This window comes from Larus michahellis, chromosome 3 (genome assembly GCF_964199755.1).
Source record: "Larus michahellis chromosome 3, bLarMic1.1, whole genome shotgun sequence".
Classification (NCBI taxonomy): Eukaryota; Metazoa; Chordata; class Aves; order Charadriiformes; family Laridae; genus Larus; species Larus michahellis.
The window spans coordinates 50,500,110-50,788,467 of record NC_133898.1 but is presented as its reverse complement, the minus strand read 5'-3'; the positions used below and the strand labels follow the sequence as shown (position 1 = coordinate 50,788,467).

At 40.7% G+C, this 288,358-nt stretch overlaps 1 protein-coding gene across 4 annotated transcripts; it reads right to left on the bottom strand.

Moving 5' to 3' along the window:
- Nucleotides 1–132,415: 132,415 nt before the first annotated feature.
- Nucleotides 132,416–284,711, bottom strand: SIPA1L2 (signal induced proliferation associated 1 like 2). Of its 4 annotated transcripts, XM_074580113.1 has the most exons (23): nucleotides 284,395–284,711; nucleotides 248,497–248,569; nucleotides 219,270–220,976; nucleotides 213,362–213,495; nucleotides 211,625–211,813; nucleotides 205,834–206,008; nucleotides 200,087–200,190; nucleotides 193,363–193,520; nucleotides 190,906–191,482; nucleotides 184,427–184,701; nucleotides 170,449–170,706; nucleotides 166,829–166,912; nucleotides 165,235–165,338; nucleotides 164,756–164,859; nucleotides 160,914–161,302; nucleotides 157,088–157,312; nucleotides 154,475–154,628; nucleotides 151,299–151,518; nucleotides 144,303–144,434; nucleotides 137,794–137,847; nucleotides 136,739–136,862; nucleotides 135,044–135,125; nucleotides 132,416–134,170 (listed from the first exon to the last, which is right to left on the bottom strand). In XM_074580113.1, the coding sequence occupies exons 3-23, from the start codon at nucleotides 220,732–220,734 to the stop codon at nucleotides 134,024–134,026; spliced, it is 5,154 nt and encodes a 1,717-aa protein (XP_074436214.1). In that variant the 5' UTR covers nucleotides 220,735–220,976; nucleotides 248,497–248,569; nucleotides 284,395–284,711; the 3' UTR covers nucleotides 132,416–134,023. The 4 variants fall into 4 exon arrangements, with proteins under 4 accessions (XP_074436214.1, XP_074436215.1, XP_074436216.1 ...); XM_074580114.1 differs by lacking the exon at nucleotides 137,794–137,847; XM_074580115.1 differs by lacking the exon at nucleotides 144,303–144,434.
- Nucleotides 284,712–288,358: the final 3,647 nt, after the last annotated feature.

The window sequence follows — 288,358 nt, the reverse complement described above, 5'->3', positions numbered from 1 at the left end:
TAAAGCAGACGTCTCATGATCCCCTGACCTAGCAACTCTTCCAGCAATGAAGAAATGTGTAACAAAAGCTTTTGAGAGGAGTCAAGATTTGTGTGCTGCAGACAGTCTTGGTCAGGATCAGATTTTAATACAAATTTTCATGTAGCTTCTTCTCCCCAGACTGTAGCACTGCCTGACCATGCAGGGTAAGATTTCTGCTCAGTGACAGCCACTTGCCTGCTCCATCCTTGTGGGGTGGCCTGTGGCCTCTCTCCTGTGGAGCTGCTTCGGATCTGTTTTGGGATTTGGCTGGAAGAGTGAAAATGTTGGGGCCTCAGGGTGGGCATTTGGGAAAGGAACAGAGAGTGATTGAAACGGACCAGAAATTAGAAGGCAATGGTCCTGGAGAAGGAAGCAGAAAGGCAGTGGTTCAGACTTGGACATCAGAGGTGAAGTCATCAAGGGATATACAACAGAAACTGATAGCTAGCAATAAATGCAGAAGCCCAAAAAATATGGTGACTTTTAGCCAATAATTTTCAATGAAAGTAAATACGGCACCCTTCCACAAAGACAGTTGTAGGTGGGGAAGAAGTAATTTTACAAACAAATATGAACAGAGATTGTCTCTTCAGGCTAGGAGAACTGAGGACCGTGGTCGCTTTCAACCTTGAGATAACCTTGGGGTAAGGTCCAGACTGGGAGGGAAACAGTGGAAGTCAATGTGACTTGGCACTGGCCATCGCCAAGGGAATGTGATATGTCAGACTCATTTCTAAAAAGCCTGTCTCTGTCTGTCTCAATTACCAAGGCCTGAAGTGCAGGCAGCTCTCATGCAGACTGCGCAGGATGGGGCATGGGCGCACAGTGGCTTCCCAAACCTGTTCTTTGGCCAAGGTCCATCCCCTCAAGTAAGGACCACTTGTCCCTTCTTTCCTCCAAGGCATAAATCTCTTCAGAAAGAGATGGGAAACAGGCCAAGGTGCAGTTGGTCTTAATCTTTTCCCTTCTGCCTCCACCTTATGATCCAGGCCTCAGGAAGGGATGTAGCCCCAGTCTCCATCATACAGCCACAGCCAGGCGATGCGGCAGACAGTGCAGATACTGCACAGACACTGGTCAGTAGCAGTGGTGGGGTTAAACTCCTACAGCACCCCAGAATATCTTTGTCTGGTCTTTAATTAAACAGTCATTTACCTTTTGATCTTCAGAGCGTAGGCTGGGTGATAAAGGATTGACACGAAAGTTTACTGGTACAAGACTATACACGTAGCCCCTCTGAAACAGCAGTTACTTCCTTCTTGTGTGCAAGTTGGCTGCTGGTTTGCATACAAAAGGGGCAGACCACTTGTGTAAGGATATTAAGATCTAAACTCAAAAGAAGATTTACTGTGGAGTTATAGGACTGATCAGCTTTGCCACTTTGCATTTGTCAGTTTAAAAATCAAAGCAAAGACTGCTTGCTTGCTTTATGGTTTCTGAGGAATATAGTTTAAGAAATAAAAGTACAAAAATGTATTGCCTCTGCAAAACAACCCATAGTAAATAATATCTATTCATACCCTATGTAAATTCATGCCCTAGATACACAAACACTAGTTAAGAAACTTGCTGGCGGGAGCTGCAATAGACAAATATACAGGCTATTGGCAGAAAAAGCACTTCCATTATTCATTTGTCACTGGTACCCAGGACTGTGATGCTATTCAAGGTAACGTACTGTCTCAAAATAAATCTTTTATCACTATTCACTTCAGCAACTGGAGCTGGTGATGCATACTAGCACAGTCAGATACAAGGCCAAAAGGCAGCCATCTCTTCCTGGAACTGCTCTATTGCAGCGTAGTTTTATTTAAATACTATGCACTGTTCTTTTGGAGGGTTTTATCAAGTTAATGGACAGATGTGTCTGCTGATGTGTACAGTGCCTTATGTGCACAACTAATAAGGCACTTTTACAGTAAAGACCAGAATCTGTAGGAGTCTGTGCAGAAAAGCAGTAATGGCGAGTGACTGACAGCATGGGAAAAGGTGAAGGGATTTTGTGCTTCCCTGTAGTCTGGACCACAAGAGTTATAACAAGACCCAGAAGAGAGAAACAGCAAGATAATTTTAAAAAAAATAAATCTTCAATAGACTGGACTGATACCAAGGTAAATGAAATCTCCTTTCATCCCTGAAGAGATGAAACCATCTATGGTGTTAATAATCTTGATCCCAACTCAAGTCAATCTTATTTGAATCAAATCAGGATTTTCATCAATTTATACACTAGAATAGACATGAAAATTGACAAAAAGAAGAGCAAAATTTTTCTGATGGAGTTCTGCATTAACAACAACACAGGAAATATATATGTGCAATCACATTCAACTACAATTCCATATAGCAAAAAACAGAATAGCAGTTTTACCTGTGCTCAAGAGAGTATTCAAGTCTAAAACTTAGCATTCAGAGTCCTTTCTTCTGTCTAAAACATGGTGGAGGGGAATTAGTGTGTGGAACCTGAAGAACCTCAAGGGTGTAGAAACTCAAGGAGATAGGAGGAACAAGGCAGAGAAAAATGGCTCCCACAGAGATTGATTCACATTTTTTCTAGTTAATTGGTGCTAAAGATCTTTGTACCAGGCTAAAATACTAAAATGGGAAGTACTAAATGCTTCCTAAATAATTTTAGGGGAGATTTCATGCAATGATGGAAAATGAAGAGGGCATTTCTTGTATGCTTTGGGTCCAGCTCATAAAGTGACAGCGACTTTCAAATGCAGTTGTATTCCTCTGCTGCCTCCTCCTCTAAACACAGAAAAAGTGAAAAAATAGTAGCAAAGAGAATAAAGAAAGACTTCTGGAGAAAAAAAAATATCTGGTTTTGAGGAGGAAAAGAACGTTTGTGGAGCATGAGGCACACAGGAGGAGCCGCTGCTCCCATCGTCATCATGGGACAGGAGGACCCTCCAAAGAAGTAGAGTTGGCTCAAGTAGATACATTTAGTGGCTGGTGGTGGCAGGACACGGAGCTGTGCTTTGAGGAGGTGAAAGCAAGGCTGGCTGAAGGAGAGCTAGCAGCAAACACAGGTTGGGGCATAAGCATACTCTGGCGCTCCGGTAAAATGCAGGGTTCTGTGCAAACAGCGTTAAGGTGGGCATGAGGGGGACCGTTGTGGCAGAGCACCTATAGCATTGAGCATCTGTAAAGGTGGGATTAGGACAGCTAAACTTTAGCAGTGTGGTGCTGCTCATGGCTATTGGAATTGCCTCCAGTGTGTGGCAGGCTGTTGCCCCAGCATTGGGACATACCCCAATGTCTCAGAGCAGGACCGCTGCCCGAGAGGAACACCAGGCTCCATGAGGACTCTCCAGGGGCTTTCGCCTGCTTCCCTGCTGCTCCCTGAAGCACTGCCAGGCACTGCTGGTGCTGGGGCACAGCTCTGCCTGTTCCTTCCCCATGTCACCAGCTTGCACCAGTGCCTGCGGCCACGCAGCTGCTCCACGCGAGCCCTCGAGGGGCTGCAGGATGGTGACCAGAGGGAGGCATAATGGCACGGACTGCCATCTGCAAAATGAAATTCCTTCTGCGAGCCCTGCAGTTTGCAGGCCAGCCTCACTGCTGCCTCCCCTCCACCACCAGCACCCACGCCAGCAGCTGTTCTCATATGGATGGGCTGAGAGACATAGATTTAACAGCACTCCTCTTCTCCTGCTTCTGCCTGGACAGGCCTGTTTTTATACAGGAGGGACAGAAAATGGCATTTATATAGTCAGATGAGTTGACTGGGGGCTAGGATGTGCAGCTAGCATGCTTAAGATAATTGTCTATGTGGTTCTTGGAAACTCAGTCCTCCAGGGTTTGATTAACAAGAAAATCCTTGCTTCTCAACAAGCTGATGAGGGAAGTCAACAGAGATAGTGCAGCTTTAATCCAGACAGGGGAAATATTGTCTTTTAAATTAATTTCACAGTTCCCATCATTTGCTGCAAAGACAGCAGCAACAGTTAGAGTCCATTTAGTAACAGTAAACCCCTCGTTTTTCTTGCCCAATACATCTTTCAATACATAGATGTTTGTCCTTCAAAATCCTTTGAACATTATCCAGGTCTCTATGTCAGTTGAAATCACTGTATTTATTGATTCTCTACATTTTAATTCACTGTTCACTAGTGTATGTAGACACCACGATTCAATAGCCTAAGGAAGAATCAGTGTCATGGGATAAATTTCTGGTCCATCTTCTGCTGAGTGAAAAAAGATTGCCCACCTTGGCCAGAGAGGTATTGGTTCTGCCTGTTGTGCTGCTTGCCTGAATAAGCTAAAGACATCTGCTTTTCGTGCAGTATGGCTGTCTGAAGGTGCACCCAAGTGGTCTCGCTCCACCTGTGGGACCTGTGCACCAGGTGACCCCCAGACTGCTTAAGAACTGTCTAAAAACCAAACGACTGACAAAAAGACAACATCAAAAATGACAACATTTTAAGAGCTGTTTTCCACACAAGCAGTAATAAATAAATTGCATCACTTCTGGTGATGGTTCACAAGTGGTTTGAGTTCCCAGAAAATGTCCTGGTAGTCCTGTTAAATGCATCTTGGCTCAGCATGCAGTTTGTACCAGGAAGGTTTCTTCCACCTTCTAGCAGTGACTAGGCCATGAGCAAAAGGTAAGGCAGCTGCTTCAGTTTTGACCAACACTGCTCAGTTTTTTAACACAGACTGTAGAAACACTGTCTGTGTGGTGGGATGGATAAGATTTTTTAGTGGTTTAGATCTCAGACACTATCAGTAGGAGTCAGGTGAGACTTGGAATAATTGTTCAGAGGAAAATTTCTGCATTTCAGCATTAGTATTCTGAAATGGGACATCAAATTCCTGTGGGGAGATACATTCCCAACAAGTTGTACAACATTGTCAGGAGCTTAACTTTCACTGGCCTAGTACTGGTTGTTTGTTGTAGGTGTGGGATGAACTGAAGGGATGGTTGCAGAAAACCAGAAGCAAACAAACAAATTTACATGCAAGTGGAGAAGCCTCTTAAATCAGACAGTGCAGCAACCAGAGATCCCACACTGAGGTTTTTAAGGTGTTTGCTAGCATCTGTACAGACCAATGAACAAAATTACTCATTAGGGAGATCCACTGGACTTCCTCAAAGCTTACACATCACATAGACTTGGGTCTGGGAGCTTCCCTGGAACAGGAGCAGACGTGAGCATGTGCCTCCATGCCTCATGGTAATCAGAGCAGCTAACCAAATCAGGCAGGGCCTGGCAGCTGGAAAATTAATTCTTCTTTTCTCCTGACCTGGGAAAAAGTGCTGGCATGGAGGTGGAGCTGGTGTCTTCTGCTTAGGGGAGAGAGGATCCAGCTGTAGGTTCAGTTGGCAGCTAAGACACGAGGAAGAGCTGGAGGGATACTACTTTTGAGATTGCCTCTCTCTCCCCCCATGTATCCTCGATGATTACCCAGTTTCTGTTTTTTTGGTTTTTCGGTTTTTTTCTCTCCTGCACTGCCCTTTCTCTTTCTTTCTCTCCCCCACTCCCCTTACCGCACTGATTGCCTCCTCTCCAGCCGCCTCTGCACTAGGAAGTTTTGACAAAATAAACTTTATTTTACTCATAAGGTGGCTGTGGGTCACTAACACTCAAGGCCTGTTTTGGCTGAGCACCACTGTCTTCCACAATGGCACGAGCCCACACGCACCCTCTGGCTAGCAACACAAAGCCAAAGAGGGCACAGCTTTGGTCCTGCCCCACGGCACGTCACAGTGTCTGCTCTGGTCTCGTCTGTGAGCTTCAGTGTGCAAGGTCGAGCTGACTGAAACTCAGACTGACACTTCACATCTCTCTCCGTTTTGAAAGCACCCTTCTCACTGCTTGTCCATGCTTGTGAGCAGCCAGGCTGTGGCGTACTTGTGCTACTGCCCCTGCGGGGCTATAACTGCTACCTATCGTCTGCCCACACAGTACCTCCTGCTGGCTTGTTTTGGCTCATTCCTGATGTCCTTTGCCTTTTCTGGTGGTTGCAATGACCACAGTCATGCCCTCCGAGCACCACAGTATGCATCACCATACACAACATCATAAGGAACTATCCTACGCATACAAAATTTTTGTAGCCAGATCTGCATCATAATATGACCTCGGCATTTGATGGCCTCAGAAAGTCAGAAGCCGTCAGGTTCAAATAACTGCTGCACATTTGTGAGCCTAAAGGCTACTGACCATTTGCTACAGCATCCATTCCTGCTCCTTTGTTGCCCTGGCTTTAAACCAGCATTCCTTGTTCAGGCTTATACCATTCAAGGAGAGCAAATACAAACAAGCAGTTCTGTGCTGTGTTTGTAAGAAGGATGTAAATACACTGGGAACATCTTCAATGAGGAGAGAAAATGTGGGAGAGTATGGGCTTTCATGTGGCATCACACTAATTAAGGGATAAATGGATGCAGAGAAAATGGTATTGTGGGAAGCTGAGCACTGAGCATATGCAAGTCCCTGGGCTCATCAGCAGCTTTCTGTAACACATCATTGCCATGTTACGTGGTCAGGAGGTGTTACAGGGAGCACCGAGATGTTTGGTTAGGCAGTACTGATGGCTCTTAATCTGACAAAATTGTCTTGGGTGGGAAGAGTTTGCATTCTGCAGCGCAGGGAAGGTAGGCAGTCTGTGTGAAGCAGGGAGAACATGGAGAGAGAGAGACCTGCATATGGTCCCTCTGTATGGACTGAAGGGTTGGCACTTGTGTAAAGCTGGGTGTGCGATGGCTCTCTTTCACCCTAATTGCTGAAAGAGTATTTCACCTTAAATACTCATCTTCAGATCAAATGCCTCATTCCCTTCCCCACCTCCATGCTGTCTCAGGATGCATCTTTGGGGTGCATTCACACAGCACTTTACTGCCCTCGCAGCCAGTTGTTTTGCTAAAGCTAATATAGTTTGCTAACATGGCTGGATTTTCCCAGGGCTTAAGCTCGTTTGATCAGAGCTACCTCTGCATGATGCATCCCTATGCTATGTCCATAAATAACAAAAGCCTGGGAGGCACCTCTACAAGTAAATTTCCACCTCTCCACAGACTTCATTTCTGAGGCTTTTTTTGGCCTTTGTTTTATGAATCTGAGTCCTTGGTTCTCACTTTGATAACTGTTTAATCAGACAGTTTAGCCTATAATAAAAAAAACTCAAAATGGCTCCAGAGGCAGCTCACAATTAATTGTAATCCATCCATCTAAAACTTCTTCATGGTAAGAAATTACCCTGCTCTGTTTATGATATTATAAAGTCTTCAATAAGAAAACACAGATGTTAGTTTTAAATGAGAAGAGAAAGTCTAATGAACAGCTGCTAATCCAATCAATCCCCTTACTTAATTTGGTGTTTAGGTTAGATATACACATCAGTAACCTGATGGGTAATATCTTATATCAGAAAGACATTTGGTATCCAGGAAATTCAGAATTCAGATTGAATTAAAAAGAAAAAGAACAACACCAAATAACTCATCAGAAAATATGTGGAAACTCCCAGTTCTTTCACAGAAAAAGGATGTGGAAAATTCCAGAAATAAGGAAACACCTTGGCCTATTCAGAACAAGAAGTGTAGCTGGTTTTGCCCCAAATGAAAAGTCTTTGTAGTGAACTGTAGACCAGCAGCATCCACTAATAATTTACTTCTAGCTGTATGTACTGTGCTGAGAAATATGTTGTTGCTAAATAGTTCCAGATTTTCTCATATACAGGAGTCTTGTATAATTACATACATCCATTAATTTTGGCAAATGCTTTTCTTTCCTTTAAAGATGTGAATAAAAGCCTGTCCTTTTGTTCATATTCTGCACTCATGGTACATATAGGTTAATGGATTTTGCGCTTGGCTTGCTGAGTTTTCAGAGCAACTTATCAGTACGAAAGGAGTTAAAAAATCACAGCACATTAATTGCTCATAAACTCCAAAAGTGGCGTTGGTGCTGATGTAAGGGAAATGTTGTGCACACAACCTATCTCTTATATTTGTAACTGATAAACCTGAAAAAAACCACAGACATACACACATGCACACACACACAAATCCCTGCTGCTGCAAATTTAAACAAAAACTGCTTCTGTGTGCAATTTCACTTTTCTGTGCAGCTGGGAGGATGAGGTCTAAGGATCACTGGGGCCTGTCAGTCACTGAAACCTATCCCCCAGGGACTATAATTACCCAAACCCAACTGTTCGGTAAAGGGTACTAAAAGCAAAGGCTTCTGAATAATGCCATCTTCCTAATTACCTAAGGGTTTCTATCTTCAAGAGACTGACTGATCAATTCTCTTCTCAGAAACTGTAAAGATAAAGTTCATGCCGTGCTAAGGGAACAGCTTGATGAATCTGGTCTTGTTTGCTTTCCTCGAATATCTGCAGTGGCAAAAGCTGTTCCTCATCCTAGTGGTTCTGCCGGAGAAGAGCAAAGCCCCAGCTGGAGGGTGCTATATATACATAAGCATCCAAACATCAGATGTTCTTTCAAAACACATCTATAAAGCACCTCACCCTCTTGTGTCTGCAAATTTAAATTAAAATCTCATGATAGTAAGCTTTTCTGCAAAATTTCTGAAACGTCTGCTCCTTAACAGGTCAGAAGTTCCCCCTGAACCACCTTGACTGCTGTGCAGAAGTCTAGCCCCTGTTTGAATCCTGCGGTAGCCCTGACCTTTGGGAGCTCCTGCAGCAGCACATCCACAGGTTTCATTAGGCTGTGGCTAGAAATGGATACCTTCTTCAGGAATATATGGCCTGTTATTTCCAGATTCTGTCCCCTTTTCCTTTTGGCTATAAAAAGAAAGAACAGAAGGCCCTGAAATACTTTCTCAGTACCAGTAGTTTGTAATATTTTTAGTTCACGTTCCTCTTTCTTTTCTGTATGCATTCATCCCTTCCTCCGCTCCTTACATCTGCTGTCTGCTCTGGCCTGTCCTCATGCTCTTTACCCCAACCTCTAGCCTCCCTCTCCACATCCAACATGTAACCCCTCTTCTACCCTGCAAAGAAAACCTGTGATCCCCATTCTGCAGCAAAGGGAGCCCCGCTCCCCTCTCCCCAGCCCAGCCAAGCTGCCATAGCCCCCTCCCTGGCAAGCTCACACTTCTTCCCCCTGCCCCTGCCCGCCCAGCCCTGCTCTCTCCAGCTGCGGCCACCAGCCCTGCTGGCTCCTGCCGTCAGGGGTCCAGACGAAATATCTGTCTTCACCGAAGTGCAGCTCCCCATGGCCTGTGTACCCAGCCCTGCCTGCGCGATGGATGCAGGCCCTGCAGAGCATCCTCTTGGCAGGTGCTGCCGAGGGAGAGGCGAGGAGGCACGACCGTACCCACATCCACAGGCAGTGCCACGACCACAAGGCAGCTTCTGAGCCCATGGTCACTCCATCCACTACCCCATCCACCTCTGTCTGTCCGCCCTCACTCCCCAGACCCCGACCCTGTGGCTCCAGGCAAATACCTCACTTTTCGTCCTGCTGCCTGGGGAGCAAAAGCACCGGGGGCGCGGGGACATGGGAGACACACGGGCTGGCAGAGGCTCCAGGGCCCCCATTCCTCCCTCCCCAGACCCGAGACCTGCCTTCAGCTTCAGTGCTGCACCTCTCCCCTTCATGCAAACCATTCTCAGTGGCTGGGTAATTCCTAAGCTGCCCGTCAGAACTGCATCCCTACCTGCGTGCCATTATTTATTTGTTATTCAAAGCATGTTGGCTTTGAATTTTTTATTCAAAGCATTCTCGCAGTTTGCCCAGGCAAGTGAAGCCACAGAAGCAGGCCCCAACACATCAGTCTCAATGCTGAGACAGTTGTACTCTTTTAAGGAAGCTTATGCAGTGATAGATCTCCAGAAGGAAACACTACCTCATAATTAACATTCATTAGATGTATTTATGTCAGCGTGTAGCCCCAGACATATAGGTTGACGTTCAGTGAGTGCATAGGACTGTGTGCGTACTAAACAGATGTTCAGTCACTTCAACTCTTGATGAGCTAAAGTCAACTTTAATGGCAGTCTGCATTTGCAGGTTGGCCTGGCTCATGAGTCACACTCAATTTTTCAGCTGAAGGGATGGGATTTGATTCTGTTTCAGTGGAAAGCTAGCAAAGCTCTCATTGCCTTCCTTCAAGCTGGATAAAAAGAAGAAAGGAAAAAAGAATAAAGAGATTTTCCATTATTTGTTTCTGATAAGTTTCATAATTTTCACAAAACTGAAAAATAGTTGTATGAGTTTGATTCAAACTTTTGTAAAGTGTTGTCTTCGGCTTAAAGGAAAACACTGTTTCAACTGAAAAGAAGAAATTTCAGGCTTTTACAGGCAGAAGAAATGAGAGTTTTATAATGGAAGTTCCAGAGCAAGCTCAGCTAATGTTTTCTGTACCGCAGCATGATAGAAAGAGGAAAAGCTTGGGTTCCACTTACGCTAAAAGCACATTTTTAACAAGCTGTTCTTTATTGTACTGAATCACACTGTTTGTATGTTTTTCCCCCTACAAACAATTTTGTGTGCTTTAGACAGAGAAGGGAGGAACAAAGAAATGAAAAAAATTAATGTCAAAACAAAGCAACTTATAAATGAACTCAGATTCATTCAACTGAGATAATCAACACATGCTGTAGTTCAAAACTGTTGGAAAGGACAACAGAATGACTCCATTAGACAGGCTGTTCTATAAAAAACAGACCAACTGAGGCAAAATACCTTGTGAAACCATAGAAAATATGTATCAGCCATTAGAGTTGGAGTTTCTTCCCTGTAGTACATCCTGTCCAGAATGGGCAAAATGTGACATTTGGGTTGGAACCACTAAACGCTGGCAGAGAGGTAATCCATTTCATCTTGCATCCTTCTCAACAGCCCTTTTCCCAAGTGCTTTCCCTCCTCCTTTTCACTACGCTGCTTAATAGGCATTTTCAATGCAGCACTGCAGAAGACTCTAACGGTTTTCTCAAGACAATCACTGTTTTGGGCCTTAGGGAGCCCATGAGAAAGGCAAAGCACATTAAATCCCACAGATTTCACCCTGAACCGCTGCTGCCATGAATTTTGCTCAGCAAAGAGGAAATTTCCCCCTGGCAAAGAAAAGAAGAACTGTACCCTGGAAAACCTACTGAACCCAATGATCTGCAAAGGTCAGAGATGACAGGCAACGTGGGTGCTTCTGCCTGTTGTTCCTGCTCTCCTTTGGTTTTTCCTCATTTGCCAGGCCTTTCTGCAGGCACGATGCCTTGAGAAGGCATGGAGTCATTGACTCCTTCCTCTGTGATTGTCCACCAGCCACTAATTACAGAGATGCAGAACCACAGGGTGTTTTTAATGTTCATCTGACCAGCTTTATTTACCTTGCGGAACTCACTCACAAGAAGGGGGATTTTTTTCTTATAGTCAGCAAGCTTGTTGCACATGCGCATTGGGGTCACACAAAAACCAAGGAGCTTATGGACAAGAATGCAGTGAAGCATGAGATGGAGTCCATCTCCACGCAGTTCACTTGCCTACGCTGGCACAAAGGGGAAGAAACACCTGGGTCTCACTGCTTTAATAAACAACAGCTTGCAAGTGCTGTGGCAATGGGATCCGTACATGAATTTGGAAAATACAAAGCAATAATGAGCAAGAGCCATATGTTTTCCTGTGCGACAAGTGAAAAGGTGTGGAAGGAGCCATGACCTGCAGAAAACTGATTAATACAATGAGCCGTGCAAATTTTTATGTGGAGCCCAGGGATACAGCCTTGCTAGTCTGCCACAGAGGGGAACTGCTCTTCAGACCTGCTATCAGGTGCCAAGTCTTACTAGGAAAACTGCTTGATTTTTATACAATTTTAATACATGTTACTTTAGCTAGACTGGTATCTTTAAGGTAGCCCTGTACTTTCAAAGACACTGCATTACAATGAGTATGGGAAGGAAACCCTGCAACATGGGTATAAGGTGTCATTCAGCTGAAACCTTACTAGAAGCTGCATGCAAGTCTGCTATGCTGCTGTACTGATCCAGTGCGGAAATCAGCTCACAGCTGGTTTAATAAGAGAATGTCAGAGTCTGCTTCTGAGGGCAGGGAACACAGGAGCTGGATCTGTGGAGCTGGTCATGCACAGTGTTACGAGGGTAGAAACAAAAGCTGGGGGTTCTTGAAAGATTTTGGCTGACAGGTCTGACAGCCTTTGGGCTCTGGGCAGCCTTTTCCAGAGCGTGAGGGCCAGAGACATGCAGGCAGCACAGGATGCCCCTTGGTCAGCACTCTGTGCTGGGGATGCTCCATCCTTGCCACAGTCAGCTACTGCAGTCCCTAATCATAACCCAGGACTTGTCCGCCACTAACTGCACAGTTCAGCTGCACACCAGGTTCATTGAGCTGGTTTCCATACCAGGGCACACTGGGATAAAGCTACAGGTATACTTTGTGTGAGTGATCAGCCAGCACAGGAGAGGGCCTGACTGTCCAGCAACATATGTTCAAAGCCAGGCTTTCCTTTATATATATATTTAATCTTCCCTACATTGCATTATGTGTTCTCCTTGGTCAGCATCTTCTATCACACACCTACTTTACATTGTTTTAATTGGCTAAATATGCAGATGCATATTTATGCCCCAGATGGTAGAGAACTTGGAAATACCCCCAACAGTTCCTAGACATGACGGTAGGAGACCTGTTTTGGAGGCAGCATTAAGAGTAGAATTATAAAAAGGTCCAAATGGGGGTTGCCATCCTGTCTGTGAAGTATTGACTTTTAGAAGTATTGACGTCAAACCTCTCCCTGACATTTGGGTACTCTCCCATTTTCCGTCCGCAGAAAATGCCAGTATATACGTTTCAGTTACTGGTAGGCAATGCAAGTGTGCACCAGCCCCTTGTCAGGCTGCCCTCAGGACTGAGTCTGCTGCGTGTGTCAGGCAGGCTAAGCATAACAGATGGGACTAGCGGATGGATATTTGCCAGTACCAGAAATCAGACTAGGAGCTGTGTTCCTGTGGCTGGATGAAAGACGTAAACAGGCAGAACAATTTATAAACCTGCATGGCTGACAGACAACCTGCACCTCTCACGCAATGAATTCCTTAAGCCCTCCCCAGGTGGATGGGGCTGTGACTGCAGAACGTGTGTGCAAACATGTGGATTGGATAGTTTCTGCATCAAAGAGAAATTCAGTTTTTCAAAATGTGTACTTTGTCGCTCTTGTCTCATCTACTCTCTCTCATCTACCCTGCATTCACTTTTCCATTTATCTTACCTGTGCTTGTTTAACCTACAGACACAGAGACAGAAATAAAATAAAGCACTCTGAGATCAATATGATGCATGAATGTTTCTGCTTGCGTGTGTTAGATGCTTTTCGCAACCCTTTCTCTGGCTATTGAACTGTAACTTCCATGGGTCAGGGACTGTCAGCTAATCTTGTACAACAAGGATCCATCCATGGCTGGTCTTAAGATACTAGCACAATAAACATGAATCATGGTAATAATGATACATCCTGCACAGTGTCACACAATTAGCTTCTCTTTGACCTATAGCAAATCAGTGAATCAAATTTGTGTCCTGGCCATTTACTCTAGAGAGTCCTTGGGCTCTGCACCTTCAGGAAGCAAATTTTGTTCCCTGAGCATCTCCGAGGCACCTCAGAACTGTCTCCACCAGGACATTAAAAGCATGATTTCATCCCTAGGAAATAGTGGGGATGGAAAATAAAATAAGGTTTAAATATGCTTTGGCAAGTTTTACATTTACTTTTTTTTCAGTGTGGTGTAAAGTGCATTTTAGTTAGGTGGGTCATGCCTTCTCCAAAGACTAAGAAACAAATCTGTTCCTGACAGTCCTTTGTAATGCTATGCCAAGTTTCCTGTGCTGAGACTCAGGGGAATGAGAATACAAAACATTTTGTGAGAAGAAATACAAACAGTATCCTATGGCGTAGCATTTATGTGGTACCGCAACTTCCCGGGGTCCCGTGGCAACAAGTCACAGCAGGGCATGGTTGGAAGCATGTGAAGTGGGGTGGCTCTGTTTGTCTTTTCTGCCAGTTGTTGCCTGCTCTGCTATGGGACTGGTGACTGTCCCAAAGGAGGTGGAAATCACTGTCTGAGAAGCAGAACGTTTTCAAAAAGAAAACGCTTTCAGATGGGTGAAACCTCCCCTCCTTCCTAGCACGAGGAAGGGCAGTGCATGCCCTCTGATCCCTATGGTCCCAGACTGTGGTGGAGGGCAGGTGGCGAGGGGGTCCTTGGGTGACCCACGATGCACAGAGGGGTGGCAGTGCTGAGCTCCTCCAGACAGCGACTTGCCCATGTGCTGGGTATGTGTTTCTGCCTGGGGATTACTTGCCCACAACCAAGAGCAGCTGAGATTCCTGCAGCTGGGAGAAAGGAGGCAAGAGAGTCCCAGGGGCCTTGCCATCGTCGGGATATCAGAAGAGAGGTCACCCTCAGTCACCCCGGCATCGTACTTCACTGCTGTACGTAACATTTGGGAGCCTGAATGCATGTGTGAGGCAGGGGCACCCTCAGAGACTGCGGAGGATGGATAGCTCAAAGCTATTAAAAGGTGGGTTTTGAGATGGGTTCACATGTTTCCCTGTAGGGCAAGGCTGTTGTTGATAAGTGAAAATTAAATGTCTTTTGCTAATCCCCTCAGGGAGACGATACCTGTCAGATGTATCCACAACTCGCACTCAAATCTCTCTCACTTCCTCCCACTCTTGAAAGCAATAGTTATCTTCAACACCTCTGGGCTTGTATATTGTCATTGAGCTGGAAGGGACCTGAAGATGCCATCTACTCCTGCAAGATAGGAGGCAGGAAAGGAAAGAAGAAATAAAATGAAGGAAAGTAGAGGAGCAGGGACCCCACATGAAGTTTGTTTGTTGGTAAACTTTCCAAGATGTGCACTGCGTGGCCTCAAGGGGAAAGTTGTTTTACAGTGTCAGTATTCCCAGTCCTGGAAAGCTTTTTCTGCTATCCAATCTGCATCTCCCTTAAACCTATTACTTCTCCTACTCCTGATGGATTTCTAGATTCATTATCCCATCCCATCTTGCAGCATGCTTCTACACAGCTGACGACTCTTAACTACTTTCTCATTCTGAGATCTAAATCTCCCTTCCAGTAGCTTGCTGATTGACCATGCTGTAATCTGTTGTTCAGGGCATTAACAAAAGCACCAAATAGCACCAATGACAAGAAAGACTCTATCCCCCTTGGTTTTTCCTTCCATTTCTGGCCCAATAGAAACTTTCCTACTCTTTTTTCACCCCTCCTATATCATGTTTTGCCCTTTAGGTACTGGAAGGCCTCAATAAGGTCTCCCCAGAGCCTTCTCTTCTTCAGGCTGAACAAACCCAACTCTCTCAGCCTGTCCTCATAGGAGAGGTGCTCCAGCCCTCTGATGATCTTCATGGCCCTCCTCTGGACCCGTTCCGACAGGTCCATGTCCTTCTTGCGCTGAGGACTCCAGAGCTGGATGCAGTACTCCAGGTGGGGTCTCAGCAGAGCAGAGTAGAGGGGTAGAATCACCTCCCTTGACCTGCTGGCCAGTCAAAGAAGGCTGCTGAGCAGAGGGCTCTGGTGTTTCCCCAGCCCCTTGTACTGCCAGGGAGCTGCCACAGTGTGGGAGCACAACGCTCCATGGCACCTTAGGGACAGTTAGTCACGGCAATGCAGAGAGAGACACCCTTTGCACTCAGGGGGTTTTGTCCATGGACACCAAACAGATAATAAGGTAAAGTACCCAAAAAAGGAAGGTCAAAGCTTTAATCTCTGGCAGCAAAACTGAATCTCCAAAAAGAGAGAGAAAATACCCTCCCCTTACTGACATCAGATTCATTCAAAGGTAATTTGTTGAGGTCACTGGCATCGCTTCTGGTATAGCTGCTCCAAGGACAAAGTTCCTGTGCAGATTTTCTTACACAGCATTTTGGGAAAGCAAAAAATGGAGGCTAGTGCTTAGGGCAAACAACTGTCCTTTCCTGTATTTTCTTGTCTGAAAGATGTGCCTGAAGTACAGACATAGCACAGAGAAAATCTATAAATGAAGAATTTATGAAATAAGGGGTCAGTGGGGTTTCTTGATCTAGAGCTAAGAATAATCAAGTGGCAGCCAAGGTGCCTAGAGATATGGGTGGCTGTAATTAGTTTCATGCTGGGTTTAAAAGATAACGTATTAGATGTAATCATCAACAGCTCATGAGACAACAGAGGACGGGTTCAAATAACCGGTACATAGAGAAGGAAGGTACATCAGGTTAGCACTGTGTAAAATAATCAGTTTTCCTTTTGCCTGGTACTTATTAGTGAAATATGTACAAAAATATGCCACAATTTGATGGAAAATTTGTTTTACCTATTGTGCATGGAACATAAGCTTTCATGGTGGGAGCAGCAAAAACTGCCAGTGCAAGGTTTAAGTTTCAGGCTTGGCACGGTTCACTTGCCCCAGACTTTTTAAAAAAGTCTTGTTTTATAAAGATCCAAGTTGCCCACTTCTCTGCTGAGAGAGGTTCTTCAGCCTGGGAGGTGCTCAACTGTTTCTAGGATTGTAGGTTCAGCAGACCCATCCCCCGCTTCACCCATGCCTCCACTCTGCTCCCCGGACAGAGTAATGTGTGATACAGCAGTGCCAGAGCTGTTCACACCAGTTCTGGGATGGCAAAGGACACTGCCAGCTTGGGGCAACTACAGTAGGAAAGTAGAATTTGGAGGAGGAAGGAAGGAAATAGGATCTTGTTTCCCCTTACCACCAGAGCAAGGCAGAAATGACGGAGAAGGCAGCATAGCAGCCCCTATGTTTCTGAATGACTGTCACCTGGAGAACAGGAGGAGGCAATCTCAGGCTGAGTATTCTGTGGGACATTGGACTCCAATCTTCCAGCCCTGTTCCTGGGAAAGCTCTGCCCGAGGCATGGCAGAGCGAGGAGGAAGGCAGCTCAGTACCAGGCAGGAATTGAAACTATTCTCACGAGGTGTTCGGGAGCCAGAAGGTGAAAGCCTGTTGGTGCAAGCAGGAGAAAGAGGCTAAAATAGGCAGACAGCGTCAGTTACACAAGCTGGGATTGTAAGGCTGCTTCTTTTCTGAGTGGATATCAAGTACCTTGATTGTGGGTTATGGTGTAGTAAGGCAGTAGTTTATTCAGGTACACGTTATTCTGCCCTTCTCACAGATGACTTTGTAACCTTAATTACTCAGCAGCACGAAAGAGACAGTGATGCCTGAAGAGAGGCTATGTGAACTGTAGGCACTTGAGAAGGCTTGTTGCACATATGGAATGTGCACAGTGTGTGCCTTTTTTATCAGTAAATGGAAGAAGCCTTTCTGTTTCCAGCAGAAACCAGGCAGAAAGTTTTCTGTTTGTGCAGAAAAGGTCTTTTACTTTATGCTCTATGCAGGCAAGAAAGAGTTTCAAAGGCGATACCTACCTGATGTGAAATTTATAGCAGGTGTCAGCTCTGCACCATGTGTGGGAAGGGCTATCTGTCCCAGAAGGGGATTTCAGGCATGGCTGGCTGACTGCCATGCAGAACTAGTTAGCCGAGATGTCTTTAACTAGAAGTAACCCTACAAGCTGTAAGAAATGGACTTCAATTAATGGACATACTAAGTTCCTGGGACCATAGGAGTTATCTTCATGTTTCTTTGATGTGCTCATTACCTTATGCAGTAAAGAGGAAGCTGAAGGTCACTGAAAAGAAAGGAAGTTTCAATCTGAAACAGTTCGTTTCGTCAGTCTGAAATGAAGGCATTTTGTCCTTACTGGAGGATAAACCTTCCTGGATTTTCAAATCAAAATATCTGTTATATTTCATTGATGCTTAGCTTACCTATTGTTTTAGATTTTGCTATTAGCAAGTGTGCTTATTGGGATATAATTGCATTATAGAATAGCAGACTGCAGAATGAGATTGTTTCCTTGTCCAAGAACTTTGAAAGCCTTCCAGCTGCTTTGGGATCATACAATAAGGCTGCTAAGTGCACTTAGTCAGAGGCACAGATAAAAAACTGTTATCCACCGTAGACCCATTTTTCAAATTGTTTTCTTCAATCGTAAAAATGTGATGCATATAATTTTATATAATACAAAATGTGTGAATGAATGACATTTTGTCTGGTTCCATAGGTCTTTTTGGGACAACACTTTCCTTTTTCAGCTGAATGTTCCCAAAGTCTTTCAATAGTTTCCTAAATTACCCTTATACTATTATTAGCAGAAAACAAGAAAAAGCACAATATTGAGAAAGAAAATACAAAACATATGGGAAGAACAACAAGGAAAACAGTCATGACCTTTTTATTTATACAGGCAAATTTTATGATATATGTTATATATATATACTCTATTTTATCAGTGTCTCTGGGACAACTGCCAGTATACTAGCTTAGACAATTAATGGGGAAAGCAAAGACTACTCCTTGAACATCATCATGATAGCAAATTTTCCATTTAGCAAGACATACAGAAGATGGGAAACCCCAGACAGTCGGATTTAAACAGAATAACTCGTAAATCAAGGGCTTGATTCATCTCTGCATTGCTTTCATTTCACATTGGAATAGCTCTGTCAAGCTCAACAGATTTCTACAAGCATAAAACCCAGAGAAAGATGTTGGTGAGTCAAGTGACCGAGACTGATACAATCAATACTTTTTTGTTAGTGGTTTTTTTCTTAGTTCATATAAAGTCTTTTCAGATTGTTTTTCTGCCTCAAGGAAATAGTCATTTAGGACTTGATCCTTCCCAGAATATGCATGGCTTCCACAAGTACGTGTTACGATAAAAGCAAAACAAGGAGCCATGTATTAAATATAGCAAGCGAGTACTAAATAGATGCATAGCAATCAAGTCACCCTGCCTGGTAGCGGACATGAAGACCAAGGAGGAAGTGTAAAATTAGTGCCTGGCCCAAACCCCACAGAAATCAGTAAATCAGGGAGCACAGAGGGACTCAATTTCCCTGCTGAGCTTTGAGGCTGATGCCTCACAAACAACATGGTCATGTTCACATGTAGAGCCTCAGCTCTGCACCCTCTGCTGTGCACTACACAAAGGCTTGGGAGGCAAATGCTGCCAATCAACATAGGAGGGTGCTGGCCTGTTTCAGTCTAAGACAATCGCCATTTAATAGTTGTGGCCAGCATCAGATGAAAGGGACAGCCACAATTTCAGAAAGAAATGAAAGTAGCCAACATAGTATACGGATAAAAAGACAGCCTGCAAGACTCATTGCATTTTGCTACCAACAGTAGACCCTGCCTGGTTATCTGTTGACAGGCCCCTTGACTGCCTCAGACAGCACCGTCCAGCTTCCCCCACAATAGTCTGTGAAACCCAAGCCACCAGAGACTAACTGGAGACTTGCTTCGACAGAGATCCCAGGGATTGAGCTATGCTTAGGCATCTAAACATTTAGGGAGTGATTCCAGTGCTGAAACACAGATTTCTAGGGCCCTTTGAAATGTCCTGGGTCACCTGAGACACCCTCCTTGACCAGACAGACTTGACACAGAAAAGTCCCTATGAGACCTGCACTCTCTGTGGCAGTGCTGGAGGCCTGGCAGGGTGCCCGAGGCATTTCTAATGTCACCGAGTACACATGTTTGATGGCACCACTCTGTCTAAACTATGCTGGGGAGCCAGGCCTCCCCTGTGGTGCATGGACGGTGGTCATCCTGATGACTCAGGTTTCAGAGAGGCTGGCTCAGCTCAGGAGGTTCCCATCACTTTCAGTTGAGTAGGGAGTAGTTTAGAGCCGTAATTCAAGTAGAATATATGAGACTCCAATCCTTTATACTGTAAAGGAGAACCTCACTCGTGAAATAACTGGATCAACTTAAAGGACAACTTTTATGGTGGATAATCTAGGAAAGACAATCTCAGTAATCTCTGCAGTTTTCCAACTCTGAATTAAATGGTTTAATTCAGATGAATTGAAATGGACAATAGGGGATGGGGTTTATTTTAATTTTATAGTTCTCTGGAGAGAAGTGGTTCAGCCAGCATATAAATTACCAAGCATACCGCTAACTAAGCATTTAAGTGAACCCTATTGTGGTGTTAGAAAATCTCCAAGGAATAGTGAGACAAATGCCATAGGCAAACAGAAATATACTGTAAAAAAGAAAGCACCTCTAGAATACTTGACATGGAAAAGTTTTGAAGAACAGATGAGAGAAGCACCTAGCAGAGAGCACAGGGAAATTATTGATCCCACTATGAACATGGAAGTTCATTCAATGGCATGTTATAGACTTTGCCACTTGATTAATTTCCACAAGACCTCTCAATATACCATGACTTTCTTCGTAACCCTGCAATTTCTTTGTCCTATGGCTTCTACACAAGCTGTAATGTTCACCTTTCTTTACTTCTTCAAATGGTTTTCTTGTCCTTTTAAAGTGCCAGGCAGTAATTTCTGTAGGTAACATAAAGAAACGGAGCTAAGATCAAGCCATCAAGTGATTAAAGCTTGCTTTTTTTTTTTTTTAAAATAAAAGCAGAGTGGAAAATTAAATAATATGCTCTGGATGGTAACTGTTGTTTTTATTTAGTCAGGTGAACAAGCACAAAGGAACATACATTCAACATATCTCGTAATTTAAGATATGTAGGATTAAAATCCACAAAACATCCAAGTTATTTCATTCTACAGTATGCTACAGTGTTCCTCAACCCTTGTCTTTTTGGTGTTGAGACCTGCACAGAGTGTGAACTGCCTCTGGCTCCGATTCTAATCTCACTTGTGCTAATGTAAATCCAAAATAGCTCCTCTGAAGTCAGTTTAAAATACTGTAATTGAAAGCAGGATTAAATCTCTAAGGCCATTTTTTACATAGGGATTTAGGTACCTGGTCTCTCAAAAATCAATTTAAATCAGATTAAAATTTGACTCTGAGGAATTTATCCTACTGTCACTTACATGTCTTGATGACCTCAGTGGCGTTCAGTGGGAATTAGGTGCCTGGGTATTTCAGAGGTATAACCCTCACTATCTCAATAAAATAATAAATGCCCAGTTTCTTGTCATACAATTTCTGACCTGCTGATGCAAGTATTTACAAAACAGGTTTGGCCCCTTGGCTGGCATCAGAAATGTATGTTAATTTTTGGTTAAGCCTCTTAAACTTTGAAGTCCTAATCAACACACATAATTGTATTTTCCCCCTTACTGATACAGGATATGTACTAACACAAGACATCTTTGAATATTCCTTTCATCGGTCAATCTGCTTTGTGTGATTTACCAATTTTTCACAGCTGATGGAGGTGACTGACTGTGGCTGCCAAGGGGCCTGGGCTGACTGTCCCAGGGGACCAAAGTGATGGGGGTGCAGCAGATGCCTCAGCTGACATGGGGGAACATGGGACAGACCCCTCAGGTGAGTGGTGTCACAGTACTAACCAGCCTGATCTCAGAGCTGCAGGTCACCCACCTGCCTTCCACATTACAAAACCTGGTCTGTTTTCTCCCTGCCTGGCAGACATGGAAAGTCACCTGGATGCACACGTCCTCTCTTAAAATACAGACGGGCCACATGAAGCTCCTGCTTTCCCTAACTGGTTTGTTGGCTGTTGGCTGGTGCCTTGTGTTTGACAAAAGGTCACTATGGCCCCATCTGTGCACGAGGTGCCCCTTTGACTCTGTTACATGTGGCTGACTTCCTTTAGATACAGTCATTTGCATGCTGTTGAGATTTTTCCATTTTTTTAATGATGCAAGTTTGGACAAGCGCCTTTTTTAGTATCACTTAAAGAATAAATCAAATTTGATAAGAAAAAAGGAGACGAAAAGTGAGGCAAAGCTTCTGGGCTGTCAAAATTACTTCAGTTCATCTAAAATCTATGGAGTTTTTGAGTCACCCACCTGCTGCGGGCAAAAATAAATGGTTTCAAGTTAGGGAATTTCAGTCAATGAAATATATCATCAATTAACATAAAATTCCAATCACTGATTCCAGTATTGAGAAAAAAAACACAAACAAGTAAATAAACACTTATGGCAAACACTTCAGCTTCCCTCTGACACCTCTCCCCATCTTTCTGGTCTCAAATCCCTTCACTGCGTGTTGCATGGTCCCCTCAGTGAAGTGACAGTGGTGCAAGGAGATGGGGTTTCCTACTCAGTTTCTCACCTCTGCACAAGACTCAGGTTGGGCTGGAGACAGATACATCTCAGTGACTACATGCCCCCAAGTGTCCTAGATCCCACTGGAGTCAGCAGAGAGCTATGGCAGACGTTCAGAGAGCTGAACAAGCACATCGGAGTGACTGAAGGGCATCACAGACCTCCACATATGGGACACGACCTACAGACTTCCTTGCAAAGGTGAGTTAAACTGGAACACCTAAAATGGCACAGGGTGTGAAAGCGTGGACAGATGAGCCCTAGTCCTTACACGCCAAGAAGTGACTCAGCTGGACAGACACTAAATACCCAATTCAGCTGATTAGATACAGGCATCCAAACCCATAGCGCACAAGACATTGGAGTTGACGTGGCAACCCATGGGGAACATGCACCCTTCTGGGATAGCCGCTGGACGCTACGTTGAGTACCACAGAGCATGTAAAATTATGCTGGATGTCTATACTGAGTCAATTGAACAAATATTTAGATGGCTATTTCAGGGTGAACTGAATAATTTCCTAGGCTCTGCTGTTTGTTTTGACTTAATTACCACTGCTATAACAGGAGCTTGCAACAATAGACCATATGCAGGTTCCTGCTTGTGAACATAGTTGTGAAATCCCACCCTTATAGTCTATACATGCCTATGTGGACATTGAATGAGAAAACTCTGCCTAGTTAACATGCCTAGTTAAAATGAAAACTAATTGGAGATCAGTGTGACCTGCGGGCAGAAATCAGAAGGAGTGGAGGAGAGAGAACCTGAGAAATGCAGCACCTAGGAGAACTGGATATATGTGACTGGGGAATCTTTGTCAAAAGAAATAAGAAGTCTGTAACCTAAATTAATCTAGAGGACAGCACTGGTGGGCAGAACAAGCAGGAACCACTCCAGAAGCTAACAAAGGCTTGAAAGTGTAGAATATGAAACTAGGTAGTGTTAAGAAAATAGTAATATGTCCTACTTGTCATCCAAATTGTAACACTAATATTGAAAAGTATGCACTGCTGAGGAACAGCAGAAATGAAGACAAATGTCATGGAGGAGTACTGTAATAATGCAAGAAATACGACTGAAAGAAATATGAAGAGAAAATATAGGGAAAAAAGGATCCGTTTAAGTCAAATTCAGTTCAGAGAAGGACAGCTGAAGAGGTTTTAGCAGAATGCTGCTACAGGTCTCTAGTGAATTCTTACAGTTAGAAATGATCAGAGATTATAATATTATTAGAGAAAAATACTGTCAGATAGTTTGGTGCTATAGTATAGTGTAACAGGATGACTGCATTTTTTCTCAGTTTGGCCTTAGAGTCATGTGGCCTGCATGTGACTCATAATCCTACATTGTTCCCAGATAATACTAATATTATTGTTACATTAGCCTGTAATGTTGCTCGTAATTTGATTACGTTTAATCAGCCTTTGTAAGTGGATCGGTTTAAAAAAGCCTCCAACGTACCTTTCCAAATACATTACTATTATTATTTCAAAATGGCAAACTTTGATAAATTAAGGGAAGTAAATGGTGAAGCGGATTGGATTTGCATTGGATTGGTGGGGAGCCCAAGGTCCCAAGTGTCAGGGAAGCATTGAATTTCCTCAATCAACAGAACAAAATCTATTTGGACCTTGAACCTCCAGTGATGGAAACAAACCTGCATTTAAGGGCTTTTTAAGAACAGTTGCAGGGTACAAAGAAAAGGAGAGAGATGACAAAACAGCCTTCAAAAAGTCAGGACTAAGAACCATTTTTTTTATGCTTTAATAAAATATTTTTCTTATACTACATTCTTGTCAATTTTAAATTTCTTTGCTACCACTCTGCATGGCTTTAATTGATTAAAAAAGAAAGAACAGAAGAATGAAGGGAGGCCATTTGTGAGAAGTGTTCTTGAGAGAGCTCTTAAGCCATATTTTCCTTTTGTCACACTGCATATCAGGAAGTAAATGTGAATGAATGACACCAGCAAGCGTCTGAGGAACCCTGCGAAGTGGAAACGACATTTTCCCAAGGCGCTACCCAGCTGCCAGTATAAGCCTTTCCGTGTGTCTTCCTCGACCCATCATGTGGTATGAAAGGCTCAGGCAGACGAGGGAGGGAAGTGAGGAGTATCTGCTCCCTGGAACTCATTCCCACAGCAGAAGGATGATGAGAGCTGGTGGTGAAAACGGTTTGACTTTCTCATGTGTTTTCTCATGGTTCGTGGAGATCTTCACAGAAACAGGTTTGCAAGGAGAACCCCAGACACGTGAGATGAGCTTGGGGGATACCAAAATGTCCAAGCCCAGAATATGTCTACCCGGGAATCCACTGGCCTGAGATTGCTGCACTCCCCCGTGCCAGGCCAGGCATTGCAGCCCATGATGCACAGATCCTCCATGGTCACCAGCTCAGTCTGAATGTTCGCCAGGGTTTTTTAATGAGGGAAAGGGAGGAAAGGTAAAACCTTTAGAGGTGGAAGTTGAAAAATTCTTATTATCACTTGCAGCCTTCTCTGTGTTTTGAGATATCAGGTTGCCTAGGAAGCCTGGAAGGGCAGATGCTCTCTCCTGCTTTGTATTTGCACAACACTTAGCAGTGAGGATGAGCAGCTCCTTTTTGGGACATTTGGGAATAAGACAATACAAATGAGACTATTAACTCTTCCTCAGATAAACGCATCATCCCTTTAGTGGTTACTGGAGTCTGAAGTGTACTTCAAATGAAAAAAAAAACACAACAAAATACTACTCACAAAAAGGCAAGAAACTGCTTTTGCTTTAAGAAAGCTCAAGGGTAATTTGTTTCCTTTGCCTAACGGAAATCTCTTGGCTATATGTAATTTCTTATCTTATTATGTGCTTTCCCCTCTAATTATTACTATTTCTGCTCAGGTTGGACTTTAATTATAAAATATCAATTACAATTTCTGCATGTTTATTGGCTGGAATGGCTACTGGATTCAACAGTTATCTGGAGTACTATGCTGAATTCAAGCTCAAAGCTCTATCTTTTGAAAAGGAAAAAATAATACGAAAACCTGCCAATCCCCCTGACTGACCACAGGAGATAATTCCTTCATACCAGCTTTCATAATAAACTATGAAAATCGACTTCTGAATATCAATTAAGGTGTTTTCCAAAGCAATTCTCCTGTTTTGCTGATTTTTTTTAATGGTTATTTTTATTGAAAGTATGGGAAACTATTAAAAAAGATAATTGCATAGCTTTCAGCATGGGAAAAAAGACAAGATGGGACATTTTTATTACACAGATTTGAACACGTTTGATTTGGCTGTTTCATTGCTTCATCAAATGCAGCTTCCAGGGCCCAGCTACTGCCGCTGGGCTACACTGTCCAGGAAATGTCCAGATTCATATTCTAGGGATGAACGGCTAAAAGAGCTCCAGGGCAAGTTTGTATTTTAAACAGCAGTTTGGCTTCATTACATAAAACCACAGAGGTATAGCACCATTCACGTTAGAGGAGTGGTTTTACATTTGCATTAGTAAAGAATATCATCCTTGTTGGCCGGTTTTTGCAGCAGCTGGCATAAGTGTTGCACCTTAGGACTGCAATGGGACCGCTCTTGCAGTAAAACATGATTCAGCATGAACAGGGGAGGCAGGAGCTAGTCCTAAATTGAATGGATGGAGGGTTGGAGTCCTCCATACAAACCGCAGAGAATTGCCTCTCCTCACCGAGTCTGTGCATCTTATGCCACGACACTATTAAGTGCGTTCCTTTCTAATTAATTACCCGTGCTGGTTTTGATACAGTGTGGCTGATACCATTAGAAATCTGTCCAGAGTTAAAACAAAAATACAGGTGCTGTCAAAGCCCTGCTGGCCTGTGGACAGGTGCGGATGGGTGGGGAAGTATCCCACCCTTGGTGGATTTTCCTGTGGCAATGCCTGGATGTGCTTTCCTCTTCCGTCTTCTTGATCTCACACAATACATATTCATACGTGCTTTGCATCCAGCCTTTCTTCTCCAGAGTGCTCGTGCCCTGCGCCTCCAGTGAGAACTTGCCCTCATGTTATTCCTGCAGTTCCTGCCTTCCTACTCTGAGGGGCACCTCCCTGCCCAGCCCCTCTTTCCTCTGTCGTGTCGCTTTTGCTGGCTCACCAGTGAAGCTCCAGGTCCATAACCAGTCATGCTGGGGAGAGCTGTGACGAAGTGAGCTAGGCTCTACAGCCGTGACGCTCTACCCTAATGAAGCCTTTGATGCCATGCCATGATCCTTTCCGCCCTTCATCTTCCTCTTCCCCCTTCCTCGGCTAAGTACTTACTGTCTCATGACTTCTGACAAATGGCCAGGAGTGCCTTTTCTCAGGCTCCCTGTTTACCCCTGCAGGCAGGAATGCAGCCGTGGCTCCTTGCCCCTCCTGTTGGGGCTGGGTCCTTCTCAGGTCTTGAAACACCACCTGTGCTCCCGTGTCCTGCCTTGGGATTTGCCTTCCTTCCTACCGAAGTCCCTAAACTCTGCTGGTCTATGAGGAGGGAAGTGCCCAAGAGAAAAGGGAGGAAAGACAGGACCCTCTGGATGATGAGGAAGAACAAAGAACCGAGTGGAAGTTTGGGGGCAGGAAATGAGAAGTTGGTCTGAGAGCTGCAGAGTGGGCAGGTTGGGAGGCTTGTAGCATGGATGCAATTTTGACACCATACTGCTCGACTCCTTCAACACGCTCTGAGACTTCCACCCCTTCTCGGGGGTATCGAATAATATGAGAATAATAAGGGAAACCACTTGTGGGGTTTGTTCTGCAAAATATTTGCAGCTGCTCCTTCAGCCAAGTATCAATTTTAATACATAATGTCATAAGAAAACATTCGTATAAACCAAACGTGGTAATCTGGAGCTACACAGGGTCAGCAGAGAGCAGTGCTTATGTGAGAATGTGGCTGAATATTCTCTGTAACAGTGCAAGTGCTTGGGCGTTGCAAAGCTGATGGTCACATTGCCTAGCAGACTGTGGAAATGGCAGACGGATTGCTCAGCAAATGGCTATATATGGATAGTGACATTTCACCAAGCAGTTAGATGAGAAATAGTTGTGGACAGGAGCCACCTTTTTCACTCTGTGTTTGTACATCTCCTAGCACAGTGAAATCCTGGGCTTTTTGTGGGTGGCAAAGTGTTGCTGTGCTACCAAAAAAATAACTCAAAGCACAGTAGAAGGAACTGATTGTAGGCTTTCCCATTAACTGTATGAACACCTATAGATGACAACATACATCATGTTTGTACCACAGCTTCTTGGGTGTCTTTAGCATGGTTGCCAATTAATCCTTTTCAATGCCCATGTTCGTCTTTAGGTGTCACATTGTGATGGAGGCAGCATGGCTCTGTTTGCCATCAGTCAGTCTCATACCACGCCACTGTGAGCCGTCCTGGGGCTTGGCATGCTGCTGCTGTATTAGCCCTGCCCAGATGAATGGGACCACAGCAAATGCCTCCATGATGTGAAACTCATAAATACCGAGCTGTATGTAGCACACAGCTGGAATCTGGTACTGTTATTGCTGCGCCCGACTCAAGTGACAGACGTGAGAAATCTCTGTGCCTTGGCAAGTAACTGGCATTCTTATGATTGTTTGCAACACGCTGTTGATGATGAATAAATGAGCGCGGGTGCAAACATGCTTCTGAGTTCGTGACTGGACTGCACCCTTTGCAGACATGTTTCTGCCTGAATTGAGACACAGCAGCGACTGCAGCATCTCCCCGTTGCTCCTGTCTATCACATTCACTGGCTCAGTGTTTGTGGGTTATGGGAATAGCCGGATGAATTACTGTGCTCACTGGACGCAGAGTGCTCCAATCTGTATATTGTAGTTTGCCATCACTAGTCACCTGACAGCTTTGTCCAGAGACAACAGTGATTTCTAATAGCTGCCTACCAGCACTTCTACCCTTGACATTTCTTTCCCTTTCCACCCCTTGTGCTGCTTCTCTTTGTTCTAGTCACACCAAATTCAATCTGTTTGCCCTCATCTGCACAGACACCTCGGCAGCCACAGACCCCAGTGTCTGAGTGTGATTGTGCTTTGCTTTCTATTCTTGGGAATAGTATGAATGGTATCCAAATCCTCTGCTCCCCTGCAGTCTGACTTGTCTGACATCAGCTACCCTTTCAAACCACAGTCACAGAAATCAGTGAGTCGTAAAAAATAGAGCTGGGAGGGCCTCCAGACTTCCCTAGGCTATTCCTTGTTCCTTGAATAACCCTTTCAAACACAGCTTGCATCTGTTTTCCTGTGCAGGGGCCTCATTGTCCTCAAAAATCTCTCTTACCTCTCACATAACTGTGTCTACCTGTGATTTAGTTCATGTTCCCCTCTCTCTTCATTGCTTGTTTGCCAGTCCATTTCTGGGACTCCTCACTCTCATTCTGATGATGAACCGAGACCCTTGACTGGGTTCTCCTGCTGAAGTGTGGCAAGCAGTTTACAAAAGCTGCAGGGTACGATGCACCCAACCCGGAGAGTCTGACATCAGACTTCATGGTACTGCTCCACAAACATGGCCGCGAAACTAATTTTGAGGATTCACTTTTATGGATAAGAAAGCAATTAAGAACACAAAAGAAATTAAGAAATGCTGAGGAAGGTCAGAGCAATGGACCCTCTTGCTCAGCACGCTGTTTATGACAGTGGCACTGGGAGATGTTAGTCTTTAAGATCATGTGAAGCTGGCCACTTTCTGTGGTCCATTCCCCTCATACTCCACCAGTATTAAGTCTCTAAGTACTGGCTGTGAGGCCATTTCCTCTAGGCAAAACACTGGGATCTGGGATTCGTCTGCTTTATAGAAGATGAGAAGTGCTCATCCGTGACTACTTCCAAACTAAGGGTGAGAGTGACTTCCAACTAATCATACCTGCTCCACTGGGAGCACTGCAGCATGTGCTAGAGACAGACACATCACAGACTCTCCCTCAGAAATAGACGTAACGCTGTCTTAGAACTACTTAGGATTTTTCATTCCTATAAGGCTGCTCCACTGCCTGTAGTTGTCATCAACTTCTCTCTTATTTCCTTCACAAATTTATGACCAGCAGCAGGTGTTGACCTATTTCTTTTTTGTACGGCCTTCCCTTGCTGGTGTTTCCCAGCCCAGCATAGGCAGCAGCCTTCCCCTTTCAGCTTTCACTTTGCTGGGCTAATCAAGGCAGGCTCTGTGAAATCTTTGTCTTATTCTCTGGATAATAAGAATTACCTTTCCTCCAGTAAAGGTTTATTCTTGTCTGGAATGTTTTCCAAATTAGACTGAACTCAGTTATGCCGGACTTTAAGGGTTGGATGAAGATGACAAACTCATTTCACACAGGCTGTATCAAAAAAAGACTCCAGAGAAACAGTTTTCAGTTACTAGTTTTGGCTAGATTTGCATTATCAAGCTGTTCGTCTCTAGTAAACATCATCAGTCAGATTTTTAGGTCACATCAAAAATGGGCGTGTCAGGAATTCATGGTTAAAAAAAAATGTATCCAACAACTGAAAACCCAGACAGTCTCATGAGGATTCCCTCACCTTGGGTGGAAGTCTTGTGCAAACCACTGGGGCTTTCTGATGTGTTTTTCTTAAGCTGCAGCTGCATCCAGCCCTGCACAGAAAAACAACATGACCTACTCCTCATGGCCTGTCCCTTTGCAAGCCTCACCCTCTCCACCACTTCTGGATCCAACAGGGGACCAAAGGCATGGGGGTGGGTTCGGTTTTACGTGGTCATAATCAGACTATGGAAAAATTTTTTGAAAAGTTTTCAGCTCCAAGGATCGGATTTTGGATAGTGCTCGTTAATACCATCAACCTAGAAATCTAAGCTCACATTTTGGGGATAATGCGAGATCTTGTCTGGAGAGAGCAGGAGAGGCAGTGCGGATCTTGGGGATTTTTTCATCATTTTTCTGTGGAATATTTTAGTGCTGCAGAGTCTGGAGCTTCACTACTTGGCACTGTGGGAACCTCACTTCAGCAAGGCCGCGAGGGGATGACTACAGAGAGAGAGAAAAAAAACCCAAAACAGGAGTGGTATTTTCCGAGGTAGTAAAGTACCTCTTCTGAAAAATATTCTGTGCAAAGGTCAGAAAGCTCAGTCTTCAAAAAATAAAGCTTCTTTGTTTCCCATAAGTGCATGTTTACAGAAAGGTGCACAGCTACACGAAAGCATACCACAGCTGGCTTTATCAGTGTATGATAATACAACATGAAAGCAAAGAATAAAAGGTAAATTTTTTTAAACACGAAGTATCTGCTCCAGGAAGGTATCTGTCAACACTTTCCTAAGCCCCTATTTCCAAAGGAGCAAGAAAGTCCATTGGTCAAAAAGACTTAACACTGCCTTCAAAGGCATTCTCTTGCCTGAAGTCTCTTTTTATTTTACTTTTATTTTGTATGGAGATACAAGTACAGTCTGGACAGCAAGGTTATGCTAAGAAAATCTATTTGTCAACATTCAGCACACAATCTCTTTTCTGCCTCAATTCTCCACTATGACACACCTCACACAACAGAGCCATGAGTTAATCTTTGACTTTTTGCTTGAACAACAGTTAGTTTTATTTTATGGAAATTCACTCACCTGAGAGTTTTCCAAGACCAATATAATCAGTCATCTGGGTATAACATTTCAAAATTAAGGCACACCTGCATTTATCGATTTCATCTGAAGAAAGGTAACTAGCTATTAACACTCCACCTGCTTTCATTTTGAGCATATTTATTCCCATCCTCATTTTCTTGTGCAGTCTAACCAAGCCTTAGGGTATTGGGTTGGTCTTTGGTCCTTGCACATAAGAAAAGTTGGTCGCTCTTCAAGAGTTATAGTACATATTTAGAATCTTTCAAAAATTGTAGGCTCAGACTCCTTCAGTGCCTGACCTGGAGGAATTAGCTGGAAGGTGGAAGTGTGGTCTCTGCCAGTTACTGTCCATTACAGTGGAGCAGCTAAGAATGAGTAGGGAGCACAACACAAATGCTCTGCCCTTAGGAGCCTAGCAGCTTCCCTGAGAGCCCTGGTTACACACAGATACACAGATACAGATGTATGTGTAGGTGTGTATACATATATGTTTATCTATCTTAGAGACAGAGAGGGAGAGAAAGAGCTTTTGGTGCAGGGAGAGGAAGGGGAACTTCACCCTTCCAAAAGACTCATGGTCTCTGAAAGCCCTACATAAAGAACCTCCTGGGGTTTGTGGCCCCAATTCTGAACTGTTCATGCATTGGGAAGATTAAAAAAAAAACCCAAACACACTGATATTTGATCTCTGTTAAAGGAGGTAATTACCAGATTAGTGTCTACATAAGGGATACGTTATTGCTTCTTAATAGTAATGGTGTGGCAATTCTAATTACTTCTGTAGATCTTACACCACTTACTATTTTTGAACAGAACAATTAGTTTAATTACACATTGTTTCCAAAGCGGCTGAGCACTTGTCTGGCTCTAAATGCGCACAAAGGTTAAAGTGTCTCAGCTGTTCTCTCCGAAGGAACGGGAACACCATACCCCACGGGGGCCAGCGCAGCCCCAATGATCTCATCAGCTGCTCCACCCAAAAACTGTCTGCAAAGCCCGAAAGCAGCCCGCTGCTCCTGAGCACCCTGCGTAAAACACGGCTGGAGTGTGAGGGAGAGGGAAAGGAAAGGCTGTGTGGGAGAGTGGATGAGCTCAGTCCAGGGGCAGAGAGTCTCTCAGTTCTGGTGATGATGGATATGACTGCTCTTGGAAGCGCAGTGGAAAAAGTGATGCCTCAGAGGTGTCAGGAAAGCCTTTGTGCGCAAGCATGGGGAGAAAAGAAATCAAAATTACTCTGGGCGGTTTGTTTGGTAACGGATTCGTAACTGGGAACAGGCAGAGATTTGTTGTTGTGCTTTTGTAAGGCAGTGGTAGCCCTACCAAAGCTGAGGAAGGGTAAAGAGTAGGGCAAGGATAGATGCCACTCTGTGGTTTTGTTTCCTAAAGACAGAGATGACCAAAAAAGGGAGCTACATGAGGGGAGAAGACAGGCCTTTTGGGCTATGCTTTTGCAGCAAACATGAAGGATGGAATAAAGGAATGGAATAATTAAGTCCCTCAGAATGACACTTCCTTATTGTGGTGGGTTGACCCTGGCTGGGCTCCAGGTGCCCACCAAAGCTGCTCTATCACTCCCCCTCCTCAACCAAACAGGGGGAGAGAAAATGTAATGAAAGGCTCATGGGTCGAGATAAAGACCGGGAGAGATCACTCACCAATTACTGTCACGGGCAAAACAGACTTGACGTGGGTAAAATTAATTTAACTCATTACAAATCCAATCAGAGTAGGGTAATAAGAAATAAAAATTAAATCTCAAAACATCTTCCACTCACCCCTCCCTTCTTCCCAGGCTCAACTTCACTCTACCTCCTCCCCTGAGCAGTGCAAGGAGACGGGGAATGGGAGTGGTGGTCGGTTCATCACACGTTGTCTCTAACGCTCTTTCCTCCTCAGAGTGAGGACTCCTTGCACTCTTCCCCTGCTCCAGCGTGGTGTCCCTCCCACAGGAGACAGTCCTCCATGAACTTCTCCAATGTGAGTCCTTCCCACAGACTGTGATTCTTCATGAACTGCTCCAGTGAGGGTTCCTTCCACGGGGTGCAGTCCTTCAGAAAGAGACCGCTCTGGCGTGGGTCCCCCACGGGGTCATAAGTCCTGCCAGCAAACCTGCTCCAGAGTGGGCTCTTCTCTCAACTGGTCCACAGGTCCTGCCAGGAGCCTGCTCCAGTGCAGGCTCTCCAAGGGATCACAGTCTCCTTCAGGCATCCACCTGCTCCAGCATGAGGTCCTCCAGGGGATGCAAGTGGCCATCTGCTCCACTGAGGTAGCAGAAAGCCCTGGGAGGGAGGTAAGGGATGTGTAGCTGGATGATGGCTTCAGGACCAAAGCTGGGCTGTTGTTGGCACGACACAAGCTTTCCCACAAGTTCTCCCATAAGCTTCAGAGATCAACCAAGGAAGGAGGAGTATTTTTTACTTGCTCTCTGCTGCTCATGTTTTACAATCAGTGTCCATAATAACTTTGCAGCTTGCAGGACTTAATCAAGGTTTTTAATTCCCACCCTCCTTGTCAGTGAGTAAGAGTACAGTTTTTTGAGAGACTGTGGTTTATTTTGCCAGGTCTGTGGCAAATGTTGAGCACGTGACAGGGTAATGGAATTGTGTAATTAGTCCTGAGTATTGCAATCACCTCAGACTCCAGTTTATAAATTATTACACCCTATTGCCTGGCACTGGGGGAGAAAGGAGTTTGTGCATTGACCTTCCATGCTGCTTCTGCAGTTGCTGCTCAGCTTCATTGATCTCTCTGGATATTGCCAGGGACTTGCTGGAAAAATCCAACTACTGTAGACACAGGCAAAGAGGCTGGAGATCAGGTGTAAAGACCTGCACATCCTGCATTCAGTGTGAATAAATACCACTAATGGATGCCTGCAGACTTTCCCACAAGCCTTCATTAAGCTTGTATGAGTGTATCTTATCAGAAGATCTCTGAAAGAAATGGGGTGTGTCTATTCATTCACACCAGTGGCAACCACAATAATGAAGGAATCAAACACGATGTGCAGCACGCAACACTGCCTGTTTGCAGGTGCACTGTTAGATGTGAGCATACAAGGCGTGCTGCAGCCACCCAGGACTCTGTTACGCAAAGCTGTCACTTCACAGCACGTTGTCCCAAGGAAAGCAGCCTGGAGAAAAAACCCATCCTTTCTACACTGGTGCATTCACAGGTCCTGTGAGTGGGTTTCCACATGAAGACCCTGTCACTGCTTCCATTACCAAGGCTCTGCTTTGTAATAGCAGCTTCCTACACCGTGCACATCCCTTCCTCTGTTCTGTGCTGAATTTACCCACATCTCTACCCATACCTTTGCTCTGAGCTAGGGCTCCTACTCCCTTTCTGCATGCCCTTTCTGAGCCAGCTTTTTTCACACTGCCGGTTTATTTTTTCTGTCAAAACAGCTGGTTATTTCTGAAAAACAAGGAGTGAACGTCAGTGTAAGGACAGATAACCTTGCTGGAGCTTTGCTTCTCTGGGGAGTCCCTATGTGTGGTCCTTCTGCTCAGCCAGGCAGGCATCAGCTGCTTCCTAATCAGCATGGCAAAGGGATCTCTGGGATTCAACTGTGCAGGAGCAAATGAGGAAGAAGAGAGGAGGACCTCAACACTTCAAAAGCCTGAGCAGGCTTTTGGGGAGGTGAGGACACAGGAGCAAGAGTGGCTGTTCACAGCTTTGTCATGGATCAGTCATTTCCCAGTCACTGTCAGTTTATTTGCTTTCTCAGTGCATCTGGTATGCAGTGGCCAAGAATTCATTCTGCAGAGGTGTCCTCTTCTTCCCGTGCTCTGCAACACACCCCTGAATGCACTAGCTTTCTACTGTGTTGGGACCCTCTCAGCCCTCAACATGTCCTCCCAGCTGAAGAAAGGATCTGTGAACCCCATCTCCCATCTCACCCTTTCACCCCCCATGGCCTCAGTCCTGCTGTTCAGGCCTGAACTGTGTGAGAGGGAGAGTAGCTGGATGGTAGTCCCCTGCAAAGGGTCATCTGCAAGCTTTTGGAGAGGGCACAAATCTTTCATGCTGAATCACTGTATTCACAGATGGCAGAGGCCAGAACATAACCCCAAAAGAGACCAGAGGGGGAATGGTGATCCTGTCACCCACGTTCATGGTCTCATCGGGCTGATGATCTTCTGCTGACCCTCCTGTACCCTCTGCAATGAAGAAGTCACGCACCAATCCACATGTTTCATCAACTGAAGCAACTCAATTATCTATTGAGCCACTTGCCTGTTTTGTGGGTTGCAGTAGCAGAGCAGTGATGAGATCTCACTGTAGGCACCGGAGAGATACTGAATGAAGCCAAAAGCTCACAGACCTTCAGGGACCTGTCTGAAGCTAGATGGAGCACCTGACTCCCTTGTGGGCTATCGGCAACAAAAATTGCTGATGTGCACAAGCTTTACTCCTTCCTGAGGCCCCACAGCTTGGAACACAGCTTTTTACTTGCTTTGCAGTCAGTTGCTTCTGTTAGCAAACCTGCTGCAAGAGAAACCCACTATGAGGGTTTTTTTTTTTATAACAAGGCTGCATTCCTACCTTCTGTGTTATTAATACATCAGTAAAGATTACTTGTAATATTTTTCACTTCTGTAACATGTTCTATCTGGGGAATCTCAGAACATTTTGCAAACATTAATTAATTAGACTTGCAGCACCACTATTTACTAGCTAATTGTTGGCCTTGTTTTTAAAGAAGATTAGTTTCCGTCTGCTCTAGATGCTCCATCTCCCACATCCAGAAGAACCTATGTCAGGACATGTGCAGCAGATGGACATGGTATTAAAATGCCCAGGCTGCCCAAATCCCTTGTCTCTACTGTGGCATCAGATTACGCGCTTTAGAAGAACAATGTAGTCCTAGAACTGAGAGGCTTGGATAATCAGACTACAAGATGTGTTGTAACAGCTAGATTAAAAAACAAGTGAATGACTTGGTGGCTAGATTCAGATGAGGGTTGTGCTGGATGGAAAGGGGTTTAATTTTTTTGGAATTTATAAACCTTTTTTCCATGGGCTTGTGTTGCCTAAATATAAACCAATTTTTCTTTTTTGCTTCGCTTGACCTGCTAGTATTGGGAATTTTTAACTGTTTTTAGCAAGGAATACAAATTGAAAAGGCTGTATTCATTCCTATCTGTTAGCTATGTTTCTCTATAGGCATCTTGTTTTTTTCAGACATCTCCGCTCCTCTCGTTTGTATTCGCAGACCCTGTGTTTACATACTCCTTATATAGACATTGTGATTTCTCTGACACAATTACAAAGAACAGTCTGGTTTCTTTTATTTTTCAGTATGTTCCTATATTAGTGTTCACCCTCCAAATTCAACACCAAAATGTTTTCTCAGGAAAAACATGAAAACTGCCAGAATTGTTATATTTGGTTCTTGACTGCTCAAACTTTAAAGTGATACCTTAAAGGCAATTCCTCTTGTGGTCCTAGATTTTATTTTCTTTCCAATTCTGTTTGTGCATTTCTACATTTCTATGTTGAATCAATATAATGCCAGACAATATGAAAAAAATAGAAAACAGTCTATGGAATGATAAATAAATCTGTCACGTATAATCTGAGTCTAGGCTTTAAAAAAAAGCACTACCAGCCTCTGACACAGAGGGAGAAAAGCATATTGCTGCTGTTGCTATTGCTGTTGAAACCATTTCTTGCTGTTTCTACTTACTGTAACTTGAGTTTATCTAGGTTTTGCCGATGCCCCACTCCAGACAGTTTCTATGGGTGAAAAGAAACCGACCAGTTTTTATGTCCCCCACTGTTTCCCAGCGAAATATCAAATCTCTTCCCCTCTTTCCTCCCACTCAAGACCCACTGTTTCTGAACAGCAAGTATTGCTGAAATTGATTTACTTTAAATGAGAAAGTCCTACTATAGGAGGAACCTACATGCCACAGAAGGGCCACAAAGTTGAACTGTATAGAAATTCTGATTACTTTTCCTTTTTTACATCCTTAACAACAGTTGGGGCAGCAGCAAGAGAGTCGGTCCTCTTACCCAAGCTCAGCAATACAATATCCCACAACAGCAGTAGGGTAATAGAAGTGCTGTGATGAATTGATGGGTTCATTAGTCTACAATCAATGGATAAGACTTCATAATAGAATAGACCTCACAGGAGCCAAATACCAGCGCTTTAATTGCAGCAGGTGCTCAGTGCCAGGGCATGTATTAAAAAGAAAAATTAAATGTTTCACTGGAACAAAAAAATCCCTAGAATCAAGTAGACTACAAGAACAAAGAACAAGTTGCCAAAAGAGAAAAGAAAGAAAAGGGAACAAATTAACTACCATACTCATTTCCAGCTTTGCAAACTGGAGCTGCATAACTGAAAGCTGAGTTTGTTGTCTGTTATCTGGCCCCCATTGCAGTAATATCTGCGTTTATGCAATCTGAAATGTGCTTGTCCCCACAGCACCTTTGTGAGACCAGGGAAGCTCTCTTACTGCCTTTGACAGCGGAGAAGTGACAGCTCAGAGGCACAAGCGTATCCAAGCACTTCATCTCTGCTGGGATGAGCAGGGAGCCAGCGTGCAAAGGCTTGGGTGGGAAGGAATGGGAAGGGATGGGAAGGAGCTCCATCATGCTGGCCCCCTCCTGCCCCTCAGGACAACACACTGCCCATTTGCAGGCACCACCCGTTCTGGGAGCAAAACATGAAAATGAGCTTTCGTGTTTCCTCTGCTGTTGTTATTCTCCTTTATGAGATGTTCATGGCAGACAGAGAATTAGACTGAGATCTGAGCGACCTGCACCCTCTTCCAGCCTCTGCAGCTGGGCTTCTGTCCTCACCTCCAGGAGCCACTTTGCATCACGGCTGCCTTTGTATCAGGTACGTGCACAGCAGCACCCTCACCTCAGCAGGCTGCAGATGTAACACAGACTCCGGGCAAGTCTAACAGTAAAATATACACCTTTTTCTCACTTGGTGCAGGTGAAGGATGTGTGTCCTGGAGGTGTTCAGCCCCAGACCCCTGCCGGTGTGGTGGAATGATATAAACCAAGTGGGAGAAGGGGGCATCATGTGGGCGGTAGAGCACCAAGCTACAAGAAAGGGAGAAATAACCCAACAAAAACGTGGCTGAGTACAGTGCCTTAAATATAAATGCAAGAGAAGATATTTATATAAATAAGAGAAAACCCATTTAAAAAGTATATGATAAATATGCATATCTGTTAGGGTATCTACATACATATGTTTTTGTGCTTGTCTATACACACATGTGGGGAAACTAGCATGTTTATATATAGAGAGAGAGATGACTGTATATTTATGTATGAACAATATGACAGTGTATATGTGTGGGTTTCTTTCAGTGTATTTGTATATATCTGTATATAAACACAGACACACACTGTGTGAGACTGTGGTACTTATGAAGATGCCTGTTCCTGTGGTCGTGATAGTCTCTGTAGTGGAACTGCACACTGAGAATATTTTTGTAAGGTTTAAGTTTTTCATATTTCAAGACTTCAGTGATCAGCATCTGTTCAATTTACCACAAGGTGGAAATTTACCATAATAAAAGTGGAAATGAGCTGCTTACAGCTGATCTCTGTCTCCTCATGCGGTATGTCTACATGTCACACTCTTGTACTTCTTAGATCTGCCAGTTGTCCGTGCCATCTACTTATCTGTGGGCACTCTCGCTCTGCTCAGGGACAGGCGGTTCGTCTCTCTTAGCAAGGAGGCTCCAGTGGGTGCACATCTGCTGTCACCATGAGTAAAACAGGCATCCTGGACATAGCTGAGATTATGAGCTTTCCGATGAAGCATCTGAAGAGCCTGCCTCACCTGGTTTTGTAGCCTTTACTAGTGTTAGCAGATGTATTTTCATCTTCAGTTTCGTATGACTGAAGAACTGAAGAGCTGGACTTTTTTACTGCTGTGGGAAGAAAAAAGGAGAACAAAGGTGATGATGATCCAGGCAGAGAGGAGTTGCTCTTTTCTCTGCCACAGGGTCTCCTTTTCGTCTTCAGAGAGTCATTCACACCAGCATTTTCAAAACGTGGCTACTAGTTCCTGGTACTGAATGTAGGACAACTCATTTCAGTGCTTGGGTTTCAACATCTGTCTTTGGCAGCCTGGTCTGAATAGTTTATCCTTAACACTAAGTGCTGCTTATAATGCTAAGAAAGCTTTACATGCACCATCAAAGATGGGAAACAGTTTCAGTAAGAGATGTTCTTCATGCACAGAGAAACTGCTATCAGTGACTACTGTATTACTTTATATGCGCTGTGCATACACCGAATATTATCCACTGCAAATTCCATTTTAGTGAGACTGCTGTGGGCCATTGTTCCTTTGTGCAAAGTGTCCTGGGAGAGCACAGCTATAGCTCACTATTGTCTCTTTCTTCCATTGTCACAGGAGTTCATTTTGTACTTTCTTGAGCTGGTAGCTCTATACCACTGTTGGTCCAATGCAGATAGGGCAGAGAGGAAAAAAGGCTTGGGATCAGCTCTACTTTTTGTAGCATCCTACTGCATTTTATCAGTTTGTCGTTAACAATAGCTGAAGGCAAGGCCTAATGATACGCTGTTGTTAGGAAGCATGAGTCTGAACGTGTGAGGGAGAATACCATAGACCAGAAATAAAAATAGGGGCAATAATATGAATGTTTTATCTGCTATGAATCTGTTGAAAGATAATGGGTTGTTATTGAACAGCCTAATGAGAATGAATAAAATATATATGTCATATAAATAAAGGGAATAACTGCAAGATGTATTAACAGGGGCTGGGGGGCTGAAATGGAGCAGGAAGTAGCTTCTGTTTGACTTTATAAGAAAATGCTGCTCCATGACTTCCTTTCTGCACAGCCGACAGGAATTCTTTTCAGGAGGCCAGTATTACCAGCAAAGCCTCTGACGGCAGCTGGAGGTGGGTCAAAGGTAACAAGGATTTCTAGGACTGTGGCTGGGGAGCTCAGAGGCTATTTAGCATTCAGGAATAGAAATGAAGGGAAGCCCTGTGTACCGACAGCTGGAATGGGAAAGTGGGAAAATCGTTATTTTTTTGGGGACAGGAGTGGTAAAATTTTCATTAGAACACTACAAAACAAATTATATTTTACCAGCAGGACAGTGCTTTAGTACTCTCAAGGTGGATGATAATAGGAGAATGAACCCTAGAGACATAAGAAAAGCTTCCTACAGGAAATTAAACCCAAGCTTTGCAAATAAGAACAATAGCCTACGATCCAGGTAAAACTACAGACACAAATGGATGAATACAAAATGAACACTAGCAGAGCCTGAAGCAGCGACACCTCAAAATACAAAAGAGAGGAGAGTGGCTTCACAGCACCTACTGAAACGAATTTATAACAATATGCATACTAATGAACCTGAAACACCACTTAGTTTTTGCATCCATTATTCATTGTTCAGCTTTATAGGAAATGAAGCCGTACAATGAAACGATTACAGGGAGCATCACTGGGAGTGGGATGATAACAGGGAGGAAACAGGAGCAGCATCTGTTCCTTCACCCCCGTACCCTTGCATGAAAATTACCATAGCATAGGAAAAGGAAAGGTTGCAAGAAGAGAATCCAGATGAGAGGCGCAAGATGTCTTAGAGCTTTTTTATTTCCCTCCTGAAATCTATGGGGCTGCTGCCCCTGAAGGAGCAGGAGGGGCAAGGAGATGAAAAGAAACACCCTACAAGGGCCTGTGCTCTCCCTTGGCTGCCTGGGCATGTTTTCAGGGACTGATATATTCTTCTGGGAGCAGAAACTGTCTGTTGATGATTAAAGGGCTTTACGTAAGAGAAACAGTATAGATAATGAGCAGAGCCGGCTCAGACAGCAAATCTATGAAAGCTCCTGAGCACAGGGAAGCTGAAGGAAGGTGTTCAGAGAGAAACAGACAGAGGCAGAAGTGATAGCCCAGGTATCCCAAGTTCTTCTGTGGTTCCTGTCCCTTTATGTCCGTGCAGGCAAAGGCTTTCCCGAATCAGATTTCTCAGCCACCTGCAGGACACATTGAATCTGACCTGCTGGTGAGTTTACACCACTAGCCAAGACAGACAGATAACGCGTCGTTAGTAAGGAATGAACTGGGTCTTTTTTAGTCCAAGGCAAATTTGGTGAAGATTTTTTTTATATATATGATAAGTATTTCAAAGTTTCTAATGTTTCTCCTAAACTATGTACCTTTCACATTTTACTTGCCAGTTATCCAGGGCCACAATAAAAGCACGTGGTCCGACTCAGACCTGCTGGGATAGCAGATACCTTTTCTGCACTCCACTGCCTTTATTTGCACCCCTCTGAGCAGACTGCAGCAGGCTTGTTTTCCTGCAAGCTGGACCATAGCCAACGGGACTAAGTTTAGTATCCTGAGAGTTTCTTTTGCATAAATAAACTGGAAACAGAATGGCTGAGGTTGGAAGAGACCTCTGTAGGTCAGCTGGTCCACCCTTCCACAAAAGATGGGCCACAGGCTTCTTCACCTGCAAGGACCACAAGGTTCCAGACACTGTGTTCATGTTTCCAAATAAATATACAGAACACGCTGCACATTTACAACTTTTTGATGTAGATTTGGTGGCTACATTACAAAATTTAACAGGGAATATATGGGTTTTACCTATCAAATTGCAGAGAAAGGGGATAGGGCAAACAGATTCATTGAAATCAGAAGTTTTGCTCACTTTTGCATTTATCATATCTTACTACCTGAGAAAGCACATTTTTGAGAGCTACACCTTCTGCAGGCACACTCATGGAAATTGTAGCATCCACTGGTACAGACATCAATTAATAATCTACTGGAGCTTTGTAGCTGGAAGTGTTGGGCAATCGGATGTTATATTCACTGGAGTTCAAAGCTGTGCTGAAATCTCTGGAAGAGTTTTAAATTCTCATGAGATGGAAAAAAATTTTCACACACTTGGCTTACACTAGAGTGGCTTGTGTATATTTCTCCGGGAGAATTGCTCCTACACCTAGCCTTGATATTGTAAGTTCTTACTGAAAATAAACTAAGGTAGCTGGTTTTTACAGTTTCACATTTTAGAAAGCCAATACATTGGGGAGAAGGATTTTTTGGCTTCGTTGGGATTTTTACTCCAAACCCAACCGGGTTTCCAGTTTTTGATTGTTGGAAAATCCATATTTTTTTTTCACTGTGAAAGGATTGATGGCAATTGCAGCTAAAACTTGATGTGAAAATTACGATGTCCAACAACTATTTATCATCACAGCTTTCTGTGAGAAGGTTTTGAGCAGTTTTACTGCTGAATTTTATTCCTATGTGCTAAGCCATTGTCATGCAGAGGTGTTGGCAAAACTATGGCTTCAGCCACTTACAATGAGCGAATTCCTGTTTTGTCTGACTTTCTCAGCAGCAAGAAAAAACAAAGCAGCTGTATAATTCATGTCAAAATAGGTGTTTTCTTAACTTGAAGATATAGTCTGTCTGTCTGTCTCTCTGTGTGATAGTATGCTTGCTCTCATGATGTCTGTGTATTTATTTTAAATAAAAGACTAACTTAAAAAAAACTCCCGACATCCCAAATACAGTAAACTAGGAACGGAGCAGAAGGTTCGTCCTCAGGGCTTTTGTCTCTACTTTGTCAATAAAAACCTTCAATGAAACCTGGATTCACAGCATGCAGATGTGTTGTTCATTATCTCTTTATGTATATAATGAATAAATCATAAAGTCCAAATAAAAGTATAAATATTTATATTCATGTACACATGCAGATGGGGTTGCAGTAAATCAGTATTATCTGCCCTGCCTTCTGCTATTTTTTTATTATTATTAAATGTGTAGGAGCTGAGGAATTATGTATTTTCCTTCCCGTCCCATTGCTACATTATGTTCAGAATTCCTGACACCTGCAACTTACAGAGTCTGCATTCATGTTGGGGCAAAAAAAAAAAAAAACAACAAGAAAAGAAAACTCAGTTACTTCATTGGCAGAATCAAGTCAGACCTAGATAGATGGGGTGGTAAAACATTTTTCAAAAACCCCATCAGTTTGAATTATAGCTATAGTCAGAAAATGCCCGGGGACGTGCTGCACCAGTGCGGCTCTGCCGTCTCTCCGTGGACCGTGGCTGCTCTCGGGGAAGACAGGCAGCCTCACGCCTGCGTTCAGGCACCGTGGCGCGAGCCCCAGCTCTGCTGCAGGCTCTGCTGGGGCCACTTCATCTCCCTTCCCCGCCACCACAGTGGTGGTATTAACTTGTGTATGTTGAATTTCAAGCATGTTTGTGTGTTCGGTTCCTAAAACATGGGGCTTTGGTTTTAACTGGGTCCTCTAGATCTTATGGTAATAACAAACAGTAGCACCAACTGTGTGCACACTTATTGGTGGGCATAATCTCTTGCCAGCCCTGAACAGCAGGGCATATAGTTCTGCGTCAGGGAAGGTGGTCAGAGATGGCTAAGGCTGAGTCTTCAGTATTGACTCTTTTTTTTGCCAAATGTGTACATTTCAGGAAATTCTGGTTCTTCTGAAGTCAGTAACAAAAATCCCCAGGAATCGGTGGGTTCCAGATCCCTATTTTAATTTGCAGAGCTACCAGTGATGAGTAAAATTGGTTTTTGGCTTGGCATTGGGTTTCATCTGAAAATCAGGGAGAGTGAGTGCAGCAGTATGGAGCACCACAGTGTCATTTTTCTACAGCCAGTTTTTATCTCTGTCTGCCTTTTGATATAACTAATGTCACACACAGCAAGTCATACTGCGTGTATTTACCACCCCAATAATGCTGTTTCAAGACCTGGCCTGATTAGTCTGTAGCCTCTCTGTATATTGCTTTTGTGGGACGTTGTCACTTGTCTAGCCACGTATGAAGATGGAAAAAAAACCTGTAAGTGCTCCATCCTCACTTTGCTGCTCATGCCTATACAACTTCTTGATTAGAAATAAAAGTAGGCTGCTACCAATAACAGATACTTCTTACAGGAGACAGTGTGATGCTTATATAATGACCAGGATTCCTTTTAGGAGACAACTCCATCATGCCCAGTGATGGATAGCAAAACAGACTTCCACTAAAAGGAAATTCACATTATGCAGGAGACCACAGTGTGACGGAGAACAAACATTAAGAAGGTCATTCTGATTTGATTTGTCAAGTTCATGCTGTTATTCTGGCTTTCTTGAAGCAGACATACAAATATTCTGATGGATGGTGGTTTAGGAACCTCCTTGAGCACAAACTTGTAAGAAAATATTCTGGACAAATTGTAGTTTTGGGTTACAATATCACACACTGCCCATGATTTAATTCCTCTTCCATATTCATGTGCAGAACTCGAAAGATGATGATGTCTGTTCATCTGCTTCAATAACTACATTTTCATCTCTTGCTTGTTCACAGTGTTGTGAATACGCAGATGAAAAAAGACATGCTGTTCCATTTATAACCAGCAATTCCTTTGCTCCCATCCTAAATAGTTTGCAGGAAACATTTTCTCCAGTTTCATGACTGAGCCTGGAGCAAAAGTAAAGGTGGAGGATATAGTGGTGGAGAATGACAGACTTTGATGTTCTGGTGTTCTCCGCTCAGTGCAGTCACATAGGCTGCTGCTTATGTCTAATGGAGACTCCATCTCAGGGTCTCCAAGACAGTTGGACAACTCTGCTATGAGATTACAGACTTGATGCAAAGGAGATGGTTATAAATATTGTTCTGACATAAATTCCACAGTACACGCAAAACTTTCCCTCCCCCAGCTTACCTCCTTTACGCTTAAGTCTTTTTGATTGAATTACCCATTTCCAGTCAGCTCCCCAAAACATTCTGCCTTCCCATTATCTCTTTTGAGTACCACATCCCATTGCCCTACTACTCTCTCTTCCTACTCAACCCACCATTCTCCCTAAGCACTCCCAAACCCTACTCCAGCTGCTCTAAAACACACCGTTTTCCACAGCTGTTTTCCTCCCCCAGCCAACACCTGGTCTTCCTCAGCTGTCGTTCTCCCCGGGCTCCTCCTCCCTCCCTCCTCAGCACCCAGTCTTGCCTATTGGATTCTAGTTTATTCTGTGGTGGTTATACCACACTAAGCAGCGTAATGCTTCATGGCAGTTCATTTAGCAATACACCCAACATCTGCTGTGTGCTTGCTCTCTCGTCTTCCCCCCACAGGAAGATGTGTGCACAGCATAGTGTTCGCTTTTGAGATTTTTTAACTCTACAAATGTATATATGTAGATACGTATCACATGTGTGCGTGTGCGTGCATACTTCCATATGTAAATATGTATCACACACACAATTTGCCTTGCATTTATACGAAAGAGGGAAACAACACAGAAATGTGCCTTGCCTGTAAGCACAGCAGGGAATGAGGGCTGGGAATGTCTCTATTTTCCAGGGAAGCTTCTTACACTGTTTTGGGCTAACCCTTGAGAAAGCTGTGTCTTCCACAGTTTTACCTTGGTTGCAGCAAGTTCCACTGGGCTGGAGGAGCGGACCGTAAATCACTGCCTTTGTCCCAGAGTTTTAGGCAGTCCTTCAGAGACTCACGCGATTTCCCTGAAATCTGAAAAATTAAGGGCGTCTGAGAACTTCGGTCTGTATTAGATAGGGTGCAAACATATGGAGCAGGACTCACTCCACAATAGCTAGTTATGCTGTTCTGTGCATTTGCCGTTGTTTCTTTTCATGATATTTCCACCTAGATATTTTCAGGACCATGTATGGGATCAAAGAGCACAAGCGCGCTGATTTGGAAGCCTTTGGAGAACAGCTGCCTTGGCAAAAGCAAGTGCAGTATTTTTTACTATGCAGTTCACCAATTGCACACTTATTAGTGTGGAATAATTTAAGACATCCTGGCTTTTATTATTTCCTCTGCTGTTTCTGCCATTTTATTATGCCCCATCCAAAGACATCTTCTCAGCTCCTTGCAATATGGGTCTGTGCAAGTCAGACACCTCAGATGATGCCTTGTGTACTTAGGGCACTGTCAACAACTAAATTAGGCTGGGTGCGTGCACTTGCAGCTAGCTGCGTGCAGGGAGGAGCGTGTAGCTCCGCACTGGTACATGGCCTTCCTCTCATCTAAGCGTTGGTATTTGCAATCGATCCCCATGTGTCTTTGCAAAGGTCAAAACCCAGGAGTGGGGAATGAGCCCCCCCACCTTTCCTCTGCAGGCTCTCTGCCTGCCCAGAGGGCAGGGGAAGGGTCTGCAGGACCACGGTCCCTGCTTTTCTTCTAGCGCGTGGGGAGGTTGCATGGGCTCCCTGGCACCCCTATGACCCTGACACCTAGTGCCCAGAGCAGTGTTTGTCCATGGAATAATAAAAGTGGTGGAAGTTTGGGGTAAGCTGCAGGGTGAAGTTTGGGGCAAGTTTTCAGTGTGTGATTGAGGAGCTGGGTAGGAGAAAGATTGTTTTACACAGTTACAGCCCCGGGTATGAGCTTCTGTTTCACATTAACTACGCTTCTTATGGTCATATACAAAATACCTCACTGTATAAGGATATTAAACATATTGTTATCATCAAGAATAAAATGGATCCATTTTAGTGAGACTGTATTAAACATACTGACTCTTCTCCCTTCCATACCCTTTACTGCATACTGGATGATGACATGCTTATCTCTTAAAAATACCATAAGCTTGGACAGGACATATGAAATTTTCCAAAGTAGAAATAGGATAGGGAGAAAAAAAGGATTATCTCAAAAGTACATTTTTGCACACAGGTCTGCTGTTATACAGTATCAAATGAAGCTAATCCTTTATTTCACGTATATTCACTCGGCTTCATTTCTTAGGGCTATATTCTTCCATCAGATTTACGGGGTGGATCTTAGATAAGTTAGAGAAATGAAGGATGTTCTCAGGCTGCAAAGTTCATTTGCTGCATGCTCCTAGACTCCAAGTATTCCTTTCCTCTGGGTGCTTTACCATTGCTGCTGTGGGGTAAACAGATCGCAGGGAGGGGCTACAGTTTCACAGAAACAAGGTATTTTTAGCTCAACACCAGCTGAAATTTTGGCAGTTTCAAGTGCAAAATGCCTGAGGTGAAATAATTGCCGTGCAGCAGTCTCCTCAGATGTGGTGCCAAGAGCCACATCAATGGCTACACTGGACTGAGCTGCATTGCTGCAGCCTCCTTGAAGTCAGGGCCACAGCCGTGCCACCCACCGTGGCTGGACCCTCGTGGAAGGCATTCCTCCAGGGGCGGCAGCCCTAGTCCCTGGCAGCTGCTGCCCTGGGAACCCCAGGAAGATCCTGGCTGGGTCAGCTACCCTTCCTCGTGTCCCCTCCAGAAACACCTCCTTGAAGCCACAATCCAATGCTGCAGGAGGTGATTTTGGACCCCCGTAGCATTAGCAAAGGCCCATGGGCTTCCTTTGGCTCTTTCAACTTTTCAGGCAAACAGGGTTTTATCAAAGAAACCAGTTTAGGAGGGACCTTTTCCTTGTAAATGCAATTCAGTTTAGAGACCCTAAGCCAAACCAGCCCAGGCTGCCCTCGAGCCCTGCCAGTCTGGGGTGGAGGAGGAAGCACTCTTCCCTCACACAGACTCAAACTGAAAACCGTGGGCACATCAACTGGCGGTGGCTGGGGCCAGACATTTCAAGCTTGATTGGATTTGTTTTTACTTGTAGATTTCATAGAGAGCAAAAGCTAGTTTTGAAGAGAGCGGAGTTCGGCATTTTTAAAGTTGCAGTCAGTTGAACCAAGCATTAGATAGAAGCACATCTGAGCATCTATGTGCCTTTGTAAACAAATTTTAAGACATGCATTTTTTTAAAAAGTTCTGTAGGTGAACATACCCCTTTCCATTGATAAAATACAGAGGCTCCACATCTTGAATAACTTTGAATCAAGACATAAGCATGCCTTTGATGACAACTTGGTATAAAAGGCATGCAAAGTGAGTAAAACACAATGTGACTTAAGAATTGCTGCTACAACTGGGAGCACTTACTGGGGAAAATTGCAAGCTTTGTTCCAGAGAAGCAGCAGACTGCGGCTTCCTCCAGGGACTTAGTGGAGATGAGCCCTCTTTATTGCAGGATGTGTGGGCTAAGAGCCTTCTCCCCTCCCAAATCTCGTGACAGGCTGTGCCCCAGCTCCTGGCTGGAGGCAATATGCAGGAACCTCCAGAGGCTCCCCTGCCTTCCTGAGCCCTTTCCATGGGCTTCCGAGTGGCAGGGTGCGGTTTGACACAGGGGTCACAAACAGGATTACAGACATGAGTTTGGTTAGCAGCAGGTAAACATCCCCATCCTCCCTGTACAGCTGTTTGATGGGATTCCCAGCCCGACTCCGGCAGCATCATGGCTATAGCAATCAACCGCTTCCACTTGCTCAGCGAGGAGGTGACTCTCCCGGGAATCAAAGCACAGGGTCTGGCTAAGTAAAAGCTCACCCAGAGCCAGATTACAAGAAAAGAAATGATAGCTAGAGCTGTTTCGGACAGGCCAGTGCAGTGCCTCCACACTCCTGTCTTAGATTGGGTCTCCTCATCACTCACCCTTGCTGTGGTGCGGGAGCCTCCAAGTGCACAAACTGGGGGCCTTTGTGATGAAACGGAACCAGAAGATGCCTCTCGGTTGCTAAGGGGAACCCAGCCTGCTCCAGAGTCACCCACCACTGCAGAGAGGACATTGGCTTCTGGACACCGGCTCTGCCGCTCTGGCGTCTGTCCCTGCTGCCCCATGCCAGCTGGTGGGGCTAAGCACTGGAGGCACCACCCCTGTGGTCAGCTCTTGTCTTTAGCTGAACCCTTCCTTATTCGCTTTTTCTGAGGAAAACAAAGCACAGAGAAATGTGTGCCAGAAGGACAGCACGGCAGAACTGGGAACAGAGCCCAAGCCATCTTCACCTAGGACCAGACATCACTCAGTCGCCTTCCCTTGTATTTGTTCCAGACATGAAACTCCATGAACACTAGCTTTTACCAGGGACAGACCCCATCAGGCAGGGACACAGAGGCAGCTCCCTAGGTGTGCCAGACCCGGCTTGTGCCTGCCATTCTGCTCCACCCAGCAAGGGCCATGAAGGAGCAGGGCAGTTACTGGGTACATTTCTGACTGCGAAAACAAAAGGAAAGAGAAAGACTGAGGAAAAAAAAAGTCTTCTGAACTCTTTCATGAATGCTTCGGCCTATTGTCCTAAAGACAAGTTTTGGACAGATCAGTAAAGGTTTACAAATATTGGTAGAAGGATGGTCTTTTTCTGCTTGCTCTTACAAAATAAGTTTGTGGGAAAAAAATCTATACTTTTCTTGTCCCCAAAGGCACTATCTTTCACTATAGCTATGTGGCAGGTTTGCAGATTTCATCAGTGGGACAGCTAGTCTGCAGTTAATTAGCTGTGTTCTTATTAACAGGCATAAAAGTCAAACAAAGGGAAAAATGAGCAAGCCTTTGCACACTTTTCAAGAAAAGTCCATGTCTCTAAAATCTGAATTTTTTGACAGCAGATCTTTAAGAGTGTGCGCATATGTATGTGTGGTTTCTAGCCACGCAGCACTTACTGCTGCAGCTGTCTGTAAGAAGTGCAAGACACGAAATACCCGTTTTTAAACCCTTCACAATAAACAGCAGCTTTAATGTGCTGCTTTTCTTCACAAGGTCATTACTCTAGCAAATGCCCTCTGCTTTGATTTTCGGCTAGTACAACAATACAGATTAACAATTACAAATAAACTGCCAGCTCAAAATGAACAAACAGTGCACTGATAACCAGCTCTAGATGATATCTCTGTTCGGTGTTGCTCAGAGTCAGAGGATAAAAGGAACACAGAATATGCACCTCAGCTTCCTCTTGCCCACCTCTTCCACCCCCAACTTTCAAAGCAGATTCTCCAGTTTAACATTTTTGCAGCTCCTGATAGAGGTGCATGGGAAGAGAGGAGCTATTGTAGTGACAGCTTTCTACTCAGCATCATACATCACTGTCTCGAGCTATTCTTAGTGGTGCTTGGAAAGCAGTCAGAGCAATCTGCAAAACTAGCCAGTGATGCTGACAGCATCTTACCACAATTATGATGATGTACACAGTGCTAGCTAATAAGGCTGGGGAAAAAATACCAAAACAAAAGAACATACTCTGTTTTTCAATTTTTTCAGAGGCGTCAGCATGAAGGATTTCAGGGAAGGAAGGGAGGGAGGGAGGGAGTTAGGACCGAGGAAGGACACTGAAAAGGACACCAAAAAAATATCCAAAATAGAAAACCTCTCTTCAAGCTCCCTTCTTGTTCATTATAGATTAATTTGATTGTCAAAAATTCTGGCTCGAAGAAATGAGAATTACTGGGCTGGATTTAAGAAAGCTTAAAATTCAGTGTGGTTTCAGAAACAAGGAGAAAAATTTAACATTTTTACAGAGGGGACGGAAGTTCTCAGGGAGGTATCCTTCTTTGCTGATGTACACAAGTGCAAACTTCATGCTTGGCAATGAAACCACGCTGATTTATGCCAGTTGAGGCTTTGGCCTGAGTGGAGGAATCTGGTATTGCTTGCCTTCCAATGCAAAGGTTTTCAGAGCTCCACATCTCTCATGATGCCCATTATAAACAGTTATTGTCAAACGATTATACTAAAACCTAGGCATAGAAAAGCAAATAAGCTACTGGCATGAGAAGAATGCAGGGGAGGCATCAGTGAAAATACAGTAATGACGAGATCTATTAAATTGTTGAATGCTTGCTCAGGGAGCTGCAAAAGAAACATTACTTGAATCTTTGGTCTTTGAGGGGCCAAATGCATATATTACAGGGAGGAATAATCCCGCCCCTATGTCGTGAAGAGGAGGACAGCCAATTTTTTGCACTGCTGACTTCTGCTGTGTGTGGAACAAGGCAGCTGGGAGGAGGATCTGTCAGCATGAGTGCTCAGTGAGCCTGATGCCCTTGCACTGTCAGAGGTGGTAACAAAGCAAGCAAGGCACAAGGCTATTTTCCATCCATGGTGGTAAGACCTGAGTTCTGCTTAAAATGTAGGATTTTTCAAGTGGTTTGTAGCTGCCTTGGGAGCAAAGGGCTGCCCAGCAGAAGTTCGCTTTTCCTCCAGGAGATTCCATCAGCAGTGCTGCGGAGGGACTGAAAGCACAGTGCTCTCACTAAAGCTTTAAGGCTTACCTTTGCATCAGACTCACCGCAAAAGCTTTCTGTCCTACTGCTGCCCCATGGACAGAGCGAGCATGCCCTACACTCTGTGTATAGACTACAGTGAGAGCCAAGCACCTCCACAGGAGCTGATAAAATACTAGTAGCAAGAATTTCCCCAATTCAGACCATTATTGTTTCCCGAAAAACAAACAACAAGCGCTAAACAGAGAGCTTCAGTTTGTGGGAATACAGTGGAACGCAGACCCCATATGTCTGGAGGGACCGGCTCAGCCCAGGCCCCGTGCATAGACTCTGCGGGATCTGACTGGCACAGCGCGCATTGAGTAAGCATTGCTAGAAACCCTGATACACAGCTGCTTTTCCAGGCACCCTTGGAAAAGACAATCCACAGGAGTCAACTGATCCAAGAGACCTCTCTGACTCCACCATAGGCACTGGGATTGGGATTCAGGGACCCAAAGAGGGACTTCAGTGATCTAAAAGTAAAGTGTTTAATACAATCAGATCAGCCAGATTCCCTTCACAGCCCACGGAGGGGGACAAGCACATCCAGATGATGTGTCCATGAGCCTTGGATGTCTGCTGTGGTGTTCATCTAAACCACTCTCCAGAGGTGGCTTTCCACTGATGACTGCAGGGCCTGAATGACTGATTCAGAAGAGGTGCCTTGTCTTACTTTTAAATAGCTAACATCAGATTAAATTAATTCTCTTCCCCTCTTTTGTTCCAGTTTCCCAAAAGGGAATGCAAATATCATTGAAATAGGGCTAATTCCCATGGTTTCTGAATCAAGCCCAACATTGGGGGAGATAGCCAATGTTAGAAGCAAAGAAACTTCAGCAAAGGGCACAAGTGGTTCTGAGCGATATTCATCTTCCTTGCCATAGGTTTCTTCACGCTTTAGAGGCAGCAGCAATGAAAAGCATACAAACATCCGTATTGCGGCAAAAGGCAGAGCTGTTTGGTATAAGAAGTTCATTTATTGCTATCAAGCACCATAGGTCCACAGCACAGTTAGGAGCCCTTCTACTAGACAAGGCCAGAAGACCAACCTTTCCTGGCTGACCTGGAAATCACATTTAGCTTAGCTTTAAAGATTCTAGCTCCCAAGGGACTGCAAAATCAGTAAAAAGTTAAAGAGAAGTGGTAGCCAAATGCTTGTAATGCTCCAGATGGCAACACTTAAACTCTGAGCAATGGCCTTGCTGCTGCTTATTGCACTGGTTCATCCATCTCAGATAAGTCTTGTGTTGCATACCTGCTTCCCTGGGCATAAATAAGAGGACCAGAAGAACACAACCCACCAACTCAGTGTGAGTTTTTCTACCCCGGGCAAAGGTGGTGCAACCTTCCTGAAGATGTGACAGTTGCACAGGAGTGCCCAGTTGCTTAGCAAATAGCACATGCCTCAGTATAAAAAATGTGAAGTTTCATTCCATTTTACTGCGGAGGCGGTTCCAAACCAGCTGCTCTGTTGGAAGGGAAATGGGGATGTGCCTTCCCATTTGCATGATGACAGTATTTAAAAATGCTGTCCTTGGCCCCCGTTGTGCCAGCTACTGCACCAACAGAACAAAAGACAGCCCCAACAGGCAAACTAACTGCCAGGCAAGGAGCAACAGCTACGCCTGTCCCACGAGGAAAGGCTGCGTCGCTGCACATCAGCCTGTCAGGTGGGCTGCCGGGCTTGCCCCAGGCCCCACTGCCCTTGCACCCGAGGAGGGGTGTGAGGGCAGATTGGAAAGAGGAGAAATGAGTTAACCTTGCAAGCGTGTACAGGGAGCTTCTCCAGCGGCAGGGGAAGCATGGGAGAAAACCCAACCCCTCCAGCCGCTCACCAAACGGGACCTGAAGACGACGTTACCAGCGCTGGTTCATTCCCACAGGCGTGCTGCAGCTCTCCGGTGCACTGCACAGCGCAGCCCCAAGGCAGGAAGATGTGGGTGAGGCACAGGGTGCTATGCCTTAACATGCAGTTTCTCAGTCTTTGTGGTGGGTTTAAACCTGTGCTGCTAGCTTTTATGTTGAGTATGTTAAGGTTTTTTTAGTGTAATGAGTTTTCAGCGTGCCTTTGTTCCTTGCCAGCTCTTCACAGACACACACACACAATGTATACTGCAGCTTGTCCTCCAACCAGAAAACCTATTCAAATATTTCTTGGAAAGATTGGTAATAGAAACAGGAGATAAAGCACTAAAAGCAGGAAGCACATGGGTCACTACAGTCCAATACTGTGGCCAAGTGGAGAGTGAAGCCTCGAGCGGTTAAACCAGCACGTGTTATTGAATTAATGGCCGGCCCTGGTAGGCTTCCCTCTCCATGCCTTGCACTCTCCTTCTCTTGGTGGCTACTGGTAGAGGTGCAACCAAGAAAAAGTCATTTCCAGAAATACTCAGGGTTTATTGTCACCAGTGGGCAACACTGGGAAAAGGAGGGTTTGATTTCTAGAGGAAACTCTTGCAGTTCATTACTGGTAAAGGGCAAGAAAACAAAGGAAGCATCAGGCACCAGTCTATGGAGATAAGCCAGTGATGTTCCTCATTAATGCTCTGTCTTGTTTTAAAGTTCAAGAGATAGTGCAGCTTAACTTGCGTCCCTTGACTGGAATTCATCACTGCTAACAGAGCAGAGCCACAAGGTGAGCTGTTAGACGTGCATGGGCAAGAGCAAACTGTTACTGCATGAAAATCAGCCCATATTCCTGTCCTTGAAGAACCAAAGTCTGGGTGGAGCATGCACTTCCCTGCTATGCCCAGGGGGGTTTCTATTCGCTAACTGTCTAGAGGGTCAACAGTTCCGTTTTTCTTGACTTTCCAGTGTTAGAGTTTGCCTTTACTGCACTCCATTCAGCTGCGCCCACAGAATAATAATGTAAAGGAGAAGTCACAACACCTGAACCTTCAAAATCCCCAGACAGGGCATGTTGTGTGAGTTTGCATGTGTGTCCTTAGAAGGACTGGAACACATTTGAAGGAAGCATTTCTTCCCCTCAAAGAACAGAACAGTTGCGAAGAAATTCTTGCAAGCTTTATTTTTTTGACACATCTAATTAGATGCAGCGCTATGCCTGCAATCAGACATATACCAGGTGAGAAGGCTTTCCAGTAATTCGGAGATGAGCCGTAGCTTCAAACTGTGATGCCTTTTGTTTCCAGTGCACTTGCATGGCTATATTGCCGAGATCGCCACCGTGCCACACGCAGATCACCTGTTTTGTCCTTGGAGCTGCTGAAGCCTTTGTGCAGTGGAGACATGTTGTGCTCTCTCATAGAAACCTAACTTGTTCTTTCCACTTCTTTTCTTTCTTCCAAGTGAAGTCATAAATCAGTAAATAAGGCTGCTTGCTTGTTTATAGGAACTTTCCCTCCATAAATCACTGTGTCCCACAGAAGTCAACCATCAGTGTTACAGGCAGTGGGGCTGAGCATTTCGGTGCGGCTGGGGCCCAGGAGCTGAGTGCTCATGCTTGTTTATGTACAGTCACTTCCCCTCCTCCACTGCACAAAGTCCCCTGTGGCTTTCAAAGCAGGATTGAGTGTTCTGCCAGGATTCTCCCTCTCCAGGAACTGAAACACCCTCAGAATATCTGATTACGTGTTATTTTATCCCAATTGCATGGCTTCGTTATACATTAAAAAAAGTATTATTAAAAACATCAACACAAATACCAAGCATGCAAGCACTCCTTGAAAACCAACCTCAAGATGTAAACTTATTTTCCACAGTTTGATGCTGCAGTATGGACTCTGAATGCGGATATGCTTAAAGTGAAGAAAAGTAAACTGTGAAACCAAAGGATACACGCATAGAAACCTGATTTGCACATTTCTGATAGACTACAAACTCTTTTAGTGTCCTGAAAACATAGTAACATGTTCACTTTCAAAGAGCACCTAAACAGTGTATCTAAAACAGTTTATATGCTGTGATTGGTTATCAGGCTTTTCCTCTTGCAAACGCATCATGTTATATGTAAACCACCCCCCCTCCTTTTTTTTTTTGTTTGTTTTAAAGAAATTAAGTAATTATTTTATCTTAACATGATTTATTATTTTCAGGCCTAGCTGCTAAACTGCAGGCTGAATCTGGAACTGCCAGCACTGTGGCTGATGATGTGTTTTGTCCAGAAAAGCAGCACGCGACTACAGTAAGAAAAATCATTAATCGCCCCAGAATCTGCCATAGAAGTGACATCACAAGAGATAATTAAACCAAAGGCTTAAAGATCTTAATCCTTGCTTTTTCAAATTGTGAGGCTTCCGTGGATACATTTTCAACTCTTCCTACTAAGAAGACAGGGAGGTGAAGTACAGTGTTTTAAAGCTCCACCACACGAGTTGTCCTGTGCTGGTAGCACTATGCATGACTAAACAAGAGTTTTCTGAATTGCCTAGGGAAGAAAAAAAGCACAAATCAGTGACATTTCCGTGGGCCCATGTGCCTCAGTCTCTCAGACATTATCGCAAATCACAGTCCTTCTTTCCATCTGTATTAAATTCAACCTCCAGCTCAGGGGAGGATAAGACTGAAGGACAAGCACAAGATTCTCAGTAACACAAGAGACAGTTTTCCCCTGGCTGGGTGGAAAACATCAAAAAAAAGAGAAAAGACCTGAAGACAGAAAGAAAAAGCAGGAAAGGATCGGTGTCGCTAAGGAATTCAAACTCCAGTCATCCCTTCCACCAAGGGATATGAGCTTGTTTCCTTTTTGTCACGCTACAATATGCAAATCAATCTAACTAGCTAAAAAACCACATTTCTATTGGATGGAAAAGATTTCCTTTTATAAAATTAAAAAATAATATTTAGAGAAAAACTCACAAAGACAGCAGATTGTTTTTCCGTCTCATTTAAGTTGTGATTTGCCATTCATTTACAGATACGAATAATGGCTTTTTATGAATATTTTGGTAAGAAATAATTAATAATATGCTCTGAAACAAGAAAATATGTTGAAATGCACATTATTTTTCAATTCCCAGGAGATTTAGAACATTTTTGTGCAATGGAAAGTCTAACTATTTTTTGTAATGATTTATTTGCGTGCTCTTCAAGTTCTTCTGCATTTGTTAACATCTATTCACCGCTGGTTATAAGCAGAGTTTTGTTGCTTTGTTCAACCCACTTTAAAACCTTTTTCAAAAAAAAAAAAAAACAACCTCACTGCAGTCTTTTTTCTGCTGACCATTTGGAAATTGGTGAAATGATCTCCAAGTCAGGGCATGTCTGCATATGTGTCAGGGTGACAACACAGACTTTCTGCAGTGTCACATACACGGTGATTTTTGGAGTGATGATCTAGAGATGCTGTTCATGCTTGCACCAAATTGAGAAAGCAGGATTGTGACCTAATGTTACTTTTTTCAGCCACATAAATCGTTATCAGCTCTCCTGAAATTATCAGACTACATTCAAACGAAGGATGGAAAACTGAGATTAAAGTTTATGTTTATAATTAAGTTTGACAAACAAATTTTAATGATGCCAATTGCAATATGTCCAGTTCTGTCATCTTCACCGTGCATATATCACCTATGCAGAGGCTTCAGATGTACTTTGAGATTTACGTTCTCTGTCTACATATTCCCATCAATTACAGCACACATCACTCTTCAGTGAGGTTTATTATCTTATGGTATCACTGGGGCTTGGATAGTGAAGAATTATAATCTTACAAGCTATTATGAAATGATTTCCACTCGTTGGGGCAAGTTGTTTGCAGGAAGAGCAATTATTTCTTGTGGGTTTTCAGTGGCGTTCCAACCTTAGCCAGAGGTTGGCCTCATGCTTGTGTGGGTACAGATCAGCCCTAGAATCAGAGGGAGGTGTGCAGGACGGGTGCTCAACTGCAGCACTAAGATCATTTCATCTGTGTTGAGAACTCTTTTAGAACAGCTATTCTCATCTGGGCCTCTCTCTCCGTTGTCAGATGAGCAGCAGAATAAAAGGGTCTATATACTCAAAGAGGTCTTGAAGCTTCGGAGTCTTTAGAGGCAAACTTGCAAGCTTAGTGGTTTGTAGATATCTTTTTGGGCAAACGCATGTTGCATATTGTCAGAATAGAGCTGCTCAAGAAAGAGAAAAAAATTGACTAAGCATTTTTATTGCTGGAAATGCCAGATGTCAAGGTAAAAATGCTCCATAAATGGCTACTTTTACAAGAGCTCTGGCAGAGCACAGGCCTGGCTGAACCCTGCACTGTTTTCCACCAGCTCCTCTGCCCACGGGACTTTGCTCCCTCCTAAGACAAACGGCAGCCTCAGGGGTTTCACTGCAAATCCAGACGAAACCTGCTTTGGAAATACTGAAATCTCCTGACAATGGGATTAACCTGTCAGCTCAGCTTCCACTGCTTGATCTATGCCAGCAAAGAGTGCTTAGGTAAAAGCTTTAAATTACAATTCACATCCAAGCTCCACTTAGCTCAGTGCCTGGGCTTAGGGGAGTGCTTTCTGCTCCCCATCGTCAATGGATTGAGGAAATAAACACACTGCCTTCAGTCACGCAGGTGGACATGGTAGGGGCACCCCAGGATGTCCCTGAGCCTTGTGTTCCTGCTGGGTGGCTTTAGGCAGAGCTCTGTCAAGGCACAGAGCTTTTGTGTTGCCTTACTGGGACATCTCATTCTCTCAGCCAGCTACCATGGGAGCCCCTGACAGGGGCTGGGCCTTACAATTTAGGTATTCATGTGTCTAAGATGGATGCTCCTAAGCAGGCATTCTGCACCCCACCCAGGTCTCAAGACACCTTTGACAAAGGAGGCGGGAGCACCTATGTGGGTTTCATTCCCTCCTCTCACCCATCATCCCCGGGAGCGGTAATGCACTGGTGGCTCTTTTGACACCTTTTCATCCATAACGTTCGTACAGGAATTTGGCATCATTGGCCTCATTGCAAGGTTAAGGGTAAACAGGGTTTGAGAACTTGAGAACAAAAGTGAGTTTTTCCCCAAGGTCACCCACGAGCCAGTGGCAGAGGCAGAAGAGCTCCCTGATCCCTGAATCTCAGGGCAGTGCTCTGGGCAGGAGAGCGTGTCTCCCACCAAACCCAATTGGGTGCAGACGTCCAAGCCCTGCTCAATCTGTCTGGGTTGCAAAGGGCGGAAGACAAACAGGGGAACTGCAAATTCCTGCTTTCCATCATGTGTCTCTGAGGTGTGACCTGTGCCTGCATCAGCTTTCTTAAAGGGATCGTAATCTAATAGAAAGGAGTAAAAAAGCTGATCTGACTGCTGCTGAAAGATCATAATCCAGAAACAATTAGGTATCTACCCTTCTTTTTTAAAAGCTTGAATAGCACGTGTGGGGAACATACCCTCAGATGGCTGGAAAATGGATTTGTCTATTTTTACTGATTTTTTATTTAAATCTTGCAAGTAGTAAGAATGCAATTTTAATTAAAAAAAAAAAGCTATGCATAGAAGAATTGCTGCTTTTCATCTGAGAAGTGGCAAAGTGAAGAGTTTTCTTTATTTTTACTAATTTTCGATTTGATGCAGATGTGATTCCAATGCTAATTATGCCCCCCACTGTCTCTATGCTCCAGTGAAATGTGACTCCCTGATGTTTCTCATTGTCTTTTGTTTACAATTATAAGAAGTTGATGGAAATCATCTGGGTTTTGCTTCTGTACTGCTGTGGGATTTGTACAGCAGGAACCTGTCAAACTCATGACCTCTTGCATGAAAAACTGTGGCCAATTGACGCTGCAGTCACAGCTGAAATCTGAGGATTGGACTGTTTCCCTCTCACCCTCTGTATATCTGTGATGAAACTGTTCCTGAATTGTGGAAGGATGACCTAAGAGTTAAAGGTAAGCAGTAGGATCTTCACAAGTGAATTTTGATGCTCAATTTTGCTAAATCTTGTCTCAGTGTTCCTTTTTCTTGTGTCTCAGTTTTCTCCTGAAAAAAAAAAAAAAAGAGATAATAATGCAGATGTGCTGGGAGTATGATTTCATTAATGTTTCCAATGCTTTGGGACACACTAGAGACTGGAGGGCTCTCTCAACACCTACACACTGTCTCCAGAACCAGGATCCATTAAATTAAAATGTCTGTTGTATAATTTGCTGATGACCTGCTCCTGACATTGCCCAGACTCGACCATCTGTGAATGTATTGTCATTTGCTGGAACTGTATGGATATAGGAGGCATCTGCGGATCAACCATATATCTCAGGGACAAGCAAAGCCTACATTTTAGGAAGATAAATAATTGAGTTTACGTTTAATTATATGTAATGTACCTGGGCATCTTGTACATACATATGCAACTGTAATCTCTGCACTGGCAATGAAAGCATTACCAAGAAAAGCCATCTGGATTTCAGTGCTATATAGAAACCATTAGAGAAATACAAGTCGCTATCTAACAGACTAATTCTATTCATTCTATTACTTTGAAGTGAAATATGTGGCAAAATTAACAACTGTCAGATTGCTTTCTGCACAGAGGAACAAGAGAAGGCTTTTTCCCTAGTTCCCAGAGATTTTTGTCCTACTTTTCCTTAAATGCCACCCCTTTCCGATATTCCCTAGTTCCTCCACTATTCCAAGTGTTTCCCTCCTCACAGCTAGGGCTTTTGGCTGGGTGAAGGCCAGCACACAGTGGTGGCAATGGTGTTGATGCCATCACTGTGGGGCCAACACATGTGCTGCTGGGCCAGGTGACGGCTGCTTCTCTGGAGGGATGGGAGCGCCGGTTACAGCTCTGTGATGCTGGTGGGCCTTTATTCACTTTGATCTTGCACTGTCCCACTGATTTTCACAATACAGTTGGGAATTTAATGTCTCAGAGCCATCTCTAATGCTTCATCAAATGCAGCTGAGAAAAATCTAAGGGGTTAAAAGTTTTTTTGGAGGGTAAATAATAGGCAGCTGTACAGATGGACAGGTGAACACAGATATGTGGATGAAAGCTGCAAACTCATTTATCTTTTTTCTAAGGAAACTAAGCTAATGTTGAGACAAAGCCAGTCATAAACACTACTCAAACATGCGCATGTCAGCAAACTAATACTTACTCCTGAGTGGGAGCATCAAAAACCTTCACTGTGAAGCTGAACTGTGCACAGGCTGGCGTAGACCCGTGATGGATGTGGTACAACAAACTCGTGGCTTGTCACAAGAGGTGGAGGGCAGTGTTGTACCGAGATATGCTGCCATATCTGCATGGCAGATGCGGGGAGATATTAGCTGAGCCACAAATTCTTGTGGTTTTCCCTGAGTTAGCTCCTTCGAATTCTCCATTAGCATATCAGCAGTTGCCACAGATAATTGTCAAAGATAGATACGTGCCTGTGTTGCCAGCTCAGGCTGTGAACGTAGAGGGGACAGAAGGAAGCTTAGATAATTCCCTCCTTGGTCTGCAGTGTGGAAATGCTGCTTCCCGTATTCGGAGCACCTGCAGCCCATGCCACACAAGGTCCAGGGCACAGGTCCTGTGTCCAGAAGCAGGCTCGTGGCCCATGTGAGGGCAGAGACTGACATGGACACCAAGGCAAAGGTGGCAACACCATCAGCCACGGAAATCAACCCCCAAAAGCAAGCTGAGGCATAGGCATGTTGCTCCATGGGAAGTGTAGTCTGCTGGATGAACATCTTGTGAGACAAAGCTATTCATATGAAGTCCAGCAAGGGGCAAAAAAAATGGAGTGTTGGGCACTGGGATTCCTTAGTGGAAATTTGTCCCAGCTCAGAGTCTTTGGTCACCCCTGACTGGTCACAGCTACTTCACGGAAAATACAAATATTAATCACATCCAATAATAACGATGTTGAAGTTACTAGCTGCATTTCATAGGTTCAGTTCGGAGCACAGATAGCCAGCTTGGGTATCAAAGTCAGAACTGGATAAAGCTTGCTTGGGTTCCAACTTACTGGAAAAATGTGGCAGTCAGTGTTTGAAAGTAGACAGACGTTCACATGACCCTCTGTTTTGGCATGTTCTTCCTTCAGAAGAAACCAGGGACTGAGCCAACATGATGAATGAATCACTTTAAATCACTAGAGGGTAAAATCTGAAAAGATTGCAACTTCATGTTGCAACTTGCAATCATCCACGCTTTTCCACTGCTACCCCCTCCGAGACCGGAGGCACAAACCTTAAATTCAGTACAGTTTCACTCCAGTGGTATGAGTTTAAGTTTAATGGATATTTGAGATTTAAGCTACTGTAAATAAGAGGAGAAAGTGAGACACAGGCCATCTTAAGCATACTAATGCACAAATATTTTATGTTAATTTTTCCATGAAACACCTCACATGTGACAGGCATTTTTTCTTAACCTGAAGTTTATGGCTGTGCATTTCTGACAAAACTATGTTTCCATGCTGCTCTCCGGCCATTACAATCAGTTAGCAATGAATGCCCAATTTGCTCTAGCCACTAACCAGGTAGCATCCTCCTTGCAAGCACCAAGGATGTTAATGATCCTTGTATCCCAGCTGGTTCTTCTTCTCACTTTAAAGTTGCCAGAAATGACAGTATGTGTAAGAGTCTTTGTACATATTGCACCCCAGTCAGTGGTTTGTACCTCAGAAGCTCTGTCCGGCTTGCCTCTAGAGCTTCCTTCACCAGGAACCATGCTCAGCAGAGCTAAATGTTTTGTGCCCTACAAATGTGGATTTGAAGTGTCTTCCATCTCAGAAAGAGCACAGCAAAAGTGGGTCTCTCCAGCTGTACCCTCTGCAGTCTGCAGAGAGGGAGGTGAAATAAAGAGGCAACTAGAGAAATCAGTTCTGTTAAAACAGGCACCATGCTGCTGGGCACAATACTAAATATGTGACGTTTGAGGGAAAAGTGAGTTCCAGTAGCTTAAGCATTATCAATCCCGTTGTTGTATCCACCTGCTACTGCCCTCCTTCAGGCCTTTTCACCTGCTGGTGGCTTGATGCTTTCCCCTGCAAGCCCCAGCACCTGCAGACATCCTGATGTGACCCTCTCCTGCCATGTCGGCCCTTCCTTTTAAAAAACATACCCCTTTTCTGTCGGGAAGCAACCACTTAGGAGTTGCTCATGTCAGGCAGGCAACTCCAATTCCAGCTGTGACTTCCTATCAATCCACATCTCCCAGTTGAACCTCTCTGGTTTTCAGGGTGTCTCGTGTTGCCTGACGCGAGCATCCAGCCACCCAGGCAGAGCCCTCTGCTGCAGTGCGGGCAAGGCTCACAAAGTCAACTAAATTGCAACCTAATCCCTTTTACAAACCCACATAAAGCAGTGGGGCAGAGGCACCCTCTTCCTCCGGCGAGCGGGCGTGTGGACCTAGGCCTTGCCTCCACATGGGCACCCGAGCACCAGGAGTGTTCCAAGTGTCTGCGCAGGGTGTGCAGCCTGCTCCCAACCGACACAAAGTAATAAAGATGAGGCAGAATGAATGTTCTTTTAATTCACGGAAAACGAATTTTTAGCGAAGTTACTGAGCATCTGGGGACCCCTGTTGCAGCAACTGACAATGTCTCATTTTGCGATTTCGGGCAGCACTCCTCTGTGTCTCCATTAGTTCATTTGCAAACACACAGTGCTCAAATGGGACATTTGTAATCCAAGTAATGCAGAATGTTTTACAAAGGATCGTGGTTACTAAACACCATGGTTCTCACTTGGCCAGTGGGCAAAAAGAGACCCAGAGACTTTAAACCAATTGCCCAAGGTCAAACAGCAGCCCAGTGGCACATCTGGTATGCCAGATCTCCGAAGTCATGTAATAATCCTTCATTCGCTAGATAGTATTTCCTCCCTAAAGCCAATATAATGATATTCACTAATGAGGTTGTTAGGTTTAATTAAAGCTGGTAGAGTGCATTACGTAGCAGGAATGAAATTATTGTTTCATTATTGTATATTATAATAATTACAGAATAGCTAGACTTCTGCATTAACCACAGAAAGGGACTACCCAAATTCTGTGTCCTATAAATGTTTACACACAATGCATAGGAATTGCAATGGACAAAAGAACTGATGTACTCAGCATCATGCTGAAGTACTTGTATGAAATCTTCTGGCTTATTAATCACTGCATTTTTTAATACTGGTTTAAAATAAATTTAGTTAAGAATGAAATACCATTCACTGAAAAGGCTGATTCCTTGAATCCCCAACTTGTTACTGAGGGTCTGTTGTGCTATATCTACTGGCATGATAAAGTAACTGGGGGGTGGGGACACTTTAAAATACTGGAATGTGAGATATGGCACTATTTCATTTTTAAATAAAAGATTCTGCTTTTTTCCAGTTCATGTAAACAGAATTTAAGGAAAAGCTGAAGATAAAATGGCTAAAATTGGAACAGAAGTTTTTTAAATTACTCTATTTGGGTCTGTTTAGGCTTCCATTAAAACTTTACAACTGCATTACTACAGGGTGACGTGTTCTTTGACCAGATGGATTTCCCCGAGGATGAGATTTTGATCCTGTATGTGCGCCCTCAGAGAAGATGAAGGTAATTTGCATAGGCAGATCTGCAGTCCTGGCTCATACTGAGAAGCACCTTATTGCACAGAAATCCTCCCTGAGACTTCTTGTGCTGCTTAATGCAGGGAAGGGTGTCAGAATCAAATCCATAACTTACTAACTTAATAATTCCCTCATATTTTATGCCTAAAACTCTATCCATCAGACAGCAAGAGCATACATTTGTTCACATACTTTCTCCCTCTCCAAGACAATCAGGGTGATGACCACGACCTGGGGGATCAGAAACCATGCCAGAGGTCATGCTTGGGTGTAGCCACAGTGGCAAAACAGAGTAGGCTGCTTGAACCACCTTCAAATTCAGTGGAAATGGCATGGAAGGAAACAGCCAAGCTAGTTTATAGCCAGCAGACTGAGGAGTATGTAAATAGCATCAGGTTTTTTGGTTTCCTGTCACTTGCATATACAAGAAAAACCAGGAACAAGCACAACAGTCATAAGGAGCATGCAGAATAATATTGCACAAGTCTCGTTTTTCTTATAGTAGCTAACAGCACAGGCAATTAGAAATTGTGAAGAAGACTTCCGCCCTGTGTAGGGTGAATGTTCGCATACTTCAACTCCCTGCAATAAGGTGACATCCTTAAAGCCTAAAAATACTTTCCATGTTCACTACCCTTTTTGTTCATCTCCTTTCCTCCTGTCTATATTGCAAATGGGGCAAGACTTCCTGTTTCTGTATGACTGCTCAGACTGCTCTTGGTTTGCAGCTGAGCCTCAGACATTTGTGGCTTGTCCTAAGCCCTCTCTTTTTAGCAGATCCTTTTATTCTCCAAACACATTGGATCGTTTCAGTCTTACGCTGACTATGGTCAAACACCATGCGGTCAGAGGCATTCACGGGCATGTGAATGAAGAAGTTCATATTCCTGGGTACGCAGAATAACTGCCTGCTCATAACAGATAAGGATGTGTGCAGGTGTGTGTCTAATTGCTGGGTTTTCTCCTGCAGGCACATCTTTAGGCAGGCAACTCCCTACTAGCTCTCTTGAAAGGCCAGATCGCAACCCCAAGAATCACCGCAGCAAAGTCTCCAATGATTCTCGATAGCTTTGAGTCAGGCACAGAACTTACAAAGGTATCTCTTTTAATAAGCCTTTTCAAAAGCACTTAACTTTTTGGCTTAAGAATATACTGTAGTCTCCATTTTCTACAGTGAGGTGTAAGTTCAGTGTCAGGTCAATGTGTGGGACAGAAATACTCCATAAATACCAAACATCTCAAAGCATTTCACAGAAACTGTGAAAAGCCAGGGAATGTCCTTCCAGCCCCTGAAAGGAGGCAGAAAGCAAGGCAGGGCATTTGTTGGCTTCTCCAACAAAAAGGATTATGTGATGGTGCAACATTCAGGTGTGCATTTGCAGTGTTTGAGCCTTGGCTCCCAAGCGGGATGCAGGTGTCTCACTGATGCTTCCAGCATCTGCATCCCAAAGTCTGAGTCTCAAAACCTGCCTGATGTCTCAGTCCTGTCTGGATTTGCAAGCTAATATCCCATCCCAATTGTTTCGGCACAGACTAGTGAACACACCTTCAGGAGGCCAAAGTCCTCACGGAGTAACGAGAAGTCCCTATTACATGGTCCACCCTCTTTGGCCATGTGAAAGCTTGGACACTTTGTCCACTTCGCTTTGGACAAGTGCATCCTCACTTCCAGAGCAGTGCATGGCCACAGGTCTGCATGGCTTCCCAAGTTACATGGCACTGAAGTCCTCATGGTAGCACTGCCACTTTCTCCATGCACCTCATCAGGGGATCCACCAGGGACATGGGAGAGTCAGTGCCTGGTCCCGTGGGTGTATGAAACCCAGTGTAGACTAGTACAACTTCAAGGAGAGATCCTAAAAACCTCCCACCCTTGTGAGCAGTGAGGTCAAACGAGGATTACCTGGGAAAAGTGAGACTCATGGTGCTGGGGGGTTTGGAAGCACATATTCGTTCCTGGAGAGAGTGCTTCACAGGAAGACAAACACCACAGCTTTCTGCAAGAAAGGTATGATCTAGATCAAGAGCTGAGCTCATGAATAGGTTTCATGCCAGATCCACCCTCTTCCCTCAGTGTTTTGTTTCCTATCATCTATTTTAGGCAATGCCTGATCGGTGTGCCAGCTTCTGCAGATCCCATTCGCAGGTGCCCACCTCACCCCACGAGCTCAGACCTCTCACCGAGCTTCTTTCCCAGGGGGGAGAGGCTGTGCCGTGGGCACAGCGCAGGAGCCAGGCCACAGCACTGTGCTGCAGACGGGGTGAGATATAACCCCAGATAGAGCTGCGAGGGTGGATGAGGAGGCAGGCTGCCGAGCGGGACTCGTGCTCTGTGCCCGATCCTTGCCAGGTCTGTGCATCCCAGGGGTGAATTCCAGCAGGGCACCTGAGGTTACGGCACCTGAGGTTACAACACCGAGGACAACCGCCCGCCAGCCCAAACTAAACCTTCTTTTCTGCTGAGATTGCTATCGGCCAACACTCAGCCCATCTGATGGATCCATGCATTTAATCCTATTACCTAAACACAAGGAATTGAGCAGTCTGTCACACCGAGCCAGGAAACGGGGAGCTTTAGCAATTTGTGTTCATGCAGGAAATGTTTCTGTGCCGGTGGCAAAGCCACATCAACCCACAACCAAAGACAAGCTTCCAAGAATTATGAAGATAACATCTTGTTAGCAGCAAATACAGAGAGTTAATTTAATTAATTATAATACAAGCAGCTTTTCAAAATGTCTGAGAAACCTTACTGGAAATGCAATACAATAGAAAGGATAGGAAAAGTAAATCTGTAGGTATAAAGCAGGGGAAATTTCAGGTATCCACTTTTCTTATTCTAACTCTGTTCATGGTTCCCCTTACTTGCTCTTACTTTCATCTTCTCCTGAAACTGAGATGAAAGGGAGCAGAGAGGGAAAATGTTGAAGGAGAGATAGATCACGCATAACTGTATACTACTGGGGCAAGGTCTGCTTAGCTTCATACTAAGGTTGGTCTTGGTGAAAGTGTTGATCTGTGACCCAGAGGAAAGCCTAGAAGGAAAACAGTCTAAAACAGGCAAAGAACCAGTAAAACAGTTTAATTGAGTGTGTGTGAGGAGTGGGTGGATCTCAAATTGCTCAGACATTTGTCTCAGTTTCTGATGATTTATCTGGCCAGGTTATGGATGGAAAGCTGATGTAAACAGATGCTTTTCTATGTTTTTCAAGGCTTCCTGGCTTCAGTCAGACAGGAGATTTGCAGAAAATAATCTTCTTACGGTATTTCCAGACCATTTTCATAGCTGGCACAATTTTCACAAGCAAGCAACCATGTGTAAAGACCCATGTATATATGTGGCCGTTTTCTAAGCTCAAAAATATGTTGAACTTCATTCCAGCTCTAGGTAAACATCCATACCAGTTATTATGCTCTCTGAGGGGTTCACCATTCTGCATTTGTTTCTGGTTCCATCCTAAGACTGAGAAGAAAGCTCTCCTGTCAGATTTATACCTCAAATATTCAATATCTTGTCCTTCAGTGCTTGATACTTATAAAAGGAGCAAAATGTTGCAGTGAAGATACGCTGTGTGGTAAGGATCCAAGAGGGAATTTAAATTCATGACAGCTGTGATATAAGCAATGTATTTTGCTTTTATAGCTGGATTCTTTTTTCTCCTGAAAGCAAAAATAAAGCAGAATAAAATGCAGACAAAAATGTTTTGCTAGAACTGGGCCACCAGTAGTCATTTCTTCCAAGCTAAGCTTTTGCCTGCAGACACTATTCAACCAACGCACAGAAAAAACCTTTTCTTACGTTGCACAATACCTCCAATAGACCAATTTCTTGCAAGTGAGTGACTTTGCACATAAGACAAAAGTCTTAATTCCACAGGGTAAATTCTGATTCAGATATTCTGCTCTTCTTTTCTATGCTGTGGAGCCAAATGATGGCAATAATGAAGCAGAACACGAAAATATTATGACTGTAACTTTGGATGGCACTTGTTTTTGCAACGTTGACCACATGAGCTGTTTTCAGACCAACTTCAGGTAGATGGCTACATACATATGAAATGTCACCCGACTAATGCTATTGGTCCTAATTGGCCAAATAATGAACGATTGCGGAGTCTGTACTCTCAGCATGCCTGGAGGGCGACTCTTCCAAAGCAGAGTTAAGACACATTGCCAGGGCACCAGCTGCATAGGAAAAAGCCTACGAGGCTGTGCCGTCTCAGTATCTAAAAGGAAGAGCACAAACACCCAGGGCAATTCAGCACAGCCTTTCTCAGAAGATCTACATTTATCTAAATAAATTTCTTAGGGGGCTCCATCTCCATCGCTGAGCTGCCACCTCTAGGTGTAATTCAGCGAGGTTTAGAATCAGATGCAAGTTTCTCCCCATCCTTATTATTTTACATTTTCACACAAGGCTTCATGATTATTGGTTTGGAACATTAAAATGCAAATGATAGAGGAAGTAATACATATTTAAATGTACAGTGTCAGCTTGGTATAAAAGCTCTGCTGGAACAGAATGACACTATTTTCTTCAGTAACTTCTAAAAGTGGCAAAATAAAAATGAAAGGGGAAAAAAACTTCAGGTCTATTTGCATTCATGCTTTATTGGTCGTGCTGAAAGAAAAAGCTTAGTAAGCTGGGGGGAGGGAGGGGCAGGGGGAGAAAAACTGTCATTAGTGTAAATGCAACTCGCAGCTAACTCTGTGACTCCCCAGGCAGCAAGAAGAGGAGGAGAGCGCACCAGGAGCATTGGATTTGAAACAAGGGTAATCTCCTCCCTACAGAAAAACAAAGAGCAGCTTTGACTTATCTTGTCTTTGTCACTTCTGGAATCAATATCCTCTTCACTTAAACACAAAGGAGAAAGGCCGAAGAAAGGCTGAAACCAGGGCAGAATGCAGAACGCCTCTCTGCCTCCTACCCCATCCTTGCGGGATACCCTGCTATTTTCCAAATTTAACTTCTGGCTAAGGAGTGACAGAAGGTCACTTATTCTCATCATGCTTTTTTCAAAGCTTGCATGGTTACCAGGGCAATACAGAATGTTTCCCATTTTACTTTTTTGATATCACTTTCCTACTGCCATATTCAGTGTTTCCTGAAGAGATAAACCAAGATCTAAGAAGTGTGGAAGACATTTTTCATAGTCTAAAGCTGTAGTTTACAGCTATGTCCTTGTGCATTCCCCATTTTCAATCCAGACTCAACATGAGGACCTCAGCGTTTAATGTTATATGTTAATGGGTAAAGAAGGCAGGTGGCTGAGCTGTCACTACAAGCCTTTTCTGCCCCCTTCACTCATGCTGCCATAAAATATCCATGCTAGCTCCACTGGCCTCCTTGGACACAGTTCTGCTTCCCACACAGGGACTGCAGAATTGGTTTCTGCTTTAGCAATAGCAGGTAGGAATATTGAATTACAGACAGTCCCAAAAGATAGGTCTGTATTTAGTCTCTAAACTCCATGAAGATGAAGATCATCTGGACACAGGCCTGGACCAGCTCTGTGTTATGGAACGGCACGTCTTGATGACCTGACAAAGTCAGCAGAAAACCTAATTCAGGCCTCCCTCCTGCATGCACACACACAGAGAGATGTACACACACAGGTACAAACAGTCCTTTTCAGGTAGAGTTAAATCAGTTCCCAGAACTTAGTCTTAACACGTTAAAAATGTTTTCGCTGGAGGAGTTGTGTCTGCATTAGCTTTTGGCAGGATAGTGAGGAGAGATGGGAGAGTAACACCCCTGGCTGATGGAGCTAATGAGTTGGCAAAACTGTTGTCGTGTGTACCAGCCTCTAGAGAGGGCAGAATTAGGAGCTTTGAAACTTGTAGCCTTTGCAAATATTCACATTTCAACTATCGTAGGATTGGAATCCAGAAGATTACAGGAAAAAAAATAATAAAAAAAGGAAAACCACTCTTTTTAGAAAGCCTGAAATTGATACAGGTTAAGTTAAAATTCTGGCAAATTCCTAAAGGGAACATACGCTACTCATACCAGTCAGATCGTCTTGAAATGGGACTGTATTACATTCACAATTTTTAAATTGCACTTGTAATTGTGGATATCAAGCCAGAATGTGAATTAGCTTGTTAGAGTCCACCGCTTGCGTTTCCCTTTATTACCAGTTAATCCATCCTGTGTGCGCTCCAAGGATGCGATCACTACGCCAGGGCTGCAGCCAGCAGCGGTGGGTGGGTGCCTGGGAGGGGACCTTCACTCTTTTCTCTGCTGTTCTTTTCCCTTTGACGCATGGAAAGCCTCTGAGCCCTAAGTGCGCTTCATGTCTCTTGCCCTTCAAAAAGTCATGTTCCGTTACACCGATTTATCCTTTTAAACGGAAATTCATTCCAAATAGTGTCACCCACTCCTCCGGCCCATCCCCACATTGGCATTACACGAGTGAAAGGCTGCCTGTTTCCCGCTGTCTGGGCTCCAGTTTCTTCACCCCCGTCTTGAGAGAGGCAAAACTTTCTGCTCTGAGATTCCAGCTTCCTGCGCCAGCACATGAATCACACTGGAAATTATTATGAGTGTGTATTAAAATAGCCCATGAAAACATATTAAAAAGCTCTTCTTCATCAGCCAAATGTCAGCAAGAGGGTAATGGTCACCAAAGGGAATCCGGTGCTACACTCCAAATGATCCAGTCGGTTAGCTAATGCCTTTCTGGAGGAGACGCTGTCCCGAAGGCAAGTTGGTTACTTATTTGTGTTCCACTCAGTAAGGGTCAAACTGGGCAGACACCATAACTGTTTCCTTGTAAACTAATAACCCCTTTCCAAAACAGGCTTTGGTTTGGCCTGCTCTGGATATCTTTATAGTTTCTTATTAATTGTTGGTAATAAATTTCTTTCTGAGACTTAATTACATACCTAGGCACTGCTTAGAGTGAGTTTTGACACCAACAGAGGAGGTTGCTCCTGTTTTCTTCATCCTACAGCATTCTCACAGACCAGGGAGTATGGCTGTATTACCTTTCATTTCTACTTAAACCTTTATTCTTTATAAGCTAAGCTTCTTATCTACCTGCGTATAAAGTCCGTGTATCAATTCAGCTTTTCCCTGGATGTTCCTTAGTTTGCAGGGTTTTCATGCATCCACTCATCTGGGTGTTTTCTGCAGCATTTGCCTTCCAATGATCTAATCCTGATCCTTGAATTCACATCTCTTGACCTCTGCAACCTTCTTTGACTTCTCCATTATTTCCTCTACACCTTTCGAAGATCTGTTTTATTTTCTGTTCCCTACCTGCTGCTATTCTCTTCACTCAGTAACTTGCTTCCAATCCAGAGTGATGGAAATGGGAAAAAAGTCTACCTTGTATTTGTCTAAGCAGTCTCCAGAGGTGCAGCGAGCAGCTGCATTAGTAAAATAGAGCAAACTACTGCTAACTTGAACCACTCTGTAATCCCATGTTACCCCATTTTAACAGGAATGGAGAAGACACTGAGTTTCATCGACAGCCAGAATGTACAACTGAGGCGCACATTCCTACGCAGAGGAGCACAGAGAGTTTGGTACCAATTCTGCTACACCTCCTTGCTCCAGAAGAGTACATGTTTTCATAAATATCCCATTGCAGTTTCTCAATGAGTGGTAAAATGTGGGTAAACTATGGTAAATCTCATCCTCAGGGTACAGATTTGCTAGAAATACAATCTAGGTAATAATTAAGGATAACCAGAAGGCAAACTGGGTGTCTCTCTTTAGCTTTCCAGGATATAGGATGAACGGGGCATCTGAAGCTGCTGAACAAAGCATTAGTTTTGCAGTATGCATAATAAGCTGATAGAGATCTAGTCAGACGATACCACTGAGGCCTCTAAAAGAGTAAAAAAAAAAAAAGAGTCTAGATTTGTATATGGACAATAAACCCACTCACAGCCACATTAGATAAGTTTGGGGGTTTTTAAGCAGGGATACACAGCTTCATGCTTCTGGTGTAAGGCAATGATGAGCACAGGTAGGTTGAAATACTTCTAGTATGAGTAGCTACCATTCAATCACAGAGCACAAGCACTGACCCCATTGTGCTTGAAACCAAGAGGGTAAGTATGATGGTATCCTTCACCATCGAGGACCTCCAGGCTTTGATGGTTTGGGGACTGCTTGCCGATATTAACCAGCAATGTTGTATTTCTCCACCTGCAGCCTGATGCTGCTCGTGCTCCCATGTAGCTTATGCTTCCTCTGGGAAACACTCTTTAGCATACTTTGCCTTTCATTTCAGGATCCAGCTCTGTTTCCCAGACACGTAGGGATTTGGCCCAGTGTGTCACAAGGGTACACGTCACCCTACGCATTAGGTGGCCAAATGGGCTGGCTCAGCTCCCTCTACTTCTTCTTTAGTCAGAGGAGACACCCAGGCTCAATGACACTAGGGAGGCTCCTGTGAGCCCGGGGAGAGTCTGGCCCCTCAGCCAGCACACAAAGGGCTTCACCTCTCCCAAATGTACCTGGCCAGAAGCAAGGTCTCTCATCCAAGCCAGTGTCTGCACCACCTCTGTAGCCAGCGGCAGTGGAGGGAGGCAGCTCTGGCTGACTCATCCCCTTCTAAGCCAGGTATACAGTAGGTGGGATGAATCACTGTCTGGCACTGCCTCCATTGACTGCAGAAGGAATTAGGCAACTAACTTAGGTCAGATGCTTCATTTCTAAGTGAGTAAAATTAGGGTAAATTAATCCCTCCCTGTGAAGCACTGTAATGGGGAAGGCTAATGATTGCACATTATTTGGAGAGAGAGACTGTTCCTCACCTCAGTAAAATAAAATCACTTTATTATTTGCTTTCCAGCTGTGCTATTTGTTCTGATGGGTGGATCACTGCTCTCTAATACAGCAGGTAAAATGAGAGGAGACAACTAAATCACTGTTGCAATATTGCCAATTGTTTGTGTCTTATTGCTGGTCTCTCACAATATGTTCTGTTTCTTGAAGCCCTGGGCATTGAAAAAAAATGAGAATACCACCTTCCTTTTTTAATATAAACCAGAAGTTTATGCTTCTAGTCATCTGGAAAACAAGCTTGAAAAAGCATGATCTGAGTGTGCTGTACAAGAAAAAGAAGTCAAACGCAAATAAAAAGTACCCAGGATATACTAAAAAAAACCAACTCTCCTTCATTTTAACCTGCTTTTCAAGTCTGATCCAAGATTTTTTTCCTTTCACTTTCAGCAGTTTTGCAGAATTAACCCTAATATTTCTTGCAAACTGATAGTTAAAAAAAAACCTGTCTTGAGCTGTAGTATCCATGGTCAATGAATGCCATCAAAAACATTAGCTTTGCCACCTGTTCCTTCATGAGTTGGACCCTCCAGGATTTTGCTTCTATTTTCTTTCACACACAGGGGCCACGTGCAAAGCTCAGAGACTGTCTCTGGCTGTTGCTTCTTAATTGGGCTGTTGTGTGAAAATAGAAGAGAGTTCAGGAAGGTTCCTTAGCCTGTTGTATTTCCCTGCACTGCAACAGATGCAACCAAGGTTACGTGGGTCCCCAGTCACATGGAAGAGTCACACAGCAGCGGGCCAGACGAAATAGTCCCACTTTGATTTGTTACTTCGTTAGGTACCCATTCTTTCAGGCCGCAAGGCTCTTGTAATCAACTGCAGGTCAAAGACTTTTTAGCCCCCAAACCAAGAAAATCTTCTGTTGTATTTCAGCGTGTGACTTAGCGTTGTGTTCAAATCTTGAGGGAGACAGTAGAAGGCTTTAATAATGAGAACTATTGAAACAGTGTACCTTAAACATTGAAGGATGATTCAAGAAGGCACAACCACCCTGACAACGAGCAGCTTTCTTCGTTCAGGGACTTGGCAGAGGGAAAGCACATAGAAATGCAATTCACAGTGTGGAAGCAAAGCTTCATAAGCATAAGGATGATGGAGTAGGAGTCAAAAAGGTTTCTCTTACTATTTTGCTGACTTCTAAGTAGGGTTGCTCGTACATATCAACTTTTAAAATGAAATGAGGAGGAGACTCGATGCAGAAGGAATATGAATATCACCCAGCAGTCAGAGATTCAGGACTCCTGCCTTGATAGTTGACTTCTGTCTTATTTAGGCAAGTCGCTGCTCTCTCTGCCTTCATTAAGTAGCCGCTCTTGAAATGGACCTATTCCACTTGGTCTTTCACGGATACTGCATATTTTAAATCATCTTTGAAACGCTCTGAAATTCTGCAAGGCAAGGAATTATACGCAGCGCAAAGTATGACTAATGTTTGTGTGAGTCATCAACCGTGTTACCAAAGATAGTTTTAGAGAAACGAATATGCACAAAATAAGGCTGATCCTGCAAAACCCAAAGATCTTCTGCTATGTGTGCCGTGGATGCGAGCACACCAAAAGGTGTGCTAGGATTTTCCCAAGCGCCCTGTGATAGCCTGCTTCAGCTGCCCTGGGAGGGAAAACACCGACTGCTGGGCCAAAGCTGAGTGCTTTGTATGTCCCGCCATGCCTCCCCGTGACCCGTGGAAAAACAAGAAAGCAAGAAAAAAAAGGCATCTCATCCAAAGGCAGAGGCGATTTTGGGAATACCGACCCAAGATGCCCCACCTGGCCACGCTGGGCACAGAAGTGCGGTGTGATGGAGAGCTGACCCCGACGAGCCGGCCATCTGGTACACGCAGCGTGCTGCAGCGGGAAGAAAGGGGTCTTGTTTTCCAGCAGTACTGTGGCCAAACAACCAGAAGCAGTGGCAGCCAGGGAAGTGGCCTTATTCTTTTGGCAAAAGCCTCTCCATCTATACACACGTCTGTTCCCTCACCCACCCCCTCTCTGAATGAGAAATCAGGGCCTTCTTGACATGAGGCAGCACACGCCAGATGCTGAGCAGTCAACAAGACAGATGCTGCCAGGGGGACAAAAGCGGTAATCATATAAAAGCTCCTTTTAATCAAAATGCTCAATGTCCTTTTTAAAAAGATGGTACTTTTTAATAGCTATTTAATTCCTTTTGAAGGCAAGGAAGGGGCGGAGGAAATATTTCTTTACAAGGATGAGACTTTTTTTTTTTTTCACCACAAATATAATAACTTAGTTGAAACTTTCTTCCTTTCCTTTTCACAGTGCTTTTTCCCCACAGGATCTTATAAGGAAAGCAGTTTGGGGGCTACTTCTTTGCTTGTGCATATATCAATTTTACAAACAGTATGAATGGTGTGTGTCTGAGGAAGAGTAGTCCCCTGATGGGCCAACACAGCCCTGGTGGGAGCTGATCCCCCACAGTGCCCCAGCCTTCTGCAGCACCCAGAAATCTGCCAGTTGCATTAGCCCCATGGAAATCTGCCTGGCAGTCTCCACTGTCCATTTTGCTGTTTATTTCTGTATTTCTTTCTAATACCTCCGTTGACTCCTAGTCCAGCTTGTAAGGGCATATAAAAGATAAGCCTTTCCCCCATATAAAGTGAACGTGAAGGGGAAAGGCCTGCCCCACCAAGCAGTGCCCAGACCATCATCAGGAAGTTCTGTCACCGCTGCCCCCGCTCCTAGAGCCCAGTGCTCACTGGTGCAGGGCTCTTCGTTCTCCTGTAGCCAAGCATCACTACAGCCACTGCCTGGGCTGCCAGAAAGGACAAAGGCTTTAGCAAATAAGAAAGCGGCTACAACTCCCAGGCTTGATGCTCGGTCCATGGAGCGTCTTCCTGCTCTGAGGAAGACACAGCAGCAGCTGTCTAATTTTAATTTTAAAGTCCAGCTGCCTAATTTTAAAGTCCAGCTGCCTTTGCAGTCTTTTGGAATGGCAGCAGTGGCTTTGCCCTTTTCAGCTGTGTGGAGGCAAGGCAAAGAGGGATGGCAGCAGAACGTGGCATCCCCAAGTCAGAAGCATTCACATGCTTTCTCATAGCCTCCCCGTTCCCCTCCCCTCTCCCTGTAAGGACGCTGGCACCGATCACAAGCCCGCTGCGGTCCCGGGGGATGACACCATCTGCAGTGAGGCTGATGAATTAGATACTGCACGCCAACGGCAGGCAGCACAGACAACACCCTGCCTACTCGGCTGATGCAGAGGTAATGATGGGGGAAGAAACCTTGTTTTGTCATTGTGTCTCTTCCTGAACACATTCCAGCCAAATGTTTCCCTACCTCTTCTCATTTGTGAAGGCAGCCCCCGCAACAACTCCCACAGCAAATTCACCACTAGCAATGCCAGCTTCCATGCAGTGGTTCTTCTATGAATCTTGTCTTTAGGATCCTACAAAGCCTAATTGGGCTCTGCTAAAGCAACTTGCTTGGGGTATGTAAATAACACAAGACCAGAGTCAAGTCTTTTTTCCCTCAATCTGTCTCACTTATGAGTTAAGCACCTCTTTAGAGTGGCACAAGCAAATTCAAAAAGGCGTCAACAGTCACGGTCATGTCCAAGGTAGTTGCTCTTAGCCAGGTTTTACTTTGCCTTTCACTGGAAAGTGATGCCAGACTTTTGTCTGATGGTGGATTTTGTCAAACCTGAGGAAAGCTTTGCAATGTAACCCCGGATGATTACTCAAGAGCGTGTCCCAGATGTGTCGCATCTCCATGACTGATGGCTGCCAGATGGTGGCTCTGGAGAGGGCAGAAACAGGTACCATTTTAACATGTTTTTGTTTAATGCGACCCTTTGATCCTTAGAAGGCAGACACTGTATGCAAGAGGTGGTGTCCCTGGAGATTCCAGATTAAATACAGAACCTCAGCAACACCTCATTTGAAGTTGCACCATCATCATTTTCTAAGCTCTGTCCCAGGATCACGAGAGCTAGTCGTCTGCACAGTGAAAAGCAGAAAAGCAGGGAGAAGAGGGAAGCCAGGTTCTTCCCATCCTAATGGGAGCCGAGTCTTTGCAGCACACAAACCCTGACAAAACCCTTTACAGGAATCACAGTAAGAACCGCTTCTAAGGCAGAAGCAACCCCTGGGAGCTGAATCTCTCCTCAGCAGTCAAGGGATGTTCAGGTGGTGTTGCAAGGGCACTGCCAGCTCATGGGGGTGCCGCCATGCAAGAGGGACATGACCCAGCTACTTGTTCAGGCTGGCCTGAGGGGCTTCAGCCGCCACAGTTCAGGTTTCTTCATAGCATTCCTCTATGTATAGGAAATGTCATTCACAACACATTCACAGAGCAGGAAGATATTAGGAAAACAGCAGCTGATAAGAATAATTAACGTTCGACAATTGCTGCTTGATTTCACACATGACACCCTCTCTTTTGAGGTCCTGCCCCTCCCAAATTGCTTAAAATCTGCATGGGGAAAAAAATGCAGAAAATCTACAAAAAAAATATTCGATTTCTATTCAGACCAAGGACTAGGTGCTGATACTGCCAGCTAACATCGCCAATAATGAAAAGCAGTTTGTCTTTCTGCATAAACCTCACTACCAGGAACTTGGGTGAAGAGACCAACTCCTTTCATTAGATACACCATGAAATAAGGAGGGGCAAACCTTCCTGTGGCAGACCTTTCCTGTGGCAGGTAACTTCTGTGCCTGCTAGCTAAGTACACAAAGAAACCTTTTACCTTCAATGAACAGCCTTGGTAAGAAAGAACTGTAAAGTGGCTGTTGATAGCAGAGAGTCATAGAATCAGAGAATCATAGAACCATAGGGTTGGAAGGGACCTCTGGAGATCATCTAGTCCAACTCCCCTACCAGAGCAGGGTCACCTAGAGCAGGCTGGACAGGAACGCGTCCAGGTGGGTTTTGAATGTCTCCAGAGACAGAGACTCCACCATCTCTCTGGGCAGCCTGTGCCAGTGCTCTGCCACCCTCAAAGTAAAGCAGTTCCTCCTCATGTTTAGGTGGAACTTCCTGTGCTCAAGTTTGTGCCCGTTACCTCTTGTCCTGTCCCTGGGCACCACTGAAAAGAGCCTGGCCCCATCCTCCTGACACCCACCCTTTAAGTATTTATAAGTGTTGATAAGATCCCCCCTCAGCCACCTTTTTTCCAGACTGAAGAGACCCAAATCCCTCAGCCTTTCTTCATAAGAGGGGTGTTCCAGTCCCCTAATCCTCTTGGTAGCCCTTTGCTGCACCCTCTCCAGCAGTTCCCTGTCCTTGAACGGGGGAGCCCAGAACTGGACACAGTACTCCAGGTGCGGCCTCACCAAGGCAGAGTAGAGGGGGAGGATGACCTCCCTTGACCTGCTGGCCACACTCTTCTTGATGCAGCCCAGGACGCCATTGGCCATTTTGGCCACCAGGGCACATTGCTGGCTCATGGTCATCCTGTTGTCCACCAGGAGTCCCAGGTCTCTTTCTACCGAGCTGCAATCCTAGTATATGTAAGGAGACAGTGGTTCCCACAAAACCTTTCACAGGGGTGGTCCTTCTACCCACCCTAGCCCATGCCTATCTCTTTGTGCCAGGGGGAGGAAAGAGAGCACACCCCACTTTTGACTCCAGACGCAGCCTGTGGGTTAAGGTCCCTCAGTAGTTTCCTGCAGGGTCAGAAATCATTCCCTCTAACCCAAGTGTTCAGGATTAGAGCGCCTTGAATTATTTACTGTTACTAATTTATATAGTGAATGCAACTTTTTGTTCCTATTCATGAAGCCTCTGCAAAGAGGAAATGCCTTTTACAAGCATATTCTTTCTTTACAAGAGTTTGCATGAATTCATGGCTTGTTTTAGAACTAATAGCTCTGAGCATCAGCAGTCATTTGCTGAACAACCTGTGACCAAAGCTGCCACCAATTTCTTCTTTGGTTGGGACAATCAAAGAATTACAACAAGGACTAGCATTTTCTCCCATGTGTTAGTAATTGACAAGAAATTGCAATTGCTTAGTAAATCTAACATGATTTTTTGGAGTTTTTTAAAAATAGATCAAGGAGTGCTCTGCGGGCACAGCGTTTTTGTCTGCTGGTATTTATGATGTTTTTGTTTCTACGGGTAATTCTGCAAGTCAGAACCCATTCATGCCTTTAAAAGGCAATAAAAGGGACTAGAGGCACCAGCACTGTGACTCAGCAGCTTTTATTTTTACAGGCGTTTGTGAATACTCATTTGTTGTATTAACCAAAGGGTCTCCCGTGACAACTAAACGAAAGGTAGCAAGTTGTAAAGTAGAGGAAAAGCTATCAAAGAGGCTGTAAAAAGCTTGTCCAAGCAGATGGCCAAGTTAGCAGTGTACTCAGAATCTTATATTGTAGCTTTAGATAGCATTGCAAAGTAAGCGTCCCTCTGGCTTTTCTGTCCACTACCTGAGGAATGAATGGATCAACAGAGGGGACCCAAACTTCATTGCTTCACCTCCTAGTGCTCTTGATGATTGGGCACACATCCCTCATGCATGCACCCAAACGTGGAGGAGACAGTTGCATACTTCATCAGTCCAACTGGTAAAATGGAATTCGACATGGATGACCCACACTTCTTAACTCTCCAAACAGCACCACAGGAACACCACTGACTCTTTTAGTGGCCCGACAAGGACATCACAAACTCTCCGTTAAAGTCCCATTGAATTCAGTGGGAGCTGGATGAAATCAGATTTTTCCCTGTTGCCGGCAGCCTTTCATAGTTTGGAAATGCGTCTCTTCAGGCCTCTTTTCAGGTGCTGACATTCAAGACAGTGCAAAAATAAAGACGGCAGAATCCGTGTATCTGCAGTAGCACATAAGATATTCAGCTGTTCCTTGCAGTAGGAGCCAGCTGATTCATGCTTCATTAACCTGCACAGAATTTGCAGTCTTCCCTCTATCCCCAAGCAATAATTAACAGCTGAGTGCTGTAATGACTTTATGTTTTACTAAGACTTCATTTTTTACTAAATATAAAACAGCACATTTACTAGCACATTAAGGAGTATTACCATCAATAATTAAAAACTGAACTACAACTGTCCAAATAAATGAAAAGAGTATGTTTTATAATGCATGATTCTTGCTCTCATATTGCATTTAGTCACTTCCTAATTTGCAACATCTAGTGATTCACTGCAAATTAATGCTATTCTAATGCACATATGTTTTACGAATGAATCTTTAAACATCTGTTCTTCTCTCTCTGCGATAGGTACCTGTGAGTGCAACTGGGAGACAAAGCGATTGGCCAGCAGAAAAGAATGACAGGTAGAGAGACATGCAAAAACCCCACAAAACACCCAGGAAAAGTGTGTCTTTTAACCTTCTGTCTTGTCTTTTAACCACCAGGATTCACCAGAAGATATTCTGCTTTGTGGGATTACGGAAATACTTCAGGAGCACCCAAAAGACTGACTAAGCTTCATCAACGCTTCATCAACCAGAGTATGGTTGAGTGAGGACCCCTTGTGAGGTTCAGGGGGGTGGTGTAGAGCAACATCTGCAAAGGGTGGGTGTGTTTGCAAGGCTTGTTCATCAGCTGGAGTCGTGACATTGCCACACACCCCGCAGGAAGTGGTGCAGGGCCATGGGGCTGCCCACTCACGCAGACGGACATCAGCTGCAGGGACTTGGAGCCAGAGTGCAGAAATAAAGGGTTAGAGGGGAACGGAGCCTGCCTTTAACTTCCATCTTTATGTCCTGCTTCCTATGGCACGGCTGAGATGCCCCACAGCCTGGGAAAAACATTCAAAGGAACACCCATCCAGCCTCTGTTCAAAAGGCAGTTGGGCCCTATGGATCCTTAGCCTCATGGAAAATCACAGCAGCTTCCTTAGGACAGGCTCTGACTTAGCTCAGTTATTTAGAGAGCAACATACAGATTAACACACGGACTCGAGAGAAAGAGAATGAGACAGAAAAGAAGATTGATAATCATAATTAAAAGTCTATGAGACACTCATATACGATGCTTTGTTACCAGGGTAGGTTGTATTGTCTCCGTGCCAGTGGAACTTAATAGCAAGTCATTAACCATCAAATCACTAATACTGATTTTAAATCAAATAACAGCTCTTTGAGATTTACATGTAAGAGCTTGGGTGTCTGAAAAATAATGTGCTACTTAATCATTAGACCAATTAGGGGCTGCAGGTTAAATATGTCACGTAAAGGAAAGTCGTTTTTTGCAAGACAATAGGCCTGGTTCTGATTTCATTTAACAAAAGAGCCCTCACTCAGTCAAATATTTGAATGTAGATCCATGAGATCAGGGTTTGGCCTAGGCTTTCAGATTTTTATCTTTTTTTCATGCAGTGATTAAAGACAAGACCTCATTACATGTGATCAGCTGCTGGGGCATACTATTTTAAATGTAAGTCTTTCAAGGTGTGAGAAAGTGAGAAAAACAAAGTGGATTAAATAAAAATCACGTACCTTTCTTTTTTTGCCTTCCGGTATAATTTATATATACTCACCTTCCTGTTTATATTGTAAAAATAGCCAAAACTAATGAAAATAAAATCACTTCCTAGCTAGCACTTTGAAAGGAAGCTTGAGCCTGGAGGAAATTTCGCAGCTGAGCTGTAGGCTCCTGGGGAGAAGGGGGCTTTATAACAGAAGTGACACGACCTTCAGTGCAGTGATGCTGGCAGTTCTTACACTGTGTGCAAGGTCTTCTAGTCCGAGATGTGCTAAAAAAAAATTGAAGGCAGTGTGTTTTCAAAGGCATCGCTTCCCATCTTATCATGGGCAGGTTGCAGTTAGGGGGATGTATGTTTGCAATCCATGCGCTCTCTGACCAAGCCCTCTTTAGCTCTTTTTTTATCCAGACAAAATTTCTTTTGAAGCAAGTGAGAAGCTCTGAACAGGGTATAGTTATGTATAGTTATACAGCAAAGCCCAAATTATTGAAGAGGAGGGGGAGGACCATAAAAGCTGCAGATTCCTGCATGAAGGAGGAGAGAGGAGGCATAGATGAAGGAGCTCCTCTGTTTCCAGCATGGTACAGATTTTCCTATATGCTACATCCCTACTCAGCACAATACAGTAATGCAGCCAGCTGGTCTCCTGTTCATTTGGGCTGTACAGTCCCTATGCATCATGTTGCCTGACAGGTTATTATAGCAGGCACTGGAGGAAATCCTGGCTTCTCTTTCTTTGGTCAGTGGAAGAATTCCAACTAAGGATTTCATCCCAAAGGCCAAACCCGGGGAGAAACGGAAGAGTGAATGAAGACATGAATTTACAGAGTTTCATACTCAGTGTTAGGGCAGGATGGTTCAGGTTGACACAAAAAAGGCACCTTTTGGTGCCTTCAAAGATACCAAAACAGCAGCAGTTGGCCCTTCTCATTCTCTTTTCTTGGAGGTACCTCTAAATTGTTGAATGTCACCCCAGTGATAATCTGCAGCAGTCCTCTGAGACGCATTTGTCTAAGTTCCTTTCTACAGCTCTTGAGGAAGGGAGAGGGGCAGGAAAGTGAGGCAGGTGACAGGGGCACAGAAGCAGTCTTACATGATTTTATAGTGAGATCTTTGGAGAGTCCAATTGGGTCTCCATGACAAAGGATTACACGGCTGTAAGGTCTGCCAGGATATCACTAATGACTGTTCCCACACCACTGCTCTGCAGCTCCGCTCACAAACAGCAACACCAGCCACACAGGCATCCCTACTGCCCGCTGGGCTTATTGGTTTACTACTTCAGCATGAATCATCATGATCATTTTCCACCAGTACCTGCTTGTTTGTGAAGTGCCCTCATGAAAAGCGTAATGAAGATAATGCACCCGACCCACAGCGGTGCATGGCACATGGTATTAAACCTGTTCCCTTTAATGCCACACAAGGGACTTTTGTCTGAATGACTTGTCATACATCAGTCAGGGGCATCGTTCCAGGCCTTATTCTTGTAGGAAATCTTTGAGTCTGAATAGAGAGTTGAGCTTTCTTAAATTATAACTATCCACTGCCAAACCCATACTATTTTCCATGATGTGGGCTGTGGGCCTCTTATTCTGCTGTTTGTAATCTAGAAAGTAGAAATTAAGCATCCTCCTTACCTGCCATTAAGCCTCCAGTTTCAAAAAACACTAGCTTTTGTTTTCTTCACTGTTAACTGTTTCCTCACTATTTACCCATTACAGCATTTTTGCTCTGGGGAAGTATTCATCTTTTGCACTAGCATTTCACAGAAACCAAAGTGGAGCCTTGAGGGTATGTCTGGGACGCAGGCGAGGTCTGCAGTGCCAGTTGGTTTCATATCTCTGGAAAAGCCACGAAGTGGTGAAAGCCCGAATGGAAGTGCCCTTCCCCGTGCCTAGGGGTTATAACCCCGTCTGCTGGGCAAGCCGTTGACCTCCAACTCCATGCCAGGCACCGCCAGTGCTGGGGGAGGATGGGCGGGCAGGTCTGCCAGAGCTGGTGCCCCCAGGATTTGACTGCAGATGGTCCATGGGAGCCATCCTGCCTCTTTCCCATCTTGGCTCCATCCCTTCAGGGAGGAATCGCAGACCTCGAGCTGCAAGAAGATTCAAGGACGCTATTTGTCCTTACCTTAACTGGGAAATGCTGGAAAGACCCATTCAGCCATCTGGCTTCTCCATCAGGTTGCTAGCACTGTTTCACAGAGGAGTCAGGAAGCAACCCTGGATCACTTCTGTGGAAAGGAAGGAGCTACTGGCCAAGCGTGTCTGATTTCAGGTTCTTGTGACCCCAAGAATATCGCAAATCTTCGCTGAGGGTTAAAAGTCAGCCCATCGGAGAGAAAACTTTTATCCAGAGACCCAGGTTACTTTAAAGATCTGGATTTTGGAAAGACATGAAGCAAAAGTGCATTCATGCTGCAGATTCCTGTTCAGTATTTATGCCTGTCCACAAGAAGCCCGGGAGTTAGTAAATCTGTCAGAGATGTTTTAATAACCCTCAGCGAAAGTCTAATTCTCTAATCTGTCAATACACAGAGGTTTTATTGCTGTGGAAAAGTAGACCCACTCAGTGCAATCATGTATTTTTTTAAATGTGGGAGGATTATGGACACTTTTCTCCAAAATCTCCTACTTTTGCTGTCGGTTTATATCGTTTATTAACTATTGTCTATTCTAAAAGCTCAGCTCTTGCCACTTACTAGGTGGAATTTGTAGAATATGTGTAATTAGAGAGACAGATACACAGACAGAGCTGTACGTATATCTGTACCTACCTACATATACAGTTTTCTACATTGCAGAAAATGCTGCACAGGCATTTTCATTTAAAAAAAAAATCATATTCATTGCTGAAAACTTTCTTAGTCATTGAACTTTCTGGCTAAATTGTGGCAGATCTGAGCAAGTTGCTTCCTCTCTCTGCTTCAGCTCTGTGGCGGGAAAATGGGGAAAACAGACCCACACATACAGCTGTAATGTTTCTCAGGTCCTGGAAGGAGAAGGACGGAAACCCCCAAGATAAAAATAGAGGACACGACTTGAGGCATGTTCAAGGTTGCATAGGAAGTTCCTGATGACTGATATGGGCATTTCATGAGGCTCTGCATGAGGCACCGGACTATGCATTTCCTGATAAGACTAGAAAGAAAACCAGAACAGGTACACTGTTCACTGCACAGCTGCACAGTGTCCATCCTTCCATAGGAAGAAGTAAAGGTCCTGACAAAACAATTATGGGAGGGTGCAGTGAAAGAAGTCCGCGTTGTAATGAGGGGTACACAAACACACACGCAAAAACACACACACAGTGTTACTGGTGTGAAAACTCCAAGGGCAACTTTATCACCGTCGTTTCCCTGCAGCATCTGGCTTCGCAGCCCTGAAAACCTAAATGTTCTTCTAATATTGGACTTCTGGTATGGTGTTTTATGACTTCATTTGTCATATAGTTTTATCTTAGGTACTGCCTTTATTTGTGCTTTAAACCAGAGGATATGTGGAGAAAGGGCAATAACTTGCCTATAATAGGGGGCAGAAAGAACAATTTCCTTGCCTATTTTTGCACAAAACAGAGGCAAAATATTCAGTGTAAGAGAGTTTTGATGATACCTTATCTTTCAAGTCTTTCTCATATTTTCCAGTAATGGTGCTATTATGTATCTTTGATTCTTTTTATGATTACAGCCTGTGACATCCTAGTGCAGTGCCTGAATTTATCTGTTTGCAATGATATGGAAGCTTTCATTTCCACTTCACTGCTTCCCTTATCTACCAGCTGCCCATCATTCTCTGTCTCTTTGGCATCTTCTCTTTTTCCTCACTCCTCATCCCCCTTCCCCCAAAAAAGAAGAAATCAGCTTTCACTTGACAAATAACCTTAGTATGATAACTTTCTGACCCCGGGTGGAAATACTTGTTACAAATGGGACCTGTTTGCCCCACGTTGCTGAAGGGGGAGGTAAGTTAAAGACAGCACCTAAAACGGAGAGTGTATAGAAGTCCAGCAGATGTGCACCAGGACTACCCCATGCAGGACTGGCAAGGCTGGCAGAAGTATGTGCTTTTGCTCATGTAGATGCTTTAATCACAGTGGCCAAAACAAGAATGGTTTTCTTTACAGCCTGGTAAGGACACAGGTGTCCTGGAAAGACTATTACTTTGGTGATAAGATACACAGGAATAACAATGATTAACAGATCAGAGAGCTCTGACGTGTCCTACCTAAACCGAAATCCCTAAACTCCCAAAGACTGCTCTGCATGCAAGAAGAAAGAAGGGGAAGGGAAGGGAAGGGAAGGGAAGGGAAGGGAAGGGAAGGGAAGGGAAGGGAAGGGAAGGGAAGGGAAGGGAAGGGAAGGGAAGGGAAGGGAAGGGAAGGGAAGGGAAGGGAAGGGAAGGGAAGGGAAGGGAAGAACCTTTTCAGGAAAATGCAGTAAGTGCCATGAATATGGCCCATGGACATGGCATGGCGCTGGGAGCTGACCTGCTGCAAAGTGATCACACCCTCTAGCTGCAGGCAGCTAATGGGAGTGCTCTGAATTTCAGTCCTCTTGCCATTCACCATAGACAGAGTCTAGGAACAAGTTTCTAGCTTCGCCTCAGAAATTAAAGCACTGTGAATGTTTACTGTTCCTCCCTGTTCCTTCTCTTCCACAGAATGTCTTTTTTGGACAAATGGGTTTATTTTCATAATCTGGTCATTTTAAATAACATGGATAAAAAAGACTGAGGAAAGAGTTTGGCGCTGTTGACTTCATCCCATTAAAGCCACTGAGAACTTTAACCCCCAAAGGCCTGCAGGCTTGAACCTCAGTCCTATAATCTGCCTGCCGTGAGTTGCGGAGGACTGGCGATGATGGCGGGGTTTGTGGCTAAGGGGCAGATATCAGGGTTGGACAACCTGTGCTCTGCCACTGCTCCCCTGTGTCACCTTGGCCAAGTCACTAAAACTCCCCCAGCACCTCTCCTTACTGCTGTTTCATTGAACCCTGTCTGCTCACAGTTGACGGGGAGGAAGGTGCCGACCACAGAGGACAGACCAACCGCCACATTTCTCTGGTTCCCACCCAGTATGGTGTCAAGGTAAAAGGAACCGCAATACCCTGGCAATGGAGCTCCTCTGCTTTACCACTTGCAAATAGCTGTATGATTCACTTAGCAGCCTGCAGACCACAGCCTCTCCTGCCGTAAAAGGCTGCTTCATTGATTTCAGTAAGCACTTCAGTCCTCTCCCCAGATGATTTAACCACAGGTGTATTTTATCTCCACATACTTTCCTGGAGTTACACATGACCTTCCCAGAAGCAAATTTGGTTCATTGGGTTTTATCCTTCGATATATCCCCTTATGCAAAATACAGCTTAGAAAAGGTATATTTATCACTTTCTGAGTAAAAGTAAAGAGAAAAAGTCACAATTTCTTCTGCAAAAAAAGCTGCTCAGTCTTCAAAATTTTTTTTGGTGAAAATTAAAAAATCAGCTTAAGTTCTATTTCCTCTTCCCTTCCCCAGAATAATATTAGTTTCTGCTTCCACAAAGCACATAGATCATCCTCAGCAGGAAGCCAGGTAGAGCACATTAAAGAAGAAATGATATAGTGGATTGGGGTTTATGAAGAGAAGAGGCAGTGCCTGGTTGGTCTAACCATGAAGCATTGTCTGGCTCAGGTATGTTTAATCTTCTGCTACACAGACACCTTCTAAGCAACTTATCTTCTTATGGGATATTTTTAATAGCCTTTTTAGAAGCAATGAATAATACCTTTCTCAGTGTCATGCAGTGATCCCAGTATACCACAAGGTACCAGAGGTGCATAGAACTCATGGATTTCACATTTAAAATGAATATTTGCTCACTGAGACTTGGTTAGAATTAACCATAAGGCACGGCACTGCCCCAAAACAGCACTTGGTTAATGCAAGTCCCATCTAAACAGATTAAAGAAAAGAAGACAAAGTTTGGATTCTCGTCCAGATCAAAAGCACACCAAGTTTAAGCAGCATTTGGTTGCCGCTTAAGGGCCTTCTAAAAAACACACAGCAGTTATAGACTATAGCTCAAATACAATTTGAAACAGCTGGTAGTCAAACAGGAGACGTTTATGTCTAACTCAGGCATAGCATTGAGCTTGGCTATGTTTCCAATGAAAGGTATATCCATATCCCAGTAGGAATTGGGGGGGAGGAACAAAACAACAACTCTTATAGCACAAGGAAACCAAGAAGTTTGTCAAGTAAGAAGTGTGGTCCTGGGTTCTGTCTCTGCTTTCCCTCCCTGTTTACTTCCTCCAACATAGATTTGTGGACTTCAGTCCAAGAAGAAACCTGTGATAACAGCCCCTTTGATATCACAGCACAGAAGATGATGAAGGTACTGGGGAGCTCTTGCATGTCTTCCTCCGGCTTGTGCTCCCGCATGATTCGGGGAGCGATCTTGTGCTGGTGCTGAGGGTACGTGAGTGAGCAGTACAACATGCAGCTGGGAGAGCTAGAAGTGACGGGGGTGGGTGGACCACAGATGCATCTGGGCCAGCAGCTCCCGCCTGGCTGGTAAACTAGTTCGACCCAAGGAGAAGATCTATTGAATTACAGACACCAATTGCCCTTGGTCATTTCATACATAGCTGTCATTAGCCGGCCAGGCCTGGAAGAGCATCTTTTCTAATCAAAACTGAAAGGGGCATTTATGAGCTCAGCTTTTTCTTATCATGTTGATGTTTTGGGGCGTGATCCAAAATCAGCCAAAAAATGGCTGGAGTTGGATTCATCTGAGTTAGTGGCCCTCGGCTCGCTTTATGCCCAGAGGAGAGAAAGAGCCGTGTTAGGTTAGCCAGGTTTCCTCTGCTCCTGCTTGTTGACACCTTTGAAACAAACCGTTGGTGACAGGCTACTGCTTTAATTGCCACCTTCAAAATGGGATAACAGTGTTGCCTGTCTCCACCTCCCAAAGGTTATGCAAGATTTAATTCATCCATTCATCTGCTCACTCCTCTTGTAAATGGCTTTGAGATTCCTGAAGGGGAGGAAATTAGTGGGTTAGCTCACCCACCCTTTGTTATGATGCAGCTCTGTCTGATCATCTTTCAGAGGAAATCTTGTGCTAAAACTAGTGCTGAACTCAGCAGGAGTGAAAAATCTTACCTCGCCTAAAAAATAGTATTTCTCTTCTGGCATACTCTAATATTCTCATTCCTCATAAGCATTTGTGTTGTTAGTTCTGCTTGCCTTGAGATCTCAGCCATAAGTAAAAACATTGCAAGAAGGAAAACAAAAGACCTTTCTGGACTGATCTGTCATTTGCATTTTCAGTAGTGCAGTCTGTGCGTGTCGGGGCTCAGAGGTTTTCCTTGAAAGCTGATTTGCTCTGGGGAGTATCTTTTTTTTCCTACTATGTCTTCATCTTTACAGCTTGTTGTGCTCTCCCACTGCCAGTCCAGGGACTGCCTGAGTGCCAGCAGCACCTCAGTGGTCCTTTCACTCTAAGAGCCTCCCGAGGGCCAGGTACTGTCAGCAGGTTGGCACCTGTAGGACACCTCCAGCAATGCCCTGGAGGAAGTGTTAATGTCAGGAAGCATTTGCAAATGTTTCTTTTTTGGCTGCAGCTGGTGGTACGGACACAAGCACACTGGCGACTGGTGAAGCTGGGCACCCGCTTCAGTCACTCCAGCTCATACACCTTTCCCCACCTGCTAGTCCGGGTGTTTATCCTGGCAATGTGGGAAATGGGGTTTCAGCTGCCATGCAGGGAGCCGGGGGTGCCAGTGGCTGGCCACCTTCCCGGCCACCCTGCAGCTGCTGGTGGGGATGCACTGAACCCGAACCCATGCATCTGCTCAGCCCTGAGGTCTCCCAAGGGGGCAGAGGCATGGGGACAACATGTGCCTTATGTGAGATGTCAGGGCCCCTGCTCCCCGAGGGCAGGCGGTGCTGCTTTGCTCTGGCACAGACCCTCCATAGGGTCTTTTTGGACCTTTGGGCACGGTGGAGCTCCTTCTTCCTCTCCTGGCACTTAAAGAGAAGGAAAACAGCAGCATCATGTTTTTAACCAAGGCAATTCTGCATCAGTGCCAAGTTTTATTGTCATCCCTGTTGTTAGCTTCTTGTGATAGAGGCACCAAGCTGGATCCTTCACCACCTGCACACAGAGTCCCTGCTGGTTTCACCAGGGCCCTGGCCGGCGCACTGGGTATGGGTGCTACCAGAAACACGGCAAGGATGGGGTCACAAGGCTTTACTTTTTTGTAACTTCAGGCCAAGAAAAGTTTATATCCACTATTTGAAAATGCAATAATAACATCATGCTACTTCTAAGGGGTTTGTTAGGCTTTTCTGCCAGCAGGTCCTACACAATGTATTTAAACTGACTGCAGAGCGGGGAGGAAGCAGATACAGGGTAACAAAAAATGGCCAGGACAGGGCTCAGATAGACTGTGTGTCTCTTGGCTTCCCGCATATGTGAGCGATGGTGCCCCTCTGACAGCGTCTGCTTCTCTGTGAGAGGAGGGATGTACTCCTTGGGCACGACTCATCTTTTATAGGGGTGGGCTCTGGCTCTTGGCAGAGCTCCTAGAGTTTAGCTTGCTCCTGCATAGCAAGCTCAGAGAATGCTGCTAACACCCTGAGTTTTCTCAGGGAAAAGAAAATCTTTGCAGCTGAAATTACCATTAGGAAACTTCCTCTACCAGGTAATATAGGTTTATATGTATTTAAGGTACCACTGAAAGGAAATATACTGACATGAGGAAAATGTCCAAGGAAATTATGATGCACGCTAACAATGTTCCAATTAATTAATAGCAAGTGACACGGGAAGGAAGCGTTTGATGTGGGACCATCTGCTCGGAGCTGTGGCAGTTCTGCAGCGTGGGGCGAGTCAGAGCGCAGGAGCCGTGAGTAAGCGAGGGCTCCCCGCTGCACTTTGACGCAGGTGGCTCTGTAGCTGTGAAAGGAGATTTTTGAAGGACACGGGAGTTTACTAATTAAAAAGATAAATCTCCTGAATTGCACTCCTATAATTACATTGTCATTACAGCAAACGCAGCTAAATTAACTTACAGGAGCACGGCTTTTGCCTTGCCCCACTATGTTTACATACAAATCCCTTCATGTAGCAGCCCCTTGACTGCTTTGCTGGCTTGTTTAGTACCATATGTTTCATCCTGTACACTCCAATGGGCAAATCCAGTCATTTTAATAATCTCAATAACTGCATCACAAAGTCTAGAACATCAATTTTGGTCATATGGTGCTCTGTCTCCCCAGTGACCGGGGCGTCTGACTCACTGCCTGAGCTCAGATCACCTGTCAGAACTCATATTTTCTCCCTAAATCATTGCAATTGGTATTCTTCTGCCACAGCAATCCGCTCAGACCTTTACTTCTTGCAAAGCTCAGCCCTGCCTCCCCACAACTCAGCATTGTGCTTTGAGATTGCTGTGCACGGCTCTTTGTGACTGTGATTTAAGAGAGGCTGGTTTGTGCCATGGGAAGCAATGCTGGTTTCTACTGAAGCTGGGGAGGGAGGAAAATGTTCAAACCAGGAGCGAGCGGAGGAAAGGAACAGCAATCCCAAAGCTTTGCAGTGAGAAACACAAGTATAGTTAATAATAGCCCAGATCCTCCTCCTGTGCCATTTGGGTGATGTTGTCTTTGCTGCTGTCAGCCTGTGAGCTGGCAGGCAGGTGAAGGGGCTGTGCTGCAAAGAGCACCATGTGGGACAGAGAAAGGGAACACCCTGTTAAATGTGTGTAATATCAAATGCCAGAAAAAAAAAAAGCATCTGACTTCCACTGAAAAATATACACGAGACAAATAACAGTGCATTTCTAGTCCTCTTCCCCGCAAAGATAACTTTGAAAAGCTTGATAGATGCAAACAAGTATTTAGCACTGTAAAAAAGGTGCTAAACTGGACTTGGCCAAGATTGTCGTGCAAAGCAAGGTTTGCCAGAGGATGCCAAACCCATGCAACCTATGGAAGAGCTGGGTTAGCTCTGGGCTGACAGCTCAGAGCTAGTTTCGAGAGGTTGTGCCGACCGGAGCAGAGCTGGGAGAGAGGCAAGCACTGCCCTGGCAGAGCCAAGCGCTACCTCCCCGGCAGCCCCGAGGGCAGCGGCCCCAGCTGCCTGCCACTGCCCTGACAGCACGTGTGAGGCTTGGGACTGAATCCTGCCTCCTTATCTCCCCTGAGCAGCCTTCTGATGGAGCAGAGAGGGGAGCCGCTATTTAAAAGCCTTATTAAACTATCCGGGGTCACAGTCTGTAACAACATGAGGGGTTAGAAGTCACATAAATTTCCAGTCCCAAGGCTTTTAAAGGCCTGGCACTAGGGAGGAGCCCTTCATTTCATGTCACTTTGCAGAATAAAATGTCAGTGCAGCAACGGCTCCAAGCTCTTTGTATGTCTTTGCAATTCTTTCTTTTCTGAAATGAAGCAAAATAAAAGGAAGGTGACTCTCGCTGTTTGGCTGGCTCAACATCCAGCTGCACCTCAGAAATATCCGTAGGTCAGCCAAGTCACACTCGTATGGTGGGAGACACCCTCACTGGCTGTGCTCTTTTATAGACACAGGACCGTGATCCCAGAAGGCAGGATTTTACCCCTTGCATAACATGCTGTTAGTAGTCAACAAGGTCAAATGTTCCACTAGGATGGGGCTGTGGGTTAATCATGGCCTTTGGCAGCCAGGTTCCAGAGGAGTGACACCGCTCTGCACCCCTCGTGTTGCCCTGCAGGAGATGTGGGTGGACGGAGAAGAGAGAACAAAAAGGGGAAGGCCAAGGAAGGCATGGAGGGGTCACAGTTAGGAAAGGATCTGCACCTGACACACCTTTTTCAGCATTTAGCCAGCTCCAAAATAGACCGTGGTCATGTTTGATATTGTCATTCATCGCTTTTCTCTTCAGAGGATCTTTCTGCTGAGAGCCACCTCAGGACCCCCCTTCAGATGGTTTAATTTTGACTTCAGGACAAGAAACAAAAGCTGAGTGTTCAGCTCCACCGCTGATGGCTGCAATGGCTTTTGTCTGGCCCACTCTCTGCTACAGCTTCTCTTTGTGTTCAGTGATGGCAACGGCAAATGATTTCTTCTTCCTCCTAGTTTTTTCCTAAGGGTCTCAGGGAGCAGGATCATCATAAAGAAGAGCAGTGGGATCACCACCTTTCCTTTTAACTGGTGGAAAAGTCTGTACATTGCACACTTCATTGCCCTTCAGTGCCCATGATGGAAGTAGATATATGAAGCTTTGCAGCACTGAAGGGGCACAGGCACCATAAACTGGGTACTCGTGAACACAAATTTCAGTTCCCCTGTTTTCAGGAATGACACACAGAAATCAGACAAACGGCAGCTGTGCCAGCCTCTGGATTCATATTTCTCCTCAATAAGTGCATCCGAACAGGTTAACAACACAGCCCAGCACAAGCTTTTCAGCACCACCTGTAAATAATCTGGAAATACCAAATTGTCCTGCTGTAGTGGTTCGCACTTGGCAGAGCAGAGACTTTTGCAGTTCCTCACGCTGCCACTATGATATACTTGTATGCGGTTATTGTATCTCTGCATTGCCCCTCAGCTCTCCTCATGAATCCCACATTGTTCGCACCATATGAATACAAAATAAAAGAAGATCTGGCATACAGATGGAAGTAAAAGAGGCAATCACAGGTGAAAAGTCTGCTGTATGGATATAATAGAAATAGGAAGCTGGGCTGAAAGCAGTCACTGAAGGCATCGTTCTTGTTCATTCCTCCTTCCCGCTGCAAGGCATGAGCAATGTTCCTGATTCCCCCCGGGCTGTGGGACAAATAAGGTGCTACTCAGCACAAGAAAGTGCCCCAGGGCACAGTCTGCTCCCTAGTTGCCTCCGAGGACCCACTCTGTAGCTGTCCTTGGCCAGGTGGCAACAGCTTTCCCCTCTGCTCAGCCCTGCTACCAAGCCCAGCTGCCAAGCTCAGCACCGCTGACTGCTGTAGGCAGTGTCGACGCATCAGTCAAGACACCCCCACCCTCTCCTCGACCCACCTGTGTGGCAGGCTCAGGAGCCAGGAATCAGAAAGGCAGGCATCTCCAGCAAAGCCACCCTTCAGGGCTTGCTTGCTTCTCCCTTGCTGCAGGGTAAAGGCACATGCCCCAGTCCCATCATGTGAGAGAGCTGCAGAAGTAGCCACAGTGCTTGGCAGTTTGCAGGGTGGCCAAAACCATATCCACCCCTGTCACAGACTAAGGTGAGGGAACTCTTTTCTAAGGGAAGTGTCTGTGTGTGTGTGCTTCTATGAATACTCGGGCAATGCTGTTACTGTCAGCTACAAAAACTTTAAAAAAGCAGGGGGGACAACAAAGCCGAGCCTTTCCATGCCCAGCACCATCCAGTGAAGCAAACCATGCATCTAAATATGGCTTCAGGCCTGGGTACTCTCATATTAGTTTTCTTTACTTAGAGCATTTCTTCCCCATTTCTACTCCATGTATTTTTTGCACAGTAACACTGTCAATGGAAGAAATGATGAGTTCATGTGCATGAGTTCTTGAGCTGTTTTGGGGGCCGTATGGAGAGAACGCCTTACTGTAAACCTTTGCTTTTTATCATATTGTACTTCTGCTTTTTTTTTTTTTCCTGAAATGTATTTATAGGTTACTCCTAAAGTAAGAGCGTATCTGCATTGCTGTCATGCAACAGACTTCCCTATGGGCTGATTTGGCCAGCCCCAAGCTCTCTGCAACTGCAGCTACAAAATTACCACTGCTAAAGCCAATTAAATTAGTCCTGGGTCAGGACTTTGCACACCAAACTGTGGCCATATACATATACATATATGTATAAAAATACATATATAAATACAAGCTGAAGATGCTGCCTGCCCCAGCCAGGCATTGCAAGAGCGCAGAGCTGGGTGGAACAAGGAACACCCCCACACCAGATATTTGGACTCCTGAGATCAAGGGTGAGAGCGGGGTTATCTCCAGGAGATGTGGCCATGGCAGCAAGGAAAAAGCGCAGTCACCTCCCCCCCTCCCCTGGGGGGAGGAAGGTCAGTGCTCTGACTTTCAGGCAAATGGAGGAGGCACCCCATCTTGCAGAGGATTTCCACCTCTCCTTCCTCCAGCACATCCATGAGCTGCCCCTGGTGTGGAGACCGCACAGCGCTGCTGGAGCTCCTCAGCACATCATGGTGGTCTTTGCAAAGCCCCAGGAAAGGGTTTGAAGTATGAACACAGCTCTGCCTGGAGTATTGTCTGTAGCTGCTGTTTGTCAAATCACACTAAGAGCCTGTCTCTTCTCAGATCTATTCAGCTCTAGTTTTTTGCCTGTATGGTCACAGCTCACGAGCATCTTGATAAGCCATTGCGCCCCTTCTCATAAAGTTTATTTAAAGACAGAGTACAAAAGAGTCTGGAATGTGTTGGAGACCTATGCCATAACGGGCATCTTGGGAAGCAAAAGGCTGGAGAGAGACCCGTTAAAGTTTCAGTGTTACGAGTTTGTAAAGGAAAAACCACACAGAGCTGCCCTGCCTTCAATTCACTTAGCAAGCAGCAGCATGAAGGAAAACTTTCCTTTTAATATATTTGCTGCAGGTGTGCAGAGCTCGATAATTAAAAACAACACCATATTCGAGACATATCTAACAAGCCTTGATTACTATAGATGCTTCCCCTCAATTTAAATTCAGATGAATCTATATTTAACAGTTTTTTGTGTTATTGCTATTGTCATACAAAAGTTCTTGGCAGCTGGCTGACTGAAAAGCAAGAAGGCACATAGTTCTTCTTTCACATCCTTTTCTCCTAGTTTTTGCTTCCTCTTCTGCCAGAAACACACATACTTCTCTCAGGGGTGAAGTACATTAGTACTGTAGAAACTCAATCTATATGAGGCTTTATAAAATATATTTTAGACATATTTTAAGATGAACTGGTAGTGTCACTTATTGTTGAGACCACCTCATGCTTCATGGTATAAGCCCTTTCTGTCTGCCGATTATAATTTCGACAAGTGCTTTGAGGCTTTATGCCCTGAAATTTTCCATGCCCCTGTGTCTTTTCCACAGTGAAGGAGAGCTTCAACCAAATAATCTTATCTGGTTTTGGAAAAGAAACCCAAAACCCAAAAGAGCATAGCCAAACTAAAATAGTCTGCTAAAAAATTACCTTTTTTTGGTTTGGTTTAAAAAACCCACAGCAGCATAGTTTGAAGTCAAAGCCTGAAACCTGCAGCAGGAGTTGCCTTTTGTCAGGGACAATTTTCATTTTATCATTCCCATAAAAAGCTGCCTCAATTTGACCATAATTTCAGTTTGACGAAGCTCATTAAAGACTGCTAGCTGCTTGGTTAGCTGTGGGCGGAGTCCAGCCCAGGGAGAGCATGATGTTGCCGCGGTGGTGGGTCTGTGCTTACAGCAGCTTTGGCAAGCAGCGACGAGCCCTGTCCTCCCCGACAACATCTGGCTGCCTTACGCCAGCATTGTGCCCCACGCTCAGTCCCCTGCCCCGTTCCGTCTGGCCCCACTGCAGCACAGCTCCTGCACAGCAGGTTTTGGTGCAGAGCCTCTGCACCTCCAAGGCTCTGAAACACCTTGTGAGACCCTGGGGTGCCTCACAGACCGCAACCTGTCCTCAGTGCTGCAAGAGGAAACAGGGGGCTGGGCTCTGGCAGGTGACCCTCACCCTCTACAAGTCCTATCCTCCCGCTTACCTCTCCAGTAGCATCCTTCTTTGGGTCTTTGTCACTAGAAATGAGAAGCTTGACTCGCCTGGCCTCTCCAGCTACCTTTATGCCAGTGTAAGACACAAGGAAAAATTTTTGCACTGAAAGGGTTATTAAGCATTGGAACAAGCTCCCCAGGGAAGTGGCTGAGGCACCATCCCTGGAGGTATTTAAAAGATGGGTAGACATAGTGCTTAGAGATATGGTTTAGTGGTGGTTTTTGTCACAGTTAGGTTGATGGTCGGACTAGATGATCTGAAAGCTCCCTTCCAACCTAGGCAATTCTATGATTCTATAAGGCCAGGGTGTGGGCTCAAATACCAGCCTTTGATGATCTGCACACAAATAATTTGCATGCTCCTTGGCACGGTGTTGGTCCACGGCCAGCAGTACCTAAGCACAATGCAGTGGCACGTGCCGGGGATGGCTCCCCACAGGTAAAGTCCACCCAGGGGCAGGAGAAAGCTCTGGTGGGCAATGCAATCTGTACTGTATCTTCACCTCAGGAGCAGGGAGATGTCCCCGGGTTGCATAGCCAAAACTTCACTGGTGTCACTGCTGGGTGCAGGAAACGCAAGGCTGGGAGGGTGCTGCCCAACTCTAAGCAAAATGGACAAGAAGAGTTGTTTGGGAGAAGGAGCTGGGAAGGCAGAAAAACCCTGCTCCGCCGTACATGTTCCCCAACACACGTTCCCCACATACATCTCTCAGTACAGATAAAGGGACCCGAAGCACAAATTCCAGGTATTCAAAGTCTAGAAGGTGACTATGTGAACCCAGTTTTTCCTTTTTCTTTGGTCATTAATTGCATACAGTCTTTAGAGCCGTTTATTCAGTCCCAGTAGCACACAGCTTATGGACACCTTGTGGGTGCATCATGGTTGGGTAGAGAGGGCAAAGAAGCTGTGTAGTGAACGAGTGAGGGAAGGGACTCTGGTAGGAGGAGCAATTTCATGGGGGTTAATTGATCTGAATACTGCCCAGGAGCTCTAGATGTTAGTCCAGCCTTTGCCACAAGATTCCCACGCAAAGCTGGGTGAATCACTTAACCCAAAGGTCATCACAGTTCCTTGTTTTCTGTGTACCTAACTTGAGATTTGGGCTTGGTTTGCAGCAAAGAGGAGTCCTCAGAGCCACTAAGGTTTTTCCTCTTGTTTCCCCTTCCTCAGCCTCACAGGGTTGTTCTGGAAAGAATTTAATTGATGTCTGAAGTCCTTCCATGTCATAGTGATGAGTCCCATAGAAAGCCTGGAGGAAATGAATAGCTCCTGCTTGGCAACAGCACTTACACGGCAAACTGCAAACAAGGTGGGAGGCCACGTATTGAACACAATACCAGCCAGTTTTCTGAAGCCACTTCTATCTTTTCTGTGCACTGAAGCAGGCAGGGGTGTGTAAAAGCAATTTAAAACTCCTCTTCCTTGCAATGCCTGGAGGAAATCTGACAATGCTAAGGTGCTCTAGGCCCCTGGCTTGCCTTTTTGATGGGTGCTTTTTTCCTTCACTCCCTCGTGTATCCATGTATGTATCCATCATTTGCCTCCTCTACCACTTTGGAGCAGGGACCAGGCAGGGGATGGCTTGTGCTCATACAGGTCTGAGCACAACAGGAGTCCCAGCTGAAATCAAGTTTCAGAGGCTACTTCAATGTGTATCCTAAATGACCGGGACAATATAAACATGTACACAAACCTCGTGTCAGTCTTCTCGCTCTCTCTTGTGTAGCTTCCTCTTCACCTCGTTTTCCCTCTTTGTTTTAATGAGGCTGCAGCTCTGCAATGTTGTAACTCCGATCATCTCAGTATTCTGGCTTACGGCCAGCCAGGGAAAGAGCTGTGATGGGAAAGCTGGCAGGGCACGGGGCTGCAGCAGGGGGGGTGGGCATGGGAACAGGGTGGGCAGCTCCTTGCACTGCTTGCAAGTGGCATGCAGTAAACCCCTCGCTGTGAGATTTGTGTCTGACAGCTCAGGGAAGACTAAATGCGGGCCTCAGATTTTGGCCCAGTAAAACTTAACATCTCTTCTTACCTTCAAAGCACTTCATAAACGTCAACGATTTCACCCTCATAATACCACCCCAAGCTGGGTGGGGAAGTTCAGTAGGAGCAGAGCTGAAGGAGACAGGCACTTCTAATTCAGTCTGGAGTTTCTAAAGAATTTAGTTCCCCCTGAAATGCCTCAGCACGAGTCAGATTTTCAGATGGGCGCTGAACCTTCCAGTCCTGCAATGAGGCTTTGGCATTGCCTCCTTCTCACTGCTGGAAGATGACTTCTGGGGCTGTGCTATCTCCAGCTCAGATTTGCACAGGGAAGCAGCAATGCCACCTCTCACAGGAGCTGCTTGTCCACCTCTCACAGGAGCTGCTTGTCCCTTCTCAGGGACAACTCCTAAGGCTTTTTTTTCCTGTAGTCTTCCCTGGTTCTCAAACTGGGAACCCCTTGCCTCCCTGCCGAGAGGCGCTGACCCCACCAGCCAAGCACTGCCCTGTGCTGAGCTTTATTGTGCAAGTGCAGTGCTGACACCAAAAAGCCCATGCAGCATGAAAAATGTGCCCTCTGGCCTGTGGCTCACCCTGCCCTTGTCAATGAAGCATTTCCTCTCTGTCACTCGTCAAGCTGTTCTACCAGCAAAGCAGAACCGCATTGTTCCTCACAGTTTCCTGCAGCCTGTCTGCCTCCATGCACAAAATTGACCGTCACACGCAGCAGCCAGGTACACAAAAGGGACTGTGTTCTTTACGGGGGCTGAATTCCCACCTCCATCCCCGTGGTCAACCAACAGGACACTGGCAACAGGAAAACACTCATGCCAGAAACATCCAAGTCAGGGCAACAAGTGCTTTGCAACCCCTCTCCAGCTTGCTGGCACCCTGAGGAGAGGAGAGGAGCGGAACTTTGGATTTTTCTGTCCGGTGGTGCTTGCTGTTTGCTGAGTCGACTCCTGTCTCTTTCAACAATCTAATTTTTTCCCCAACATGTCTCCCTGTCGCCTGTGTGAGTGTGTCTCTGCAAGCCCATTTCTCTTCCCAGGCTTCAGGGCTTCCTTTCTCCCCGCAGGCAGGCTGCCCTCCTGCCCGCTCCTGCCGAGTGCCGGCGAGTGCTCCCCCAGCCTGACCCTCACCAGCGCTCTTCTGGGAGCGCTGCGGGTGGCACAAGGCTTAGCTTGCTTTGCTGAACAAGATGCCGTGTAGCAGAGTCATCCCCTGACACACGCTCCCCGGGATGCTCGCTCGGGCAGCGTGGGATGTCACGCTCTGTTCGCTTTGCACCGAACAGTTTATGGGAGGGAGAGCTGTGTCTTCGCCTGCCCACACACACCGCACAGGGCAGCACGTTCGGGGTAAGCGTCTCCACTCTCAAGTAGCTCACAGGGAAACTTTGCCTTTCCTTAGCAAGAAGAGCAGGATGTGTCTCACAGCAGCTTTGCGCTTCAGGCCAGGGAAAAGCTCGTGGCTGAGGGACATCGGAGGCAATTCATCCCTTTGCAGAAAGTGGCTGGAGACCCACTGGCCTGGAGGTGCTCTCAGAGGCCCGTGCTTGGATAACAGCGCTGTAACCTGAATCAGTGCTTCCCCTTCCAGGATGTAAAAATCTTGCTGGCTTAAATAGGGCACCTGTTTTTCTCCCTCATCCCCAGGCTGACCTAATGGTGGTGAAGCAATTTCTCTTCCACTCAGTAGCAAGACTTCTTCCCCTCAGTGCACAGCTTGGCGGCTGCTCACTGGTGCCGAGTCCAGGATTTTTGGCCTTTGGGAATGCTAATAATTTCCAAATTATTTTCCATTTTGTGTAGTGCATCCTGAGTGCAGAGCCTGGCTCGGGGCTCCTCATGTAACACCTGGGGCCATTATTTCCTCCCATGCTCCCTGACATCCCAAGAGTCTCCTCTGAACAAAACCCCAGACAAACAGCCAGGGAGGCTTTTCAAGAGCCTGTGCGTGCTCTGAAGTGGAAACTACATTTCGCTGCAATTCCCAGGGGGTCGGGGCGTGAGAGCTTTTGCACTAAAGAGCAGAGTGAGCTGGGGCACATAAGGGGCTGCTCACCCTCCCCAGAACAGAAAGGAAGGGAAGACATCGCCAGGAGCTATGCCTCAGTGGGACATAGCAGGTGGGATGGGATTTAGGTATATTGCAGTATGAGCACAGGTACGAAGTAGGAGGGGAGAGAGACTGCCAAGCATCACAGCTTCGGTAGCAATGCGTGGATCCAGCAACCGGAGAGGCTCCCATATTTTTTGGGTGGCGTACAGTGACCGTGCGGCAGGTTTGGGAGGGGTGAGCCTGCCAGGCAGAGAGACATGCCTTCCCTCCACGGCGAGACCAGGAAAACAGCAGCTAGAGGAAGGGTCCCCCCTCCCCTTTCAGGGATCTCCACGCTGCTCTCAAGCAACCACCTACAGAGAGCTGTGCTTGCTCTGCTGAGGCACCAGCTTAATTGTTGAACTGGTTGTTTATCTTTAAAAATATGCGGCTGCCCTTCCTGTCCAGCCTCATATCAAGGAACTCAACTGCTCCAATCTGACCCAAAGCACTTTTCCCCTTATCAATAAAAGCCTTCCCCTCGCGGTTTCTCACTCTCTGCCTGCCTTGGTGCGGTGCTTCATTCTGGCAAGTCAAAGCAAAGTCAGCTGTGCAACTCCATGATTTTACTGGCATGTCTCATGGTGCTGCACCTGGGCACCACTGAGAGCTCTGCCAACGCCTGCCACGATGGCTCTGCTTTCATTCAGCCCACAATTTAGAGGTGGATATTCAGAAATACTTAAAGGTTGCGATTTATATATAAGAAGTGCAGGTTTTCTTGAAAATCCCCTAGGCAGCTACCTGCTCTAAACCCTTAGGTTTCTAAATGCATTTGAAAGTATTGTCCCAGAGATGTTTAAACAACAGCAGCAATCCCCCCCCACCCCCCAACCACCAACTAGCTTCCAGGCGTTTCTCAAATTGACCCTTGGCAGCTCCCAAATGGACTGCAATGCGTTGCCCGGGCTCAGATTTTTAAGGAAACAAAACAGCAGCTGAGAACATCAGTCACAGCAAAGACTGTTTTGGCAACACAGAGAAACTCTGGGTTAGGTCATGTGCAAATGGCACATGTGCAATTACTCCTTTAGTTACAAGCTGAAATTTATGTTTCTCACACAAACCCAACTTTTTTTCCACCTCCCAACTAAGTATTCTAAGAGCTTTTAAGTGAAAACGGGAGAAGGGGACCTGATGTGAAGGGGTTGTCATCATGAAGTGGCGGTCCTGTCACCTGTCACACATCTCATGTGAGAGGGTAGGGAGGAGAAGGGGAACATGGCAAAAAAAGTCTCCAACAGGAGACCATGTCCCCAAACAGCCAGGCGAATGCGCATGTGCATGTGTATATATGCCTGAGCATAAAACACTGGCAGGATCCAGCTGTGCTTACCGTTCCTCCCAGAGGTACTATTACAGCCGCGCTTCTAACGAGGAAAACCCTATGGCTTTGAGCCAAGAGAGAGACAGGCGGTAGTGGAAGTCAGGCAGGGGGAGTGGGATCCCTTAACACTAGAGCAACGGCAGAAAAGGGAGTTTTGCTTTCCTCTGTCTTTGCAGAAATGTTGGCCTTGCACAACGCATTGTGACAAGGTTTTGCACCTCTTTTTCTTTTTCTTTTTCTTTTCAGTTTTGCTAGGGCAATGGCAGGGTCCAGACAACACTGTGTTTACGGGAATATCTATTACATAGCCCCACATGCAACCAGCGTGTTGAGTGAAACTGCTGATCCATCACTTCTCCTGTGCACCGCCATCAATGTTTTCACGGACAGCCAGGCCACTGCAAGGAGCCAGACTATGCTGGGAGTTCAATACAACAACGCATCTCTGCCGCTTAAATGGAGCTATGGGCTTGGCACATTGTGAGACTAATGATAAAGACATCAGGAAAAATATCCAGGCCACACAGTGCCCTTGAGAGCCCTGCCGCAGCTCCTCTGCCCCCAGGTCCCTACATCGCCCTACTCAATGAGATCCGCAGTGCAGTCTTCCCTGGTTCTTGCCCCCTCACAGCTTCATAGTGGACCAGAGGGGTGGGCAGGCTCATCCCCCCACCTCCCACAAGGTGTTTGTTTCTGGGAGGCTGCAGCTGTAGTCAGCCTCGTGAGCTGGCCCCTGGCCAACAGCATGGCCTCAGTGGGGTCAAAATAAAGTGGCCAGCGGAGAAGCATAGAAAACCGTAAGATTTGCTTCCAAGAATAATCTCCTTTTATTCCTTCCCCCCCCTCCTTTTATTCCTTTCCCCCCCCCTCCTTTCTAACAGAAGTATATTAAGGGCAAATATCTATTAAACTATTTTAGCAGGCACGAGCCAAATATACATCAGAAATCTGCGTCACAAGACTATTCCTAGCAAATGCGACTTCTTTCTCACCGTTCATTAAAGATACGCATCAACGTTTCTGCATTGCCTTGCTGCTACTCAGGCAGGGACCCTGTCTTTCACCCCCCGGAGCACCCAGATGCACAGCATGCCACAGGAGCAGGCCTGTGGAAGCACTGAGAGGCAGGGAGGGAGCAGGGAAACAGGGTATATTTCCAAACCCCACGGGAGCTGCTGCATGGAAAATGCATCTCTTCTAGTCCTGGCAGGGTAAGGACAAAGGAGTGTAAGAGGAGTGTAAGAGAAAAAAAACTAAGTACAATCAGTGCTCTGTCACGGCACCTCCTTAGGATGAGCTTTCCATTTCATTTTTTACTTATTTATATTTCACTATCCAGGTTTCATTTGTGTTTGACAGCCACTGTATGGCCCCAGCAGTGCCACTGCCCGTCCTGCTGCAGGGATCTGGCTTCCAGCACCCATAGACCTATAGCCTTGCCCACCCTAGGAGCCACCCACCTCCATGGCCCCAGGCATGCACAGGGCTCCTGGCAAGCACCACTAGCCACCGAGCACCCCATGGGGCCACAAAGTCCCCCCCAGGGAGCGTGGGAACTGAGGTGAGGAAGGACCCAGGACAAGTCCAGGGCCAAGTGTCTAATAGGCAAAATAGTGGCTCAGCAAGTCTCTGCTGAGCATAACTCAATAAATGGGAGGGGTAAATGTGCTATTTGGATAATGACAGCTCCTCTTTATGGTCTCAGACAAAACACCACTGAAAGCTCACAGAATCAAATTACTGTCTAGTTTTTCTAGTGCCCAGCTACAAAAAGATCCAAGATTGCTGAAGGCTGGAAGGACATGGTACTCCAGCCCATAACTCCTTAAACTAGGAGTTATAAGTGTTTAGCAAGGATTTCTGCCAGGAAAACAGGCTCCTTGGGCTGAAAGGTTTCCAAGCATCAGGCTTCTAGGCTACAGCTCCCCTGAGGCTATATATTCAGTAATACAACAAAGGGAGTGAGTGGTAGGGTCGCCAAGTGGGGACAAAAGGATGAGACAAGGGGAAAGCACCAGTCCCTCACCAGCTCTGCCTGTTTCTGTATTTCCCACCATGCTTTGGAGGTAGCACAGCCACCTCTCCGTGGGCCAGAAGTAACATTCAGGTTTTAGCACCCAAGGTTGGAATTCACCTCTCTTCTTTTAGGGATCTAAGGTTTAGTCTTAGCTAGTCTCCATGGGCACCCTTAACAGTCTCAGGAGAACGACAGACATTGGCTTCTAGAAGTCAATATACGCCACCCATTTTGACAACCTATTTTATGAAGATGACCCTGCATGGCCTTGTCAGAGAACAAGCTTCAGAAAATAAGTCCAAGAAGCTAAGAGGGCCTCCGTAGGTAAAAGAAGATCAAATATGGGCTGTATCTCTGAGATCTCCACTCAGTTGGTCACTGTCCACCAGCAGTGTCATGGGAATGTGAGTATACAGTGACAAAATAATCTCTATATATTGGACTTCCTTCTTCACCGCCTCTAAATTAAGGAAGAGCAATTAAATGACTGCAAAATCAAATAAATAGCAAGGAAAAGAGAAAAGGTTTCCATTTGTTCTGCTCGCTAGAAACCCTGGGGATACCTGCTGGGTTAGTGACAGACCAAAATGCTTTCTATTTTCCTTGCAAAAAATGGCATCACACAGTAGACACACTTAAGAGAGCAACCTGTGTGGGCTTAGCATTGCCACTGCAATCACGCTGGCGTGCACAGGAGAAGAAAGTCATCAGAAGTCTACTTAAGGGGAGAAAGGCAAAATCCGGGCCAATTATCTTCTGAGCTAGCTCAGAAAACCTGGCAACTGTACAAGGAAAGTGAAAAATCAAGAGAAACACCAGACTGTGAGGGATCAGCTGCGAGAAACACAAGCCAGTATGAAAATCTTCTCAATCCTTCTCTAAATAAGACCTTGGGAACAGAGTTAATCCATATAATATTGATCTAAAGTAATAATATTGCTCCTCCTCAGTCCATAGCCAGAGATGCCTGTGCACGGGACTAGAAAAGAGCTGTTGTGAGTCCACAGCTGTCACAAGGCAGGGCGTGGACCAGCTTCTTGTCCACACACCACCGAGGTGCTCCTGGGAAGAGTTGGCTCAGGAACTGGGGATGGGAAAAGCAAGACTTTGAGTACACAGACGGAGTAATTTCTTGTCACCTGGGAGGTGGCAAGACAACAAAACTGGCTCCTTGATGTTCCTCCCTGACTTTGGACTCCTAATACTCACAGTATTGGCTACGTCAAGTTTTGCTCTCACTGAACTGCTGCTGAGTGTAGACACCTAAGCAGAACAGGCCACCTGCCTGCCTTGGTGGTAGCGTGGTCTTCTCTTCTCTTTGCTGTACTTCTTTCACAGGGAGCTTCCCTCTTCTGAACCCTCCCGAGGGTCGGTGGTGCAGAATACTGGGGCTTTCACTCCACCAGGAGGAGCAGGTACTGTGTCTCACCACCCTCCATGGGGCTGCACTCAGGGTGTCTTCTGTGTCCTGGACACTTCCCCTTCAAACCCTTCCATGAGGGTCCAAGTCCAACACAGTTATAGGGTGTCTTTGCAGAGAACAAATAAGATTTTGACTAAGAAACACGAGTTGAAACAAGGGAAACCAAGGAAGGAAAAGCTGGTGGGTGGACAAAACCAGTGAAATAGAGAAGAGCAAGAAAAGTTCACGGTGCAGACAGAGACCACCTGGCTTGTGCACCCTTGATCCCATGCTGCCCAGGCAAAGACCATGCCCTGGCATTAGTCACAGCTACCTAAAGGCTGCTATAATTTATTGTGGGCTTCCAATATTCCCATGAAGCAGCTACAGCAGCCAACACTGCAAAAGAAAAGGACACCCTGTGAGTGATGTCCCCACTGTCAGACAGAAAGAGCACAGCGGGAGAGCAGTGCCTGCTCTGTGGCATTTTGGGAACCACAGTGGCATTTCACCATGACTGCAGTGCTAACGACGAGCTGTTGTCTGCATCTCAGTCTTAAAAGTACTGGATAGCTTCAGCTCCTGGGCTGTTGTATCGCTTTGAAGGCTCTCACGCTTGCGGGATGCTGGCCTGCAGCATCTAGCCAGAGACAGGTACTTCACACCACTTGCCCCAGCATGTCAGCACAAGTGGCGTAAGGAGATATGACTCAGACTGAAATTGAGGTGTTTACCTTAGGGGAAACTGCAAGGAAAAAAAACAGATTTAGAAAGCTTTTAACACCATAAATGAAAGGCGAGCTCACCACAACAGAGCTCAGGGTAAGCGCTGGCTGTGGGAATTTCCCCGGAGGGGAGGACGGCAGGGCAAAGGCAGCGTTTGGAAGAGCAGGTGGAGTGTTTCCCCACCAGCCCCACAGCAGGCAGACGCAGGCAGGCTGCAGCTGTGAGCAGACAGCCCCTGACTCCCAGCGGGCATCCCCCATCCCAGGGACGAGCGGGGCAAACTGCACAAACAGCTTCTTGGGTGGAGTAGTCAGTTACTGATGATTTTGAAGAAAGTAACTGGGGAAAGCTTTACCTTTTTTTTCTGCTGTTCCCAGGGTATCAAGGATTGCAGAACCAGTCTCACTTGCCATGATGGTGTTAACTCTGCTCCAGGAGCTGGCCTGCACCTCCGGCTCCTGATAATGGCAGCTCCTTCAAACGATGGAGGGATCCCCTGCAGAGCCCCCACTGATGCCCCCCTGCTCCTCACCACTGGTGCAGATGTTCAAGGCAGAGAGCCTGCCCATGCCCCTGAACTCTGCTGAATTAGTGTTCTGTGTCTTCCCTTTCCTGAGGACTTTCTTTGCTGCCATTAGAAGTGCCGTTTCCTTATGAGCATAAATGACGGCTGAGCTTTCCTGGGGAGAGCGACAAGCCGTGCCTGGCAGGTCTCGGGGGACAGGATTCTTGTTTCACAGAGGAGAGGCAGGCAAGAAAGCGAATATATGAGTGACAGCCCAGCCATCAGGCCCAAGGAGGAGAGGTCCCTTTAGACCTCGCTTCAAAGAAATAGCTAATAAAACACCAGAGGAGAGCAGGAGCAGTGACCTCGAAGGTGCCCAGCTGCAGAGGAAACATCGGTAGGAAGGAGAAGGAAGGACACCTTGGGAAGAGCAGAAAGTTTTTCACACTATTTTTAAATGGTACTTGGTGCCTCTGTAGCACTGCATTTGAAATGTTCAAGTCTCTGCAAGCTGTTAATGAGCTTCACGCCACTCGTTATTGCAGCCTTCGTCTACAGCTGAATAAACACCATTGCACATGGGCTGCATGCAGCTCCCAAGGAAGGTGATGAGTAGAGCCATGCTGGCTTCCTGGGGTGGGTTGAGCCTGAGGAGATGGCAGGACCCGTGTGGTGACACCAAGCCATAGCAGCATTGCAGATTTCCATCCTGCCATCCCTGACCCTCCAACATCAATACCTTTCTTTTTTGGGAGAGACTTGAGCCTCACTCAGGGGAGGCCTGGGATGAACTCCGCGCTGCTGTAAGTGCCACCGCTTTTTTCCCTGCAGACCAGCAGTTTTGCAACCCTGCTGAGGCTCAAAGCTCCCCAGCAGCTGGGGTAGCAGGCTATGGAAGGCCGTCTGATGATATTACCCTGTCTGTGCACGCTTTTATGAGCACATGCGCATCTTTATCCCAAAGTGGTAACGTTGAGGTGCCTTTGGCAACTGAGGGAGGGTGAAGGTTCATACAGATGCTGAGAGAGAACCACGATTAGACTGACGAAGGACAGGCAATAGCAATTTTGAAGAAAAACAATAACAATTTTAGCAGTAGATGACATCCTGTTTGGAAAGACAGCAGAAACATTTGTTATCTTTTCTGCCAGAACGGCCAGGTCCCAATTTATTGATGTTATCTTGAAGATGACAGAAAAGCGTATTAATCTACCTGAAATGAGAATCTGGGCTTCAAGAACAGCATTTGACACTTTCTGAGGGACAGAGTGATTGAAATCAATCATATTTTATGGCTCACAGCAGTTTCTGTAAGCAACTCGAAGATCCAACTGCCCCACTACTGACAGCTTTCCCTGAATGGCTGCAATCCGGCTGTCAGAAGCAGCTCCTCAGCTCAAGTTGCCCTTGCAGTAACAGTGGCAAATTAACAAAACCATATGACCCCTCCACAGAAATGTCTGACTAGATGTGCAGTACTGTGAAGAGGCAGAGGTGACTGAAGACTAAACTGAATTTTTTCATCCCAAGGCCAAGGCATGCTAGCCAAGGTACTCCTGACACACAAAGGATGAGCTAGAGGAAGGAGAAGAGAAAGGACTGAGATATGTGTGCTGCAAGTGGAATGGGAAGTGACACTCTGAACAACACAGCCATGGAGTAATTTTGCCTGGAAGGAACCTCTGGAGTTCACCTCTTCCAACCCACCTCTCACAGCAGGCCCAACTTGAAAGTGAGAGCAGGTTGCTTAGGGTCTTGACAAGTTGACCTCTGAATATCTCCTCCAGAGATGGAAGTCCAGCCACCTCCAGGGGCAACATTTCCCATTGATGAACCATTCTCACCAGAGTTTTTTTTCCTAATGCCAAACCCCCATGTCCCTTGTTGCATCTTGTGATGGTTGCATTTTGTCCTCTCTCTGTGCCTTAGAGAAGAGTCTGGCTCTCCCTTCTCTATAACCCCATCAGCTAGTGGGATCCTGCAATTATTTTCCCCCTTAACCTGCTCTTCTCCAGGCTGCACGAGCCCACCTCTTTCAGCCTCACCTCACCTGCTATATGCTCCAGGCCCCTAATTGTCTTGGTAGTTGTCTGCTGGCCTTGTCCCACTCTGTCCAAAGCTGGACACTACTCCTTATGTGGCCTCACAAGTACCGGAGAGGCCTAATGTCTTCTCCTGACCTGTTGCTATGCTTTTGCTAGTGCAGCCCAGAGTGTGGTTAGCCTTCGCCTTTGCAGGGGGTTCTGCTGGCTGCTGTGCAGCCTGTTGCTCACCAAGGTCCTTCTTTTCCACAGAGCTGCTCCTGAGGCAGTTGGTCCCCAGCCCGTGCTGTTGGATGAGCTTGTTCTGCTCCAGACACAGGTCTTTGTTGGTCTCCAGTTTTTGTAAGTTAATTTTCTAAGATTGTTGAAGTTCCTCTGAACAGCAGCCCTAACAGCCAATGTGGTGACCACTGCCCACCACCACAATTTGGTTCCATCCACAGATTGGTTGAAAGTGCGCTCCATCAACAGCTCCATCATCAGATCCATCCTGGCTGTTGATGATGATGTTAAATAGTATCAGCCCCAATATCAACCCTCAAAGACAACTGCCCTTAACAAGTTGCCAGTTAGACTTTGAGCTGTTGATCACTACTCTTTCACTCTGACATTCCAACCAGAAGCAGCTGTCTTGATGCCCTTCTCTCCTCTCTTCCAATTTTTATTTCCCTCCATCTGTAGTCTTTTACCTGGTTTGTATTGCATGTGAAGGTGCAGAAAATGACCGACAGAGTGTGCAAACGTATCCCAACATCACATGTTTTTCCTTTAAAGTAACATCTCCATTCGTATGTCTGGCAGCACTGCCTGTGCAATTCCCTTCTGGTTTATTAAGACTATTGGCAGGAGACATCAAAAATTCCTAAGAAATACAAAAAAACATGACAGTTGTCTCAGCAGGTACCAACCTCACATGCAATGCACATACTCTCCTCATGCTAAAGCCAAAGAGGGGCTGATTATTACTTGTTACCAACTTATTTGCATAGATAAGTGCAGAGATCCCACTCAAGAGACTCAAAGAATGACATTGTTGTTTATCAATGGTCCAAAGGCAGCAGAAAACCCCCTCCAGCATGCCTCAGCTCTGACACCCAGGGCCTGTCTAAAGCATTCAGCTCCATACCACGCAGGGTCCTGCACTTCCGCTGGGGTCATTAATCAGTGCTTCACTGTCAAGGTGATGTGGGGCAGAGCCAAGGAGAGAGAATGCGAGTGCAAAGGTGCCAATTAGTGCCAGGTGGGACGTGAGCTCCCGTCCACCATGACAGGGACTGGGGATTCATTCCTACTTGTCTGTTTAAAATGTTGACTTGTGCTACCCGTTCATACAAAGCCCGTTTGCCGGGTGCACTGATGGAGCTGATGGCAATCCGAGCTGCCTGCTGTCAGATGTACTGCTGCAGCCTGAGCTGATGTCTCTGATACTGTACCTCTGACTCCTTCTCTCAGCAAAAAGTGACAAGACAGAATCATGGTAAATCCAGACGGTTAACAAAGAGAAAAAAACACCACTGTGGTCTGATGTATTTGTGTATGGCAGCTCTTTACCATGTGCAGTTACTGTGCTTGTGCTTACGAAGCGCAAAGCATACAGGCATTAAGCACAAGTATTTTATTTTTTCCACAAAGTTCTCCTCAACAAAGATACGCCTGTTACATACCAGGCTGAAATCAGAGACTTGGGGGGATTAATTTTCAGTCCATGCTGTGCCCTGAACCAGTTTTGAACTAGCAAAGTCCCCTTATCCCAGCATACAAGGAGGAATGCAGGAGTACAGGGATGAAAGCCTCTCCATGCCTGGGCTGGTGAGTGCTCTGCAGCCAGTGCGGGTCAAACACAACCACCTCCTCAGCTGTGTCAGCTTGGGGTGGCTTTGAGGCAGCACACTGGAATGTCAAAGTGCTTGGATCAGGAGAGGGTATGCGAGGGGATGTGAGGAAAGTAATGCAGGTACCAGCACGCTGCTGCAGTTGCCATAGCTCAAACCTCAGCCAGCACAGCACACACCAGCCAGCTCACATCCTCACCCTGAGAGCTCCTCTCAGATAGAGGCATGTAATTAATGAATTAGTCAATAAAAATATGCAGTTGGTTATTGTTTTTTGGTCACTAGTCATCATACAGAGCTGTATTTACCCAACACCATTAGAAAGATATCACCAGAAAGACCTGACCCCACCCTGTGCTGCTTGCCATTGGGTTGACTGCCTACCTCAGCAGAGATGGCATCAGGCTTAGGGACTGCTGCATAGCTGCACAGCCAGCTGCTTTGTCTTTTGGGAATGGCTGAACCAGTCCAGACCTTTGCTTTGGGGAGATACTTCAATTAGACATAGATTTGTTTTTCTCAGGCTGGCTGGAGGCCTTGAAAAACTTCTGGATCACAAAGTAGTGCCCAGCCCTTTCTTTCTCTTGCCACCATTGGCAGAGGGATGCCAGATCTCCATCTCTTTCCACCAGCAGGAATTTAGCAAAGTGGAGTCGATCACTCGTCAGTCCAACTCTTCCTTTCCCACCAGCACAGGAGAATCAGCTCCGCAACTGATGACCCTGGCAGCTTCTGAGGAGGTAGAAAAAAAAACATGTCAATTCTGCGTCCTGATGCCTGACAACTGAGGCTGCAGTAACTAAATATTTTAATCCTTCCCGTTATCTTTGCCTTGGAGAATGTTGTAACATTCCTTAATAAGTTTTAATTTAGATAGGAACAACATGCTCCCGAATGCAATTCTTCTCATACTCTAACGCACACACTAAACTGTAATATTCAGGGAACTGAATAATATCAGCAACGTATACCCGAATTCAAACTATTTAGCAGAAGGTGGATCTAAATTGAGTTTCTGAACCTGCCCTTCATTAAACGCAGCTAGGACCAAAAAGAAGTTGCTGGCTCACTGCAAAATAGCCAGCCTAGAAAGGCCCTAAGAGTTTTGAGTTCTCTTTATCAAACCCCTGAGTGTACAGGAATTTGTTGGCTCTTTCCAGAGCAGCAATTGTTGTCATCTGTGCTCAGTGTTTACTGATGAGTTTATTATACAGACAGTAGCATTTTTAATATTATATGGCTTGGTTTTTTTCATGACTTTGTTTCTGCCTCGTCAAATGGAGTTGATTATATTATTTATAGCTCAAATCCAGCCAGAGTTTTCAGTGTATATTACATGGACTTGGTACACACGATTTCCCCAGTAATTAACTAATTGCCACACAGTAATACCACACATCAGAAATTGAAGATGCCCATACAAATTTGGAAAAAAGATAGCAAGCTGCCATATCATCTCAGGCTGTAAACACAGCAGAGGCTTAAATTGACAACAAGTCATCAGGCCTGAGGCAAGAGAAACTCTTTGGCCCTGTTTGACACTGGAGGTCAGGCATGGCAGCTCCTATGCTCCATTTGGGTCTGATCATTTATGAATCAACTATCCTACTCTAAGAAGAGGCAGAGCTGGTCAGTCTGTAGAGGGAGAGCCTTTATAGAACAACATGAGTGACTCATGGGGGATGACTCTCCTGCTGAGAATGCAGACGCCCTCATGGAGACATCCTGATGGAGACTTGGGCAGCGCTGTACTGAGGAGAGCCGTAAGCTCACCAGAGTTTGTTGTATGGTTGCTCCTAAGGAGAAACGTCAGACCTTACAGTGTATCTATAGCTAATGTCTTCTGCCTCTGTAATCCACAGTAGAACTGAATCAGAGCCCAAGTCTAGCGCAGCTGATCTTGGTACTTGTTTATGTTGGCATCAGCACTCCTATTCCAAAACTAAACCAAGGTTTACTTTTCCCCACATGCCCATTTTTGTGTGTCCATTACACCAGATGGCAAAGGAGTGTGGCAAGCAGTGCCCTGCAAACAGTCTCTTTCTTTTTGTTTTGGGGTGTTTCAGGTTCTAAGCTGGTGGTTTTAAGTTCTCTATGTCTACATACCTACTAACCCCACTCTGACCCCTGTTTCAAATATCATCATGAATCCTGCTCTTTGCTCTTCCCTCTCTTACAAAGGGATGATTGAGAAGATCCTGTACAAGCTAAAACAGATGAAGTTTCCTGAGGGAGTTTTCCTGGCATAGCAAGAGAACTAGTGCCTGGGACCTGGCCAGCCTGAGAAGCAGCACAGTGTACAAGGGTGAATAAGTCCACATAGATGAAGAAAATGACATTCTAAATCAGTGAAAGACCAAAAAGAAAGCCTTTAAATTTATTAAGGTGCATGATAAATTCTACTTGTAAGGGATTTGCAGTGATTATAGCTATTATCTCACAGGTATCACTTCAGGTATTGCATAAGAAGCTACATGATTGGGAAGAGAAATTATTATTTTTTGAGGTTATTCTGTTTGTTTCATCCACTTTACCATAGTGTATGCTGTTAAGCCATGTTGAAGGCAATTGTTAAAGTTGTACTACAAAGTCAGTAAAAGTTAAAACAAAATACAGAGCCTGTCCATGGCTGTGTTATTTCTGCACTTCTAACTGGCCAGTCACTACACTGTGGGAGCCAAAGGTCCTGGGACAAAACCATGTGTGACCAGACCGCAATGCACCCACACCTCCAACAGGGCAGAAGCGACCAAAACTGGCCAGTCCCTTCTTCTGGGAACCCTATTAGCTTAAACATGCAGTTGTTTACATTTTTAAGCAGAAGAAGTTTCAAATAATTTATTCCATTAGACAGCAGCGAGCCTCCCCTCCCGTGCCCCCCATCTGCCTCTGTGGGACTGGGTGTCTGCGTTTGGAGGCAGAGTCATAGAATCATGGAATCATCAAGTTGTCTAGGTTGGAAGGGAGCTTTCAGATCATTGAGTCCAACCATCAACTTAACTCTGACAACCATCACTAAACCATATCACTAAGCACTATGTCTACCCGTCTTTTAAATACCTCTGGGGACAGTGATTCCATCACTTGCCTGGGCGGCGTGTTCCAATGCTTGAGAACTTTTTCAGTGTAAAATTTTTTCTAATATCTAATCTAAACCCCCCCGGCACAACTTGAGGCCATTTCCTCCTGTCCTATTGCCTGTTACTTGAGAGAAGAGACCAACTCCCACCTCTCTACCACCTCCTTTCAGGTAGTTGTAGAGAGTGATAAGGTCTCCCCTCAGCCTCCTTTTTTCCAGGCTAAACAATCCCAGTTCCCTCAACTGCTCTTCATAAGACTTGTTCTTCAAATCCCTCACCATCTTCATTGCCCTTCTCTGGACATGCTCCAACACCTCAAAGAACCTCTGAAGAGCACCAGAGTGGTGCTCCCCAGACCAGCACGCTCACAGTAATGCCCCACCACAGCAAAGACTGCTACCTCTGAAAGGCAACAGATGCTCAAGCCACGACCCAGATGCCTGGAAGGTTTGAGAGGTGCGGTCAGGCTTAGCTCTTTCTCCATCCTTCTCCACCCCTTGTACCTGCAGGTGCTGAAACCTACATCTCACGATAGCCATGTTCACTTATTATTTTGGAATGCTGCCAACTTTGGAGAAGGTTAATGAAGGAAAGTAACAACTGTAGCAGTTTATAAGTGAGCTAATTCTAAAACATATTTTTGTGGGTGAAGACAAAGTATATCTGTAGATCGACATCTCTCCAGATGCCAAATTCTAACCATCTGCTATCAGCAATGACAGAAAAAAAACCCAATCTCTTGTACAGGAAAACATGCAGCAGCCCAACTATATAGGCAGATATCAGCAACCCCCAGGCTATACTATTTAAAACAAAACTTAGGAAACTGAGGGGGAAAGCACCTCGCAAAGTTCTTGCTTTATATTAATTTCTGTGTTTCCAGTACCAGGCAGAAGAATGATATGAAAACCTGCCAATGAAAAGTTAACTTGGATATTTATTTTTTAAAGAAATGCAAGTCAAGCTTGTGAATGTGCTGTCCTTGCTTGAATACAAACAGTATTTTAGGGCATTATCATGGGGATTTGAATCTTTTTATGACAGCCCACTGGCTCTTTTCAATAGTCTTCTTTTGAGTCACCTCCACAGCTATGTACCAAGCGCCAGGCAGCTATGTATGTCACACAAATCCCCAACAGGCAGTACTCCCTCGTGAGTGGTGGCAAAACCCTCTCATGGTCTACAGGGCTTTCACTGCTGCAGAGACGTCTGAGGACAGAGTCCACGGTGCTGAACTACAAAACTGGAGAGGAGCTCTTCAGGCTGGTGGTGAAGAAGCCCAAAAAAAGAAAAAAGAAAAAAAAAATCCTTCTAAACTGTACATCACCAAGCGTTTAACAGTGTTTTTACCAAGGATTCCTATGACATTTGTGTCAGATACACCTTTCTGCATACCTTCCCCCAACATATACATACACGTGCTTTAAGATACTCAACAGCATGCTGTGTTTTTCTGTTGTTGTCAGATTACATTGAAGATTACAGCAAATAACTTTACTAATCTATTATTATTGCCATTATTCAAGCCATTCCTTCTTCAGAAGTTATGAAATATGGATCATGACTAGAATCAGAATAAGCACATATTTTCTTTGTTATGTTAATGTCCTGGCTGAAGTCCACCAAAAGAGGCTTGTGTGTGCAGCTGATTGTTTTGTTTCCAACCTCTGAATACTTTATACATACAGGCTAGAAAGAGGGCACTCCGCACAGATCTGTTCGTTTGATGCCACCTCAGCCAGCACAACAGTCCTGTTTGAGAACTCTTTTTAATCAAGACTTTCTTACACTAATGAAAACAACTTCATAATTGACACTTGGAGAAAAATTCTGCTAGCAGTAGGCAACGTGAGAGGTGTCTTTAGACTCCTCCTATAAAATAGTGTATTTGCTATGTTTATCAGAGCCTAATTCAGTGACAAGAAAATATTCAGCTAAGTTATTCTAATAAGCTCTAACTTCTGTGATGTAAAAACTTGCCCAGACAACAAAAATGTGGTTAAAGCACAAGCTAAAGACATGGGAAAAATTTCTAAAGGTTGGCCACTAACTTCTCTCAAGACATGCCCACCACCTTGGCTTAGGAAAACTGCTGGAAATAGAATTTCCTCTGAGATTCACAGCATTTTTGGTCTGATTTGAATAACACAGCAGTAAGAATATTCTCAGTTCTTCCACCTCCTGTTTCGGTATCCAAAGTTTTAGCCCATCACCTGATCATCATCCAGAAATGCAGTTGTATTTTCTCAGACCCCCAAGCTCTTAGGAACCTGGCAAAAGACCATCATGAACAACTTTTTCCCAACAGGGACCTGGCCAGATCATACAGCTGAGTCTCAAGAGATGCTCAAACACCTGGAAATGAAGGACATGTAAGGTGGCCAAAATAATATAACTGCCCTTCAGTTTTGAAAATTTCCAGGAGGAAGTGATATAGTTTCCTGAAGTGCTCGAATGGCAAGGCCTTTTCATCCACAGCGTATTCCTATGAACCCCAAGCATCAGCTGTAGCCCTGGCAATTTGATTTGGAAGAACTTCTCGTGAGATGATTGCATCCAGCTGGATTAATAAGAGATGCTACCCCAGATAATCTCTCTTGACACATGTGATGGTCACCTCTTTACATGCACTTCAATGAACCACCATAAACATCTCATTGGAGACTCTGGTTCCAAGTGCTATGGGAATTTAGGCTGGTAAAGACACCAGCAGCCTTCACTTTTGTTTTGTTTTACTGACATGGCTTTGGAGCTTCTGAAAACGTCCCCACTGCCAGCCCTGACACAGCAGCACCATGCACAGTAACACAGGACGTGTGGAGCTTGAGCAGCCAGAGTACAAGTTCCCTCACTCCGTGTCATGATCACATTTCATATCTGAACTGGACAAAGCATATTTGGGTTGAGTCTCCTGTCTGTAACTCAGCCTTTTGCCTCTCTTTCAAGACTGACAACAAAAGTGCACACTAGCATCAGTTGTGATATTACTACCTTTTAGAGACATTTCTAAGTACCTAATTGGAGTATGACAGCATACAGCCTCACCACATCTAGGCTACCAAAAACCTGCTGCTTTCTTCACTCCCTGCAGCTCAGGGAGGAGTGTAGGGAGTGGGGCAGGGAGGAGGAGGGAGGACTGCTGCTCTAAGCAAGTAAGGTACAACCAAACCCCTGAATCCTCCTCCTTCCCTGTCCTTTACTTTATTCTTAAGCCAGAAGCAGTTACTGTCTTTCTGAGCACAATGTTAAGTCATCAAAGGTGTTGTGCCTGCCAAATTGCTTACTGAGGACGGAGTTCCTTTGAGCAGTGCTCCTCTGGAGCCATTGCCTCCTCAAAGAACAATGCTGACGCCACACCAGGTAGCCAAACAGGAGAACTAGTTCCCAAGGATTCACAGGCTGTGGGATCCGGCGTCTGACTCTGCTCTTATACCCCTGGGTAAATCATCGGTGATGCCTGACTGTTAGCGACCTTAGGTCTGGGCTCCTGAATAGAGACATTCCTCCTCAGCTTCTACAAGGAGCAGGAGCAAGCCCTTCAGCTATAAAAGTGCAAACCGTTTGATGAATTCTCCTATACAAAATTTTCAGAACACAGAAATAGACGTGAAATTTCACTTTGGGGCTGGCCAGAACCCAGGTGTTCAAGGGAGGCCCCTGGAAGTGACAAGAGAAAGGAGGCATAAACCCATGTTAGACCTTTCGCCCAAAGCAAACGCTGTCTGCTGTGCCAAGACTGCTGCTTCACCTGCCACATCCTGCCTGCCCTTTTCTTCTTGCAATATCCCAGGCTGGAGCTGGCAGAGACAAGCGAAACTCTGTCTGAGCCATACCGTGGGTGAGAAGCTTTCTTCAAGGGAGTTATCCTACTCAGGGAATCTGGCAGTCCGTAAATCACTAGCCTAATGTTCATTGTAAATTAAGGCAGAATCAGCCAGGCAGAAAACTCCAGTGGCTAAACATTTCACACGTTATAAATAGGAGTAGTTGCCTTTTACAACATGAAATAACCAAGAAACAACAAGACATCCCTTACATTGTGGCTACAGAGACTCCCTCCATGCACCTGGAGGAAGCACTCACTGTAATAATATCATATGTTTTATGATCAATGCTTAGGCTTCAAAGACAAATTCAACTCCTTTTTCTTGGCTGCTCTCGGGTGAAATTGAGTTTGTTGTTCACTTCCTGCACTAGAGAGGGAACAAAGCTTTGTGCATTGCTCTTCTTTTATCAGTGTGGAAGAGAAACAGATTTCAATTTAACATTACCCTGGCTCCAATTCTTACCAAAATGCCATTGAGCCTGCTAACAGATTAATACTTAATGACATACTTAGATCAACGGAATCACCCAAATCTGACTCAAGGCCTCTCCAGGGTCAAGAGAGAGCCCTATGGACCGGGCTTGGAGCAGGCTGTCAGCAGAATATATGTCAGGGATGGCAGTGACTCTGGCTTCCAGGAGGGTCTCCCCATCTTCTGTGCAATTTAACCCAATCCGCTCTCCCAGCCCTGGCTGTCCAGGGCTCTGGCACAAGTAGAGAAAACTCTGAGACAACACTCATTTTAACACCATTGCTCCCCGCCTCCTTCCCCATCTGTCTGCAGCTTGAAGCAGCAGAAATCAGCTGCTGAGAAGAGAGGTATATCTCTGGAAACAAGTCAGATGTCTAACATTAATGAGTTGTGTCACTGGTTTTTCATTCTTAAAACAGAAATTGGTACTCCTTCATGAACAGTGATGGTGCTTGAGTCACATCTGGCCGTGTTCGGCCCTCCCGGGATGTGTAACAGCCAGCTCCACCTGGGATGGGAAGCCACATGGGACCACCAGCAGATGTAAAAGCACATCAGCCCAGAGCTCCAGGAGGAATAACTGAACAGTACCTGTCACTCCCATGCTCTCCACCTCTTCCCTGTTGCTGTAGCTGCACTCACATCCTCCTAGCCCTCACCTTCTATTTTTTAAAAAGCTCTAGACATTCACAGCCAACTGCCTTTGAAGCTCCCCTGGTCTTCCCATGCATGCGCAGCTTTTGCTGTTGTCTGAAATGACAAAGTCAGTGGTCTGCAGCGTAAGCAGTCAGGTCAGGAGTCCTCACTGCAGCAGTTCTACTTAAGTGGTAGGAAAATGTCATTCCTGCCAGGAAAATATCATTCCTCCTTATACTCCATGGGGACATCACAGTCTCACCATGTTTCTAGGGATTCTTCATATTTTTTCCTCACTTTTCTTCTCTTTATGTCCCAGATATCCAGCCTTTGCTCATCCATGAACAGCACTAAGCAGAAGCTTGTTCAAAGTAATGAATATCATTCTTTCCTCTCCCTATTTGCTTCAGTCTGTAAATTTCTAATTTCCCTTGGATGACGGCAACATCAGAGGGTCTCATGTTGTTTTCAGACATGGATGGGGTAACCCACATTCCCTGCGAACCACCGGGGTCTTCGCAAACTACCCTTTAGTGTCTTTAATCCATGACCTAAGACCAGAGTTCACCCAAGTCATTAGCAAGCACAACAGCAGCTCAGCAAAAAACAGATGAGCACCCTACAGACAGGCAAAGCGGAGGCAGAGTGTTTGCATTGCAGAACATCCAGAGGGTACATAACCATGACTCTGTGCTGAGGAATTTGCTATCATTGCCCATCAGTGGCTCTACTGGTTCACATCAGCTGCCAGCTTGACCCCATATCTCAAGAAGTGACGTGGTGTATGAAGGACTTGAAAGTCACAGCAAGCAGGGAGGTACCCAACTCCACTACGCTCAGTAGGGATTAGACAAGAAGGACCACAGAGTTTAAATGCTCCTGCTGTAACATGTGCTACATGACTTCACGTGACTCCTCAGGATCAGCACAAGGGCTCCTCAGATCTGGTAGCTGACAGATGTGGTGAAGTTACTCGCCTAGAGCCTCTCAGGCTGCCTGGCTGCAACTACCACATGGGAAATGCACGGGACTCTGCACCCTCCCGCAAGACATTAATGGGAGAGGTGGAGATTACAGTAAATCTGTCTGATCATTTGCAGATTCATAGCATGGGTTTTTTTTCAATTTGCGCTATCTTCAGTGTGTCCCTTTTCCCTCAGCAGTGGTGCCCCTTACTCCAAGACTATCGATGAGCATTTTTTAAGGCCTCAGGAGATGAAGTCACTGTATGAAATCCTGCACTTTTTAAATCTAAAAGGACATTTGGTATATGGTTAGAGATTGTTATAAAACATACATGTTTGGTCCCAAATCCAGCCTTGGAAAACTCTTATGTTCCTTCTCTAAAGGATAAGAGCCAGATACAGATTGGAAGTTGGGGACAGCATGGTTTCCCATTCTGAAAACAGGTCTCCTCTGCCATGAGTCTAGCAGTGGGTATTCATACTTAACAACAAAATCTGTTTTGACAAAGACATTAAGAACTCAAAATACAGCATTCAGGCTTCGGCTGGTTTGGCTTTCTTCCACTGCAGTGCCTGAAACAGCCTTCTGAAAAAAGGAAATGGACATTTTCTCAGCAATAATCAAAGAAACTCATGACTTCACAGAGACACTGTCACTTTAACTGTTATCTGTGTATAATGAGGTGAGGAATAGAAACAGCGTGGTTTCTGCTATCACGCATTCAGCGTGTCAACATATTCACCTATATATACCTTACACCACCCTGTGTATATTGGCTGAAACACAATTAGAAAACCTATGGAAAAAGTGCCTGACCAAAAAATGAAATGTGGTGTAATCCTAATAACTCCTCGGTAACCTTACATATTTCTTATCACAAACTCCCCACTCATTTCATTTTGCTACTAAATCCCTCATGCTTTCTCAGGCTACTTATCCTTGCAGGCTGGAGGTCAGGTTGCACCCAGAGTGGCAGATTTTTCTCTGATAGCATGTCCAATATGAGGGAGATTCCCTGCCTTCAGCAAGTTTTTAAAATGAGATTATTGATTTCACTTTGCAAGTGATTCAAAGTAGATCACCTGACCGAAAGCGCTGGGATTCCATTTGAGGGGTAAGGACAAAAGGTGAATGTTTTTCTGTGGAGTGATGAACAGAACAAGCAAAGAAAGACTCCTCCAGTTCTGCAACTCCCAGCTCTGCCTTGGACATTATAGGAGAAAACAGAGCAACAGAAACCCCAGTTCTTTTTGAAGCTCGTTGAGTTGTGGTCACTTAAATACGTTGAGATTTAAAACATTCACCTCGTACAAGATTGCCTTCTCTACACTGACTATCTGGTCTAGGCATTGAGACCTTTAAGTGCAAAAGGACCTTCATCTCTGAGTCTGTGGCGTACCCGGAAGGAAGGCCAAATGATCTGAAATACAGGGGCAGCCCCAAAAGGAGATTCTCCTGTGAGATTTGACATATAAACTGTTACACTATCTCATAACATCACTGTTTCTAAAACTTACCCTGGGTAAGCTACTGGAGAAATACATGTAAAAGAAGGAATACTTATGGACTAAGGGTAGTCTTGCAAAAAACAACTCATTTTGGAGAAACGAATATGGTCTCTTCATAGGGGATATCACACACGCTGTTCCCATAATCACTGTCGGATTACAGGTCGTTTGTATCCCTCAAGCCGGTGCCTGGCACCAGCACATTCACCTCTGGTCAGCAAAAACAAAGGTGCTCTGCCCTCTGGTTTCTGGAGGGACTGACAGAACTCCAGGCTCCACAGAGCTGGGCTACGGCACCCTTTTACATCAAAGGCATGGTGCTCTCTCCTTCCAGATTGAAAGCAGTGCCTTTCAACGCCTGTTTCTCTTCAGGGGATGCGTGTAGCTCTCTCCAGACTCTGAAGAAAGGATTCTCAACTCAGCCAGTGCAGCAGCGTGGCCTGCCCCAAGCACACACCCCCTCTTAGTAAGTCAAAATAATCACATTCCTAGCCAAACTCTTCCACAGGTATAAACAGGAGAAGGGGAGGAGCCTTCAACCTCTCTACAGATCGGTGGCTAAGGCACTCCAGCCTCCTGGGATTCAAATCTATGGCACGTATCCCAGGCTGCAGCAAGGCAGCCCAGAGCATGAAGAGGGAGAGGCAAGCAGAGCTGTTGCTCTTACAGCTCCTCTGGCTCTTGGGATCCTGGCTCTGTTCCCCAGCGTAATTTCCATTACCTTGAAGAACGATCCAAACAACTCCAGTAGCATGATCAAAAGAGTATGAGAGTGTGAAAAAGATCCAGAGGTGATTCAGTATGTTGGTGCCACGGAGGCAGAAACATACTGACGTATCTCAGTTGTTCCCGTTCTCCCCTGCCTCCCAGGTAGCCAGTGGTGCTGCTGGAGGGGCTCTGAGCACCAGCTCCCCTTCAGTAACACAGAAAGCACAACCCCCCTTAATGGATTTTCTACAACTGCTGTATTTGGCCACTTTGGCCCCCTTTGGAGAGGGCAAATCCAGAAACGTTTTACTGTTTCACATTGCTGTGTGTTAGAAATAACATCCTCTGGAACCACAGGAGTTAATTTCCACACACAGTTATTGGCTTTTGTATACTTTTGCTGTTCAGAAATTTTCTTCTGTGGAGTGTAAGGCAAAGGCATAGGAAAAAGTCCCTGTTATTGCCTTCTTTTTTGTTTGATGGTGCTTTTGCTTTGCTGCTAATGTCATTTACAAACTGATCATAGTAATGAATTCATTTATTGGCTACTTGAATCACGTAGCATATTGAGTTTCATTACAAGTATCCAGAAAACATTTCTATTCAGATAATTATTTATGGCCTCAATGTTCGAGGATCGATTTGTCTCACAAGATGAAACAGAGGTCAGAAATTCAAAGCAATGTGACAACACTCTGTTATTCCACTTATTATTATGGCAACATGCACTGGTACCACAAGTGTTAAGACTTGCATAAACATTCCAGTTTTAAATCTTATTTTTAGAGATCTGCAGCTCAGTCATAAAGACTTGCTGTAGGCAGAACTTGTCATACAAATATTCAGCCTAGAACTAATCTTCTTTAACATGTTTTAACATCTTCCAAAACAAACAAACAAAGACTTCAGCACTTTTAAAAACACAGTTCTCTGTAACTTGATCAAAACACGGGACTTGATTCAACGACGAGCAGCTCTAGTTTGAAGCTAATATAAAGTATAATAACATTATATGGATTGAGTTACTCTAGAAGTAAACTAGAATAACACACTGGTAGATCAGGCTCAAAGTCTCTTTGTTTGTTAGATACTCTATTAGACCCTCTACTAGATTCTACTTTAACACCAGCTTGAAGCCACCTGAACTCTGCTCCTCATAATAACCTGGCTGAAAAGGATATAAATTCTGCGTTATAAAAATATGTTTCCAAATGATCATATATCATTTACTGAGGCAACCAACAAGCCTTCAAACTTGTCTCAGCCAAGATAAGTTAGGAGAATGCATCTGACATCTCCTGTTCTCATTTATTCAAAATGAAAAATCACCTTTGATGGATAACACCTTGTGTAGAACACAAACCAGGACTGACTTCAAATAATCTGAACGCTGATCTTGCTTGCTAGCTAAAGCAGGTCAAGGTGTTTCTTATTTTGTTCAAGATGCTCATAAACTTCCATTTAAACATTAAAGGCAACAAAAGCAATGAACAAGGAAAACTCTGGAAACCAGACCATACTGCAGAACTCTACACCTGAGCTCCTTTTTTGGTGCTCCTCTCAGGTTGAAGAGAGAGAAAGAGGGCCTGTCAGTGGGTGACTCACCTCAGAGAGGCTCCGTGATATTGTTCAGCTGAACCACCCTCTACAAACTCTTGTTTTCCTTTTTCAGCTATTAAGAAAATGTACATGATGAGCTCAGATGTAGGAGGCTTCATCCGGAGATATCTTCCTTGGGAATCTGTAGTAGGAAGACAAGTGAGGGATTGCTACCCAGCACCCTTCTTGGATTTGCAGTAAATAGCAACAGCATGTTTGAAAACAGTCTTAAGCTAAAGAAGGTTATTTTTCTTTTAGTAACCACACTCCTCTGGGGAGTTTCAGCTAACGTGGATCTCACAGAAGGTGTACGTATGTGTTCTTTACTTCAACTTCTGCCCAACACCAGCAGTTTTGACTGTGTTCAGGACCATGTGTGCATCTGTGGATGTCTTCACCCTTGTCGCCATCTCCACAGATGACATAAATAGCAAAGCATCTCCTGCCCTCAAACCACAGCCAGACAAAATCCCAGATGTAAAAAAAAGAAAAAAAAGCCCACCACATTGTTGAATCTCCTTAGAGCATTTGGGTTGGTGAGAAAAGGAAGTAAAACAGCATAAACTACAGACATACTGCATGCCCCTGGATGTATGAGGTAATTAACTGTACGGGTAGGGCTTCAACTGGAATGTCGTGTACAGTTTTGGACTCCCTGTATGAGATGGATAGCAATAAACTGGAGAGAGAGAAGCAGAGCTCTGCTAAAATGGTCAGGGACCTTAAGCATAGGAGCAGCTGAGACAATTGGGCTGGTTTAATCGTCTTTAATCTGATAGAGAAGAGATGAAGGGATGATTTAGGAGTTATCTACAACTATTTGTCGGGTATTTACACACACGAAAGAGCCAAAATCTTGGTATTGCCAGATACAAGGGGCAACAACCACAGATTGTAGCTTTGGTGGACATTAGGAAAAAAACCCAACACTCTACTGGGGGATAATAGAGGGTACCCAGGGAGGCTCTGGAATCATCATCCTTGGAGGTTGTAAGGCTTGGCTAGACAAAGCCATACCTAACCTGGTACAGTGGCGGTGCTAGTTCAGGAGGTTGGACAGGATGACCTCCAGACATTCCTTCCAGCCAACATTTCTGTCACAAACTATAAGTCCTGTTAATTGACAGTAACTGAAACAGCTTCAAAAGGAAATGTGGTTGCTCACAGGGGAGGAAAAAATGTCTATGCCTGTGTGAAAAATGGACTCTGGACCCTGCAAATCCATACAGGCCAAATGAAGAAAATGCACTTAGAGATGAAAGAGATGGTTCACTTTTCTGGCAATGTTGCCTTAGTAAGTTTAAGGTCATCAGATAATTTGTAGAGAACAAAAAGCAGCCTCACTAAAAATTGAAGTTCTCCATATTTCCTGCTCGGAGTTGGAATATAAAGCCCCAGACACACAAGGTTCATAGAGGAGGGCTTTTTTAGACAACACAATACCTTATACATATTAGGGGTTAAATATACTTTCAGAGGGATATCTCTTCAGCTCTACAGTCGACTGCTTGGGATGCCAGAAAAGATATTTCATGCACATTGAACGTAACTCCTACGGTTACTTCCAAAATAACCTAGAAACCCTGAACCTATTTGTTTGCCACTAGGTAAAGTTCTACAATCAAGTTTTTAATAGTCTCAGGGCTTCTGTGATAGTTTATTAAAAAGTAAAACCACATTTAAAAAAAAAAAAAAGAACCCTATTTAGCCAGTGAAGACCAGCTGGCTGAGGAATACAGTTTTTCCTCAAAATATCTGGTTTCTTGCACTGCTTTTCCCTGTAGATGACTCTAATGAGACTAAGCTGTTTACATTTTTTCAAACCCACTTTATTTCCTGCATTTCCAGCTGCAATCCACAGTTTATGCTCAATACTGGTACCACCAGATTTTCCAGAGTTGTTATATGGCCACAAGCAAATATTTCAAAAACACTTAGGTAAGTGGGAAGGATAGCTAGTATCTCTTGTATTTGTTTGTTCACTGTTTACTGCAGGCATGTTGTGTGTTACGGACTGTTTCAAAGGCTACAGGAGGACAGCAGAAAGGCAAGCTGCTTTACTCTGGCATGCAAGAAAGCAGCTTGCTGTGGCACATGGGGCAGGTGAAAGCCACCAAAGGAAGGGGGGGAATAGAGACCAGGGAGCCTGCAGGCTGGCTGGAGACTCCCCAAAAGTCTGGGACTCCCACCAGCCTGCATTGGTGGAGTTTGCAGTCCTGAGGGCTATGGGTCAGGTAGAAGAGTAAAGACTTTTAGGATAGCAAACTTACAGCTCATGAAGGAGTTAATCAATAAGAACCTCTGGGAAACTGCCCTTGGGACAAAGGAGCAGGACAGAGCTGGCAGATCTTTAAGGATGATTTCCATAGGGTGCAAGAGCTCTCACTCCCCAGGTGTAAGAAATCAGGAAAGGAAGGCAAGAGACTAGCACAGCTGAGCCAAGACCTGCTGGTCAAATTAAAGGGCAAGAAAGAGATGCACAGGCAGTGGAAGCAGGGATGGGATTCCTGGGAAGAGTACAGGGATGCTGTCTGCTTGTGTAGGGATGGGGTCAGGAAGGCCAAGGCGCAGCTGGAGCTGAACTTGGCAAGAAATGCAAAGAATAATAAGGAGGACTTCTACAGGTATGTCAGCCAGAAAAAGAAGGTCAAAGAAAGCGTACCCCCCCGCAATGAGCAAGACTGGCAAACTGGTAACAAGGGATGAGGAGAAGGCTGAGATTCTCAACAACATTTTTTCCTCAGTGTTCACTGGCCATCTCTCTTCCCACACCTCTGGAGTAGATGGACCCCAAGGCAGTGACTGGGGGAGCAAAGTCCCTCCCATTGCAAGAGAAGATCAGGTTCGTGGCCACCTGAGGAACCCGAACATACAGAAGTCTGTGGGACCTGACAAGACGCATCCCAGAGTCCTGAGGAAATTGGCTGAATGTAGTTGCCAAGCCACTTTCCATGATATTTGAAATGTCATGTCAGTCAGGTGAAGTCCCTGGTGACTGGAAAAAGGGAAACATTGCGTCCATTTTTAAAAAGGGTAGAAAGGACGATCCTGGGGACTACTGACCTGTCAGCCTCACCTCTGTGCCTGGGAACATCAGGGAACAGATCCTCCTAGAAGCTATGCTAAGGCACACAGAGGACAGGGAGGTGATTTGAGACAGCCAGCATGGCTTCACCAAGGGCAAGTCCTGCCTGACCAACCTTGTGGCCTTCTGTGATGGAGTGACTACATCAGTGGTCAAGGGAAGGGCTACAGATGTCATCTATCTGGATTTCTGTAAGGCCTTTGACACGGTTCCCCACAACATCCTTCTCTCTAAACTGGGCATTACATGGATTTGATGGGTGGACTGTTTGGTGCATGAGGAATTGGTTGGATGACCACATGCAGAGGGTAGTGGTCAACAGCTTAATGTCCAGATGGAGATTGGTGACAAGTGGTATCCATCAGGGGTCTGATTGGGACAGGTATTGTTCAATATCTTCATCAAAGACATAGACATAGGCAGGATTGAGTGCACCCTCAGCAAGTTTGCAGACAACATGTGCCTGAGGGATGGGATGACATCCAGAAGGACCTGGACAAGCTTGAGAAGTGGTCCCATGTGAACCTCATGAGGTTCAACAAGGCCAAGTGCAGGGTCCTGCACCTGAGTTGAGGCATCCCCTGATATCAACACAGGCTGGGGGAGAAGGGATTGAGAGCAGCCCTGAGGAGAAGGGCTGACTTGGGGGTACTGCTGGATGAAAAGCTGGACATGAGCCAGCAATGTGCACTCGGAGCCCAGAAAGCCAACCGTATCCTGGGCTGCATCAAAAGCAGCATGGCCAGCAGGTCAAGGGAGGTGATTCTGCCCCTCTACTCTGCTCTGGTGAGACCCCACCTGGAGTACTGCATCTCAGCCCTCATCACAGGAAAGATATGGACCTGTTGGAGCAGGTCCAGAGGAGGGACACAAAAACGACGAAAGGGCTGGAGCACCTCTCCTATGAGGACAGGCTGAGAGGGTTGGGGATGCTCAGCCTGGAGAAAAGAAGGCTCCAGGAAGACGTTATAGCAGCCTTCTGGTACTTAAACGGGGCCTACAGGAGAGATGGGGACAAATTTTTTAGCAGGGCCTGTTGCAATAGGACAAGGGATAACGATTTTAAACTAAAAGAGGGTAGATTTAGACCAGATAGAAGGAAGAATTTTTTTACAATGAGGGTGGTGAAACACTCGAACAGGTTGCGCAGAGAAGGGGTAGATGCACCATCCTTGGAAACATTCAAGGTCAGGTTGGACAGGGCTCTGAGCAACCTGATCTAGTTGAAGATGTCCCTGTTCATGGCAGGGGAGGTTGGACTAGACGACCTTTAAAGGTCCCTTCCAACCCAAACTATTCTATGATTCTATAAAAGGAATAGGAGATTTGCCTGTAATAAAAAGACACAAATAACCTGCAAGCTGCCAGGGAAAATTGCACTTTCTCAGGTGTCAAATGAGACGATGGAATCCGTGAAGCTGCTGAAAGCTCCACAGGACAAGCAAGAGGAAAAAGCCAGCCCTCACGGGCAGGGGGCAAAGATTTGGTTGTGAACACTAGGGAAAAAAAAAAATGTCTCCATCAGAAGATCAGAGTATCTCTGTCAGCAATTACCTTGCGCTCATCTGTATTGTCATCAAGTCAAGCACTGGAGATGGGAAGCCCTTTTGATATTTCAGGCATAGTCCTTTCAAGGAAAAGGTGCGGGTCTGTCTGCGCCTCTGAGCATCTCCGTTTCCCGTCAGCACAGCTTAGCAATCTCTCTCTCATCCACAACACTGACTAACGGGGTTCATGCCATTAACAATAAGTGAGCATTTCCACTTTAACAAATGCAGCTTGGGTATTTCTGAGAACTTTGCTAGAGATGAAAAATAGTGATTTTTTTGGGAGAGAATTTGTAACATTTCATGTAAAACATGTGGACAAGTCATAGTTACCATATTGTTAGCCATCCACTGCAGTGTGGGTTGCCGTCTGCATGGCTTGACAGCGAACCTGTGGTGCATCCAGGAATTATACACGGGCCTGTTAAATATGCAAGCCTCGTTATATCTCCCTTTTTCTCTCTAAGAGGATTATTAAAGCATTTCTATGACATTATAAAAACATTTCAAAAGGATGCTCATCTGTGCTAGTCTCAAGATTGATTTCACTTTCTCTCCTTAGGTTTCTTTCAGAGTCTCTTCTATTTTATGTTCAGTTTATAGATAAAAAATATAAAAATCAGCAGCTGAACAGCTCTGGGTTGCTCTGCGATAACAAACTAGGACAGGCTGGAAAGAAAGGTACTGACACACAGCCTTAGCAAGAATTCACATTTCAAGAATCCAAGAGGATTTTATGCATGAACCTTAATAAGGCTATTTACAGATGATGAGACTCTCCTGTCAGCATCCCTCTAAAGTTTCTCTGTATAAATATCAACAATCTTGCCGGACAATTGGCGAGACGTTAGGAGGCTTACTGCATGCTGTGCTATGAAGCTATCTAGTTTTGAAGAGCAAATGACTCATTTAATAGATATGGTTCTGTTGAAAGAACATTCTTCAGAGCTTAGTAAGAGGTTTAAACCGCATTAACATTAGAAATCAATGAGCCAAAAAAACTGTGCGCTACTGAGGTCATGGTTAATAAAGACAGACTTCAATTTTATTTTCATACCCTGCTTTCGGCCTAATCACTTGACCTAATTTTTAAACGTGATCTGGATGTAATTCACCGTTCCACACAAAAAGACTGATTCTTTTTCCCAGTTTTACTCTCTTCGTAAATTCAATGATACTAAGCCTGATTTACACCGGAGGCACTGAATACATTTGCTGATATTTTCGAAGTCGTCAAGCACCCATCCCACAAAGCACAACCCAATTTAATGGTGCCATTTGGAGCTTTTCTGGCTAAATGATACACAGCTTCTGTTGGCTACATAACACTAAAACACATCGGAACGAGCCCATCGCTTGCTTTCTCCTTTGAACGGCAGGTTACTCATCCCTCATTGTCCAAGCCAACATGGACTGGAATCAATGGAATGACATTTCCCTCATTGGAAATGAGTCTGTATGCAGACTGAAAGCATGTTGAACAAATTTTTATATTAATTAGCGCTTATGTTTAAGATCCCCTACTCATATACAAGCATTTCAGCAAACAGGCTTTGGATTGTGCAAGCGCTGAGCCACCCTGAAGTTCCTTTTTAAACTTCCTGACAGGAGAAGGCGCAGAAAAGAACTGGACACAATATTTTTACCTTTCAACTGTATTTCCTACAAAATGAAGACATTGCAAGTCTGAAGGAGCTTTTTGGTTTGTGCTAATTTTTACTGAAACCCTTACTGAGAAACACAGCTTTTAGCAAAGGCAGGGAAGACCAAGAATCTGGGAGCTGCATGGCAGAGGATAGTCAACCTTGAGCACAAACAGCTTAAAAGTTGCACTACTGATAGAATATTATTCCTAAAGCACTGTTCTTACACATAAGGGAAACATTTCTTTTTGAAAAGAAACACTGTGTCTTGGGTTTGCGAAAGGAACATCCATCATCTTGACCAGAATGTCTGTGTAGAGGGAGAAACACAGCATTGATGAGAACACACATATCTCAGGTTTCCACAAAAAATTCTTCAGAAAATATTAGCTATCAAAGTTATGCCTGAGCTGAAAGCAAGACTATAGCGCTGGTGATAAAGAGAACCTCAGGTGGCTAGACTAGTATTTACTACAGGACAGTCCCAGGGCCAGTTATTTATTCTATTAGTAACAGCTTTGGTCACTTAAATAGTCACACACTTTCATCATTTTCAAAACCAAAAGAAACAAAGGTGAAAAGGAGTGAGATTCTAACACTTTAAATTTGGTTTCAGTACAACCAAGCCCCACCACTTAGATAATAACTCAGAACTATCCAAGTACTGCAGTCCTTCTCCCAGATTTCTGCTCAGGGTTAACTCATGCCAAGTTTTCCCCAAGATATTCTCAAAATTGCTTTCTGGGCTCCAAACAGTGAACTTACAAAAGATAAACAACTTACATGAAAATTTCCTATTTTATTAAAGGTCTAGTCTCTGGACATAGAGTCACCTGTCATCAACAAAAGCACAACTCATATATTGCCCATGATCACTACTGGTGCACTTCACACATCCCACTTTCTGACACGGCGTGTTTTTGTCTCCTTACTCTCCATCGTCTCTCCTTAGATTTATTTTAAGCACCTCCAGCTGATGTCTGGACACAAGGATACCTGAAGTGGCATCAACAGCATATTCAGAAATCTTTTTTTTTCTTTTTATGACATTGGTCAAAGAATGCCCATCTGCTGTTTTTCATCTTTTGAGATTTAATGATTTGCTATGTATAGCAGCAATAACAAAAACAAACAAACAAAGAAGATTTATAGCCTTTCTGCAAAACTAACATGTTTGTATTATTCACCTATCAGCCCCAGTTTGTTCCAATGAGAACAAGGTCAATATGACTATTACTAGATTAATTTTGTGATGCTATATAGCAAAGAAGCCTTTAAATATTGATGCTTGGTGAAGGAAAAAGACTCCCGTTCAAAAAATGGAACAATAGACATAAGACTATTTCCCTAGAGAAGTCAATGAAATAAATCAGATTCCAACACTGATGTGTTTGAAACCTTCCAGTGATTTGTAACATGGAAGGTTATGCGCAATTTGGCCTGTTCATTCCATTCTCTGGTCCTGCTATGTCCCCATAAGTTGGTGCAACAGCCAATGTTGGTCGTCTGTCTAAAAGGAGAATCAAAGTAAAACCTAAGAAAATGTCCTCTCTATCCCCCACCCATTTTTTCTTCTTCTTTTTTTTATTTTTTATTTTTTATTTTTTATTTTTTATTTTTTATTTTTTATTTAATTGCTTCCCTGGTGAAGGTTTTCAACATCTGCCAGATACAGTTTTTTTGGAAATATACATTCTTCCCTGGCTACTTCACCCATGACTCAAAAACTGATTCAGAAAGCTAGTACTTTGGTAAGACAGTGAGTGACTTCAGAGTCTGCAAAGATTTCCATTTGCAAGGCTGGATGGAATTGTACCTGCCATCTCTTTCTGTTCTGCAGCCACTGTGGAGAACAACGTAGGAGCAAAGACTGCACAATGTTTAAGCCCCGTCTCTCTACAGCTTTGTCTAAACCCACACAGACCTGTCCCTGGCTGTCCAGACCAGGGATCTGGATTTACTGCAGGAATTTTCCTTCTGGCTCATGTGCCGTTGAATTCTTCTTGAGAGTAAAGCAAGGGAATGTAGTGCTGGAGTGAAATAAAGGAAGTAACGAGGAATCGAACAAAAAATACAGGCTGCGTGCACAGAGAAAAGAGCTGAGATTAAGATTTGTATTCTTGGCAAATTTATTTCCAGGATTGCTAAAGTATACCTTTCCCTCTCAGTCTGCATAATCTGCTCCCAAACACGCAGAAGCAAGATTTTCTTTGCTTTTGAGCTGAAAGATAATTTTTTCTTCCAGTCTTTGCTGTGGGAGAAGCTGGGGTGAAGAATAACTTGTGTTGGCAATAATTAATGGTTCTGATGATCTCAAATCATATAACACCAATCCCTAAGTTTCACTGAACTTCTTAGATATTAGAACCAGTCAGCACAGAGAGCTCAAGAAATGCTGCAACAACAACATAATGCATATGGCAACTCTCTTCTTTTCCAGACTAAAAATTGTTTTTCTAAGCAACTGCCCAACAATAAGCTAGTTTACACTACAAATATTTGAAACATTTTTCCCACATTACTGGATTTGGGGACACCAAAAAAGATGGACTAATTTTAGAATTTATATTAAGTAATATGCAGATGATGTATAAAGTTTCTGTATAAAGCTATCACGTACCTAAAGCACAGTATGACTACACTCTCAGGAAGAGAAAAAAATACCAAAAACTGTCCCTTATGTTTGTAACACTGGTCTCAGAAAAAAACCCTATACATAATAAAATACAGTCTACATTGTGGAAAATGTCTTAGTAAGGATCCCTTCAATAAAGATCTACATATAAATTAGGGTACCACTTTTAAGCCAGAAGCAGAGCACTTTGTAATCTTGCCATGATTTGTATTTGTCCCTTTTACAGAAGTAAACACCCCTGTTAGCTCTCATGTTTGGTTTCTGCATCTCAGTACTTCACAGCACGGCCTGCTGGGCCGGGAAGACTTTGTCGACATTTAAAACACTTCCATATTACTGTCTTAATTCAGATCAATAACACGTCTTTGAAGTGAATTTCTCAGTCATCCCCACTCACTCTGCTTTGGTTCATATGGATTGGTTTTAAAGCACGGAGCTTCCGGATGAAGCTAAGCCAGAGCCCACCTAACGTACGATTTCAGGCACTAAGAGGTGTCCAGTCACGGGCCTGAAAGATCTCCCACTCCCAAAACCCGGGTTAGCAACGCTCTAGACTTTCCCAATGCTCGACCCTAGTTTCTTATGGAAACTTAGCCTTTGCCTCCACGTCTAAAACAGGCATTTTTGTTAGGAAAATATATCCGTGAGGATTATTCTTAAAAACCAGTTAATTAAAATGTCCAATTAAATGGCCCTTACCTATGCCAAAACTGTATTATGGCCTCTGATAAATATTGCATTCACGTGTCATTAAAACAGTAACAGCCAGACTAGAAACTTTTTCCCATGGTGAAAGTTACTTAAGGAAGAACCTCGTGCCTCTGACACAACTGCTTTTGTCAGCAAAAGGAATAAGAGATTTGTAAATAAAGTTTTCTGTCAATTTTGAAAATAAGATGTTTTCAGTTGGATGGGAAAAGAAGATAGCTATTGAAAAATCTTTTTCATGCAGCTAGGTATTTGTTTCCAGTAACGGAGAGATAAAGAGCTAAAATGAATATCGCACTATAAACTTTTATACAAACCTAACAGCATCCCTTCAGAACAAGCTTATTCTCCAGTTCATTTGAGTTAGCAGGGTTTTTCAAAGTGGACAAACCAATCCTCACAGAAACATGTTCACAGACAAATTGCCCGAGTTGTTCCGCGCTGTTATTTGGCAAGGTCTCCGGCCAGATGGCTTTGCTAATGACTCCTGTAAGGTGTGTAAATCAGAATCTAGTGTAACACGACTGCCATGTTTAATTACCCTGAGTTAATGCAGCTTAATGGATATTGTTTGGGATGTTAGAGCCAGAGTTTTTGATGAAAAATACAAAGACAAAATAGTCTTTTTCACTTGAACGTAAGGATAGCAAAGCCTTGACTCTCTGCCTATGTATAACCTTTCCTAACAGCAGTCATTCAGAACAATTACCATAGCAGGGACACACATTCATTCAACTTAAAAAAACATTTCTTAGCTGATATGCACTAACAACGGATACAGAATTTTACTTGCATCAGCGGAATACATTTTTTAACTATTCAACAATTTTCTGCAGGTTCGCCTGAATGCATTCAGCTGCTGAAAGAAAACTGGGATACAACCATGATCTTGAACGTTTTTTTTTTTTTTCTCCTCTCAGAAGGGTAACATCAAACGTGCTCATTAGCTTCATTTCATTTTGCAAAACTGTACTTTTTTGGAGTAGACTTTAGGCTGGGTACTATACACAAAACGACTCACATACGCTAACGCTACAATCAAATCCTCGATTGCTGGCACAAGAAGATAGCAACCTAATTGCTGCTACAATTAATGTAAAATAATATGAGAAAACTAGCACACGAGCTCCCTTTTGAAAACTTTCTTTCGGACATATTTTTGGGTAAGGCAGTTTTTCTCCTAGGTCACTATATCAATGCCTGTGAACAGTCAAAACGGCTTCTGTTCCTCCATCTGTGAAGCCACCTCCTCAGCTATAGGATAGGACACACCAAAGTGATCATCTTTGATAATGTTGACAGTGCCTCGATGGTAACAAGGAACCGTGGGAGCTCTGGGGGGGCTGGACTGTCTCCAGACTGAGAACCTAGAGAGTGGGCTGAAGAGAACCCTGGGGACAGCAGTCATACAAGATATACGAGAGAAAGTAATTCAGGTTTAGATTTTTAACATTTATTAAAAAAGCAGGATGTATGTTCATTTCAAATTAAACAGTTAAAAATGTTAAAGCATACAAACAAATCAATTGTGTACTAGCAGCATCCAATTGTTAGAATTTTCTAGAACTCCTCAGTACAGTCTTGGCAAGCTAAAAATATTACAACTTGCGACCAACTGACCTCGCCATAGTGCAGATAAAACAAACTTTATAAAAACAACGATTTAGGTTAAATAAGCTTAAATAAAGGTGTTAAATACAAGACACTTGATCAAAGCTTCTGTACAAAGATAAACAAATTTGGCATTGTACAATTGATTGGCTGGCTCACACCATACATGATTTCAATAGTTAAGCAGTATAACTGTTTAGCTGAACATCAACTATACAAAAGTAACTGAAGTTGGGAGTGGGCTAACCCCAGTGAGCCATTTACAAGGCATGTGTAATTTTAGAAAATCAGAACACTGTTTATATTCAGGCACCATTTGTTCCTGCAAATAAATAATCTCTAATGTATCTGCATCCAAACTAGTGTTAAACACATCAGTGCTAACATTTTATAAACACAGCTTTGTGACTATTCACTATACCTCCATTGTTATTGCTATGACAATGTGGACTGTGGAAATAAAACTACTGTACATACAAAAAAATAGAGCACCTTTTAAACATTAAAGTATATGTCTGGTTATTCTTTTTATCTTACAATACTGAAGCCCAAGCTAATGTAAATTGCTTTAACATCTTCACCAGCGCACCTGAAATGCAGGAACTAAAACCCCAAATATTCCTCTTCAGGCAAGCCCCAGCCAGAGCATCTTCTAAAAATGTCTAAAATGACACTAAGGATTTTTTACATTCATCTGCACACAAACAAATATCTGCTATTCTCTGCTTTCTTCATATGAATTTAAAGACGGATTGCCACAGTTCTCTCCCCTTTTCAAATGAATAAAGCTGGATAGAGAATGTAGCAGAAACACCTAAAATGGATTGTGAACACAGTGAAATTATTATCCCGCTAATTCAAAAAAATACAGCTGTTACATCGTTCAAATAAGTATTTTCCAGGGGCTCAGTCATTAGGATTTTTTGTCTATTGTATTGAAAAACCACTCCGTAAATTTCCTCAGTTGAGCAGCTGCTGTTTGAGACTCCTCCTGAAGTCTCATGTTATCTTGTCTCAGATGCTGTACCTCTGCCTGGAGAACTGCCTTGTCCTGTTTTTCCTGGTTAACAAAGATACAAGTTGAGCAAAGTGAGCAGTCGTGATGACAGCATTTTTGTTTTTAATATTTCTGTGCTAGTCATACAGCTATGTTTTGTTGAGCTCCCTAATCCATTCTGATAACTACTAACTGTTACGTCAAATCCTCAAATATGCTCCAACTACCTTATTCATTCTGAGAAAATATTGCAATCTAAAAAGAAAACTAGATGCTGGTTCAATACAAAAATTATAGGACTTTACTCCATTTAACAAAAAAATTCAAGCACTAAAAGGATAAGAAGCTTTTAGGTATTACGAACTATATGTGAAAGCGAAAGTCATAAGGAACTGATTTCAAGCATTCATTAAGGAAGAAAAATATCTAATTTCAAAATTTTCCCTTATGTGATCATTTTCTTACCAAAAGCAGTCTCATTTCTACCAGTCCTGGCATTGTCTCCAGTTAGACAGCAAATGAGACACAAAGCAAGTTATTGTTACATGATCAAGATACCACAAGGCAACAAGGATGACAAATCTGGAGCGTTAACTACTTAGCAATTGCGCCCCTGTCCATATCCCTATCCTTCGTTAAATCCAAAGTACCATAAATGGAGATAAAGTGCCTCATTGTTTCTGGGGTATGACTACATGTAGGATGGTTATTCTGGAGAAAAGACCCATAAACTAGTTAGCCTTGGGGCAGCTTGTTCACATAACCATTCCCACCGGACCTTCTGCACCCCAGAGCTCTGATCAACCACGGGGCTCTACCATTCATGAATTACACTCTCTAGTTTAACTGGTGTAGTTTTTCAAGCCTTTGATGAACTCTGCATAAAAATATAACTATTAAAACTGGAGAGTAATCATATCGTTAATGATCTCTTACCTTTCTCAGATCGGTTTGCAGTTGCCGGAGGATGACTTCTAGCTGGTTTACTTTTCCAGTCAGAGTACTTGGAGCATGTTCCCTGTAAAGTAAACCACTACCTTCACTCTGGGTTAGTGAAAAACATTTTCTCCCCCGGGTTTTAGAGTAACACTTTTAGTGATAGCAAAGGAAACAAATCAGTTCAGGCACAGTCGGGAAAACAGAGACAAAAACCAGCATCAGCAAGAGACAATGACTGGAACATAAACCCATTGCTGCAATATCTGAAATGTGACACTGCCTCTCATGCAAATCAGGCAGAAAATACAATGATTTTAAGAAGGAATCTTTTAGGAATTATTTGCACATACCCTTACAGTGCAAGTCAAACTTGCTGCTAAACAGTGTGCCGAGCACATTTGTTAACAAGCTGCTTTCTGATAAGGACCGTACTAATCTGAAGCAAGCTGCAGCAGCAATTATTGTAAACCAAGAGAGCTGTTAAGAGTTCTTTTGTCTGGTTTGCAGTTGTGCGTGTCATTTCCAGTAAAGGCTAAACCTATGGCTTTATGGAGACAAATATTTTGTTTAAAGGTCAAAACATATGAAATACTGCCACAGGTTAATCAAATGCGTGACTGAAGGACAATACTGAGAACAGCTTCTCTTCCCTGTATGGCAATAAGCACTGTGGGACACAGTTTCATACACGTTACAGATGAAATTAGCCCTAATATGAATCATTTTGTCTAGAAGAGAGAAGCTTTATGTACAAAGCTGAATCAGCTGCTTCATGCAAGTGCACAAATCTGACAGATTTGCTAATGCTAAAAGTGGAACATCTTTAACAGTCTTTTGCAATGCTTACTGATCACTAGGCTGGGGAAAGATGTGGACTTAGAAGTCATTACAATAAACGTGCTTTACCATGTAAGTTAATTTGTGTAAAATTGGTTCAAATTAAAATATGATAGCCTAACAAGCAAGAAGACTTTTCCCTTCATTGCCTGTTCTCCCATTCCTGCAGCTGAAGAGCAAAAATAATCAAAGATGTGTTTTTCTTTTAAAGCATGCTAGTGGACAGATTATACTGCTGGAGGTGTGTTTTTAACAAACATACTCCTCACAGCAGGGAAGATGTGGGGGTGCGGGGAGAAAAAAAAAAAAGAGAATAATCTCTTCCAGAGCACTAGGAAGAATTTGAAGAATTGGGCAGTTTGGCATAGAAACTTCCTGCAGTCCTCAGTCACAAGTTCTCTTGATTAATTTACCTCTGTATAAATGAAAAATTATGGATTTGCGAGTAGCAAATAGTTGCAAAGGATAGGTACGAACATCTCTTCTAAGGTCTGAGACATTTGCTGCAGATAATGGTATTGCATACTACAGAGCTGAGCTCCATTATCGTTTGTATTCAAATGAAAACAGAAATAAATGTAACAAATTACTATTGTATAGGAGGAATACAGTGATAAATTTGATTAGCTGAAACTCTGCATCTAACTGTACTCTGTATTCGAGGCCTATTTCAATGAGAGAGCTTTATCTGACTAGAAACAACGTTTTTCAAAATTAAAGACGTGATCAGTCAAGGTAACAGGTCTACCATCAAACAGCAGTGAAACATGCATACAGGCAATTTGATATGCAACATTAAGAGAAAATCTTTTCTTAAAACATTTTTGTAAGAAATAAGCTTTAATTCTGACATACCCAGTAGCCTCAAGGAAATCTTTTCCATCTGTGGGACTCTCATCCAAAGGTAACTCTTGTGTTCCTTCCAAGCCCTGAGCTTGCTGCATATCATTCAAGGTGCAAAAAGATGCTACTCTCTGATCTGTAAGAAAGTAACGTAAGGATATGTTTAAAGCTGTACATGTATACAAAATAAAAAGCTGTATTACAGCCATTATCCTGGTTCAGTTAGAGAAATGGATGTAGGTTTCTACATCACAGCTTTGAAGATAATCAGCAGATGTAAAGTATATTCCAACTAGTTGGCTTCCCCACATCTGCATCCAAAGGCAACCCCAAAGGAATTTTTTGTGTCTATCAGCAGAATAAGACAGATTTGTTTGGACCAGTTAACACTGATATGAACAGTAAAATTGGTCTTGATGAAATCTGCAGAAAGCCATTTGAGAATTCAGGGCCATGACCAATGACAATAATACTTCAGCGAAAAGGTTTGCATTTTCCATGGACTTAAAGCCATCAGATTCCTCAGAAATCTGCACTGTTCATTTTGTACTGTTTTACTCTCTCAAGCATTTGCAGAACTTAATGGTAATCTGCATACTTGAAAAACAATAAATTCACACTATTTTTATCAATTGAGTTTTTGTTATATATATTACTGAGGCACGCTATTATCTACATGGGATTCCACTGGAACGCCATCTAACAAGCAGAGATGTAATTACCTATGGATATACAGTGTGGTTGCCAAAATACATCAGTCACCACGTAATAGAAGTATGCCATGCAGATCATCATTGCACAGAACAGGAGTAAATGAGGCATTCATTAGGATTTAATTTGTCTTCTTTAAAAAAAAATAACAATCCATATTCTGTGGAGATTGATTTAACTTATTTCTGTCAAACAAACTCCATGTCTGTAGGCTTGTATAAATTCTGGCGACAACATGCCTGCCTTGCCCTACCACCCCGCAGGCCCGAAGCTTGCATCACCATGCAAACGTGCAAACATAGGAAATATTAAAGAAAGTTTACAAAAGGCAAAAGTCATCAATCCCAGACCATCACCTAGAAACGGCGTGTGATGACAGAACGGCCCAAATTCTTCATCTGAGTCAAAACCTGGAATAAGATTTAGAATGTTCCTATAAACAAGACAGTCCATCCCCAGCGGAGCAGCTGTGGCCCTCACGTACAGCACACGCAGCGGGAGATGCCCCGTGCAGCTCATGCTGCTTCTCACCCTCAGCCTTCCAACGCCATTTTTACACAACACCCGCATTACAGTAAACTGTGAGGTGTCACAGCCCTCGTGTCTCTCATAGTAAAACCCAGTATTGCGACACAGCGTGACAACTTGGCATGATACATAAAAAGACAACCCTCCAAACTCTACACACCCAAACAGTGAATACAGGCCAGATCATTTTAAGTACAAAGGAAATTTTGGTTTAAAAGTTCTACCAAACAAAAACAGGAAATCACTAAAAAGGTCTTTAAAGGTATTTTTTTAATTGAATAGTTTTAAGGAATAGCAAAGATTGACAATTCTTTCTGTAATATAATGAAGTATAGTTGCATGGACTTCTTGTCCAATTTTAAAGACCACAGCTTATTTCCCCTGTTTTTATCCTTATTTCTGACTAGTGATGGATCTCAGCAAAGAGGAACATGACTTTTTCATATATGATGACCATCAGATAAGAATATAATTTTGAACACATAATCAATGACATCGTTTACAGATTTTTACAGATTGAAAGTTATTAAGTTGAATAGATTTAATTAGTACAAATAAACTAAAACTAGTTTCCCGGATCAAACGAAGTATGTAGGCCGGAAACAAGACCGTGTAAACAGTCCGTTTGAAGTACGTATCTAGTTATTGATTTCACCTTCATATTGTTCACATTTTCATTACCATTTGACATTAAAAAACAAAGCCAGCAACAAATGTTAGGCTGTTGCCTATTTTTCCTATGGCCAACAATATGTGACACGTGACATTGTGTCTCAGAGGCAATTCTACTGTAGTACAAAAAATCTGCACTTTTCTCCCTCTGCCGAGTAAGCTTAATTAAAGAGAATGGCCACTTGTCTGGTTTATTTTGTCAGCTGAGAAAATGTTTTGTCAGTTTGATCTCCCCAGCAGTATTTGAAAGCATCTTTTTCTTGATGGATAAAAGCAGGTGCAAAAAACAGGTACATGCAGCTGTCAACGAAGTCATGTGATGCCATTTTAAAACACGATATTTTAAAATATTTTCATATTATTTCAACACACAACAAAAATATAAACACATGAGTGCTGGCAATGATGCATAATGTGTGGATTAACTATTTCTTCCTTTTGTAATCCCTGATGAATTTCAACTCTACATAATTAAAAAATAACGCTAACACTTCCAGTGGGAAATTAATTTTTAAACCTTTTCTATTTTCCTTGTATAACCTAAACATATTTTTCCAAAATTCTTATCTTTATAAACTACGAAACCATATTCTCACATTCATCAGGTGAGGAACAAATTCACTACACAGCCACTAATAACCAGAAGTCTCCAATCATAAGACAAGTTACGTAAATTCCTGTGTTGCATTTCAAACAGTAGTTCCTTAGTTTTCAAAAGCCAGGTTAGTGTCAAAATCATTCTCTGAACAAGGTAGTAACACAAAAAAAATCTCTGTAATAACTAGTACATCCAGAAGATCCTGAACTAGCAAAATATTTTGCCTTTGAATACTTTTCAAGTACTTTTCAAGACACATTTTTATTTTCAGTAACTATATCAAATCTCACTGATGTCCCTATAAGTATTTATGCTTAGCAATAGTTTCACTAATTTACTATTTAAATTAGAACTGTTTTTAAACCTGAACTGTGGTGAAGGTTGAACTTGTGCTTCAAAAAGCAAAATCCTCCTGGTTTTTTTGTTCTTAACAGAATTGGCTTGACTCTATATTCATGAAAATGAAATCAAAGCTACCTTTACCAGTGGTTAATTATTCAAAAGAAAAATCGAGTGTATTTCTGACTATGATGTTGTAGGCATAAGTTCTGCTTTGTCCAAACTACAGGGACACCTCCTATTAAATTCAAGTGATATGTCCATGCTAACCAGAACAAAATACATGTAAATCCCAGAGCTTTTATTTTCATCCCACACATAGGACCCATCACCCCACATAGGACCCATGCATAGAAAACTTTTTTCAAAAATATAAAGGTGTTTATAACAAAAGTTTAAGCAACAGTTGACTTGAGACCAAAGATGAGACAAAATTCATGTCTCGCTTTAAAGTAATAGAATTGTACAGTTGTGATCACTAAGTACTTGAATCCGGATTTTCATTGTTCCAGACCCCTAACAAAGACCAGAAAAAACTCCAGACAATTTTTACGTACTGGAGAGCGGAAAAGGCTAAACCCAATGTAGTGCATGAAGCCGCTCTCTCATTATTAAGGCAAAGTCTGCCCACAAACATCCACTGACATACGCACTGAAGCACAAAGAGTTACACACGCATGCATTAGAAATGACCAAATGTTAACTAAATATTTTTATTTTTTCTTTTTCTAGCAGTTTAACATACTAATTTGATTAAAATAATTATCTATCTCTCATGCTGAATGCTTCACTTCTTTCTCATTATGTTTGTGTAGCATTTCTTGCATTAAGCTATAAAGATTTTTAAATGGAAGTATTAAAATAATATTAATTATAGTAGCACAGATGTTTCTGCTAAGATAAATTGGCATTAAGAAACGCTGCATTCTGATTGGCATTAGTAGACGTTCCAAAAAATAACCTGAAAAAAAATCCAAAGTTGAAACCACCTATTTTAATGAACTAAATCAGAGACATCAGAGGAACTTTCTTAGGCTGTTAATTCTCACAATATGATTTACCAAACACTAAACAGTTTTTTTTAAGCACAATAAACCCTCTTTAAAGTAGCACAAATATTACAAAGTTCTATTCATAATAATAATAAAAAATATTTATGTCTGTGTTAATTCTGTTCTACTACTGTCTACAATGACAGTAACAGATATGGATGTTTAGAAAGGCTTCTCCTTTTGTTCCCCAAAACATTGAAAAGATACAAAATTATCACCAGCAACATAATACATATATTGAAAGCCAGTCCTTCTCCCCTAACTTGGAGATCCATTGGAAGGATAATACAACAAGAGAATTAGAAATTACATTCTCTCCTTTTCCCTTATTCTTTGCTGAGATTTCTTTGTTCTCCTTTTTCTAATTTGGCTTTCCAGTTTATTCTATAAATCCCCATACTTTCTTTTTTTTTTTTTGTTCTGCTTTAACTTCTCCTTTTTCACCCCAACTGCCCTCCCTAAAACCTCCCTCTTGATGTACAGTCACATCCAGTTCTATCTCTATTTTTTATTGTTTGCCTCAGGGACGGATGTAAAAAAATATTACAACAGTGTGCTTCTAGGATGTCAACTGCTCCCTGGCTACTCTCTCTCTGTGGCTCCCACCGAAATAAGAGAAGGGAACTGGAAGTAGCCTATCCATGTATGAAAGCAATGGAAGGATACCCCTTTGCTCCTGACTGCATGCATGCTAAAGATGATCTCTGGAAAAATATCAGTCAAAACTATGTCCTGCAAAGGAACAGCAGTGCAAAGACTTAAAATAACATGCTCCAGCCTATGGACACTGACTCTCAACAGACACAGCTCAAGCAAAACCCCCTACTGATGCAGCTTCTGGAGCCAGTGCAGCTGACATCCGCACAGCAATCCATTGCACTGTGAAGACCTGTCCTAGGAATAACAGGATTTTCAGGAAAAGTTTGAAGTAAATATTCAACTTCCCTGCAGAGGACCAAAACAGTTGGATAAAAGCTAATGTTAATTAATAAACAACCTAGTCAATTCTTCATTTGCGGGGAGGGGGGGAGCTAAATTTGAGACTGCTGTTCTTGTTACATCCATGAGTAAACTCATGGTACAGATGATGGTAGCAAAAATCCTGCTACTACATTTAATTCTTAATCCAATTAATGACAACATTATAAGCACCTAAGAAGGCTATATTTAACATTAATTAAGATACCATTGAATTTTAAGACAGACAGATGAAGCATTGTGAGGCCCACATTATGGATGTTGAACTGATCAAAATACGTAACTTGTCAACATATGATCTAGAGAGATCACAGGGGAAAAACCCTCGACCTCGAAAAGGAAAAAGACCTCAAAATCAGATTGGTAATTCTAATAAACTGATATTAAGAAAAGCTCTTGTACAAAAAAAAAAACAACCCTAAAATTAATTCTTGTATCTAGGTTCTGGAGCAGAACACAACTTTGAAATATCAGGTTGGCAAAGCCAAACCAGTGAACAACTCTAACATTAATTTCTTAAATCAGTATTATACAAGTCTTATGCATTTTGTGATCTTTTCCATTGAAGTTTAGGGGGAGGTGGAGTAGAGGGGTGTTTGTTTTGGGTTTTTTTTTGAGACAGTCCTATACAAAATGCAATCGCATTTCCATAAGTTTAATAAAAAGATCAAAGTACTTCTATATTCAGAAGTGGACAAACTTTAGAATCACCCACTCTCTTTTTCACATTGATAGAATGCAGAATGGTAGTTCCAAACTATTTTTAAATAGTAAGTTGAAGCAACTCCTAAGTCAACAGCATTAAATTACATAAGGAAACTGAATCTGCTAATTCATATCCAACACATTTGCTTCCAGTGACTTTGTTTTTTGTGACATGCCTATCAGTTATTCTTTTTAAAATGACATTCAAATTGCAATACTTAGGATAGAGAAAGTTGAACAAGGACTTATAAATCCCATTCTTTGTAAAAATTTCAAATTGCAGTAATATGAACTTAGTCAAAAAGTTTTATATTTATCATCTAACATATACGCAGATGACTCTATTTGCAGAGTCCTAAACAGAAAATTACATTCCTTTATACAAAACTAGATTATTATTTACTACTCAAATTCTTAAAATAATAAAAAAACCCCAATACAAATTTTCTATCTTGTGACTCAGACCATCCTTTCTTCAGTGTTATCTGCAGATATAACTAAGACTTTTGCAATTAAAGCCCAACAGTTAAATACTCCTTCCTAGGATAGGGCACTGTGTATAGCTGTGTTGTTCTACCTCTCTCTCAATTAATTACACTCACATAACACTTACCAAAGTGAAATTATTCTCATTGTGATATCAAGTAGTAAAAATAATGAAAATCCATTAAAGTTTTCAAAGAAAGCTAAAAATACAGGAGCACAACTGGTACAGAATGACCTTGTTAGTCAGCTGAACTCAACATTTTTATTAGCTTTTAAAAAAATATTCTTCAAGTACAAAGTTAGTCGTTTACTGATCCAAATCTATTTTCAGTTGTTTAAGATGTCAATAACAAATAGCAGGATGTTCCCTGAGCAATGAAACATAGAAATGCACGGGAACAGTTGTCAGATCCGCAGCTTCACAGTAGTCCTGCCAGCTACAACAGGCGTGTTTGAGTAGTACTGAATAGTAACTAATGCACACACGGTTAATCAAGTTAAGAAATAATAGAGTACTTTAGATTGCTAATCATCACTGTTGGACTGGGTTTCTAACAATGCTGTTTAAATTAGTATTGTAAGTAGTTCTGAAGAGCTTTTGATCAAATTGAAAGGCAATCGCTTCATACTTAGAGAAGGAATCAGGTACCAGAAAACTGATTCCCATGGATGCTTCTAGTAAAAAAAAAAAACAACCAGAAGAACATCTCATCACTAACTTCACAACTAGTTCTCATGAAGACCTGCATCTTGTATAATGACGACTGTGGTAAACCTTAGTCACAGATACTTCTGACTTCTCACTTAAGAAATGATGGAAATTTTAGGACAGCATATTGACCTAACCAAAACACCCCTCAGAAACAACAAAAGACAAACATTCACTGTATATATTCATATATACACTCCAACAAACATCCACCTTTCTGCATTTATACATTATGTGTAGGTTTAGGTCTCAGAGAGGTGATTGAGGTTTTTTTAAGTTAACGTCGTCTTAAAATTTAATAATGCAAACCTGGTCTATATCCTGCATCTCAAGTTGTTACTAGAAAATATAGAGTACATTTTTGATGTTTTTCAAGGGCTTTTTATGAAAAGTGAGAGGAACTTCATCATCATTTGGACTACACATATGAGTTCATAAACACAACACAATAAACTTGGGGAAGCGTTCACTCCCAGTTTCATTTCAAACATCTAACTTAAATGCTTTGAATCTCTCCTTCAAAACATCCGATTTTTCCAACTGATTACAGAAGGAACTTAGGCCCCTAAGTGGATGAATTATATCAAAGATAGATACTGAAAGTATCATGAATAACCCCAAATCTTCAGTGACAATCTTCTGCCCTGAGAAATGATACTGCCAAAAGAACTAAAGGGCTACAAAGGCAAACACTGGGTTTTTGTAATTCAAAATGTGGCTATACAATATATATATATTTAAAAAAAAAAAACACTTTTGTGTACTGAACATTGATCTTGATTCAGATTTTCCTGTTACCTTCAAACGCTCGTGCAGCATCTACCAGGTGGGACCAGTCTAGCCCTGTGGCAGTGTCTGGCAGGGGCATCAGGCCAGGATCATTGAATTTGGCTTTATCAGATAAGGACCCATCTGAGAACCAGAATTCATCTAAACAATAAACACAGTAATTAGTCTTCCTATAACAATGACGTAGAATTCATTTTAAAGCTATTATAATGAACTGTAAAAAAAAGTATAAGCAAAGAGTGCCTATCTTTATTTCTGTAGTTTCTGTCTTTTCCTGTTCAATACTCAGTACGGGTGGAACAATTTTTAAACTTTGGCAGAATAAGATGGGAAGGGTTTCTAAAGGGTTTTTTGTGCCACTTTGCACATGACGTGTTCTTTGCATTTTCATGTGAATGCTGTGTGGGCAGGCAGCATCCATTCTTAAAGCATAACATAATAAACCTGAGCACTGAGCAGAAAAGTTGCTAGACAGACAGAGTTGTATTTTTTAAGACAGCTGTGAAACAACATACGAGATAGTTACATGCAGAATTTTATTCTGAAACTTAAATATTCCCATTCCAGAAGCAATTTAAAAAATATCACATGCTTTTCTTTTAATACGTTTGTAGAGTCTAGCCTATATGCAAAACTCACTTTCACACTGAAAATACTACCATATTAGTTTAATATTTTTAGCTGTATATGCAAAGAGCTGTATACTCCAGTGACACATTGTATACTGTAGATAGACTGTATATTAATTGAAATGCATACAGTATAAAGTTAGTTCCAAACAGCTTTTAGTTATGCGGTCTTTTCTTTTAGAAAGGTATCACAAACATACACCCTAGTAGAGGAGAATGCTAATTTTCATAATTATCTTAAATAGTTTTACATTTTCTTTGTCTATCCATAGCAATCTTCACTCTGATCGATGTGAACACATTAAAATTAATACTGCTGAACTGGCACGCAGAGGTTCTTAAAACTGAACATAAACCGAACACATCATCTATAATCACATTTCATCTTAACCATAAAGCTAGTGACATAAAATTGTACTTTTATTACATAGCGTAGTCAAGAAAAAATAAATTTTGCTTAAATTTTGCAGATGTATCTACTTCTATTAAGTAAAAAGGTCAAAATAGTAATTTTTCCTCAAATATTTCAGAAGGAAATTTCCATCTAGTTATTCCAGTGATTCAGACTATAATATTTATGAGGAATATTTTTTCCAGGAAAATACCAAACACAAAAATCAGTGAAGGAAAAAAACGCACACATACAAGTGGAAGACAGATTATAATTTAAGAAAACGGCATGTTGTCATTGTCCTGATAACAATGAAAAACAATACCAAAGTCCATTTGAATTAATGATTCTCGACCTAAAAATCCAAAAGCAGAAGCCTGTTACACAGCATTCTACTACATGAAGCAATTATTAAAGCATATTGTATTCTTTGCAGAAAGCTTGTTTTTAAAAAAAAATAAAATAAAAATCAGGAACAGGAAAGTGAAGGAGGTTTGCAATCCTCTGTCAAAAATATTAGGAGTCCCACAAAGCAAAAACAATGCAGAGGAGGCAGAAATCTTGTTTACTTATGTGAAAGATATAGTATTTATATTACAATTAGAAGTGGCTTGACAAACCTCTGTAGAAGTATCTTTCTCAATATCCACTCTTAGTATGCAAAAATGCATGTTATATGAAATGGAAAATGTGATATACAAATATGTTCTACCTGTACATGTGTACTAAGATTTTATTTTCAGTTCCTTATAAACATACATAAAATGTTACCTAAGGTTACTTTGGGGTGCAAATACATTGGAAGCTCAACATCAAAGCAGACTCTGAACTTTTGTATACGACCTGGGAATTTTAAGAACCTTATTTATACAAGTACAATTGTTTTACACATGCCTGTTGTGGAAAACAGACAGAATGCCTTATTTGAGAAGCTGGCAAGCCAGCTTTTGGTTCTAGATCAGCAGGCAGGCCCTAAGGGACAGCCCTCGCTTTTGTGTGATCAGCCTACAGAGGCTGATTGTGAAACCTGTCAGGAAGATGCCTGCTCCCAGTGCGATTCTGCTGGCTTTCCAAATTAGAGTGTAGGAGTGATATATTCACCAGTAGTCATCCTTCATTATGCATTGTCTTTGTGAGAACCTCAGTTCACCTTAGGGTGGATCTTATTCAGTCCTGCATAAGACCTGACAGAGCAATTCAACTGCAGAAAGCCTGCCAGAGGAGAGATTTGAATATTGATAGCCCTGAAAACACAAGTGCTCATGCTGATGGCTGAAATTATAAGTGGAATAACTGAACAGGCATGAGTATGCCACCACAGAATAGTTCATTTTCAAGTATAAATTATGTGTTCTCGTGCGATGGGGGTGGGGGGAAGAGGAAAAAGGAAAAAAAAAAAAGGAGCTCTAATGATATAGGCCTCTGCGCTTTTGAATTTCAGTGAATGTTGTTTGTATTTCAGGGATGCTCTGGAGGAGCTGCATTACTTCTAGCCTCCTCTATTTGCATTTCCTTCCTGCTCCTCTTACCTTGCTGTTAGCTCCACTTTTTCTCCGTATGACTGCTGCATTAGCAGCTGCAGGCTGCCTGTTGTCTTCCTTTTTGATTTGTGCAAAGGTGGCAAGTTATGCTTGAGCGTGCCCACCTTTGCATGTCCAGAAGGATATGCCTCATCTCATAGGCTGCCATCTTCATTGCCCACAAGACTGGTTTTGAATGAACACAGACTTACCCCTTATTTCCTTTGAGGAAACAATGTAAGCGTTATCTTTCGGTTTTAAAGACTATTTTATTTGCTGTACTCCTTTTGTAACAAAATCATTGATCTTATGGTTTTTGGTCATTTCAGTTATGTCACTCTCTTCCTACACTTCAGAATTTTCTTTATTTTTATTATTGATACATAAAAGTATACAGCATTTTGTAGAGTCCTTATTTTCACCAAAATTATACGGTCAGTTCAGTTTCCAACAGAGCTGCTCAAATTGACTGACATCAGTCCCACATATCTCTGTAGTCAAAGATTAACTAGTTATACAGAAAGGAGAAAGATTCACCTGACTTAACCTTTTCTACTTCCAAGACACGTATCCTGCTTCAGTTGGAATTGCGACCTTTATGTAGAGACTACAGATCATGAAAAAAATACCTAAATACTCCTTACTTACTGTGCTCAAACTAGACATGTCATTTAACAAGCAGATTACCTCAAAAGATGCTGCAGCTGAAGGAACATAACAAGTCATATGTAGACATAAATCCAATTGTCTGCTTCCTGTTCTTCTTTCCTGCAATCACCAATTATATTTCTATGGTCCTCTTAAACAACAGCTTCTGCCTGCTGAACCCTTCCCTTCTTCAGTATTACCTAGGGTTGTCCAAAGTCTGCCTTCAAAGATGCCAGCCTGACAGCAGACTTTCCCATGGACATACGCTCACGTTACTGATAGAGTAATGGTCACGTGCTCCCAACAACAAAAGGGAAGGCAAAAGCAGTAATTGAAAATAGTCTCATGTTTTGGTACAGTGGATTATTCACTGTGTGAGAGTCTGTAACAGAAAACATATATACTCCTTTGGTTGTGTGAATTATTTAATCAACAGACTTTATTTGCTTACGGAAAAGATGATTTCCAAATTGTTCAAGTTGCACATCAGTACCCAGTGACGCTCTTCCATTTTACTACTGCTTCTTATTAACGGGGTTAGTTTTGGATTGAAGCTAACACTGGTACTAAGCCAGTTTTAAGATAGACTTTCATCTGATAACATTGTTGCAGATAGATCAGCTGCACTTCTGGCAGCCTTTTCCCTATGGCACGTACAATCTGAGAACTTTCAGAATTTTTTAGCGTATCATTGCAAAAGATTCCCTTCCTTATGACCTTATGACTGCACTGCAAGTATCCTGCACCTTGCTCCTTTCACAGGAATGTCACGCCAGTGTATCACTTAGAGCATTTTCCTTTCCCCGTCCCCTTTGCGTTTCATAATTGGAGGGAACCACGGTGCTGCCTCCATGTGTCTTCCTGGGTTTCTGACTGGTGTTGGCACACTAGTTCTGTATCAGTGGTTCTCATTGTTTTCATTCTTTCCCTGCTAGTCCAGCTGCAATGAATTTACAAGACGGGGATAGATTTGTACCTGCAACCACATATGGCATGCTAGAATCACTCAACATGAACAGCACTGTCTCAGTTAGGGAATCTTTAATGTCCCTAAGGTAAAATTCCAGAATTCTCAGCTACGCAAGTTCTGCTTTCTGGTTTAAGTTAAAAATAAGATAAAATGAAATAAATCTTTCTACATTTGTGTACTGTGTTGAAACAACAGCACTCAACTGTCAGAGCTTGATTTCAGGCTTTGCTGAAAGCAACCCTTCTTTCACTTCACTTCCCCCACTGATAAAATAATAAAAAAAGTCCTATAGCTTCATTTTCTCATCTCCTTCCCACAGTCAAAATCACACACAGCTGAAGCTTCTGCTTCCATGTTTGCGTGGTCGTTCTGTCTGATAATTCTGATTTCCCAGCAAACTGAAACCCTTCAAGGTTGCCTATGATGCTTTGGTTTTGGTGCTGCCTTGCTTACCTCTTAATCACACTCTTTCCCTTGCTAAAGGGATCTCGTGAGACTTGGTGCTGTCACTATTTCACATACCACACGCTAGGTAATAACATGCAAGAACGTATCTTTCTAAACTGAACTCCAGCCAAACCCACACTATTTCCACTGATTTCTGTAAACATTAAACATCAGTAAAATTGAAATGTTTTAAGATCACAAACATATGTATTTTACAAAAGACATTACTATGACAGCTAACTATCCTGATACCTGAAACTACAACCTCAAGCTAAAATTATAAATGAAAAAGAAACCTCTCATATCACCACTGCTACAGAATGTAAATACCTGTTATGCACCGATTACAAAACCTTCTTAACAAGAGCCAAAGATAGTTTCTTACATGGAGATACTGACTGACCTTATTTTGAAAACAAAGGTGGGCAAGTCATGATGTGTCAGAGTGTAATTACATATAACCAATTAAATCTTCCTTGAACCAGCCTTCATAAATGATCCTATATTGCTGGTATTAAAAGGCACTTTTATAATACAAAACCAGAAGCAGAAAATAGAGGTTGTATATAAAAATAGCATGAACTACCTTGGATATCAACAATCAGCTTTGCATTGACTGACAGTATGCTAGTTTCATGTTTTTTGCCAGCTATGCGTATAAATAACTTTCTGTATCTAAGAAGCAGCAAGAAAGGAAAATAAGGCATTTAAGAACTAATACGCAAAACGCTAACATTTCACTGCTGGAAGAGCGGTGTACAGCTTGAGCATACACCATTAATTGCCTTGTGTTGATCTCCAGAATAAAAGCACTCTAAAGGTTTGATCCCATTGGACGTTTGCCTTTACAAGAAATGGCTCTAAAAACACAGGCCTAACATAGTAAAAGAAAGAAATACAGTCAGGATGCCTGATTATATACATAGCTCCTTCACAGACAACAAAATCTACTGAATTAGTCTCAAATGAAACAAAGTGGGTCTTTGTTCTCTGTCAGTAAAAGCAAAAGATCTTTTCATATTAAATGTACAGTAGAGTTCCACTCTGATAGAAGAATATTTTTATGATGGTAAAAGGTACACCGAGCATGCGTTCCCATCTGAAGCAGGAATTTAACAACTGTTTGCGATACCAGTTTAAAATTAACCAGTGCTTAGTGACTAAAACTCAGTCTCATAACTGAGGCCTCTATAACTAGAGAAGCGTTTTGTATCTAAGGCTTACTTTTGAAAGTTAGCTAGTGACTGCTAGGTCCTGAAGGACACGAGGAATGACAGAGCCCTTTTTATTATTATTTCTTTTAAGTCATCTGTCTGCATTCTCTTTGGACATGCGCTTACAAAAGGCCTTAATGCTTTGAAGACATTCTCCCACAGCTTCTTAACTATGGACCAGAGAGTCCACAATTGATCTACTATTTTTTTTAAATTGTGCTCAGCTGTGATGCAATATTAAAGTAGATAACTAAAAGTGCCTTTTTTTTTCCTAGATTGTTTTTTTCTTTCTAGATTGGGTGTCCCCTATAGCTCAGCCTAAAATAATTGAGAAGTGATTTAGCATTTATTAAAAAACAATTCACTCAGTAAATGTATAAATACAGATATGTAGCCTAAATATATGTATCTGGCTGCGTTGGGCTATGAAACGTAAGCATATATATTTTTCCCAATTTCCTTTTTTTGGTAATTCTCATGATTTTCCTTCCATTTCTTCCACAAAATTACTACAGACTTTATAGTTCATCACTCCATATAGGAATTATTACAAGATAAGCATATAATAAAGATCTTGCTTAGGAAGACCTCACAAGTAAAGAGACACCTTAATAAAATATTTTCTGCCATTAAAAGTGAAGTGTTATTTGCAATAGTTTTACTAACGAGTTAAAAAAACTATCAGCAAATTCAGTTTTGAAATCAGAGATGACAACAATAACTATTGCACATTTCCTTTTAAGATGTTACCAGAAGGATAATCTAAATAGAAGCCGTCCCATGTAGCTATTATTTTGAATATATTTGTGAATATTTCGGTAATTTGAATGCACACAAAAAATAATAAAATACAAACATTCAAAAATATTGGCTTAATTAGGTCACCATTGGAAAATAAAATGATAACAAGAAATACGTTCAGACAAATGTTTGTTGCCTATCACTGATCCCATGAAAATTTTTTGGGAAGTGAATGCTATCTCGAAATATGATAAATCTGAATTAATCACTAAGGCAAGCATAAGCATATACTGCTAACCAAATATGCTTTTACTAGGATATCTAGAACACTGATTTGACGTTTCACAATTGCACCTTAAAAGTAAAATCTAACTTAATATTTGGTGATTTGCTTGAGTTTATTACAAATATTCCAAACTCAGCAATAAAAGCAACGATCACTTACTTCTGAGATTTCCCATTCCAGGAGTCAGGCTCATTCTGGGAGGCAATGTGCTGTGGTACGGTGGAGTAGTGCTGAATAAGATATCATTTGGCAAGGCCTGGTCTAGCATTGAACTTCGAGAGCTAGCATATGAAGATCCTCTTCGATTGCTACATATACTCTCATCAGATAGGGTACGGTAAAGTGTCCTCCGTGGAGAAAGGTTTCCATAAAATGAAAACTAAACATCAAAAAATGAAGATATAAGAACACTTATTCCTGGTTAAAATAATTCACACAATCATATCCCACCATCAGTTCTTGGGAGTACTTTTCTGGGAAGGCACTCTGGAATTCTTGAGCTAATACAAAAGATCAGAGATTTGTTCCACCAGATCAGATCTACTGGGGCCTCAAAAGAGTTACTGAATTGGGTTTTCATACTTCCTCTTGATATTTTGGAACACATCACCAAGAATTTATCAGATACTGCATAGTTTTATTAATTCTGAAATGCTAAATGAAACCTCCATAGCCTTATGACAGCAATGTTTTTTAGAAATGTATAAAAGGTTACCAAATCTGGCAACATTTATTCAAGGCTATACATAGAACTGTTTGATTTTAATTTGAAATGACTACACTTTTATGTTAAACATTCTGAACTGACATATGGTGCAATATAATTCATTGGACAATAAAAGGGACTTAAGACTTTGCTTCTCTCCAGATATCACAAAATAGGCTTAGAAAAGAGGGTAACAGAGTTCAGTGAAAACTGTTTATGCATTTCATAAAGTTAATTAAACCACAATCCAAATATCTACAGTAAAACAAGCTGTTACTGTATTGTAAAACCGGGCCATTGCACTTCCTAAGTCTTTCTTTTGCACTGCAAATCCAGTTATTGTTCACATGTATAAATGTCAGTTATTGCCTTAATTATTTTAACTGATTTGTCCTGCATATAACAATTTAATGCCCTGTCCTGTTTTCTTTGTAATTAATTATGAGTTAAAAGGAATACACCAAAACAGTCAATCATGCCACAAGACACAGTCTTTACAAAATACACTTCATAGTGCTAGTTCACGAAAGCATCTATCTTGATGACAATGCTCAATTGTTAGAATGCTTAACTGTGTCCCAGAGAAAGTTGAGGGAGATATTCATATTCTAATCTAGGAAAACATAAAAATACTAAATCTCTAAATCTAGAGATTTGCCTGAAACAGATATGGGCCATGGGAATATACATCATCCACAACTCTATTTTAACATATATGTAAAATGATCACAATAGACATAAGCAGAATCCCTAAATGAATGGATAAAGAACGTACGCAGCATCCTTAAATGAATGGATATATGGTATCCTTCTATAAGAAGTGGTTAAAGAATATCAAAAGACCCTGAGCCTAATTAGGGACCCCATTAGGCAAAGGGTTAAAAGCCTAAATTGAAGGGTCTCTGATCCTCTTTCACAGAATCACAGAATGGCAGGGGTTGGAAGGGACCTCTGGAGATCATCTAGTCCAACCCCCCTGCCAGAGCAGGGTCACCTAGAGCAGGTGGCACAGGAACGCGTCCAGGCGGGTTTTGAATGTCTCCAGAGTTGGAGACTCCACCACCTCTCTGGGCAGCCTGTTCCAGTGCTCTGCCACCCTCAAAGTGAAGAAGTTCCTCCTCATGTTGAGGTGGAACTTCCTGTGTTCAAGTTTGTGCCTGTTACCCCTTGTCCTGTCACTGGACACCACTAGAAAGAGCCTGGCCCCATCCTCCTGACACCCTCCCTTTCCTGCACTCAAGATTCCCAGCAAGCATCCTGCTGCAATTCTTTGCTGTTACTCAAGTCTCCTCAACCTTATGCTGCGTCTTCTGTCTACAAAGGTTGTTCACCAGCTATCCAAACATGATGAATGTTAAGGGAATGTTAATTCCTTTCAGGGTGTGACAAAAATTAAATGTTACCTAGAGGGCTCATTATTCACTGATTTATGAAGCAGGTAAAACCAAACCAAATATGTGATTTGAGTTTGCTAGCTTCTCTGTCAAAGACAACTAACTCACCTACAGCAAGACTACTACCCTCTATGAAGGCATAATCAAAGATGGGACACTGCCGAGTCCTACATCTGGGGATCCCCTGCAGGTCTGCACCTAAAGTCTCTCACTAGTGAGCTTTTGTTTGGGTGTCTTGGGAGGGAAAGGACAGCAGTAATTTATCTCAAGATGGCCACATCTCCTCACTCCTTGTTGTTTCTTATTTAGGTAGCCAGAAACATCGGCAGCTCTTGAAATCATCACAGAAAACCAATTATTGTATCAATCATAAATCATAAAAACCTCTAGGACATTATTCATGAGAATTCAAACACATAACGCATACTTAACATACTGCACGTTAAAAAATATATATGATCTGAATTTTAAATTCAACTCTGCACTTAGAGGTTTCCCATGTGTTACTCTTGTTCAGACATGATGATTATGCTAATTAGCACACTGTATAAACACGGTGGGTTAAGAGAGCATATTGAATTAATATCAAAGTATGACGATTATCTCAAGAAATTTAATTGCTTTGTGTTTTACTCCACATTAAGCACAGAATTCAGAATCATGTATGCTTTGAGGTGTAACAGATTTTACGTTCTCTATCCACTTTTTGTGAACTTTTAAGTATTACCATTGTCTTCATACTATAAAGATGGGATGTATGCTCTCCACTAGCACTGACAATTATGCCTTTTGAGCAGTTGCCACTGATACCTACATGAAATTGTGACTCAGACTTCAAACAGAATTGTTGGTACTGAGTATCACAGGGCAGGGGAAAGCAGGCTACTTTTATCCATGTGCCTTAATATCATATAAGGTGTATAAATTTAGACATCCAACCTTGAAAATGTTACTTTTAATCTTTGAAATGATAATTAAGTTGCTCAACCTGCACCTGTCTCTGCTCAAGCTAAGCAAAGACATACTTAAAAGAATACTGTATTTCATACATAATCATCAAACTGGATATTGCTTTCATATTTGGGACTTATGGTCAGTATTTTTAGCATCCTCATGGAATATCCTTGGCTCGTACAAAATGATATTGCCTTCTCTACAGCAATTTTGGGAATACCAGAAATTCATTTCTAAGATACCTGTGTCTGAGATACACAGAGCCAAAGAAAGTAGCTAACCTTTCTTCTCCCCTCCTCCATTGGAAGGCTGTCTGGCAGCATCAACTTCAGAAAATCTTCTTTGGACAAGACTTGCTGGCTTTCAACAATGGCATTCCTCACAGAAGTTTGGAGTGGACTCGATGCCGACACAGCATCAATATCATCATACACTCTGTTGAGACAATTGGTGTTTTTAGCAAGAGAAGCAATAGTGCTCTTTGATTTGAAAGACTGCATGCATTTTCTGTCACAAAGTAAAAATTGTTAGAATTATCTCCCCACACAGCACACTCTTATTTAGAGCATTTTTTTTAAATTATTTTGTATTTATGAAACTTTTTGTGGGTCCAAAATGAAATTCTTAAACTACTGAAAAATCAATTTTAGGAATTCTAAAGAACAATTTAAAAAAGCATAATGCTTATTTCTCCTAGCTTGCCTCTCTTTTTTACACCCCACACTTTTCTATTGTTAAAGCTGTACTTATACATTTCCAATAGTTCATCACAAAATATTTTAACTCTTATTCCTTAGCAAATAAGAAAATTGATATTTTATAGTGTGATATTGTATCAAGCTTCACAATCTGGCAAAATTACTATGTTCACCAATGGCAATGTTTGAAGTGTATTGGTAATCGATTTGTGCCATATGCCAAGCGTGTTTTATTATCACCAATTTCATAAAGCTCTTTAGATAAATAAAACAGCTGTCTCCCTTAATTATCAGCATATAAAAATGTATTTAGAGTCAACAAAAGACTGCCAAAGTGAATTATTATCTTTCAGCTTCCTTCCAGTGAGAAAGGAGAGAAATGATTTTAACAGGTTTACTCTGGAAATGCAATTGAAGGAACCAGAGATTCCCAATCATACAGAACATACATTTGAAGCCATTACTTACTGCTAAGTGCAGCATAATCAGTGACTCTGTCTTCAGCAGACAGCAAACAAGCTTTGCTACGGTAAAGTGTAATTCTCAGTGAATTATATCCTATAGTAGCACAACATTCAGCAATTGACCTCATTTTCATCATCATTGCTAATTAGAGATGTTATTTTATTTCAACATAATCATCCTCAGAGAGATATTTCCTCTCTGTCATGTATAGAAAGCTTTCCTAGAAAGGAGGTGAAGCAGTGCTGTATGCCATGGAAAAATCTGAAAATATTTTCTGATACATGAAGTGCTGCCATGTTCAGCTAGTATTTCTTAAATAGAACTAGCTCTTGAATATACCTTTCTAAATTGCTGTGGTTTCAGTCTAAATACCATGATTCATTACACAATTTTGTTTTAAGGGTTCCATTCAAAATAAAGAGAAATTGTTTCAGGAGTTCATCAGCTTCAAAATGCAGGACAGGAAGACAGTAACATCTTCTACTTTTGAAAATTAGGAATTTAAGAGCTTAACTTCAAGACTCATATTGCATAGCCTGTGTATTCTAGCTTATATTTTAAATATGAAACTTGCCATAAGTATGCACATATATGCAATATGAGATATTAGATGCAAATAACCCATTCCCATTAAACAAAGAGTAATCCCATACTAAACATTTGAAAAATCAGGTACTGGATGTCACCTTGTCAATTTATTGAGATGGATAGGGCTGACTGTGATTTATTGAGAGACAGAAATGAATAGCTTATGCGCAAAAAGAAAGCAAGGAGGTTATTTGAAAAGATGATATTGAAGATAACAGGAATTTAAAGGTTCGTTTTAAACAGAAGATTCAAACGTTACTTATTACTGTCGCAGCACTGAGAAAGTATAATCTCTATCTGTGTGTATGAGATACTGCATCTTTTCCTTGGAGTGTAAGCCTTTTTCCTCCACCTAAGAACACATTTCCCATGAGCTATTCCCGTGTTAAGCTGTACATATAGCTGTTCGTTAGAACTGCTCTGAATATTTTTGTCTAAACATCACTTGCTAGAAAAATATGGAGTTTTATTGAAGCCTGAACATCTTGTAGAGTCTCATGAAGAGAGGGTCAGATATATCCACACTTAAATCTTTTTCTTGTGGGGTCCTAACCACCAGGTCATATCTGTTCATTAAAAACAAAGTCAGAAAAAGATACCAAAGAACCACTACAATACCCAAAACTGGCACTACTTTGTGTTTAAATTACCCACCATAGATCACCAATACCTTTATGGTTATCTCTCTCATCTGTAATGTATTAGCTGAAGTAATAGGCAACAAGGTAATACAAAAACTTCAGGAAGTAAGCTTTTTTTCAACTAACTAAAGTTCCTGAAGATTTGTAGAAACGGTCTTTAAGACCTTAATTAAATTGTACCTTCCCAATTGTTTCCTAGAGATTCAAAATGGAAATTCAGAATGTCCGACACAGTCATGTGCTTTTGCCTACACACAGTTTGAGAAATTTCTGTCAGTTTGCTTTATTTGACACAAGGGGAAAAGATGCAGCTGGACAGAACACAGGAGAAAACAGTATCCTGTGCAGTTATTGTCTTTTTTTGGATGTACTTTTGATACATAAAGGTACAGAAAAAAACCCAAACATTTAAAAGCAAAACGGAATTTGTAATTTTTCATTCTTTTTATCCTATTTTAAAATTTACCCTTCTTTCCCCAACAAAGTTAAACAGAGTTCTTACTCATGGCATTCAGAAACTTCAGATTCTTCGGGTGTAGGACTTCCTTCTGATTTTTTCCATCCAATGACATATTTACTCACTGCTCCTTGTCTGTGGTATGGTTTTGAAACTGATCCAGAAATCTGTTGACTGCTATTCTGCGACACTATATAGACTTTGGAGGTATCTAGGGAGCCGCTCTTTTTAGAGCAATGTGTTGATGGGCTTCCTGAATGATGTGACCCACTGAAAAAGTAAAAAAACCACACACAAAAATGAAAACTGCTATAGAACAACAAATCAGAAATGCTTTGCCTGGTATGCAGCTATAATTCTCAAGGTTAAAATCAATGTAGCAATATTGCTACAGTAATTTTCTGCATACCAGCAGTGTATACGTTAAAGCTCCCAGAGAACAGAATTGTGATGAGTTTCTAAAGCAAGTAACATATGTTATTCAACTTGATGAAATGCCATTGTAAACTGATATGAATTAAAATTAAAAGACTAAGTTCAAGATATACGTATAGAATTTGTGTGTGCAATTTTAAGTAAACATGTACACACACATTGTTAATTGTCTCTAACTCCATTTACAGCAAGAACTACATATGGAATTACCCCAAATATCTCTCTAATTATAAAACTCATGTGCTTTTCCATTTCATGTTAATTTTGCCAGTTCACGCCAGTTTAAACTGTGCCCTTCATTCAGTAATGTTGAGAATTTAATATTAACAGAAGTAAATTTCAGTTCAACAAAAACAGTTGTCTAGATAGTTTTAATAGCCTCTTTTATTATGAATAATAGCACCAGTAGGCACTAATGTAACCCTTTACTGAAAACTCTCAAAATGATTTTAAATGAACTAAAGCAAACACTTCCTTGAAGAATAAATTTCTTCTTTTAATCTTGAAGGTGAAGTAAGCAAAGCATTCAGAAACCAAATACCTGGCCTGAAATCAGAGGCTGGAACCTGAAGCAGCAGCTCCTAACTTTTGTTCGTTATTGGTTTACGAATAGCAAACACAGTGCTATCTTTTAATCTAATCCTAAAAGCACTGGTTTAATTCAGCGAGGACCAGAAGGTATTGCTGAAAGCCTAACAGACATGGCTACTTTGCTGTCCATGCAGAGTCAAATACAAGCAATGCACAAGCAATGCACATGTATAGATGTCATCAGATCAAATTAAAATGTCTACTGTGGAAGAAAGCCGAATCGTTAAGCAATGGATTAATAATTTTGATCACAGTTAGTATATGCCTTTAATCTTAAAACCAATTTATTTTTTCCTTCTCCATCTTCCCCCTCGAAAAGTATAAACAAGATTATGAAGTTTTGAGGGAAGAAAATAATTTGGGTGATGTTCAAAGCTTTTTTTGCTTGCTATCCTTGCAAATATGCAAGGAAATTATGTAAGGATGTGGTGAAGAAAATAGTTCAGTTATGAAAAATTGAAATCCAAAGATGAAGCAAACATTGAAGCACAATGTAGAATACATTTCAGATTGACAGTAAGGACATTATCCAGAGGATTTTAGACTTCTATTTGTAACTAAATTTAAGAGAAACTGAGCATTAAACCTCATTCTGTAGGTTTTAAATAAGGGAATATTTTTGAAGTGAAGAAATAAATGCCTATAAAAGCCTGGTTTTAGATCATGACTTCGATGCAATGGTTGGAACAAGCAGCATATAGTTTTAGGATCCAAAAGATATTCTATGTAAGAAACAAAGCAAAACTAAAGGCAAGCTCTTTCAGCTACAGTAACATGAAGGTATTTGATAATTCATGTGCATAATTAATATAAAATAGGAGAGATAAAACTATTAATAAACAGAGCTGTGAGACATAATACTGTGCGTAGCTCAAGTCAGTCTTTTAGTTTGAGATGCTGTTTCCCACAGCAGGTTTAATTCCATAAATCTTACTCAGACACTATAGTATTAGTTTTTTCAGGAGGTTCTTTATCTGATGATGTTAGAGACTCAGGCCAGTATCTTTCAACCAACGAACATCTTTCCTATGCATTGTGGTTTATCTATTCAGGTAAACAGAATACAATTTTAATAAAGAAATGTTGCATTTATAGATCACTGATATTCCACCCATCTGTGGGCTTGTTTCTTGAAGCTTTACACTGTTTCACTACTGCAGAAGTCTACTATTTAACATTCATAAAATAATTGTGAATGAATGTCTCAATAGTTTTACAACTTCATCGTTATAGATTACAAATACAAACTCAGTGTCTGACCAGGTTGAAAATATATATAGGATCGAGCAGTAGATATCACACGCTTCTATGTTAACTCAACTTTCTTACGTCTATTTTAACACATCAGTGTTGCAGCATCACAGCTATAAAATGAGATATTTTTTTAATAATTATGCCTGTGGGTGCTGTATAGGTGATGCCAGCTTTCAAACACAACTGCAAAATTATTTATCACTCCAACATAATTTGAAGGATGCGTAAGTAAAATTTAAATAAAACAGTTGGGTCACATAACATAAGTGTGACATTTTCCTACAGCAAAAGGATTCGGCACACAAATTAGAAGGTGATCATTTGAAAAGATTGCTATTGCCAAAGTGGAATTGGGCAATCCTAATGTAAGTCATCATCTCAACAATAACTACTACTAGGTAAACTCACTTAAAATCTATACGCTTTTTTATTTTTAATTAATCTATAAAATATTTATTCCATAGAAGTGAGCAGCAGATTGCTTAATGGTTGTCTGGCACTTCAAATATGACAGCTGCCACAGAAGTGCTGATAATACATATTCTAGCCATTAGAAATCTATTTCAGCTCATTATGATGAAGTCCTAGAAACACAAAGCTTATTTCTAGCACTGCAGAAGTTTCAATACATAAAATTAAATCTCAACACACACAAAGTAGAGTAAATCTGGAGCTTCTGCATTATCACAGGGGTAGCGAAAGCTTAACGTGAACACATTTACCTAGTTTTCACACTAGTCTATTCGATAGTCTATACTACCTTCTGTAACTTGTGAAAAAATAAAATCTAGAAGTCAGAGTAAGTATACCAGACTAATTCACTCATGTCAAGCATATAAAGAAGTGAGGATACAAGATATTATTTGGTTATTTTCCTGTACTTATTGACATTGAAAACAGGAAAATCAGAGAGAAAGAAGAACAAAAATTTCATTCCATCCTTCACAGAGCAAAAATCCTTAACATAGACCAAAGCTTCAACTTCAAAGTCACTGTAAAATGGGAACTCGGAGATAAAAACAACCAGTGTACTTTCAAAGTTTGCTTTGCAACAGATGTACCATACGCACATTCCATTGGTAACAAAAAGAACAGCTGAAAATCAACCAGAAACACAGTTCAGCAAACAAAATTGTAAAGCATACATCACAATAATGTAAAGTATGGGGGATGGTATGCAGTGTAGTTTCACTATATGTAAAAATTGTCCTTTGCAATTTTTATGATTTCCCTCAGCATTAACTCCTAGTTGCACTGTACTAAAAAAAAAAAAACCAAAAACATATGTGAAGTAAGTTCTTGGTGCAAACTTCACTTTTACTTAGGGATGTTTCCCAACTTTAAAAACCTAAGCAATGTGCACAAAGTCACATATAAAGTCGATCAGATCTGGGAGTAGGGCTATAGCTATATTTTTTAGGCAGACTCATCAAAAATTGCCTGAAAATTGCTCATATGGGCATTTAAATACAACAAAATCAAAATCAGTTAAGTTCACTTTCAAAGAAGGGTAAACAGAATAATAAAAAAGAAACAGTTCTCTGTACATTAATTTACAACCCATAATCCCTAATTTGTAAGAAACACATACCTGGAATGAGAGGAGATTTCACTTAGGTCTCCCATGCTGCCTTCAGCTGTATGACTGGCAGAAATAGCAGAGGCATAGCTATGAACAGCGTACATTTTAGCTGGATCATCATCTGGCCCAGGAGTTTCGGAAGCCTCGGTCCACTGCTCAGTACGACAATGTACTCCAGACCTGCTGCCAGCAAGGTGCAAAGGGGCCAGAAGAGGAGCAGGCATGCAGGGAGCTGTATCAATCCCACTGTCAGTAGAAGCCCCCTTTATATATGTTAATCCAAGCAGTTCAGGGTCCATCAGATCTCCAGAACCAAAGTGTTTTTCATCGCTGTTGCTGGATGTATTACTCGATAGGGTGTTGCTGCTTGAGTGGCTTGAACAGCTTTTGTCTCCAATCTTAACAAACAAACAAAAAATGACCCTCCTCAAGTTAAACAGTAAAATATTGATTTTCATATAAATGACTCAATTTGTGCCATTCAAAGACCATTTTATTACTTTTTTACAGTATTCTATAATATATTTGCAAAGTATGAAAAGAGCTAATTACACTACCACTTTCTATGAAATGAATTGTACAACTGGCTAGATGCATTAAAGGTTGATGTCACTGCAAATAAAAAGGCTCTAGTTCCATCTTCTATGGCAAATCTTAAGATCACACTTGAATTTTCCAATTATAGGGCCTGCTTAACATCCATAAAATTGCATTTCTGAGCAGTTAAAATAAGCAGTTGTTAAAGCTAGACGTATTGGTAATTATTTGTTTAAACAAGTTCTACTGCAAATCTGAAAAACACCGAAGACTGAATTATCCTCGGCTTTTTCTCAGTGTGGGTGAAATACGCAGCTTATTGGATCAAATCCAATTGGATGTGTGGCTAGTTAAATTGAAGCCAATTGCGACGTATGCGTACCAGATGAAAGCAACTTAAGCCACAGGGCCCTAAGCTAAGCATGGCTATTGAAGTGGAATAATTATGTCAGGCATTTGTGTCAATAAAGTTGGGGGGTTGTTGTTTTTTTCAAACGAGACTTTATAGAGAGTTGGACTAATTTATCTATGTGACAGAGTAGCCAGAATAAGGGCAGAGGGACTTCTATTAGGGCACATGGACTTCTATTAGGTAGAATATAAGTGGGGAGGGTAACTAACTTTTTTATGAGAACCCCCTCCTAGCAGATGCCTGTAAACAAAGCTGTTGCCCATACATTAAAGCAGCTATTCAAGGCAGCCTTTCCAGAAATGATACTTCTATTCCATATGGAAATTAACATGCCTAAAAATTTGAGAAAATTGTTTTAGAAAAAAAAAAGGAGGGGTTACACTTGCATTCATTCTAATCTTTACAAGATGGCTGTCACTTTAAAAACAATGGAACAATTGATAAAAATACAATAAGCAGTTTTTTTCCAAGGAGAGGGACTGGGAGATAGGCGTCTGGAGAAAAGGCACGTCACTTCTTACTGTAAATGTAACATGGAACCAAACTGGAAAGAAACAATGCGTGTGAGGGAGCTCAAAGGCATAAAATTAGCCTCAGAAGACATATTGTATGTATGAATCTTCCCCAAAATTTCCTGTATGTTGCTGAACATAACATGCTTAGGTACCCTTCCAACCATGAAGCAGCAGAGAATCTGGACAACAGCTATTAATACAGACATCTTGAACTGCCCAAAGTTCAATATGGCCATATCTTAGGATAATTTTACGCATTTCCCTGTGCCAAGAGAAATTACTGTTTGAAAGCTCAGCATGGCCCTAATTGCTACATGTTGTTAACGACTGTGTCATGAAGCAGGATTTTTAAAACAAACAAAACCAAAACGTGCAGGAATATGATATTTATTCCAGGAGAACAAAGAGAGCTTGAAGATAGTCATTGAAATTCCCCCTAGCCTCCTTCCCCCAAGTTAAAACTGACAAAAAGACAGCATAGACCTTTTTTATTAGAAAAAAATTAGAAAATATTTTACAGAGTTCTTGTACATTTGCTGTAGCCCTCACTGTGAATTCCACTGGCTGGCAGAGTTATATGGCAAATCGAACTGAACAAAAAGGGGATGCACAGGAGAACGTTACAAAGTCCTTTACAAGGTGATGACTATTTTTTTCCTGTTTTACAACATACCTGCTGGAGAGCAGCTCAGCTGAAAGAGACCTGGGAGTCCTGGTGGACAACAGGATGACCATGAGCCAGCAATGTGCCCTGGTGGCCAAAAAGGCCAATGGTATCCTGGGGTGCATCAAGAAGAGTGTGGCCAGCAGGTCAAGGGAGGTCATCCTCCCCCTCTACTCTGCCTTGGTGAGGCCGCACCTGGAGTACTGTGTCCAGTTCTGGGCTCCCCGGCATAAGAAGGACAGGGAACTGCTGGAGAGTAGCAAAGGGCTACCCAGACGATGAGGGGACTGGAACACCTCTCTTATGAAGAAAGGCTGAGGGATTTGGGTCTCTTCAGTCTGGAAAAAAGACGGCTGAGGGGGGACCTTATCAACACTTATAAATACTTAAAGGGTGGGTGTCAGGAGGATGGGGCCAGGCTCTTTTCAGTGGTGCCCAGGGACAGGACAAGAGGTAATGGGCACAAACTTGAGCATAGGAAGTTCCGTCTCAACATGAGGAGGAACTTCTTCACTTTGAGGGTGGCAGAGCACTGGCACAGGCTGCCCAGAGAGGTGGTGGAGTCTCCAACTCTGGAGACATTCAAAACCTGCCTGGACACATTGCTGTGCCACCTGCTGTAGGTGACCCTGCTCTGGTAGGGGAGTTGGACTAGATGATCTCCAGAGGTCCCTTCCAACCCTAAGATTCTATGATTCTATAACAATAAAATAGCCTCATTTGATTAGTATTATCTTTATAATAGTGCTGGTTCTTACTTTGCAAAATATAGTTCTTTTGCATCTGCACGACACATATGCACACACAGGCAAACACAAACATAAGCCCATTATGAAATTTTCCATTCAGACCCCCACCATCCTAAAAGCATGAAAGCTGCCATTAGCCTAAAACTCTGATTGCAGTTAAGAAAAGTCATCATTTAACTTTGGTATCAGTGCTCTGTTTAATACCGATTGCTGCATATACTGATTCTAGCTTCCTGTTAACTTTGGCTTAAGGTTAAAGAAAGTATTTTTGCCTTCATGTGTGTAATTATACAGCATGATTCTGTTTATGATAGTACTTTTTTTGAGAAGTATCAAGCTAGATTCTCATAAGGTATGTATGTACATGAGATGAGAAACTGGCCTCATATTCTTATCAATATAAGTCTACGAGTAGTATACAGACCCATACTATGTATAGAAAGTTTTCCCATATAACAAACACCAAAAAAATAGAAAAAGACTGTGCATATCATTAGTGTACTTTTGGTCACTAAGTTATTGAGGATTTTGCCATTACTGAAGACAGGACACTAAACTAGGTAGATCAGAAATCCGAACACACAAACTACATTTTTATTGTCCTTATTGATAATTATACTACATGGGTATTTCACACAATATGACAAGTGGTATGGTGAATATAATTTATTTTTTTTTTAAAGGATATGAAATACTTTGCAGATTAAGCAAGCCAGTATAAATGACGCTGTAAATACACAGCTGAGCGTAGATTATACTAGTTTTACCTCCTGAATGCCCCAGACCCAAGCCCTTTTTGGAGTTCTTAGTTTACAAACACAGATTAAGCACAATCAATTCACCCCACATCTAGGTGTGCATACTCTTTTCCCTCCCTCCCACCAAACGGTGGTCTTCATAAATTACTGAAATGCATTTTTAAGATGTATTTTTTTTTTTTTAGAGTTTTAAGGACATTCAAGTAAAAGACTTACATGCGAAAGTTTGTTTGGTGACTCCTTGCCACTGCCTTCTTTCTGTAAAGCCCGGTCTTTGTAGGAGCTCAGGACTTTGGTCGATGGTGCATGCCACTTGGTTTCTGCCATAAATAATTGTGTTTTAATTTCTGAATGCTAAAAAGGTGAGTATACTGCACAAAGAAAAAAGGCACATGGCTTAGCATCAGGTTTCAAGCCTGCACACTCTTTGGAATCAGAGACACGTATCTTTGCAGAATTTCTTAAGATCTAGATTTTCAATTATAATTAAACGAAGTTCAACCTGTTTTTCAACATTCATGAGGCTTTCTGAAGTTCAGGAGTAGTTTGTTCCAAGTATTATCTAAATATCCCACACCATATTCTGTTAGACTGTTGTAGCCATCTCTGCTGAACATTAGATGTTCTTTGCGTATTAAACCTCCACCCTGCATTGTAAAGAACATTTGCTTTTAAGATACAGTGGCTTTTATTACCAGAATGTCTGGTTCCTTCCAAAGTTTCCTCTCGTTCTCTGCCTCCTTCACACTCCAGTGAGCCTGAACCTTGGTGGTGTTCATGGAGCAAAGGGGACTGGCACCTTTTAACATAAGCAGAAAATTAACCTGTTTGGGTTTTTTCCTAGAAAACCAGTTACATGATGAATAACAACACTTCTTACTCTTCAAAGTAAATATTTTGTAAGTGATTTGTTTAAACAATAATCATCGCCCCCCACCAAGCAAGTATGGTAACATTTCCAAACGCTGCATGGAAATACATGCAATTTTTTCAACAGTAAACTGCTGTATCTTAACTGTGAACAGGCCACGAAGACACTGAACTTTAAGATGAAATGCATTCTAGTGGCTATGTATCCAAAGTTTTTTGCCATGGAGGACTATGGTAACGTATGTTTAACTGCTTTATGAACTAAGCCCCACAGAAAGTAACTCTAGTTTTTCAGGTTTTCACATACCAGATTCAACCCTTTTATTGTGCTGCAAAAGTTAAAATTATTTCATAAACCAACACACTAAAATCAAGGTTGCTATTAGAAATAACTGCTGGAAAAATGACACAAGATGCATTTTCATGTGTTTACTGTCTAAAAAATTACTGTAGTTTTATTTGAAGAATTAGCATCTATTTAGCTGACAGATTTCAGTGAGTATTCTGAAATTCCTTGAGAAGTCTCTAAGATATTGCATATATATATATATATGCTACATGGAATATCTTACCCACAAACAGTTATGCTAAAGCAATATCAAACTTACAGACAAGGAGTCAAGCCGATGTTTTCAATATTTACGTTTTTTCTGAAAAGTAGATTCCGAAAGCCAAGTGGCAAGTCTGAAATGCTTTTATATTATGCTATGTAGATACTGCCATAGCTTAATGTTTTATAACAGGAGTTTTTTCGGCAGCTATATTTATACAACAAACTGATAAATTCAAAGTAATTTAGAACAGATGTCTCACATAATATTCTTATAACATGGACAGTATACTGGGGTGGTGTTTTATACGCAGATAACTAACTTCTAAAACTTCAGCACTGAAGGATTAACAAGGATGTGAAAGAACCACCTATATATTGCAACAGCCTTTTAGGGAGAAGAGACACCTGAAAGAGTGCTACTTTTTTGAGGCAAGATGCTAGGGAATGGATGCCACTGGAAGAAGCACCGTAGGAAATAAAACCTTTAAAGACCAAAAGGACAATTTTTTAATCAAATACCTTCCCACTGAAGCAAAATGAGGGGAAATTATTATTTTATTCCAGTTCTGAGTTACTAGCTGATTTCTGGCTTGTTTCTGGGAAAGTAAACCTAAGAACTGTTTGTTATTTACCTGAATCATAAAATAATTTTTTCTGAAGAGTTAAAGCAGTATGGCGTTAAAATTGTATTAGCATACATGTTACACTAAAGATCAGTAAACATGTACGTCTTAAAATAAACTAATAGATTTTGCAAACAAATCTATGATACAGAACATCCACACAAATTTTGCTTCAGAAAGAAGATGCATGGGAGCTATAGCAAGATTTTGAAAATAAATAAATAAATAAAAAATCACCAATACCCATCATATCCCACTTGCTGTCTCCACTGGCTGCTCCCACTGGGCCCTGGGTCACTGGAGGAGGACTGGTTGCTTGGAGAACTTCTGTAATGTTAACTAGAGTCATTAACAGTGCACTGACGCATTTGTGGAGTTTTAGATTTGAGCTGGGCTATGATCATTTTATAAAATACATTCATTTTTACAAATAATGTACATGCAGTATAAGCACTTAAACATACTCATTTTGGGAATTTACAGGTCTACCATAGTTTCACAAAACTTAAACAAGTGTTTTTAAAATATATTATTTATTTCATCACTAATAAAATATTTCCTAGTGAATATATAAAAAAGGCACAAAAAGAGAAAGACTAAGTGCCAGATCCTAATTTTCTTACATCTAGCTTTACTTCTGACCAAGTGGGATTACTCAGGAGTCAGAGCAGCCGGATTAGGTCTCTAAATTGACATATAGGAAGCTCTCATGATGGATCTAACTAACACGCTTTGCATGTATTCCAGTTTTCAACACAGTAATTTAGAAGAGGTAATACCAATACTTTTCTATTTTATTATTTCTTTGACATAGAAAAGCAGTAAGAAAACATTTTCCTGCATAGTGTTATTTTGTACTTATTATTAAGCTTTCGAGTCTCATGTCTTAACAATGTCTCTAATTACTTTTCTTGGATTCACAGACAGTTAAAACGCAGTGTTCAAATTTGGTTTTGATCACCCTCCTCTCCTTCACTTCTGTGCGTATCAGTCCATAACTACAACACAACTTCCCTCCATGACACTACCTTGGAAGTCCCTGTATTTCCCTTCTTTTTTCATATTACGGTTTTTGAGGTTTTTTTAGAGGCTATATGTAGAAATGAACGTATGTACTCAGGAAAGAGGTGAAAAGAGGTAGCTTTGGATTTATGCACAATACTTTCCCAAAGACGTGACATTCAATAAGCAACTTTACTGTTCAGCTGGAAAATTTTAAAGACATTAGCTATTATGTTTTGTCTAGCAGCCAAACATATATACAATAAGTAGATCTCATGGCGCCTACTTTTTAAGCATGTCTCTCTGGTAAGTATTGTCAGGAATGAGCCTCTCTCAATCAAGTGAAACAGTCTACAGGCAGCAGTTGAATTCAGTTGCACGCTCTTGCTTCTTACCACCAAGAACTCTGCATTTCCTGCACAGCTTAAGTGATCCGGCATTAAGGAATGGGTAACTTATGATCCCATGTGTTTCCAGCCTCCAGAGTGATGTTTAAGCCATTGTCCTCAAAACTGGGACGCTGGTTTATACTGTCCCAGGCTGAAGAATGTCTAGATCCCAAGCCTCCCATTTGCTGCACAAGTGCCTAGCCATTAGCCTACTGAACAAAAGGTGGCTACAAAAGCAGAACTACAGAAATCCAGTCAGTGAATGCCTCACAGAGTTCCTTTACAGAGGAGTTGCAGCTGCCTGCTCTCAGGAATGGATTCCAGACTCCAAGTGAAAGGACACACTCGCCTACAAGTGTAACTCAAGGACTAAAGTAGACGGAGACTTCTTGGTGTGAAAAACCAGAGGAGCAAGTCTGACTGAAGCTTCACTCTCAGGCACTCTCTATAAGCAGCTGTCACAGAATTAGGCATTTTGTAGAAAGAGGAGTAGAGCTTGTATTTCTTAGTGACTAATATGATTCACATAAAAACATTTAGATTGCCTTCTCAAAGCACTTAACTCTCCTCCGGAACTATACTAGGAGCACAGATGTTCAGGTTCGTTTTAATTTGACCCCAGGGACTGGGCACCTAGCTGGTACACGTCACAGTAGCTGAACTGTTGCTGCGTTAAGTCTTTTACTACATTTAGCCCCCATTTCTGTTGCTTCTTCCTCTTTGTATCTCTAAAAACAACCATTTTATCACTGACTTCAATGTTAGTTCATTTTCAGATCAGTTGCTGTAACTTCCCCATTTTATCAACCTGCTTCTTCCTGCCTGCACTCTTCAACTTGTCGAAATTGATATTGGGTCTCTGACTCTCTAAAATCTCATCATCATTTTCCTAGACTGAGTATACATGTTCACCCTTGCAAGACTACTTGTAAGTACTAATCAACCTTATTTCAAACTCTTTTCTTTTAACCCCATTTCTCTGCCAAGCCATCAACTATGCCTCTTCCCATGTGGAAAGACCTTGCCAATTAGGTACGTTTCTTTTCATGTTTCAAGACCCACTTGTCACAGTTCATCATTTTCCTCTCTTTTCATTATTTATACTCTGTACTATGTCTTCCCCAGAATAGCATTTCTGCATTGTTCTTGTTTTCTTTAAGTGATACAGGAATTTTTTCATGACAAGAGCCTCCGTCTTAGAATTTTTTCCACATGCTTCACTGAGCGTTAGGAGAAGCACAATTTATGATTGCGAAGATTTCTGGAAATGAGTAGTATGTCAGAAAGCTTTCATTTTTTCCCTCTGTATAGGCATACAGCACGCTTAATAAAGCTCTATACATCCTGAAGTATTTCTACATTTGATACATTGTCTTCTTATGCTAGATTTTACCAAGAATTTCAGTAACAAGACATTAGGGAAAGTTTAAGTCCCATAGCGGCATATACATGCTCACAGAAATGTGCTTCTCCTTTTTTCAGGGGTTGAGGATGCAGGTAGGGGAGAAGGAGAATACAAATGGTCATAACTGGGAGTCTGCCTTCCCCAGACCATGATATAGACATATTTTCAAATATGTATCCCTATTACCTGTATACATTTCAAACAATGTAAAAAGTCACTAATTCTTTTCTACTAAATAAGATACTATAGCAATAGTAGTACTTCATGATAAAATCCACAATTTTTTAAAGCTATTTAAGACTAGTATTTTAGATTTTCATATCAACTAGGTATTTTCAACGTGCAGTAGTTTTTCCTTGGAAATTAAAACTACATTGCAAACAAAGAACAGAAGAGTTCTGCTCAAGACCTACTCTTTTCCTAAGTAATTCAAAGGTCTAATTTATTTACAAATTTTTAAATTTAAAAGCAATGTTTTATCTTACGAAGAATTATGATTAAATAGAACAGAGCTAACATTTAAGGATACCATTCCATCATCTAAGAGGTGTTACATATTCAAATCACAAGCTCTACTTTGTTTAATTAAAAGCAAAGCAAAGCATAAGGACTGGTAATGAGTTACAGAACCCTTTGAAACTATGCCAATAGCTTGGTAATGAGATTAAATAATTCATTTTTAAAGGGATGAGTTCATTTTATTTACTCTCATTATTTGTTTAAAGAGGATCCCAAAAGGTGGGGGACAGGACATTGTCTAGATCAAAAAGCCATGAGGCAGCTTCCCACTTCATTGATTTGGGACTAGAGGGAAAGGTTAGCTGTCCTCAGCGGCAGGATCCCCAGTACAGTCCACTTTCACCACAAACAACAAAAGTCACTTGTTTCAAGTAGAGAGAACTGGGCTCAGTGAACGCTCTTTAATACAACCTCAGAATTAAAATTATTGGCAAAACTCAACAAAATAAGGTTTAAAAAATACAAGTATACCAAAGTTCTAGAAAGCAGAGATATCTAACGTAAGGCACGTTAGGAAAAAGACAGGCATTAAAGGGAGAGTATCTTACCTTGCACCATCTGGCAGTTTTCTGTCAAAGGAAGTGCTGCGAGGAATGGCTGTCTGAGCCTGCTGGAGAAGCTGCTGGCACTGCAGTCTGTCAGATGTTCCTAGGATTGGAGAGGCACGAGAGAGGGGCTGCCCAGCGGGAGTCGGCACCCGATGCCAAGTGGTATTCCTTCTGAAAGGGGTTTTATACTCACATGGGGTGCCTTCACTGTCAAGTTTGTATTCCACCATGGGTATACGACAAAGTTCTGAACAACCCCTGAGGGAAAAATAAAAATGCTCATCAGTCTTACTGGAGGGAACAGAAAAAGAAATCTTGCATTCTACAGTCAGAAATATATGCATATTTTTCTTCCGGGTGCCCAAAGGTGTTCATATAGCACTGTACAGCCCTTCCAATGCTTCAAAACTATCATGCCAACCAGGTAGGAAACATTTCAAAATAAAGGATTTGCTCTCATGTGCTCAAAGGTTTTTGAACTCCCTCCTTGTCCTTCAAAAAGGAAAAATATTAAGCTTTTATAAATTAATCCGCAGCTTGAATTTTACATAATAAAAACTAGCAGAAGCAAAGCATTCAGAAGTCAGCAAACATCAGGTTCTTCTGTAATGGCTTTAGTTTGTTTAAATTCCATAAATACAAATAATTTCTTAATGTAAAAATTAACATATTCCAGAATTACAAAACACGTTTGCTGCTTTGCAGCAAACTAAACGTTTCTTGGTGGTATTGAGAACTTTCCTTTAGAATCCCGCCTTGTCCCCACCCAATGACAGAGCATACACACTGCGACGCAAACGATTAAGTGGCATCTAAATATTTTTCTATTTATTTTCAAACTGTACTTTCTAATGTCTCTCTTCCTGGAGGTCTCTATGCCTCTCTATGGTCTCTATGAAAAATGGGGAAGAGGAAGGAAGAGACAAATCAGAAACAGCCTGGCTCACAACCTCTGCCTGAAGCTTACAGTTTGGTTAAATACTAACAGAGTTCCCAGAAAGTGTAAACTCAGGTAAAAGGAGTGACAGTGTTCCCCAAAAGATCGTTTTGCCAGTGGCACATTTACTGTAGACTCAGGCTGGACTTCAATTAAGGGGCACTGTTTCAGAAATTAGTTAATAAAAGCTTCGCACCCACTTTAAGCCAGCACTGATTATCACTGCAGATATTTTATATTCTCACATACCATCTCCATTGTTTGTTTGATAGGCGGCGCACATTAAATTAACGTCTCTAAAGAAAACATCCTAAATAATTCTAAAGCAAGCAGTGCATAAAGTTTAAGTAAGAAATAGTGAAAACTTGCTTCTCTGCCTCAACTACAATTCTGTTCTATCCCTTGAGCTGAATCTTGATCAAGCTTTGCTTTTGTCAAAAACTCAACATTCACCATTTCCAACTAAATTAAAATCACCCAGAGAAAATGTAATAGAGTGTGTGTAAAGTCTTTACAGTCTTAATATACAAAATGTTTTGGCACAAATGAGTAAGCACAAATGTGTGGTTCAAATAAATTGTACAGATTCTCATACATTAAATTACTGGGCCCTGAAGTTTCTGAACCAAACAACAAAATAACATTTTCATTGTGAGCGTTACGGTAAGCAGTTAAAAAACCCCCATATTATAAAAAAGCTAACTATGTTATTCCAGGTTGTTGAAAAGAAGATGAGTGTGCAACTGTAGCAATTATATAGTAGCAACTCTGTATATGCCTACTCTGAGCAAGCCAAATGCTCCAGACTGATGAATTTTATGGTACTAAACAGGCAAACTGTTTATCCTGCAGCATTAAATCTCAGGTTCTGCTTGCACTCAAACACATGAAAAAGGTAAACAACTATAAAATACAGAGGATAAAGCACTGAGAGTGGAGATTAGTAGCCAACGTAGGGTAGAAGACGCTGCAATGATGACGAGCTGAAAAGGGGTCACTAGACTACTCCAAAACGGGAGTCAGAATTCCTGTTTTTTCAAGGCTATTCTGTGATCAGAACTATCGGTATTAAGATCACCAGTAAAATTTGACATGAGCAAACTCTGCTGACAAAGCATAGTTGGACATGCTGGAATTTCTTATATTTGTTTATTTTTACATATATATATATTTTAAATCTAAAGGATTGTGCTAAAACTGTACATCAAAAGAACACTAATGTTGCAAGCTTAAAAACTCATAAGGTAAGAAATTTCAAAGTTATTTTTGTTGCACACGTAACTTTAATCTGTCCTTTTTCTGTCAGTGGAGTAAAACCATATACTTTCTCTTTTGCTTTTAACAAAGAACTCTCTACCTCATTCCATACATATAAAAGACAGCACTGATTGAAGAGATACTACTCAATATATAACCATCATAATGGTTCAATGTGTGTCAGATATTTAGATGCATTTTTCTGCACTGATCTGTGGTAAGAAATTATTTGATGGCTGCATACTTTCACTGGTTATAAAACTCATTTCTTTCCAGCTCCTCTCATCTCACAGCATCAGAGAATTTCACAGAATGATTTCCTGGCTGTAGCTTCCCCGTGGAGGTAAGAAGACCCTAATAGTCTCCTCCCACAGACAAGGAATGGAACTACAGAGAAACCAATCTATAGCCTTCCCTCTGCCCTAAAAAAGGCCACAGTTATTCAGACCACCACTTCAAGCCACTTCAGTTCATTTATTTTTTAAAATTGTTTCACACTTCTGAAAACCACAAAACACATGTTGGGCTCTTAGAATGATGAACACTGTGGAAAGGCTGAGTTAAGCACATTGCATAGAATCACACAAACATTTCTACTGCAGAAGCATACACGGAATATATTTCTCCTCCAGTGCAATACTCAACTGCTTACATTCCAAGACCATTCTTCTCTTCCTAAAGTACCCTGCCTCAATCACTGCCTGCAAGAAATGACAGCATGGTGAAAGAGACAATAGCCTCTATCAACGTCACCTTGATTCATTTCCAGAGCAGGTTCCTGTTATATGAACGTAGAAAGTTCTTAAAGGAAAAAATAGCCTAAGACTGATTATTCAATTAAAGACTTTCATAAAGCTTTATATACAAAACAAACAGAACAAAGAAAGCCCAGATGACACAGCAAGGTTAATATTAGTTTAGTGCACTGCATAATTTTTCATGTGGCCATATATGCAGTTTGCCATTATTTGAACAATTACGTAGGCTATGATTTCAATCATCCTTCTGCCAATTTCTTAGCATCATTTCAGCCCCTTCTTCATTCCTATAGACCTTAAGTGTCAGAAACAAACCACCCCCTCCCCAATTTTAATTATTAGGATTTTAATTTCATAGTTTGCCTTGGTAATTGAGAAAGTTATAGCATGTAACTGCCATTGAATCCCTTATTAGATACCCCCATAAAGTACTTTAAGTGTGGAAAAATAGCCATGGGTTTTGAAGGCAAAAGGGATTGTTACTACTTAGTTTGACTCGGCTTGCTAACTGAATAACTAAAGCATGATATGAAAATAGCAAACAACAAGCTTTCCCACAAAGAATAAGAGTTTAAAATTTTGTAAAATTTTGTGTTTGTTTATGTCATGAAAACGTATTCCTCTGATAAATGAAAAAAAAAATTCAGGACACTCTTCCTGAAAAAAAAAGGCTTACAAAACTACCCTACTTCAAATCACTATACAAATCTAATAATGTTACTTTTAAATTCAAAATAGAGGCCCAACATGACTGAGGTAGCTGCTCCCCCAGAATTTCCATGGTTAAAATGGAACTATTTTATATGGCTTCCTTTGTCACATAGACTTCTTAATTTTAATTTAAAAGTGCCAAACCAATCAGTTCAACATTTATATGAAAAAATTATGCTTCACTGCTTCACAAGCACTGCCTAAAGAACAAATACTGCAGTATACTGAGATATGTAAAGTCATAATCGTAGCTACCTCCTATATCAGAAACAAAGAGAATCAATTACTTCCTGCCTGCGATCCAGTGAGAATCTCCACCCCCACTGTGGTTCAAACTGCAAGTTATCTTGCATGAAAACCCCCACAAAATTAAATGCAATTTCCTATTAAATATTTAATTTTACCATTATCAAACTTCTATTTATAATAGTGATACTTACTCCACTGGATGAAGAATATACACTAGCACTGGTATTGAATGATAGCTTTTAATTTGCTTTTTAATTTAAATTTTTTGATTTTTTTTTAAATTCACTTCAAAGAATATGTAAAGACACATCTATATTTTATGGTCTTAAAAAGATATCTGAATTTATGTTAAACAAATATAGGACATCAAACATCTTTCCCAATTATATTCAATATAACACTTTGAAAAACAGACTCGTGTTATTTATCAAGCAAGTGTGACCAAGTCTTAACCACACATCAGAAATGATAGCACTTCCTGACCCTTCACTATAGTTTGGTATTCATTAAATCAATCCTTCAACACAGAGCACAGGCTCCTACTAATCTCTTTGGTTCAAGAGCCATATTATCGTATAAAAAAAATTTGGTTAATAAAACCTACTCTGCAATTTACACAGAGCATGACTCTACAATACAGTTAGCAGGTCATGACTGCATATTAAAATTTAAGAGTCCACTATAAAAATCTTCAATATTAAAATGTTACTGTGAGGAGCATTATGTTCTGAAATGATTATCAAGCAGTCCATTAAATTTTTCAAGCTATGTTAACCAAACCTTTCAATATTAATTTAAGATTACATATAAAGGTTCTGTAAAAGGCTCTGTGAAGGGCCTACATTAGGCAAGGATGATAGCTGAGAAAGATAAATCTCCACAGAAAAGTTGGAAGCTTTCACATACTATAGTCAGCAGTTTGCCACCTTAATAACTACACAAAAGCTTTCTTTCCAGTTACATCCCACCGCTATCAACTACTAGGTATGACTTCGGTATTTGAATCCCAACTCTCTACAGATATCATGGATCATGAACTATTTGTTAGGGTAATAACAAAACTAGAATACCTGGTTACAATTTAACTTTAGTTAATGTAGCGCAGATGTGAACCACTAAGGAGGATGTAGGGATAGCGAAGTAATCATTGGTGTCCACCAGTTGTATTAACACCGATAAATTATCCCTATCACCATTTCAATACAAAACGTTTAATCTTGCTCAATAAGGAGTCTTTATCTATATCGAGCAGTACAATAAGTAATCGAATTCTTCTAACTCAAACTTTGCGTTTGAAAGTAATCACTTCTATCACAGTGCATGTTTGTTCTTACGCTACAGCAGTTCCCACAAGGTGTCAAAATGCGACTGAGGAGTCATCATGCCATCTATTAAATCCACATAATAAACCAGATTAATTTCACATAATTGTGGAGACTTAACTGAAAAGCAGAATTTAGTAACTTAGTTTTCCTTAGACTCACCATGTAGTTAACTAAGACATACATGCATTTCCCCTTCTCTGACCCTCTGAAGTGCCTCCTGGAGGTAACCCCTAGACTCCATTGACTCCCTACATCAACTCCACTGCAAGCACAAGACATTGGATAAGATTCAAATGGCCTAAGAGAACTCTGGTCAAAAAGTCAAGACAAAAATTCCAAGTTCTAACATCTCAGAAACCTACTAACAGTAGTCACACTGCATCAAAAAAGAAAGAGATGTCATTTGAAAAATAGTGAATCAGTTTTACTTTAAAATAATTTCATAGTACAAGAGATGTATGTGATTGCTTATGGCAACGTCAGATAAGGCTGCTGCCCACTTTATCACTCCTGGCTTAAGGCAAGTGATGACTCTCTGTCAGTCCCTTCACAGAGCTGAAGAGTTGAAGCTGACAATCCCTCCTTTACGAAGGACTCATTGTCCTTCTGATCTTTGTTACTATTCAGTTTTAAACAGAATCTTTGTGTTGGTGAGCTGACAAACAATTTAGAGGCCTCCTAAGAGCCTCTACGCCTGCATTGTTGTATGAAAAAGACAAGAGAAATACAGACAGGATGTTGGATGAAAGGAGCTAGTCAGGAAATAAAAGAGGAGAAACCCCCCGAAAAAACCCAAGGTGTTTGGCTTACTCGTATGATCCGTAAGGCAGTAACAACCCCTGCAGTCTCTGCTGATGGAAACTAGGACACAAGCAGAGCAAGTCTCGTTTCCAAATCCCAGAGAGTAGGAAAACAGCTACATCAAAAGACAACAATTATGGGAAATAAAGGCTTGAAAAGCTATTGGCAAGAAGAAAGAATCAGTGGGAAAATAGATAAATAGGAAAGATTTTTGTGACCTTAATGAGAAAAGCCTTCAAAATTCACCATAAGATTGTAAGATGAAGAAGAGCTGGAAAACCAACAGCTGGGATGTGAAAGTTACATTATGCTCCAACTTAAGAAATGGAAATGACGAGTAACAGAGAGAACAAATGAAGCAGGGGAACAGTAACAAATGGAGATCTAAGTCTTTGAGGTCTGAACAGACCGAGCTCAGAATGAATCCTGATGCTGAAGTGGTTTTAGGATACTTGAGAGACAAGATTAGGAATAAGACCACATATGAGGAGATACAGGAATCAGCCATGAGGAAGTAGTAAGTAAAGATATTTTACATGATACAATCAGTTGAATCTAAAATAAAATGGCAAATATAAAGTTTGGCTCCATAGATATGCCATTTAATGACTCACAAATATAACTTCTTTAACGAACAGAAAAAAAATACCTAATGTGATTCAACAAAAAAGTTAAATACAACAATTGCAGCACTAAAATATCTTTCTAGTTCAGAAATAGCATCTTTGGAACCTGAAAAGGCTTAGAAAGGGAAGAAAGAATAGGAGATTTAACTAACTAAACTACTGCAAAGCGCATCCACAGATTGGTTATTTATCCCTCTGCCAGTCAGATTCATGGGGCAGGTGATATTTTCAAACTTCACATTTCCAGGTTATCAAGAGCCCTTTGTGGCAGTGTGCTCTCCCCTTTCCCCCCCCACCCCGGCTCCTGCTCAAGCCACGGCCATCTGCGGGAAACATTTCATTCTTTACTTCAGTCACAGGAACTACAATATTCTTCACAGCAACTGCCCATAGCAGCAAAAAGACATTTAGTTAATATCTCCTGCCTTCTTTATTTGAGACAACATAAACAAAATCAAGCTACAGATGACTACGAAGACATCATCAAATTTCAGCAGTTGCACACAGCATAGCAATCACCTAGACTGATAATATACCGATCTTAAAATCAATTCAATGAAATGCATTTCCACAGGTGCACTTTAAATTTTGCTGTGTGGAACTTCCACCCAATTCTCTTTTACAAAAGAAAATGACAGATTGATCATGCTTCTCATAAAGAAAGATAAAACTCCTCAAGCATACTTTAAGTGGTTACATCTATATTTTACTTCAATTGATGGACCAAATGAACTATTTGAAGTCCGGGAGTTTCTGAGACCTGAGATTTAGTATCCAAATTGTAATAACAAATAGCCTAAACCCAACTGACAGTCTCTGTACAGCTCTTGTAAGCCATATTCCATTGATATGAACATGCCAAACACGCTCCAAGGTTTACACCTGCAATGCCTGTCAGCAACAGTACCTGTTAGGCTGAATCATCTGTGCAGGTAAATGAGGTGAATGGCACAAAAGTTGTCTTTTCTCTGCAGAGCACTATTGTAGGTGCCAAATTAAAGATGTTTTAAGTGCCTTTTTCCACTTAAGCGGGACATGCACATGCTGCACAGTCAAAACCTTCCAGAGTTCTTGAAAGTGCCACAATGTTTGCTCACAGGAGTCAGTGGGCAATTTTAGTACCACTATGAGGATGAGGCACATCTTCAAATGGAACAGGGAAAAGATTTCAAAGAATGCTGCGTAAGTTATCTTGTGTACCGAATTTGACTTTTTACTTGGATGAAAAGTACAATAAGCATCAGAGAATTGTTTTCAACTTTACACCTTTTAGTTTATAGCTCTTTTGTTAGACGACTACTGGGTGGAGACCATATGTTACATACATTACCTAGGCGTTCCTTGGTTTTGATGCAAATCAAAATAGAAAAAGTTTCAGCTTCCCAAGGATTATAGTAGCACTGCATACTTAGCCTTACTCTCTTAAGTATGACGAATTTAAGGAAAAATGTTAAAATGTGAATTGTATATACTGGCAAAGGCCAAGTTTACACATCCTTTTCTTTGAAAACTATATTGGGAAGAATAAAGCTCGAAAGAATTTATAGAAAGTAACAGAAAACAATTTTTTATTTTTTTAAACAATAACATAATTTTTTTAAACAACGTCTTTCTTTTATGCAGAAGAAAACCTTATCACTTTGGTTATTTAGAGAAGAGGCAGAGCACATGGTGCACGACATATTAAAGATGGGGAAGAGGGCAGCCCATACCTTATGCCTAAGCTCTGTTGTTTGCTGGTGCTGCCACCCTTCCAAAGGCAGGAATGGTGGCAGAGACTTCACAATGAGGGGGAGAGCCAAAAGGTCTTGCTGGGACATTCACCTTCTACTAGGACTTGCACTTAAACACTACCAGCCTAGCTTAAAATCTCTGGTGCTTAGCAGAGTTGTGACAGAGCTCATTTTTGCCAAGAGTTTCCATCAGGCTACATCACAGTGCATATGTCTCATTCCCTGAATCTAATAATGTTATAAGTAGTATAGTAATTCTGATAGTAGAGGAAGTTATGCATTTTCTAACATTTTCTTTTTTGTTGGGTACAGAGGATTAACTTTTGCAAGTGATGTGGCTTCCAATTCATAACATTATATTTTTTTAGTGCTAGTTCTTTCAGTTACCTCTAAAAAAACACCATAATCAGATATTTGCAGCCTTCTTAGGTTAGTAGCAGGGGTGGTAATTAAAAGCTTTGGTAAATCAAAATTCTGCTTTTACAACCAAAAGTCCAGTTTCAGGTTTTTCTGCTTTAATCCGCCTCAGGTGTTGTTAGTCTGTCAGCATCCTCCGAGCGATTCTGGACCTGACTTCATTCTAGCACAGAAGGCTTAATTAAAAAAAAAAAAAAAACCAACCATAAAGGAATAAAAAAAAAATCTGAAGGCCCTATGAACTGCCCCACCAGCTTATGACAAACACTCTTGGGAGAAGATTTTAATTCCTCCACAAAGTAAACCCTTCCACTTCCTAAAAACATTCTTCCCAAACATTCTATACTCTGCTGGTTATCTGTCACTTAAAAAAAAAAAAAAAGCCCTAGAAACACAATTGTCCAATAAGATCACAATCATTAGGAGGAGCATGCATCAGGACTGGAAAATATAGACAGTCATTATACCTATTTTGTTTGGAAGAATGAGTTTGCAAAGTTCAAGAGCGTAAAACAACCTCAAAAGAAATTCAGTAGTATTTAATAGCCGCCCACAGGCAGTTTCAGTCATAGTTACCAAAATATTTCCATTTTCAAAATTACCTCCATCAGCAGGAAAAAAGTCTGTTACTTGTTCAGACCAACAAGGTGGAAACTACCGCTGCTACATCTCTTACAATGGTTGTACTTGAGCTTCTGTTTCTTGCCCATCCCTCGAAATTTTGCTTAAAGTTTTCTTTGCTTTCTAAACTTTCTAGAAATTGTTTCTTAAGCACTTCTTAAGCAGTTTCTTTTTATGTATAATGGTAGTTGTATTAAGACAGATACTTAGTTTTCAATGTAGTAAGCAAGATTAGAGCAGAATCTACAGTTTAAAATGGATTTAGAAATAGCTGAATTCCTTGATTGGATTTGACTGATTAAGGATATAGTGTCCTTGAGCATTACTGTGACATCACCAGTGAAAGCGAATTAGAATGAACACCATTATTCTGCTGCTAAAATGTATACAATTCTAGCTACTGCACTGCAGTACTAGGTAATATTGACAACAGATGAACAAATCAACAATTGTGAAGGGAAAGACATAGCATAGAAAATAATATGACACAAGGATACTAATTCAGGTTGCTATTGCTTTTGCTTATACTGCTATCAAGACTATAGGTAGAAGGGTATATATCAAGTAATGGAACACATTTATTGAGCAGAATTTTCCTCTGTAATTTCCTAATCACTCTGTAACATTCCTTTGTAAGCACCTTCAATATTCCAAATAGTTTATTTTTATGCTTAAATAAGTTAACACAAGACAGTTTGCAGCAAAAAATAAATTCATCGTTAATAGTTCATTGCTAATATTCTCAGTGTATGCACACTCACGCTTTGTTGGTTTTCTTTTAAAATATAAAGGGCTGATGGACTGAAGATGATTTGTGGGTAAGGTAACAGAAAAAAATCAATTTAAGAACTTGATTAAAGATCTCCACTTCAGCGAGTATTTTTCCAAGGGACTGAGACTGCTTTGGAAACACCCTTGCACACTTGAAACTCATTTTCATTTGAAGCGTATAATTTCCAAGACACTCCATGGCACTCCATTCTGTGTAAACTCACTTCAGAATTTGATCCCAGCAAGGAACCAGTGCTGATAAGCTACCTAAAGAGAAAGTCTTCATTGCTTCGTATTCCTAAAACCCGGCAGACAGAGCTAAGCAGAAACTACCCTTTCAAGCAGTGGAAATCGGCTGATTATGTCAGTAAATGAAAGACAAGCATTAATAAAATGATACATGGGGACTTTTCATGAAACTATGAATTTTTGGGGGGGGCTAAAATTATATTTATATTCTTGTAAATGTATGTCAATTTTTAATCAACAGATTCTTGTAGAAACAAAGATGAATATATTTTTATATCTATGCACTGTGGACAAAAACTTAGTGGGTGAACTTGAAACCCAGATTATGGCATTTAAAGCAAAATTTTTTTTATAAACTACCAACATCTACCCTGAGAAATAAGCCTGAAATACAGAGGAAAAAAAGCCAACCAACTGCCAGAAGATTATATGCTCTGTAGGATGAGTCAAAACTTTCAAGGTACTTATTTCAGCCACCAAACCTATTGTTTTACATGTGTCAAATAGACTGAAGTATCATTTCTTAGAAGAAAATCTCTAAAGCCAGCTGTGAATGAAAGCTATAATTATTGGAGCATACATGTGAAGCTTTCTCCTGCTTTTGAACCATCATTCTTCTAGACATGCACAGTGTGCAGATCAAGGACTGATGGACCCCCGACTCTGAAGGAAATATCTGTATGTCTGGTTTGAGTGTTATTTGATGATTATTAGAGCTACTTGACAATAAAAAAGTTCTCTCCTGATGAGCTGGCACACCTGCCTTAACTGTTGCTCACAGACAGGTTTTGGAAATCACTCACAGAGACCCGATTCTATCTTATATAGCCACATGTAGATTCTCCAAGGACAGTGACATTTCTTGTCAAATGAAGGTGAAATGGACTCTAATTCTCCAGATACTCCTGTTTTACACCCAAAACTACTGTCTGCAAATTTCTGGGTAAACCTGAATACAAGAGAGTACCAGAGAGACATGAATACGCTGGAGCAAGTCCAGCAAAGGGCTACAAAGATGATTAAGGGATCAGAGCATCTGAAACACAAGGACAGGCTGAGAGCACTGGGATTGTTCCACCCAGGAAAAAGGTGGCACAGGAGGGATCTCATCAATGTGTAGAAATACCTGATGGGGTAATGGAGAGAAAAAAATGAGAGAGTAAGATTCTTCAGAGTTGTATCCAGTGAAAGCACAGAAGGCAAGGTGCACAAATTGAAATACAGGAAATTCCATTTAAGTATAAGTAAAATATTTGTTACTGTAAGGATGATCGAACACTGGAACCAAAGGTGTGGGGTCTCCACCTTTGGAGAATTCAAAACCCAGTGAGCATGTCCCTGAGCAATCTGCTCTACTTGACCTTGTTTTGAGCAATGTGGTTGGACTCAAGTATCTTCAGAGGTCCCTTCCAACCTCAACTATTCTGTGTTTCTATGATTTTGCACGGTAAGACATTGCAGATGGCTAAGACAAGCAATTGAGTAGGAGACAGGGAGATGGATTTGCACAAGTTTTAACTAGTAAGTAGCTGTGATAGATTATCTCCTTTCTCCAAACCTCTGGTAATTTATGCCTTTCTGCCTTCTCCTCATTCACCCACTCATTAATATATTTTACAAACAATGTCATAGGTCACATTTGTCAACTGAAACTCTCAGTCTTGTCACCTGATATCTATATTGCTTTCTGTCTCCACTTTTTAGATGATAAACATTGAGAAAAGGCAAGCTCAAGATCCTTTTCAATTTCGGCAAGCAAAATCACTAATCAAGTTTTGAGGATATAATGGGGAAAACGAAGAGCTTTCTGTTTCAGTGAGAAGTTGATGTTTAAGAGAAAGAGGCATTAACAAAGATTTCTTTTTTATACTAGAGAGATGAGGCTGAAAAGAAACATAAATGGTGTTTTTCCTATTTTAGAATAGAAACATAGTTTCAAAAAAATAATTTTCCTTAGTAATTAGTCACATAGTTTTAAAACCCCCAAAAATTTATAAACAAGAACAGCTTTTGCAGATTTTTCCCAGTTTAGTGGCACTTAGTTAAAACTCCTCCTACACATAGACTGAGTGCCATGTATCACACTGATCTGGGATTTTAACATTTTATTTCTAAAAATGTATCAAAGAAGATATAAACAATTCATAAAATATGTATTTTTCTATCAGGGCCCATAAAATACACGTTTTTACCTTCAATATAATAGGATCAGCTCATTAGACTCATATTCTGTAAACAGCTTGGGAATGTATACCAAACAAGTCAGTAAAAATTCATACCCAGAAGCAGATGGTGAGAACAGCAAAGCTAAGCAAAGAGAGGCTTAATTGCAAATTGTATCCAACTAAGCAAAACGCTGGCATTCTACATTCACAGGCATTTTCTTCTGAAAGGAACCCAACGCATCGACATGCAGGTTGAGGCAGGGGAGGGCACTTCTGTGTCATTCATCAGGCCAATGACTACTTGGAGAATTGCCACCAATTAAACTGTATTCGTGTACAGTTGGCACCAACTTCATAGTGCTGCATGCTACGTAAAATTTTATGGCTTGTTGTCTTGCCAAAAGCAACACTTCTAATGTTTTTTCTGTTAAATTAAAAATCAACAAGAGATTTAAAGTTGGCCTTCTACAAGAAGACAAGTAATTCAATTTACTCTAGTACAGTTCTCATTTAGAATGAGCCAAATTAACAGTGCTTAGACAAGGTATGTGAGAAATAAAGTCACATTATTATAAAGTTCAGTTTCTTCCCTACTTCTCTACCTCAAAATATTCAAAAAAGAAGAGAAGAGCAAAAATCTTTTTGTCATCAAAAAGAAACACTGATGAAAGAAAATTGCATTTCATCCCTGAAAACAATGCTACAGTCACTATAGTAAACTTTATTACAGTCTTTTCCTGATTGTGTGTCATTTATTTCATGTTGCAGCAAGATTTCTTTGCTTTAACTGATGATTTCATTGATGTAATTCACTATTTAATATGACTAAATTAGATAACTGTAGAAAGTGAGGAAGATTCTAAGACTTGGTACCATATATGTCCAGAACCCAGTATTTCACTACTTTAGTTAAAATTTCAACATAAGAAAAAATAAAATTTTTTTCAATAGTCAGAGAAACGTCAAAGACAGACAAGGTACAGTTTTCAGAGAAGGATTACTAATTTTCAAATTTAGTGTTAAAATATAAAATTTTCCTGTGGAAGAAAAGAACTCACATCAGCTGTCATAACAGCTCAGTCACGATGCACTACAGTTTACTCCTTGCTCTTTCAAAGCCATATAAAAATAAATTTCACATTAAATTTCTTACAGGATCCCATTTTATCTTCTATTACAAGCCAATAGGGGTTTTGCAGAAAAGATTGCTTTAAGAGCCTCAATAACATTATCACCAAACACGAGAGACAATATCCATTTCCTGAGAGCCTCCAATAAAAGAGCCACCATTTAAGCAGTAGCAGAGAAAAAAAAAAAACAAACAGATACAAATGTCACACAGAACTGTTGCTCGTTACCTTCTAGGTGCTCCATCCTCATGCGGTTGAATAATCACCACTTTTACTGTCACTGATGTACGTAAAAGGTCAATCATTTGTTCATGAGTCAAAGTCGCCACAGCCACTTTACAGATCTCAACCAGGCGGCTGCCTTGCCGTAGGCCTGCCTTCCATGCAAAACCAAAGGGCTCCACATCTGCCACTATCCCTTCAAAGTTCACGTGGAATCCAAGTTGGCCCAGCCCATTCCTCCGAAGGGTCATTTCCGTCGTTTCACATCCTCTGGTCACTATCTAAAGAAGTATCAGATTGTTACACTATTGTCAGGACACTCATTTCTTTGGACACACAAACAGATCTGTTTTCAAACACTATAAAGCCACGTATGGCTTGGCATTAAATATCTTTAATATAATAATACTAACAATTATTTTAACTTTTATGGTTGAATGAAGGTTTCTACATTAAAAAAAAAAAACCAAAACATTTCACAATGTTAAAAATCTTAGATCCCCAGCGCAAGCAGCTGACCCGTGTCAAGTTCTTTTCCCCTTGCCCAACATTAACACAATACCCATTATATCTTACTGAAAACTTAACAGCTGCTTTAGTTTCAAAACACAAAGCCAGCAAAATGCTGTCCTGTCAGTTACTTTATTCTTGTTGGCTGACTAACTGCAGGTGTGCAGGCATTTTTTTCTTCAGTATTAAACAGTGTTAAACTTCAGATATAACATGAGCCAAATTGAGCAAAATGCTTCAGTTCTAGCAGCTTTTCTTCCTCAAGAACTTAGCAATGAAGATAATTTTGATTTACTTTGCCTTGTAGTCAGATTACTACCTATTATTGTCTCCAGATGTGGACATCGCAAAAAGGGGATAAGAGTTTTCACGTCACTCAGAAATTTAGAAACAAAAAAATTACGTTCTTCATATTCAATTAAAAGTAATTCTGTCATCATATAGGGTAGCCCAAATCCTTCAAATTCAGACTTTGCTAAGCAGGCTCATTTCTATATACTATGTAACAAGTCCTTAACAGTTTTTGCCCAGTAAAAAATAATCATACAATAGTGCGTATGCTGCTGGGACACCGCGCCAGACTCAGAAAACCAAACTCTAGTCCAGATTACAAGGTAAAGTTGTGAGTCACCCTAACATTCCTTTCTGTTAGTGACACAAAACCAGTATGTATTTTAGCTGCATTAGTACTACTAGAAGAAAAACTTAACCACGGTGAAACAACATTATCAAAAATCTTTGTTCATAATGCATATCATTCAAAGATCTCATGGTGCTTTATAAATTCCATCAAGGCAATTATCTGCCCTGTAAAGATGCGTATGTTCTGATACAGATCAAGGGATCTTCACGAGGTCACACTGCATTAAGAGCAGTTCCACAAAAGGTGTCCATGCTGTTTATAATTGCTTTTAGTGTGCATTACAAAGATACACACATTACTCACAGAATCGTAGAATCATTTTGGTTGGAAGAGACCTTTAAGATCATCAAGTCCAACCATTAACATATCACTGCCAAGTCCATTACTAAACCATGTCCCTAAGTGCCATGTCTACCCATCTTTTGAATACCTCCAGGGATGGTGACTCAATCACTTCCCTGGGCAGCCTGTTCCAATGTTTGATAACCCTTTCAGTGAATACATTTTTCCTAATATCCAACCTCAACCTCCCCTGGCATGACTTGAGGCCATCTCCTCTTGTCTTATCACCTATTACTTGGGAGAAGAGACCAACCCCCACCTCTCTACAACCTCCTTTCAGGTAGTTGTAGAGAGCGATAAGGTCTCCCCTCAGCCTCCTTTTCTCCAGGCTGAACAACACCAGTGCCCTTGGCCGCTCCACAGAAGACTTGTTCTCCACCAGCTTTGTTGCCCTTCTCTGGACACACTCCAGTACCTCAATGTTCTTCCTGTAGTGAAGGGCCCAAAACTGAACTCAGTACTCTTAAGGCCGCCTCACCAGTGCTGAGTACAGAGGTACAATCACTTCCCTAGTGCTACTGGCCACGCTATTTCTGACACAAGCCAGGAAAATAATGAAACAGAGAGCAATACAAAACAAAACTCAACTTTAGACATCTCATTTAAGGTTTTTAACTTAAGAGGCTAGCATTCTGTACAGTCAGTTGTACAGGATATGCCTTTGCAAAGGTTGTTTTATAGCTTGAGCTTAATTCAGGAGGCTTAATTAATTCTTAATTTGGAAGAGTTGTTCTCCCCCTCCATTGTCTACTTGAGCCAGAATCTGGGCAGCCTAGCTCATTATTTTATTGTGTGCTTCCCACAGAAGCATGACCCAACCTAATTCAGGGCTGCGTGGCGAGGCGGTGGGACTGTGCAACTAGGGAGATGCTGGCACTGTGACTGGGTGAAGAGGTCAGAAAACCACTCCTTTCACTACTCAAGTCAGAGGCAGTTGACTAGGTGCAGTTTCACAGGAGGTTTAAACTGATTTAAGACCCTATTACCACTATGCTGTCCTTTGTATCGCATTAGCACTTGTGCAGACATGCAGACAAATCAGAGATACTACAGGGCTGAAAAACAGGGTGCTTTTTAAAATAGTGTTCCAAAGGAGTGGCAGGCAGGGAATAGATGGGACTGTCTCCTTCACTGGCAACTATTATTAAAGTACATCTCCTTCATCGACAAAGGACCTTAACACATTGCAAATATTAAGCCGTAAGTTGCTTTTGTAGCTTCCTTTTTATACTTCCTCTTTAGACAAATCTTTTGCCCAAGTATGTTATAGAATGAGGGATGAGAGGCCTAACTTGTACTCCCTTCCCAATCCAATAGCTGACTGGAAAGACTTTGAAGTGTTTGTGGACCTTATGCCTGCAACTTGGTTAGTGACTAAAAGTCACGTGTTTTGGTACTTCAGTAAGTTTTAAAGCACTACTGTCTTTATATAATATTCCTATATGGATACCTGTCACTCAGCATAAAAAATTATAACTTGCACACATGAGAACAAAGTCCCATAAAACCACGGGTTATTCTAAGTTTGCTGACCTGAGGGAGCTGGTCCATGCTTATGCTTTTAACTTGCAATAAACTCAAGGTAATGAAATACAGTAAGCCCTCAATTCATTAAGGGCTGATCTTCGTTGAGCTGTGAAACACTGCAGAAAGACCTCGCAAGGATCTGAGATTCTGAGAATCATTGCCTGGCAAATTTAGGCTACTTAAACTCACTTAAACTTTGACTTCATAAACCTTGCGGTTATTTCTGAACATGTAGGCTTCAAAGTTAAAATGTGAAAGTCACTCTTGAGGTGTCCAAAATGTACTCTGGAGGTTTTGTTTACAAAATCACGTTCTGAGTCTTTCTATCAAAAAAAGCAGCCTTTTCCTTTGTCCTTATTCAGCTCTTAGTTTTTCGTATCTTTTAGAAGCTTTCCATTTTAAACAGAACTTTCTCTTGTGTTTATAACTGCATATAGTATTAGAGCTATATGGCATACTGAAAGTACTAAGCTTTAACTCTTTTTTTTCCAGCTCTGAGGTTCATCTTCAGTCACAACTAATTTTCATTAAGACTTTCATAATTTATGAACTAGATTAAGTGAAAATGAAATTTTCCGCCCTTCATTATTTTCCCTACACTTCTGTCACAAGTTTCTAAATTTTATACAATAATTAGTCATGCAGTGACAAGAACAACATGCTATTAAAGTCAGGAGCCCAGCTGAGGGATGGAATTTTATTCTCATGAAAATATACAATATTCTTGGGCAGGGGGGTGGGGTGGAGTGGGGGGAGAATGGGGAATGACACAGGGGGATGGGACATGACACCTCTTTGTCATAATGTCACAATTATAGAATACTGCAGAAAGAATACACCAGCAGAAGCACATGGATTTACCCAACTCAGAGCACTCAAGATCTCTTCAAGTTAGTTAAATATTCAGAGGTTAAGAGAGAAGGAAAATAAACATTCCTGCCAAAGATTCACTTATTGTCCACAGAAAGGATTCCAGGAGAACAAGTCCCCCACAAGTATATCCCCTAAAAGTTGACACTGTGTGTTACATGGTAACATCACATAAAACACAGTGCTGCTCTACTTCAAAATAGGTCATGCTGTTTACTTGGTTGCCATTTCACTGAACGTGTGGCCGTACACAAACTAAGAGCTGGCTTCTCTGACTGCACTTAATACAGATGAAATTAAAAGACAGAGATCCTTTAAGTCCTATGAAGAAGGTGAAGAGTTTTTCAAGTACACAGGCTTCTAAGGAAATTGTCTACTCAGATTCATGTCTAAAGATCCATTCAGGGTTTTCATTTAATCTTACATCACTCCGCCTTTCTTGGTTATCCCGAAGCTCAGAACCTCTGCTTTTTCTGCCTTCAAACACAGCCCACCAAGTTAATCTATAGTTTGCTTTTCTGCTCTTTCTACTTTATAGCACTGGATATTCTCCTCCACATATAGAGATCTGAGTCTAGATTGACAAATCCCAGCTCTTTTTTTAGTCCCAAACTGATTTGTTTGGTTAAAACCAAAATTACAATCTCAGCTTTTCACATCTTTGCTTTATCTGAGTATTCAGATAGGTTTCCTATTTGTCTGCATGACTTAAACCCAGGCACTAAAACGTAGTTAGTTCTTTGACAATCTCATTTAGTAACTGCAACATTTTACTCACTCATTTTAAAAACATGCTTTTACTAGTGACTGAAAAGGGTTAATCATCTGGTCACTGAAGTTTGATATTATGTCACATTTTGAGCTTTCATCTTTAGCATCTGCTGGCACATGTGGTTGTTGACCTTAGCTGTGTTCGGAGTCACTTAAAAGGCTTTTAAACAATGCATATGAAGCATAGAATCAGAGTTTGAAATACTTTTTAGTGGTTGTAATGGTCACCTCTGAGCTTTTATATCAAAATGTATATAAGGACTGTTTAGAAAGCATTCAACATCATAAACCAACTACGGAGTAACATTAACATGGAGCTTTCAAAAGAGAGGATGAAGCAGAGAAAAAGGAGAAAAATATGGGGTAAGAAACTGGGATGAAAAGTTTTAAAACAAGTAATGACAGCTAATTCTTTTAAGCAATGTGAAAGATGGATAGGTGGCAGTGAAAGAGAGAAGGTGGCCAGAGTTCATTGGAATAGATAATTGAAGCTAATACTCGGGCTAACTTGGCAGTAACAGATGCTAAGCTTTTGAGGCTTAAAGCCAATTTGTCATTATTTAACCCAAAATCTGACCACAGAAAAGAGGAAGTATTCATGTAAATATAGAAAAGCATTTTGTGTTTTTAATTACGGAATTTTAAAGATCTATCCTCAACAACTGGGATATTTCCATGTTTTATAAAACTGAAGAAGTGAAAGACAGCAAAAGAAGTTGTCATCACTGATGACAGCAGAGGTTTTCACTAGAGCTTTGAATCTCATTTTCCATCTGTGTTAAGCAGTTTATATTGCTCATGTAGCAATACTTACTGGGAGTGAACTATGTGTACACTATTTTTCAGAAGGGAAATATCTGTTTAAGGAAAGTGAAACTGAAGACCTCAATGAAAAGGATAATTTAACAGTAGCAAGAAGAGTTTAAAGACATTCATCTATTGAAAGTCTAATTGTGCTTTGGAAGAAGGTTATTATATAGATCATGATATCGAGCGATGCTAAACATGACTGCAGAACTACAGAGGCCCTAAAACGTCAGCTGCAACCCAACTGTTCCAGTGTGAAAATGGTAAGCATAATGATTTCTTTTCAGTACCGGGATTTCTAATATAAACAACACTGAGACCATCTGGATTACTTAAATTACTATCAAAGGGCAAAGTGTAACCACATGAAGTAGCTGCATCAGCACTTTTACCTTGGAAGTTCTTTTCAGTTCATTTGTACTGACTAGAATAGTTATAGGACAGTTGTGCTAACAGGGTCATAAAGCATCTGAAAAACTATCCAGTCAGCTGTAAAAACTGGCATTAATTGGTTTAGTTTAGTTTACTTCAAGCAGTTGCTCACTATAGAAGAACAAATCAGCAGAATCACTTACACAAATTTTTCTGATAATATTCACATGGGTTATTATAAAAGTCCAAGTGAGTATATTTTACGCATTAAGATTTTTTATATTTTTAAATTAAGGTATATTTCTACCTACAAAGGTGCAATTTGAGAACAGGCTACAACAAGAGAAGACAAAAGCTTAGACTTTCAATCCTGATTTCAACACTGAAACCATCCATGGCCTTGGGCAAGTCTATCAGATTATTGGTATCTGATTCCTCATCCCTGAAAATGGGTTGATAACGCCTATCTCATACGCTGTTGTGAGGATCATTGTTTGTAATGCTCTCTGAAAGAGAGAGCATTAGAAAGACTGAAAACACTCAAGGTATAAACACAGGACATTTTTAATAATATCTCAAAGGAGATGTAGACAAGTAACTCTTCATAAAAAATTTGGAATTCCAGTTTAGAAACTGTACTTACTTCAAGTCTTTGAACAATTTCTCTGATGTCTTCAGTACAATTATCTGCTGCAGACAGAAGAATACATTCTCCTCTTTCATAAAATATTTTGATGCTCATTAATCCAGACGTCCATCCAATAACATCTCTGCAGGAGCAGTTAAACACAACATTTTTTGATTCCTTTTCAATCAACATGATAAACTCATTGGAGATTCCAAGGAGACATTCAATGTCAGCAGACTGGCCAAAATCTCGTGCAATCACATTCCACATAATTGCTCCAACACTGAATAGATGTGCATCTTTTCTTGGTTTCACTTTTTCCTTTTTTTTTGCCCCTAAAGTAATAAAGCTAAACTTTGCTGAAGTATCCACTGTAGCTGTGGTAACAAAATTTTCTGCCAGATCTTTCAAGTATTCTTGACGTGTCCTTGTGGCCATGGCTCGAAATTTCTCCGACTTATGTGCTGCATTTTCAGCATTAATAACTTTGGCTAAAAGGAAGTCCCTAAAGACTGCTGATTTGGGGAAAGTTACTCCTTTGGGAATGGGTGGACCGAACGGAGGTACGTCTTTTGATCGCGAAACACCAACACTGAAAATAGAAAGAAAGAAAATACAATGGTTAATTCCTAAAAAAAAGATCAGATTATAAGCAGAACTGTGATCTCTGCAGTCCACTTACACAGCTGGGTTTAGCTTTTACATGTCCATTTTCAGACATTTTAGACACATCAAAGAAAACTGATTGGGTTGTCTGTTTTAGAATGGCTTTTTTCTTTTAAATATATAAAAGACATTATGGATGTATCTTACTAATACAAAAAATATCAAGGATGACTTCTTAGGGTTCCACTGCCTCCTTTTTTTTAATGGAATAAATACTAAAAAAGCTTTGTGAGATATAAATGAGAGGATTTTTAAAAATTATTTTTTATGTAAGTCTATCATTTTCATCTGTCACTCAGTTGCATGATCTTAAAACTAAGAAATATATAAATAGAAAGAGAATTTCTTTTAATCCTCAGACATTTTGCTACAATGAAGTGTGAAGACAAAGTAAAAGCATCGGTGTCAGATGTGTCTATAATGGGAGCATTCTGCACCTGTTTAAGTTAAGTTCCCTACTCTATGTTCATAAAATTTAAAAATACCTGCAATTCTTGGCATGGACAGTTCACAGCATTGTGTAAAAGAAACAGGAATATTTTCACATTGGTACAATTACACCTACAATTGATATCTACATAATATATTTCAAGAGAAAAAGGATTTCAGAATACTGTGCAAACTACATACAACTACTACTAGTTTGACTGAAATGCAGTCACATTTCCGATGACAGACAGGCATCATTTAGTAATAAGAAAAATGTAACTTGTGAAACGTCATGTATTATTAAACACAAAAGAGATATTGAAACAAAATCAAATTCTAAAAGATAGCTTAAATTCTAAAATGTAGCTTAAGTTCTAAAAGACAGCTAAAAGAGAGTAATATGGCCTGACTTCATGATGTACATTAATTTAATTCCAAACAAAGAATAATAACATTTATACATGCTACATCTGTACCTTTACGCTTCAAGTCCTTATCATTGTTTGCACGATTCCCAATCAGTTCAGAACTATGTTTCCAACCTGGTTATGTTGGTAGAACTCATGATGCAGTAACTTAAATATGAGAGTTAAGGTCACCTGAAATTTGAATGTTTATATACTCCCCAAAAGTCCTCAATTCATGTGCTTAAAGGCCATGACTCATCCCAGGGTCATACTGACATAGTCAGGAATTTCATAGAATCATAGAATGGTTTGGGTTAGAAGGACCTTAAAGATCACCCAGTTCCAACCCCCCTGCCACGGGCAGGGACACCTCCCACTAGACCAGGCTGCTCAAAGCCCCATCCAGCCTGGCCTTGAACACTTCCAGGGATGGGGCATCCACAACTTCCCTGGGCAACCTGTTCCAGTGCCTCACCACCCTCAGTGAAAAATTTCTTCCTGATATCTAATCTAAACCTACCCTCCTTCAGTTTAAAAACATTACCTCTCATCATATCACTATTAGCCTATTTATATAGGCTAATAATCTTCTAAAGTACTTTATTTTAAATCACTTCCTTTGAAAAAGGAAATGTGGAATACAAATTTTAAATTTATTTCTATCACTGTATCTGCAAATTTTATTTTCACTAACTTGTTATATCCCCATTTTGTGTCCGTAAATCAGCAACACAGAATTCTGCATATGCCCATTTAAGCTTACAAACTGTGTCCCATAACTCCAGATGTGTGCAAGGGAGACTTTGGGGTTTCAAAGTCACAGAAAATGTAGCAGAAATTTTAAAACTGTATACACAATATCTCTACGAAACACAAAACCGTTAAAAGAGGCAGTTCCATTGTAGTCTTAATAACAAACTTAAATAGTTATAAGGCTCTTAAACTTAAATAGTTATAAAGCTCTACTCACCTATAGCACACATTTTCAGTGCAAGGATTATGCACTTTGACTATGACAAATACATGTTGAAAGTGGGAACGAATATTTTTTGGAGTAAAAGGAAGTGCTCCTGGCTCTTGGAAGACAATGGTAACTATGTCATTTCCTATATGCCTTTTCCTTAGCAGCTAGATAAGAAACATGCATTGAAGAATTAGTTATAAAAAAAAAAAAAAATAATCACAATTTCTTCATTTTATCAAAAAAATATAATAACTTAAGCTTAATTTTTCAGAAATAACTTTTAATTAATCATATCCTGGATAGCTACAGATAAAGGATATTGGACTGAACTGCAAAAAGATAGGGAAAGAAAATTGAGCTAAGTTCATAAAAATACTAGTGAGTTCTCTCACATCCCCACACTAGTTCTGCATAGTTTTTGCTCTTTTCTTTTTCATTCTATGAGGAAAATATATTTCTCTTACTTTAGTGCATCACTTTAGTAATAAAAAAAGATGTTACATCACTTGACATTTCTCACTATCCAGAGAACTGTACATCAGTTTCCTCTTTACAGTGTAATATTTGCTTCTATATGAAAAATATAATGTTTTCCTTTCTCAATAAACCTTGCTCTTCCATGTTGCATTTTTATTAAACATTGTCCTTAATATTATGATCTTAATTTTTTTTAATAGATTATCATGAATACTCATCACAGATTTTAACAACTGTATACATGAGGAACAGAGGTGAGACACAGAATATTCATGGAGAAAAAATAGCTACTAGAAACTCATTAAGTAAAAACTTATTCTTGTAATTGGTAGCTTTTATCATCAAAATATGTTTAAGGAATACTTTAAAGTACCAAATCATTGTTACAGGCTAAAACTTAATAAAAACTACAAAACATGACCAGCAATAAGAGACCACTTCTCTCTCTCAAAAAAAACCCCAAAACAATAAAAAAAAAACCCAAAAAAAACGAGCCAACAAAACAACACAGTAAAATGATGTTCACTTTCCTCACAGAAGTACATTGTACTTCTCAAGCTTTTTTACACTTTTTTCTTAATACCTTTGCTTATAAAACATCCATGTATATTACCAGACTGAAAAAAAGTAGTCCGGCATGTGCTACATTTTAAATATCCACCCAAAGTCTGCCAAAGAGCTTGCACTGGCAACTAATAGCACACAGACACTTAAAGCTTTACCTTAGCTCACCGGTAACTAAAAAGGATACAAGAATAAATTTATTTGAAAACTTTATAACAGAACAAGTAAAAATTTCTCTGTCGAGCTGATTTTACAGAACATAATCTTTCTAATAAAAGAGTATTTGCTTGTATTTTCTCAGTTCCACTGAAAGTTAGTATTTCAGCTACCACAAAAAAAAAAGGCAAGTTGCATATGCTAAAGCCTAATACCCATAAGTATGTTTCATTACATCACCTAAAATAACACAAATGATGGTATTCTAAAGGCAGAAAGAAGGGCCAAAGCCAGAATTTTAAAACACTCAGTATATCTACGTTATTTTAAATATCAAAAATCAAAATCCCAAATGCAGATTAAAGAAATAAGACTTCTGATGAAAATTTACAACAGATATAAGAACAGAAATAATATTTGGTATAAGTCATGTGGCTCAGTCAAGTTTTTAGGTTTCTAAGACTAAAAATCAAAATAAGTAGCTATTTGAGCAATTTAAGATATCCATCCTTCTGCACACCAATTACAGAAGTACACTACGTGGAACTGGTAACAAGTGTGTCAGGTATACTTTAATTTGCTGAGCTAGTGAAGCATACAATTAGCTCATAGTAGTGAAGCACAAGTTCACGTTTAGAGGTTATTATTATCTCATAGGCTGGAATTTATACCACAGTTAAATTTGTAAGAAACCTTCCAATTATGAGGTACAAGATGATTCATTTCTGCCTTTGGTATATAACTAACTGCCCAGTTACTCTTTCTCGCTGTAGTGGTTCATGCCTGTACATTTCCACAGAGCAAAATTTAAAAATTTAGAAAGCAACATCCTGTTATATTATATTTATTTCTTAAGACAATCGCTGTTTTCAAGAATACTTTCTGCTTTTGTAGACCTCTTTAGGAGGTTCTGCTTGCTATCGTAGGTTGTTTAAGCAAGAACAGCAGTCACTTAAGAGGTAAATTTTAGAAATATTTAAAATTTTATTAGCGAAAATAGTCTTTTCAAAATTATGGCAGTTCCCATATCCTATCCCTAAACTATTTTTCAAGAGCTTAAACCTCTAAGAAGCACAGAAATAGGAAACAGGAAGTCAGGTCATCATTTTTAAGAACCTTACCAAGCTTGCAGAGATCTTAGTGACATCTTCAACATTTAAAAATAAAATCAGTGTAACACTGTTATCAATAACTGTCATGCATAAGTGGTCAGTGAACTTCAACACAATGCAAAGGCAAAGCACAGACGTGGCTGTGCACAGAGTATCATAATGCAAAGAGCTTGGAAAGGGGAGAGAAGTTAACTCGGGTGATCTGGAAGATGGAAAGAAGTGCTCTGGATAGGATAAAGGAATAGGAAAAGAATAAAGTATTGAATGGAGAAGGAGGAGGGAACACATACTTCCCTGGGAAATGTGAGATAAGGACAGCATACTGAAAATGAAAAAGGAATTGAAGGAAACTGGAACTAAGCAAAAAGATTTATTTATAAGAAACGCTTTTCTAGTTTCCATCCTATAACCTAGGTTTTCCTCCCAACTTTTACCTCTTAGGCTTTTTTTTTTCAGGTTCTCAGTTTCCCCTTCCTCTCCCATTTTGAGGTCTGCTCAGGTTTAGGGTTTTGGGGGGTTGTTGTATTTATTTTATTTTATATCTGCCTTTCTAACACACTCTAAAGAGTCTCATGCCAATGCAGAGCACAATAGAAACTCTCAACGGGGTGCACAGATTACAGAGGATTACTTACAGTAAGGAGACATCAAACACACTTTGACATCATTCTAGTATCAGTCCAAATTGGCATGGCAGAATTTGAAAATGAACCCCATCAAGTATGATAGGCAGCCAAAAGGAACTCACTGAAGTTTTATGTAAGAATACAAGACACGCAAAGGGGAGTTCAGCAAGGAAAATATGTTAGAAAAGCAGAATCCATTAGATTAGAATTATTTATAGCATATAATAGTTACTATATTAGTTCTGAGATTTTTAACTACTCAATTCTTACTTTTCAGATATGCATCTCTGACGAAAAGAACTCTCTTAAAATATAGCATATTTACAGGTTATGCCCAGCCATAAAAATCTACCCACTTCTGTGGAATTTGAATCGCCTAGTCAAACTGCGAAACAACAAGGAATTCTTGTTGAAATAGCAGTGAAATTCATTCTTCATTCAATTAAGTGATGAAATGTTAAGTGTCAAATTTTTGTACATTTCCAAAATAAGTGGTTTCAAAAGTTTTATTTTCGATTTGTGTTCTTAACCAGTACCAAAACCAAACAGGAAGAGATATTTCATCAGATCTGGTTAAACCGAGTTTGGTATAACCACAGGGCTTGTTATCCCAACCATTTTAACAGTAGCTTAAATTCAACAAGTTTATTTCATTATTGCATATCTGTTTAATTTTTGAGTTTTCATTAAACCAGGTGAAAACTGATTATTTGAACTGATTTGGATTAATCAGGTCTGACCATGTGCACACAAGCAGACTGCAAATGTGTGAACGGGAAACTTGCAAGGGAATGATTTGGAAAGGGACGTTGCAAAGGTAAAGTTTAAAGGGGAAAGCCTTGAACTACAATTTGAAGAAAAGGCCAGTAAAGGAAAAGAAACTGGCCACACCAGGGCTGGTAGTCTCTTCTGTCCTACGGAAGGAGCAGCTGACTTGAAAGTTCCCAGCCTATGTTGCAGCCAAAGTGAAAATTACCTTGCTCTTTGGATCTCCTGCTGGCTCTAAAACTAGAGGGATGTCCTGATCAGGGACCAAGCAGGGCGTAGTTATGTCCTGGAAGAAGCAACAAACAATTCTGGTGTGGCCTATTTTTGGCTCACAGGTATTTGGAATCTAAGCAATGCTCAGTGCTTGCTCATTGAAGGTCATAGTCCTAGATGATGAAGAGTGTCTCAATAGCTTGCCCAGTCATTACCAAACAAGGGATATAGGGATAGGATGCATCAACCTCATTGCCAGTACATACACAATATGCTAGCAAAAAATAACCATTGAATGGGGGTCTTCATTGCTAACATAATCTAAAAGGAAAATCACTGTGGTCCCTAACTTTCCTTTACTTGAGTATGTAGAGTTAGGGAGCCAAACCCTGAAGAGACAAACAACAGTCACATTCCACAGCACCTGTAAGTCTCTCTCTGTCTTGAGCACAACTGATGCAATTGCATCTGTGGTCTTCAGCATCAAAAATGTCTCAAGGAAAAAGACCTAACTGAATTTTATCCTAGCTTGTGAGAAATAACACTGTTGCTACATTTCCCACTTTAGTGTGTATTTTGGAACTAAACAGTAATAGAAGAAAATTAAACAATGATTATAGACCCCTTTGGCACATTAAGGCTGGCTAAATCCTGGTCATTTCGGTGCGCCTGTCACATTTCATTAATACAGCGTCCATGCTGTGCAAATACTAGATCCCAGCACCTAAAAAAATAATGTGGTGGGTCTTCAGATAGGCACACTACTTGAACTTGGAAAAGCGTCACATTATTTTCATCCCAAGAAAGCCATGAATAACAACATGGTGCTTCTACTAAATATTGAACCTGCTAAAGTGACAATGATGAGAGCTTACTAAAACACTGTGGAAAGGAGGGCTTGTTGCTGGGGAAAACCACGGAGTTAAAACTGGAAGATTTTGCTATACACAAGAATTGGCACCTGACTATAAAGACAGACACATAAGGAAATAATGAGAATGAAAGGAAGGCACAGGAAGAAGTGAAAGGACAGTAATGGGGGGTGGCTGAGCAACACAGCAGTGAAGCTGACAAACAGCAAACAATTATGAAAATTAGTGAATTGTAGCAAGAGGATATCCTGTTCTCACAAACAAGGGAAAGTCATGAAAGACAACAAAAGTAATGAACTCCAACTAAGGCCATTTTTACTGTCAGTGCCTGTGATTAGCTATCAAAATATTATTTTTTTTCCTTTTAAAGCAAGCTCATTCAGTGTATTATATCTTCTTAACAGTGTACAGTTTTCCCTACTTACATGTGCTTTCCAGTCAAAGATTGTTATGACTGATTGCTCCATTTTTCTAAACTTTCATTTACACCTTATTACAATACGGGATTAATTTAGTAAACACACTAGGAGTCGTTCTGTCTGCAATCTCAAATCAGTGATGATGATCCAATACCTTGATTACTAGCTATTGGCACACTTGAGTATGTGATTTAGCTGAACATTCTGTCTTCTGAAAGCCACACATTTTAAGATTTGAGTCATCTAAACGCTCATGTTATTCATTACATGGTGAAGGTTTTCTGTCTTTTGATTCCTAATTTAGTTTCTTTAAACCACACCTATATCCTAAGTGTAACGGAGGAAAATTCAGTTAACTGTTCACTTGAAACAGTTCTTCAAGCAGTTCAGAACATTATGCACTGGCTATTTAAAATACATAAATACATAATATACTTTCTTCCATTTCGATTTTCATTTATCCTTTCTCAAGAACTTTAATCTTTTTCTTTTATCTTTTTCTTGATGCTTTGACACATCTCTTTTTCTTCCCACAAGACCTATTGATAGGGTAAGACATGAAAGATACAACTCACATATGGTTTAACCATCAGTAACCATCTTTTGTATGCTGTTCAAAAAGAAAGTGAGATAGCATCTTTATTTCATGACAACTCTCCAAAATGACTGAAATCTTTGTATCTTGCATGTAAATGAGAGAATATTTTAAAACTAAATAAATACAACACTTCTTTCTGTGGACCTCGGAAAGTGCAGAGTAGTAGTGCAGAAGTTATGAATCATTATCAGTCTGACCTATGAGCAATTCTACTGACTTTTTTTCTTTTTCAGTGTTAATTTTGATATATTATACCAAATGTGCTTGCATTTTTTAAATTCAGTCACAAGAAATATCCAAGACAGGCAAGACAGAGTAACCTCACTGGTGCACCGCACACTTTGGATGCTGTGCTGTTTTTTAGCCATCCTTAATGCTAAAGATATTCTGAATTATTATACGAGAAAAGGGAATTCTCCATAAATAAAATAAGTACACTGCAGTTTTCTGTCTTCACAAGCAGGCACCTTGAAGGATATAGTTAAGCATTTATTACTGAACTAACACGTTAATAAACATTTCAAGATCTGTAATATAAGGATTAAGTAGAATCATTTAAAAAATCTTACTACATGCATATTTTAACCATAAGACTATTTACAAGCTTCATTCCATTTGATGTTTAAAGCACACATAAGATGTAAATCCAGTTCAAACTGAAAATAACTCATTCACCACAGGCAACATTACCTTTTAATAATATCAAGAAATGAGGGACACAGAATTTTCATAGTATCTAATTCAGGAACTTATCCTATGAGATTTCTAATGCCTTATAATATTTCAAGAAAAAAAAACAACAACCAACCAACAATTGAGTCACACTTCATATAAAACAATTTTTGAAATCAGCATTACTTTAAAAAAAACCCTCAGTGTGAACCATTTATGACGTAAAATTACAATGAAAAGTTAAAAAACATACCTGTTGCCTGTTACTGGGCATATATGGAAGCATTGTTGATACATGAAACATTAACTCATAATCTTTATAGGTAGTATAGAGAGAATGAGTTCCTGTTGAATCAGCTGAAAATGAATTTAATCGCAAGAAGGTCAGTAAAACAAAACAGTCATACTACTCTTTAGGACACCACTCTTTGCATGCTATGATTTAAATCTATTAATGCAATTTAAAAGTTTTTTTCAGTAGAGCAAACCCATTTTTCAGCAGCTAAAGACCTATTCTTTGTTTTCATATTATGACATAAAAAGATCCTGCAAGAAACTGCTCAAAGAGTTTTCTGTCTGAGGCCTAAATTATGTGATTTCGAATATATTGGCATTTCATAAAAAAACCTACAAACACTTAGATACTTGAGTACAGTTTTATATAATATATATTTTCATTATTTAAACCATTAATAAGAACAATTGACTAATCCCATACTTTACCAAAAATAAACTGACAATGCCACTTCAAATCTGGCATTAAAACACATAACGCAGCTCAGACATTTTAAAAACATAAAATATGTATGTAATACATTGTAGTACAATGTCAAATAATTTTATTGGCAATTTTCAGATCTTTAAAAATTAGTAAAATATTTCATATATAATATGACTTAATATTTTTATTTCTTGTATTTAGAAAATTTATTTAATAATAGAGTTAACATTTCAGAATGTTTACAGGTAATTAGAGCAGTTTTACTCTGTAGTCATAAATTAATCCTTTTTATTCCCCCTCTTTAATATGCATGGATAATTTAAGTAAGTACAATTAACTTTAAAGCACCCTATTGAGTCAAGACAATTACCAATTTTTCTTCTCTTTTTCCATGTTCACTCGTTTTTTAAATATAATTTTATGTTATCTACACCAATAAACATTCTCCAGCACTTTCTTCCATACACTATTTAACGTTTTGGGGTTTGGTTTTGTTTTAAATAGTAACTGTATTCCAAAAAGAAATTGATTGGCCATGTTCAGTCTCTGGTTAAAAGTCTATAAACATTTTATATGTAAGTGTAAAATTCAACAGTAACCATACTGTATCTGAAGCCCTAAATCTGAAAATATTTATATGCGTGTATAATTTTGAACACATTCATATTACAACTGGCTTCATCAGTTACGTTTGTGCAATAATAAAATTAACTTCATTTATTAATATTGATGTAATATAAATCACAGTTACATGCGAAATAGGGAGCATAATTTCCTCTGAAGTTTCTTACTCAAATGTTGCTAAAAAACACATTATTGCACTCCTCTTAAAATCTTTGTTGACAATGTAATTCCATTATAACCATTCCATGGCATTTTAGAAAGACAGAGTTTTGAAGAGACGGAAGGTGGAAGTAAATTATACTGTGAAATACATATATCTGTCTAAACCACACTGACCTCAGCAACCCTATTTCCTGACTCCTTTTGCAATTACTTATTAAATAAAGTCAAATTATCTGGAATAGATATAGCACAAAACAGTCCCTTTAAATACTTATTACAGAAAGGCAGATTCCTTACCCGTAAATCAATGCTTTCCCAATACAACATTCCACTTAGTTAACTACTTTTGATTTAGCACCTTGATTTTGGAAATGAGCTAGCAAGTTTTTCTTTTGGAATTTAGGCCCTTACACTAAGCAAGCTGAAATCTTCCAACTCAACAGATGCTTTACTGAACACCTACTAAGGCCCACTGTGATTAAATTTACATGATGGTTGCTACTACAAACATTACTCTGCTGACAATTTTAGTGAAAAAAAATTTATATCTGGGCTAACGTTTTTGCACCTCATTCCTCTCTGAACATTAGTTTTATTTCACAAAGTTTGAGAAAAATTGGCTAAACTATTTTTTCAGCTATGAAACGTTTCTGCTTTTTTGCAGAAAAGCACCTTTTACCAAGTGAAAGCGAAACAGCACTATTCCTCTGTAGATATAAAGTTGCAATATTTCCTCAATTTCTTTCACCTTCATTTCTTTCTTTACAGGTAATAAGGACACTAAATGCAAACATAATCCATTATATCTATAGTATAATCCATAATTAAAGTCTGAACATTAAAAATGAGAATATTAATGTTCCAATAACAATATCTTAATTCCTCATTTCGAGTAGATTGATATGTTTTAAAAGACACATTGAACAAATTATATACTGTTGAATTCGTAAAGTTTCCTCTAATTTTCTTATTACTTGATCTTGGGATCACGAATTGCATGACATTAAAAATGCATTAAAAAGGGGCAGAAAAGAGTTTGTAGTTAATATATTCCACGTGTTCTTCACATTTGCACTGGTTCTGACTTGGATGGAGTTAATTTTCTTCATAGCAGCCCATATGGTGCTGTGTTTTCTGTATGCGACCAAAACAGTGTTGGTAACACACCAATGTTTTAGCTATTGCTGAAGAGTGCTTGCACAGCATCAGGGCTTTCTCAGTTTTTTACATTGCCCCCCCATCCCGGGGAGTATCCTAGGGACGGACAAGAGTTTGGGAGGGGACGCACCCAGGACAGCTGACTTGATTGACCAAAGGGATATTCCATACCATTTAACACCATGCTCTACAGTAAAACTGGAGCAGGGAGAGTTTTTCCATGGTAGCTGATAGGAGGTGGCAAGTGACTGCCTTTGCATCACTTGCTTTTGTGGAGTTGGTTTGTTGGTTGCTATGGTGTTGGGTTGATATTTTGGTGGGTTTGGGTTGAGGTTTTTTTTGGGTGGGGGTTTGGTTTTTTTCTTCCTTTCCTTCACTTATTGAACTCTCTTAACTCAACCCACAAGTTTTTCTTGCTTTTGCCCTTCTGATTTTCTCCCACATCCTACTGGGGGGGTGAGCAAGCAAAGCAAGTGGGTGGGGGCTTACCTGCCAGACAGGTCAACCCATCAACCTACCCCAACATTCTACATTCTTACACAAGAAATGAACCAATTAATTACTTATTAAAATATTAAATAAACCAAATTTTTTAAAAATTAACTTTGAAAAGAAAAAACCCACAGCTAGTCAACCATTTGAGAATAGAAAAACTTAATAAACATGAACCCTACAAAAACTGAGCACAAAATATTACAGAAACATTGCGCCTACCAAAAATGCAGCTACTAGGGTTGAAATTACTACACTACTCTGAACCTGCAGTCAGTCAGATCAATGTATTATCCAATTATACATACAACATGCAGTAATACTTGTTGTGCCATTATATTAAAAAAACAAGTATAACACAAAAAAGATGACAAGTCAGTATTTTCTACTTAATGTAAAACTGAAGACTGTATCTTTGTGAACTCTCTTAATTCCATTCTGTTTGTTGCAAACTATGACAGCCCAATATCGTTACTGCTACACAGCATTAATAAAATATTAAAATTATGTTACTGAATGATACATAGACAATGCCAATCAGCAATTCATATTGAAGCATGGCAAATATAGAAACTGAATTTGTTTGACAGACCAGTGTATATTTTCATATGTAAAAATTACTAGGTGATATTTGGTCATGCTCTGATTGGGGAAAAAAAAGCAAAATCAAAACACTCTTACTCCTTTGAATTTTTCCATCCGTATTTATCAATTTGTCCCAGAAGTCTGACATCTACAATGAGTTAATAAATATTTCTACACTTTAATTTGAAAAATGAGTTCTTATTCTGTACTGAAATAGGATACAATAGTCTCTATCAAGCCTGAATTATTGAAGTGAAACAAGCATGAATTTAAGCAAAGAGGCAATAATGTTAATATAAATAAATGTGGTGCTTACGCCGGTTGACAGGGCTATGAAATTGCAGCTTTCCCACCTTGTAAGTCATAAATTAGAATCTGTCATAGGATTCAGCTCACTTTTCACCATTTCCCACCACTACTAGAGATGGAGAATGTGAAAGATTTCTTGAGTTGCAAAGCTGGTCTCCGTTCATTGCAAAAGCATGAGGTTTTATCACCAACTTCACATATCTCATTTCCCACTGGGGATTGACCTGTGGTCAGTTTATCTGCACTGGGTACCAACCACAATGTACACGCACTAAACATTTCCAAAAATTTATACGACAAATTATTAAGTCTCTCTCCTTATGCTGCACAGGAGATGACAGTCCATCAGGGCACTACCAGTTCGTTTTAAGATAAATTCTTTTATGACTCTGACACATCAGTGTTCAAATGTACCATTTAAAAAAAATTGAAAATCCAGATGTATTACAGTTAAATCAAGACTGATGTTGAAGTAGCAAAAACACACAAGAGATCAGGTGGATAAGTAGAAGGAGGAACAGAGAAGCAAATAAGAGGGCTTAGATCTCTGTGACTACCTGAAAAGCAAAATACCCCTTGTAAGAAAAGATCTTCTGTTAATTTCCTTTAAGTACATCTTTCTAAGCTTCCTTCTTGGCAGCTTATTTCTAACACCTCAGGGAACTTTCCCATTTGATTAGAAGAATAAGTAGAATTACACACACAAGTAGTAAGATTTAATAGTTTAAAAGTATGTACTTTGCTAACAAAAATAAGCCTTTCTCTGTTGTGCACAGGCCATATGCAGTACACAAAGAAAAAATTCTATTTTCAGGACGTAGTATGCAAGCTACCGCAAAAATAAGGATACAAATCAAATCATAGAATCATAGAATGTGTTGGGTTGGAAGGGACCTTTAAAGATCATCTAGTCCAAGCCCCCTGCAATGAGCAAGGACATCTTTAACTAGATCAGGTTGCTCAGAGCCCCATCCAACCTGGCCTTGAATTTTTCCAGGAATGGGTCATCTAACACTTCTCTGGGCAACCTGTTCCAGTGTTTCACCACCCTCATAGTAAAAAAATTCTTCCTTATATCTAGTCTTTATATCCATAAAAATAGTATGTTACAATAAAGTTGATGAATACCTAGATATCCTTAGATAACAGCTCATAGTGATCAGTTGTCAAAATTCTGTTAAAACTACATTAAACTAAGAATGAGTTAAGTTAAATTTAAGGGCAGTGAAAAGCTGTCCTAATAAAGAAGTGTGCTAACATATCATTGACTTATCTAACAGCAATACTTCAGTTCCTATTTTTGCTACAAAACCCAACAAATTTGTACAATGAAATTATTATACTATTGCACCTGGGGAAACTGAAAGACGAGAGGAAATGGCAGTAATAATGCAGTGGTTAGGCAGATCAATGTTTACCACCTGACAAATGACAACATGCTTACTGTGCATGTGTGAAAAACTAGAAAACTGAGAAAAACTTGATTGCTGCTTAAATATAAACATCAATATGTATGTTGATTAAAAAGAAGCACAAAAGTTTAGTTGAAATAAGGAAAATGGTCCCTTGTCACGACTCCATATTTTGAAATACGATTTTTTTTTGTGGTTTGGGGTTTTTTTTTCCTTTTTAAGACCAAGATGTTAGAGTGTATCTGGAAAATTTTGAAATATAGAAAAAAATATCACTCACATAGTATGATTTCAACTAAGTGCAAACAAATGAACTAAATTGCTTTGATTTTCAGTTTCACTAATGCCACAGAAAAAGTAAATAACCTTTCAGACAAGGTGTGATACATGCTCTTAATATATGCTTCATCTTTTTCATTAACCATATAATCTTACTAATCAAAACCCAAAGTTAAAAGCATGAAAAGACAAAACAGGATTTGCAGAAGATCAACTGGATAATTCTAGTTTCTACCATAGGTCGGAAACATGACTTACTTTTATTATCTAGCTGAGCCCTGTATTTACTAAATCCTTTGAGCCGCACTCTCTGGCCCAGCAGGTCAAGGAACTCTTCAAAAGCTGGTCCTGCCATCTCATTGTTATACATTTCTTCCTCTGTGCTTTGGCCTGCTTTGCAATAAAGAATACCAATCTTATGTTGAAAACTCAGCTGAAATAAAAAAAAAAAACACAACAAAGGAAAGGAAAAATTACAGATGCAAAGGAAAGTCAATATTATCAATACTAGAACAAGTATTAATAATTAAAATATTAACGCTGTTACAACCCCTGGCAGAAGTTATCTGAAAGTGGAAAGACAGATTCTCCCACCCCACAGAAAGAGGGGAAAAAAACCCAACAACCCCAAACCAAAAAATCCAACAACCATCTTCAAAGAAAACACGATTGTCACTATCCAAACACAAATAAAAGCAGTACACAAAGACTTTTGATGTAGTTATCTATAAAAGCACACTCTATTGCATGTTATAGTATAAGAATTTTCAGAAGTATACTTCAAACTAGAAATCAGATTGCAGTTAAATAGTTTTGTTAAACAAACTAGAGTCTCAATTCTAGAACATTAAAAAGAGACAAAGTACTTCTATAAAAAAATAGGTATAAAAACTATAAAAAGTTAAGTATAAAAAGAGACAATTGCTTCTTGAGCAGAGTATTGTCTTGTTTCTTAGCTTTTATGCATACTTAAGATGACAAACAGGAAACTCCATGTGAATGGATTAGTTCTATTATTCTTAACTGACAACTTTCAAAGGTTCAAACTGACACAGGTCATCAGTCACACCAGATGCCCTTACGACATTTATCTATATTCACAACCCAAATCAACTCTCCGGCTGTAGACTTCTCTTAATCAAACTTCACGATTAGTGTCTAAAATGTGTGTTATGCAAAGACTGTATATATTCCCATTAGAGCAAAATGAGAACAGTCTGCTTCACCTTAGTGATATGTAACACATGGTCTGATGCATTAAGTGTATTGTAAAACTCAAATCCATAGACATGCTACTGCACCCATGTTTTACCACAGCAATTTTGAGGAAAAGCTACAAGATGAGAATACTAAAAAGTCGATTCAAGAAAACATACATACACGAAAGAAGAAAGTGTCAAAAATATAATTTCAGACTTCAAATAATCCTTAACCTTCCCTCTTCAATAAATGCTGCATTTCTCCCTTGTAAGTGGAGAGCTGTATATAAGTCAGTTGCCAACAGTCAATTAAAAAAACAAAAACAAAGCAAAAAACCCAAAAAAAGCCTCCACTTCCCAAATCCTCATCACCCCTGGAGAAATAAAAGCTTTCACTATGCTTTTACTAACCTAGTCTTCTGTGTTTTCATGACGTTACTGCTTTTTGAAGCTAGTATTCTTTCTTTGTCTCCCATGCAATTCAAGATTTAACTTGACGGCATTCTTGGATTAAATATTTACTTCCACGCACAACTAACATACAAAAAATCCCCAAGATGACCAAGTTAATGAAGATTTTTAAAGGCCATAGGTAGAATCATTGGCATAAATAATCTCATGTCCAAAAGGTAAATGTATTAAAATGAAGTAACAGGGAAATGCTAGACTATTAAAGTCAATAGCAAAACACTTCATAACTTCAATTAAACCTGGAGTTCTTTTCTTACTATGAAATTAAGCCTATCAGTGGGACAATTTCTTTTCATTTTAACTAGTACATACAGGCCTAGCTCCTTGATTTCAGCAGATCTATATTCATGGCAACACACGCTACAGAATTTGGCCGACTGGTGTAGAAAACCTGCAGCACAGCAGGAATGAGTAATGTAGGATGGCAGCCTGCCCGCCTCTCTGGTGAGCCCCAATCCATCCTCTGCCTTCGATAACTGCTGTTAGGTAGGGGTGAGCCCTTGTGCAACATACTCTGGCAGGAGGCCACCAATCAGGGAGCAGTCAGGAACAAAGAACAGGCTTAGTAAGGACAGGAATGAGGAATGGTGCTGCAGTAAGGTTTCACCTGGGCAGCACAGAACACAGAAGAACTAGGATCGGTGCCAAAGTTTGATGTGGAATGGGAGGGATGACCATCTGAAATAAAAGGAGATTCTGGGTTATGGATGCACCGTAGGAGCTGCCTGAGTCAGACTGGTGACCTCTGGAGCAGGGCAGGGTTAAGGTACCAGGTTGCTCTTGTCATTTCCTTTTGACTGACATTAGATGCTATCCATCCAGGGTGCTTCCTTATTGGAGTCCCATTTTGAAACACTGCCTGGAAAGAGTTAGGCATTTAACAAAAGGTTCCAGATTGCACATTGGTGACTATTTTATTCAGTAGAAAGCTAGCATGAATATTGCATGGAGGAAACTGGAAGAGAACTGGTCATATAAATGTTAGAGTACAGGAAGCACTGCTGTCACATGACACTTCCCAGCAGAGACTTAAAATGACTATGAGCACACTGCCACCTCTATCCCAGCTCTGTGTCAAATAGTTTAGCTTAAGCCACAGGGAATTTAAGTTAATTTCCTCAACTTCACACTAGAATTGAGGAGTGCAGAAGTCAAATGCTAACTGAGCCACCAACAGTAGGGGCAGCAACTAACAGTAAAGAAGCACCTGGGCAAAATATTCAGTCTAGAAATACGCAGTCATGCTACTTCAGTCTTTCTGAGGAAACCAGTCATTCCTGAATTTGTTCATTAATATCAATATAATTCCAAACAGGAGTTAAGTGTATCTCTATCTTCCAAAACAACCTACCATCTCATAATTTAAACGTTGTCCTAGGAGACATTGAAGGTGAGGATCTGAAACTCCCCAGCCCAAGGAAGGAATTAATCCTGGGGTTTCACTTCATGGACAAGTACTGTAAACAGTAGGCAATTATGTACAAATTTGATTCTACCAATACCACTATTCCTAAATACGGCAGCAGCTGCCAGCTCATTTGCAGTAATCTGAACCTCCTACCCGTGTGCTATGTGCATTCACGATTATGAAAATAGAAGACTTAAGCAAAAGAACTCTCATGCCAAGATCACAGGGACTGTGCAGAAGCAGAAATTGAGGTACCTTTAGAACATCAATGCCTAAGAAAGAAGTAACTAAATAAGCTTTAGCAGGATCTTCTCATGTGGTACATTTAACTGTCATGAAAAACTATCAGAATATTTAAAACTGATAAAGTTTGCCAGTTTTGAAATGGTACCGCATGCTTATTCAAGTCTTTTAAAGTAAATAATTGCAGATATGGTTCTGATTTCATGATTTCTAAATTAGAAATTTTACATTCCACATGTAACCCTATGTGACATCAGAAAATAATTTCTAAACCTTTCTAGCTACTTGGGTATATGATATGTATTCAATGTGCATAGCAGTCCTTCTTGACTCAGAATGTCTATGTTCTAGTCAGAATCACTCACTAATGAATTTTGGCATCTTGTTGTCTTCTTGTACAGTATAGATTCTTTATCATGTAGCAACAACCTGTTGACTTTCATCATGTGAAGATTTTAGAGTTTTTCTGGCAAAGAACTTCAAGATATACGCTCAACAGCCGCTAAATATCACTGCAAGCAAAGCATCCAATTTCTTTGGGCTTTTTGTAAACTTCAGCCTTTGGCCTAGAGAGAAGTTAATATTCCCAGAGGATGTGAGGGGAACTAAAAAGCAAATATACAATAAAAAAAATTAACAGAAATGGAGAGCAGGAACCAGGGGGTAATTAGAGAGAGGTAAAAAAAAATAAAAGCTTGTTCAGGTTACAGATAAATAGTTGACTTTTCTTGTAAATTTACAGACAAATGTAATGCTGATCATCACATGCCAGAATAAGTTGGGAAAATGCAGATTATTTATATATTCAAATTAGGTCATCAATCCAATTTGCATCTACTTTCTACTGTGATTTTAGAGAGGAAGTTTTAGCTGCAAATATCCTCCGTAATCCAATACTAGACTTCACTGAAAAGTATGAAACAGGTAGAAAATGAAATCAAAACACCAAAACATAGTTCCTCAGTCTGCGGAGGAACTATGCAAACATTTAATACACCGTTACGCAAAACGAATATTATCCTGGTGACAGTATTAATCCTCTAGATCATGATTCATATTTTTAAATTCATGACACTTCAGCCAGCCATCACCTTCAGTTGCCAAGCATAAGTCTTTTTATATTTGCTTGATTAATAAATTGAAAGCATCAAGTACATAAGAGGATTAATAGATCTCATGCCAGTTCTATGCACAGCTTTCTGTCTATGTTCAAGTAATTATCTCATAATAAGCAGCACATAAGATACATTACTATTACATTTTGCCTGGTGACAGCACATTTCACAACAGGACCAAATTTTCAGAACTGATCGCCCAAAACAAAGAGTAGTGCTATGTGCTGCTGTTTGTCAAAATTAGGAGTTGATGGTTAAAGACCAGTTCAGTGGACAATCTCCATTTCCCATTTGTGGGAAATACTTACAGTGAGTTTGGGAAACATTCAGATCAGGTCAAATAAAGTAGTACTCTACACTGCCTAGAACATACTGCCCCTCTGAGCAGTGAATATTATTTATTAGATTAACCTAAACTCACTATGGAGCTCAAACAGGAAAGACAGAGAGCAACAGTACATCAGGAACTCCTATATTCAGTACTGAGTGCTTCTGATTTCGCTTCACTGTTTTACCAGAAGAACTGACAAACCCAGGAAAAAATAAGGACATTAGGCAAAATGAATTTTCAATTAAAAGTCCTCCTCAAAGACTACAGTGAATAAAAGTAGTAAAACATACATACAAAAAGAGCTTAACAATCTACCCAAAAAACCCAATCTTCTTCCTCTCTCTACATTTACTTGGTTTAGAGCAATTGTTACACCCACAAGAGAAGACAGAATAACTCTGGTAGACACCACCAATGTTAGATGTAATCACTAGACCCAAAACAGAATTAGCATTAAAAAAAAATAATTATACCATCATCATAATCAACTGGATCCATCAGCTGATTCAACTTGAACAGACAGATACTGAGTTTTACATAGAAAGTGCAATCTCCACTTTAAATGAACGTGTTTTAAAAACATGGTTTTAAAAGTTGTTTTAAAAGCCACCACAAGCCTGTCCTTCACAGACTATTCAGAAGCTACAAATTTAATAACTGGCTTTGAACAAAGCAGATTCACTTTATTGAACCCAATAAGCCTCACCATTTCCTCTCCAAATTTAAGCTGTATGAATATTTCATTGCCATGCAGTTAATTCATTAGTCTCAATCACCATTTCAGTTGTTTGAACCCAGAAGCATTCTATTCTAGTAAGACTACTGCAAGCTAATCAGAAAATGTTATTGTAAAAAACAACCCAAAATTTCAGATGCAGAGACTTAATATGTTAGATCCTTTTGCCTCCTTACCTATACAAAATATTAATAAGATGTTAGATGTACTTTCATGTGCATTCAACATTTGTACACATTAAAGTGCAAATACAGATTGGGAAAATCACTTCTTACCATTGTTAAAAGTTTAGATATAATCTTTCTCTCACTTAGTCATCTCCATAGACCAATATTTTTTTCTAAGCTGCAATGTATTTTAAAAATAATTTGCTTAGAAAAGCAAACCTCATTTTGTGAATGAAAATACATAAGTAGCTGCAAAACCAAGAGAGTGAATGGTCTGCATTACAGATCAATGCTTATTAAAATTACCTGTAAAATACTTAAGAATTTTTTAATTTTATTTTAATGAATAGTCTTTAAAGAAAAGTCACGTGCTACATACCCCTTGTTCATCCAATTTAAGCAGTTGTTCAGGTACTTTGGGTGAGTTGGAAGCCTGCCGCAGGCACTGAATGCTCAGCTCCGGTATTACATACTCTAGTACCTCTTTGAGAGGCAGACCTCTTGCTGTGCCATGCCGAGCAGTGGATGGTATAGCATCTTCTAAAATTGCTCCTCTAAGTGTAGTAAGCTGCAGTAACGGTAAAACACACAAAACATTTTTAGTTCTAATACCGCAAACACTTTTAAAGATATAAACTTCAGGTTTTGGCAAAAGCACGGAAGAAAGAATGGGAAGAATAAGATCCCTATTTTTAATTTTTTTTAACAGTAAAAAGATTACTAAATAACTTTTAAAGAGGAAACAGGCTCTTACTGTCTCAGTGACAAATACATTTTTTGTTTAAAGAAATGCACTGGTGATCTTATTAACAGGAAAACTAAAAATTGTTAATTTTAATGCCATACTACCCTAGCAGACACAGTAGTTGAATGTGAAGCAAGACACAGCTAATGGCACCTTCATTTAACCCATCCACCTATTCTTTAAACCATGCAGCTTTATCTTCATTAGCTTTGGCAAAAAGAGAGTCGTTTCTTAGAAGTGAGTCAGCTGAATCACGTCTCCACACATAAATACAGCGACACCCCTTTTTGGCAATAAAAGAAAAACCTGGCCTAAAAAAATTTTATATATATCTGTTTCTGTATCTGTTTGTACAAGCACATGAGCTCAGAGGTATCAGGAGGTCTAGCTAATGCTTCTCTATGTCCTAATCACAATAAAAAGCAACAGGCCTACAGATTATGAAAATTTATAGTTGCTTGCTACCATAATAACATTGTGTATTTTCATACAAATGAAAGCTTGTTGCTGTGATAAAGAAGGAATTAGTTTGCAAGAGATACTAATTATCTTGAAACAGAAGTTGAGACTAGTCCTTCCACAAGGATCACAAGTGAGCTAATCTTCCAAATAAGACAATTATTTTTATCAACATATTAATATTCCTTCCACAAATCATGTATGTAGAAGTATATAAAAAGATCTCTCAGAAAAAAAGCCTCTAAGAAAGTATTTTGAAACAAAACACAAACGATACAAATAAGTCGTAGTACTAGCTTTCATATTTCCCCCCTCCCTTTTCCCCTGTATTTCTTAAACTTTTATTTCTATCATTAGAAATTTAACAACAAGCAGCTTGATCCAAATCTATCTTCTGCTTTGTTCATAGAATCACAGAATGGTAGGGGTTGGAAGGGACCTCTGGAGATCATCTAGTCCAACCCCCTGCCAGAGCAGGGTCACCTAGAGCAGGTGGCACAGGAACACGTCCAGGCGGGTTTTGAATGTCTCCAGAGTTGGAGACTCCACCACCTCTCTGGGCAGCCTGTTCCAGTGCTCTGCCACCCTCAGAGTAAAGAAGCTCCTTCTCATGTTTAGGTGGAAACCTAAACATGTTCTTATCATCTGTTCCTTTGCTTGCCCCTTGCAGTTCCCTTCAGCCAACTTACCTCCTCTTGGGTGCCCGATTAAAGAGAGAAAAACGTTATGCAGTACGGAAAAGGAAAACTTTGTTCCAGAAGCAACTACATTTACTAATGCTACAAGAAACATCCCTTTCCCATTAGCAGATTTACTTTCAAAGTTAGCAACATATCCACACACAAACAACTAGTATCCGAAACTCTATGTTAACTTTTCCATTCCTTTGCAGAAATACTGAAAGAACATTACCTCACTTGTCCTGAAAACTATGCGATAGTTGAACTGAGATCCCTCTTTCTCCTTAGCATCTTCAACCTTCTCCCTCCGGATGCTGACTGCTACAGGCCCAAGATTTTCATCTATTCCAAAGTAGTTCTGATGCTCTTTTGAACAAGTGTGAATGAAGAGAGAAGAGAATAATGAATTACGAGTCTCCTAGAAAACATTCATCAAATCTCATTAAAAAGTTCTGCAGCAAGAAAAAAACATTTTTAATTAAGCTATGAGATCTGTAAATACACTGATCTTCTGAACTGCACAGTAAGTACATAAATTACAAAATGCTAATTTTTGGAGCAGAATGGTCATTCATATCACATAATTCAAATTACTGCAACTGCTGGTACTGTGAAATAATTTTTTGCATTTTTTGTTACTATGAAATTAATCATTTTTCTTGATACTGTAAGAAACTACTTTGGAGAAACTTTACCTACATATAGTCTTCAACAAAAGCTAACAGCCTTCAAACAAATGAAGTGCTATGTAGCTTCCTTCATTTCATTCAATTTATTCTTATTTCAAGCTTTACAGTCAAAGCAGAAACTCAGTTTTAAGAAGCGAAAACTGAGGCTAGTAACTCTTCAGTCTGTGATGAATAGTTAAATTCATCCTTAAGCACCTGGCCCAGTTTGGGAGAGTAAAGCACTATCGACAGAAGAGCAAAATGAAGTTAAGAGACTATTTTAGCAGACTAGACAGATTCAAATTTATGGGACCAAAGAGGGTACACGTTGAGGGAACTACTGTAAGGCCAGTCTTTATCACCTTTGAAAGGTCATAGTGAGGGGTTACACCCACCTTTAAAAAGGGCAAGAAAAAGGGGCAGGGAAGCTATAGACTAGTCACCATAAACCTTAGTTCCTAGGGAGATTAAGGAACAAATTCTCATGGAAGACATTTCCAGGCATATGAAGGACAAAAAGATGCTTAGAAACAGCCTGCATATATTTACCAAATGCAAATCATGCATGACCAAGCCAGTTGCTTTCTACAATGAGATGACTGGCTTTATGGATGAGGAAGGAGCAATGAACGTCAACTACTTGTACTTTAGCAATGCGTTTTACAGTCTCCATTCCTGTAGCTAAACTGAAAAGACACGGTTTGGACATACAAATTACAAGGTAGACATAAACTCTGTGGACACCTGACCTCAAAGGACTGTGATTAGTAATACAAATTCCAATTTGTGGCCAGTTACTAAAAGGTTTATCAAAAGTTTATCGTGGACCTGCTACTGTTTAATATTTTTTTAAATTCTAAATGATGGAATGGAATGCATCCTCAGCAAATTAATGTACATGACCAAGCTCAAGTAGAACAGTTCATGTATCATAGGTTAGGGCTGTAGTTGGGTGTAACAGATGAGGGGGAATAACCGGCAGGCTTTTAACAAATGAGTAACGTGTGCACAGGGCACATACTGAAACGCATAAACCTTGCAGCATTTCACAAAAGCGGGCAAAGGAGGTTAACTCACCCACTCAGGTAGAGTCCTATAGCTGTGGGCTCTCTGCGCTTCACTGCCCGCTCTCCCCTTCCCCTGGAGGCTGCTGCTGAGCTGGGACAGCTGAGCTGCATGTGAAGCCACTCCTAACCCACTGAAGTTTTCAACCTGACGTGCTAAAACAAACTCTCCCTTTGACAATCTGATAAAATGGACTGACAAAGACCTGTATCTGAAGCAGAACAAGCTCATCCAACAGCATAGGTTGGGGAGCAGCTGCGTCAGGAGCAGCTCTGTGGAAAAGGATTGGGAACCCTGGTGAGCAACAGGCTGCACAGCAGCCAGCAGAACCCCCTGCAAAGGTGAAGGCTAACCACACTCTGGGCTGCACTAGCAAAAGCATAGCAACAGGTCAGGAGAAGACATTAGGCCTCTCCGGTACTTGTGAGGCCACATAAGGAGTAGTGTCCAGCTTTGGACAGAGTGGGACAAGGCCAGCAGACAACTACCAAGACAATTAGGGGCCTGGAGCATATAGCAGGTGAGGAGAGACTGAAGGAGACGGGCTTTTGCAACCCAGAGAAGAGCAGGTTAAAAGGGGCGAAATAAATAACTGCAGGATCCCACTAGCTGATGACGGGGTTATAGAGAAGGGAGAGCCAGACTCTTCTCTAAGGTACAGAGAGAAAGGACAAGATGCAACCATCACAAGATGCAGCCCCTCATTGAGGGGAATCAAACACAGGAACAAGCTGCCAAGTGAATTTGTGAAATCTCCATCCTTAGAGATGGTCAAAAGCTAAAGGGACAGCTAAAGGGGAGTAGGTTCTGAGCAACCTATTCAGAACCTCGTCCCATTAAAGGCCGCTTTAAACAGGGAATTAAACTGGATGACCTTCAGAAACGTCTTCCAATCCAATTTACACTATAATTCTATATTTTAAAGAGCAATGAAGTAATAGACTAATTTATACTTTTAAGATTGTCTGGATTAAAACCACTTTTCTAGCATTTTTGAGTTAGTTCAATACTTTTTTTTTTTATAAAAACAATGTATTCATAGAACTGCACAAGGAAGTTTTGGCAAAATGTCTTTCACTGAGAAGTCATCCATACTCTCAGAATGGATACAAAAAGATGAAGTTATCTCTACATAAATGGCAGTCTTATTCGTCAAATCAATTTTAAATTAAGTTTCCAGTAGCCTTTCAAAAATCTATCTATAAAATATGCTGGTGGTTACTGTTCGTCTCCAAGTGGAGAGAAAATGAGATGAGTAGCAGCACATTACAACTAGCACCCTTTTTTTGGAAGGAACACCTGAGATCAAAGAGGCACAGACATTAAATTATTCTCTCATGCTCACCAACTACACTCCTTCCCCAGCCAGAGCAGTCTACCTGCATGGATAAATTATACCTCGTGGATTTTCCAGTATTAAATTAAAACTTTGAGCCTTAATGGGCAAATTTTTCAAATGGAACAGGATTTTACAGACCAGAAAGAGAGAATCAGAGGCCACACACTTTCAACAACATAAAAACTCCCCACAGCTGCAGATTCAGGCCGTCACAAAAGGTAAACTTCTCAGTTAGGGATTCTATAGCCTTCAATTTTGATGTTAATCTAGAAAAGGGTATTACATATTTACTAGATTTCTTGGCTGCAGTATTACTGAGCAGAAAAAAGCAAGCTTGGCCGATAGCTACTTATTTCTTGTAGAATGAAAGACACAAACCCAAAGACATTATTTATGTACATTAAAAATAAAATACATAAAAACAGTTTCAAGCATGGGAATTAAAGAAGCTGAAGTAAAAGAAAGAATAGCATGGCTACTGATATTCTGGGAGTTGGGGAAAACATTTTTAATTCAAGGCACTTTTTAAAAAAAAATCTCATAAAGTACAAACTCATTAAGTTCATTTAAATGTATTTATGTTGATTTAAAAGTATCGACTAGAGGGAGGAGATGAAAATAAGTGCTATTTTCTATCTGTTTAAAGAGAGATGGTAAAATATTCCTCATTTTTCACTTTTTCATTTTGAGGAATCATTGTTAACTTTTCTTCTAATACAAAAGTCTTCTACAAAACTGAGTTAATACCAAAAGCTTCCTAAGCCTGTACATTTCTTCTAAGACATTTTTTCAGTTTCATATCAGCAGTTGATACAATAGCATATTAAGAAATGGTTGCAAGCATCCCTCAAACAAAAAGCATGGTAGTAATAGTCAAGCCTTAAGGTATTATGAGAATAATTGCACAAGGGTAAAAAGAACAAGTCAACGATAATAAAAGCCTATTTCAATTATTCTCTTTAAAAATCAACATAGCTTTTGTTCCCTTCTTATCCCTTTTTATCCCACAAAAATATATTTCACTAAAGGACACCATTAATAAATCAAAACCATGAAATAAAATAAAATATTCTAGCTTTTACAAACCTTAACTGAAAACTGAGAAGATATTTTCCATAAACATTAACATATTTTGCATCAGTCGTGTTGGACTTGATTTTAACAATAGTTACAAAGCTTATAAATATGCAGTATAAAACTACAGCTCATTTAAGACGACACTGAATTCCAAATCTCTCATTTCTTGAAAGGGAATGGAATAATTAGTGCTACATGTGCCAGGGTGTTTCTTCCATGCATCTTAAAACAGAAATAAAACTTGTATGCTGACAAGTGCCAATTATAAAACTGTGAATTAAATCAAATATTCAGAAAGTTATTTCTTTTTCATAGATATCTTGTTAATGGCAAAGAAAATCGGTGGCATTACATATGTCTCTATGTACAAGTGACTATTGTTTACTAAATTTTTATTTCATCCTTCCACAATTATTTTGCTAAATTCAACTGTGCTATTAAATCTACAATTCAATGAACAATCAGCTAGGAGAGCTCACTCTCATGGAAGAGCACCAAGTAAGACTCAGTATGCATATAAATGCTACTTTTTCTTATACGGGAGATCAGCACAGCAGCAAGACATTTTGGTGCCCGAGGCAAAATGCCTTTTTTATTTTCTCTGTCCACAATAAACTTTGCTTAGGTGAGAACTGTGTTGAGCTGGATGTAATCTGAAGATTCTTTATATGCTTGATCCCTTGAGATAACAGGTATTGAAAATTAAGTTTCTAGTTCCACCAACATGTTTGCTCTGCCATCCTTTTGTTACAAGTTTCCCTTCATTCTCTTCCAGTCTGACTCCCTCAACACTTTTTAATCCTTTACAACCTGCCTAGCTTAACAGACATTTTGAACCTCTGAATTTACTGCCCGTTCCTTGCTTGGCTCTGGGTCTTTTTCTTCCTCTTCCATGACAGATCCAGATTCTTTTCTTTCTTGCCTTTTAAATACAGTGTTTTTACAGCCAATATGTTCTAGGTGTGTACTGTGTTGTGAAAACAAGCGCTGTACTGCATCCTCTTTCGACTCCCTTGGAAAGGGTCACAGGAGGAAGGAGTACAGCACAGTGCTTATTTCCTGCTGTTCAAACATAGTTAGAAAGCAGAGGAAGTATGATTTCAGGAAGACTCGGGCAGTAACCAACACTCTTTTAAGGACAGAAGCAGATATTTTTTTTCTTTTCTTTTAATAGCAGCAAAAAGTCTGAGCTGTACTACCTAATACAGAAAGGACAGAGAGATGTATTTTGGGATTCTCCCCACAAAAACAGAGATTTCAGACACACTGCACAATTCAGTGCTGCATACAGACAGCCAAAGTAGATCACAAAGTCGAAACAGTTTATCTTAATAACGATTCAGGCCAAGATAAATTACTCCGCTGAGAAGAGTACCCTGGCATGGTGCAGCGTGAACATATCCTAAAAGAATAGGGTAAAAGTCTTGGAGAAAGGCATAAGCCAACCTTCTTTAAGCTGAAAAACTAAATGTCATCAGAAGCTCTCTGTTTAAGGAGTATGCATATGAGCATACAGTACGGAAGGCCCCAAGAGATACTTGAAGACAGCAGAATCTAGAAGAAGGGAGTCAGAAGCCTCACTAATAAAACCTCCTCTTTTGGAGACACTTTTTACGAAATAATGATTTCCACTCTGGGCATCAGTATTTCCAATGCATTTACTGGATATAAGTGTCTTCTTTTCCTCCTGCCCACCAAGAAAGTTTAGTTCAGAGAAGTTAATTTATGTACTAATTTAAATGACCACATACTTAGTGAACTTACACAACACTTACGCAAGTATTGCATAACTTTATAAATAACCCACTGGTTGTTGAATAACCCTCTGGGAGAGCAAAAATAACAGGCTTAATTTTAGTAAAGAGTTTCAGGGTCCTCTGTAATACTTAGGTCTCTCTATAGAGAAGAAGGAGGAAAAAAAAAATATCTTTACTAAGCAACTTAAATGTAATGCATGAACATCTCAGAACAGTTGCATTAGAAAAATTTACCTTTTCCATAGAAGAACTTGCGGTAATAATATGCTCCAAGATCAATGTGTTCTATGATGTAACGCTTCACTTTCTCTCTGTGAATGGACTGGTTTTCTCTTGGTACTTCCAGTACTGAAACACCAGCATTTGTGCAATGGGAACTCAGAGAGGACTCAAACGAACAACTTTCACCTGAAGAAAAAGACGCTGAATTTGCCCTAGAAAGTGCAATCCGTCTATCTCCTTCCCCACCAGTTTCGTTCCTGAAGTAAGGGCAACTCAATACTAAATCATTGCTTTTCCCATCACCCTCATCAGCATCTAAATTCTCTTTTGAATTGAGGTCCTCTTTGCTTCCCAAAGGAGATTCACAGTTTCCCGTCTGGCCTGCTGGCATCTGAGTTTGTGACGCAGCTGAGGCCCCAGTGGTTATATTTTTTCTTTTTCCTACATTTACTCTGGTAGCCATTGCTTCATTTATGTTAAACAAAACGCTCTGAACATCATAATGTGCAAAACATTTCTGACAGTTCCAAGAACGAACATTTCTATCAAGTCTATCATCCAGATCAGACGAAAACTTAAAAGTTTCATGCTCGCTTTTAACTGTTCGCAATTTTCTAAACAGAGATGTTTCTACTGCTTCTGATTTTAGTCTCCTCTTGAAAGATTTCTCCCTGTCTCGACCAATAAGTAGGGCACTATCCATATAATCCAAGCCAGAAATCCTGACAAATTCTCCTCTGGAAATCTGCGCAGCAGCATGTAGACTTGGAGAAACTGTCGGGTCACAGTGGAAAAACTCAGAAAATCCAAATGGAGCAAGGGGTTTATGTTCAAAATTTTCCACTCGGTATCCTCTTAGCATTGCAAAAAAGTTTTCTCCAGACAAGCCTTGTCTATCAATTGAAGAGGTGCTGCCATATTCTCTATGAAGAGCTGCTCCAGTATTTGGGTTAACAGCATTCTGGTCTAACACATCTTCAGCATCAATGTCGCTTATTGTCACATCACTGTTGCTTCTTTGCCTTATGGGATGAAGACCCCTTTGAGGGGAATGAACAAAAAGATCTCCAATGGAATATTTTCCCTCCGTAAATTCCAAATCTAACTCTTCTTGCTGTCCATCACTTTGGTCGTTTTGTCCATTTGGAAGTACTGAGCCAACACCTTCGTAACTGGTTGGAGGTCTGTTTTCCCAAGCAGCTTTACTCAGCTCTTTAGAGCAATCCTTTTTAGGAGGCCATTCAGATACCCTTGCTCGAACGCCCATTTTAGGCACAGCTGGTGTACCATTTGCTTGATTATTTTCAGTTTTGCTAGATGCATTTGAAGAAACAGGAGGACCCATGCTACCATTCAAAGCTTTAAGTTTTCTAGCAAAATAATCATCAGATTGCATGCTTCTTGAAGACTCCCTGAACTTTGAGGAAGTTCTGCTAACTTTGTGCTTATCTTCTTGCAAAGACCTTTGATCAGTCATGTCCAGTCCGTGGGAGGGGAATCACTACTATTGCATAAATTTACTGTTAGTTTTTTTATTACATTGTCTTTTATGGGCCAATAAACTGCAATACAAAAATACAGTTACAGTCTTCCCAGAAGTACAAGCAGAAACCTCAGTGTACCATTTTTGTACAACTTCTGTCAGGAGAGCAATCTTAAAACATTTCCTTCAGTTCAGACGCATTCAGTTCAGTATTAGCCCAGGCAAATTTCTTTTATCTGTTCATAAAAAAAAAGAGAAAGTGTATTAAAATGTTTATAGTCAATAACAGTAAGCTTCCAATGCTGCTTGGATATACACAACACCACATGGAACTGGAACTAATGAGACTTGCTTTTTATGGTTTTCCTATCCTTCATCTCCTAAAACCCAACAAACGCAATTATCCCTGTTTCCCATATGATGCCCACAGGATGCGAGCAGTTTGAACCTGCATATCTCATGGGCTAACCAGTACACAGGCACTGAATAGCAGACTAGGTTCTGCCAAGCAGAATAGCCACATACAATTCTCTCTGCGTTTTCTTCAATGCTGACAGAAACTTTGATTGCGGTCAATTGCGAGTTCTTTACATAACATGAACGAACATTGCCACCTAAGACACCTTTTTCAACTTTGCTTGAAACTGGCTAATACACGAAGGAGTTACTGAGGCAAGATTGGTTGCAAATGTAAGCAAAATATATGAAACAGACAGGACCTTAACAAAGAAAAGTGTTTTGTCGCATTTAAGACAACATTTTAAAGGTAAGTAATCTCTCCATTAGGATTAATTCAGTGAATAAATGCATTTCGCTTACCCTCCCCCGGTTTCTCCCTAAAGGGAAATCTACTTACATTCCTTTATTTGAAGTGTCAACTATTATTTAGCTGTGTAAAACAGTTACAGTTTTTTCTATCACATTGTATTCCTCTGGTTGGGAACCTAGACTGTTAACTCAGTTACTGTGCTAAAGAACGTCTGCTGTCTTCCGCAAATAAGAAAAGATAGTAGCCCTATTGATAAGTGTTAATTTGCTTACAGAATAGGAATTGTTACAATATAAAAGTATTCTTTAATGGCTTTAATGGTCTTAAGAATGACCATGACTCATGCTGTGAAGATTCATTTGCAGGCAGAGCCCATCCTTTAACCCACTGCATAAAACTAGAGTAGAATGAGAGACAAGACAGCATGTTATATAATTCCTGTTCAGCTTTTGTTCCTTGAACAAAAACACCAACAAAATGATGTTTTAACATGCTGCACATAAGCATAATACACATTTTTCAGAGTTTAAAAAAAAGGTCAGAGGTAAGAGGAGCTCAGAAGGTAAGTGGTTTTTTTCCCCTACATTTAATGACATAAAAATTCTTAATAAAAAAAAAAAAGAAAAAAGAGACCAGTGTGAGGCAGAGGGGCAAAAGAATAATATAAATTAAAACTTGACAGATTATTTTTTCTGCTTGTCAGAAATCAACACAAAGTTGTGTTTGATACAGAAAACTTCAGGATTCTTCTAACAAAATGGGTTAATAAACACAAGTTAGAGTTACGTTATCATCATGATTGACATGGTTTCTATGTGACTGTTACAAGGAATGGGTGACAATGACAATATAACATTGCAGCTTACTTTCCCTCCATATGAATCCCTCAGTTCTCCTGTTTGATGGCCAATGATGTCAATTAAAACAAAATTTTTGGTTCCTTATGGGAGTCCAAAAGATTGTTTAAACAACTGACGTGTTCAGAGAAACAGTATTTCAAAAGTAGCACACTACCACCTCAATTATTTTCAATCCAAATCCACAATGTGATTTACCATTTAGCCTCACAAACAGCTGTATTTGTGGAAAGCACAAGAGAGTCTGAAGGCCACAGGAAAGCAAGACTTTTTTGTACGTGTGTGCAGTGTTAGCTTAAATACTTGATGAAGTATGGCCTGAGTAGTTTAAAACAAAGGTACATTGCAAAAGGTAGTATTTAAAGAAAGAATTATTTTTCTTTACACTGTAAAGCTGGTGTGACAGAAGACCAAAGAAATGTCTGTTTTGGAACTGCAGATTGACTTTTTATTGGAAATATTAATATTTGAAGATGTGATGCTGTACATTTAAGGTATACTGGTAAATACTTATTTTTAAATCTGAAGTCGACCTAATTGAAAAAAATCTGCCTGTTTTTAATATAAATGTATGTGTTTTGTTACTGACCATTCCTGTAACTCAGTACAACAGCATGTTTTGGTTGAAAGCTGACCTCTGCTGATGGATAGCACTATATTCTCCTGTCCTTGCTGTTCTTTAAGGTTTTTCTCTCTTTCCGTAGTAAGAATTTAACAACTCACAAACTCTTCCCTATAGATGTTGATATCGTTTATTATAAACCAATTTTGCTTGCTGAATGTAATAAACTATCACTTTGCCAAAGAATGCTGTCAATACGATCATAAGCACCCTTCTCTTCAGACCCATACAGTCCTTTTGGTCAAGTTCTTCACTTCTCTCTCTTCTCGTCTCATCCCAGCATTTCAGAATGGACTCCCTGACAGATACAGTCAGAAAAGAAGAAAAGCTGGATGCCTACCCTGCTGTTGTGCTCCTGCCAACCCTTCCCACTAAGGCTGCTGGATGTTATGCAAATAACTTCAGTTCCTTCCACACAGCTACAAAGACTTCCTTCTGAGCTCAATACAGCAGCTGGTTTGTTAGCCACAGTTACAGTTCTTTAACATGGAATGATTCCAAGTTTCCTGGGGACCTGGATACGTGCCCACAAATGTTCCTGTGCCAGTAGCAGAGCAATGAATAAGAACTGTACTATTGGACTACCCTGTCAAAAGGAGGCTGTTTGGTAATGCTGCCTCATGTCAGCCTTGATAGATGGAAATGAATTATTTAAGAAGTCTTTCTGTGATCATTTTGTTGATCAAGACTTTGGAAATCTGCCCCTGTTATTATGTAATGTTATCAACCTAAAAAGAATGCATAATTTGGATGAAAGCATTAATTCTACTATTTATCAAGATGACAATTCTATAAACCTTGACACTCAAGCTCTACTAATCTTAAAAAATGGGAAGTGCAATTTGATAAAATAGGAGCATAGGCAGGGATGATACGCCAAAAGCTGAAGATCAGACATTTCATTTGCATTCAATTGATTCTACACAGCATTTTCAGTGTGTTCAGAGTCTGGTTAGTTTCCACTCTTCAACGAAACACTTAGTAGGGCAGTAGTGTTATGTATTTTGCCAGTATAGCAGAGTAGCAGTTACACAATGGCTACTTTATGGGAATCCAAAGTTTGCAAGAAAATTCTGCCTTCGGGCCTGTGCTTTTAAGTGCAATGAAAAAGAACAGTGCAAAGGAGAAATGAACACGGTTCATGAGCTGCCTGTATTTTCACAAGTTCTGAACCAGACAACCCACTGAACGAACCTGTCACAAGGTATCATTTCCTAAAACAAAGGAAACTAGGAAAAAAATAAGCAATTTTTGAAAGAGAATCATACAAAAGTTTTTTTAATGGAAGTTCAAACTTGTTTCAGTTTGCTTATTTTTAAAAACAGACTACATCAGCAAATGTTTTTAGATTTACATATTTTCAGTATATCTGTTAAACAGCACTTATTTCTTAATGATTCCTAAATCAGAACTATCCAATTCCCAGAAGCGAAATGAAGGCTATGCTTGGTTATCAAGCCATGTGTCTCCAAGCCAGAAAATTCTGGTCACAGTGAACTATGATATCATATCTATGACAGTTGATTATGATGTCATGCGGGAGAATTATTACTGCAGATAGCAGTATGGAAGAGGAAAATGAGTTCTTCATGCATTTGTTTTCATGCAAATGTCTTTAGAAAACCATGATATTTAAGCATAATTGTCTTTAAATAGAATATTTCTTTCAAAGTTTTGCATGAGGCACAGTGAATATTAAAGGATAACACTGACTATAATTGAGCCACTTATTCAGATTGCAGCTGTGGAAAATGGATTGGAAATAATACAATGAACAAATTATGAGCACAGCTCATGAAAAAAATGGTTCAAATTATTATACATCAAATTTACAATTAAAGCTATAACTATTACAGTATAAATGGTTACTTCTCATATGCATATTTCAGATTCTTGATAAATATGCAGACAGAGACAAGAGGCAGAAGAAAGATGGGAAGACCCTCATTTGACTAATGGAAATACATATGAGCTTCTGTGTAGTGTATATTTGTTGCACACTTCCATAGCTGCGCTGTATTTCTTCACATTTACAGTCTTCGCTTGCAAGAGAAATGCAAGAATAGAAAATGAAAAGAATCCTTTGTTGAAATTACATAGTTACCTAAATGTATCTACAGGATAATCTACCAACAACCATACCAAAGCTTAGTTGATTTGGCGGTTGGCAGGAAAGAGATGTAACTAAGAGTGACAACAGTCTACGTGACTCTCAGTGCTGGTGTAAGACCATCACATTTCTTATCGAAACAGTGAAATTGCATTAGTTTGGAACTGATGCAAGATTTGGGGTTAATAAAAATTAAAACACCACACTCTGTTCCTCTAATACAGTTCCCTTTAACAGAGAAAATGGCAGATAATGTAAATATTGAGACAGAGATGCAACGTGCAATGTTAGAGCAATAGACCTTTAAAATAGAACTTTGAATTCCACAGCTGTTGGGTACTGTTCAATGAAAGGTGTTTTATTTTTAAGAAAGAGAGATCTCCAATCATAACTGCTCTCCCTCATTCACAGGCTGAGAAAAATATAATTTACAGGAATAACTGTATAAGATCTAACAGTAAAAACCAGACCCCCTCAAAAATATTGGACTTGTGTTTGTCTTATATGGTCAAGATCCCCCACTGTCATCTTGGCTTTTCCAGAGAAAATAATTTAATAAAGCACACCTTCCAATTACAAAATACTAAATTCATTACTACTAGTTCATTGGGGTTTTTTGGGTTTTTTTTTTTCTGTTGGTTTTTTTTTGTGGGTTTTGTTTTGTTACAGATTGTTATTAACCAGTACAATTTTTTGGCAGTCTTTACAATTGCAAATAGAAGTTATATACCTGTCAGTCAAGTTCTTGTATCAGTGAAAATTTAAAAAACAGAATGCAAACTGTCTTTGTTTCCTCTCATTCTTTCCATTCATGAATCTAGGCATCAAAGGGCAGGATAACAAAAAAGAACCCTACTCACTGAACTTTAAATAATCTGTTTTCTACAGGGAGACTAAAATGACATCCAGAACACAATTTACATGCATGCACATTATCTCTTCAGGACAGAAAAAAAGTATGGCAGACTGGATGACTCTAAGACATTTCCCTATCTTAAAGTATTTAGATGTACTTATCTCTGTGCCTCCAACATTTCGTTGTAATTGTAATTTCCTTGTAGCTATATTTATCCTCAAAATATTGATAATACAGAATTCTAATTCCAGTTTCATCTTTGAGAATGAAGAGTCTTGAACACATACTGATACAGGTGTGTCATAAAAAACAAGATTCTTAACAAAGAAATACCAGTCAGCAGATAAACAGAAGTACATTTTGTATAACAATATTTGTATTCAGAGTAGTTTGACAGCTTACAAAGTAGGGAGTAAAAACTTGTTTGCATGACATGTACTTTTCCTCAACTAGTAGTACCTTTGCAGTGAGTTCAGATTAGACAGAGTAAAGATGATTCACTTTCAGTTACAATATTGAAACATGGTATTGAAGCAAGTTCCACTCAAAAACAACAGAAAAGTACTTTCAGTGGTCTTCTCAGGCAAGTTGGGCAACCTCTGAATCCTCAGTAGAAACAGTACTGCCCACGTGCTCCGAAACTGTCATATGTCCACCGATTCTTGAATTGCCCCTTCCTGGTTGATGCATGTATTCTCATTTAAATTGTATAATCCCCAAGGCAGGGACTATTTCTTTGTCCTGTCCCAACAGGATCCTCATACGATGACCCACTGTAGGGGGTGTGAAATACTATGCTAATCTAGTTCGTAAACAACAAGTGGACCAAGTTATCTTTCTCAGCTTTGCCTCTGGAAGTAAAGGCAGGACTTGTGCACCACATTCACATCGTTCAAACACAAGGAAAAGGACTAACATGTGCTGACTCTAAGCAATCATTTGCATAATCCAAAAGGAAAGTCAGTAGTTGCTGAATAATCTGTCGCCTGAAAATGAGCTTTTGACAGCCAATTGTATGCATTGGAAGAACACTCAAAAGAGAAATCCAGCATCTGTAAAGCAGCTAGCAGAAGATTGTACAGAAAGGAGAATATTTGTGGTGTATATTGAGGGAGGAACATACTACATGTGTTTCATTTCAAAACAAATGTTTTACCTTGAAGTAGTTAATATACATTAACAAATACTAAGAATGCTAAGTTTCTTAGGTAGCTCTTATAAGATACTGGCAGAAACAAAAAGCCACTCAGCGATTTAGAAGAAATAATGGAAGTGTACTCCATTATTTTAAAACAATGAAAAGAACATATTCTACCTTCTCCCAGAATCAGTCACATTAGAAATTATCTTTTTTGTTATAATTCAAGCTCAGCACACAAAATGTGTTTCCATTGAACTTCCAATGGAAAAGCCGTCTCCTCAAGAGCAGGCATAGATAAAACCAGGGGGAAAAAGAAAACCACAACCCACAAAATACTAAGAAATGCCTTGTCTGTTTCATTAAAAGAAGTAACACTGTAAGAATTTTTGCCCTCACAATACATAAAAAATTGCTGCAGATGGAATGTTGTGATAGAAAAATTAGAAGTACTTAAATAACATCATTATCTATACTTATAAATCTACAAAAATTTAAAACTTCAGGAAGAGAAGATTATTTATAATAGGTAAATACGTTTATATAAATTTCTGGATGAAGGTGTTAGCACTGTATTTTCCAGAGAAATTATCTCGAGCCCTTTTTGGAATATATGTGTAAGGCTGTTTTCACATACTGCATACTTACGCATTAATACTAATGCTTTCGATTATTCTGAAAAAAATTAGGAATATTGGAGTTGGTGCCTCCTGGGGTATCTGAAGAAATGGTTTTTAATTAAAGGGGGATAAGAAAGGAGAGATGTGCTAACATTTTAACTTATTTCACATTCAAAGGTAGAAATTTGGAAGCAGGTTCAGAGGCTCCACTGAAGCTGAATAAGGAGTCAAATACTGGAATAGGAGAAATTATTCAGTAAGAGAACAAGATTGCAAGCTTTGACTTTTCAGAGTCTATATGCCACAAAAATTCATAAAAGGCAATTCCATTTTTTAAGTCTACTACAGTGAGGCCCCAAATAAAGCTTTTTTTATCCACTCAGTGAAAAGATAAAACAATAAATCTATTAAACAGCCGAGACTGCCTATTCCATGAAGCAGGTTTCAGACTCTGACACAGTATTCAACAGAGATTTTGAAATGTACAAAGTCATTTTTAGCCAGAACTAGAAAGTTCTCTTATTGTCTCTATTATAACTGTGTTTCATAGTAAAATCTGCTTCAGACAAGAGCAGAGAATAAGCTTGTGATGTTCACACTGGAGAGGTCAGACTATTTGCGTTGTCCTAAGCATGTACTTGGATTCCACGGTATGAGCTCACAAATCCATACATTGGACATCATCTCCAGAGAGCACCAAATTCCTCCAAACAGAAAAACACTTAGCACTAGAACAATACTAATGCTGTTTCCACCAGAAATACTCTCTCCAATGCATCATGAGACATACTGCATATGATTTTTAAGGGCACCTGATTTTTTTGAAATAGGAAAAGCCTCCTTAAAACAAAAGACAAACTCAGTACATCCACTGGTGAAAGAGATAACCAAATAGGGTGTACAGATTTTAATCACGGGGACATAACAGCTTGAGCTTGAGAAACAAGCTCCATATCCCGTTTCAAAAATCTTCCCTTTTGACAAATTACCATCAATAAGACTGTTAACGCCCAACGCACAAAGGAGGTGTGCTGATTCCCTTCCCTTCTTCTGCTAGACCTACTGCATTCACCTGACGTTTCCAAACACCACCTGGTACTGAACAATAGTTTGGTCAAAAAGCACTTCTGAGATAGCCAGCCTAGAAGCCAGTCGTTCTACAGCTTCATACAGCTATTACCTAGTTCTTACCAGGTGAGTCTTTACAATAACAGTGTTTCTCAAAATTTTTCAGAGTGTGGCTCCTGTCAAAAGACCTGTCTTTTGCCATTCCGACCAGCTGCCTTCCCCCAGGATGGATGAAAATAGTCCGTAATTACTAAATGCAACTGTAGACATTCACTTACACGCTCCTTAGGAGGTGAGCTGATGCAGCTAACACCACTTTTCCTAACACCTCTTGGCAAAGAGGGAATGACAAAGTGGCTAAATGAAGGTTTAGAAGTTCAAGTTAATTCATTTCTAGGGGGAAAAAGAAAAAAGAGCTTAAGTCCACTTCATTGTTAAAGCAAAGGAGAATTTGAACAATCTCATCCATCATAAAAGTTCACAACAATGAAAAAAACCTAAAAGAACACGATCTTCCACTAATTAATAAAGAAACAATTAACACTGTCTATGACAACCGATGGACTATTCAAAAACTCAAAACATTCTAGTGTAGTAGAGATCTAAACTATTCAGTGGGAAGACAGTACAGAGGCATATTTTATGGAAAAAAATAGAAATACTAGCTTTGCTTCTATTTATTTTGTTTTCAAGGAAGTAAAACAAAATTTAAGTTTTATGCTATGTCATTTGTCAGTAGAATGGCTCTGATGTCATAGTTCTGAATTATTTTTAGTAGTAATGAAGGAAGTGGTTGATTAAAGTAAAAGAAGTTTTAAAGAAAATAAGTTTTAAAGGAAATAATAGCCTTATCTGCATTGTTTTTTTTTATGGAAACTGATTTAGTTTGACCTTAGTTCTTTATTAACTGGCATGAACTGTGAGGTAGCATAAACTGATATTACTGGCCAGTTATCTGAACCTTTCAAACTGACTGGGGTTCTGCAGTTTCAGATGTCAGCAAGTAACTTCTCATGTACTTCTGCATCACTTTAGAGCTCTAAAGTATTACTTCACGTCACCGCACATCAAGCTCTTTTAAAGAAAGTATTTTTTGAGAACAGAGATTTAACTTTTTTTCTATCCTTTCTCTCTGAATCAAAAAAGCAGAGATTCCATATAGAAAGAAAATACGTTGAAATCTATGGTCACCATAATACACTGAATTCATATAATCTTACTACATAAAACCAATTTTGTTCTTAGTTTTACAATGTAAATTTGGAAAACTGATTTCATAATATTAACAAAATACATTAAATATCTTGGTAGTTACCAAGTAACTTGGTGACTTGAGTCCACATGACATTTCTAAGCATGTGCAATTGAGCCGGGACCACCTGGCACTGAGCAATCCAGTTTGTGCAAACAAGTGCCTCTCTGAGACAGCCAACCTATAGGCCAGTTGTTCTGCAGCTTTGCAGAGTCACAGTTCTTTTTTCGATGAATAAAACCTTTTCACATAATTCTAGACACAAACAGGACATTAGCTGGAGTCAGAGTGTTGATAGCAGAATATTATTCTTCATTTTTCAGCAGTCCACTCAAATTCAGCACGACTTGATAGCAATAAAAAGTCATTGCCATCTGTTCAGTGATCATTTGATATCTTATCTAGAATCAAAATGATGTCAAGCTAAAAAACTTGTTATCAATGAGAGTTAAAAGGGTCATAATGGAAAATAATTTTGGTAAAAGTTTTATGTAAACTTTATGGAACACTTCCTTCTGCTCCCCCCTCAAAAAAAATCCAAACAAATCAAAACCAAAAAAACCCCACAAACCAATAAGATAACTTAATCATTACTCTACAGTTATAGCTTTAGTTTGTTAAGTTAAAGCACATGTCAGAGAACTTTCTGGAATAGTCCTGCTGAGAAAATATGCTATATATTCATTCAGAAAATAACTGTCTTCAAAATTACAGTATGGAAATACGTTTCAAAAATTCCGAGCCAGATCAGCAAGACTTCATTTTCCTAAATTGAAAAGATTACTTCTCATCATATATATGAATTTTCCATACAAAGCCATCATCATGACTGGGGTTAAGGAACACAGATTCAGTGTGGTATCCCTTCCTGTTAGAGAGACATTAAAACAAACATCTTGATTCTTAGTATGACAACAATGGACTAAACTAGCCTTTGAAAAGCTACAATCCTAAAAATAAGTTTTTAGTAATTCAGGACTCTCTTCTTTGTCCCCCTACTCTCAGTCTTATCTCTTTCTTTGGATTCTGAAAAAAGTCCTGTATGGGGTGATACATGAGGTGATAGCTACAAGCTATCATAAATGTGCTGTCATCTTCCTAACCTTACGATACTGGGCCTAAAGTAAAAATTTTGGAAAGAGAAGTCTTACTTTAAGATGACTTACTGAAATACTCAGCAATTTAATAATTAGTAATTTACCTTTAAATAGCTCTCTGAACACATGAATAAGAAATAATACTACGAGGAAGCATGAAAAATGTACTTGTGGTCCACTGCTGCTAAGCATGGGCAATGTTAATTATAAATTCATATTCATCTGGAATGGTTTGCTTTTATAGGGCCAATTTTTTTTTAACTCTTGTTTTTAAAATTCTGATTACATAACACCCCATCCAATAATTCCGACACTGAATTTTATATTTGATTTATCAAGTTCTGCTCCTTATGTAAACGAAAACGTTCAAATAGGAGGGTATAATTAACTGATCCAAACTGTTCACACACAGGCAGAGTAATGCAGTGTAGGCATAGTAAAAAATCTGTCTCTGAATTTCATTATTGGCCTTGATTTAGCAAAAAGTTTCTGGTCAGCCAACAAACTGTATATCATTCACACAGACTGCACATTTCTGGAACTGTGTTTTTACTTGGTGTCAGTGCATATCTCCCTCTTTTTTGCAGCATATTTGCATTATGGAAACTACAGATTTATTTCAAAACTCAAATTTAGAAAAGAACAATTTCTAAGTTTCTGACTCTTCAAAAGCTCATATTGGATCATAAGACAAACTACACATTTGACACATAATCTAAGTAAATTACATTCCTTCTTCCCAATGCATACTCACCTACTTTATTAGTAAAATCCACAGATTATTTTTCCCCAAATTCAGGATGTTATCAAATAAAATCCTATTTTCTTTACAACCTAGAGAAATGTCTTCTGCTAAAATGAACTCTGACTGCATATTTGTCAACAAATTATAAATTGCTTACAAAAGGTCTCAGCTATTTGTGTCAACATTATGTATGACCCTTTACGAAAAGTATCCTTATCTAGGGCAATTCATAATGTGACTTTAAAGGATTTTCTACAGATTCGTCTCAGCTAGCTTTTCTGCATTTTTAAACAAGTAAATGTACATGAGACTAAAAAAAACCACCCCAAACCACCAAGGCAATTAAAGATGCACTAAAATATCCATACAATAAGTTAATGTGAATTTTTACTGGCTTGAATAAAGTATGATCAGTAGTAATCTTTTGTAATGCAAAAGGCAATAAAATAAAAATAGTCAGGGATTTACTAACCATCAATCATGATTTTTTTTTTTAAGTGAAAAATAATTTAACAAAAAACCCAACCCCACAGATACCCAGAATATTAATACTTCATTTTTTATGCAAGTGTATAGTTCAATTGTTTGAATTTCTTCCAGTTGAACTATATGGGAGCAAATTTTTGTGCATGTTTACGGCTGCATTCCTCAATACGGACACTCAGGCTACAGTGTGTGTAAAGTACGCAAAAATATTTTTGCATATAAATGCATACATACCCTTATTAGTCCACATTAACAATGATTTTGCAAAAAGACATATGTAAATTTTTGTACCATCTTTAAAGGTAAATATAATAAAAAAATATTGAGGAAAAAAAATAGTGCCAAAGTCTCAAGAATTGCTGTTTCAGTATATAGCAGCCTTTTATCACATCATTAACTAGGTTGTCCACATTTCACTGTGAAGATTTCATTATGCAGATTTATATTTACAAAACAAATAGCATATATATGGCTTTCCTTCCATTCTAAGGATTTTTTCACTTTCTGTAAAAGTGATGGTGTGCATCTGCATGCCACGTTTGCTGCATACACCAAGAATTCTTTGCTTCTCACGATGTAGCTCACACCCATATTTATGCCAATGTTTTCCTTCTAATGCAGGAGTCTTCCAGTCTCCCATTTTTATCTCACCTTGAGGATGCCGTGCGCTTATTCGCTTCTGCTTTTCTCAATTTCCATGTACTAGGAACCATGTATTCACCAAATCATATCTAATTCATGCAACATTTTCCTTCTCAACCCATACTTATATCATCCTCCTTTCAAGGAGCACAAGCCATAGTTTACATGTGTTAGGACCATGACACCCTTGGGTCTGGAATGAGAGCATTCACAGATAACAGTTATTCAGGCATAGCTATTCAGAATGTAAATGGGCCAATAAGGTAAATTAAGATGCCTGGCAAAGTTAGGATGGTAACGGTTGTCAACCACCATTTGTTTAATTTGCAGGCAATTACGAGATGGCAAAAGCTAGCAGCTTCGCTAATCACCAGCCAAAAGCTCCCACACATCCACACTATCTTCTTTCTGTTTTCCACCCAAATCAATTGGTTTCTACTCATTGATGGCTAAAACCATTCTGGAAATTTCAGAAATAACCCGATAACAAGGAACCCGATCCCTTGTTCAAAATCATCTGTTATCAAGAAACGATCTACCTGGTCCTGGCAAGTTCAGCCTCCTATAACATCTTGAAATCAAAAGAAAAATCTTTATCATTGTCTTCCCCTAAGCCCATTCCTTCCTCTTCTATAAATATCCTTTTCTTTGTCCTTTCCAAGGTCTACTACCCTGACAAAAGTCCAGCTTTCCAACATAGCATTTAAGTTCAGCCAACTTTAAAAACATGTTCCTTTGGTTTAGCCTTCTTAGCTAGAAATATTCACTTCAGGTTCTATTTCATTCTGCAGTTTCCCTATTAACTTCCTCACCGAATGCTTTGTCCTCTTTGATGTCACTGCTGTTCCTCTACTGCTGCTTCCTTTATCTCAGTATTTTTTCCTTCTTATTAGTATCTTCCTAAAGTATCATCCAACAGTCCCTTCTATTCTACCAAGGTATCTCTTTGTGGTATTCAAGACAGTCAGACGAGACACTGTACAACATTACTAGCATCAGTTACCTTACTTTCCTTTATCCTTCTCTCCAGGACAGTAAAGAAGCTATTGGACTTTTAAAAGTGTCCACTATGCTGATTAGCTAAATGTTGTTTCTTTTCCTTTGAATAAGAAGGGTTTGTACCTACACTCAACAGTTAATACCATGCATTACACTCAGGTGCTAACCCATCCATCTCCTGTCAAAACCATGGCAAAACAAATATGTACTTCAATGTGTCCTTAAAGTCAGCAAATGATCTACTTCAAACAATAGCCTAGAGAGAATTCCAAGGAACAAAGTCCCTCAGAGAACACTCTGTCAGCAACTCCTTCAATTACAAAAACTGACAAGCTTAGTGAGAAAATGAGTAAACACAAATAAGAACTTAAAGATCACAAATTACACATTTTTAGTATAGATAAACTAAATGAGATATTAATATGGAAAACAATGTATAGTAGCTCTGTGGTACTATATCCTATATTTTTTTAAACTAGAATTTTTTTTTTATTTTATTTCACTTTTCGGCTTTTTTTAGAGGAGACCGAATAGAAATATTTAGACTGCTTTTTAAAAAACAATAATTAAATACTTCAGAAACCGATTAAAGCTACTTGTAAGTGTTCAGTTAATTCTTGAGTTTAAACACTGAGATGACTATGTAAAAACCTCAAAGACACATACCAAAGCCACAAAATAATTTGAACAAATGGAAAATATATGAAGAAAAAAAAATTACAACACCTGTATCAAGAGAACTGAAATAACTGTTTTTGACCAAAGTACTTTATGAATGCAAAAAAGTGTCTTGAAGATTAAACGTGAATGCCATATTATTTTGCCACACCTTCCTGGAAACCTGTAATTCATAAGAGGAGTAATGTGTTAACTGGAATTAGTTTTTTTTCTTGCTAAGACACTTCAAAAATACATTTTAATAATAAAGACTAGACTTCGTGTTCCAGTCAAAACAATTCTGCTGATTAAACGGAAGTGGGGTTCTCTCTATGCTTACTAATAAAATTCTTCATGAAACAAATAAGGCCTATCAACTCATGAGTCAATCAGTTCTTCCATTCTAATAATCAATGTGGAAGTCGTAACGTTTGAAACTAAGCCAAATATTATTCCTTGCCAACAAACGCCAGTTAGATAGAACTAACAGAATTAGTCCTAGCAAGAGGTAACAGACCAATTTGTTAGTCTTTGCAGCAAATTAAAAGCAAATCCGTAGTCACATTTCTCAGGTAAAACACCGACCCTTCCCCATTTGCCTAGTTTGACTGTCCCTCTCTCTCCCCAGTTTCAGATGAAAGTCTCTCTCCTATTTGAATGGACTCGGTCTAGTACCAACTGCACATAAGTGGTGACCTTGTATGCAGGAACCACTCAAGGGAGAATTTTAGAAGGGAATAGTTCTTTACTGCTGTGTTTTCTCCAGGAACACAATTTCCTCACAAGTCTGTACAAGCAGCTAACATTATGGCTGACGTAAAGCCACGCACTTTGTCAAACATACCTGTCAACTCATTTGGAGGTAAAGCAATGAGTCCATCTAACCCCCTCCCAACCACCTAAGAAGCTTAAATAAGTTAGTCAACTTAAAAATACAGTGGCAGTTTAATACTGCCTTAAAGCATTACTAGAACCAACTTTCTAGCTAGAAGAAAGCAATTAAAAGCTGCAAAAAAATAACCAGGTCATCTTAATGCAACAGTTCTTTTCATATTTGGTGCTCAAACAAGGTATAACTTGAATGAGTATTTGTTGAATCTCTTAATTTTTAATAAATTTAAATAAACCTAGTTTTTAAAGCAGGCGTCAGCAACAACATTTGTAACTAAGTTTGAAAAATGCACATTATTAAACAAACACACAAAAATTGAATGCAATTTACTGATATACGATTATTTATTCACACACACACAATGACTCTACATTGGAATGAGATTGAATTCAATACACCATGCAAACTGCTTTGCACATTAAAAAAGTTGGGTAAAACTACTATAGTAGCATATTGTGCTTAAGCTAAACAAGACAGGCATTATTTCCATTGAACTCTACAGAACCCCAGTGACAGTGTAAAGTGACCAAGTGACGGGGGAAAGAGTACACATTAACATAAAAATTCTGAGTCTACTAGAGAAAAGCAGCTTTGTGGAAAACTGTAGAACTGAAGTACAAATACAGAAAGAATTATTCAGAGCAGCTACCCAGTACAACACAGTAAACATCTTAACCTGAACTACTCTGAGAAGGAATTGAATTAGAGTTTCATTTTTGTTACCGGTGTTTGTGTTGGGTTTGGTTGTTTGGGTTTTTTATTTTTGTTTGTTGGGGTTTTGGGGGGACATTGGGGTGTTGTTTTTTGGGTTTTTTTTGAAAAAGTTATTTTACTAATTAAAACAAATGAGTACAGTCTGTTCAATATACATCTTGCTTTCTAAGCCACATTTATGACTACATATTCCTGCTGTGTTGCAATATCACTTGGATTCCAGTAAAAAAAGTTCTGACTTCTCTGTTTAATACAGGGAAGTAAATTAAATCTTATTGCAACAAGACTACAAAACAGAACCTCAGCAATCAACGCCCCAGTGAAATACCAAAACTACTGAGCAACTGGCTACTCTGAAGGGGGGAGGCATTTAGAGGAAAGTCTGCAGATCTCCACTTCATCCTCACCAAATACAGAAACACTTAGAAACCAAAATATTCACGTAACAGAAAAAGAATAAAATTCTTCCCGGTTCTAGCTATCATCAACATCTAATAATTGTAGCCAAGACAACGGAAGTAGATCCTGAGCCTGAGTAATGGACATGTAGGCAGTACTTTTCTGGAGACGTTTGATTCCAGAGAAGAAATGAATATCACTTGACAGACCACGTATGTAGCCAATGGAAAGATTTTTTTAAACACGAAACAGTATGAAAAACAGATGTCTTCTGATTCAACTAATAAGTAGATTTCATAACTACTGAATAAAGAAGGTAGCATGTACGTTGCAGAATAAATTAAGTGTGAACGATACACCGCAAAGATTCAACCATGGAATACATACAGACACTTCTATCCTGCCTTCGTAAGGGCATTTCTTGTAAGGGAGCACAAGAACTAGAAGTGCTCAAACAAAAACAACCACCCACCCCTAATCCATCACACAGATAGTCTTCATAGGAGGTATGGGATACCAGTAAGGCTTCCTTCCATGCTATGAAACAAGGTCGTTTTACAACATTCTGTAATTTAAACATAGAGAAACATTTGTTTACACTGTGCTTAGTTCTAATTCTGCTAGCTAGAGAGGAAAACACAAGTAAAAAACTGTTTTAGTAAAATCTTCACTGAGCAGTATGCCCAACAGTTGGGCAGTTGCCAGGCGAACACTTAAGGGAAATGTACCATGTAAAAAGCACAGAGCATTAAGGTGGTGACACTTGATCTAATCAAAATAATGGGAGTTGCTGTCTGTATGCAAATCAGCATGGTTATTGGGAGTTGAAAGGAGACAGTAAGTATATTCTAGTCAAAGCTGACACTTAGAAGTCAGTAAGAACAATTAAAAAAAACCAACCAAAAAACAATAATCTGTCAGTTAGAAAACTTAAGTTATATGTTAACAGTCCAGGCATGGAGAAGGAGCAAAAAATAGGAAGAAGAAAATAAATTAACTATAAAGAAAACTGCAAGAGAAAATACTTTTAATAGGACTCGACAATTAAATTAAACACTACCAATTAATTCTAACCAAAATTACCGTTTCCTTACCAGCGTTTCTCTCTACCTCTAAGTCTAGAAAACATCCAATATAAATCAGTTTTGCAGATCGTCTGCTACCCATGGCCTGAGCAAGATTGGACTGCTTGATCCCTCAGGTTAGGAAGCATATGAACACATATGCCTAAAATACAAACCAGATATAAATGCATGCACCAGTAGGTCCAGGAGGTTTGCATGTGCCAGTTGAGCTCAGTTCTCTTCGCTTTCACAATTATGTGGATCATGTGCACATAACCTTGCGTCTTAACTGAAGCAAAAGGAAAGAAGCTGTTGTACAATTATTTCAGGGAAGGGATAAAAGACAGGGGGGAGTATTGCCTTACAGGTGAAACAAAGAGAAGGAAAAAGTATGAGAAAGCTCCCGACAACGGAGCATGTAGGTGATGAGCAGCACGCAGTAGAATGCACTCTATCACCAGCCCCTCATCACCCATCCACTGAGCTTATGGCCAGCACTGGGGAGGTTAGTATGAGAGACTGATTTTTCTGGCAAAAGTAGTAAAAACATTCAGCTTAGTTAAGATTTATTCATATTTCACTCAGCACCAAAGTAATAGATTTGAAAAAAACAAACCAATTTTAAATCAACCAGATGAGTGAAGCACTAATACTACATCATGCGCTTCACCTGGATATTCACTAAGAGACACAAGATATTATGGAGGTTTTACCAGGATGGAACTCTCATTTTATCCCAATATACCAGGATACCATTATTTCTGATAGTGCTAAACACAAAGGTTTATACTTCACGTGACCCTGAACAAAATACCTTATGTCCATACCGAATATTTGTTTGATTATGTTTCTACAAGATCCTTCTAAAATAGTTACCTTTATTCATTCTCATTTTAAAACTAAATTTTATAGTTTTAATCTCCTTGAACTAAAAGGAAGATTGTGAATTTTCTGGATGACGACTTTAAAAGTTTAGAAACTAATAAACTACATCGCTGCAGAAGGTTGTTAAATAATAACCCACATCACAGCAGCACCAAACTGCTCTCAAACTTCTCAGTTTTTCCTTCAGAAATACAGTTAACAGGTATAACTTCTCTAGGCCCTATACTTTCTGTAGGCTTGCAGCTGTTCCACTGGCAACTGTCATGTTGTTCCTCTGTCATGAATGTATCTGGTTTCAAATTGTGTTTTCATTCACTTTTGCCAAACCAGGAAACCTGAAGCTTCCAACAATGAAATAATTACTTTAGTATACAGTTAGAAGCCACGCACACAACACCTCATAGTCAGCCCCACACACCTAACACAATGGAGAATCCTATATTAGTTTCCTGTGTGAGCTTAATAGCAAAAAAATACAAGGGCAACAGGAATGTAAACACGGAGGTTCAAGACAAAATAATCTTATTTCATAAAACCTACTTGTCATCTACAACATAATTTCAGTATGCAGTTTGTCAATTCTTGTATTTTCACAGTTACTTCTTTAAAGAGACACTCTGCTAACCCCCAAAAAAGAAAAGAAAAAAAAAAGGAAGCCTCAATTAAAAAATAGCCTTTGTTTTCACTTTTTAGCCACAGCACTTCATTACCTTGATAAAAAGTGTCAATCCCAACAACTCGTTATAATTGTAAGAATCCTATGACAGAACAAGTTTCCTTTCTGCCTTATCCAGTAACACCAAACTTCAGTAACCTAAAATCTGTCATGGTTTCATACACTAACCTGTTCAAGAAAAACAAAGTATTTCAAACACTTATTTCTGTTGTATAGTTTAAAAACACTGTTTCAAAGTCAAACTATACTGTTACATATACCAATCCCAAGTGAGGCCCAAGATTACCTTGCTAAATCTAGAAGTACCGTAAATGCTGGCTGCTGCTCTGGAGACCAAGTTAGCTGAAATGCATACAGCTGTCATATAATCCACACTCTTCCTCCTCCTCAGACAAAGCTACCAACTGCCAAATATCATCTAATAATTAGCATATGTAAAGCAAAAGGGCTAGACTATGACATCAGTTTATCTACTCCTTTGAGAATAGTTTTGAATTAAACCTGCAGCCACTCTGACCTTCAAAATTCTAATAAAAAAAAAATAAAAGCTTGCCAAAGAGAACAAAACAGGAAAAAACAAAGAAATCTATTTACAGGTATATTCTACATTTTAAAATGAGCAGGAAGATATTTCTAAATGTTCTCTTCTTAAGAAAAAAAAATAATAAAAATCCTACTTTAGGAGAAGATGAAAACAACCGGAGTCAAACATCAAAATCACATTCTTTGTATCTGTCTTCTAAACACAATACGAGAGGAACATTCATCACTGAGTAAGAGAAATCAAGTAAATATCTGTGAATGGTGCTTTGGAGCCACCTGAAAAATAAAGAAAGGCAAAGTAGAAATAGACAGTCTATCTAATCTGTCAGTCACCCAAACATAATTAGCTGTTATCATCATTAACAATAATGAAGATCACTTTTCTGCTATCTCCAAGAGACAAATGACAAAAGGAAGGATGTCACATACAGAAACATCTGAACTCCTCCTTTCTTCTAAGCAGAGAGTCAGTATATATGCTTAACAAAAAGTACATTAAATGGAAGCATGTGTTCCTGCCCCTCTTGGAAATAACCACTTCAAAAAATGTTTACAGATTTAGTTTATATTTTTGAGAAAACTTTGTTGCTGCAGTGGACTTTGATCCTCAGCATTTGCTGGCATGTAGCCCTGCCCTTCCTGAAGCTCTCCACAGCAGTTAATTTCACCAGTCTTAAAGATGACAGAGAAATCTCAAGAAGAAAATTTTCTTGGTTTTTTTTTTGTTTTTTTTTTGTTTGTTTTTTTTTTTTTTTAAATATGATTCCTTTCCATCCATATGGCTTTCTCCCATTTGCAATAAGATCACAGAATGAAGATGAAACAAAAAACTGTATACAAGCAGACACTAGATGAAGTGGAGGATCTGGAAAAAGTTTGTAAGTCCTCCTTCACCCCCTCCTCACCCGCCCTAGGCTGCCATGCACGACAGAGTACACGCTCCATTCATAAGGAATTTGATGAGGCAGCAAATCAGGTTATTAGGCTAAATGACAAGAGTGAGATGGCAAGACAAAGAATAAAACTGCAGGATGTCTAGCAGGTAAGAACTACGAAGTATTGTTCACAGCAAATTAATAATTTTTTAGAGGACTTGTGAGATTTCTAATACTTGTACTAGTACAAAGTACTTGGGAGATTTCTATTTTTGAAACTAGATGCTTCCTCATCTCCTGCCTTCTCCTCTTCCCCCCCTCCCATCTTTGCTAATAGACAGGGCTCAGAGTGTGCTGGGTTAATAACCAGAGCAGGTCAGCCTGCAAGAGATTATTTTAAGCTGTCTGCATTTTTTAGATAGGAGTGGATGTGACAGGCTACCCAAGAGAAGACCAAATCTAACAAGAGGTCATCTGTATCATATTGTCGATATTTTAAGCCTGAAATTTACTGAAAACAAAAACTTAGACATTTCATAGACAGGGTAAAAAATATTACAGGATATGCCAGTTTCACAAAATTCAAAGCACTGACAGTTCTTTTGGACAATCCATTTTGACCCTGAAAAATGCTTCCAAAACCTCATTAAAACTTTCCTCCCCAATGAACTGAGCCTGAAAAAAGTTCTGATGTCTATTACCCTCTACCTAAGCTCAGTAGCGAAGGAACAACCAACCACAACATTTTTCCTACATCTTGATTAAGGAAGAGCTGCAAGTGACCTCACCTTAATCTTTTTAATTCATGGAATTTATCAATGTTCTAGCTTTTTTTCTGCTTGGAAAATACACATCAGTTTCTCTCCTTTTCCTATAAATTTTCTCAGAATCACTGAATAGTTGAGGTTGGAAGGACTACTGGAGATTAGCTAGCTGAAGCTGTGTCAGATAGATTGGCTGCTCATGGCCATGTCCGGTCAGGTTTTAAATATCTTCAAGGACGGAGAATCCACAACCTCTCCTGGAAGCCTGTTCCAGTGTCCGACCACCCTCACAGCAGAAGTCTTTTCTTATGTTCAGATTGAATTTCATGTATTTCAATTTATGCCCATTATCTCTTGTTCTGTCACTGGACACCCCTAAAAAGAGCCTGGTTCCATCCTCTTTACACCCTCCTTTCAAGTATTTACACATTGATGAGATCCCCCTGAATCAACCAAAAACAAGCTCATAGGATATGGTTTTGACCCATTCTTCAGTTTATCTTCAAAAGTATTTGCATTAATTCTTAGATATTTCATTAGAGATCTTTTTCTGCATGAGCCAGAAACAAAGGACTTTATGATAATTTATTGTAATCCTTCACTTTAAGGACTGTATATCTTTCACTGTATAAGAGAACAATACACAATTCACTTTACTGAAATAAATTAGATCATATGAATTAAGAGATCAAATGGTCTACATCCTTCCCCCCCACTCCTCCCATAATAACTTTCTCTCAATTATTTTTATTTGGTTATTAGGGCGTTTGTTGTTTTTTCTTACATCTTTTTAGTATGTACCAGTGGTGCATCAGCTTCTTTGTCAAAGGGAAAAATACATACAGCATTTGCCAAGGGCTAGGGAAAGAAGATTTTACAGTAGGTTCACCAAATTTCTGGAAAGTAGCTGTCTCTCCCTTCTAAGAGTCATCACTCTCTAGCTCTTGATCCTAGCTCTCCTTTCCTTATCCCCAGCCTGCCAACACTCACTCTTCTTTCTCCCCATGCCCTCTCCAAATCAGCTAGCACAAACCACAAATTAGTAAAGCCTTCTGTTTTATTAACTTGCAGTTTGATTTCTGGTTTTGGTGAACCTTGCTAATAATACATGCCTTCCCAAGTGGTCAACTAGTGCTTCTTACTGTTATCTCTTTATTATTTAGAGTGATAGAGCATTTGGATAGGTGAGAAGTCCTACTACTTTCCAAGCTTCAGTAAGCTGAATGGACATATCCAACCAACCTAATAAATCTTGCCAGAGCCACAGACTTTGTGAAGTACAGTGCAGAGAAACCTAATGTAGCACAGGTATTTTTTTTTTTTTTGGCTCGCTGCCTTTAGGAATCAAAATAGCCCTCTGCCTGAACTGGTAAATCCTGCCAGATTTATGACAGTCAGAAGGGAACCAGATTGGGAAGATCAACTCTGCAGATTGATATGACTTTGCAAAAATAAACAAACAACCCGTAGCATAAATAGTATTTTGTAGTATGTGATCTAATAACTTTTTAACAAAATATTAGATTACTTATCCATGACCTTTACACCCAAGTGACAGATGAAAGAACTATTATGACTACGCATTGCTCCAAAGCTCCATGGTACACCATGCCTTGAAAAATAAAGCAGCTTGATATTTTACTTATACCTGATTAAGTGTGTTTTAATTCTTCTCACAGAGGAAATAAAGGATAACAATTTGCAGATTGAAAAGGCATATTTGAGACATCAGATATCATACAGAATTACTGAATATATTACATTGCTATTGACAAAAATGGTATGTGCCTATCTACATTTCTAGCTAGTTATTTTTAATTTACTGGTTAGAACCATCATCGTTCCCTCATCACATCTGGAGTCCTGTGCTCTGGGTTTCCCACTACAAGACAGACACGGAATTACTGGAGCAAATCCAGCAAAGGGCCACTAAAATGATTAAGGGATTGGAGCATCTTTCACACAAGGAAAGGCTGAGAGAGCTGGGACTGTTTGGCCTGGAAAAGAGAAGGCTCAGGGGATGTTTTTCCATTGCCTGCTCTTCTCGTCGGTGTTCACTGACAGGACAAGAGGCAATAGACACAAACTGGAACACATGAAACTCCATCTAAACATAAGAAAACACTTTTTTACTGAGAGTCAGACAACAGAACAGGTTGTGCAGAGAGGTTATGGAGTCTCTGCCCTTAAAGATATTTGAAACCTGACTGGACTTGGCCCCCAGCAACCTGCTCTAGCCGACCATCCTTAAGCAGGAGGTTAGACTACATGAAGAGGTGCCTGCCCACCTCACCAATTCCGTGATTTCTCTAATACAGTTCAGCTTCTGAAAACAATTTTCTTTGCACCAAGTGCATGCCATGTTTTCCATTAAAAAGTTATATCACACTATATTCTACATATATTATTGGATCAAATTTACTGCTATACATTCTTTCTTTGCATTAGTTTCTGAAAATACGGTATGTTTATGCACAAACTACATCATTCTATCTATACCCGTATCATAACTATAACACCATATAAAACTTGGGTTCTTTCCCAAGTCACAAATATACTAAGAAAATACTAAAATTCTAGATCAGATAAGTTGTCCGACATACATATGTCCCTATACAACAACCATCAGAAATATGAAAGGAATAGTTTCAGTATCTAGTGATTCAGTTTATCAGCAGCTACAGGTGAAGAGGGCTGGACTTACTTCAAATGTATTTATTTATTTTTTCTTATTAAAAGGAAATATGCCACAGGATACAAAATTCTGCATTTAGGTTGACTGATTCTGTATTCACTTCATAAATTTGGAAACATGCTCCCAATCAAAAGGTCACTCAGGAAGCAGATGATGACTTAGGCAAATGTAGATAAGTTCACCGCTTAAATGTGACACAAATTCTATGTGTACGTACAGCCTCTAATTTTATTATGTGTTCCTCTGCCTTAACAGACATAATCTACAGACATAATGCAGGCCTGTTCAGTTGCAAGAACTAAACAACCTAATGTAAGTAATTTAGATTACTATTTAAGTAGTTGAAATTGTAAACATTTCTCAGATATTTAGTTTTGTGTGACCATTGTTTAAAAAATGGTTAACTACTATACTTTCTTCAGATACAAAACCACTATCAGTTTTCTACAATGAGAATAATTTCCTTTCTATCTTCTTATGCCTGCACTTGTGATAGAAAAAGAGTGAATAAGTTCTCATGGTCTACGAAATACATATTTCAAAAACAAGACTTCCAAAACTGCTAATCAGTATCAGTGCTACCACAATTGTGAGCTATAATCAGAGAATGTTTTTGACATAAGCCACTAGCAGAATATATGGAAAAAAACAAACAAAAAAAATTCAAGATGAAGATATTCTTAATACATAATACAAAATATATTACAGTATTATCCTCTCAGTCTGACCATTTCTGAAGCAAAACACACTGTTTATATGAAAAGTAGTAGGTAAGATTTTCTGAGGTATGTCCTATGCTGCCACTAATACAGCAGACCTTCATCAGGCTCAGTAACATAGGAGTCTGGTGATCTTATTTTGTATTATAGAACAGACTATTTATTGAAAAATGGAGTCTCAGATGAAAAGGGGAAAGAAACTATTAAGTCGATGTGAGCAAAGGAAGCCACTTAAAACCTGATAAACAGTAACATGTAGCTATTGAGCATCCACCTAGTTTAACTGCTGCAGCACACGGAGGGCAGAGGGGCTCAGGTGGCCAGACAGAAAGTTCAATTTCGTTTCTCGCGTCAAAGCATAAGCCAACCATGCCAAACCACTGGCAAGGAAGGTCAGTTATTCCGACTCTCCTAAATCTAGGATTCTTTGAATAGATTGGACAACCTGTACAGAATTCAAAAGCAGTTATCTTACTTCATACAAATCTCTGAATGCATAATGAACTTTAAATAAAATTAAAAATAATTTTAATTAATATTTAAAAAAAAATAAATATAAACTCCTTCCAGAATTTTTTTTCTCTTGGAAACAATATGTAGTTGGAAATGAAAGCTTAAAGTTTTACTAGTGTCATCAATATGATACAGACTGAAAACTACTACTCCAGGGGAAAAAAAAAAGTACAAACTGCAATTGCATGTAGGGTATTATAAAGTAGAAATAATGTTCTAGCCTGCATTTGGAACACCTGGAACACTCTGGAAGGGCAGCCCGGCCCTATACCTTAGCAGGCATGGGTACTTCACAATCAGCTGTTGTTTGAAATTCTGCCCTGCCCTCTCTCTGCTCTGCCTCCCATGTTTGGCTGGCCTCCCTAGTCAGGTACCTCATCTATGCTGCAGATGTCTGCCATGGGAGCTGTGTGACTATACCTGGCTCAGTCAGAAAGAAAACTATTGCCTCACACCAGATGCAACCTAGTCAGAAAAGCTGGCCACCAGCCTGGACAATAGAATCGTAGAATGGTTAGATTTGGAAGGGACCTTAAAGATCACTACGCTCCCTGACAAACAGTCCCTCCCCATCTCTGCTGTAGGCCCCCTTTAGGTACTGAAAGGCTGCTATAAGATCTACCTGGAGCCTTCCCTTCTCCAGGCTGAACAACCCCAACTCTCTCAGCCTGTCCTCACAGGAGAGGTGCTCCAGCCCTCTGATCATCTTCGTGGCCCTCCACTGGACCCGTTCCAACTGGTCCATGTCCATTAGATGCTTGAACATCAGGTTTTTACAAGCTTAGTTTGCCTCCTAGGCAAACATAGCTTAGTGTTGAACTTACAAACAATAGAAGATTTCTGGACAGTTCCACTTAAAAAAAAAAAAAAGAAAATTCTGGTTTTATTTTCCTGCCCCAAAATAGGAATATTTTAGAAAAAAAAATGGATTATGCAAAGTAAGCTCTTGTCAGAAAACAGAAGTTTCTAACCAACTTCAGTAATGATCTTTCATATTATTTCTGTGTAAAAGAACATAGAGTAGTGGAGCCCTGTATTTACTGCAGGATTATGGTGCTTGAAAAGACTGGAAATGAGACTACAATGAATAAAATAAGAATATGAAGCATAACTTATGTAATTTATAGTTTGTTTATACAAAATTTATCTACCCTTACAAAACCCAACATCTCAGTTATAATAATAACCAGGAAAAAAGCTAAATTAGACTAGTTTCTCTGAACATTTACTTATATACCTTTATACCTAGGAAAATAATTGGGTTTTCGTGCTTTGCATGAAAGAGAAAAAGACAAAAGAGGAAAAAGTGACTACTACAAAAATTAGCAGCCTAGCTTACAAGTTTACCTAAAACAACTGTGTCTGTGCTTTTAACCTGATTTGATTTCACATTGATCATATCCTCATAATATTATTAATCTAGAAAGAGGGGAGGTAGAAGGGATTCAACTTCACTCCCCCCCGCCCCAATCTGCCCACGACACAGAAAGAAGGAACACGAGTACAGCACTTCTTCCTATGATACCCATTGAAGGGTAACTTCAGTGCGAACATGAAATCAAGCGAGTTTTGAAAGCTTCTCTTAAACAAAAGTTTTCAGCATTTTACTTTCCTAATTCCTCCTACAGCTGCCGTAAAACTGTGAAATTCTGGGTTATAATTAAGTATAGCCTTAAATCTACAAACATTTATCAACCTCTTACCTTTAATTTTTGGTACACACCTCCGATAGATGTTTGGCATTAGACTGACCCAGGATTGTTGAATGAGCCACAACACATACTGTGGCCCTGTACTATTCTATTTCTTCTCTACAGAAGAAATCTCCCACAACTCCGTCTCCTTCTCGCTACTATCTCCCTCATCTTGTAACATGAGAAATCCATATTGCTAGTTTTGCATGTATATCATTGCTTTTATGTTAGGGTTGTGGGTTTTTTTGAAACAGTTTGTGAAAGACTAAAAGTTTTTCATCTGGACCACAAGCAACTAAGCATAATTCTGAAACTCTTACACAATTATACACAATTTATTTTCCACTGTTTATCATATTCAATGGTACTCCATTCTTCAAACAAAAGTAGTTACAGTACATATTTACTATGTCTGACAGTGACCAGATTACTAGATATATTAACTAAAGACCTTTTTTATGTGGCAGATTTCTCTCTAGATTATAGTATTCTTGGTGAACCCATGGAGTGAAAATAGAATTAATGAATTTGACCAAGTTTTTCAAGTTTGTATTGAAATACTTCCCAAATGCTTGCATGCTGTTGAATGTAAACAATTTATCTATAAATCCCCAAAAGCAGATTTTATTCAGGAGTAAACATGCACGCACACATGGACAGGAAGGTGTCCATCCCCCAAGAAGTTATTCATTTTATTACTGTGCTGCAGGAAGCATGTCTTCGTTAGATGACAGATTGTGTTCAGCCAACATGACGTATTTCTAAACCTGAGCCACGCACTAGAACTATAAAGCAATCCAGTTGGACTAGATCATGGAGTCTGCAGAATTAGGGGCTATAGGAGGATGACTGCAGCTCTTAACTCCTGTTGCAGAAAATATCAAGATGTCATGATTTTTGGCAACTGTAGGCTCAGGATTTTCTACAAGCAGCCTAATTAGCCCTTACAAAGAACACTCTTCCAGCGTATTATGCTAGTGCCTATTTCTGGTCAGATTAGCTCTTTTCCAGAGGAAGACCAAGCTAAGAATTTCCAAGTCACCAAAATTATGATTTTATTTTTGGCTTATCCAATGCATTAAGGAATGCAATCACCCTTCTGAATAATAACAGCTGTATAATAAGTGTTGCCTCAATGTGATTGTACCATACGCTTCAATATTAATGAGAGGCAATCTGCCAAGTAACAAATTTCAAAAAGACTGAACTTCACTTGTATGCTAAGCCACATAAATGATTCTCTTATGGGTTTGTTAAGATGCTTTAGATATCCCAAATGAATTCAGTTTGTGAGATGTCAAACATCAAGACTAACGGTAGCACAGCTGCCATTTTATTTAGAAGGCAGGGTAGTACTACAAATCTACTAAAAATATATTTGTCACTGGTTAGAAATTATTCTTACCTTTGGCTAGAAGGTTTCCCAAAGGATGCCAACTTGAGTCACTTTTTTGCTGATATCAGTAGAATGGAGATACCTGCAAGATAAATGAGAAAGGCTTGGGTCTTTTTATTTTTAGAGGAACATGTGCAGTTATGATAAGGCACTAAGGCATAAGTAAAAACAATAATATTAAATGAACACTTGTGCAAAATGAGAATCTACTAATTTATACATAAAAATAAAATATCAAGAACAACTCACTGGCTTTAAAATTCAGCTTAGTGTAACATACCATATGCATGTGTTACAACAGAGAATTTACAGCCATTATCTGCGTAAATTCCTGGCAATAACTGGAAAAAAAATCTTTGCCAGGGGAAGAGGTCATGAACCAGTAGCTGCTGAACAGTCAGACTGTTTCATTATGGCTCTGCGTCAAAGGTCATGATAAAGGGTCCACAGCTATTCCTAGAACCCAAGTAGCTTAATAATGTTCTCAATTACAAGTCTGAGAAAAAAACATGAAGTTCCATAAAATGTTTTGAGGGAAGACAGTAGTCAGTTCATCCAAAAAGTTGAGAGACATTCTATGAAAATCTGTGGCATGGCAGTATCTAACACCGCAAACTTTACACTTCATAGACGATAAAAAAAAAAAAGAACAGAAGAAGCCAAAACCACAAAGTTGTCGAAACATTCACCAAGGTGACTAAACTGCAGAAAACTCAATCTCATAAACAGGGAAATATTATTACTCTGAATGAAGTAAAATAAAAGTATATGTAAAGTGAAAATATTTTAGATAGGTCTGATCAACATACAAAGATATAGAACATAAAACTATCATGTACCAATAAGGTGATTTGGCTTTCTATTTTATATCTGCGCTAACACAGTTTCAAAGGGAGTTCATTTTAGCATGACCTCAGATAGAAAAATCTGGCTTGAAAATACACAATGTTACATTCATACTGAAAGAAAGGAAAAAGAAAACACACACAGCAGGAACAGATGTTATTTCCTGTACTAAATCACCACCATAGGGATAAAAATAATTCTAGTAAGTATTTTACAGAATAGCGCATACAATGGAAAAGAACACAAAGCCTCAACTGCAAATCTAGGTACTATAGACACCAGTAACATACACAAACAAAAATGCAATGCAGGACAGTTTACTATTATCCTCATTTTAGGCCTAGGCAAAACTAGGCAGCCACTTAAATCTGCCTTCACCAGGATGCTCACAGTAGTAAAAACCTACTTGGCTTGAGCAAGCACTTCCGCCAGCACAAATTTTATGGGAGAGCTAAACCAAAACTAAACTATACCAGTAGCAGTGTTGACCAACATCATTCAATAACTAATCCATTTGCCAACTGAAGGCACATTTTAAAAAAACCCAGGATATTAAAAGAAAAATCTCATTCCCAACCTAAAAATTACATCTGATGAAGACAAATTTCAACATAAACCTCACTGAAGTAAAAGCTGAAACTAAAGCCATAGACAAACATTTTAACCTTTTTATTTACGAGTCTGGAAAAAAGAACGTGAGAACACAGTAACAATATCTAAAACACATAAGAAATAAGAGTATCTAAATTCTAAACAATACCTGCATATAGTAAAACCAACAGCTGAAGAATGAAAGGAAGTCCAGCAGGACAGATTTGTTTTCTCACCTAGGTTATTGCTGGGAGCAAAACTATACATCCTTGCACAAATTGTAGACTGGCATGTATTTTAGTCTAATCTGACAAACTAAAGACAACAATTTAAAACAAGAATTATCATAATTTACAAGTGATACACAGACCTCTATATAAGTACAAATCCCTACTGTAGTCTCATAGTGTCACTATAAGACAGACATCTGTTCCAATGTAAAACTGAAATTAAATCATAAACTAAATCAAATACATACATATATAAACACATAAAAATATTCAATAATCCTCTCCAGACAGATAAGAATAACTGAAATCCATCCTTATTTTCCACTAGAAGCCTCTGAATTCGTAAGTTGTATTATCAGGATAAGAGGAATATCAGCCATTAGCGAGCACAGCTGGAGAACCAGAAAAGTAAATACATGAGACGAAAGTAATTGCAAAAATGGAAAATAATTTTTTTAGAATGACTATGGAATCCGGTCAGTTTTCCAAAAGAAACTGGGATCAATTTTCTATAAATAACTTTATGAAAATATTGTCATTAACTTTGTCTTTCATACAAAAAAAATTAATAAGATGTCTTCATACATTGCAAATCACTAGAAGAGCAAGCTTCAAAATATCTGTCTCAAAGACAATTTCCAGATTACCTATTTATGGGAATAGAAAGTGGAATCAATTGATCCACAGAGTAAAGTAAGATTTAGAGGATTATGCAGTTCTTTTGTGAGGCAGCCAAATGGGAAAACACTAGGCTTTATCCACATTTTTTTTTTTTAATCCCAAATTCTCATACAGAACACTGCATGAGGGAAAAAAATATTTAAGAATTTAAAAGAAAAATAATTCAATCTATTTTAAAAAAATAATTCATTGTTTCACCAGTTTTCCAAGAGTTTTCTTCATAACGTCTTGCCTTTACATTCATGAAGATCTACAAATGGAAAAACAAAACCCTCCAAACTTAAAGTAATGTATGTTCCTTTAAACTCATATAAAGTAACAAATTATAAATCAGAAATCGGGAGAAACTGCCTCTTTTCTTAAATGTACTTTAAAACTTATTTGTAGCATTAGATGTCATAAGACCCCTGTGCGTAAGGTGACTATCCTTGTCATCTCATCTTTTACTATTCCCAGAGTCCCATCTGGGTTGTTTTATTCTCCAGGAAGTAAATGCATTTCATTTGCTGGTTTGTTATTCTTTTCTTTTTCTAAATGTCCTCTGGAATTGAAGACTAGAGACTTGCTTCTCCAGGGAATGTCACTGAGGAAGTCGGCTTGGCCAATGACAAGTCAAAGAAGATTTCACCTAAGAAGATATCTGAAATGCCCGTAGAAGTAATTCCTAAGTAGATTAGGAAGGTCAATCCTTATTAGTACTTCTGTCTGGCATAAGGTCAGACATTCATAACTGTCGCCTGCCACACACTGCACCTTTTTTTCAACTACGAAAACATGATTTTTCTGCCTGAATCTTTGGTATTACTTATGTCCAATCTTTTAATATTTTTCTATTCCTATTTTTTTATCATAGGAAAAGCAGAAAGAGATTAATATCAGTACCAGACATCTGCTTTTCTCCAGGCAAGTATTCTTTCTCTAGCCAAAAGTGTCTTGGCTATGCAGAAGAAACTGATTTCAGAAAAAAATGGGGTAGACTGCATTGTCCTAGTCAGGAGAGACCAGTTCCAAGCAAGCTTCCTAGTGCTCTGAAACACTGTACAGATGGTCACTTCAGAAATAAGCTCCACAGCAAGTTCAATATGTCCAGAATATCAACTTGCCACAGTCAACCTACATAGTAAGTCTCATGTACCCTGGACATGCTCAACTCGTAATGTAGGAGCCATATTTCTGCTGGGATATCTGAGGGAAAATAGGAGAACTTTCATGGGAAGGAAGAAGTAAATCTCTGGAAGATGAGCCTAGCAAATCTGCTAGGAAAGTTAGATTCAAACGTCCATACATACAAAAAGAAGCTGGATTTATTACATTTGCAAGATGCATAAGAAAACCATTTCTTACATGTGAAATGTAAATCTAATAGTTTCCTCATTAAAGAATCTTCAGGACAAGAATGTAATTACACCTGAGATCCCATTCACTTTGAAAAAAATACAAAGTTCAAAATTATATGTAGTCCAGCAAAATAAATTTCACATAGCACCACAAAGACTAGCTAATGCCTTGTTGAGTCATTTGGTCTAGGTTGTAGGATACCCTTGGCATTCGTTTCTTCAAGACTCCAAGCTTTTAAGAAGCAGCTTTATGCTTCCCTCTACACCTAGACAAAATCTCATTCATGACTGCAGTAGCTCTTTCTGCAATGGTCCAACTAGAATGAAGAAAGAATTAAAAAATACAGAGAGAAAGGCAACAAGCAGACAGATACTTCTGGCCTAGAAGAACACAAAAACAAATACAGGCAGCAAAAGTATCATTCTGTTTCTTCTATAAGGACAAAGACAAGGCACATGCTCCATTCACCAAGACATGCCAGAAGACAGACCACTCTCAGTTGCCGTGTACATACACACATGCACACACTTCAGTCTTATTTGCCACATTAGACTGAAAAACCCAGACATTAGGATTTCCGTGTGAGGAACTGGATCCTGTGTGAATCCATCATGCAGGGCAAGAAAAAAAAAATTAAAATCATGTTTGTAACAGGGAACACTGCTGCTAAGGCTTTTTGGTTTTAAATACCCATTACAAAACCAAAAGTGGAGTTCAGTATCTATTAAGCAAGCAAGATTTTTTTTCATTTCCATGCTTACAATTGCCTTTTCTCAGTATTCAAATATTAACTACTTTTAACATACGGAGCAAAAGAAATGACAAAAACTACTACAATAAATTTCCATTTTCAAGTGTGACTACAGTAAAAGAACTGCAGATAAAAATACATACAGCTAATGACAAGTAATATTGTATACATATTTTTCTCTACCTTTCTCAGTTTTATTGGCAAAGCTATTGTCTCTCCTATCAGCTTATATATAACCAGAGGTTTCAAGAAAGCCAGATTATTCTATAATGCTTAAGCAGAATTTAATATTAAATGCCTAATCCACAGTTCTTGCTGGTGGTAAAGGTTCTTGCTGGTGCTGCAGAAGATAAATGAAAAATCAGATCGCTATTCGCAGAAATTAATTTTGTAACACAGGCCAGAATAAGATATCCTGATTCACACCAGAATTCTAGTTAAAGATTTCACAGGTGAAGCAGAACTTTGAGAATATGTACACTCTACATGTACATTTGAAACCATTACTTTCAAGAAAAATCCAATTATGACATTTCTGTAGCAAAGACAACTGTATTTCAAAGACAGCCAGCTGGAAAACAGATGTGCAAACGTAACTTGAACCAGCAATTAAAAGTACACATATCAAAAGTGCTCGCTTTTAAATAAAAGCCACATTCCATAAGCTCTTAGCTTTTATTTTGAGGTGTAGCCTATATCTGATCAAGTTCTTACAATGACCACAAGTTACACACAGGACTGGGGAGAAACCAAAACACTCCGTGTCCTAACTCCTGCTTTGATTTCAGCAACTAATGGGGGCATCTAGCACTTCTCAGGGTCAAGACTGAAGTGATTACATGTATTTTGCTGTTTATTTCCCCTCCAAACACTAAACTCAATTTAACTCCATATAACTTCCAATATTCCCAACACAATAGGCTGGTCTCTGTAAAGGCACTTTTCCTTCCTTTCATACAGAAAATATCCTGTCAACAGCCTATTTCCCACTCTCTAAGTGACTCCTTTTGTTTACAGGAAGGAAAGGCAACAGAAATCTTGCCGTAAAACAGTGAGAGCTAAAAAGTTCTGCTTCACTTCCTACTGTGCAGGTGTTTCATACGTGAAATCTATTGTAGAGTCTTCATTTCATAGAGAAAACATGCTGCTGCTTTTTGAAATTCAGACTGAGCAATAGAAAACAATAAGTTTAAGGAAGTAGCAGCATGCTTTACTGTGAAACAAAACAAAGATATACAATAAACAAGCCATAAACAAGATCGACAATGTATTTTTTTTCCCCCCTCAGCTCTGTATAATGAGACACAGAAAAACAAAAGGCACCAAGATTTAGAAGTGAAATATAATGAAGCACAGACTCAAGAAAACAAGCTCCACTTTCTGTCATTCCTTTTTCTGTGTAGTTCCTGCTATAACGTGCTCAAACCATTTTTTCAAGGCCCTAAATGTAAGCTATACAAGGCAGTATCTTTGCTTTAGAGCTTGTAAAATCCCTGGCTTTGGACACCACAATTCTTTTACGCATTGACTTGCGAACTGGGTTTTCCTTCAAAATCCATAATCTCTTTCTTAATTTTACGCTGCCCAAATAAACACGTACAAATCAACTTTCCAACCACCTTAGACTGAAAAAAAAAAAAAATCCTCCCTTATTTGATCAGCTTTTTTTATTACAGATGCTGGTGTCAGTGTTACAGTGTCTATTTAAAATCCAAATTAGAATTCCTCATTTACAGGTTTTTCTTGGACTCCATATTCTGAACTTCTGTAACAAAGCCACAGGCACGGTGACAAGTAACTTGTGTCTTGGTTCAGGGTGCCTGGCACCTCAGCTTGTACACTTGTTTGTGAGTTTCAAAAATACCAACATCCATCATAGCAAGAACTACATTCATCACTCCAAGATCTAGCGTTCTCTATTGGCCAGTGGTGTGTGGAAAATTCAAATTCTAAAAGAAGTCAAGCAGATGAGGGCACTAATCATGGTAGGCTACACATACCACTCAGTTTAAAAGGAAGTTGAGAATGTTGTCACTATCGCATACTGCCACACCACATCTATCACAAATACTGTCACAATATAAAATTGTATGAAATGTAAAAATAATGTCATAAATTTGCCTCTCTGTGGAAGGGATACCTTATTTGACACAGGCTGGCCTAACCTCACCAGCTACAGGTCAGTTTGTAAATATTTCACCACAACAGTAAACATTGTTCCTAGTTCTACATAACCAGCCCCTGTGCATGCAGCAGAAGAGGGATGCCTCCCCAGTGGATGTATTTCTAAACTCTGAGCATCCAGCTGAGTGTAGCCGAGGGAATAGCATTCAATCACCAGAGAGCACGCTGCCCAAACACCCATCTCCTACCTTAAAGCAACAGCAAGCCTGCTGGAAGGACCAAATGGGCCAAGGCAATTTGAGGGTGATCAGCTCGACCACCATTGTTTCAATCCAAACACTTTCAATGAAACATGCAATTACTTGGAGTTTGTTAAAAGCAGCTTTCCATACCAAGCTGAACTGTCCTGTTATGCAATCAGTTACCTGGGAAAACAAGTTAGGTCACTGCAGTCTGAATACTTAAAGAAAGATTTGCTAATTACGGGCAATTAATTAGCAGCGGTACTAATTTGAAAAGCAATATCCAATCAGCTTTTATCTGCTTGAGTCTCAGATTGAGCCCTGAGAAGAATTGTTTATAGAACCTGATGAGCAACCTGTAGCTTTGGACAATCCTTTCTCTGAGATGGATAATAAACAGCACTTGCTAAGAAACATGTAAGGTAGATAGTGCAACATACTCTACTGGCTCACTCTCTACTAGAAGTCGCAGTGCAACTAGGTCTATCCTTAGGCCATCATAATTTTCTTATAGACACTCAAAGGTAACTATACCTTTATCCTGAATATGAAAAATAAACTAGCCCTGCTCTGACTTGGAAGACCGCTATCACATTTTGAATATCACCTCAAGTAAAGGATGTCCTTCATTATGAAGACAGGAAACGTAAGCTACAGATAGCTCTACCTCTTGAACTCCCTTTTCAATTGGGAAAGGGTTTGCGCATCACACTAAATGATTTTGTTAGAAATGAACAGAACACCACACATTGCCCATCGTTTCACTGTCTTTTTAGCTACAATAAATTGGCAATTAATATGGAATGTAATTATTTTTAATAAAAGGTAGTAAGGGAGAGCTAAATCTTTATCATTTATATTTTCAACATGCCACGTAACATATTGCCATTCATGTACGTAATGTGAACATCATCTTCATTCCCACCTTTTTTTATTTTTCTTCTATGAAATAGGCATTTTTTTCTCCCTTTGCAACACCTCATTTTGACCACAGAGCAAAAGCATGTAATAATCAACACCACAAAGACAGCATGAAACAGTATCAGTTCTGGCACTACAAAATACCACGCTTGGACCACAAATTATAGAAAATACAGTAGATATTATAGACTAGATAGCATAGCCACTTTCAGATCTCTTCTGTCTTTGCTGCTTTTCTCTTCTTTGCCAGGAATACCTCAGCATTTAGTCCTCACATTTTTTTTTTATGTTTTTTTTAAAATTGGACTATGCCAGACTTCATCACAGAAGGAGGTAAACAGCTTAAATGTGAGTGGCTTTGTATAACCCCAGCTAAGGCAAGTACCACACCCCACAATGAAAGAGAAGGTGCTCTTAACTTCCCTGTATTTTCAGTGTACAGCAATAAAACATTTGCAGTACTTTTGATACCCCTTAACCACGCAAAAAAGGAAAACTCATGAAAGTGTAAATGCTGAAGATATTAATTATAAAGATGAGTTACCAGCCTGGAACTGAAGTTACTAAACAAGACAGAAATCATTGATAGTATCCACTAAAAAGCAGATTAAAAAAAAAAAAAAGTCAGCTAGAGAATGAAGTAGTACTGGACAGCTTGCAGTTAAACGCAACAGGAATGCGGCAACTGACTTAGGGCAACTGCTTAAAAGCAGCAAAGATACAAAAATGATTCACAGGTCATAAAATGGGTGTGAAATAAACTTAACTAAATTATAGTGCTGCAAACACTATTAACAGAAATAATAAGATTTTTTTTTTTATATTGTTGCCATAGGTCTGCTTAATATTTTGTCATTAACTTTTGTCTGGGGTGAAAAAGTACTTTGTTATTTTTTAGAGTGGAAAGCAAGATTTTAAGTACTATGGAAAAATCCAAAACATTTCTTTATCAGCTCTGTTTTCTTCAAGAGTGAAAAGTAGTATGGTTTTCAAATGCTATCAGTGGAGGGAAATTTTTCTGGTATTATTATTTTATCTCAAAAACAAGCGCAGATTTTTGTGAATACCATTTGCAAATGCCTTACTGTGTGTAGGATATGCCTTTTGACAGTGTTGTTTGCTTTCTCAAATAAACATATGAGCCACAGTCACTTTAGAATGGGAATAAAAGAAAGGGCATAGAGGATGAACAAAAAAACTAATCAGTATAAGCTTTGGAGTGGCTGAGAGGGACTTCTGGAAGTCACGCAGTCCAACCTTCTGCTCAGAGCAGGACTGTTGTCAACACTAGAAAAGGTCAGGCACGGGTTTTTGTCTGGCTGAGTCTTCATGACCTCCAAAGATGGAAAATTCAATAGCTTCTCCAGGCAACCTGTTCCAGGGCTGTACTAGCCTCCCAGTAGTGTTCTTCCTCATGTCTATCCAGAACATACCACATCACAATTTGCGGCCAATCTGGTGCCGCTGAGAAAAATTCAGCTCTATCATTTTTGTAACTACCCTTCAAGCAGCTATGGGACACTCTTAGGTGACCCGACAGCTGATTCTTTGCCAGAGTAAACAAGCCTAGCTCCGTCAGCCTCTCCTGGCAGATCTTTTGCTCTAGCAGTATGCCTTCTTCCCATCCTATTGCTACTCCCCAGTTCCTCAACATCCTTCCTGAACTGTGGGGAACAAAATTGGGTATTTTAACATAAATCAAGATCTTTAATGTACCATCCAGCTCTCCTACTGAAATATCCAGTAATTTAAAGAAACTGGTTTGCCAAATTTAGAAATTAATTTGATCATTTCTTCATTCAACACAATTATAACCTCATAGTGCTTTTCATACACGCTGAACTTACACATGTGATTGAAAATCCTATTCAAAAGTCTGTACAGTCCTCTTTCAACCTTAACTCTGATACAACATTGAAAAAGCTGACAATGCCCAGAATTTAATTTGAACATCTCCCATTTCCCTTCGAATATCAGAGACAAAAATAGCATAATTGGTCATCAAATTCATTCCAAGAATACGATCCTCATAATTTACTACCATTGCTTTTTATAGACAACACTTAATTACATGGTGTAATAGTAGAGTAGAATCAGCCAGATTAAACACACACAATGCAAAACTAAAGGGAGTATATAAGGTAAACGCACAATAGAAAATAAAGAATTTATGGTGATCCTTTTGAGGAGTAGAGAGATCTAAACTATCTGCTGAGCTGATAAGTACACTATAACTTATTGTAACAATATGTATCCCTCTTTCAGGTCCAGAAGGATTAACTTGAAACCAACCCAAAACTGTCAGCATCCCAAATACCATTAATCCATATCCATAGATCAACAAGATTTGGTGATGGATTTTGGATACATAGAATCATAGAATCGTCTAGTTTGGAAAAGACCTTTAAGATCATCAAGTCCAACCATCAACCTAACACTGCCAAAACCATCTCTAAACCATGTCCCTAAGCACCACGTCTACTCGTCTTTTAAATACCTCCAGGGATGGTGACTCAATCACTTCCCTGGACAGCCCGTTTTAGTGCTTGATAACCCTTTTGGTGAAGAAATTTTTCCTAATATCCAATCTAAACCTCCCCTGGTACAATTTGAGGCCATTTCCTCTTGTCCCATCACTTGTTACTTGGGAGAAGAGACTGACCCCCACCTCTCTACAACCTCCTTTCAGGTAGTTGTAGAGAGCGATAAGGTTCCCCTCAGCCTCCTTTTCTCCAGGCTCCCTCAGCCACTCCCCACAGGATTTGTGCTCTAGATCCCTCACCAGCTTCGTTGCCCTTTCTTGTAGTGAGGGTCCCAAAACTGAACACACATTGATTCTAATTTCACTGAAGTCAAAGAAAGTTTGTCATAGACAAAAATCACAATGATTTCACCCATTAAGTGAACCAGGGGAAATAATACCTTTTATGAAGGTTGTAACACTGGATGTTTTAGGATATGGTAGCTGTCTTATACTAAGAAATTTGAAGCCCATGGAAGTGTAAGTTTCTCATAACAATTTTGATTTGAATAAACATTTTTTGGAGATTGGAATGAGATAACAGATCTTTACATACTTTACAAAATTATAAATGAATTCTTCAATTAGTTTGACTAAAGAAACATTTTTACTACATTTTGGATTCCCATTGCAACTAGAGCATAATATTTATGTACTTACACTACAGTCTAGGGTGCATTCTCTTTGCCTAACCAAAAAAAATAAATTTGCTCACCACTCTTTCACTCAGCCAGTGTTTCTGTGAATTGTCACTACATAAATAATTGATATTACGTGTTGGGGGACAGGGGAAGTTGTTGGGTTGGTTTGGTTTTTGTTCCTCTCCAACTCCCTATCCCCCATCTCCTTGATATAGCTGCAGAGAAGACTCATTCACAAGCATTTTTAATATGGGCAATTACAGTTACCACCTCTGCTGTTTCACAGCCCTTTCTTCTTTACTGAATGGTAAAACAGAAGAACAGTCATTGAAGAAACTTGAAACTAAAACTTGGTTTCTGGTCGGGATTGCTTCATTTTGATTCCTTTTTCATTTATGTTTGACAGACACATTTTTTTCTCTTCTATTTAAAAAAAACACTGCATTTTGATTGTACAAGATTTCCAGTTTAAATTCTTAAACCCATTATTCTTGCAGATGAAGATTCAATAACTTACTTCAAACATAGCATAGTTTGTGTGGTTCTGAATGAAAAATACACATTCTGTATTTCAGACATGCCTAAATATGCCAGCCTGCCAATCAAACTAGAAGCATCCCAAAGGCACTATTGAACAAGAGGAGAGATGAGGAAAGGCAGAGATAATAGCCTGCCTCCTATAAAACAAAAAATTACTAAGAACAAGGTTTGTTTGCTGTACCAGAAATATTTGAAAGCAATATTTGTCATGGACTTTTATAGACTTTACTGTCTGAGAAAAAGAAAAAAAATACAACACATCTAAATTACTGAATAATTATCAGGGATAACAGTTTCACTTTGCCATGTGCCATATACTGTAATTTTCTTTCCAACTTCAGTAAGATAGTCCCTGGGTTTGTGCATTTAAAGAGGCCATCTGCTGCAGAACTTACTTAAGTGTCCTTAAATGCAGAGCTGTTACTGCTAGTCAGTATTTGTGAAACAGGAGTAATAGCCACCTATAAGATGTAAAAAAAAAAAAAAATAAAAATTGGCTAAGAGACAAATCCACTCCCCATATTTTTGCACACAGTTTAGAAATCAGCACACATCACAGAAATATAAACAGTGTTAAAAAAGGCGTTTACAATCTCAATTTAAAATGCCACCAGTTAAGATGTAACAGATTTCAACATGATTCAGATATGACCTAACCTACTCCTAAATAAAACAATAGTAAGTAGGTTTTGGAATTATTTAAGAGCTTCAAAAAATTGTAAATATAAAATAGGAGACTTCATGAGGATAATATAGTTCAATATATTCAAATAAGTCTTCTGTGAAACAAAATGCAGATGACTACATTTTTATAAAGATAATTCATTCTCTCAATGTGTGTTTTCTAAACCATGATTTGTACTTTTTTTTCCCCAAAAGTTAGTTATAATAGCTCTAATTTAAGGGTCGCGCTCTCCTAGTCCATGCATAGGAAAGAATGCAAAGTAATGAGTATTGTGTACCTTAACTGGGACTTAAAAGGACATCAAGTTTCTTGCCATCTTTTATAGGCGAACACTTTATAGATAATCATCTTTGAGAAAGACAGCAAGGCACCTTCATGCATTCTGCTAGCTAGTGCAGGTTGAGCAGAGCTCAATGGCTTTGTCACCATGCCATGCCATATCTTTTGCCTTGAAAGTAAGTCTCCCTCACTCATTCAGTACCTTGAGCTACAGTGTTGTTGTGAACACAGCCTCTCAGTCTTGTTAAAAGCATTCAGTGACTAAGAGGAATTTAACCTGACCTGACACAAACTTCCAAGGTTGCCAAAGTTCTAGAAACACATCCTTTATCTCAACTATTGAATCAAAACTAAACCAAGACAAATCCTTCTATTATAAAGCTTCAGCTGCTACTAAGAAGAAGGTTGGAGTAAAATACCTACTGATTTAGAAGGCATTTTGAAACTGTGTGTGCCACCATACAGCTTTATCTCAATAATGCACTTGTATAACAATTCATACCCATTAAGAATGCTAGCTACAGTATATTCCATTCTAAAAACTGCAATAGGATAAAACAGTAATGAAAACTAGCAGTCAAGTAATGTAGCATTTCCACCAGGAATAGATATCTAGCAATCAAAAAAAATATAATTTCTAAATCATAAACATCACAGACCAAGGATAAACTGTCTCTTTCTGCTGACTTATAAAACCAATATCACCAAAAGAACAAAAACGAACCAGTGATCTGTTGCAGATCTGGGAATGTTTTGCTTCTTTAGTATGTGTGGAACAGACAATGAAACTGTGACTCACAGTTATGTTTTATTTCCCTTTCTACATTTCAGATATGTGTACAAGCATGCACACGTACGCGTCCCATTCACTCACCCCTCTCCTATCTGGCAAAGATTTCCTCACTCCCCAACCCAAGAGCATTACTGTTGTTTTATTTCATTTTGTTTTAGTAGAAGGCTCTACCTATGTCATGACCAGTATGTCAAGACTGGCTTGAAAACAAAACAGCAAGTCAAGACTGAGCAGTACTGAAAAAATTCTTGCGATAACTGTACAATTGCAATATACACACTTTGCAGCTATTACAAATATCCTAAACATAGAATCATAATGGTTGGAAGATCATCAAGTCCAACCCTTAACCTACCACTGCCAAGTTACTGCTAAGCCATGTCCCCAAGCACCACATCTACCCATCTTTTAAATACCTCCAGGGATGGTGACTCAGTCACTTCCCTGGGCAGCCTTGATAATCCTTTTCAGTGAAGAAATTTGTCCCAATATCCAATCTAAACCTCCCCTGGTACAACTTGAGGCTGTCTCCTCTTGTCCTATCACTTGTTACTTGGGAGAAGAGACTGACCCCCAACTCTCTACAACCTCCTTTCAGGTTGTTCTAGAGAACAATAAGGTCTCCCCTCAGCCTCCTTTTCTCCAGACTAAACAACCCCAGCTCCCTCAGCTGCTCCTCATGAGACTTGTGGTCTAGACCCTTCACCAGCTTCCTTGGATGCGCTCCAGCACCTCAATGTCTGTCTTGTAGTGAGGGGCCCAAAACTGAACACAGTACTCAAGGTGGGGCCTCACCAGTGCCGAGTACAGGGGGATGATCACTCCCCTAGTCCTGCTGGACACAGTTTTTGATACAAGCCAGGATGTTATTTGCTTTTTTGGCCATCTGGGCATACTGCTGGCTCATATTCAGAACATACCACCCAGCCCTTCTTTCCCCTTCCCACAAAGGGATTAGTATTTTTTGTTTCAGTCATGATTATCAGCTATAGCATTTTTAAGCAGCTCATACTTTTAAGAACAAAATAGGAACACAGATGCTTTTTTCTGAAAGCAGAAGTATTTTCAAGTTAACATACTTTTAAGATGTATGGACTAAAAGAAAAAAAAAAGAACATAAAAAGACATATAATATACTTTGGAGTACAAAGAGAACAGAATATTTGTGTTTCACAACTTTTTTATCCCCCACAACAGGAAAAAAATGGTATCTAGTGTTGATTATTGAAACAAAAGATACTTTAAAAACTGACAATGAAGTTACAAAACACAGAAAAGTCAGGATTCTAGACCTTCGCACTCTGATGGGACAAACGGTCGATAACCTTGCAGACATCAGACTTGGCTTTAGATAAAAATCAGACTAGGATTGTGGGAGTAAGTCCAGGCACAGGCTTCGTCTCTTTTGTACTAAAAGTGACAGCTGAAAAGAGTCTGTATCAGCTACGCAGAGCAGTGACAGTTCTGTACACAAAGAGGCTCACTTTGCAAGTTTTTCATTTTTCTCATATATCACTCAATCATCACAAAAGATAGCATTAAGTTTCAGACAGATTTGTTTTGTTCTGTTAAGGTCATAAGGTTAGGGAATTCAGACTGATTACTCGCTTGTGAAGTCCTATACAAATAGGTCATCATTTTGTCATAAACTGCTCTCAATATAATAATGGAAAAGTAGTCTGGAAAAAAATAATAATTATGGAAGGACATACAAAGCAAGCTTGAGGTTTTCTTAATATAGAGTCCAAATTCTCAAATATTCTACTCAAAATATCAATAATCACAAAATACAGATCTGCACTCCCATCTGTACTAGGTCAAAGAACAGCCAGGGCTAAAGAGGACTCTTGATATAATAAAACCCCCCACTATTTAAATTCATCCAATATAGTGCCTAATATCTAAAAATGAAACTTGAAGTGGTTGGTTTGTTTTTTTCCAGATGAACAATTCTTTTAATCTAACAGAAAAACTGAGAGCATTTTGTATATATGGAGGATATTCTTAATAAATATTTTCATATTCTACATGTATTTCCATTCACTTTGTCTTGGCAAACAAATATCCACTTTTTATACAATGTATATAAATATGGAGAGCTAAACAAATGAGAACCTATTCTATAGACTATCAGTTTGTGGAGAGAAACTGCTGTTAACATATTAACTTCCCATAAAACATAATCTTACAGCTTGTTACCTCTTAAACATGAATATTATCAATTCTTCTAATAAGATAATGGCATCTTTACTAACTTACCTTCTCCATGTGCTAGTAGTTTGTGAGTTTTACAAATCCTCATCTTTGATTATAAAAGCATTATTAAAACATACCAGTAGCTACGGTAGTCACATAGGAGAAAGGAAAAGTGAAGGAACAAGGAATCTCTGTCAAGGATACCAGCTTTATCATTAAACTTACCAATAAACTCGAGAGTATAGAGACATACTAACTGTATGTACCAGGCAAGATCTTAAAACAAGAAAAAAAGATAGGAAAAAAACCCCTGATTCTACAGGAGACAAAACTTTTCAGTCAAATTATTCAAAATGCTGATGAGTACAGAACTCAAGAGACTTCCATCACCATCATACCTGAATGTCAGACTACGTATTTATTTTAATATTTTATCTATGTGAAAAAGGGTGCTAATCCTATGACTATCAAATAGAAAAAAAAAAATAGAAAAAAAAAGGCCAAGATTTGTATCCTGAAAAGTGTTTAGGCATTTAAAATCCATTGAATAAAGAAACAAAAAACCCTCATCATCTTTGTGAACTATATATGGACTTTCTGATCTTTGCAACCCCTTGCAATGTTTTTATTTCCCCTAACTGAGTGCTGAGGGAGCTGGCGGAAGTCTTTGCTGGGCCGCTCTCCATCATCTTTGAAAGGCCCTGGAGAACAGGCGAGGTGCCTGAGGACTGGAGGAAAGCCAACATCACTCCAGTCTTCAAAAAAGGCAAGGAGGAGGAGCCGGGGAACTACAGGCTGGTCAGCCTCACCTCCATCCCTGGAAAGATGATGGAACAGCTCATTCTGGGCATCATCTCAAGGCATGTGGAAGAAAAGAAAGCTATCAGAAGTACTCGACATGGATTCACCAAGGGGAAATCACGTCTGACTAATCTGACAGCCTTCTATGATGGCATGACTGGATGGATAGATGAGGGGAGGGCAGTAGATGTGGTCTACCTTCACTTAAGCAAGGCGTTCGACACGGTCTCCCACAGCATCCTCATAGGGAAGCTTAGGAAGAGTGGGCTAGATGAATGGACAGTAAGGTGGATAGATAACTGGCTGAAAGACAGAGCTCAGAGGGTCGTGATTAGGGGCACAGAGTCTAGTTGGAGGTCAGTGACGAGTGGTGTTCCCCAGGGGTCAGTACTGGGGCCAGTCCTCTTCAATACATTCATCAATGACCTGGATGAGGGGATCGAGTGCACCCTCAGCAAGTTTGCCGATGACACAAAGCTGGGGGGGGTGGTGGCTGACACACCGGAAGGCCGTGCCACCATACAGAGAGACCTGGACAGGTTGGAGATCTGGGCAAAGAGGAACCTTATGAAATTCAACAAGGGCAAGTGTAGGGTGCTGCACCTGGGGAGGAATAACCCCATGCACCAGTACAGGTTGGGGGCTGACCTGCTGAAGAGCAGCTCGGTGGAAAGAGACCTGGGAGTCCTGGTGGACAACAGGATGACCATGAGCCAGCAATGTGGCCTGGTGGCCTAAAATGGCCAATGGCATCCTGGGGTGCATCAAGAAGAGTGTGGCCAGCAGGTCAAGGGAGGTCATCCTCCCCCTCTACTCTGCCTTGGTGAGGCCACACCTGGAGTACTGTGTCCAGTTCTGGGCTCCCCGGTTCAAGAGGGACAGGGAACTGCTGGAGAGGGTGCAGCAAAGGGCTACCAAGACGATTAGGGGACTGGAACACCTCTCTTATGAAGAAAGGCTGAGGGATTTGGGTCTCTTCAGTCTGGAAAAAAGACAACTGAGGGGGGATCTTATCAGTGCTTATAAATACTTAAAGGGTGGGTGTCAGGAGGATGGGGCCAGGCTCTTTTCAGTGGTGCCCGGGGACAGGACAAGAGGTAATGGGCACAAATTTGAGCATAGGAAGTTCCACCTAAACATGAGGAGGAACTTCTTTACTTTGAGAGTGGCAGAGCACTGGCACAGGCTGCCCAGAGAGATGGTGGAGTCTCCAACTCTGGAGACATTCAAAACCCGCCTGGACGCGTTCCTGTGCCACCTGCTGTAGGTGACCCTGCTCTGGCAGGGGGGTTGGACTAGATGATCTCCAGAGGTCCCTTCCAACCCTAGGATTCTATGAACTGATGAGACAGAAAATCATTTAAAGTCTAACTAGCTTGAAAGAACAGAACATTCTCCGCAAATTTATCAAAAACACACTACCACCTATTCCTTTATTGAAAGGACATGCTATCACAGGAAAAAGAATTTTAAAATAAACAGCAGAAAAACCTCACTCTACTCTTACGTTAAGATCTCTTACGTTACATACTGTACAAGTCTCATAAAATGCATAGCTGGAAAAGGAATTTCACTAATTTACCAGTGGTCAAGGGGCAACCTGTGCTGTTGGCCTGCTCAGGGGCTGAAAGCATCTCCTCTTGGCAGCAGTAAACGTGCAATCTCACAGGCAGGAAGCAAACCTGAGCGTGCACTTCCCATCCAGAAGGTCCACATGAGCTGACAGTCAGCTGTCTTTCACCAGGAGGTATCCGCTGCCTCCAGCCTCTGGAGAGACAAACGGCACGCTGTGCCCCTCTGGGAGCAGTCGAACACCCTGGGCTTAAGTGAGTTACGCTGTTGTACCACAGGCCTACACTTTTTAAACAAAGAAGAGAAGTGGGTTTTTTGTTCCACAAGTGGGTAATGGCAGTAGAGGGGTGTGGGAGACAGAATAGAGCACGACTGAAGGGCATGAAAAGTTTTACTGTAGAATGAAAGACTGTATGTGGGAGGAGGAGAGTATCAGAGTAGAAGTTATCTTATTACAGTTTAAGAAAAAAATGCATTCTAAATAGATTTTTTTTTTTATTTATTTCCAAAAAAGTTGAAGGCCATAAACATTTTATTAGAAGATTAGGTTTTCAGTTTCATAAAATCTCATAACTGCAAGGTTTTATTGTGGTCAGCTCAGCTATGAGAATTTTTATATTATCGCTATAAATCAGCTGGGCTACTGGCAATTAGTTATAATTTTGTTATAGTGTATCCATGACTCCCTAAATCCTCTCTCCAAAAGGCTCAGAACAGTAGTTTCTATCGGTTTATTCCCAAGTAACCCCATTAGGATTTGAATTGACTTTAAATTAGCAGTTTTTCAGAATGAGAGGAGAAGCAAACCAAAAGCCAGAGGATTACGGTTAAATAAAGCAATTTGAAAGCAAAATAAAGCATGTGGGTGCCAAAAGTCCCACTTCAAAGAAGAGGTGAAGAAAAGAGCTTCCTGGGGAATGAATGGGAAGTGTAGCTCTGACTGACAGTTGTTTCCTTAAAAGTCATCAATAGCTGAACAGAAGGGCACACTTCAACCCCACACCTTGTACTCAAGTGTTCTCCACCTTTCCTCATTCTTTGCCTACTGTCTCAGCCTCTCTCTACCTCCTCCAGAAGTATATGAGCTAAGGAAAAAATAAATCACTTCTACTTGAAGATTTGGTTAATGATTACCATAACAATTAATATTAGCAGCAGTTAGTCTTCCACTGTTACACCCTTCTGCTCTGTAAATTTTAAAATACCTAAAGAAATTTTCTGAACAGCCTTCCCTTTAGTCATCTTGCCATTTGTGTTCTTCTGTTATTCAGTAGCATAAGGAGGACATGGACCTGTTGGAATAGGTCCAAAGAAGGGACACAGAGATGATCAGAGGGCTGTTGCACCTCTCCTATGAAGACAGGGTGAGAGAGTTGGGGTTGTTCAGCCTGGAGAAGAGAAGGCTCTGGGGAGACCTTATAGTGGCCTTCCAGTACCTGAAGGGGGCCTACAAGAAAGCTGGGGAGGGGCTGTTTGCAAGGGCATGTAGCGATAGGACAAGGGGCAATGGTTTTAAACTAGAGCAGGGTACATTTAGATTAGACATTAGGAAGAAGTTCTTTACAATGAGGGTGGTGAGAGACTGGAACAGGTTGCCCAGAGAGGTGGTGGAGGCCCCATCCCTGGAGACATTCAAGCCAGGCTGGATGAGGCTCTGAGCAACCTGATCTGGTTGAAGATGTCCCTGCTTACTGCAGGGGGGTTGGACTAGATGACCTTTAAAGGTCCCTTCCAACCCAACACATCCTATGATTCTATGATGTAAAGAAGAAAATTACTTAAAAAAAAAAAATGAGTTCAACTGAAATGATTCTTGCTGTTCTTAAATAAAACCAACATTTATACATTTACTTCATTACTCCCAACATGTGGGAGTTTCAAAGTATTGTGGAAACAGTACTTTGAAAATAGAATTTTATCACAGTGTAAAAACTGATGATTATTTTGTCTTCTCATTGTTCACCTACATTGAAAAAAAAACCCCACAAACCAGCTCTAAACATAAAACTTTTCACTAAACTATCCTACCTTCTCTATGGCCGTTTCATTTTTCACAGATATTTTTTTCCAAGATGCTTAACATACCCTGATCTCCTTCACAAGTAAAACAATTCAGACACAAGCAAAAAAAGCCAGCAACACAAGATGACACTGCTGGAAGTAACAGCAATTAATGGCTAAAGCCAAATGTGCTTTATGTGAGAAAATGAGATTATAAACATACTAACAGTTACAAGGTTGCTGGTACTGCACCAGGGATTTTGAGTACACTATTTTTTTTCCTATATATGACACATCTTACCAGTCAGTTCAATTTAAAAAAGAAGATGTAAGATGTTCTGTTTTGTTTGGCTTTGAGTCGTCATGGGCTTTTTATGATAAGAAAACAAAATTTATGTTAAAATTTTATTTAACACTGAAATGATATCTTTACTTTTACACACACATTTTTCCTGCGGCGTTACAAATACAGGATTTCCTATACCAGACCATTAGTCTACAAAGTTCATCACTTTGTTTGTCAGAATGCCTCCCAGCCGAGGCCTTGGGGTGTCACAAACCACACCCTTAACTCAGCACTGAATGATGTCTTGCTGTATCAAGAACTGGGACACGAGCTCTTTTCTCACCCCAGCAGAAGTTTCAGAGCATGAACTAAAAAGCAGATCTGAATCATGTTATTATCCATGACTACATAACTATGTTGGTGGGCATGAAAATACACCATTTTCACTCAATCTTAAGTATTTGATTTTGATCGTCCTGGAGCAACAAATTTACGTGACTGACCGTCACCAACACCAAGGCTTCTACTGCCATTTTAGTCATTAGTCCTTGGGGAACATGGTGACATCCTACTCAAGTTCCAATAACAGAACATGAATTGCTTTGAGATAATGAACAAATAGCATGAAAGCCTCTCTTGGCTTGACCTGTATTTCCAAAGGGCTCAACTCTTTGGCTTCTCTGTTTGAATCTACAATTTAATTTTTACCCTCAGTGTTTCAATAAACACTGATAAGATAGTCTGATTGATATTTTTTTTTCTTCATGTAAGCAACAGATGAATGCAGACAACATAACACCTCCCTGATGTGGTAGTAAAGAATACAAATTCAGATGAATCTTCTGCAGAGCATCCACCAAAAGAGAAAATTGACCCTCATGGCTAGAGATGGATTTGTATCAGACAACAGGGGTTTTTTAATCATGAATATGAAGCGGAAAAAAAAAAATTATGGGTGAAGACTAGGATAACCAATACAAGAAAACAGAATAGTTCATCACTACATACCTTATTCAGATGTTAACAGGAAACATTAATGGATTAATATCTTTGTCACGTTGCAGGCTGTATAGTAGTTGGGAAATCATAGAGCCCCAAACGATACCTCCTAACAGCCTCTACATGAATTTGGCTTTATATTATCAGTGAAGTCCCTACATAAAGCCTTTTTATAATATTTAATAGAATTTTTCCCTTAAGACTCTGTCCTTTTCCACAGCAGCAAACACAGAGACCTACAGACTCCTAGTTTATGGACATGTTACAAAGGATTGTTTACATTGTACCTTTCACTGTCCTTTGGGCCAGTTTACAGAGATGCTCACAATAACAGCAAAGTTAGCTGAGAGTGCAGAACCTTAAAACTATGCAATTTAAAAAACAAAAAGAAAAAAACACCGAACGTAATTCTTATTTGAGCCTTTATATGTTTGCAACTACATTTAAAATACCTATCTTTGCAATTTCGAATCATGACCTAATTTTTTATGTAAATAATATTTAATTAAAATTTTGCTCCATACCATTCAAGTCAATTTCATATGCTGTATAATTTCGGGGGAGCTGAACATGAAATCTAGTTTAAATGAACAAAAAAAAACTCAAAAAGCAGTAAAGAGATAGAAAATTACCAAGCAAATATAGGAAGCTGTGTGTTTATTTTGGTGTACGTAACCAAAACACTGGTATCAGATCTGTGGGTCAAACTACTACAGCAAGCAAAAGCTATAAAAATGAAACACTGAAAAAAGTAACCACTACAAGATAGTAACCCGTGATCTTTCCATTAAGAATTAAATGACAGACATACTGTCTTCATGAGGAGGAAAGGGAGGATAGGTGGGGGGACAGTCCAAGGGATACGTATTTTTTTTCCACCTCAAACTAAACCTTAAAAAAACAAAACAACCCACAAACTGAAGAGCAAAGTAGGTGCCGCTGATGTAACACTTTTAAATCTCAACAGTTCTCAACCACACTTCCTTAGTAGTGTGGGGTTTTTTTATGGGTTTTGTTTGTTTTGTTTAAGTACCCTTTCCATTGAGTAACCGCATCTCAGATTACTCAACTCAGTTTTAGTGAGCTGGTCAAAATGAAGGCATAATACTTCTAATAATTCTGTTCAAGTTGTAACAAGTTAAAGAAAAAAAAAAATGACCTCCTGAATATTTAGAACAAGTGTTCACTCTGTAAACTTTGCTTCCTTTTGCTGTTTGCTTTCTTCTCACATATTCATCTTAAATTTTTGTGAAGCACGTCACCTTCAGCCATGTTGTGTTTAACTTCCATTTCTCAATTACTCAGTCACAGTGTATAGCATTCAGAATTAGAAATGTAGTCTATGCTGAGGTCAACATTTTATTGGGGTTAGTTTCATTACAAAGGAATATAATTGACATTCTCTGAAACTATTGCATCATGTAAACAAAATATTGGTAAGTGGGAAGATCAGGAGATTAATTTCAACAGCTTAGTTATGCTCTGAAAATAAAATGCCAATGAACAGACTTTTTAAATCCACTAATGAATGGAAATCATGAGTAACTGATTTAAGAATTGGAGTCAAAAGCCTTAAAAGAAAAATAAAACTCATTGCTCCCTGTAATATAATTTTCAGCATAATTTACTGTTTTTCAGATGTCCATAGACTTTTATTGACTCTTTTGGACTTATTAGTTCTGAAAGTTTTACAAGACACACTTACTTACAAAAAGCAGCAACTCTGTCCCATTTGTGAGCTAGCCAGCTGCAGAACTTGGTTTGACATTAAATTCCAAGGTGGTCTGCTCTGTCCTGTATATTGCCAGCCTTGATAAAATCAAAAGATCAGTTGGACTGCATAAAAGAACACAGTTTAGAGGAAGGAAGCCCACATTTCACAGCTAAGAAAATTCTAGGCAGACTGGTTAAATTTTCAGGTGAAACACTCTCAAGGATTAAACCTACCACCTTTCAAAACCTAGGCAGATTAAGTGGAAACTCATAGTTTACCTTCTGGCTTTCCAGTTTGAAAGGATTGCTTTCTATGCTTTACCAAGTACCAGTTACTGTGTTCCATATTCCAATATGTATTCACATGTGGCAAAGCAGATCATTACAAAGTGAGCAAGTACTTGTAGAGCTTTCAAGCCTTTCAGCTTTTTTTTTTTTTTTTCAGTTTTTTTTTTTTTTTTTTTCCTTAGTTTTTAGGCTAAGGTCTGAGAGTACACATCAGATGGAAACAGTTAGTTACTGATTCTGGTATCAGCAGCTAGGATTAGGTTCAGCAAAGATTAAGCAAAATGATGAGTTTGTAAAACGTGATAAGAAATCAGTAAGAAATCAGGATTCAATACTGCCATTTTCTGGTAGTTCAATGACAGACGATGTAAATATACTGAGACCTACACAATACTGGATTCTACTCTGTATACGGAAACCTCATTCTTGCACTAACCAAGGCCACACATTAGGACACCATTTCGCACTTAGGGTACTATTCCACATTAAAATCATGCTAGCAGGGCATTAATTTGGAACACATCTATATTTATGTCAAAGCCTGAGGAATGTTTTAAATAAGAAATAACTGGTCAAATAAAATCTTTTCAAAGACATAACAACTGCATGTTGATTTTGGAAGCCTGCTTTTCATGGATTACTTTCTACAGCTATTGTTGAGATGAGGCAGTCATACTGCTACCACTGTATTTTAAGCTACTATACTGTCCCTGCTTGCTACATAAGCCATACTCAATCTATTTAAGAACTCAGCAAGAGCTACTGCTTCAGCTGGGTTCCCACAAGCATCAAGGAGAGGATGGCTGAGGAACTGCAGCTCTACACAGTAGAGATTGCCTAGACCAGCTCATCAATGGTATACAAAAAATTGCCGTTGATACAATTTGGAATTAGGAAAGTATCTTATATAGTACTGTACTGAAAACAGAACAAGTGAAGAGACAGTAGACTCTCCTGAAAATAAACTAAAACAGTTTACTAGATGAAACCTAAGATCAATCTTGGAATCAGTCTTACCTCATATTTTCAACAACGACCTTGACACAAAGTGGAAAGTTACTAATGAAATCTGATACAACACAAAGTTGAGAAGCACTGGCACTGCAAAGGAAGGTAAAAATATGTCTGAGAAAAGACAAAGCAAGTTTTGAGGAATAATTTCATTACACTTTTATTTTCTGTTTGGAGTCACTCCCTCAAGAACTACAGGACAAAATTTTGATGGGTCTAATAGCTCATCAGCAGAAAACACGAGGAAGAGAATAACCATAACGTACCCAATGTGAAGACACATCTGCACAATATTTCCAGTAGAGACAAAGCTTCAATGTAATTTTATCTGCCACAGACAAGACTGTATAGAATGCTGCTTAAATTCCTATTAGCCATAACAAAACTGCACAACAGAACAAGTGCAGGGAAGTGCCTTCTGTTCCCCAGTCACCATACTGTACAAGAGGAAGCTAAGTGTTTGTCTTGTTTAAAGACTGGTGACAAATTGGCTAGATTACCCTCAGAAAAATGAGGTCTGACAGAGCAAGTCGTCCATAAGTATCAGGAAGAAGAAGTACTTAGGTTAAACAAGAATATTTGTAAAATCAAACAAACGGGCTGCAATCTCAGCATGTGTTACACATACAGGTTAGCAGAAAATTCTAGTCCTCAGTAAAGTGAGTCCTTGGAACACCCTTCCACTAAAAGTAGGAGATGGGAGAAAACAAAACAAAAAAATCCAAAACAACAGCAACCCATCAGTAAATCGAAACTGAGTGCAACTGATTTATGAAAAAGATTAATAGTGTAGTTGTTTTCTATAACAACTGGATTAGAAAGGAAAAGAGTAGTTCAGTTCAGGGCAAAGGAGGTTTCAGGCAACGGCTGCTGATCCATCTGTACCTATCATCAGCCTTAATTCAACAAATTTGGAGATCCATCAGTTTAACAAAAATCAAAGTTTTAACTCCTTTTCTTGAAAATATGACTCAAAAGGATGTCAGACTGGGTTTCCCCATGTCCTCTCACCTTTAGCAAAAAATCTTCAAAACCTAAGCCATAACCTTCTCTGCCAGTTGACAAGGTATATATCAGGGAGATATATATATATATCAGGGCTAATTCAACTTCAAGGAATTTTACCCTAAAGGAAATTCTTTCCATTCCCTTTCCTGTTTGTTATGCTTAACTCAGCATGTATTTACAACCTCTTTCATACCAAATCTGAATGTTATACAAACCCCTGAATTTTTAAACATTTAATAAGATGGATTATAAAAACCAAAACAGGGATCTGAAGGTCTGGTTCATGCTTTGGTAAACATAGAAATACTTGAAAGTGTAACTACTGTGAAGTTGGATGAGCAAGAACAGGAATCATCTCAATCTCCTGAGGTTCTACTGGCTCTTGTTTATAGTTAGTGAAGCTAAGAGGTTAAGACAACATAAGAAGGTGCAAAGAGCAGCTGTTTTCAGAGCTGAGTCACTTTATTTTGGATTTTTAAATAATTTGACAAATCACAACATATTTTTTTTCCAGCCACACGGATAACTCTAGCATAGATTATCAGAAGTTTCACAGTACTAAAATTAGTAGTCAGAACAAGAGAACTAAATACAAATGTATGTTTGACTGGCTGAAAGCCAATTTCAAACTCACATGTCCTGCTCTTTAACAGTAAAACAATCTTTTGGAAGAGATCCAGCAGAATCGCTCCATGGAAGTTCACACATTCAAATTCTAGTATTGCTAATCATGTTTTAGAATTCAGTGACAAGGTGAGCAATGTATATCTGAAGCCAAATCTGAAAGGATGCTATTTTCATTAAGTGCTTGTTCTTTTGTTAAGTACTATAGTTATAAAATACTTAACTGCCAATAATTTATTTGGGAATTCTTGTCAACTGGTTTAAACAAAGAATATGAGTACATAATACTCTATTTCTTAATCTTGTGAAAAAGTCTTCTCAACATCATGATAGAGAAATATTCTGTACAATAATAAAGCAGAATCACAGTACACTGGAATATTAACTAAAATTCTCAATTATCAGATTGACTATCATGAAAAAGCTGTGATATTTCATAGAATAATTTACACTGGAAGGCACCACAGAACATCATCTAACCCAAATTCCTGCTCAAAGCATTGAATTCAGACCATCTTGCTTAGGGCTTTGGCCAGTCTGATCTTAAAAACTGGAAAGGATGTAGATTTTACAACCTGCCTGTGTTACCTGTTTCAGTTCCTCAGTGTTGTCAGTGTGATTTTTGTTTCCCAGTGCCAAATCAGAACCTCACCTATTTTACATTAGGACCACTGTCTTTCCTCCTGCCCTACATACCTCTGGAAAGGGCCTGGTTCTGTCTTCTTAATAACCTCTTAAGTATCACCTTATGAGGCAGCTGTTAAGTATCCCCTGAGCTTTCTGTTGCCCAGGCTATGCAAAGCCAGTTCTCTCAGCCTCTGCGTATGTACTCCAAGCCCCTCATTTTGCTGGCTCTCCACTGAACTAGCTTCAGTTTAATCAATGTTTCTCATGTATTTGGGGAGCCAAAACTGGTCGGGGTACATCCAGTGTGGTGGTCTAAGGAATGCTGAATACCAGCAACCCACTGGTTGTGCTCCTGTTCATAAGGTCTAGTATCCCATTAGCATTTTTCACTGGCAGAGTGAAGACTGACATGCTGACCCATGTCTGTCAGAACATGCAGGTCCCTTTCAGCAGAGGTGCTTCCCAGGCAGACAGTCCCCACCCTGGACGGCGTAAGAACATGTATTTATACTCGTTGAATGTCACAAGGTTCATTACAGTCTGTTCCACCAGCCTCTCTAAATTGCAGAGCATTGTCCTCAAACATGCCAACTACTCCCACAATGTGACGTCACATGCAAATTTGATGAGGATACACTTCATCTCCTCCTCCAGATCATTGATCAAGGTACTAAACAGGATAGGTCCCAGTACAGTACTGCACTTGTAACTGGTCTCCAGGTGGAACACAAACCATTAACTGCTACATTTTGAGCCTGATAATCTAGCCAGTCCTGCCATCAAACCGTAACATTGTGATTTGGTTATACAGATGCTGTGAAAAATGCTAAAAGCCTGGATAAACTCATGGCAATTTGCCCATCACCTACCTTAAGCAGTATTAAATCTAATCTGATGGCATTTACCATTGCAGCAGTATACAGAAAGGTCCCAGGACTATTGATAAGCATATAAAAGATACTCAGGAACTTCACACAAGGCTATATTAATTCCTGCTTATTAAAAAAAAGAGCAAGCACACACTAGATTTCTTCCTACTGGGAAAGAAAACATAAGACTAAAGAAAAATGCTTATGCATAAAACAGAAAGGTTTCAAGTTTCAGAATCTGTAAATACAGTCCATGAAAACAAAAACTAATTTCACCACTCGACCGGGGAGACCCAAAGTCATTAACCCTCTTATACACAAATGATGAAATCGGAAAGACTACATGCTATAACAAACAAAGCAATACAAAGAATTACATAAAAGAAAGTTAAACTTCTTTATCAATTTATTTGACTTGTATTTCATACGCAGCCGCAACAGATATGTTGGTGTCCACTTAGGGGATATTTCTAGTTGAGTAAGTTTTCACACAATGACCCCCAAGTGACTAGGAGTCTGGACAGCACTTGCTGAGAGGCCAAAAGGAACCTTACAACCTGTTGTTAAGTCACAGAGGGGACTATCTAACATATTTTAGGTGTCTCTTATTATTACTTTTTCCCCACAGCGATTCCTGTAGCTGCCACTAAGAATTCATAAAATTGTACTGAGAGATGTGGTTGAGACAGCTGGTATGGAAAAAAGGGGTTCATGAGAAACTCTTACTTGCAACTTCAAACACCTCTGACCTACACACATGCTGGATGTTGTAAAATCAGTGAACAGGAACACTGACAGTCTACATAAGAAAGAGAAAACACATTACCATTAAGCATCTATTTTCCCAGGACAAGTGATTGTTACTATGCATATATGTAAATATTCTATCTTAACACTCAGCCACAATATTTTCATATGCACAAAGCACGGCAGATATTCAATTAACTGTTTGTGAATACAAAGACAGAGTTTGTACGCACGTTACCAGACACAAAGGTATACTATACATTGGTAGTATTAATATAATCCTATATATTTAACAGTACTTCTTTAAAAAATGCAGCATTAAAATGCAAAGTAAAAACAAAACACTTTACAAAGTAAAGCAGTATCCATTTGATAAAGATGAGTACAATGGAAAGAATGGTCAGCTATTTTTAAGAGTTATTTTCTAAGGAAACAAGCCTTACGCGATGACACTGTGCAACACCTCCCTCCGCCTCAAGATTTTTTGAGCCTGTTTGACTCAGCAAAATTTGATAGAAAAGATAAAGTTTCAAGAGTAATTATGCTCATGGAAACTTTAATTATGCTCATAGAAACTTCATTTTAAAAGTTACACAACCACAGAGAAAATGCACAAAGCACCCCAAGTGTGAGAGAAACACTGACATCAGCAAAATTATCAAATCTGAGAATCTCACAGACTAATGAAGAACTGCTTGCCCCTCCCTTAGAGATCTCCAAAAATAATGATTTTCAGAAGCCAACAAAAGCTCAGAATCCTGGAAAACCCCTCTGCTCCAACAGTAGAGCCCTCATCTTGTATAGAAAACATTGTTGGAGCTCAATTTATATTTGACAGCCCGGGGTTTTTCAGTGTAGCGCTCTGAGCAACCACCCGTACAGCTCTTGACCAGTTCAGATCATCTCATCTACCCTGTTTCCTTCTTGCAGGAAACTGATCAAGTTCTACATTTGAAGCGAAGTGGAAATAAGCAAACCTGTCTTCACATTGTTATGGATTACACCCATCACTATATTTACCCCACCACCTTTAAAAACAATCATTTGAAATGGTTTCCTATGCAAACAAGGCTATGTGATTTAAAGATATCTATCAATATACTAAGAAAGTTGTTGGGGGAGGAGGTGGCAAGTAGCAGAGAATCTGAGAGAGGGAAGACAACCACCTCTGAAATACCTGCCTGGTGTAAAAAAAAAAAAAAAAAAAAAAAAAACCAAAAAAAAACCTGCCAGCCAGAAAACATTTTGAGCATTGACAGGTTTATCCCAATAGCTTCTAATTCTGTCAGCCAGCTTCCACAACTGAACGCAGATGCCTATGTATCTCTGCCAAATTGTGAATGGACCATTGTTCCAGTTGTCTGAAAAGGAAATTTGAAATGGAAAGTTACTGTTTTGATAAAGGATTTTATCTACCTGGACATCACTTAATTGACTTAATTTGATCTCAGCCCAGATCAAAGGATTTGAAGATCAAACTAAAGGATAACTTTATGTAAGCAACACAGAGGATGCTATGAAAGTGCCAAAACAAGTCCCATGCATTAACATATTTTATGAAATAAAAAGAAAATTCCTCAAAGTTATTTGAAAGCTTTCTTCATATAACTCTCGCTGATGAACATCTCAGCAAGTTTCCCACCCCTGAACATGCCAACAATCTAAAAGTTATTTCAGTAGAAGTTATTGCACCTCTTGCATATAATGACCACATGCAGAGAAGCACCTTTTTTAGTCATTTACGTTGCTATATGTAACAACAGGCATTCTTTTTCTCATTTACCATGAAACAAGAATAGTACATCTTCAAAATGACAACACTAAAACTATTACTGTATGGCTTATCATTGAATATCAACTTCATACGATGTTTTTTGTCAAAGACATGACAAACTAAACCTAACAGAAATCCCCTGTGGTTTCACTTGTTAACTCCAGTGTCAGATTGGAGCACACTGACATAAGATAGCCTTAAACTAATCCCTACCTTGTCTCAACTCATATCATAGTTCCACACTGTCAAACATAAAACATTTTTTTCTGAGCCTCAGATGGAAGGGAACAGAGGAGTAATGACAATACTGCTGAGAAAATAGGCCATGGGTTTGTAAATACAATGGGTTGTTTTGCATTAGTCCAATGAACAAAATTATTCTCACACTGGGTTTGCATTCATCATCAATTAGAATTTTTACATGACAAACCCAGAGCATCCTGCTGAACCCAAATCACAGCTGGCAATCCTGCAGCCCAATGTGGCAAGGCAGCCACTCTTTTTGAAACAGCTCCCTCCATGGCTATAGAGAAAAACCACCAGGAACAATAACAAGCTGTTGTCCTGACAACCTTACAAAGCAAAACCAAGGCTTACTTTACACTACAGCAGAACAGCAAGGATAACCTGATCACCATAAACTGTTCCTAATTCTTCAAGAGCAGCTGGCCACTGCAATAAGCAAGATCAGCACAACAAAATATGTATGCTTGCTTACACACTATAGATGATACGCACATTATGCATGAGTGAATGCATACACATAGCCACACTTTTTCACCCACCCACACACAGAGACACTTTTTTCCCCACTTTGTATCACACTAATATTACAATGAGATTTCATGCTAAAACATGTTGGGTATTCATTTTCAGTGCTAAGAGGCTAGAAAAATACTTACAAGTGCTTTTTTCCTTGCATGTACTTAAGGTATCTAAAAGTAGGAAATAGTTTTGAACAGAAAGACACAAATGAAAACAACTAGAGAAGAAAATTGATTAAATAACTTCTAGTTCTCAGATGAAAAAAAAACCTAAACAAATGGGAAAAACCAAAACCAGAAAACCACAGACTGAAATTTCACATCTTTCACAAATGCTTTCTCCATAAAACATAGGAGACAGAACTGCTTTTGCAGTGACAGTTTTGCTAACTACGCATTAATTGCAGGATTCCTTTCTACTCCCCCACATAAAAGGAAAAAAACCAGCAAAAGTATTTTAACGGCATGTGCATTTATAACACCTATAGAGAGCTTTATTCTGTCCTTAATCACCTTAATTGCCATTTTGTTCCCAGATCATTTCACAATTTATCTGATTAGACTGAAGTGAACATAAAAATCCAACATGAAATACAAGGTGTCCCAGAATCTCCTTTCCCTCTCATAAATATATATATGGAACAAACAAGTGTCAACCCGCCCCTCCAAAAAAAAATAAAAACAAAAACCAAGCAAACAAAAAACCACCATAAAAATTTATTAAAGTGTTCAAGAGCAAATACTAGGTTTTAAAAAGGCATTTTATCCCATTTGAATTAAGCTGCCACAGAGCTGCTAGTATTCTCAGAGTACCTTTCCTTAGAAATACATTTTACTAAGTACTGTAATCTGTTGTTTATTTAATCTGTAAAATCGTTCTATAATTTCATCACAGATTGTATCAAGTTTAAAATAAAGGTTGGTGAACCAAAAGGGAAATGGAAGGGCAAATTGTTAAGTTGTATGGGAGCTTTGTATCTCTATTATGCGTCCTCTAACATAAATCCCATCAAATCATTCTCATATAACTTAAGTCTGAAAAGTCATATTGTGAAATACCTATGATTCCAAAGCCTACCTAAAAGATGAGGTAGCAGGCAGGCATTCTCACAATCCACAGCCACTGTGTCAGTGAGAATCTGAGGAGGGTGAAAGGAGACGGGGAGGAAGGAAAAAATGGCAAATAATATAGAAGGATTATACAAACAGCTGCAGAGCTGGATATGTCACTTTGCAGGATTCAGGACAACAAATAAAGACATTATATAAGAAAAGATTGAAAGTCAATGGCAAAACTCCAAGTCCTGTGCTCATAATTTCATTTGAGCTGCTGAGGGGGAAGGGCAGTGGGAGTCATGACAACTTCAGCTACTGCCACCTTCCAGCCTCCTAGCTACTATAGGACAATTTACTACCTTTCCTCCAGCCTCCTTCTACGTTCCCTTACTTCCAAAACAGGTCATTTTCCTAAGGAACACATAATTCCCACTTAACAGCAACTAAAACAAATGCCTACTTCATTTCAAACATCTACTATTCTTAGAATGTTTTACAAGCATCAGATCAAATAAAGCTGTTTGCTTGTATGTCCAAAAAGACAGGACAGCCACTGCTTACATTTATTACATGTTCAGATTATCTCCATGACGATTCAAGACATTTTTTTTAAACAAAATCTTTAATTATGTATGAACTGATCACTATTTAAGAAATTCAAGAAAACCAGAAGAAACCACTTATAAATCACGAGTAGTTAACTGCTGATGTAATTACACTTTCATGATCCAAACAAGAGTCTACATATCTTCTAGCAAGAGCTATGGTGCAAAATAATCACAATGACATTTCTGCCTACTCCTGTCCTGACTCTAGCTAAAAACAAGAAGAGTATCACCAATTATAATAATCCTTCTCAATCTTCAGTTCATTCAATTATGCCTGAAAGTAGCTTTAAATCTGGGGTCAATGCTTTACTACAAAAGAAGGCAGGGTCTCCCTCATTTACTTCTGTCAGGATAAATCAGATGTTTAACATTAAGTTTGCTCTTGCACAATAGACTAAAAAAAAGTAAGACAACTATTCACGTGAAGTCCTAGCAATTCTTAAAAATCTAACCAGTTGTACAGCATCACCACTGAACGTCATGAGGAATTAATGTTATTCTTCATGCAATCTATGTGGAAAAAATGGTATTTTTTAAATTAAAAAAAAAGAAAAGCGTGAAACATACTTTTCAATCTACTAAATACAAATTATATAGTCAGAACTATACATCATAACAGTCCTCATGAATTCTTCTTATTGAATTCTCAGATTTAGTAGACAGTCCCCACAGTATTTCCCCAAAATAATTCGTGTAGAAAAAACAGGGTAGAAAAAGGCTCCTACCCTAAACTTTACGAACTGTTCAGATTTGTAAGTGGATGAAAATTCCCTTAAAAATAAAAAGATAAACTGAAGTTTGTCTTAACTCTGCAAGAGGTGGTATTTTAAAGAATTAAATATAAATTATGCTACCTAACATATCAAAAATTTCTACTATGAGTACAATATTTACAATACATAAACAGCCATCTCCTTTTTACTTCATTGATTCACAACCCAGCTTGCCCAGCATTTTAAAAAAATCACAAAGCATTTTAAATTGCAAAGGAAAAATTGCATGGAAAGAGAAAAGAGCATTTGTCAAACCATGATTTCTTTTCAAGATGTCAATACAGCTACAGTTGGTAATCCTGGATGACTAACGTGAGAAACTAGATAACCCAGTGCCCCACCCTCTTTCCATAATCTGTAATTTATCATATATTTTCATAGTAACATAGCATTTCTCACTCAATATTATCAAACTAGATCACTCATCGGTAAAAAGTATGAAGCTGCGGAAAATATTTTAACATCCAACCATTTAAATATAATCTTAATTCCAGCCAAGGTGAGGAGAAAATATTTACTTTCTCCTGCAGTTTGAACTGCTGATCTGCACATAAAAAGCTTAGGTGCAATGCCTGACTGCTATGTTCAATATGAAGCCGAAAGTGAAAAAAAAAAAAAAAAAAAAAAAGAACTGCCTCGGTTCACTTGTAAAGGTCAAACAGCAAAAGAAAGGGATGGTTTTGCCTGTTTGACCACTGCTTTGCTTAGTTCCTCATTTGACTCTTCATTTGCAAGAGTATTTCACAATGCACTTGAGTAATGGTATGTCAGTAAACGTCTACCCCAAAGAAGACCATTTTATCTTTTTTTCAGGAAAATGTAACAGAAACCTTTAAAAATACCCTGATTTGCACAGTAAGCAAATACCAGCTACAAAGAATTGAGGTTTTACTTAGTTCTAGGTTTCACGTTATACCCTTGGCATACATGAATGACATGATCTTTAATTGATCTAATACGACTTGTGAAACACCCTGGCATCCTTACAAGTAAGTATTCCTTCTTGTTCCTTCTAAGTGCCGCATGACCTGGTAAGGTAACCCACCAGGCATGCAAAACCAAGACAATATATAAAGCTAGATTTCAGAGAGGTCTCTGAATGTGAATGCTACATAAATTATAAATCAGCTGTTGCGGAGCCTAAGTGATGTTTAAATATCCATAATGCATTATAGCTCTTGATGATTTAAACATGTTTGTATTAATAATAAAAGATATTTCAAAGATCAAATTTAAGATTGAAGTATTTCAGAGCTACTACCAAAGAAGCAAAGAGGGGGCAAATAATGCATTCCACTGACAACAAGCACAGTTTTGGAAAAACACAAGAAATAGACTAATCAGGCACCAGGCTTAGGCATTCCTATACCCAGCAGGCTGCTATGCACTACATTTATGAATCCAACTCCAAAATACTTCAGTCTAAGATAGTTAGGTACAGAATCCGTGAAAAAAATAGCTGAACAAACAATATTAATGCACTACAGTCCTTTTTAAAATCAGTCCATCAAACCAAGTAACAACTGAGACTGAATTACTGTTTTTTTCCCCATTTCCAAACATCCCTCCTCATCCAGCTGCCTTTCTTTAAAGCAACCTAAATATTTTGCAGAGCTACCTTCCAACTAAACAAACTTCCTTTTGATATTGGTAGTACGTATACAAAATAATGTCTGTAAGCAGCAAGATGAGCTGATCAAAACAACGAATTATGTCAGCTAGTAAGCAAACTTCAAATTCCACTGTGGTCTAATCAGTGCAGAATGGATCAAGAAGGCAGTTTACTATTCATGCGAAGGAAAAAAATAGACAAATACAGAAACAGTAGGCTGCAGAGCGGGATTACATGCTTTCCTTCTCTGTTGGATATCTGATATAAGAAAGCCATCTAGTGTTAACTTTTAGAAGTGAAAATTGCGCACAAAAGAGCTCGGGAGAATTTCCGTGAGCAATTGTCTTTAACTTTGCATTTCTTCTGCATCCTAAAAAAATAAAACTCGTTTCCTCCAGAAAAGCCAGGCTGAAAGAAAACATTCAAACTGCTAATGTGTTAAAATAAGCCAGCGTCGAGTACTAAGCCAGTTTACCGACCTACTTCGCGAACGTTAACAGGCATATCTGAAATTTGTCAACTTCAGAGTTGTCTTTGTCAAGACGGCGTAAGGCCACTTCCACTCTCGCTCGGACATCCCCCACCTCGGCGAAACGCCGCGGAGCGCCACAGAAGAGGTACGGGGCCAGGAAAATAAAACCTAAAGCAAAGTTGATCTCAACCGACTATCACCTAAAGAATCAAATCCCGAGCTCGGAGAACGGGGCCACTGAATACGGATCAGAGTATGACAAGACAACAAAGGGCGCAAAGGGATACAGGTTGCGCCTCATCTACAACGACTAAATAAATAGCATTAAGATCAGTCGAGGAAACTGCACGGACTAGGGAATCTTTCCCTCTGCTACCGCAAACGCCTGGCGGTCCCCGCTGCACCGGCTCCGCTCTGCAAGCCGGCTACACCCCAGAGACGGCCCATCTTAGCCAAACTTACACCGTAATTGCCATTATTCTTTAAGCGGGCTTCGGAGAGGGACGCAAGGCGACCGGGCGCGGAGCTCTTACGGCCGGTGGCAGAACGGCCCCGCAGGTGACCGGCGACCCCCACTGACACCCCTGCCGCCGCCGGCGTTATTCCCCCAGCAGATCACAACGCGGTTTATAAAGGCGACGTGCGGGAGCCAGTCACTCCGCTCCGGCACGGCGGGGACGGTGTGGCGGCCGGGGCGAGGACAGGGTGCCCGTGGGGAAGGGGGACCGGCGGCTCCTCGCCGCTTCTCCCCCCCGCAGCCCTCCGTCCTCCCCCGTGATAGCAAGGGGGGGCTCACGACGGCACCTGAGAAGAGACGGGTCCCTCCCCACTCCCCCCCCCAGACCGAGCCCTCACCGTGAGGGAAAGCACCCCCTCCCAGCCCCGCCGCGGGGCACGGCGCTGTGGCAGACGCTGCTCCTTACCCGGTGCCGCCGCTGCTGCTGCTGGTGGTGCCAGCGCTCCGGCTGCTCCCGCCGCGGGACCCCCATGGCCCCCCCTCGAGACACACAGGCTCCGCTCCGCTCCGCTCCCCCCCCGTCCCGCGAGACACACGGAGCCGTTAACGGAACCGGGCGGGGGGGGGCGGGGAGGAGGGAGCGCGTCCGCCGGGGTCTCGCGGGCTGGCTGGCTGGCGGGCAGACGGGCGGGCGGGAGCGCACTACTGCCGCCGCCACCTCCGCCGCCGCCACCTCCTCCGCCTCCTCCCCCGCCGCCTCGCGCTCTGCCCGGCTCCGAGTCCGGAGTGCGGCTGAGCCGCCGGACGGGGAGGGGAGGCGGGGGGGAAGGAGAGGCGGGCGCGGCACGGACACACACCCCTCACACTCAAGCCCCACCCCTTTCTCGCCGGCCCCGCCTCCCATTGGCTTCGCCGGCTCGGCCCCGGGGGAACTCGAACTCCCCATTGGCCACTCGCGCTGTCGCGCAACCTAAACACCAGGCCCCGCCCCGCGGCGTGCCGGCCGCCTACTGCCCGTCCCCGTCCCTGTCCCTCAGCGCGGCGGGGGTCGCGGGAGGGGATCGCCGGGGCGGCGCGGGGCCAGGCTGCGGGGCTCTGAAAGCAGCCCAGCAACAGGTGGGGTGGGCAGAGCACGGGGCCCCGGGAAGGGCCCTACCCGCCAACGAGCCGGTGAGGGCGGGCTGCCGCCCCGGTCCCTCAGCCGGATCGGCATCCCCCCGGCAGCCGCTGCCGTGCCCAGCCAAGCCCCAGCGCAGCGCCGAGGCAGAGCGACGCGGGTACAGCGCGGCGGCACGGCCCCTGCCGCTGCCCCGCACCGCCCCTCGTACCCGCTCTCAAGACCCTGGACCCCGCAGAGGCTGCTCCGCCGCCCTTACCGCCAACCGCCGCTGGCACCGCCCGCCCTCGGGCTCCTTCCCTGGGGAGCCCCAGGGTTGGCGAGCAGCGGGGGGACCGGGCCTCTGTGCCACCCTACGGGGCTCTGCATCGCCTCGGCGACAGCCCGGCAGTGACCCGCCGGGCTTGCAGTGGGCAGCGACCCCTTTGGCTTTTGTCCCCATCCCGCGGCACCTGATATTCTTACCTATAGCTTCAAACCAGAGATACCTACAGCGAAGAAACACAGGGCAGAGGAGTCCTCGGCATCGCCCTGCGTGCTCTGCCCCCCGCCTCCCGCTCTTAAACTGTAGGTGGTCAGGAGCAGCGGTGCTTTCCCTCTGCGTTGTACAGCCCTGAACACGTTTAGTTTGCCTGACAAATAAGCCATGGCAAGGTACCTGCATTTCCTCCCCCTCCTCCACATGTTCTGGTAAGCAAACCAAAGTCTGGTTTCGGAATTTGAATTTCCCTATTTCTACTCTGCGGGCCAGTTCTGCAAGGGGCCATATCTGCAATCATAGGCCCCACTTCTACATAGAGGTTGCAAAATAGAAGATGTTATCAGGACTGATGTGGTTGCTCCCATCTGCTATCCCAAATTACGAGGCCTGCAACATCATTGGAATAAAGTCTACTCCTACAGAACCCTACAGAAACAACACGGGATTCTTTTATATTTTTTTTCCAGTCCTCTCTCGCTTGCTTTCCCCTCCGCCCGCGCCCACCTCTCATGGGTATGTAACTTTCTGGTTGTACCAGTTCGCTCAGCTCTGGCGAGCAGAGGCTGCGTGTTGACATTTACAAGTATTCCGCTGCCTTGTAAACTTCTCCTCGCTGCGTACCCTTTGCTGGAAAAAGAGCAGAAGGCTTTAGTGGAAAGGAACTGCCACGTGTATGCCAAAGATCCAAAACACCCAGGGCAGGCCAAATTTTAGGTTATTGCGCTTAACTGTTCCTTTAGTATACATTTTTTAACCTAAGAAATACAGTCCACAATTGTAAATTTAGGCATAGGTTCATGCAGGCTTATTAGAACAAACTTTAGGGTGTCAACATTTACGCTAAAAACTCTGGCAAACATTACATTACATTAGTTTGGATGCCTTCTTGAGTGTTATTGTTGTTTTGGTTAAAATGGTATTTTTGAACGTTATGATTTCTACCCAAAATCACTAGTCCGCTTAGGCAGCAGACTGTCTCTATACTGAAGCACAACCACAGGAATAATATTATTGTCTTGACAAGGAGCCTCACTTCAAGTGAAAGGAACAGCGTATTTTCCCACTTTAATCACGTTACAGACAGTGTCCTTCCTGGAAGGCTCATTCCTTTAAAAACTAACCCAGGAAAAGTCAATGGAAAGACAGGGAATCAGGAGAGGTGTAAGCGTGCACAGAGTACGGTAGGCTGTACTTGTCTCTGATTTCTGTGCGGGCCAAGTTCTCACTACCGGCGTGCTCTGGCTTCTTGTTTCAATGAGTCCCTTTCACTCCGAGGACGAGCTGCCTTTCTGGAGTTCAGGCTCTTTGCAGCAACTGCTGAATTTTCACTCCTTGCTGTCATTCATGTTGTACGCTGCATCTGTCGCTCTGTAGGAAAACTGGATGACCATAACAGTTATTCTCCAGACTCTCTCGGGATCTTCTTTAGCAAAGTCCATCCCAGTGGAGCCCTCCCCCTCCTCTACGTCGTGATATGTATTTTGGTCCTTCTGCGGTTTGAAACCACCTCTCCGCACCCTGTCGTTAATATCCCTCCCCTCAGCAGCCCGCATTAATACCCAGCGATGCAAAACCCGCTTGGGTAAAAACGCTGTTTTCGGCAGCGCCCGTTCGAGCCTGGCCGCCCGAGCAGAACTTGACCAGACGCCTGTTTTTTGCCAGCCCTGCCAGACCTCGCTGCCGAGCTCTCCCCAGGCGGGGCACGGCGCAGGGCGGCTCCGCTGGCCACCCCGCGGCCCGGCCCGGCGCGGCTTCCCTCCGCGGCGGAGGAGGGAAGGCGAGGGGCAGCGCGAGTCGGTGGGCGCAGCGGGGCGAGCCCCTCCGGCGAGGCGCTCGCCCGTCCCCCGCCGCTAGGTGTCCTCGGGCAATTGCGCGGGGGCTCCCCTGTGCCGAACTCGCCGGTGGGAAACGACTGGGCCACCTCCGCCGTGGCGGGTTTTCCGCTGCCTGTATCGCCGGCGAAGCTAAATTCTTCTTCTACGAGCTTAGCTGGGTTTCATGTGGAAACAGAGGAAGCTGGTAGCGTACAATGCTAATAGGTAACAGAGCTGTAATATTGTGTATGCTAAGAACAATACGTGCATTTACTTACTGGGTTTTCTTTTAAAGACTCGTTTTATAAAGCACTTTGGATGCAAATCAGCTTTCTCCGAGAATATTTTGGTGTTTCACCTACTATCCTAAAGAACACTACGCTTAAAAAAAACTGGTTGAAGTTATCTGTAAGTCATGGCATTCCCTTATCCTCTGGAAAAAAAAAGCCAGTCAGTCCCTACCAGCCTGCAGTGATGAGATTAACTCCTTCCTGCACATTGGGTGAATTCACCCCTCTGCATACTGTGCCCACAGCCTGTGCGAGAGGGCTTAATTTGGACATGAGAGATTAGGCATTCCGCTGTGTGGTGCCTCTGAGGCTGATGTCCACCATTAAAGAACAGACTAACTATGGCACTGCCTGTGAATAAAAAAAAGCATTTCTCAGGTGACAGAACGTACTTCATGGCGGAACTGTGTTACCTTACTTAACAGGTCTAAACATTTACAGTCAACACGCTAAATGTTGTTTAGGTTGCACTTCCAAAATTATACATTACCTGCACCTTGACAAGATCCAGCACTCTGATATGTATTAGGGTTTTGCTGTTAGGAGAGTCTGGAGGCTTCCCGTGATCACTACTTTTTTTTCCTTTCTTACGTTTTTCCTCTCTTACTTTTTTTTCCCCTCTCACTCTCTCACTCCTCCAGTACCATTCCTTTCGGCTTCCAGGCTACCATCTGTGAACCCTCAGGGAGTCAACAAGAGAAGAACGAGGGCCAGAAACCAGAACACAG

Coding starts and splice junctions, on each gene's coding strand:
- SIPA1L2 (XM_074580113.1), bottom strand. CDS start 220,734: ATGACTGATCAAAGGTCTTTGCAAGAAGATAAGCACAAAGTTAGCAGA. Junction 206,009..211,624: donor TTAAATTGGATGAACAAGGG/GTATGTAGCACG, acceptor TTTTTATTTCAG/CTGAGTTTTCAACATAAGAT. Junction 166,913..170,448: donor AAACTGCCAGATGGTGCAAG/GTAAGATACTCT, acceptor TTAACATTACAG/AAGTTCTCCAAGCAACCAGT.